The sequence below is a fragment of the Rhamphochromis sp. 'chilingali' genome (genome assembly GCF_963969265.1).
Source record: "Rhamphochromis sp. 'chilingali' genome assembly, chromosome: 3".
NCBI lineage: Eukaryota > Metazoa > Chordata > Actinopteri > Cichliformes > Cichlidae > Rhamphochromis > Rhamphochromis sp. 'chilingali'.
In genome coordinates, this window is record NC_137931.1 from 1,924,546 (window position 1) to 2,163,485 (window position 238,940).

Here is a 238,940-nt window from a genome sequence, read left to right on the forward strand (position 1 = left end):
CACAACCTGCCAAACACAGTTCTCACTGCGAGGTGAAGCACGAGCAGTGAAAATGACAAATAAAAGCATCAATAAAAAGCTGAGCAGTAAAGGCTCTTTATGAGCTTCACTCAGTGGAAGCACAGACTAAACTTTAAACTCCTGCCTCTCCAACAGACCTCTGATATATATGCTCTGTGCATTTTGCTCATTTCAAGCTGGTAGGTCCAAACTTGGAGGCAGACAGTCCTGTGTCTGTTTCTGCTGTGTCGTATCACTCAGTGTCACGCTGCCTCTCGAGCACAGGCTCGAGGCTGAAGGTTGCTGCAGTGTGATGGAGAAATCTGCACACAGTATGAAGACTGTTATGTATGTGTGGTGCATGTGTAGACTAACGCAAACATCTCCGTCGGTCGCACTCTGCAAGGTTTTGCAGAGACGGCTGACCCTCTGATGTGTGTCAGTATTCTGCCGACTGCTGCAGCACATTGTTGTGTTGGCGTGCTGTAACTAACGGGTCGTCCAGCCTCATGTTGCGTATTTGTTTACAGCCTAGCAGTGTGCTGTGGACTGCATGTGTTCCACATGCTGATGGATGCTCTAACTGAAGACAGCATCCAGTTGCATTATGGGAGATGATAAATTCGTGCTTTTTGACCTCACGCCAGGTAACAGACGTTATGACATCGCAGCCTCTGCGACGTCTTTTATTGGTTTCTATTTAAATCCCTAAATAGCATCTTGTCCTCATGCAGCACAGCCTATTAAAGTCCCGCAATCATTATCGGACCTGAACAGGACAGCATGTAAGTGGCTGCTGCTGCCTGCTCTAGTGCAAACGCAGCCAAGATGTCTGCACTGGAGCAAACTGCACCTGAACACTACAGAGCATTTAAGGCATTGATCAGTGCTCATGACAAACTGGATATTAACGATCAAGAAAGAGACCTCCCAGCCCAGTGTTCCTTCAGTGGGCTGGTGTCAGTCATGTTTATGAGGTTGGAAAGCTGCAGTCAGCTGAGGCTGAAGACGTCACCTGATGATGACGAAACGTTTCTCCCACTGAAAACGTCCTGATGAACAGAATCAGCCTTCTGGGATTTAAAGCCGACGTAGTAAATTATACTGATATCGATCCATCGTTTAGAGATGAACATTGAAGCAGGAGAGTGTTTGAACCCTTGTGCAGCAATGAGTGCAGCAGCGTTTCAGTCCTGCACCTTACAGGGAGGACGTCAGAGCATCCGCTGATGGGCGGAGCTCCGCTGGATCATTAACTTTACTGTTCTATCGAATTTTGCATTTTCCTCCTTTTGTTTGTGTAAAATAATTCTGAATTCATTTCTCTGAAGGCTGCAGTAAAAAGACCGAACCACTGTGCCCGTCTAAGGCTTCTGAGCGTCCCGCGGGTGAAGGGCAGGCCGCAGCCAGATTGTCCACCTCTAAAAACACTCTTTGTTGACACTATGTGCGACTGAGTTGTGATCCGTGACAGTGAGTTTGTTGTCGTCACAATAGAAACTGATGACGTCTGCGTCGCCTCTGATTCATGTTGCAGTCCTCTGTTGGTCAAACAGATCCAGCGCGTGCTACATTTCATCATCGCTGTTGGAGTTTATAAAGTGGATAAAAACCACGTCCCGTTCTTGGGACTTGACTTTGACAGGATCACACTGCTATGGAAGGAAATCCTCGCAACCTGTTCTTCCCTGAGCTAAATAGCAGTGAGTCGGTAAAATGAGTAAACTGGTGCCAGAGTGATTTACAGCATAATCTTCCTTATCAAGCCGCCGGGCAGTCTGTTAATGGTTGTGTGTTTTATATGACTGCAGCTCGGAGCAGGGTGTGCTGTGTTAGTTCACCTTTCTCTTCAAGGGCATTATGGCTTCACTCGCTGCTTCCTTTGTCTCTCATGTTTGGCCGGATATTCTGTGCCTTTCAGCAGGTGTTAATCTGAGGCCGCAGCGCTCACAGGTGGAGCCTTTACCTGTGTGCGAGGAAACGAGCAATGAGCTTAGGACACGTGAGCGCGCTCAGCCCTCTCGCTTCTTTATGCGTCGGCCCACACGTGCAGCTCTCGGTCCTCAGTCACACATTACCATTTATAGGCTGTTTGTCAGTTAGTTATGGCGGTGTGGCCACAGGAAGAAAGTTAGCAGAGTGGAGAGTTTAATAAGCTCTCTGATTCTGAACTTTAACGGAGATCTGAAAAGTCTGCACATTTTTTACTCTAATGCACTTTAAGAAGTTCTGTTTAGTTGAGAACAACTTATTTTTCAGCACGTCTCAGCCTGTCGAGGGAACAAACATTAGAAGGTGGAGATAAAACCTGACAAACACTATCAGGATGCTTCCTGCAGGAGCTCCTGTCTGTGCTAATCCACAGTTAGGGGACATTAGACCAGATCGCATGCATGCAGATTTTCCAAAATGCTGCAGCGTTCCTTGAAAACCAGCACTGAGCTGAGGTTAAGCATAACTTCTGTATGTGCCTGCTTAACGCTGAATTGTTCCCAGCTCAAAGAGCTACAGTCTAATTCTGGACATCAGGTTATCTATTCGGCTCAAATATTAACCAGCTCATGAATTATTGGAAGGAATGAGAGCTAAACTTTGTACTGGGGTAAGCAGCAACTAAATATTGTGAGACGTAGATTAATTTGTAACCAGTTCAAAGTTTCGCAAGAGTGTATGTTTCACCACGGCGTCTAAAGAGTGGTTGGGAAGGGACAGAGGGGAACGCAATCAAAGTTTAATGGAGAGGGTGTTTGTTACACAGCAGCTCCTTTATGGGCAGCACTAACTGACTTCTTGATGGCAGTGTTTGCATACGCAGTCGTTGCTCCACATCTCATTTGTTTCCAAGTATCCTTAAAATAGTGAACCGAAGGAACCAGTGAAACGTAAGCAGCCATATCCAATTCCCACCTCCGCTATGTCGTGACATCATTTCCTGGTTTGAAGGGATTGGGTATCAAAGTCGCACAAAGTAAAACATTGACTCGACTCCACTCAGAGAGCACAGTGCTGTTACTGAGAGGCTCACACGTTTGGAGCAGTCCAGTACTGCTTCATCAGTCCAGTCAAAATACTTTTTTACGCTGTTTTGATGGATAAGGCACAAACAGACCTGTTTTAATCACAACATGTGAGATAAACAGAACAATATCTGATGCAGTGTCCTTAACAAAGAGCCCAGTGCCTAAATAAAACGTGTGTTTGTAGGGAGGCATCGTCTGTGCTACAGTGTACATTGATGACATATTTCAGCCAAGGCTGCTTACAGCCTAACTGAAAGTCACATAAGTGTGTTTCTGAACAAACTGAGCATGTCGAAGCTCCAAACATGATCGACTTGCAGGGGTGGGATGAAAGTGAAGGTTATTTTCTCAGCACTTGTGAAAAGCAGCCTCTTAAAAGTGACAGAGCAGCCTAAAACCCTGGTTTCCCCCGTGCTAACAGAGTCACAGGTGTCTCTATTCTAAGACCGCACAGCAGGTTGGCCCTGCTCCTGCTCCTGCTCCTGCTCCTGCCCCTGCTCCTGCCCCTGCCCCTGCCCCTGCTCCTGCTCCTGCCCCTGCCCCTGCTCCTGCTCCTGCTCCTGCTCCTGTTCCTGCCCCTGCCCCTGCCCCTGCTCCTGCCCCTGCCCCTGCCCCTGCTCCTGCCCCTGCTCCTGCCCCTGCCCCTGCTCCTGCTCCTGCTCCTGCTCCTGCTCCTGCCCCTGCTCCTGCTCCTGCTCCTGCTCCTGCTCCTGCCCCTGCCCCTGCTCCTGCCCCTGCCCCTGCTCCTGCTCCTGCTCCTGCTCCTGTTCCTGCCCCTGCCCCTGCCCCTGCTCCTGCCCCTGCCCCTGCTCCTGCCCCTGCCCCTGCCCCTGCTCCTGCCCCTGCTCCTGCTCCTGCTCCTGCTCCTGCTCCTGCCCCTGCCCCTGCCCCTGCTCCTGCCCCTGCTCCTGCCCCTGCCCCTGCTCCTGCTCCTGCTCCTGTTCCTGCCCCTGCCCCTGCCCCTGCCCCTGCTCCTGCCCCTGCTCCTGCTCCTGCTCCTGCTCCTGCCCCTGCCCCTGCCCCTGCTCCTGCCCCTGCCCCTGCCCCTGCCCCTGCTCCTGCCCCTGCTCCTGCCCCTGCCCCTGCTCCTGCTCCTGCCCCTGCCCCTGCTCCTGCTCCTGCCCCTGCTCCTGCTCCTGCCCCTGCCCCTGCTCCTGCTCCTGCCCCTGCCCCTGCCCCTGCTCCTGCTCCTGCCCCTGCCCCTGCCCCTGCCCCTGCCCCTGCCCCTGCCCCTGCTCCTGCCCCTGCTCCTGCCCCTGCTCCTGCTCCTGCCGGGCTCAGACTGGGTCCTATGACAAGCAGAAGCAGCAGCAGCTTCACCCCCAGCCTGAGGTGTCCTTCATGCGTCCTGTGAGCGTGTGCATGAATGTTAGACAAAGTCCTTAAGTAGAGAATCGTAGCAATCCAACATCGAGCCAAGAGAGATTTCTGATGTGCGTTCCAAACCAGACCTTGCAGATGGTTTAACAGAGACAGGACACTTCCAAACACAAACAGGTGTAAAACACACGAGCGTGGGCATCTGGTTTCACCGTGGTTACTGATGTGTTTACCAACAGAAAAAATCAAATACTGCACACATTATGTTTTTATTTATTGTGTACTCTGTGTGCGACGAGCCAACGTGCAGTATGACCACACGGGTGCTTGTTAACCTGCCACCAGGGATCGTTTCACCAGCAGCATCTCAGCTTCAGCCTCTCTCAGTGAAAAGCATCAGAGTTGCAGGTTTTACTGAACCTCACACACAAACGTGCCACATCCACAGCAGTGCTTTGTAGTCCTACACTTTCATTATTCCCACCATCTCGTATCCCTTTCCTGTTATTCCAGTGTTATATAGCTTCGGCTAAACCAGCAGTTTCACATTCCCAGGAAGCAGCACTCGGTGCACTGACATTTGCATGGGAATGTTCTCAGAAGTGCAGAACTGGGTTTATGGATGGTGAGAGCATAGCTGCTGAGGATGAACAAGTGAGACCTAACTGCAGGTTCTTTTTACAACGCTCCACCACACATTAACCCAGAGGACGTTTAAACTTTCCACTATGATCCTCTGTCAATTATTGACCTCTGAACCATAACTGTGTGGCCTTGGGTGGTGACTAACAAAAGGACTTCAGACATGGCAAAGTTAAGGAGAAGCACAGCGAGGTTTACCATCACATCTCACCCCGCTGCACACGCAGCCAGTGACACTCACACATACACATCCAGATTACTTCCACTTCCTGTTACAGGGAAAAGCATCTAATGTGTAGATTTAGCATCAAATCACAGCAACAATCAGTGCTTTGTGTTGTAGGATACAGACCCTACAATGACACAGAGAAACCCATCAATCAGACGAGTCCCTCTGAGCATGCACTTGGCGACAGTGGAAAGGAAAAACCTCCAGCAGAGCCGGGCTGAGGGAGGGGCGGCCATCTGCGTAAAAGGATGCGAGAAACACCGTCCCTTTAAGTGGTTGGAAACTAAAAAGTAATCACACTGATATTGCAGCTGTAGGTCAGGAGGTAGAGCAGGTAGAACATCTGTTAATCAGAAGGTTGGTGGTTTGATCGCTCGCCGCTCCGATCTGTGTGCAAACGTGTCCGTAAGCAACAAACTAAACCCCAAGTTGTTCCACAAAAAGCACGTAGGCACAGAGAAAGTGCTTGTGTGAAAGAGGCATGTTGCACCAACCCTCCAATGCAGCGTGGTCACTGGAACGGACGGCTGCTACAACGTACATATCTCTTTAAGAACCGTGAGGGAACTGTTGTTGTGATTTGGTGCTATGCTAATAAAAGCGCACTGAATAAAATGCTCAGTAGGACAGTAAGAACTAGCTTCCATCATATTTCATCAAGAATCTTTGCTACTGTGCTACACTTGCCTTTAACGTGAAATGCATTCAGTGATCGTGCTGCAGTATCTACCATATAAACTGACCGTCTTACTCAACTAAGCCAAAGAAGTTTAAATAAGTCACTGTGAGCTTTATAAAAACAAATTCTACGTTTGTGTGACATTCTGTTCAAAGGAGGACAAAAGCTATGAAAAGGAGTTTATACTGTTAGACTGAGAATGAGTCAACTCCAGGATATTAGACAGCGAAGAGAAAAACACAGGAGGGCTATTATCTGACTCCCTGCAGTCCATCAAGTCCTGTACTTAAACCGTTGTCATTTCAAACCCACATCAGCTTCATATGAAAATGCAAAACAATGATGTCCTTTTTCAGATATAATTTAGCCAAACCAGAACAGCTGCTCATCGACAGAACAATAGCCTTTGTTCTGTTCTGCTGTCTGAACACAATACCCTTTCAGCGGCAGGCTCTGGTGTAGTTATCGAAGGTGTGTGAGGTTGTGACACGACTTCTTTAAGCAAGTATAGATATTAGATTAAATCAGATTAACTGAGATACAAGGATTCTCAGATGAGTGTTGTACTGCAACTTACAAGGTAGAACACAATAGTGCAGCACTGTCAGGGACTTCCATGCTCCAGTTAACTGAAAACACTGTGAGTAAATCCAGTTCCATACGGTGAATGAAAGTAAAGAGAGAAAGGAACATTCCTGTCAGTGTTTGGCCTGTAAACAGCAGCATAGTGCGATCAAGGTCAGGAGCTCTGCCTATGGACAGTGATGGCCTGAAACACCGTTAGTGCGCTCGTTAGTATCTGCTCTGCATCAGCGTACGGCAGAAACGAAAGACCGAGGCGCCGGGAGACAGCTCAGCAGTTCAGTTTTACTTACACAGCGCCAAACAAGTCGCCTCAAGGCGAGGCGAGGCTGCCATATCGCGCCATCGGCCCCTCTGACCACCACCAGTAATGTGCTTGTATTTCCTGTCTTACTGATGAGGTGCATAGTAACTATACTTGCCTTATACACTCACAGATAATGTAGTCCTCCCACAAGCCCCCGAGGAGAGCCACACAAGAGAGGACAGAAAGGGCCCAGGCAAGGTTCAACTTTATATGTTGTTGCTGCGAGGCACCAGCGCTAACCCCTGCAGCACCACCCTGTCCTGAAACACGGTTACTTCCTGCCGTGTTCCTCAGAACAGGACACATTATGCCGATGAAGGTGCCACTGCAAACAGGGAACGCTGCCGCTGTGATTGACAGGGTCTGTGAGGAACATCGTCCTGAGCGCAGAGCGACGCTCTGTGTAGCAGCAAAGTGTTCACGTTGTGCTGCAGCTAATCTCCGTTGGCTGCAAGGAGGCCTTTGCTCCCTCGGGGAGCCTTGACCCTTGACCCTCACACCAGTTTGCCAGCTGTCCTGCATATTTTCAACCTCTGCTCTCATCCAAATATATTCATACCTTTAACAGGCGCCATGGTAACATGTGGTATTGATCTCATGTTGTGGGTATTTCTGTGTTGCCACAGCATAGATTTGGTTTTATTTTGGAGGTGGTTGGTGTGCTGTTGTCTGTGGTCTGGTCAGTCACACATCAGCACCCTTTGGTTCCGTGCTTGCAGTTTGGTTTGTTTGTGAAGTTACTGTGACCTCTGACCTTTTGGGACCAGAGCCTCACAGATGTTTTGTAAAATATTCTTTCTTATTTGGGGGTAAATAAAGCCCACACTGCCTGCAGCTCGGCCCCTCACAGAGACTAGAACAAACATATTCCCACTGCTTCTGAAGCTGACTAATTATTATTTTGTATCCTGGTGGTAAGATCCACTTTCAGACACAAATGAAGCTAAAACAAGAAGCTGTTGCTTTTAGAAGTATCTGTCTGCCCAGGACGTCTGCAGCTCCGGCAGCATTTAACTGCTAATTATTGAGAAGGAGACCGACTTCTGCCTCGTCACACTCTACCTCAGTCAGTCCCACTCCTTTCATTTGCTTATGAAACACGAAGAAGGCAGGAGTAGAAAACACAGACAGCAGTAATCCACAGCGCTGACTCAACGAGTCAGTAATGAACCTCTCTGAGCATGTCAGGCAAAGCAACAGGTCATATTTGGCCTCATATCCGACATTCACTGCCTTAATCTTCTCGTGTATGTAGGAAGCCTTCATGCGTCATTACTGTTTGGATGTGCTGAGCAGTCGCAGGTAACTACAACTACGTTATAAGCATGACAGACAGCAGACAGGATCATGTGTGAGGCTTTCAGGTGAATCCTACAAAATCACGCCTGACAACGACGGTGTCTGTTTGTCCTCCGTTAGGCTTCACGATGAACAACAATCACCAACACATTTTCTTGGTTTTTACTTTGTCATTTAAAACTTTAGCCTCAGCAAATAAGCTGAGGACATGCTCATAATTTGCTCGACAGTGATGCTCATTTCCTGTGTTTATGCGGTGGAGCTGGTGTGTGAGTGAGGCTGAAATCAGAGAAGCCGGGCTTGGCGGTTTTCTAATGATGGAGCCTGCTGTCTGACAGCGACCACGCCTAGATTTCTGTCAGCTTGTGTACACAGTAAACATGTGGTGTAGTAGTCGGAAGGGTGGAATCAAGGTGAAGCGAGTCTTTCTGACTCGAGCCCACACTGGTCCCGTTTCTGTGATATGCATGAAAGCACCATAAGACGTGAGGCACCTGCTACATGTCAAACCTACACATGTGAACTCGTTTCCATGATCAGACTAAGAGGTTCGGGTCAGGGTTCAGATGAAGCACGTAAAGCAGGATTCAGGAGGACCTGATGTCATGATAGCACGCTGCACAAATACCAGCTTCAAGCCCAACGACATTTCCACCTCCTCCTTTGTTTGGACTCTTGTGTTCGTTGCTGCTTTCTGTTAATCTGAGGGGATGTGGACGTGTCGGCTTTCTTTTAGATTGTTCTGACTTCTTCCTGCTTAGCTCTCAGCTGTCATAAAGACGTTCGCTGTGCTCACTCTTAAACAGCCAGCAACACGTCGCACCAAAGTCTCGACCGCAGTCATACTGAGACGAACCAGGTAACGTTTGTTTGGCTTCCGCCACCACTCAAGTCCACACATGAATGAATAGGCCTGCACGGGACGTGACTGGGTGTGTCTCTCGTGCACCTTGTGGTGCCCGGCTTACTGTGCCCAGTGTGAACATCACATGTGCCTTCAGCTCATGGTCACCCAAAATCACCAAAGGCTTTTACAGTGGTGCAAAAAGGTGTAACCGGAGTAAACACAAAAAGCAGTTTAAATGATGATTTATTGATAAAGGGAGAAAAGCTCAGCAAATCATGAATGAACTGTTGGAAGGCTGATATCAGCAGATATTGACACTTGAGAGCCATAATTCACAAATGGGGAAAACTTGGAACAGTGGTGAACCTTCCCAGGATTGGCCGACCTACCAAAATGACTCCAAGAGCACATCAATCACTCACCCAGGAGGTCAAGAAAAAGCCCAGAACAGCATCTAAAGAAGTGCAGGTTCACATGTAAAGGTCAGAGGTCATGATTGAACAATAAGAAAGAGACTGGGCAAAAATAACCTCAAGAAGAAACCACTGCTGACCAAAGGGCTTTTCTCACATTCTAGATGATCCCCAAAACAAGAATATTCTGTGAGGTGACGACACAGAGGCTCATCAGCCTGACTCAGCCCCCACCTCCCTCCCCCACTGGCACCAGAGCCCCACAGGCTGCGTTCTCAGCCCCTACTTTACACCCTGAACACACATGACTGTACACCAACCCATGCAACCAACATCATCGCCAAGCCCATAGCTCCACCGTGTTCGGGCTCATCTGTGATGGAGATGAAACAGAGCAGAGGTGGAGAACTTGTCCCACTGGACCTGAAGTTGAACGTTCTTAAAACAAGAGACCTCATGACGGACTTCAGGAGGCACAGACAGCTCCACTCCCCTCTTTTTATAAGTGGAAAAGGCTGGAATCTGTCTCCACCTTCAGGTTTCTGGGCACCCAGATCTCCATCAATCTCACCTGGACCCACAACACCGTCCTGGGAAAGAGGGCACAGCAGTTACTGCACTTCCTCTGTGTCCTGAGGAAGAACAACCTTTACCGGCAGCAGCTGCTGGCTTTCTACCGCTCCTCAGTGGAGAGCGGCTCTCCTTCTGCCCGGGTGTTTGGTATGCAGGCGCCACTGCTGAGAACAGGAAGGCTGCACAGAGGGTAATTTGCCATCCCTGGAGGCCATCGCCAGATCCTCCATTCTCAGAAAAACCAGGACCATCCGAGCTGACCCCTTGATCCGCTGCCCTCTGGTTGCCCTCTCAGATCAGTTAGGTCCCACACCTCCAGACTCACTGACAGCTTCTTCCCCTGGACCATTCGGACTGCCAACAAACACTCCACAACCCCACCCACCTCACCAGTGTGAGCCACGGTCTGAGTAACCCTCATCACACAGACTCTGTACCCAGGCCAAGTCCTTTTGCACATGCAAGCTTTTAGTAGCTTTTCCCTTACAAATAGAACCTGGCTGGTGCAGCACATTGGTAACATCTCCTCCTGATGGCTCCCTGCACATCTGCTAAATGTTTCATACAATTATGACATACAAATCTGGGACCGAGATGTCCTCATAGCAGCATCAAAGATCTGTTGTTCTATAACGTTACAGTGTCCGTGCAGTCTGTGACTCCACATCAATCTGATAATCACTGCACAGAAAAAACGTCGAGCTTTAGACACACGAGACTGATTAAAAGCAAATATTTTTCTTCTTGTCTTGTGACAGGATGCACTGAAGCAACTCTTTCACTAGCTAGCATCATGCACTGTCACCAAGTGCACACTAATTGTTGGTGTTTCTCTGTATTATTGTAGAGTCTTTTATAAATACACAAGGTAATGACTGATAATTAAAATTGAAGTCCTACTTTTTAGGACTGGCTCATATTGTTTATACATATTTGTCAGCGAGCATCACCAGTTCCTGCCAGGTTACAGCTGATTGAGCAGATTTTAAAAACAAATCTAATATAAGGAGGAGTCCAGCAAGACTGTGGCTTTATCATCTCTTAAGGAAAATAGGCTAAATGATGAAAGAGTTAGATAGCAACGACTTCTTTCTCCACTCCTCTTAAGATAAATATCACACTCAGCATTGGCAGGCATTCAGATTTCTTTGCTCCAGTGGACTCAGACCAAAGCTCTCCTCTTCCCATATTTCCTTGATCCATTGATCGTGGCTTTTTATTAGTTTGTATTATTGTTTCAGAGGTGGTTGAACTCTGAACTCTGATTACTTTGGGTTTTCTACGTCAAAGTTTAGGCTTAAAGCCAGAGTTTGTTAAAGCCCTGATCATCTCTGTACGCGGTGGTTAGCATTGATTAACCATGAGGAGGTTTTGTTGTCCAAAGCAGGCTTACCTCCCCATCAGCCCTCCATAAACATCAGTGTGTGGGCAGGGTGATAGTGTCGGGACAAGGAGAAAGAGTAAGGGACCTGACTTTGAGCAAGAGGTCAGGCAGGTCTTTCCATCATGATAGTGTCACAGAGCCGGACAGTGTTGGTGGCTCAATATGACTCATCTTGTCCTTGAGGTGATATTTAAAGGTCAAAACCAGCATGTGCACAATCCTGACCAATCATACCTACACACAAATGTTTATATTCAAACAAATGCACATAGCTGAAGAAAGCCAGAGGGCAGCACACTGCTGAGTGATTTCACACACACACAACATAAATGTGCAGAAGGCTGGTGAGCTGATGGTTTCAGGTTCCAACGGACTCGTGTTTTTATTGTTTCCTAACTGAATTCACATCCATGCTGTATTATTCTAAAAGGTCTGAAATGAATGCTTCATACTTTGATCTTAGGTAGAACATCAGCTTACTATGACCCTGGCTCTGAAACGCCCTTGAAGGCAGCCTCAGAGGAGGGACACGGGCTCTAGAAGGCAGGATATGGTATGTACTAAGTTACTAGAGCCTATTATCCCCGAGGTGTGTGTGAGAAGGGGTTCACTGCACACAGCAGCACAGGACACCCACCAAGTTAAAGTGGGAACAGGTCTGAGAGCGAGGCCCACAAGCTTCCCCTGAATGCGCTCTGTTTCACTGGTGAAGGGGATGAAATGACTGTATTGTTTGCACCATAATGACTGTTTAGAGGAGCCGGCGTGTTTGAGAATTGCAGGTTGCTGCACTGTAATCTCGCATTAAGGATGTAACTTGTTCCCATGCAGTGACTTCATGTGAACACGGTGAAATCCTCAGAACATCGCTGAAGTGTTGAGTGTGTGTGTGTGTGTGTGTGTGTGTGTGTGTGTGTGTGTGTGTGTGTGTGTGTGTGTGTGTGTGTGTGTGAGTGAGTGAGGGAGGGGCTAAGCAGGCTATGGTTTTTGTAGAGTATGTACAGAACTATATGTCCACTTTTTTTTAACTTTGAGCCCACTTGCGCCGCTTTCTGTCGGTCTGTCTCACGTCAGAGTTACGCACGCTCGGTGTGCGGCCTTTAATTGGTCAGCGCTGCTCCTCCCTCCTAGGTGAACTGCTGGAGTTTCGGGCGGAGTCAGGGGCGAACGCTTATATTGGGGAGCCTGAGGGAGGACTGCGCTGGGTGCCTCTCGGACAGGCTGGGAATTGGTTACAGCACGCGGAGTGTTCTTCCCCGGGACGACTAAAGGAACTATAGCAACATGCCCTCCGATAAGAAGGACGATGGCGGATGGAAGAAGTTCCTGTGGAATTCGGAGACAGGGGAGCTGCTCGGCCGTACCGGGGGCAGCTGGTGTGAGTATTGGGCAGACTGGGCAAACGCGCGTTCACGGCCGTCTGTGTTTCCAAGCACCTGTTTGAGCCGACTTTCTCTGGGTGTCTGTAACTAACACACGACACACAACTCCCGAGCTGCCGCTGAGCTCGTTCAGTGAAGCAGGCTCGTGATGTTTGTGCTCGTGCTGTCCGTGCAGGGAGCGCGTGCGCGCTGCAGTGCGAAGAGCCGGTGCTGCGCGCGCTGATTGGAGCTTAGAGTCGTCCGCGCTGGCTGATTGTTGTCGGGTAAAACGGTCAAGGTGTCTTTCGGCAGGTGCGAAGCGGGCAGGCAAAGGGTTAAAACTGCATCAGAGTCCAAGGTGAGCCAAGGTGAAGGAGCCAGGCTCAGGTGTCGCTGTAGTCCGAGGAACAATGCGGTCATTAAGTTGCTCGACCTTTCTTCTCCCGTTTCTCGGCAGTGCGCATGTCCTTGCCCCTCGTGTGAATGTCACCGCTTCATCTCTGTGGACTCCCGGTTCAGTCCGGCGTGTGCTCGGTTTGGACCCGAGCTGAGCGGGGACTACGGTTCGCCCTTCTCAGGTCATCGCAAAGTGCAGATGCGTTTCAGTGTGTCATGCGCAGTGCTGCGATAGCGGTACACGTGAGCGTGCACGCTCACGTGCACGCTTTAATTAAGGAGTTTAAATCGCTAGAATCAGTTTTCCTGTGTGTGTGTGTGTGTGTGTGTGTGTGTGTGTGTGTGTCCTACAGATGTCCTGGCACTGTGAGGGCCGTAGTGCCCGGGGGATGCTGGAGTTTAAGATGCCCTTGCCGGTAACGACTTCCGGTAAAATGTCACATAACTGGTTCAGGTGACCTTGTGACACCGTGAGGACAGGCGCGTGCACCTACACCCTGCAAGCAGCGAGGTGAATCGTGGCTGTGGGGTTTGGATGACTTTGAGCTGCTGGGAATAAACTTCACAGTAGCATAACCGGATTCATTCGGGGTTTGAGTTGCAGTGTGCTGATGAGAAGGCTGAAGTCCTGTGAGGACCGACTTTACAGGATCGTGTTTCTGTGTTACTGATACAGGGATGTAGTTGGGAGTCTTTTGTGAGCCTTATTCCGAGTTCACTCAAACTCCTTAAAAGTGTGTTTTCCACTGTTTCTATAGAAGTGTTGGCATGTCAGGTTTAAAGCACTCATGGCTGGGAAGTGTTTCCCCCTCAGAGTGACGCATGGCTCTGCAGTCATTTTGTCTGCTCTGTGCACACACAGCAGCTCCAGCCACTCATTAATCTAAATGAATCTGGAGACTCTATTATCAGCCGGCTTACTGCAGCTCTGTCAGGTCAAAGGTGCGCTTGAAGCTGAGGTTCTGCTGTCACTCGGCTTAACTGAGTTTTTTATAACGGCTAATTTTCGTGAAGTCTTGTGAAAGTCTCCTTAGGAGACGGAGACAAAGTGTCTAACGCAGTAGCTCTGCTGTTACCACGTGACAGTGAGGCATTCGCGCGCTGTCTTACTGTGACCTTCCTCACAGCACTCGTCTGTCCTGCAGGTTTGAGGCTGTTCTTGTTGTGTTGCTTATTCATTATGTGCAGCGTCTCATTCGTTCTACCAACCGTGGAAACCAGTCGCCTGTGCTGACTCAGCTTCTGACCTTTTCCTTTTTGGCGACCTTGTTTCTGTTTCCTCATTAGCGCTGTAGTTTCATTCTGAGTCACAGCTGTACGGTCCATATGATTAGTCTGAAGATCATGTAACATATCATCTGCACCACCTCTAAAATATTGATTCCAGTCAGCAGTAACTAACACCATTTCCTCCATGTTCTCAGCAGTTTTAACTTTCTCTGTGCTGACACACTCTTTCCTTTTCCCCCCACAGTCAAAATTACGCTGTTCTATGTTATATTCTACGGCTGCCTGGCTGGGATCTTCATTGGCACCATCCAAGCAATGCTGCTCACTCTGAGTGAATACAAGCCCACCTGGCAGGACAGAGTTGCACCCCCTGGTAAGAGATGGAAGTCTGCTGATCTTCTTCACAGGATGGCCAGTTAATCTTTATTAGGGGTCACATGATAAACTGGGACTGTTGTGGAGGCAGCAGCAATGAGCTGAACTCGCTGTCTTTATAAAGTGCTGCTGGTAAGAGGAGATGTTACAGTTTGCACAGTAAGAACGCCAACATTTTATCACGATTTAGTCAACATTCCCAAAAACCCTTTGACAAAATTCCCACTTATTATTCCAACATTTCAGGGTTTAACTTTGAATAGAGAGATTGTTATGTTGCTTGTAGTTTAATGACGTCATCTGAAGTTTTTCAGTTGTTTTCTTGATCAGCGAGCGATATCTAGGGCGTCTGAGGTGCAGACGTGAAGCACATTCACATACAGTAACCACAAAGCTGGGCATCACTTGTTTGACTGCTTGTGGCACACATAAAAAGACTTTTCCAAACCTGAAAGTAGCCTTTAAAGCACCTGTGCTCAGTCTGGCCTGCCTGACGTTGTTGTGGAGAAGAACTCGCCGTATAATGGCCCCGCTGCCTCTGCTGTGTACACACCACGGCTCTGTTTCCATGACAGAGGGCCGGCTGTGTGTGAGACTGACAGACTGAAGGCTGGGGGCAGTTGGCGTCTTTGCATCCTCATCTGTCTTCAGCTAAAGTCGTGTAGCGATCGTTAATGTTACACACGAAGCACACACTGCAGTGCGGCCCTGTTTATCTTTAAAGTCACTTATCAGCTTTCATATCCAGTCATCATCGCTTTCATCCGAGTCCCAGTTCAGACTGTATTCGGCCCATCTTAGCACAATGACTGAAAGCCGAGGGAAAAGTGTATCTGTCCCTCGGATGCTGCCGTGAGATCGATGTTGCACTGATTCTGCACGTTGGCAGCAGTGTGTGTTTTCACTGTAACTCTGAATGTCTGGTAGCTTTAAAGGTGGTGCTACTGCCAGGATGCCTGTGAGCTTCTGTGACAGGACTGTCTGTATAACAAGAGTTTATTGTGTTGGTAGATCTGGTGTTGATGAGCAGCACTGAAAGTGCCAAACTGCAGTTCCTTCAATGGCCACCTGAGGCTGTAAAAGCAAGTCAGTGCTATAAACATGTACAGTCTGTGCACACAGTCTCATACAGCAGTGGAGGCACCAGGCAGGGCAGCTTTGGCTTCAGTGCCATTAGTCCGGTTAGACAGCTCCACCTGTTGAGCCACTCGTCTCCGCACTCACCTGATCTATCTAAGTATTATGCAAATATGGCGTCTGCCTCCAAAATGATTGGATTTGAAAACCGCACTGGGTGACATCACAATAGTTGTTAATGTTGGCGATAACAAAGGGCTGTGATTGTGCACCTGCAGGCCTCACACACACCCCACGGTCAGATAAAGCTGAGATAGCCTTCAACCCCCGAGCCGTGGAGACCTTCCTGCCTCACACGAAGGCTCTGAGGGAGTTCCTGGACAAGTACGATGAGAGTAAACAGAAAGACCAGATGAAGTTTGAAGACTGTGGAGGTAAGCATCACTTGAACTAGTTTCTACTGGAAAATAACAGAAATGTGATTGCAAACAGGAAGTGCTGTTGTCCGACACATCTGTGCATTACCGCTCCGCTCGGCTGAGCTTGTACGTGATGGTTTGGGATAGAGCTGGGCGATATATCGAGTTTTTAAAAAATATCGATATATTTTTATACGAGATATAAGATGTGACAATATCCTTTATATCGATATAGTCTATGTTACGTTATAATTATACTTGTGGAGCCGCAAGTTTGCCTCTCTTTCGTCCACTTTCGTCTTTACGTTACTCGGCCTCGCCTCTCCTTCACTGAACACAACTCCCCCTCCTCCCCCATCGCTTCACCTGCAGGAAGCGACAAGATGGACACGGCAAAGCTCCGTTAACGAGTTACTGCGCATCGCCCCGTGCGTGGGGCTGGACTGCGTCAACGTGTTAGCTAGCTAACCACGCTAACGAGCTAACCGCGCTAACGCCATGCAGCCCAGAGGTGCTGCACGGACTAAAATCCTTTCATTTTCTCAAAAGTTGACAGCGCGCCTTATGTATGAATTCTGGTTGTGCTTGATGGCCGCGAACCGATTTTATGTGGAACACGGCGCTCAGCAATCTGTCAAAAAATGTTTTAGTACGACTTTGGTAAACTACGGAGCTGCAGCGCTTGATAGATTGTCGGAGCATTACGGCTGAGCCTCGCGGAGTGATACGTACTGTGCTTCAACGTAATATTACCCTACTGTGTATAAGGACCATAAATGGCACCTGTAAGAGACGTGGTTGCGAAGCGGATTACAAACTCCAGGCTGTCAGTCACGCAGTACAAGTTGGGAACAGAGCAGCTGTGAAATCTGTCTTTGTTATTACGCTCAGCGTCTTTTAGTTTACATTTTGACTGCACAATTGTGAGCTCTTTGTTATGCACAAAAACAACATTGTTTTCTTTTATTTATGGAGCATCATTATTTAATGAATGCTCATAATTTATTTTTGAGTAATTTTTCATGTACATCTGTGCTGTATGTTAATAAAAGTGCCTGTGTGACATCTGGGACACAGCTTTGACTAAGAACTCTCTTTTTGTTCTTACTTTATGGCTTAAAAAAATATATATATCGAGATATATATCTTATATCGCCATCCAGCTAAAAAATATCGAGATATGAATTTTGGGTCATATCGCCCAGCCCTAGTTTGGGATCCTTTCCATCACTATGATAGATGCCATGTTGGACCTGGAAGAACCCAACTTTAGGAAACATAACCCTTTACTTGTTCCTCTAGATCAACCTGCAGACTACAAGAACAGGGGTGACTTGGACAGTGATGTGGGTGTCCGAAAGGCCTGTCGCTTCTCCAGGGCCTTGCTGGGACCCTGCTCTGGCTTGGAAGACACGGAGTTTGGTTTCAAGGAGGGCAAACCCTGTCTGATTGTGAAGCTGAACAGAATTGTCAACTACCGCCCGCGGGTAACTTTAGCCTTCTTTTGTTTACTTGGAGACCAAAGCAGTGCAATGCTTGGTAGAAAATGAAAATGTCACCTTAGTTGTTAAAGCCCAGCAGCGGTCGGCGCTCATACGGTTTGGCTAACTCGTCTTCTTTCTTTAGCCTCCTACCTCTAATGAGAGTATTCCTGAGGAGGCTCAACCCAAGGTGCAGCCCAACGTGATCCCCATTTACTGCACCAGCAAGGTACGCACAGCCCGCACGCAGCATGTAGCATGGCCTCGCTCCCGCTGTCCTCTGACAACGAATTCATGTATGCACGTTCTCTCTTCCAGAAAGAGGAGGACGCTGATAAGATCGGAGAGATTAAGTACTACGGCATCGGTGAAGGGTTCCCCCTGCAGTATTACCCCTATTACGGCAAGAAGCTGCACCCGCAGTACCTGCAGCCGCTGGTGGCGCTGCAGTTCACCAACCTGACCCGGAACACTGACCTCCGCATCGAGTGCAAAGTGTTCGGAGATAACATCGACTACAGCGAGAAGGACCGCTACCAGGGACGCTTTGAGATCAAGATCCAGGTTGAAGAATCATGACCGCCATCAGGCCCATAGCACTCCCCCGCCCCACCCCCCTGTAGTATCAGTCAGTTGTATGAGATGAGAGGGGCAAGGCTGTAGCTATTAGCTCGTGTTGGCTGAGTGAAGGGGAAACGCTGTTAGGGACTGTTGTGTAATCTGCTTTCATCACTTGCTTCTGTATTTCTGTCTTAGCCTTAGAATCAAATTTAGGGGAACGTAGCAATAGGGCCAATGATAATATTTAGTGTGCTGTAAATGATACCTCTAAACAAGCCATGGGACACTTCCACGGAGTCTGTGTGCGCGGCATAGCGAGCTGTCTGTCCCCTCTGTATCGCTGCCTGTGTGGTTTTAGCAGCTAGTTCTTTGGAGTGTACAGATCGGGTCCTTCAACCTCATCTTACTGTATGAGCAAGCTTCAGCAGTGCCAGCCATGAGCCTCAGACATGTCCTTAATAATAACATTAATAATAAAATGGTTCCTCGCTGTGATCTATGTAAGGAAAACGCTGCACTCCAGGAAACCTCTCCTCTTTATTTCTTTTACAGCTGATCGTGGGAGACCTCCTTAAATCGTTCAATTGTGTGATTGGGTTTTATTTGTTTCATGCCTTTAACTTTTGATTCTGCCTTGAATGTAGACTCGTGTCCAGTGTGTTAGACCCTGGCCTGTTATAAGGGCGACGGTGCTAACTAAAGGGTTTGTTTTTGTTTTGTTGGCAACTCTCTGAATGTTTGCAACCATGAAACATGTTGGAAGACTTTTATATTTATGCAGTTGTACATTTTATTTCTTTGCAAAATATTGTAATGTATAATGCAATACCAAAGTGATGAGTGTAAGAGAGTCTTTATCAGAAGCAATGCAGTACGCCTTTGTAGGCTGTCAGCGTCTTGCCTTGCGACCTTTAACGGTTAACTCTGAGTTTATGTTCTGGCCGTGAATGTAGGCGAGTGTGTAACGAAGAGCTGACAGGCGGCTAACTTCCACAGGCCTGATGTCCATGCATTTGTCCAAAAACACGGAGTTCACGCAGAGCTCTGTGGCTTAGATGAATGACGATGTTGGCTTTAATATTCTGTAGGATCTCATGTTGATGTAAAACATTCGACCATAAATTTACCTCCAGTCAACTTTTCATCTGTTCATTTAATCAGATAGAAACCAATAAAGTCCGACTGGACCTTCCTCTGGTGTCGTGCTCTTTTTGTCTGTTCTCGTGTCGGCGTCACATTTGCATCATGTGTTTGCCCGCCATCCCCAACGAGGGGCTCCGTCCTTCCTGCCTGGAGTCCACATCCTGCAGCTCAGTATAAAACCCTTTATACTTCGTGTCATGCTCGTAATGCAGTAGAGCGTTTACATACTACAGGGGACAGACTGATAGTTAATGATTAAACCGAGTGAAGGAGAAACACCCAGTGCATCATGGGATGCAGAGCTATTGCAGCTAGCTAAGAGAGGATCCAGGGTCGCCTGGTCCAGCTCGAGCTATAGGCTCTATAAAACAGGAAACTCTGTTATTCACTTCAACTCTGCGTCTAAGTAGACATTCGGCACTGGTGAACTGGGAGCCATCCTGTTTTCAGAGTGCATGTGTGCAGGACCTTTCATGTGCAGTCACATAACAAAAAGACTACAAAGGAAGCTTTAAGCGTGCTTGTGTACATCCAGGCTGAACTTCATGTTTAACTCCTTTTCGAGCTCTTTCAGAGCTTCCAGATGCTCACACAGCTTCATCTCACGCTTCATGGAAACAGGTCTGAAGCTGCTTTCAGTGGAACAAAGTCTTTCTCAACACTGAAAGTAGAGTGTCTGCTAACTCTGTCGGCTCTCCTGCCTGTGTGACAGAGGACAGGGCCCTCCCCCTCGTCCCGTTTGGCCTCAGTGATGAATGAACTGTTGTTGGCTGAGGGCAGGGCACCGTGACTGGACGATTTCTGTTCCTGTTCAGTTATTGAGTGTCCAGTGTTGAGTTTCTGTAATTACAGGAGGAAGCTGCTGTGTGCAGCTAACACAGGGATGTTGTTTCAGGCGCCGGGGGGCAAAGCGCCCTTTACTTGAGGCTTTTTTTGTTTTAATGTGTGTGTGTAAAATTATTCATCACCACTTCTCCTTAATGAAACGATCTGGCTTTCATGCGTCACATGATGACCGTTAACCAGCGATCGCCCGTGACGCCACAGCGCGCTGGCTATGAGCAGGAACGAGCTCGCCAGGGGGACAAGCAGCTTTTGCACTAAAAGCATCACTAAAAGTGATCTGTTATGCATATCTGCATGAATATGGATTATTACAATATTAAAAAACCTCACTGTATTTTAAAGAAAATCTATTAAGAAACAGACTCTATTAGAGATTATTCCAAATATGATGAGATGATGTATATAAGAAAGGCTGATTATACAGCAGCAAAATGATTGTATCTACAGTGTGTGACTGGGTGTGTAAAGCGCTGTGCACTGGCCCAAAGAAAATAAAGAAATGATTTTCTCTTTATGTAGAGGATGAGATGATTTTTAACAGGACATGTTTATAACAGCTGCTTCAAACTGAGGTCCTCTTGGCCCCTGGACACGTGTGTCCTGGTTTCACTGTTCATCTTTACATGTTCTCTGCCGCTTGGTTTTCCTTGTTAATCAGCTCACTTTCCTTCTGCATAAATCAACCTGCTCGCCTGTCACCGCATGCAGGTAGATACGATCTGTTTGCATCAGCACACCTGTGTGCCAAACAAAAAGAATCAATCCACAGCAACAAGCAAGGCCCACCAGCCAACACCAGTGAGCAGGTGCCTTACTACAGGAGGGGCATTGATGCATGTGTGGAAAACACCGAAGCACGTTTGGTAAATGCACCGTGCTTTTCTTCTCTATCCGAGCAGCCAAGGGTTCATACACGAGTCACACTCCAATAAAGACATCAGGAGAAACCCAGGGGTTCGTATCGTGCTCACAGTCTAAATAATAAGTAATAATGGTGGGCCTAATGCAGACCTTCCCAAAGTGTGGGGCCCGCCCCTACGGGGCCGCAGAGCCATGGCAGGGGGGGCACGGTATGAAAAGGAAAAAAACAAAGCTTGGACACGGCTAGCAGGGCGCCCACACAAACGCACAGCAGGAGATGAAGCATCGCTGAATATGTTTCCAAACCAACTTCATTCTAAGCCAAAGACTAGAAAGTATTGTGAAGCAAATCTGCCCTTTGGCTTCACCTGCACGGGTGCCGAGGTAGGTCTCCCTGCAGGGTTGGTTTTCCTTCGTCAGGAGCAGCGCTGGGCTCTTCAAATCACGGACTAACAGGATCCCACAGCTGTTTATGTTTTTGAACCCATTTTGCACAGAGAGGCATTTTTGAAAAATGTATTGACAGCATGCTTAGGCTGCTGCCCCCGCGACCGGGCCTCGGATAAAGCGGATGAAGATGGATGGATGGTATTGACAGCAATGTTGAGGAAAAAACAACTACATGTAAAATGACGCCTCTGCCTTTGTAAATGGAGGGACAGTAACTGCGTGTAAAGCTGCAGACAGTCATTTTTCTTGTAAAACAAAGGGGGGGGGGGGGGGGGGCAGCAAACAGTTTGGGAACCACTGATGTATTGCTGATTATTTCTGAACACAAGAGGGCAGCAGCGCTCCGTGAGTCCGTGCCTGTGATGCGCTGGTACATAATCAGGAAGATTCACACATAAAAGCATCAACACAGATTCAGTCTGCGCCGACAAATAACTGATGTGTGCAAAGACTTCAGCAGCTACAGGAAACAGAAGACTCAGGACTCGATCAGTGGGATTTTTGTCTGTTAACGCTACAGGAGAACTTGGCTGATTATTTAAAGGAGTGCTCTGGGAACCAGGTTGAACCTGTGTTCTTGGCAGCACAGACTGTGTGTGTTCAGCTGTGCTGATTATTTAGACTATGTTTTCTTGTTTCTGTAAAGCTGGAAGGTCTCGTATGAAGGCACATGATGATGCTGCAGGATGCTCCTCTGGGGACGCAGGTAGAGCTGCCACTGAGGCTGTAATGAATTTAATTGGTGAGTGAGATGAGTGGCTGTCAGCAGCTTGTTAACACATCAGCAGGTCTGGGAATTAGCAGAGAGATGACAGTGAGCCCTGTCTGCTTGTACAAACCAGCTGTTGATAGTTGCACCAGGCCTCACACTTAGTTTCATTTGAGCTGCAGCGCTTTGTTTATTGGTACCCAGCACATCAGTGTGCATATGGCACAGACACGGCCTCTATAGCAGTGTGTCGTGGTGAGCTGTTGGTCGGCCATGAAGCGTTTTCTGCCTGAGCTTTTACAGATTTTGTTCCGCACTAGACACATGAACTCTGATCATCACTTCTTCTTCTTCGTCTGCCAGAAGGCATCAACAGCTTAACTCCAATCTCATTTACAGCTCCTAATCTGAGTGGCTGCAGCTAAGCACACACACACACGAGCACGTCTTTCAGTGACAGCTGCATCTCCTCATGTGAAGCCACAGACACAGCCACTACCTCACTGATGGAGACCTCAGTCAGATGATGACTGACTGTCCTGTGCAGCCGTCACATCCACTCTGCAGCTGCTCTCACTCGAGCAGCACAGACGGTGAGCGAGCTCGCGGTCCAGCTCAGATTAGAGCAGGCTGCAGGAGGTCCTGCTCCTCCGTCGGCTGCAGGTGGAGTCTGATGTTTTACTTTAGCCGTCCACGCAGTAAGAGGATTTACTCAGACTGGAAGGGATAAAAATAAAGAGTAAGTCTTTATTTTGATATGCCTCTACTCTCTACCTGCAGGAAATGCTGTCAAAACATTTGAATGTATGAAGATTACACCAGCACAAGCTACAGTCACAGTGGGATTGGCTTCATAAGCAAACTGTAAGTACACACTGAAGCCTCCGCTGCACTAACACACACTGTTCATGTCACACTGCTGGAGTGACGCCTGTTCAAGGCTTTCAGTAAAACGATCAGTGCGAGTTCTGTGAAGTCAGGACTCACAAAGTCCACAAAAACGATGGTTTGTCACAGACGGTGTCGCCAGCTCTTTGTCTGGTGATTCTTGTATGCAGGGAAAACGACTCCTTCATGTCTCCCCTCCCTCCGCCTCCTCCCCCTCCCTCCGTCTTCTGCAGGGAGGTGGTGCGGAGTGCACAAGAAGCAGAAAGTCTCCCACACCACAGGAAAAGCTCATCCACCATAAAGCATGACTCTGGTTTTCTGCAGTGACTTGCATTAGAAGTATGTGAGCAGGTGTCCTCGGCTCGGTTCTTGAAGGAGAAAACAAACCTGAGCGACGTGGGATTTATTCCACGCTCATCTTCAATTCCCTTCACAGGTGGAAGCTGCTCAGCATCATCATCTCTCACATTCAGGTAAGTTTACACAATAAGAAGTGGCTGTGATCGCACAAAGACAACTGCAGAACTGCCCAGAGTTAGAGCTTAAATGTCAGGTTGAAACTCTAATTTTAGCTGCTGTGATCTGGGAGTGAAGGGATTTGAGTCAACGGTGCTAAAGAAGAACCATGCAGAGCCAACGAGGCTAAATAAAGAGAGGAGCTCTTTATCTGCTGCTCCGTAAACTAAACGCAGACTCTGGTCACAACATTGTTGCTGAATCCTCTTCTGATTTCATGTGAATGCAACAGATTTTCTACAGAAAAAAGGATGAAATGAAATATGTAGAAGCCCAGGCTGCAAATGTTTCTGTTTATCAGACCTTTTTGTGTGTCATCAGCCACAGACTTCATCACCATGCTCTCTAATAACTGCAGGCACAGAGTAGCTTCTAGAGCTGAGGTCAGATGTGTTCGGACGTTTCTGCTTCTTAGGTTTGAAATGAAACAATGAAACTACGCCACAGTTTATAATTTCACATTTCAACATTTGGTTCAGTTTTATTTATATACCACTACTTACATAATCGTTATTATTAGTCTGTGAGTCTTTTCCACAGGCTGTCTTTATCTGTCCTGTAAATCACAGCACAGAGAAAACCCCAACAATCGGACAGCTTCCTTTTGAGCAAGCACTTGGTTACAGTGAGAAGAAAAAACATTTTTAACAGGAAATAACATCCAACCATTTGCTTTGACACGTTTGGGGCGGTGGATACAGAATAGATAGAAAACATTATTTATAGTTTCCAGACAGAAACAAGTCACATAAAACAGAATATGCTGCTGAACATCCTTGGCAACAGGTACTGGCTATGGATGATTTGTATCACAGCATGCCTCATTTACCCATTCACACACATATCTTCCACTTATTCATCCTCAAACCTCTGTGGTGACTTTGGTGGTGTGATTGGGATCACTGCCCTGCTGTGGGAGTTGTGGTGCATTTATCTCTTTATGCAGTTTGTACTCATTTCTCCCAGAAGTTGATTCTGTTCATCTGGATGTTTTCAGTGGGAGAAACGTTTCGTCATCATCAGGTGACGTCTTCAGTCTCAGCTGACTGCTGAGACTTATAAACAGGACATTTGCATAATGACTGAAACCAGCCCACTGAAGCAACAATGGGCTGGGAGGTCAGCTCCTTCATCATAATTGCGCAAATTCTCATGACCATTGAGCAACAATCACTGATCAATAACCATGAGTCCCATTCACAGAGAGTTGGGGAATGGCTGCAATCACAGCATTGTAAGATGGTGACAGATGTACCCTTAGGCCCCTCCTCCATTCAGAGATGGTCTTTTCCTTTTCACGTAAATGGCCTCCTTGACTCCGCCCTCAAACCAGCGTTCCTCCCTGTCCAGGATGTTACATCCTCATCATTGAAAGAGTGTCCACTGGCCTGTAGGTGTAGATAGACTGCAGAGTCCAGGCCTGACGAGGTGGCTCTGCTGTGTTGGTCCATCCTCTCAGCCAGAGCTTGTTTGGTTTCCTCGATGTATAAATCCTGGCACTCCTCCTGCACTTAACAGCGTACACTATGTTACTCGGTTTGTGTCGGGGACCCGATCCTTGGGCTGGACCAGTTTTTGGCGCAGCGTGTTTTGGGGTTTAAAAGCCACAGAGACCCGGTGTTTAGAGAAAATGTGTCTCAGCTGCTCCGATATAATTTCTGTCTGTTTGACATGTTTAGTACACAAGTCCACATTTGTTTTTACAACGCATGATTTAATGTTGAAAGAAGCACATTCAACTGAAGAGTATGAAATACACTTACTGCTAACTGTAACCGCTAACTACTAACTATGTGACTCTTAGAAAGACCCCAAAACCAAGCAATCTCTATGCAATCACCACCACGTCTGTGCTGCAGTCATATCAAACTGCATTTGAAAATCACATAAAATCACATCACACACCTAACTAAGGCCCCATCTTATCTTAATGACCTTGTAGTACCATATCACCCTATTAGAGCCCTTCGCTCTCGCTCTGCAGGCCTACTTGTTGTTCCTAGAGTATTTAAAAGTAGAATGGGAGGCAGAGCCTTCAGTTTTCAGGCCCCTCTTCTGTGGAACCAGCTTCCAGTTTGGATTCAGGAGACAGACACCATCTCTACTTTCAAGATTAGGCTTCAAACTTTCCTTTTTGCTAAAGCATATAGTTAGGGCTGGACCAGGTGACCCTGAATCCTCCCTTAGTTATGCTGCAATAGATGTAGGCTGCTGGGGATTCCCATGATGCACTGGGAGTTTCTTCTTCAGTCACTATGTGTTAATAGACCTCTCTGCACTGAATCATTAGTTTTTATTGGTTCTGCCGGAGGTTTCTTCCTGTTAAAAGAGAGTTTTTCCTTCCCACTGTTGCCAAAGTGCTGCTCATAGGGGGTCACATGATTGTTGGGGTTTTCTGTGTGTGTGTTATTGTAGGGTCTACCTTACAATATAAAGCGCCTTGAGGTGACTGTTGTTGGGATTTGGCGCTGTGTGAATAAAATGAACTGAATTGAATTCAATCACACTACCAAGCCCAACGAGTGCTGTGAATGTGGGACTTTGGCTTCAAAAAGTACAAAGTTATTTACTTCTATTTAAAGTGCTCATTGTGCTCACACTTTAATTACAACAGCACATGAGCAAAGTGTCCTTTGACCTCAGAGCCTGTATGCAGCTTTGGACCCGGTGAAACAGGCTCAGTGCAGGTCGTGTTTTCCTGTAATCCAGTATGTCACTTGGATTTTTCATTCGAGGTAGTCTTCAAGGATGCACTTTGGAAGAAGCAGCGTCGGCCCTGCGGAGCCCGTCCTCAGCAGACGAGACGGCGCCGTGGGGAACAGGTGAGCTTTCAACCCGAAGCTGCAACAGAACATTATTATACTGAATGGACTCAACATCAATATGCTGTTTTCAAAAGTGATAAAAACACAACTAGCTTCAGTTGTTTGACAATTAGATTTCCACGTACTCAGTCAGACACAGCCAACACAGCAGAGGACGAAGGAATCTGATTCCAGGCTCTGACACAACAAAGCTGAATAAAACGAAGCAGCGTGGAGCAGAGTGTGAAGGAATTAGTGGAGCTGTCCCAGTGAAGAGCACATGCAATACAAAAGAGAAGAGAGCAGGGTGGCACTGCTACCGTCTTTATGTCAGGAAACACAAGTGAAGTGGTTTCCTGTGTTGTGCCACTCATGTACCCACTGTGGACACGCTGACACGTGTTGCATGTATTTACAGATGATCTTGTATTATTCACATGTGTTCAAACCCCAGTTACAGTCTCATAATTAACCTGTGTGTGTGTGCCTTTGTGTGTGATGTGTTTATCTTCTCATGGTTGGTTTCCTGCTGCCCGTTATGACCGCGCTTATTCTTAAATTGTTCCTTGGTCGCAAATCCATGCAATGATTTATCGATCTTGCAGCGATGTTCAACGGGTCCTCGCCGCAAAGAACACAAACAACTGCAACAACAATGACGGGTAAGATGACGTCCTCTCACACGTCTTTATTCTCATCTCACTGATGAGTCAGACATTCTCCACGTCCGTGTACAGATTCTACAGCTGTCCACAAACCTTTCAGTTCAGGCAGCTGAATCAGTGCTGTGTCAAACCTGTGGTTCAGATGAGGGTCTGATTTGGGGCTGAGCAATCAGTGAGCAGAGGTCTCATCGCTAAACGTATCGTCGCCATCGAAGGCAGCGTAGGATGTTTGTGACAGAGATGTGTGTTATTCTTGAGTTAGACTAGAGGCTGCCCTCAGGTGGAGTGTAAGGGCTGAGTTTAGGACTTTATTTAGAGAGATCAAACAAACTAAATGTGGGACAAAAACTAGAAGTGTGTCAAGAAGCATTTAGCATGTCAATGTGACCTTCTCAGCTCCCTCGTTAATGACATTTACTCTCAATATACTGAGACTGTATTAAAGGAGCTCAGGTGAATTTAATGCTCTTTTATTCTCATGCATTGACTTTTTATACTAGTAGACTTTCAAACCGTTAACTGTCATTCAGGCGTCATGGTGTCTGGTGATCACTGGGGTTAAAGACAGGACGCATCCCTCAACAAGCACATCATTTCTGAGCTAGAGCTTGTAAAAATGAAAGTCTTGCGATCCACCTTCTAGCAGCTTCCGCCAGTTATTAGAAGCTTTTTGGGCTACTGTGTCAACAGTCACCCAAGTGCCACAACTGTTGTTGTGATTTGATGCTATATAAATAAGGTTGAAGAGGATGATTCTGACACAGGAGGAGATAGAAGATGATGAAAATGTCAGGAATACAGAGGATATTAAGAGTACATCCCCTACCTGTTTATGAACATTACAGAAAGAAGGATGACAAAAAGGATGAAAAGAAAGACGACAAAAAGGACGAAAAGAAGGATGAAAAGAAGGATGATAAAAAGGACGCCAAAAAGGATGATAAAAAGGAAGAACTGTAAGTACACCATACTTTTTGGGGATGTAACAAACAGGAATATTGTGAATTTCATAATATTACGCCTGAAATAATTAAATCTCTATTAGAGAAAAGGTTGCGTGGATATGAGCAAAGGTTATCCACGTAAGAGTTTGCAGAGTCCACCAATGGTTCAATATACAGTTTACAAAAAAAGAGACTACCGCTCATGATACCATTTTAATCATACTGCTCAAAACTTAATGTTATGTTAAAGGAACATCCAGACAATTTTATCTTTGCTTTTGGGTGTAATTTCAAATCTAGCATTCAAAAAGTTTATCTATTTATTTTATTTTATGTACAGATTTTGAAGAATGGTGCACAAAATGGAAACAGAGGCTGTTTGCCTTCAAAGTAAAGTTTTGTCTTTTAGACCCCATTCCTACAAAACTGCTCAAAGAAGTCCTGCCATTAATTAATTCTTCGATCTTAAATATGATCAACCTATCTCTAATGATCGGCTATGTACCACAGGCCTTCAAGCTGGCTGTAGTTAAACCTTTACTCAAAAAGCATCTCTAGACCCAGCAGTCTTAGCTAATTATAGGCCAATCTCCAACCTTCCTTTATATCAAACATCCTTGAAAGAGTAGTTGTCAAACAGCTAACACATCATCTGCAGAGGTTCATTTGAAGAGTTTCAGTCAGGTTTCAGAGCTCATCACAGCACAGAAACAGCTTTAGTGAAGGTTACAAATGATCTTCTTATGGCCTCTGACAGTGGACTCATCTCTGTGCTTGTCCTGCTAGACCTCAGTGCAGCGTTCGATACTGTCGACCATAATATCCTATTAGAGCGATTAGAACATGCTGTAGGTATTACAGGTACTGCACTGCAGTGGTTTGTATCATATCTATCTAATAGACTCCAGTTTGTGCATGTAAATGGAGAGTCCTCTTCACACACTGAGGTTAGTTATGGAGTTCCACAGGGTTCAGTGCTAGGACCAATTCTGTTTACATTATACATGCTTCCCTTAGGCAGCATCATTAGAAGACATAGCATACATTTACACTGCTATGCAGATGACACCCAGCTCTATCTGTCCATGAAGCCAGATAACACACACCAATGAGTTAAACTGCAGGAATGTCTTAAAGACATAAAGACCTGGATGGCCGCTAACTTTCTGCTTCTTAATTCAGATCAAACTGAGGTTATTGTACTCGGCCCTGAAAAGCTTAGAAATATGGTATCTAAGCAGATTCTTACTCTGGATGGCATTACCTTGGCCTCCAGTAACACTGTGAGGAACCTTGGAGTCATTTTTGACCAGGACATGTCCTTCAACGCACATATTAAACAAATATGTAGGACTGCTTTTTTTGCATGTGCACATTACCTCCTTGAAACCTCCAGAAACTACTCTGCAATCAGTTAGGTAATATACACTTTATCCATGACCAGGCTGCAGATCGGCTGTGACTACTGCCAAAATTAAGCTCACATTGCATTTCTAACTTTTTTTTAATTAAAAAAAAAATACATACTTTTATTAAAAGGGAACTTCTTCTCATTTAGGAAGGAGGTGTGGATCATGGACCCAGCCACGGATATGTATTACTACTGGTTGCTCACAATAGCTGTCCCAGTGTTCTACAATCTGATGTTCCTGGTGGCAAGGTTTGAATTCATGTATTTAGTATTTTCTCTTATCGTTGTTAGTGTTCATGGGTCTCAGTCATGGTTTGTTTCCATACAGAGCTTGTTTTAATGAGCTACAGTATCAAAATTCAACACTCTGGCTGGTTTTGGACTATGTGTCAGATGCCCTCTACTGCATGGACATCTTTGTGAGAGCCAGGACAGGTACTGATGGAAACCTAAGATTTTCAGTTTGTCATTATATAAAATCTTCAATACAGTATATGATAATGATTATCGTTTTCTTCTTTGTCAATAGGTTTTCTGGAGCAAGGACTTGTTGTAAAGGATGCAAAGATCCTGAAGGAAAAGTACATGAAGACACCCCAGTTCAAGTTAGACATGTTATCAGTGATTCCTACTGACATTGTTTTCTTCTATATTGGAATCAACAACCCAGAGTGGAGGTTCAACCGGCTGTTTAGGTTAGGCCGTCTCTTTGAGTTCTTCGACCGGACTGAAACGCGAACCAATTTTCCAAACATCTTCCGAATCGCTAATCTTGTACTCTACATCATCATCATCATCCACTGGAATGGGTGCCTGTACTTTGCCATCTCAAAAATACTTGGTTTTGGGTCAGACACATGGGTCTACCCCGGGCCAAAAAAACCAGAGTTTTCTCAGCTGTCCAGACAGTACATTTATTCCTTTTACTGGTCCACTCTTACCTTGACCACTATTGGTGAGACACCACCGCCGGTCCGAGACGTTGAATACTTTTTTGTCGTGGTTGACTTTCTTACTGGGGTTTTGATCTTTGCAACAATTGTTGGAAATGTTGGAGCCATGATCTCCAACATGAATGCTGCACGTGTAGAGTTCCAGGCGAAGATTGACTCTATCAAGCAGTACATGCAATTTCGAAAGGTCACTAAAGACTTGGAGGCGAGGGTGGTGAAGTGGTTTGACTACCTGTGGACTGAGGGGAAAACCTGCGATGAAAAGCAAGTGTTAAAAAATCTGCCAGACAAGCTGAAGGCAGAGATAGCCATTAACGTACATCTGGAAACCCTAAGAAAAGTGCGCATCTTTCAAGACTGTGAAGCTGGTTTGCTTATTGAGTTGGTCCTGAAGCTTCAGCCTCAAGTTTTCAGTCCTGGGGATTACATCTGTAAGAAAGGGGATATTGGTAGGGAAATGTATATCATCAAAGAAGGAAAGCTCGCTGTAGTAGCAGATGATGGTGTTACCCAGTTTGTGGTCCTTAGTGACGGAGCTTATTTTGGAGAAATCAGCATCCTTGGGATCAAAGGTAGTAAGGCAGGTAACCGAAGAACAGCTAACATTCGAAGCGTGGGCTATTCTGATCTCTTTGCCCTGTCCAAAGATGATCTCATGGAGGCACTAACAGAGTATCCTGATGCTAAGAATGCTCTGGAGGAGAAAGGAAGGGCCATTCTGATGAAAGACAATCTCATAGATGAGTCGCTTGTCGCTGCTACCGATGCTAAAGACTTGGAGAACAAAGTCGATCAGATTGAAGCCAGTTTCGAAATCATGTCAGCAAAATTTCGAAAGCTGACAAATCAATACGATTCCTCTCAGCGTAAACTCAAGCAGCGCCTCAGTAATTTATCAAACCAGTTCAGAAGCCTCAGAGTAGATGAGTAGAGGTTGGCCATCAGTACTACATAGGGAGTGTCTTCTTTACAGGGACTAGTACACTGCATCCGCTCAGTACTTCCAAAGATGCAAAAATAATAAGACTGCCCTCAAACAATGTTTCCACACATAGACAACAACAACGGGTCGTACCACCATGTGGATCATTATGTCTTTTCTTGTGTTAGTGATAACAATAACAGGCTGCACGCGATGATCAGAAACATGTGGAGGGACAAACCTGGAATAAAAGCAAAGACAAAGCTGCCACCAATCAACAGCAGCAGTCAAGCAGGTTCTAAAGGAGCACTACTTTAGCATCGGTGTGAGCATCCAACCAATACTGGTGGGAAACGTTTTCTTTACTACTCTGCCCAGAATCCCAGAGCGGCTCGTTCAGCAACGACACCATGACCTGGGCTTTGCACATACAGGACCTTCTCCTTTTATTGTGATCAGAATAACTCTTCTGAAGGACGCAATTAGTCAAAAGAATTCTAAAAAGGACCTTTTATGAATATTTTCTACATTCATTTAGAAGAACAGGACCACACCGACAAGTTTCAGTTCTGGTCATTAAAGTGAGAGAGAGAGATTTGAAACTGCAACCAGATCTGGAGATTTAACAGCTGCTCTTTGTTGCTGCTTCGCCTCTGCGTGTTCTGAGATGACTGACAGTTTTATGCCAGACGCAACCTTGAACGGATTCGTGTCTGCAGCTGGAATCAAACTAGTAACGGTTTTCTTGCTCTTAACTGACCGCCTCATCCTTCAGCACAGCTGCAAACTGCTGTTCTGATATTTTTGACAACAGTTTTTTTCTAAAGCTCAGGCAGTCTTTACCATGATGAACATAGATCAGGAGGTTCCACTGGAACATATCTGCTGAATGGGCCTCTGTACACCTACACAAATATTATAAAAGCATTTCAAAATATGTATCATCAAATTTTTATTTTAAATATAAAGAAATGTGCTTTCTGTAAATAAATTTAAAAATAATAAAGTGACAATAAACTCTTGAAAAGTGGTGTATCCTTTCCCCTGAAACATGCTCTAAAGCCTCAATCCGAGCAGAGACTTCAATTTCACCATGTTAGCAGAAGTAGGGCCATGCAGACTGCAGATGTTGGTACATCTGCCCTAACTTTAAGCCTCAACAACAAACAATAGACACCAAAACTGTTTTTTACAAGTCATTTTCACATCTGAAATTTGAGTCTGTGGGGAATGACTACAGGAACTGCAGTTGTTGGCACTTTCACGCAGGCTTCGGTTTGAAGTCCAGGGTTTATGATTTCCATTTCTGCTTTTACATTCAACATTTGATCAGTTAGGCTCCTGTGAACGATCTTAGTCAGCATGAAGGAACACGAATGTGCACGAGGCAGTGAAAGCTTAGATTCCAGAGCTCTGCAGGTGTCACTGAGGAAGCATCTACTGCAAGCATGAGCAATTTTAGTTTAGTAAGCAAAAAGAGTTTGCACGCTTTATTTCAAAGAAAATAAGTTGTGTTGTTCCAAAATATTAAAGTGCAAAACAAAGAATTATTTCTTTTAATGTCGTATGTATGATTAACAGTGTTGACATTAGTTGACATGGATGCCTCCTGGGTGAGGTGTTCGGGGCAGGAGGCGGCCCCGGGGCAGACCCAGGACACGCTGGAGAGATTATATCTCAGCTGGCCTGGGAACGCCTCGGTGTTCCCCCGGATAAGCTGGAGGAGGTGGCTGTGGAGAGGGAGGTCTGGGCTTCTCTGCTTAGGCTGCTGCCCCCACGACCCAGCCCCGGATAAGCAGAAGAAGATGGATGGATGGACATTAGTCATGTGAGATCTTTAGCTGTCTGCTGATGGATTTCCTCATTCTCTTGAGAATTGTATTCTTTTGTTTTTCCTACTATAAAAAAAATTAACTCATAATAAAGGAACTGAATATGATGAGCTTGCCACAGTTCTTCTGCTGGCTGTGTCATCATCTTCTGGCTCTTCATGTCATCCTGATTCTTCTCTGAACTTTTTGGAGTGAGGAATAAAGTCATACTTACACGTGCAGTCTTTTAAATCGATGCCAGTCTATACAAACAACTACAGCTGGCATTTATTTGTAATAATTACAAGAATGTTACTGCTGTCTGCCTGCTTCTTGTTTCCAAACACAGTCCAGCACACAGCGCGAATAAGCTTTCAAAAGAATGCAACAAGCACATTTCTGTGTATAACCCATCATTAGAACCAACCAAAATGACCATTTCATTGACCCACCCAAATTTAAGAATGTCCACCCTTCAACGTCACCCAGAGAGCAGCTCAGGAGGTACAAATATCCTTGGACAAGATCCTTACCCCGAGTCTCCGATCCACGTGAGCAGGCGAACGAGGCATGTCGCATCGAGTGCCACAGGAAACATTACCTAACAGGATCCAGGTCCTGCTCATCGAAAGTAAAAAAGATTTTATCCCACACACTTTGCCTTATTGCATCTGTGGCGTGATGTTTGGGCCTGCTCTGAAATCGGGACACCAAGAAACCTGTGGAGTCAAATCAGGCTTGTTGGAAAAAAGCAGTCGTCTTTATTTAGCATGTTTCACAACAATGAATACTTTGAGCCTTTCACCTGTTTCTATGTGGGAGAATTTAACTGTTGATTGAACCAATTGAGGAAATCTGCCTCCCGTTCCCAGACAGGTCCACCCCTTAACCTTGAGTCGGCTCACGTGTGCAGCAAGCAGCATCTTCAGCATTCAAACATGGAGGTACGGGTAAGGTTACACAGCTGAAACTACACCTGGCTGTACTGCTTAGCCTTCCACATGAGTGAGCACTACTGCAGTACGTAGAACAATGCACGCACACTGTGCACTGTAGTGACTTCCCAGCACAGTCCAGTGCTGTCCACATTTTTAGGCACTACTAGTACTGTGACTCAGACGAAGGCTAAACTAGTGTTAGGAGTAGCTGATGAGGGAGGAGAAAAAGAAGAGGAGATAAAGACTGGCTCAGGTTGGTGGATGGCAGTGCTGAGCACTGTGCTCTCAGTGGTATGTTGTGGGCATCGTGGCGCTCCACGCGCTCCTCTATAAGGTACGTCAGCCATGCAGCAACGACTTCAGCGTCTCAGGGACAAACCACTGACCCCCCACCTCCAGCCAACCGCCACAAACGTACACGTTTGCTCTGAACAGCTTTACCAGACTGCAGGGTTATATGACGTTAAGAGCTCTCTGTTCAAAGATGGTTTCTGGCAATAGCCGTGATGCAGTCCACACACTCGGGTCCATGTTCTGTGACCTCTTCCATGCCATCATCTGTTCTCAGACCTTTAACCACAGCGACTGGAGGAGTGAGGTCACGTTACACGCCACAAACGGTCTCTGTACACAGAACGATACCACCCAGTACCTCATAAGGAAGTACGCACGTGGACACCTGAGCCTGCTGCGTGTAGGAGCTGTGAGGTCACACAAAGGAAAGCTTTCAATGACAGCAAGCTTCACGTGCATGTTTATGTCCAGTTTGTCCAAATGATCACAACCACTCATTTGTAAGTAAGACATCCAGGTAGTTTGCAGGTTTAGCAACTCCTTCGCCCTCTCTCCATGTTCCTACAGACATGGATATAGATGCGGGGGAGCGTATCTCAGTGTCTTCCAACAGCCACAGGCTCGTGTTCCATTTTACAAATGCAACTCGATGACCATCAAGCATTTAAAACAACTGTCTGCTGATGGAGCAGCTATTTTACATGGTACCCTTATTACCATGGTTACATGAGCTGTTGCCAAAGTGGCGTTTTCACTTCCAAGTGAGTGATGTCAGCGATTTGGGCAAAGCGTTGCTGTAAGCCTGCCTCTGTGTGACGGCCGTGCTGCCTGACCCGAGGACGTCTGCCGACTGTGTCAGAGGATGGATATTGCAGACTACACAACAGCAGCGGGATGTTTAAAAAGACAACCGAACTTTGAAGCAGCGAGACGATTCTGTGTCCGAGAACATTACGCAGCCTATTGACCGATGAGGAGGAAAAGCATTCAAAACGGGACGCGTTGCCTGTTGTGAGGGGAAATGATTTCACAGTCCTTATTAGAGACAAAGCACTTTTTCAACAGTGGTTACACCTGTTTCACTGATCAGGTCACAGCGACGTGTCCACACAGTCACAGCAGACACACCTGTGTTATCTGTGCTGTAAACATAGAGGTATGAAGGTCCACAGCAAGTCAGGCCAAGCTTACAAAACAAAGCGGCAGCAGGCGCACGGCGAGCACGGCCTCTTTCACCCTCAGAGACACAAACTGAGGAGAGCTCGCCTCACGGCTCCTGGATGCAAACGAGAAGACATATTAGGGAGATGTTTCATCAGCGGGAGATGACCAGATCAAAGTCCAGCTTTACACTCCAACGGCAAAGGAAACTACTCACGTCACCATGAACTAGGATGGTCTCGTTAGGTTCCAGGTGTAACCACAGCAACAGACAAAGCTTTATCAGGTCTGCAGACGGGGGGGGGGGGGGGGGGGGGGGGCTATGCAGCGTGAGCGGTTTCTACGAGACTGAACCCAAAGCAGACGACACAGAGTACGTGCTGGGCTTCTACCTGTCCGCTGTACAGGTTGGCACAAGGAGAGCATCTGAGACTCAGTCTACATGTGTACATCCTCCACAGCGTGGGTACGGTATGCACTGATATATAAACACTGATTTTATTTAGAATCCTCAACACAGGCAGACAAGGAAATAAAACGAACAATAATGGCAACCTGTGACCAAAGAACAAACATTCTGAAAATGTCTAAGTGCACTTACACATCTCTGCATGTCCCCCAAAGGAAGAAGGCCCGAAACTGAGAAGGAGAACAAGCTATGTGATGTGCCGTCCTGGACCCAATCTCTTTCCACGCGCTCACCTCAAAACAGACTGGGTGGAAACAACAAGCAATGACTACGCTAGAGTGGAATGGTCAGTGGGGAATACGATGCAGTAGCGAACACTAAACTAAATCTCTGTGGGAGCTGTGGGCAAGAGTTCAGGGGTACTTTGTCGCCGAGTTTATCGAGTTGGAAACGCATCGTCCCGTATTTGCATTATTTCTTTTACATTTATCACAACAGGCAGGCATGAAAAACGTGAACCTTCAAATAAATAACGAGGAAAATGATCCTTTCTGTACACAGAAAGCACATTCACATGTGTGGATGTGGGAGCGGGTACTCGAGGAGGTCTCTACGTTTACACTGACTGATGTGTGATGATGCAGGCACAGCAGCGGATCTATTAGAGAGATTTATTAGAACCACGTATCCACTTTCATTATTCACTTGCTTTTCCTCGAACATACTCTGGCCTGTCTGGTCACCTTTGAGATTGTGTCTGATACAGGAAGGGCAGGGCAGGGTTTATGGGCTTTCTGAGAAGGAGTCTGTTGGGAGCAGGGGTTCAGAGCATGCCAAACCCTTTGGCATAGGTGATGGCTTTCAGCAGTCTCTCCCTCAGCTTCTCCTTGCTGTTGTACTCGGGCAGCAGCAGCACGTTAAAGCAAGTGTGAGAAGTCGGTAACCTGTCGAGAAACCACACATCACACAGACAACACGTCAGGAACAAAGCAAATCGTCACACAGCAACACCGAGTGTATGCAGAGACAAAATACATGAAGTATACAGGCCGACAGCTCCACAAAGGGCTGTGATGCCTGCTGCTGTCACAATCTGTCTCCTTTATGTCCAACAAAAACAGACTGGCTTTAACTGGTTCATCCTTCCAGTGTTCACACTTCATAACAGTCATGCCAGTTTCTCGAGATACCTGCACTGGTGTGATGACTGATCAGTTTCCTCATCGTTTTTACAACATGTGATGAAGAAAAAGGATATTGTTGGATAAATAAGCTGAATTTAAAGACAACGCTACCACTCGTAATAAGCCACGTTCTCTCATGTCTACTTACTGATAAGCACGTACATTTTAAACACTGTGTACTGGACTCCTTAATGTTTGCTAAGAGCGTGCTGCTGAAACAAGGACACAGTCAGCTGTGCATAAAGACTTTCGAGCTTCAGTCACTAGCAGGAAGCAGAGCGCACGCAGCCCGTGCACCACAACAGAAGAGGGACAGGAAACAGAACGGCTGTGGCTCACCTGTCTGTGTCGGGGCCGTTCTTGGCGATAATCATCTTCAGCTTGCCCAGCCCACCCACAGGCGCTCTGTCGGTGCCGGTGGTGAACTGTAGGAAGAGGCATTTCTGCTCCTCGCCAAATGAGTGCAACGTCTCCCAAAACTCCCTACGACACAAACACGAGGAAACGCCTTCATCAAATATATATGAATTCAGTTTCAAAACATAGCCAGTGGATGCACAGACGTATGTGCTCCGTTTAAACATACAAGTTAACGGTGAGCGAGGTTTCAGTCTTTGCATATTTTTGGTCTTCCAAAGTAAACTCTCATGGTTTCTCAGGTGGAGTCTGTGCCTGGTGACGAGGCTGCAGCTGCACAGTGAGGAGGAGGCAGTGCTGATGTCAGGCGCTGAGGCCCAGTGAGTGTCAGGAACGTCACACACGGACCGCGCCCGCACCGCGCCCGCTGCACTCCTCCTCGTTTGGATATATTTCTCATGTTTGTCATTTCTTCCTGCATCTACTATTCATACTTTTTATAACTGCACAGTTGGTGTGGAGCACTCACATCATCGTTGCACATGTACAGTGACAATAAAGGCCTATTCTGGTCTGTTCGCAGTCTCGGGTGCAGGAGTGCATGCAGAGGAAATGCACCTGCAGACTGGGCCGAGCTGTGTAGCACTGACTGGAGCTGATAATGGGCCAACATGGCATACTGTTTCCTCCTCCTTCATCAACTTCACAATAATAACTGTCAATTAACACGTTCCCAGTTGCATGCTGGGAATTGCTAGTTATGGTCTGTTAAAAGCTGAGAGGCTGTGTAGCTGCACTCTGTGCAGGAACAGAGACGAGCAGCGTGATGGAGACGAACTTTGAGCAAAGCAGGAAACATGTTGTGATCACATCAGCTCACGCTTCTGCCGTCTCACCTGCTCCAGGTGTTTGTTGGGGCTCTCCTGGGAGCGCCTCCACAGTCAGCCACAGATACACAGCCTCAGTGAACCCAGCTAACACTTTACTGAAGCTAACGTGTTACTGAAATATTGATTCTTATGTTCTACAATTGGTTCTCAGATTAAAGTATCGACATCTGTAGTCCATCATTAACAGGAACACAGTGGACTTTATCGTTAGGATCATATAAATGACTGGTAGGAACTACTTCTTCTTCCGCCTGTCACAGTGACATGCAAATTATGGCTGTAAAAATGCATCACGCCTCACGTGTGCTCGCTCGCTCAGTGGATGTTCGTAAGCAGAGTCATGTGTGGCGAGGCCACAAACCTTGTCAAACACAAAAGTCAATTATAACACAGAATAAGATGATGAGTTTATGATGAGGCGAACTGAAGGAGCAGCGGGACGGGTGTTGCTAGGGCGAGACAAACGCTGCCCCTGGCGTCCTTCGGTGCTGCAGGTGTGGCGCTGGTGGCAACCTGCAGCACTGCTGCTGAATTTAGGACAGTGACTTACATTTAGGCTCAGCTGTTTGTGTTGATGTTTGAGAGGAATTCACAGCAGCCTTAAAACTACACAATCCCATTTATCGGATCGGCGAGGAAACAAGCGGCCTCACACGTCACTACTGGAAGAACCATTCCAAGCAGAGCTGGTTTTGAAGGTTTAAATCCACACATGCAGTGTGGGGAGCTTTTCCCCACACTGCAGTCCTGTGAAGTGGGGCTGGGTTTTGATTATCGATGAAAATAGATTCTGGCTTGGATAACGTGATATCGATTCATCAAAATCCTGAATCGATATTTAAATATAAATTTATTTTGGCTGAAACGCCAGAATCTCAGGTTAAACCTCACAAAATTTCTACAACCACCAAACAGCTGAAACAGTGAATGAGAGCAGGAACACGGACTCTGCACGGAGACGTAAACACAAAGCGCTGTTACGCACCAGTCTACCGTTGTTTGCAGCCTGTCGGACGCTGTTTTTCCTTTTACTTACTTCTGAAAAGAAAGCCTCATTTCTGCTGTTCAATACTGAACAAATTAAAACTTTTTAAAATTATGCAAAATTGAAAAACTCTGTGTTTCTAATCAAACCTCTGCAACTTTGCTCTGCTTCACTTCAGCAGCATCAGGTCATGTTCATATGTTGATTAATGGTTTTCTTTCGTTTTTGATCTACTGCAGAATATTTGTATAAAATCCAGACCAGGAAAATCACCTTCATGTTTTTCTGTGTTTTATCTTCAGCTACTTTGACACAAAGGCCTCTGCTGTGATGCTCACACCTTTGATAAAGTCTCACAAGTGTCAGTTTTCTTTTTATAGATATAAAAATATGGATACATACTGATAAATGATAAGAATTATAATATTTCTGACTGCGGCAAAAGTTCCCCGATTCAAATGGAATCAGTGAGGATACCCAGCCCTACTGTGAAGCACTGAGTAACCGTCTGCTGGGGGGCCACATGGTGAGAACTGGTCTCCACTGCTTTTGATTGTGGGCCGTGACGTTATGATGATATAAAAATGCCTTTGATTAGTGTGGACTTTGAGCTGGGTTATAAAAATTAGACACAGCGCGCGCTGAGCTTGGTTTTCAGGTCAGATTCTTACTTGATTATCCGAGAATCTCTGTTATAACCTCCGTCGTATTCTGTTGTTTCTTCAAGTGCTAGGAAGTCCAGGTTCTACAGTGGGAGACAAAACATGAATGAATGACTGAATGACATCACTAGCATATACAAACATCCATTAAAAAAAAACTCTCACCCTGCTTCCACAAATCAGGAGCTCGATCTCCTCTGGTCTGAACAGGTACTTGAGCGGAGACTCGTTGGTGACCATGTGGAAGCCTCTCCTGAACGCCTTGAACTGCTTCTCCACGCTTTTGTTCAGAATGTACTCTGAATACTGTGCAACAAACTCCTATATGAACACACATCAATGAGAACATTTAACAAGCGCGAGCCCTGAGGGGCGGCCGGCCTTGAACACCATGTCATCCCTTATATTTGTGTTACTTTTAACATTTCCATTTTTATCAATAACAAACCACCAGCAGCTGGAAACAACAAGAAGTACAGTGTTGTAATCAATGAGAGCTGGATAGTGCACAGTCAATATTTTATAAGGACATGGCAACACCGTGCACCCCGAGTCCCCATCGCCTCGGCAACCTCCATTGTTGTGTTGCGTTTGTGCCACATACAATGGGACTTTTAGCCGTGTTGCTGTAACTAGCCCATGCACGCTGAGGAGCTACTCAATTTGAATGGAAGACATCCAGATGGAGTCTAGCTGAGTGGGAACCAGTGAAAAGAGGCATCAAGCTTTACCAGAAAGCACCGATGACAGCTGTAAATAGTAAACATTAAACAGCATCAGTGCCATCAAATCTCTTCCAATCAGATTTTGAGAAGCTATGACGGTTTGTGACAGTGAGCTGAAAGTCAGCTTACCTTCGAGTGGTGGCAGCGAAGCAGCTTTCCTCAGGTTCTCTTCTAATATTGAAAATGTGGCCAAACTTCAGGTTTAGAAGGCTGAAAAAATGTCACTGCCATCTTTTTACAGGCTGACATAGACAGAAACTTCATTGATCCCAGGAGGAGTCCAGACGTAAACATGGTGCAGCCATGTCTGGGAGACTGCTCCTAACTGGGACTGTGCACTAACCAGCTCAATAACTTCCCATGGTAACAGTTTCAGGACCTGCACACAATGACCTGCCCAGGTGCTACCACAGGATCATGCAACCCTAAAGCTCCGCCCTCTTAATAAATCACAATCAGCAGAAAGGTTTGGGTCAGATAAGCTGAATGAAGTGGAAAAGCACACTTTGCCTGTGTGTATCGTAGGAGGACAAACGGCTCCACGGTTCTCTTCAGCTCACCTTTCTGTTTTCATTGGTGACGGGAATCTTGTCCCCATTTTCCCTTAAATCGTACATAAGTGCATTCCCAAACAGGTCCGTATGAGAAATCTGGAACGTGATCATCATGTCCTCCTCCACGCTGCCCTCATACTCCAGGAGCTCCTTCAGACTCTGGTATAAAACCTGTCCAGCGGTTCAGGACAATCAACACGTTATAATTAGCATAACATCAGCATTAGCATACATCATATGACAGACATGGCTGCTTTTCCTCCCAAACTAAATCAATTAGACAGAAAAAAACAACAAAAACACAGCACAAACAGCTGCTTAGGTGATGCTTACCGGGTTGGCATCAGCCAAGTCCCTGAAAGTTCCTTTCTTGCCCATTAACTTCCTGTAGACCACCATGGGAAAGTGGACATCCAGGATACAGTTGTTATAGATGGCCAAACCGAGAACGATGCCAATCAGTGTGTACTGGCCCTCATTTTCAAACGACGACGGGTTGAACCAGAACAGTTTGGTGTGCTCATCATACGTGAACATGCCTGCAGCAAGAAAAACAGAGCACACGCCCGTGAATCCTGGGATACGAAGCAGCCACGCGAGAGACGCTCCATGTGCACACGGAAAAAGCAACACATCGGTTTTCCCTGCTCTCTATCACTGTGTTTGTCTGTTGTCAAGTTAGCTAAAAACTACTCAGCTCGTTTCCATTAGACCTCACTGGGAACATGAGAACCCTCTCAGGTCTGGAAGGACGTCTTTCAGACAACTTTGACCAGAGACAGTTCGATAACATGACAGCTGACACACTTTAGGTGGAAGAAAGCAGGACGCAAAACCCCCACAAACTTTACTTTCCAGTTTCCTAAAACTAGGCTTTGAAAAGCCAGTCAGAGATCCGGATTCAGTTAGCAGTGCAGCAGCGATATCTATGAAATCCTGAAAGGGGGGCTGACCGGAAACAATTCTAAGAAAGACCAGATCACTCCGACCAAGGATCTGAATGGATTCTGATGGGCCGACAGTGAACGCTCTCAAATCCAGCCCTGCATGCTGTGTTAGTGCCACGCTGCTGTGTATCGCCCACAGAGCTGGACCGTGACAGCAGCTGGACTGAACTGTGGTAAAGTCCAAACAGCAGACACGTACTGCCGCAGCTTCACACTCAGGTCCAAGTTCAAGGTGAATTATTAAGCCAGCATCAGCAGTTCAACGTGTATGTGCGACGCTTGTTTAAAGCCACCTGAAACTAAACTGCTCGCGATGCTTTCTTACCAATATCTGGGTTGAAGATCTCCTCCACCACCAGCTGAAAGAATTCTTTGGAAACACCTCCTTCATCGACACCTTGCTCTCCTTCAAACTCCACATACAGCTGCTTCTTCAAGTCTGCAGGATTTTCCATTGCTATCATTTCCAGCTGCAGACACACACAGAAGAAACGTTCACAAACATTAGCGCCTTGAGGCGACTGTAGTTGTGATTTGGTGCTATATAAATAAAATTGAATTGAACCCATCCAAAACCCAACTAATCAAAGGGACACTGAAGTCGGTTTGAATGCACATACCCTGACCAGAGCATCGTCAATGATGTGGTCTCTGCGCACTTTGAGCCTCAGGTAAGGGTTGAGCTGCTGACCCTGCACCAAGCTGTAGAGCACCGTGATCCGCCGCTCGCTGTACATGCGGATGCGGTTGTCGTAGTACAGACCCAGGTTCTTGGTGACGGCGTTCAGGATGAACGGACAGGTCATGAAGGAGAATTTGTTTTCAGTTTCAACTTTAAAGAAAGTATAGTCCTTGTCCATCTCTAACACCTCGTTCAGAGGCTCGTTGACAAACTCCTCAAAGGGAATGAGCGGCCGCCGGCAATCGCTTGTACGGATTCCCAACTCTGTCTCCAGCGGGTCTACTCGAGGGCCCTTTTTGTTCCTGCGCTCTTCACCCAGGAGCTCCTGCAGGGTGAGGTCACTGGACTCTGGAATGGGCTCCTCGTCTTCTTCCTCGTTGTGCTCCATGTCAAGGTCGCCACCCAGCACATTTGCATAATAGACGATCTTCAAGCACTTAGTGGCCGCCACCACAGCGTCGTCGTCGTTGACCAGGTTGCGGCTGTTGAACTCGTTACTGATCACCTTGTAGGTAATGAGCTGCTGGAAGGTCTCCACCATGCGCCGGATCTGCTCAGCGCTGTAATGCGACCACAAACGCGCCAGCTTGGCCTGAGCTGCCAGCGGGAGTTTGCTCATGGCCTTACAGAACTGTGGGAGAGCGATCTCAAGGTACTCGGGGCTGTGGAGGTTGCTGTTTTCCATCACTATTACAAAAAGGTTCAGGTAGTTTGGGTCTCGTGAATACACGTTATGGTACGTCAGGTCACACTCCACATTAGGCGAGAGGTAGACCAGCGCATTCAAGAAGGCGGCTTCGATTTTATCATTGGACAGGAGGCGCTCGTAGACCCTTCGCACAGCTTCGATATCGACCGAAACCTCATCGGGAGCCAGCTTTTGGACGTCGTTTTCTCCCGACGAGCACTCGCCGAGCCTCGATGATGAGGAGGTGGGGGAATCCTCCTCCATAGCTGTAGTTGAACTCGCAGCTGCCTCCTTTTCATCTTCATCCTTGTCCTCGTCCTTACCTTGGAGAGACTTGAGCTCCTCCTTGGTGTGCGGTTTGGACCTCCGAAAGCTCTGCACCAGTCCCTCAGCACTGGAGAAAACTCGGCCTATCACTCGGATGAGAGGGGAGTAATCCTCCTTTTCACCACAGGTGTCCAGGATCTCATACACCTTCTCCTCTGTCAGGTAATTTACATCTACACACAGACACAAATGTTGTTACCAGAGAAAAACAAAAACACAAACTGCACGAGTGAAACAGCGCAATCTGCTCACCTTTAAAATTGTCTCGCACAGAGTGGATGTCCTTATGGTTCATCTTCTTGTTGCTGCACGCAGAGTTGCTGTGAGCGCTGCTCTCCTGGTAGGTGGAAGCGGTGCCTTTCTTTGAAGGGTGTGGGTCGCATAGCTTGGCATTGACTTTGTAGAGCTCCAGGGCTTTGACCGCTGCCTCGTTGTTATCCATGCGGCTGAAGCCAACTGATGAGGCACACCACGAGTTGGAGCAAGACTCATTCCCACAGCCCTCCGTTAACTGGTGGTAATAGCGCTCTATTAGATGCTTGGCAGCTGCTCGCTTCCTGTGATCAGAGGTAAAACACAAGGCGGTAAAAGCACTGCGCGAATCCACTGTGATCCTCATAAAGCACTGAGTGCAATGTGAAATAATGGGAGACGCGAGATTGACTGCAATGCTTTTCCCACTTGAGAATCACTAAGAGTTTCTGTCAACAGACAACACAAGAGCTGAGCTTGGTCTCAGGCTGGATGCTGAGCTCGGGCTTATGGAGCTTTGGACGTGTTGCATTTCCAGCCACTTTCAGGTCAAGTGTCACGACAGATTTATTATCAGTGTTTAGAATAAATTCAAACTTGACAAAAACCTTCTGATTCTGCTAATTACACCACTGTCCAGAAGACAGCAGCATTCCAGCTGCAGTCGTATTGGTAAACACTGAAGCAATACTAATAGAACAACAGTATTATTCATTCACAGGTACAGATACAACTGATAATGTAAACTCAAAGCTCCATAAATTCCATGCATAATTAAAGCACTTTAACCTGAAGTACTTTAATTATGTTTTATTTAAGCCAACGGTCCTTCAAATGTTCACATCATGAGCAAACAGTGTGACAGCTGCTGAGATGAACTGGGTGTGTATCACACTAACAATACAGCTGACAACATTTAGTCAAGGCACAAGATGAAGACAAGAAAGAAAGAAGCGAGGACAGACCCTAACACCAAGCTCCTGAACTGCACACATGGAAGGTAATGAGTTTGACTTACATTCGGCTTGCTTCTGGGTTTTCTATTTCAGGCTCCTCGTGTTCTCTAAATGAACAACAAACAAGGATAAGAACCACGGCACAGGTCATGATGACTACACTGACATTTCAGAGTACTGCTGGCTCTGCTGTGGGGTAACAAAGTCAGAGTCCTGCTCAGGAAATTGGTCGAGCTGTGTAGAAGAAGACAACAGTCTAACCAGCAAACCCACATTCGCTCTTTTTAAAGCGAAGCACTGGCTTCCACTTAGTGACCGGGGTCGCAGCAAATGTAATCATCTATGTAGATAATTCATTTTATCTCTTTTGTAAAATGTAGCATTAACCTAAACCCTGTAGTCCAGTCTGGACGGGCTGGTAAAGCCCAAAAATGTTGCCACTGGGACAATCTGTCGCTCACTTTAGCAAGCTAACACAGCAAATGCTAGTTAGCCTACTTTGTTACTCATACAAAAGTAATGTCTTCAAAGTGACCCGCGGGCAGATTTCTTTCGTTTTCATTTAACCAGTGCTTGCTATAAACTTTGCCCCAATATGTTGCCTGAAACAAAGGAGCACTGACGTCCACACAGCCTCCAACAACAGCTAACTAGCCCCCGCTCTGATTGATCGTCCTAGCATCCCGAGCCTTTCCTCTGAGCATCCCCACCTATCGGCTCCTCCGGCGGAGCTCGTCTCGGCCTGTGGTGGCGCACACTCACAGTCCTCCTTCTCGTCGGAATTCATACGAGACTTTATGCCAGCAGTTTGTTATCCTGTTGCTGTTTGTGGGTGTTGTAGGTCCTGCGCGGCTTCTCTCCAACGTAAACAGCACACTGCTTTAAGTCCGATCGGACACCGACGAAGGATTTTCTATAGAAAACTTCATTCACGGCCTTCCTACTACAGGCTCTCTCCTCTGCCTGAGCTTCGCAGCCATCTTGACTTCACCATCATACTACGTCCCACAATGCACTGCGTTCTAGCTCCAAGAGCTACTGGAATGGATCACAAGGAACTGGACTGCATCATTATTATATTATATACAAGTGTTGTTGTTTTTATAAAGTAATAATAAGTAAAAAGAGTAAACACCTAGAAGCACTTGTAGAAAGGTAAAGGGAGGGCAGAGAGGAAAAACAGGAGTTCCCTCATCAACTCTCAGCCTCCATCCACAGTTACAGCTTCAGCTTTCATGAAAATGGACAGTTTGAAGCTTCATTTTAAAAGGTCAAGGCAGTACGCCTAAAACAAAACCCACCGGAGAGCTGATTTTCCAGGAGAGCACTCTGACAGCTAAAGGCTTTACCGCCCATTCTACTTTTGAAAAACCGCCTGCAGCCTGACAGCAAAGCCCTCTATTTAATTCATTTTGTAATTAAGGTATTTATGAAGGTTGGTTTTGAGGTTTCTGCATGTAAGGCAAAGCTTTTGAAATCTTGGTTTGGCTTTAACAAGAAACCAGAGAAGAAATGCTAATAAGAGAAACATGACTCTTCCCAGTCCCCATCAGTGTACTCTCTGCAGTATTTTGAATCAGCTGGAGGCTTTTCAGACACCTATGGGGACATTCTAATAAGTAATTACAGTTGTCTGTGCTGGAAGTGAGGCCACCTATGGCCACGAGCTGTGGGTAGTGACCGAAAGAACGAGATCGCGGATACAAGCGGCAGAAATGAGCTTCCTCCGAAGGGTGGCTGGCCTCTCCCTTAGAGATAGGGTGAGAAGTTCGGCCATCCGGGAGGGGCTCAGAGTAGAGCAGCTGCTGCTCCACATCGAAAGGAGCCAGCTGAGGTGGTTCGGGCATCTGACAAGGATGCCCCCTGGGCGCCTCCTGGGTGAGGTGTTCCAGGCATGTCCCACCGGGAGGAGGCCCCGGGGCAGACCCAGGACACGCTGGAGAGATTATATCTCTCGGCTGGCCTGGGAACGCCTTGGTATTCCCCCGGATAAGCTGGAGGAGGTGGCGGGGGAGAGGGAGGTCTGGGCCTCTTTGCTTAGGCTGCTGCCCCCGCGACCCGGCCCCGGACAAAGCGGATGAAGATGGATGGATGGATGTGCTGGAAGTAACAAAGACAAGGATTTTCAGGTCAACCTGACTTCAAAGTACAGGGTGGGCCATTTATATGGATACACCGTAACAACATGGGAATGGTTGGTGATATTAAAGTCCTGTTTGTGGCACATTAGTATATGTGAGGGGGCAAACTCCTCAAGATGGGTGGTGACCATGGTGGCCATTTAGGAGTCGGCCATCTTGGATACCGCTTTTGTTTTTCCAACAGGAAGAGGGCCATGTGACACATCAAACTTATTGGTAATGTCACAAGAAAAACAATGGTGTGCTTGGTTTCAACGTAACTTTATTCTTTCATGAGTTATTTACAAGTTTCTGACCACTTATAAAATGTGTTTGTGCTGCCCATTGTGTTGGATTGTCAATGCAACCCTCTTCTCCCACTCTTCACACACTGATAGCAACACCACAGGAGAAATGCCAGCACAGGCATCCAGTATCCGTAGTTTCAGGTGCTGCACATCTCGTATCTTCACACCAGAGACAATTGCCTTCAGATGACCCCAAAGATAAAAGTCTAAGGGGGTCAGATCGGGAGACCTTGGGGGACCATTCAACTGGCCCACGACGACCAATCCACTTTCCAGGAAACTGTTCATCTAGGAATGCTTGGACCTGCACCCATAATGTGGTGGTGCACCATCTTGCTGGAAAAACTCAGGGAACGTGCCAGCTTCAGTGCACAAAGAGGGAAACACATCATCATGTAGCCATTTCAAATATCCAGTGGCCTTGAGGTTTCCATTGATGAAGAATGGACCCACTATCGTTGTTCCCCATATACCACACCAAACCATCACTGTTTCATCTGGGTTGGATAATAAAGAGCGTCAGCTGCAGTGGAAATTTACGCTTCTAACAGTTCTGGATACGATCACTGGTCATTTTCTAAATCTTGACCAAAAACACAAACATTCAAAATATAGTCGTGCACATACAGTCACATAAAGGTTTCACAAGAGTCTTGATGCTCTGGTCATTCAAAATTTGGAGTCTGTTTAGTGTTTATTAACTGAACGTCAGCCACTTGGTATATTGTCTAGATTCTTTCTGTATTTAGTTATTGTGATTGCAATTTTTACCTTTTATTGTATTTGATTTAGATTGAGCTTTTATTTTATTATTGTATGTTTTTTCTGTTTAATGGTCCTCCTTTCCTTTCTTATTTATAGAACAATGCATTTATTTGGCTTTATTGAACATAACCCTAACCCTCGTTCCTGGTAGGTGTTGGACTCCATCAGGGCTGCCCTTTATCACCGATTGTGTTCAGAATTTGTATGCACGAGGGCTTCTACTTGGGTGGTCCAGAATCTCATCTTTGCTTTTCACAGATCATCATCATCATCATCATCGTTTATTTGTATAGCACTTTAAGAACACACCAGGCAGACCAAAGTGCTGAACAACACAGATCAAAACAACAACCAAATTAAAAATACCATAAAATCATTACACACAATAAAATAAATAAGAAGGTGTCAGTTTCCTACAGAGTTAAAAGCCAGGGAATAAAAATAAGTTTTCAATCTGGACTTAAAGACCTGCACTGATGACGCTTGTCTAATTTGGAGGGGAAGGTTATTCCAGAGCATCGGAGCCGCAATTGAAAAGGCACGGTCTCCTCTGCATTTCAGCCGCGACTTAGGGACCGACAGCAGCAGCTGCTCAGCTGAACGGAGCGAGCGAGGAGGAACATGTGGCTTCAGCAAGTCAGATAAGATGATGTGGATTTGTTGGCTTCATCCTATGGTGGACTCCAGCTCATACTGGAGTGGTTTGCAGCCGAGTGTGAAGTGGTGGGAATGACAGTCAGCACCTCCAAGTCTGAGGCCATGGTCCTCAGCTGGAAAAGGGGTGGAGTGCCCACTCTGGGTTTAAGTATGTCAGGGTCTTTTTCATGAGTGATGGGAGAGGCGAGCAGAAGATTGACAGATGGTACTGTGGCTGCAGTGATGAGGATGCTGTACCAGTCTAAAAGCGAAGCTCTCCATTTACTGGTCAGGACATCCCCGCCCTCACTTATGTTTACAAGCTCAAGGTGTCCAAAAGAATGACATCATAGCAGTGGACAGAAGCTCTCTTGGAAGGGTGGCTGGCCTCTTTCAGGAAGCCCTCCTGGGCATTTCCTGGGAGAGGCATCCTTGTCAGATACCCAAACCACCCCAGCTGGCTCCTTTCAATGTGGTGGAGTAGCTGCTCTACTCTGAGCCCCTCATCCTATCTCTAAGGGCATGTCCCACTGGGACGAGGCGCTGGGGGAGACCCGCGACACACTGGAGAGATTATATCTCTCGGCTGGCCTGGGAACAAGCTAGACGTGATGCCTATGGAGAGGGAAGTCTGGGCTTAGGCTGTTGCTCCTGCAACTCGGCCCTGGATGAGCGGACAAAATGGATTAATGGATGGATAACCCATTTTGTTATTGCTTGTGTCAAACAATTTGGAAAAAAGATATATTATATTATAAATATAGATTATATCATTTTATCTTATTGCTTAAGTACATGGATCAAGGAGTTTAAGTTGAAAGATCTTAGCATATATAAAGAATATATAAGTGTTAAGGACAAGGCATAGCATATAAAAGATGGCTTACATAAACTGCTTCAGCTAGCTCACACAGATGACAAGTATAAGTGTACATTAGTCTATAGATCTGTTTATAGTCACGCAGTTCTGATGTATTTGATGTGACATCTGGAGCTAACTAATTGAGTCTCCCTCCTCAGTGAAGCATTTTCCTTTTTGCCAGTCTTTGTACTCCCATCTCTCCTTGACTGTTTCAACCTCTTCCTTTAAATACTTTCCTTTACGCTGTCATTTCACCAACAAGTGTCCTTGTCCTCTTTCCTTAGTCCAGAGGATACACCAAACACCTTCCTGACAGGTTCCTCACTAATTCAGCTGTAGTTTCCCAGCTGGTAACTCTTCCCTAGCATCTCAACTCCCTCTTGAACTCTGTGCGACGTTCCTCCTTCTTCAGCTCCCATCATTTAATCCTTGGCTCTGCCTTCACTTGATTACTCTTCTTGATGTCCAAAGCCATCCTACAGACTACCATCTGATGCTCCCTACCTACATCCTCCCCTGCCACCACCTTACAGTCTCCTACCACTTTCATGTTGCATTTTCAGCACAAGTCCACCTGTGTTCGCTTTCTTCAATTCTGACGTCCTCCTATCTGCCTCCCCCTTCTTAAAGTTCATGTTCACCACAGCCATTTCCATTCATTTCAGAAAATCTACACCATCTGACGCTCTGCATTTCTCTCCTTAACACCATGCCTCCTAAACACCTCCCCATCGCCTCTGCAGCCTTCACCTACATCCCCCTCACAATGCTCTCCACCCTGGGGAGACCCTCCTCCACTTCATCTAGCTCTCTTCTAGCTAACATCCGCCCATTGGACATACACGCTGACAACATTGCACATCACTCCTTTGATTTGCAGCTTCAAACTCAACCCTGTCTGACCCTCTCTTCACCTGCACAACACTATTCCCATACTCTTCCTGTCCACTACTCTATTTTTCCTTCTCCATGGTAGAATAGTTTGAATCCACCTCCAGTGCTCCTGGCTTTGCTTCCCTTCCACCTGGTCTCCTGTACACACACAAACACACTATATCTGCCTTCCTTCTCTACATACCATCTGCCATCTCCCTTTATCAGTCATAGTCCCACCTCTCACCTCCACACTCCTGCTTTTTTGTCACCCTCACTGCCTCCTAACACACCTTCCCCCCTTCCCCTTGTCTTGTCAGCAGGCTGTAGCTCAGGTAGACCAGCTCATCTGCTAGTTGGAGGGTTGGCAGTTCAGCCGCTGGCTGCTTCAGCACACATAAAATAGTGAACAATGAGCTGCTCTCCAATACAATCATCAGAGAGTCAGTGTTTGATAAGTGTTGTTAACTTGGGTCCCAACTGATATGGAAATCTCATTCCTAATAATCTGCATTTTTGATCTGGCACTGATTTTACACTGTTCTGTCCTCAGCATTTGTCTTGGGGAGCTTGGGAACAATAATAGGAATACACAGCAATTATTATTTGCTCTATTTTTTATTTTTGCCTCGTCAAAGTTATATCAATACAAGTATGAGCGTGTGCAATGTTACAATCACATTTAGCAGTGAACGTGCAATTGTATAGTTTTCCAGCAGATGGCAGTGCAGACTCTATGCGCAACGAGATTGAGCAGGTGAATGGTTTCTAATTTATTGTGAATGGTATTATTTGGAGATAGAAAATCGGTAAACACTATCAGATTTATTTTATTGCACTGAAAATAATAGCCAATAGGTTGAATTTAGAGTAAAGGATTTAGTGGTAGTTTAATAAAGCTTTTATATATCACATCCACAGTAAAGGGTTACTTTTTACACAGCTTTTTAAACTTTTCGAACCAACAACTTTTTAAAAAGTTTTTAATATTCTTTTATTATTATAAAAGAATATTAAAAACTGAAAGAAAGCAGAATGACATTTTCCAGTAGTTGTGCAACAGCCTTCAAGTTCTACAATTTTGCCAACAGAACTATATTTAAAAATGTTCTATTAGAAGCTATTTACAGGGGGAAAGTTTATAATTCTTCGTATTTATTTCTTGTATTTTCAAAAATCCAGTTGGGCGGGAAAATGGCGGAAGTTGCAAGTTTGCGGGTTGTGCGCTGTGCATGCGCGCGCCCCATTCTGTGAGCGCACGAGCAGGCTGCACCTCGAGGAAGAATCTCATCTGTGAAGACACTCAAAGTACGGTTATTCTACCTGGGCTAGTTTTACTACATTACTGTCACTTGTGAAACCAATTTTCGAAGAACAAGATGTAGTTATTATCAGTTTTATTAATCCCGTCGTGCTGTTTTTAGTTAGCGCTTCCAATGCTAACAGGTATCGCCTTTGACGTCCACTTGTAGTTTTTTTTGGTTTTGAGTGTATTCTCGAAACAGCGCTTTAAAAATGACTAATTTTAACTGTGCAAACACATGACTTAAAGCGTTATTTCGTGTTTGCGTCTAAATTGAGGGCGGAAGTTAGCCGCCGCCCTGCTCCCGCGTGCTCGATGTGTCTTGATTAGCTAGAAGAAGCGCGAAGTCATTTTCTGTACTTCAGAGTGAGCATTTAGAGCCACATTTGCTTTGCAACAGTCGACGTTTTGATTAAAGACACTTGCGCATTGTAAGTGTTTGTTAAAACAATTGTATTGTTTTAAGTGCATTTCACTTCTCGCGTGGTAGTCGTCACGTGCCAGATTCTCAGGAAAAGTTTAGCTTTTAATGTCGGAATGAAAGCGACAAAAAAAAAAAAAAGGGGGGGGGGGTGTCTTTGTTATCGTACGTGATTTACAAAATTTCTTGTGGTACTTTTTTCCTCAGGTGAGCAAGAATGGACGAGTGGGAAGAACAGGTAAGCTAGTGTAATATCCGAAGGCCACGCGTACGCACTTCGCTGAGCCAGTCAGGCAGCGTCCGACTGAAATTGCCCATGTTTACAGGAAACCGCTACCTCTGGTACTTGTGCACTCACCAGCCACACCTCAAATGCAGGTATGTTCCACTTCAGATTGTCTGCTTTAATTCTTTCTTCCAAGGGTTAAAATAAAGATTGGAGGCAGGTTAAGATTTATTTTGGTTTTATTCTGTATTTTAAAACATGTTTTTAGGTACACAAGGAGATTTCTGGAGCTCTGATTGTGGTGAATTTCAAAGAGGTGAGTGTAGAAAGACGATGGAGCCCTTACAGGAAGCGTCTTGCGTGACACTGAGGAGTGATTTAAAAGTGTTCTTCCAGGTCGTGGTGGACGGGGCAGAGGAAGAGGATTTAAAAACTCATCCTTCTCAGGTGCGCATTTAACACTCTGTTTAAGAAGTAGTATAATTGTCCTTTGAGCAAGTAAACGTATGAAAATTAGCATTATGTATGAGCTGTGAGGTGAAAAGCCAGTAGGCGTGTGTGTGTGTGTGTGTGTGTATGCCCGTCATTTGGCAAGCAATCATAGCTTTAAATAAAAAATATCCACCAACCTCTGGAGTTTCACCTGCAGCAATTAAGTTTCTTTTTTTGGTGACTGGTGAAGACCCATGTGAGCAAGGGAAACTGGATATGACATGCAAGGGCTGCATCTAAACACTGAAACTGACACTGTTTGGCATTTTAGTGGTGAAATTGTCCTGGATAATCCTCATTTCTGGATGACAAATTAGAGTAGATTTGATGTGGAAGAATGCTTTTTGGGATTGCATACAGCAGGGGTGTCCAATTTCAGGCCTCTAGTGCCTGTGCCCTGCAGGTTTTAGATCTCACCTTGGGTCAACACACCTGAATCAAATGATTAGTTCCTTAGCAGGCTTCTGGAGGACATGTTCAGGATGTAATTTATCCATTCAAATCAGCTGTGCTGGATCATGGACACATCTAAGACCTGCAGGACACCGGCCCATACAGTGTAAAAGATGAAAAGTGGAGGCAGTGTAATAGTGCATTAAACCTGTTTATCAGCCTCCATGGGGTTAAAGCTGTTGTTGCACAGACAGTCCTGAGCTCAGAAAATACTTTTCCTGATGAACTTTTGGAGGTTTTCCTGATGACTTCATGGCCCTAATGTCTCAATTTGGCTCACTACTGAATAAAACGTGTCCGTTCTTGTTCATTTTGATCATTCTGTGTCAGATTTATGCACTGTGCTCAAGACATTACTCCATCAGTGTGTGCTTTCAGTCAGACCCAGCTCTTATTTCAAAATGACAATGTTTGCAGCTAGAACAGTTGCCCCCCGCTGCTCGTTTAAAGAATGTTGCGTTATGGCACTTGGCTCTAGTTTTCACACCACAAGGTTTGCTTGATACTGTCACACACAGTACTTATCACGGAGGTGCCAATGGAGGAGCATGCAGGTGGTGGGAGAAATGGTTATCACGTTGTAGTAGGTGCATTTAGACGATTGTCGAAGGTATCTAATTTTAGTTATCTGATTTTTTTTTTTGATTTTTTTTTTTAAGGTGCTGAGGACAGTGCAAACGGTAAGCATGAAGAGTATTACATGAGCTGTTGTAGTTTTCCTCATTGTGTTTCCTGAGCGTTGCGTTTCTTCCTTTCAGATGGTGACAGCCAGAATAATACAGCAGAAAGGAGTAGCTTCAGCCGAAGAGGAGGCCGTGGTGGGGGTGTGTGTGTGTGTGGGGGGGATATATACTGTTGGTCATCTCAGTGGAATGTTAGGCATTTGTAATACAGTTTCACAGATTATGAAAACTCTTCAAATTACAAATGCTGAAAGAAAAACCCTCAACTAGCAGTGTGAAAGAGGATTAACAAGCTCGTTCAGTCAGTAAAGCAGTGGTAATGCTGTACCAGTATGCATATTTATGCTGTAGTGAATAGAGCTGTTGATGGATGTAATATAAGTTGTGTTATCAGGGCGTGGCAGAGGATTCGGCAGAACGGATCACGGTGATTTTGACGGTAATAACTGGAATATTGACGTGTACGTCTGTTTGGCTTTGAGCTGGAACGCGTCTGACTTGATGTTCTTATTTTTACAGCCAATGAAGAGAATGGTGACCATACAAATGGTAGTGTTAATATTCCCATTAAGACACAAAAGTAGACTGAAAGAAATGCTTGTTTACAGTGTGAGCATTTTCTGCTTTTCAGTGTCGAGAGGAAGAAGAGGGGGCAGAGGAGGAAGCTATAGGCAAGGTACGAGTCTGATTCCACTCGTGGTGGGTTTTTTCCACTGCATGCAAATGCCACATTGACTCGTACTTGTTAGTGCTTTTTTACTACAAGCCTTAATCACACATTCACATGCATTCATACATGTATTGTTTTTCCTATGGCCTAAGCACTGTGTAAACTAAATGTTCACACACTCGCACTCCAGTGGGTGCACGTCGGGCTTCACCTGGGTTGGAAAAGCTGAGGGTCGATTAGTAGACTGCTGTGGCTCTGCAGACCTCCTGATAAATTTGATTGCAGTCAGTGTGGATTTTGAGTAAGAATAGCAGTTAATTGACTTGTGTTTTAAAGGTGGTGAGCAGGGTGGCAGAGGCGGCTTTGGAGGAGGTGAGTGAACGAGCAGTTCTGATCATGTGCAAATCTGTCAGAGGTGTCAGAAGTGTAATTTGTGTTGTGCTGCAGGCTACCGTGGGAAAGATGAAGAGGTCTTTGCTCAAGGTTGTTTTTCATTATTGACCTCAATGATTCAGTGCACATAGGTTTGAAAGATTTACTGATGTGGCTGGAATCTGTGTAACACAGGGAACCAGGATACACCTGCAGAGAAGACAGATGAGAGTGATAGTAAGTTAAACTTCCTGTTCACAGATCTGCAGCATGCCAGCTTTATCTTCCATTATGTGCAGCATTTCTGTTTCTCACTGCAGGACCCAGGGTTACCTACGTTCCCCCACCACCCTCTGAAGATGAGGAGTCCATTTTTTCCCATTATGAGTCCGGTGTCAACTTTGACAAGTACGATGAGATCTTGGTGGATGTCAGTGGAACCAACCCACCACCAGCTATAATGGTAAGAAATGTTAGGGGGCAATCCAGTAGGTACACAAATCTGTTATCAGCAGTTCTTTGCTGGCTTGGTACAAAACTGGTTACATCAGTGTGTGACACTGATGTATGCATGCAGTACAGGTGCATGCATACATCAGTGTGTGACACTGATGTATGCATGCAGTACAGGTGCATGCATACATCAGTGTGTGACACTGATGTATGCAAAATGAACATTTTCATGCCTGTCTGAGGAAAGTGTGTAGTGAGGGGTTTTACAGCATTAAAACATCTATAATAATTGTAAAAGAAATAAAGTTGGGTACTTCGGATTTCACCTATCGCAGGTTATTTTTAGAACGTAACTACCGCGATAAACGAGGGATCGCTGTATACCATAAGGAAATGGAGCTGGCGTGTAATTTCTTTTCAAGTGGTCAGATCAGCTGTTCATGAAAGATTTTGTGTAACTAGTTCAGTCTACTGGAAAAAACCTGTTAAGATCTTATTTTTAAAGCCAAAGGAGCACACGTTGTGATTGCGATTCCATCACTTATTTCTCCTTGGCTCCGCTTTGAAAGTAAGCAGCTTATCAAAGACGTTATGTTTGTGTGAATGTAATTGCCTGCTGTGGCATGTTAGAGCCTGCATTTACTCAAGAAAAATAACGTATTATTTTTAATGTTAAACCAAGATGGCTGCCAAGTGGTGAGACTGTCTTGTAGAATTGAGTTTTATTATTTGAAGTTGATGTTTGTATGCATTTCAGGGACAGCTGTGAGCCATTTAACGATGCAAACGTTGAGTTGACAGAAAGGCGAGACTTTCTGCAGCCTGTAAGATGGCTGTTAACTTGTAGGACGGCACACAGGAGCAAGTTAATACACAAGACTTGCAACACTTGCGTTAGTTTCTAGTAGGGCTGTGCGATATGACAAAAATCTCATATCAGATAGAAGACATTTATCGTCCTGACAACGATATAAATCACAAAAATGTAACATTTTCTGTAAATTCTGTGAATCTCGGGCAGCTCGACTTGCGTTTAGTGTTTCCAGCTGCGCGTCCTTTACCTGAATTCAAGTATTTTAACCGATGCATGAAACGATACATTTTTAGACATAAGCTGTAACGGCCGCCGTTTTCTCTCAAACTTTGAGTCTAAGCTTTATTTTTTAGCACCTGACGGCTCTTTTTTTGCTTCTCATCCGTAAACTCTGCATACTCTTTGATGTGATTCAGTTTATTTTGAAAAGTCTCAACAGGATCTTGAGCTTTATTGTGAAAGGTTTACGTGGAAAACAAACAAGCGGACAGCAGAGCCACGCGATGATTTTACCGTTGCTAACAAAAACATATAAAAACAGGCGCTATTCGTCTGTAGTGTGGTTACATTAAATATAAGAGAAAGAGAGAACTGTAAGAAATTAATACAACCACTACAGTGACCATCAAAACCATGAAAAAATATTGCTGTAAACAGTTTATTTTACGACACCACGAAACAAACGACAGCATAATAGGAAACGACAGACGGTTTTATATCGTCATCTGATATATGTGGTTATAGTGAACAGCCCTAGTTTCTAGTATAACCGTGCAGATGGACACCATTCTGGTCAGATTTCTGGTGACTTCCCGCACTGGTTGAAGGAGCCGGCTCTGTTATAGTTGGAGCTGTTTGGAAGCAGCTCTAAGGCTGAGTTCAAACAGCTGCGTGAAACCTGAAGTAATTTAAAGCATGGTGTCACAGCAATATTGACTTGCCCTCCATGCTGGTGTACATTTCTTCTGCTTTCTCTCAGACATTTGATGAAGCAGCGCTGTGCGAGTCCCTAAAGAGAAACGTCAGCAAGTCTGGTTATGTGAAGCCCACCCCTGTGCAGAAGCACGGCATCCCCATCGTTTCTGCTGGCAGGGATCTCATGGCCTGCGCCCAGACTGGCTCTGGTAAAACGGTACGGTTTGGGAGAGTTGAACCTGGGTGTAGACCTGCTTGTGGACAGAGGTTAAATGTGGTCTCCCTCCACCAGGCTGCCTTCCTGCTACCAATCCTTCAACAGCTGATGGCAGATGGCGCGGCGGCCAGTTGCTTCAGTGAGACGCAGGAGCCTGAAGCCATCATTGTGGCGCCAACTAGGGAGCTCATCAACCAGATTTACCTGGAGGCCAGGAAGTTTGCCTATGGGTGTGTTTCTTTGTCAAAGCCAAAGAATAAGTGAACTCCACCAACATGTAGATAGAAGGTAAATTCAAGATGTTTGTCTCCACTCTGCAGCACATGTGTGCGACCTGTTGTAGTGTATGGTGGGGTCAGCACTGGACACCAAATAAGAGACCTCTCCAGGGGCTGCAATGTGTTGTGTGGAACACCAGGACGACTGCTGGACATGATTGGAAGAGGAAAGGTAAGGCCGTTTAAAGGTACCATCGATTGGATGACAAAATTGTGCAGCGCTTTCAGATGCTAATAAATGTGTGTTCCAGGTTGGCTTGACCAAAGTGCGTTACTTGGTGCTGGATGAGGCTGACCGCATGTTGGATATGGGCTTTGAGCCTGACATGCGCCGCCTGGTGGGCTCTCCTGGGATGCCATCGAAAGAGAACCGTCAGACTCTGATGTTCAGTGCTACTTTCCCCGAGGACATCCAGAGGTCTGCTGCCAGTTTGTACTCCTGACATACAACCAGGTCTGAATGCCTGCCAGCTCATCTCAGTGTGTGTGTGTGTGTGTGTGTGTGTGTGTGTGTGTGTGTGTGATATAGGCTGGCAGCTGACTTTCTAAAGACTGACTATTTGTTCTTGGCCGTGGGAATTGTGGGTGGAGCCTGCAGTGATGTGGAGCAGACATTTGTGCAGGTCACCAAGTTCGCTAAGAGGGATCAGCTTTTAGACCTCCTGAAATCAACAGGTATTTCAAGCTTCTGGGTTTCCAGTGTTGAGAAGAACTAAAGGTCAAAACAAACGATAGCTCAGTGTAACCGAACTGTGTGTTGTGGGTTTGTGCTGCAGGATCGGCGCGCACCATGGTGTTTGTAGAGACCAAGAGACAGGCTGATTTTATTGCCGTAATCTTGTGTCAGGAGAAGTTTCCAACTACCAGCATTCACGGGTAAGTGGTGTTTGTGTGTTTACTGTGGCTTTCATGGAGATGGTTGTCCTTTGTGTGACGTACTCACACATGCACTGATAACACAGTTCCACCCCCACACTTGCCTCTGTAAACTACCACTGTGCTATACTTAATTTTGTGCAATAACCCAAACTGTAAATAAATTGTGTGTATATATGTATATACATAGTTTTCTTTGTTCTAAATACTGTTCATATGTATATAGTGCTGCAGAAACTGTGCACCTCACCTTTCTTCCCCCACATGTCTGGAGATGCTCTAGATCTCACTGTACATCTATTCTATTCTATGTGCTGTGCTGGCTGCCAGTGACCGTGAGCAGTGGCAGCGAGAGCAGGCCCTTGGAGACTTCCGCTCTGGCAAATGTCCTGTCCTGGTGGCAACCTCTGTAGGTGCCCGTGGACTCGATATTCCAGATGTGCAGCTCGTGGTGAACTTTGACCTACCAAACAATATCGACGAGTATGTCCATCGTATCGGTAGAACCGGCCGCTGTGGCAACACCGGGAGGGCAGTGTCCTTCTATGATCCAGAAGCTAACAGTGAGTTGGCTCAATCACTGGTCACAATCCTGTCCAAGGTGAGAACGCTGCACTACAACTACACAATGTGCATCACCACAAGTGCGTAAGGTGACACCTGAGTGCTTTAAGCGAGATGTTTGGGATTGGCAGGCCCAGCAGGAGGTTCCCTCGTGGTTAGAGGCGGCTGCGTTCAGCGGCCATGGCCCCTCTGGCTTTAACCCACCCAGGAAACATTTTGCCTCCACAGACTTGAGGAAGGTAACTGGTTCAAGTTGTTTTGCACTGAATTCTCTGAGATGTTGTAGTGTTTCACATTGTGGTCCTTCTTCAGGGTCCACAGGGAGGCCTTTTCCAGGACAGCAGTGTAACGAGCCAGCTGGCAGCACAGACGGCTGCTGACGATGAAGAATGGGAGTGAGAGCGGCGCAGTCGCACAGCAATGATCCCAATTTTCTAAATTGTTGAGCTTGTTGGTGTTTTTAGTTTTGTTGGAAGAATAGTTTGTCACAGGCCAGAGAGTTAAAATGTTAGTACAGATAAAGTACTGTCATCAATATGTTGTAAAGTCTGTTTGTTTTGGGGTTTTCTTAGTTTTTTTTTTTTTAGTTTTTTTTTTTTAGTATTACTTTTTTGGAGTTAAACAGTTTTTGTGTAAACAGCGTGTCTTACTCAAAGCCAATCTCATTGTAGTTCTGTTTCTTATCTGAATAAATGTTTAAAGCAACACTTTCATTTATTACAGCCAGCTCAGTAGGTCCTTCAGGAATGATTCAAACACACCTGGAAAACCCAGCTGCTGCCTGGAAATCGATTAAATTCATTCATTCACATTCAATCCATTTCCAGACAGGTGCCGAGTCCCAGTGCGCAGTGGTCTGCTTCCAGTCCCAGAGATGGTTGATGTGGATCAGGAGGACCCAGCACCTCTCACGATGTATTCAATCACTGAGCACTGGGACCCAGAAGGGGCGTTTCCATGGAGGTTGCTGGGCTGAAGGCCTTTAATATCCACAGTATTCCTGAGTTCGTGCAATTACACCTGATTGAAAGCGGAAGATTAATTTTTTTTTTTTTTCCTGCTTGCACTGTTGATGCTTGCAGGGTTACACCTTCAGTGTTCATAAGTTTCTCTCACTGCAGTTTCTTTCACTTGGCTGAAATAGCAACACGTTGTGGATACACTAGGTATGTTTTAATAAGTGGCGAGGACAATACATTAGCAGTGCCTCACCCATCACCTCCCACGGACTGATGATGTAAAACTATGGCCCAGTGTTCTCTAGGTCAACATCAAGAGCACCAAGGTGTACAACTACCTGCAACAAAATTGATCAAGTACTGCTCTTTATTTTTCTTAACGCAGCCATAGAGGGCGCTGTTTGTAAACTGAAACATGCTGAAATTAATGGCAACATTTTTCTACATTTAGCTCCAAACCTGATAGAAGTAACTTTTAAGTTTAAACTGCAGATGTCTATTATTAAAAGATACCTCCGTTATAAAGCTTTCAAATGTATTAAAATGTTCATATATTTTTGTATCACATGCCATTACATCCTGTCACACACACACACACACACACACACACACACACACACACACTAATAAGTAAGCTTGAAAAACAGGAAATGCTATGCAACTGTCTCTTGGTATAAATAAATCTGACTGCAATGCCTCGGGTGTGAGTATCACTCGATCACTCACCCGTGCACGTAGCTCTATGAAACTCCTTATGACTGTCTTGTATTCCTTCATCGTATTTAAAAATGTCACACACCACTGACATTTAATTGGTCCTCCGAGCCGGATAGTTGACTGATATTATTATATCATCTAACTGTCCACAGACGGAGTCCTCGGATCCTGACGTTGTGATCGCCTGCACTGCAAACGCTCGCTTCCAGGAAGACGAGGAAAGCCCAGAGTCGTAAATTCGTCTACTGGCCAGTGTTTTACACAGGCTTCACGGCGGCAGGACTCGATTACACCGGGAAAGAACACAGCGCTACTTTGAAGGTGAATATAACACAGTCATGAACATCATGCGTATAGAATAAATCGACTTTAGAACGACACTCATGACCGTAGAATCCTGTGTGGATAATAAGAGAATCCTGTGTGGATACTAAGAGAGGTCCTGTGTGGACCGAAGGTTAGAAAGTAACCTATAAGACGGGATTGCATGTCCTGTGTGGACCCGCCCCCGCTAAAAACTTGACTACAAAAAAGAGTGTCGATTAAAAGCAGGTTTTCGTTTAAACGCGCAATGTATGTGTGTGTAAAGAGTAAGTACATATTTGAATAGAGACTCCAGGTCTCTGTACTACTCTTCTGTTTTCCTGTGAGGTATTGAGTGGTGGGAAAGAGGAAAGGTTGCGCTTCATCGCATAAAATTGAGGCCGCCCTGAGTTTAGCTCAGGGTAGAAGGCTGCCTCAATAACCTCCTCCAACCCTAGTACCACCAAGCCCCACAGTGTGTGTGGCAGTATTAATAAAATAAAATATAGAAATAAAAAAAAAAGAAAGAAAGAAAAGAAAAGCAGAACAAACAGGCTAAGAAGCCACCCGCTGAAACCAAATGGTTTGCAGTCCCTCTGCAGTAACTGTTTTAAGAGGAACCTTACAAACAGAACTAAACAATGAAATATAGTTGGCATGACGATCATGCCCAGATTGTATAAAATAAATAAAAGGAAATCATTCACATGAAAACCTTTTCTATAAAAAGAGAGATGCATAAGGTAGATTAAGGCTGTCTCATTGTTCAGCCAAGGAAAGTGTGTGAAAAGGTAAATGTCTCCAGCCTGGATGACGGGTGGGACTGCAGCCCACCCAGAGCCCTTGATGGATACAAAATAAAATATAGAAATAAAAATAATAATAAATTACTTGGTTCGACAGGCAACAGAAAGAATGAATGTGACTGAAGGTTGGATCTGAGATGAGGCAAACAGAAGACCAGTCTAAAAAGTAGGCACAAACCTGCTCAGAGAAAAAGCAAATTTGTACAGATTGGATGAATTCTAAATTATCTGTTTGCTGAGTAAGATGATCCTAAACTATTAAATTGGCTCAGTAGTAGTGTAGTGATTTACACTGATAAAATGTTGTAATATACTGTTGTCATTATATAGAAAGAAAAAGATGATAATATTAATAAAAATATAATATTAATGACAAGAAGTATCCTAGTCACTATGATGTGAGATGGACAATTGTTATGATGTAGTCTGCATCAAGTTTAAGATTTGCTCGAACTCAGTATAATGGCATATGAGATGAAGAAAATAAAGGCAATATCTAAACCAATTAGGTGCATAGAGGCACTTAACCTGCTTGAAAACTTGTCATTTATCCTAGATAAATATTACTGAGATGTAGAGCACATTTATAATGACAACTAATAAGCCAAACCCTGTAGATAACAGCTAAAGCTACAAGATTGAGAAGCTGATTTAAATATGTGGACACTACTAAGCTAATGAGCGAGTTAAACATTTTTATTTATTTGTTTCCGAGCGGAAGCTGCACAGGGAGCAGTCTATCAATGAATAGAAAACACACATACACAAAGTGTTACATGTGAGATTATTTTTGGAAAGAATCAGAAGTGGGATGGTTTTGAATTAAGAAATCAGTGAAAAGATGCATGAATTACACCTGATTATAACATGCAGAGGCAATGAAGAACAGCTTGCTATTTGTATGAGTGATAGAATGTGAGCTCAGTTTTCCCTCACACTTCTGCTCTGTTTCAGTAGCAGCATTTTTCTTTTTGTGTCCTGACTCATGTATGTTTTTTTTGTTTGTTTTTTGTTTTATTTGATTATTTTATTTTGTTGGTTTGGAAACAAATTTGTGGCAATACTTGTGGATCACAGTGACACATAGTGATTAGGCATATGATTTGCCCAGTTTTAGAGCTGTAAACTGTGAGCAATTCAAAGTTTAAATATATATATATACCTGCTGCGGAGACTCAGGTCATTTGGGGTGGAGGGCCCACTCCTGAAGACCTTCTATGACTCTGTTGTGGCTTCTGCTATCTTTTATGGTGTGGTCTGCTGGGGCGGCAGCATCTCTGCTGGGGACAGGAAGAGACTGAACAGGGTGATCCGAAGGGCCAGCTCTGTTCTAGGATGCCCTCTGGACCCAGTGGAGGTGGTGAGTGACAGGAGAACGGCGGCTAAGCTGTCATCCCTGATGGACAACATCTCCCACCCCATGCAGCAGACTGTGACAGCACTGAGCAGCTCCTTCAGTGGGAGACTGCGGCACCCACGGTGTGGGACGGAGAGATTTCGCAGGTCTTTCCTCCCCACTGCTGTCAGACTCCATAATAAAGACTTTAACTGATCAAGCACACACATCCATACATATGCAATAATACTAAGTGCAATAATCCTTTCTGTCATCGTTGTATTTTTACTCAGTTGTATATAGTATTTGTATTTGTATTCTATTTTTATCTTATTGTATATTTATTTTATTTTATTCTACTGTATATAGTATATTATTTTATTCTATTCTGTACAGCTGTGTACTGTATTTATTCTTATTGTATTCTAATTTTTGCCTCATAACTTTTGCACTGTCCACTTCCTGCTGTGACAAAACAAATTTCCCACGTGTGGGACTAATAAAGGTTATCTTATCTTATCTTATCTTATCTTATCTTATATATATATAGAGAGAGAGAGATGAAATAAGAAAACTTTAACTTCAAAGTTGAAATATGTAAGATGAGTGAAATGTGTGAATTCTTTGAGAAACAAGAAATTATTTAAACATGCCTTAAGTGAAAATGTAATGTTGCATCTATAGAGAAGAAAAAGCGTGCAGTATTTTAACAATAGGCCTTTTAATAAAAACAACTGAAGCAACATGTAATACTCCGATTTTCCCAGTAAAAAAAAAAAAAAAAAGAAAAGAAAAAAAAAAGCAAACACGGGGAAATATCGGCTAGTACATGACCTTAGAGCAAAGAGGTCACGTACCTTGGCCACAGACTGACAGGACAAGGCAGACAGCTGTTAGACAGCAGAAAAGTAGCTGTACAATACGCTTCTAAGCCTGTCGCCAAACAACAAATGATGAGTTATTTAGGTCTTTGCAACTTTTGCAGATGTTGGATACCTGAATATGCACTGCCCAACCTTTGCAAAACTTGATCTATGGCAAACACTTAGCTCTGAAAGATGAAATAGAATGGACACCAGAGGCAGACAAAGCATTTATTGACTTAAAACTTGCCCTGCAAACAAGCACAGTTTTAGCCTTGCCTGACTGTGACAAGCACTCTCCTTCCTGCGGAAGTAGATGGTGCCGAACACAGCTGTATGCTGAAGCTAACTGAAAAAAAATGAAACCCCAACCAGACATTTTTAGTACACTGCAGCCTACTGTTTTAGAAGCGAAACCTTTAGCTTCCTCTTTTTCAGCACAGAGTGCAGAACTAGCGGCTATCATACGTGCATGCTGCGCAAAGGTCAAGATATATATATATATTCACACTGACAGTCAATATGCGTTGCACACCAAAAACGATAATTCAGAAATTACTGAAGGCAATAACTTCGCAGGCCAAGCCGCAAAGAAGGCCGCACAGCAACCAATATGAACTTTAATGTCTGAAACTTTACAGCTAATACCACTTGATGTACTTCAAAATGAATAGGAAGCCGCTCCTATACCGGAGCAAAAGAAATGGTTAAAGTGTGGAGCACGGCTACAAAATTGCTACACAAGACAGCAGCATTAGTGACACATAGCTTAAAGCATTTGTCAAGGGGTGGAATGATGAGTATCCTCCCCAAACACTTCTATACTCAAACTTTTGAAGCTTCAGCACAAGAGTTTATCAGAACATGCATGATTTGCCAGAAACATAATGCACAGGGAAACCGCAGGCCTAAAAGAGGTCATTTCCCCACTCCACCTCACCCATTTCATACCATACATATGGATTTCATCCAACTAAACAAACACCAGCAACTAGAGTACGCACTAGTAATAATAGATGTATTTTCAAAATGGCCTGAGATCTATTCAGTGAAAAAGGCTGATGCAATAACAGTAGCAAAATGTCTGTGCAATCACTATATTCCAACATACGGAATACCAAGTCTAATAAGATCTGATAATGGCACACACTTTGTGAATGAAGTCATATCAAAGGTATCTGAAGCGTTAGGTTTCAGCATAAAACACCACTGTTCCTACCACCCACAGAGCGCAGGATTGGTGGAAAGGACAAATGGCACTATAAAACAAAGATTGAGAAAATGTATGGAGGAAACCGGCCGCCCATGGCCCGAATGCATAGGGTTGGTTAAAATGTGGATGAGACTAACACAGGGCTCAAACAAACTAACACCCTTTGAAATAGTGCATGGGCGACCCTTTCCCCTTCCTATTACTAGTGAACCAATAGACAAATCTATAAGAGAAACAACATTAGCAGAGTGGATGACAAAGCTGTTAGAGAATAAAGAAATAATACTGAACAATCAACTGCCGAGTGATTCTTCTCCAGTCTCTTCCAGTTTGAAGCCAGGTGATTGGATCCTGATCAAAGTACTCCAAAGGAAAAACTGGAGTTCTCCCAGGTGGGAAGGCCCCTACCAGGTCCTACTCACCACGCCCACGGCATGCAAGATTGCTGAACGACCTTCGTGGATCCATCAAAGCCACACAAAGAGGGTGGAGCCCATCTAAAGGCACCTACCCAAGACCAGTGAGCATAAGCATAGACTCCAGCCTCCACTAGATCTCTGGTGTTCGCTTGGTGGGGGGTAGGGCGATCAGGTAGCAATACTTGAGAACCCACCTCTCTGGCCAAGGTCTACTCATTGGAGATTTTAGGGGTGGCCAGGGGTCGAGAAGAGGAATGCTCACGTCAACCATTGTAACTCTAGAAACCTAGGACGACCGACATGATGCTGCCCATACTTTTGGGCCTGTTGGCTATCCACCACACACAAGGATTCAACCCCTGCAATGAAACCGCAGCAACCAAAGCGAAGACAATAACGGACCTCTACCTATGTTACAACAAAACAAGCTTCACCTCCACAGTATGGATACCCCTGAACTCATTTTACATTGGAGGATACAAAGCCAGTGACTGGAAAGGCTACAACTGGTACCTATCCAGTTCGGATGGCAATAACCCAGGCTGGGACACCGTTTTCACTTATACTGGAAACGATTGGATACCATGCAAAGAAGATAAACTACAAGGGTCTGCAAAAAATCTTTCAAAACAACTGGACTTGACTCAAGCAAATGATCATTTGATACTGAACTTCAACACAGAAAGCAACCCACTGCTGGAGAAACCACCAAGTTCACAGAAAAGAACCCACCTGGTTCCAACAACTAAAAAATCCAGCACGCTCAGTGGAACGCTGGCAGGAGACTCAAGTTGCTATCATCTAACCCTGTTCATATACAAGAGTGGAAAAGACCCACATCATTTCCTGTCAATATGTAACAACATAACGAAGGAAGTAAACACCTCAACGAGCCCCTCTTCTACAGACATAACTCCTGTTTTGACCAAAGGCCCACTATCAACAACCATGACAGCAGTGATGATAGTAGGACCAAAACTGAAATCAGACGACTGGTTCCGAATAACCACAGGTATCACAGGACACACAAACAACTGGCTGTTGCTGGCAGAACAAGCAGCTCAAGATGCTAGTGATGACTGCATGGTCTGCCTAGGACCAAGACCAATACTGAGAGTGGTACCTGCACCTATAGGAGAAGATTGCCTGACAGCTGTCATGAACTGTACCAACATTGGAAACTCAAACTGCACAAAATGGGACAGAATTTTCCCCATCACCAAACAAGAAAAGAGAAAACCCATCTTCTCACGAGACGTGACAGCAACAAACCACACCTGCATAAATATGACAGGTCCAGGAGAGAGGCTGGGAAGCCTTAATGCATCAAGCTGTCTAACCATTACAGAAGTGGACCCCTCATTCAAACCAGAGAGCAGAGCCGATGTCTGGTGGTGGTGCGGGGACCCACAACTGTACGACCGCCTGCCCAGAAACTGGACTGGTGTCACTGTTGCTGCCCGTCCAAGTCATCAAACTCTCAGCCACTGACATCACCATAACAGCAGGACAACTGAAACTGGAGGGCCGAAAGAAGAGATCGGCACCAGTACAACCTGGACCAGATCCAACTTACGTCGACGCCATAGGAATTCCCGTAGGAGTACCAGATGAATACAAACTGGTGGACCAAGTGGCTGCCGGTTTTGAATCTTCAATATGTTGGTGGTGCACAATCAACAAGAACGTGGACCGCATAAACTACGTCCATTACAATGTGCAACGCCTAGGAAACCTGACACAATCGGGCCTCCATGCAGTAGCTGAGCAACTGAGAGCTACATCACTGATGTCTTTCCAGAACAGAATTGCATTGGACATGCTACTGAGCGAGAAGAATGGGGTGTGTTCGATGTTCGGAGAGCAATGTTGTACCTTCATCCCTAACAACACCGCAGCTGATGGAAGTCTGACCAGAGCCCTAGAAGGCCTGAAGACTCTGAACGAGAAAATGAAGGAGCATTCTGGAGTTGACACTTCTACGTGGGACAACTGGATGGACATGTTTGGGAAATATCGGAGTTTGGTGTCATCAATCCTGGTATCCGTAGCAGTATTCGCAGCCATACTCACCTTGTGCGGATGCTGTTGCATACCTTGTATCAGAGCACTGATAAACAGACTTATCGCAACAGCCATAACTCCCCATGTCACATCCCCACCAGAGACTATGATGCTCCTTGAAAACAATGAAAGTGACACAGACTCTGAGGAAGAAGAGGACGACATATAAATAAGGAAAAATAATTTATAATGTTGAACATTTAACTTTGCTAAATGACACTCTAGTTGAAAATGTACCCGCAAGTGACTAGAAGTTGATAAGATGCAAAATATTTGAACAACAGCAGGGAATGATAGAAGTAACTTTTAAGTTTAAACTGCAGATGTCTATTATTAAAAGATACCTCCGTTATAAAGCTTTCAAATGTATTAAAATGTTCATATATTTTTGTATCACATGCCATTACATCCTGTCTCTCACACACACACACACACACACACACGCTAATAAGTAAGCTTGAAAAACAGGAAATGCTATGCAACTGTCTCTTGGTATAAATAAATCTGACTGCAATGCCTCGGGTGTGAGTATCACTCGATCACTCACCCGTGCACGTAGCTCTATGAAACTCCTTATGACTGTCTTGTATTCCTTCATCGTATTTAAAAATGTCACACACCACTGACAAAACCTTATAAAAAAACATGTTTGGGTTTTGTTTGTTTTTTTTTTTTAGTCACTTTTTCCAACATTTACATTTGTTACAGGAAGCTAAATATTTAGCACATTTATTCTACTGGTCAATGGAAATACTGAAATAAAAGCCCTGCTCTAAAGTAGCTGTAGTGGTCAGGTTGTGACTGCTCTGCCTTGATGTCACTTCTCACCAGGATGTCCAGCAATTTAGCTGAAAACATGGGCAGAGCCGTTTTGGTTCAGCAGCAGTGCCCTTCAGCAGCTGTTCTGTACATTACTAGAACAAATTAAAAATGAAAAGACTCGAATGAAGGTGAAGGGCAGACTTTCATCTTTAATTCAGTGGGTTGGACAAAAAGACTGCATAAAGATGTGAGGAACTAAAGCTCCTTTTCAACAGAATCCCTTCATTTCAGAGACTCATTAGTATTTGGACAAATGAACTTTAAGTGGAACGTTCATTTCTATTACTTTATTCAAACGCTGCCCAATCACTGTGACTACATTTAGCTGGATGTGGGCTGACTGTCTCTAAACACCTCAGTTCATCCAGCTGCTTCTGTCCTGTGTCACGTCATCAATAAACACTAGTGTCCCAGTGGCAGCTGAGCCCGCCCAAACCATCACACTGCCTCCGCAGTGTTTTACAGATGATGTGAGTTGTTCCACACCTCCAAATTTTTTTTCTTTTCCATCATTCTGGTAGAGGTTTCATGTGTCCAAAGCACGTTTGTCCAAAACTGTGCCGGCTTTTTTACATGTTTTTTTTTTTAACGAAGTCCAATCTAGCCTTCCTATTCGTGAGGCTGCAGCGAACCCTCTGTATTTACCTTCATATAGTCTTCTCTTTATGGTAGACTGAAATTGATACGCCTGCCTGCTGGAGAGTGTTGTTCACTTGGTTCACTGTTGTCATGGGGTTTCTCTTCACCATGGAAATGATTCATGTAGCAATTTCTCTGATTGGTTGTTCTGTTCAGTTCTGTTGGACCACATGTTGCCTGTTCACAGTAAAATTTCCAAATGCGAACACTACACCTTAAATCATCTCCAGGCCATTTATCCGCTTAATTGATAACAACATAACGAAGGAATTGTCCATACCTGCCTATGAGCCTTCGAGTCCCTTGTCCAATTACCTTTGTTGCCTTCAAAAAGAGGGTAAGAGGGAAGAAACTCCTAAATGCTTCATCCAATTCCAACATGGATAATCAAAGCTGAGTCTGCACATCATGTCCATGATATAACTATAAGCGGAATATGTTTCAGTAAACGAAACTCGTCAGTGTCCAAATATACACGGACCTAGCTGCAGGCCTTTTCTACTCTGAGTGCTCAGAGCACTTTGTACGACACATCTCAGTTACACATTCACAGCAAACACATTAGTGCTTTTTCTGTCCAACATTCACACACAGTCACAGTCAGATAAACCCACTGGGAGCTGTAGAGCACCCGCAGATCAAAGTGCTAATCTGCACGATAAAAATGGTTCAGTGCTCTGTGTAATGGGTAGACCATAGTATCATAGTCTGAGTCTACACGTTCCATGAAAGGGTAACAGAAGCCTTAGGGATGTATCTGTGTTTGCATTTCAGGTTCCTCTTCCATCAGTTCCTCAAGCTCGTGCTCCACACTCATGTTTTGTGTAGGAAAAACAAGACCTGCAAACACAATACAAAAGATGTTGTGTGCTCGCCCTTGTCTTCAGCATCAACGTTACGCATACCGAGAGGAGATTTAAGAGCAAAACCAGCACAAGATGCCTTATTGGGAAGATCTCACTGGTCTGAAGCACAACAATCTTCAGAAAGCTGCACAGGAAAACATTTGATATTGCAGTGCAGAGATATTTACTTTCTGATTCATACAAGGTACATCTGAAAAATGGAAGCGGTGAACATGCTGAATGGAAACGTATTGAAACTGTAAGCTCGATGACCAGTTTGATTTTGTGACTGCAGTGAGTATGAACAGAATTCCTGTGGTGTTTGTTTGATTCACAAGGACATCATTAATGTGTCTGATTTTAATGTTTACAGATCATCACAGCCAAGCGGGGACATGTGCCCAACTTTCACTACTTTATTTGAGTGGAATTTAAAGATCATTATGGTGATTTTGATTTCAGTCCATTTTCTTACCAAGACATCGCCATGAAACGAGTGCTGGGAACAGAAAAAGGGAAGAACACGAATAACTGAACATTTCTAGGCTGAAGCTTTTGCCCTACAGCACATTCTGGATGACAACACGTTTTAATAATATTTCACCAAAACAATGTTTCATGAACAAAGATGATTATACTTTTATTTCATGAATGAAGAGTTATGGAGGAAATGATGGTTGTAAATTTCTCCAGTGTGTGGAAAGTAAGCAGAAACTCACATGTCCGTGAGTCAATCCAGGACTACGTGACACACAGATGTATGAAAGCTTACAACTGACGAGCAAAGCACAGACAGAACCTCTGTGTTTTTATAAATACATTAGTCGTCATATAGCTCTATTTTCGAGCCACCAGGTTAACGGTGGTTTTCCTTTGATTTGAGATAAGGAGCTGACAGACACTTGGAGAAAGGATGAAGAGGCATTTGTGAAGGCTTTTGCTACTAGGAGCAGCAAAGTTGCAGCCATAGGTTTTCAAGCAGCTCCTAAAATAACATTCATTCATGATGAAAGCAAACATCTGCCCATTGCGCACACATGTGCAAATGAGCTTCTGTGTTTTGTAAGTGAAACAACAATGGTTGATGATGATGCAGCACTCACCACTCACACTTGGAAAACAGTAAATGTCTCGTAAGCTGCAATAACATTTGGTTATTCTGGTAATCTGATGCCTTATGAACCCTTCAGCTCCAAATTTAATTTAGATATCAAGGAACAATATCAAAGTTATTAAAGCAAATCCAGAACCTGTTGTGTCCACCTCTTAAAATCTGCATCATAACTATAGGAGTCCAAGGTTTCCTGAACTTCTGCTTAATGGACTTTCTGTTAATGATAGAAAGTTGTCCAATAAGAACATTATTTATCCGAGAGCTGCGTTCATTCTTAGCTAACAGATCAGCTCCTCACCTCCAATCTAGACAAGTTGTGAATGAACTGATTGATAGTGTTTAACCATCAAGACCCTGCTGGCTGCTCTTTCTGTAACGAAGATGCAGCTACACTGTTGTTTGGCTTCATCTAAAGACACTGTATTGATTGGTTGTTTCACAGCAAAACCAGAATATCGACCTTTAAATTAAATGTTAGAATAATCTGTGGTCAATTTTTTATACACAAATGCCGTTATTTAAAAACTCGCCCTTGAAATTCATAAAATGTCCAAAAATGTTAAGCCAACCGCACATTTCATCTAATTTTGTTTTGTAATTTACTTTTTTGAATTATTATTTCAATATATGTAATTTGATTCTTGTCACCATGTACTGCTGGTCCTTTTCTTTCTGCTCGTGTCTGTTTGTAGCGCTGCTGAGTCTGAAGGATTTGCTGCGCCAAGTTTTTGTTAAAACAAAAAACGGCAGCCCCGCAGCCGCCTTCATCCGGGACCTACGGGGCGGGGCAGTTGAGCCTGTCGTTTGTGAAGGGGGCAATTTGATTGGACGGTTTTAATGTTTTCCCTTTCAAACGCGCTCTGAACCGGAAGCTCTAAACGAGCCGAGAACTTGCAGCGCGCAGTGCTTGAATCCGAGTAACGGCGGCAGCGCTCAGGCTGGCGGAGACCATGAGAGGAAGAGCTCAGCGCAAGGTAGGACTGAATGAACACGCAGTCAGAGCTTCCACTGTCAGAGACAGGCGTGAGGCTTCACGCGTGGTTTCTGTGACCGGCAGGTGGTGACGTCAGGAAGGCTGACGGGAGCAGCCAGAGGGGGTCTGTGAGTACACCCGCCTTCATGTAGCGTTTTCTGTGTCTGCATGTGTACCTGTGCCTGTTAGCGCTCTCCTCACTGTTGTTTTCAGAGTCAGCTTAAATCCAGGAACAGCTGCCTGCCCTGAGCCCGCCTACTCCCTGTACTCCACCGACTCCGAGGGCCAGGTGATGAGACCGTTCACGCCCCGCCCACATTATGTATACGCAGACCACGGGTGGCGACATGTGAAGCTAACACTTTTATTATGAGTTCTCAGGATTTATTCACCTGGTTGTGTAGCAGTACTAAATATTAACAGTGTCATCTAGGACGGGTATCACATCCAGGCATGACCGAGTCTTTGCCACAACACACACCTCAGGGTAGTAAACATGGGGAGGTGAACAGAGGAAATCTAGCACTTCCACAAAGTCAGAAGGCTTGACAGACAAACCACTAACCCACACTACCGCATCATCGGCTCGGTGTCTGAACACATGTCAATAAACCGGACGTGTCTGCCCCCAGGTCATCAGTCTGCACAAGGGCCTGGACCGCTGTGCTGCCCTGCTCAGTGGGATCCTTCAGGCTGATAAGGCAGGTCAGAGGAGCTTCCTAATGCTGTAGATCAGCTCAGTTTGTTACAAGTCACAGTACAAAAGCTTAAAGTATCAACCTGTTCCTGTGTGGTTACACTGAGGATTTTCTGTATAAGTTAGATCTGTCCAACACTTACTGGTTGAATGCAACATAATAGTACTCTGTGTGTGTGTAAGTGTCTCCGAGGCTTCACAGAACAGTAAGCAGTGCAGCAGCCAAACCAAGGCTTTCCACATCAACGGGGAAAAAGAGCTTGAAGAAAGGGCCTCCAAAGGCAGGTGGGCGTGTTCGAGGTTTGCTTTACTGCACACTCTTACAAGACAGTCGCTGAGAACTAAATGACATAAAGGTCTCGTGTTAATTCCACTGTGGGACTATAAACTGCAGAGGACAGGATTACATTGATGGTGTCCAAAAGCTTTTAGGATTTTCGTTCATTTGTTCTGGAAAATGGATTCAAGGCTTATAACTTAGCAACAGTTGCTTAGAGCCGCCTCTAGGAGCCCCTCAAAAGTAGAGCTGAACCATCCATGTCCTGTTGGTCACATGGGGCAGAGACTAAGAACGGACCCCCGACGTCCCTCCCCAGCCACCTCCTGCAGCTCATCTGGGGGAACACTAAGACATTTCCAGGCCAGCTTAGAGATATCGTCTTTCCAGTGTGTGATGTGCCAGGGCCGCCTTCTCGTGGGACATGCCCAAACACCCAGGAGGCATCATAATGAGCCACCTCAGGTTCCTCCCTTTGATGTGGAACTGCAGCAGTTCCACTGCGAGTCCCTCCTGAACGACTGAAATTCTACTCTCACACTAGAGGAGAGCCCGGCCACCCTTTGGAGGAAGCTCATTCTTTTAATCAATCACTAACAATCAATCAGGACATGAGCACCAACAAACTGATTGGCTGATGCACACATCAGGCAGGATTGCAGATGCAGCTTTATAAATATGTGAGAAAACACGTGTAGAAAGTCTAATGTTAATCATTCCTCCACCTTCCAGGCCAGAAGAGCGCGTCAGGCCGGCATGGATCGGACAGCAGAACTCCACGAGGACACCCGTCTGCCCGTCCTGCACCACATTCAGGAGTGAAGCTACATCCACCTCAGAAACCATGTCCCACCCAGCTGCAGTCTCACTTACTTTCACCTCGGCTTCTTCCTCGCACCGTCAGTCCGCCCCGGCACGAGGCGTCCGTCCTTCTGTCTGTGCGTCAGTCCTCCTCTCTCTCGAGCCATCGGACTGCCTGCCGGCCTGACTCTGAGACGCCTCGCACTGCGTGTGATGAAGCACCAGAGTTTGTTCCTGTGAGAGACACGCACACCCAGAGCCCCAGCACACACACTCTCACACATGCACACGGAGACAGCTGCAGTATGAAGATGGCACACTTCCAGCTGGAGCCTGGACAGGCTGAGGGGAGCAACACTGAGGCACAAACAAAAGCTCACAAGCTTCAGCATCTGTTCGCACAACTCAAGCCTCTGATTGCTGGACAAGGTAAAGTGACTGTGTGCATCTCACCCCTGGACCCTGCCAGACATCACTCACACAAACACAACCTCTGTGATACCTGAATGCATCGAACACTAAGCTACATGTCACTGATGTGGGAGCTCAGCAAAGTTCTGCTGACGTGGACTTCTGCTGTAGTCACACACAGGACGTGAGCCTCTGTGTCACACGTGCTGACGATGTTAGAGATGTCACACTGTGTGTGTGTGTGTGTGTGTGTGTGTGTGTGTGTCAGGCAGTGTAGCAGAGAGCCTACTCAGTCATCTGGAGCAGATGGTGTCCACAGCACAGATGAATAATAGTGCTTCAAACATCCAGAGTGTGTCAGACCTGCACAGGTGAGACACACGACGCCCTTCACTTCACTGGACTCTGACGTTTTTGGTATAACGTACGTGTGTGTGTGTGTGTGTGTGTGTGTGTGTGTGTGTGTGTGTGTGTGTGTGTGTGTGTGTGTGTCCTAGGTGTGTGAGGAACCTGGACCAGCAGCCAGAGATGGAGAGACATCAGAACCAGGCGATGCTCTGTAACTGTAAATTGTGTGACAGTCATAAATAGTTGTGTATTTATTTCATTTGTATTAAAATAACACAGTCAGCTCGAGCTGCGTCACACTAAGGTAAACCCAACAACAGACACACTGTGATTTTACTGTTGGGTTCAGTTTGGTCAGTCAGGGTAAAAAGCTTTAACTGACTGGGGAGTAATTGAAAAGGTCTCCACAGGGCAGAGACTTCAGGAAGAGCTCACTGCTGCTCAGTCCAGGCTGCAGGAACTCCAAGATGACCTGACGGACCTACGGCAAACCCTGCAGGACACACAGAGCCAGCTGAGAGACCGAGAGGCTGAAACTGCACTCGTTAAGATGGGTACGCACTCGCAGTGAGTCCTGCTGATGATCTGAGCTGTGGGCTCTTTGTGATGAAATCACCTCCATTATCAAAGTGAAAGACACTGCCATGAACAACATCGTGTGTGTGTGTGCGTGTGTATATATAGAGCTGGAGGCCAGTAAGAGTAGGTTACTGGACAGTGAGCGGGAGAGGAGTAAGCTGGCCTCGCTGGCACAACAAAGGCTGAAGGAGATGGAGCACCTCCACAGGTGGGCCTGTGTGGGTGGGCGTCACCCCCCACAATGAGCCCTACAGCTGAAAGTGTGACACGATTCAGAACTGTTCCTCACTCATGTCGTCTTCTGCTTCAGTCTCCTCTCAGCAGATCATGCTGTTGACAGCTCTGTGTCAGAGACGAGCCAACACCAGCACAGACGGATGCCAGCGCCCCCTACTGACCACATCGCCCAATACCTGAAGTCTCTTAGCCAGATAGCGCCTGTGCAGTGTGTGGATGCAGAGAGAGATTCAGACTCGGCACATCTAGACGTCACAGCTCAGAGGAGAGAAGATCGTGCAGGGACTCGGCCCGAGTCTGATCGTGAGCGGTCCGCTGGTCCAGGTGAAGCCCTGCGGCCAGAGGACGCTCGCAGGCAGCTGTTTAACTCCACGCTGTCCCAGAGTGAAACGGAGTCTGTGTGGTCTGATTTGACCTTTGACACCAGAGACGAAGCAGCGTTCAGAGACGGCCTGGCAGCTTTGGACGCTAGCATAGCCAGTCTGCAGAAGACTATTAAGCTGGACCTGAGGCAGTGACCGTGCTGGTCTTTGTATTCATCCATGTTTGGGCCGTGCTGATGAACTGTTCTGTAAAGTGTTGTTTAAGATTGGGAATAAAGCTGTTTTTATGAATGTCTTCATGGACAGACACTGCTTTGTTCTGCTGCTCGTGGAGGTTTACAACTTTCTAACAAGTCATAACATACAGACAGAACATACACCAAAAATGATCCTTCATTCTGGCGGCCGGGACACTCAAACTCCTCAGGTTAGTGAATTTGCACAAGAAAGCAGAAAATGATCAGCATGAACCCAAAGTGCCGTCTGAGAGAAGAAACCTGGACTGCAGGGAAAGTATTGAGATGATCCCAGAGGCAGTGCAGGTGCATTATCTCTGGGGTCAATATAAATGTAGACGGGCAAAATAAATCCAGCAGCCACAAGTTTGAGTGCACGGTGTCGTCCACGAATGTGGAGCACAGCTCTTTATACACAGCTAGAGCGCAGGCTGGTGTCACAGCGGCGCTCTGTCCCACGTAGTGACGTCATCTCTGAGTCCAGGCAGTCTTTGGGTTTCTCTTCAGGCGGCCTGATGGCACCTTGTAGAAAACAGTCTGACATTTAACTCAAACATGTTTAAACTACGTTAATGTATTTGTGTGATAAAAATCAAAACATGCACAAATACTGTCTTATATGTAAAACAGGTTTTATTGAGTACAAATGCAGGTCAGTGTAAGGTCGTGTGTCACACACAGTGGAAAATCGGCGCCTCTACAACCGTCGTACAAAACAAATGGTTTAAGCCTCATGAAATTACAGTGAGATCTAAAACAGTTTTCAGCCTCCGTGCAGTTCAGCGACACTCCTGAGGTAACACGGTGAGCAGGAGGTCACTCCTGAGCCCAGAGCAGTAAACACCTGGGTTAATGAAGGCCCCAGCAGACGGGACGAGTTCCACACCCACACAGCACCGTGCTACTGCTACTGCTCTGAACCAGCTTAGCACAAAGACGAGTGAAGTATTCCCACCAGCTGTCCGTGGTTGAAAGGCCACTGTGAGGACAGGGCTGCAGAGACGCTGCTGATTAAACCAAGAGAACCAAGTTAACTCGAGTTATGAGAATAGTGTTGCCCTACAGTGTGATGTCACAGAAATCCATCCCTGAAGATTATTTTTGGAAGCAGCTTTTTCACCACCCAGCTGAGTCAGTGTGAGCCTGACTCGTCCTGGCTGTGGGCTGTAGGCACAGGAGGATTACTTCTGATTGCCAGGGTAATCCTTTAAAGTTTAGTGGAAGCACATCTGCCTGCAGACGAAGCCTCCGGTTTATGAGCCGTGGTATAGGTGGATGCTGCCATCCACAGCCTGCTTGGATGGATGCTCTGCCCGGATGCAGCTGCTGTCACTCAGCTCCTCGGCCGTGTCGCCAAAGCCATGGTAGTGTCCATAATGCAAGAAATCCCCACAGTCCACCCCGGTTGGCCCCAGGCACGCGGGCCAGTTGGAGACGCAGCCGCCCGGGCTGCTGCTCAGGTGCAGCGAGCCGCACATCTCGGCTGAAGCCCGCCGACAACGTGGCGGAGAGTGAGAGTTTGGAGAGAGCGGAGGAGGAGGCGCAGCGTGGAGATGCCCGTTGTTGAAATCTGCTTTTAAACACAGCAGCAGAGAAAATGGGATCAGAGGTAGATCATGTGATATTGTTGTAGCCATTTGCTGCTTTGCCACGCAGAGCAAACCCACCTGCGCTGAGCTCCAGGCTCATGGCTTCCAGCTCCTCGAGCGCGCTGCTCTGCACCAGCATACCTGCAGCACAGCACGATGAGAAGAGCAAACAAGCAAGCACCGCGCACACGCCTGACACGTAAACATTTCTTACCATCAGCCCTTTTGGCTTTTTTCAGGTGGCCCGCGTCCAGGGCGGCTAGCTGCCTCTTTCTGCTGAGCGCGCCCAGACCACAGGGGGCGCCGCCTCCATTCTGCACTATGTTCCCCTCGTTACGCTGCTGCAGGTGCTTCTGGGCGTTGGAGATGAAGCAGAAACAGTCGTGGAAGCCTTGAGCGTGGGCCAGGTCTGCTGCCGTCTGCCCGCTTGCATTCTCTAAACTAAACAATAAGAATGAAGTCAGACAAAGTGCATCCTGGGTAACAGCACCTCAAACCATCAGAGCTCTAATGTTGCAAGAAGAAACCATCACGATCGAAGAAAACCAGTCCGAGTCTTGATGGTCTCACCCTGCAACACGTGCTGTGACTAACCTGCCCACTCACACACAGCAGGACCGCGATCACCGCCACGTTTCAGCTAAAGACGACAGGCCGTGTTTCAAACTGTTTATTTTCCTGTCTATCACACAGATGTGAAAGCCGTGTGCATGCCTCCCAAAACTGGATATAATACAATCTGGATATTATCAATAATGTTCTTTTTGTATTGTTAATATTCTACATTCATTTCATGCAAAATGAAACATTTCAACCTGTTTGTTTTCATTCTGATGCTGGATCATAAAATTTGCACTCCAGCATCTCAGATTATTAGAATATTTCATGTCGAGTTTGAGGAAGTTACGGTTCAGACAGTCTCGAGGACGTACACCGTCTGACTGCTGACGTCACGTTTGAGAAGGATCCATGAGCAGCCACAGAAGGCTGCTCACAGCCGTACTGGAGCATCTCCATGGAAGTGGACCGGAAGGGAAAAGCACGGCAGGAAAAGGTGCAGCAGACATGACCTCAGCCTCGAAATCAGTGTCAAGAAAAGTCATCTCAAGAACCTGGGAGAGCCTGACAGGAGTGGGCTGAGGTCAGATCAAGCCTGAACCAGAGATAACAGAGCAGCGCATCTCAGGAGGAGGAGGAGAAGGTCCAGAGTCTTCTTTTCAAACTGAAATGAGCTGTGGGCCACTGCCATCTCACGCTAGTGTTCAAGTAGCACAGAACAACAACAACAAACATTTCCAATGCCAAGTTGCATTATATTTCTTCACGTCAATAGTTTGAGAGCCCTGCTCACATGTCACCTCCTGGTGCTGCTCCAAAGTCAACACAGACATCTACCAGCAGACGTTGGAGCTCTTCATGCTTCTCTCATTAGCTTTGTGAAGACACTCATTTATCGACATCATGTTTCGGTATTTCAGGAGTGGGACCACGCCTCCAAACACGCTCGTTCTAGTTGTCATCTACAGAGGTTCCCCCAGTTCTGCAAACTGCTCATTCTCCTTTACGTGCCCTCCCTCCCTCCTTCCTTGTTCTCAATTCCTTAACTTCTTCACTTCTATTTAGTACACGGGGATCTGCCAGGCCCGGGAGCCGTCACCAGTCCCCTTCGAGGCCTTCCCCAAACCGCAGCTCAGTTCATGTCCAAGCATCACCTTTACCTGCTAAAATGCTGTCAAACCTAAAATGAGGACGTGGGCCCAGCGAGTGATGTGCAGCCGACTCACCTGACCTGAGCTATAGAGATTATGTGAAGAGGAAAACAAGAACCAGCCGACCCAAAAACCCAGAAAGGCCATCAGAGCAACCTGGAGAGCAGTAACACCTCCCCTCCACACTCGTGAAGTCTCAGCCACGTATAAATGAAGCTGGACTTTTCTGACTGATCTTCCGCTGCACTTTTTCACTTTGATGGGTGATGCTGAGCAGCGTCTGCACCGCTGTGAACATTCGGCTCGGCTGAGAATGGATACAAGGAGTGTAGAAGATATGAAAGTTTAGGTTTTTGAATGAAATGATGAAGAACAGAGGCGGTTTCCCCTAATATTCTAACCGTCTGAGATGTGGTCTATGCATGGTCCTAAATGAAAAAGAACAACATCAGGTTGAAACTGGAGGACCAATCAGGACACAGGAATCGCCAACATTTTGCTCCGATATCCTACACAGTACATCTGTGCTGTCATGAAAACGATCATGCTTTTGTGATTTCTAAGCTTCGATTATGTTCTAAAGTAAGCTCACAGCGCTGAAGCTTTTGTTCTGTAATGCTGGGGTGGTTTGGGTTTGAAAGCCCTGAACAGAAGGAGAAGTGAGTCATCGTTAGGAAATGAGCTGTGCTTTGTAGAAAACCACAGATCAAGTTCTGATTATCCACAGATGTTTCCACATAACCTCTCAAACATGCTGAGATCAAGTCTAAGCTTTTCTTTCCTCTGGAGTACCTAATAAAGTGGCCAGTGAGTGCAGATGTAATTTGGTTAAAAACCTACAAAAATAGACATTTCATTTTACAGGTATGTTTACCTGCTGCAAATTCTGACACAAATCTATTTTTTTCTGTCCAATTTGCTCCGTTGTCTTTGTAACATACAGCACAGCGCTGCACAGCACAGCGCTGCACAGCACAGCGCTGCGCTGTGCTGTGCAGCGCTGCACAGCACAGCGCTGCACAGCACAGCGCTGCACAGCACACCGCTGCACAGCACAGCGCTGCACAGCACAGCGCTGCACAGCACAGCGCTGCACAGCACAGCGCTGCACAGCACTGCACTCTGACGTACTCCTGAGACTAAGCTTCCAATCATTAGTGAGGCTGAGGCGTGTCCCATTAGCACACAGTATGTAAACAGTGAGGTGAGAGCTAAGCATGCATGCCTAAACATGACAGTCATCGTGAGTGCTTTGTTAGCATTGAAACCAATCACTGCAGGAAATACCTCGCCAGTTTGCCAGCTGCAGAAACTGTGGGAAGCGATAGTGAGCACTCAGTGGCACAACTGCAAGCTGCTCGCAGATGCACGTGTGGCAGATTCTGCAGTGCCTATTTGGATTGCTCCATCTTTCTGGGACAACTTCAGAAAATCAAGTTCAAACTCAAAGGCTGAAAAACATCACAACGTGCAGGGTGTTTGTTTCTGCCAGCACAATTTGACAATCAAGATCACAGCTGTTTGTTTTTTTAACATAATATATAACATTTTGCAAAAACACATCTTTATATTGATTTCAAAACAGTTAAAATGTCCTTCAACGAGTGTACAAATGCCTTGAGCAGAAAAGCTCATGTGAGTACTCACGTTTGAGTCTCAAAGCTCTGATTTCTCTTGGGAAAAGTTACAAAGACATTCAAGTGAGTATTAAATACATTAATAATACTGTGTTCAGTGGTTATTTGGTAGGTTAGTGGACGCATGAATCAGTTTACAGTTGCTAATAACAGCAGAAACATTTCAATCTGTATCAGTTTTGTCAAGGATTCTGTAAAGTAGTCGTATTATTTCTACAGGACATTCAAGTCATTAGACAGTTAATGGTTTCCCTGGAAACTGGCCTAATAAAATTCATTTAAACCATCAAAAAAACTCTTTGCATGAGAATGAAATCAGTCACTACTCGTCAGTCGTCCTCAGCCGCGCTCCATCTCTCTCACCGGCTGGTAAGGCAGATATAGAGAAGAGGTTGAGGAAGTGGGGTCAAGCACGCTACGGCGTTAGACCAAATCCAGAAAGTGAGAGTAACACACAGAGAGCAGCTGCGTCAGGTTGTAACCACCATAACGTGAGTGCAGAGGTTGCTGTTGCTCTCATTTTCAGTTTTATTTAGAGGAGCAGGATTTTGAATTCTGGGTTTAACAGGAAGCCAATACAGGAGAAATCTGCTCTCTCCTTCTATTCCCTGTCAGGACTCTTGCTGCAGCATTTTGGATCAGCTGAAGGCTTTTCAGGGAGTTTGTAGGACTTCCTGGAATACAGTCGTCCAGCCTGGAAGCTCAGTGTCATCTAGTGGGAGCTGAGAAGGAAAAGCAGCCGAGCTGACAGGATCACGCACTGCAGAGCTCAGTGAGTGAGATCAGAAACTCTGCTGGTACTGACAGGTACAGCTCCTCTCTCCATTTAAAACATTCACAGCAGCCAGACTTCAACACAGAACGCTACAGCGCCCCCTGTAGGCGCTCTGTGTTGGTCAAGAATCACGTCCCATCAGTGGGTCATCAGAAAAGAGATCAAAAGGAAAAACTCAATAAAAGCAGAACATTTCTGAGACTAAATATTTAATAAAAATAATTTAAAAAATGGTCTACAGGTATTGACACCGATGGACTAAACAGTCTCTCAATATTTTTGCTCAGTAAATGGAGAGCCATGTTTCCTTGCTTTACTGCCCCAGCTACTTTATCATTTTTATTAAATATTTTATAATTTTATTAACGGTCTCTTGAGAACTTTCTGCTTTCATTACAACAGTAGGTTAAGGTAAAAGCCTAAATGATAAATGAGTGTAGTTTTCAGGAGAAAGCAAAGACAAAGGCCACAGTCTGATCACTGTTCTTGTGTTTTCCTCTTATTATGGAGTCTCAGGTGGTGTAACTGTCTCCATTTATATTACAGCACAGCATATTTACATGTTCAACTGCTGTTGCTGTGCCACATGCAGGCATAAAAACATGAGCTTTTCTGCTTTTACACTCACTACTTTTCTCCGCTGTGCATCATGACAAACATGCCAGAGGATTTTTACCTGAGCCGCTGCTGAACAAAACACAACACACACAACATTACTATCACTCTTTAAAGCAAATGGCACTCAAATGAGCTGACTGGAGGGAACGGCCACTGAAACACGTTTTAATAGTGGGACACTTTGTACGACGCAGAACGTCGTAAACTCTGATTCACAGAAAACATTTTTTAAACTAAAATGAACCGTCTGAGAAACAGTAAGGTCATTATGAATGTGCTGGCAGCAACAAAGGTGGACAGGGCCACGTTCATCACTGTGCAGCCTCCTGCCTTCTTTTAACTACAGTCTGTAAACACGTGTGAGCTGAGGAGAGCGGCTGCTGCACGTTTGGGAGAGGACCGGTGTCCCGCTCTGGTCAGTCCTGGCTCTGCTTTCATGACACACTAGATGTTCTCAGTTGGTGAACAGTTTGGGCTGCAGGCAGGCCAGCTCTGCAGACGGACTCCTCTACAATGAGCCATGATGCTGGAGTAGATGCCGTCTGCTTCCCTGAAACACGTGGATGGAACACCTCTACAGCTCTAAAACCTGTATGTACTTTCACACACTGATGGAGCCTTTCCAGATGTGCCAGCTGCATATCTGGAAAGGCTGTCCACAGGCACTGATGCAACCCCACTCCACATCTGGCTTCTTCTCTGCATAATGGAGCTTTATCCTGCATGTGTGGATGACACGCAGAGCTGTGAATCAGCTCCATCATTACTGTCCGTGATGACATGTTCACAGTGAGGAACATTATTCTGAACCTGCAGTTTTCTGCAGACTGATGGACTCTGTCCACCTTTACTTCTGAGGAACTCGCCTCTTTGAACGTGTCCCTCTCTGTTACCAGCTGATTAACTGTAAATTCTTCCTCCAGCTGTTTCTGCTTTGAACCTCTGATCGCTCCAATCCAACATCCCAACTCTTTGTGAAGTGTTGCTGCCGTCACACCCAAAATCAGCTCGTATTTTTCTTAAAGTGATAGATTATCTCAGTTCAAAGATTTGTAAAACATATGGCATTATGAGTTGGATTTGTCCAATAAAGCAAGCTTTGGCACAGATTTTAACTGGTCTTTATCATTATGTTCTCACTAAGTTAAGTATTAATAGAACCTGAGGCCATTATTTACTACACCGCCACAGAATGGATTTTCTGCTGTAACTTCCTTATGGACAGTTAGAGCTGGGCGATATATCGAGTTTTTAAAACATATCGATATATTTTTATACGAGATATAAGATGTGACAATATCCTTTATATCGATATAGTCTATGTTACGTTATAATTATAGTTGTGGAGCCGCAAGTTTGCCTCTCTTTCGTCCACTTTTGTCTCTACGCAACGTTACTCCGCCTCGCCTTCACTGAAGACAACTCCCCCTCCTACCCCATCGCTTCACGTGCAGGCAGCGACAAGACGGACACGGCAAATCTCCGTTAACGAGTTACTGCGCATCGCCCCATGCGTGGGGCTAGACGGCGTCAACGTGCTAACGAGCTAAACATGCTAACGAGCTAACCGCGCTAACGAGCTAACAGCGCTAACCCTAAAATCCTTTCATTCTCTCAAAAGTTGATAGCGCGCCTTATGTATGAATTCTGGTTGTGCTTGGTGGCCGCGAACCGATTTTATGTGGAACACGGCGCTCAGCAATCTGTCACAAATGTTTGAGTACGACTTTGGTAAGCTACGGAGCTGCACCGCTTGATAGATTGTCGGCGCATTACGGCTACCGAAGAGCTTCGCGGAGTGATACGTACTGTGCATCAACGTAATATTACCGTACTGTGTGTGTATAAGGACCATAAATGGCACCTGTAAGAGACGTGGTTATGAAGCGGATTTCAAACTCCAGGCTGTCAGTCACGCAGTACAAGTTGGGAACAGAGCAGCTGTGAAATCTGTCTTTGTTATTACGCTCAGCGTCTTTTAGTTTACATTTTGACTGCACAATTGTGAGCTCTTTGTTATGCACAAAAACAACATTGTTTTCTTTTATTTATGGAGCATGATTATTTAATGAATGCTCATAATTTAATTTTGAGTAATTTTTCATGTACATCTGTGCTGTATGTTAATAAAAGTGCCTGTGTGACATCTGGGACACAGCTTTGACTAAGAACTCTCTTTTTGTTCTTACTTTATGGCTTAAAAAAAATATATATCGAGATATATATCTTATATCGCCATCCAGCTAAAAAATATCGAGATATGAATTTTGGGTCATATCGCCCAGCCCTATGGACAGTTAAGGACAATTACTTTATTTTTTTTTTGAATCAAGGATCTTGAGACTATTTCATGTCACCTGTTTGTACCAGAACTTCACTACATCTTCATCTTGGTGATGACAGATGGAAAATGATTGCGAGGATGTTAACAGTAGACCACTGTGGCTTGTTCCCTCCCAACAGCTGATGAGACACTAAGAATAAGATTTCAGGACAACAGAAAACATGGCAGAACCACAGCAGCTGATCTTTGTTAGCATGAGGAAACACGCAGCACTAAAGAACGCCAAACGCAGCCTGTTAATCAGGAAAACAAAAACAAGTCAGCAGAAATTATGCTGGCTGATGCCACATCCTCCTCCTCCTCTGGGTTTACCTCAGGCGGGATATCTGAAGCACAGCACTGAGCTGCAGGATTTCCCACTAAAGTAAATTTCACAGTAAAAATAAAAGCTGTAGTTATTCTGACCAGACCTGCTGAGCATGTGTGGCCTACATGACTCAAATCTAAGACGTGTAGCAGCTGCTGTGGTTCACACTCTGTGTGCCAGAGCTTCTGTGGTGCTTTACACTGGATATTACTACTAAACCGAAGACTGCAGGATACTTACTGCGGTTTAGCGCCTGCTATCAAAAGGACCTGGATACACTCCAAGCTACCTGACCGAGCTGCCTTATGAATGGGAGCCTCACCAACAAAGTCCTGAAAACACAACGTAAACTGTAAGGTTTGAGATATGAATGAAGCTGTTAGAATAGCACAAGCCAACTGTGTTATAGACATGCAAAAATGACACTAATATTACTGACCAATCGAAGTCTAGGAGACAATATCATAATATGAAAATGTTCACAGTCACAGGACTGCAGCTGTGGTGACACTGCTCAGATTATTGTGCACTGCTCTTTTGAAATAAAAGGTGACCAGCAGCAGTGAAAGCTCCTGCCCTGCCGGCCCACGCCTGGGCCACTAATGGAAGAGCTCGGGTTCATGAGTACTGCTGGCACTGTGAACTCTGCATCCATTTCTAATTATCTTTTCAGCTTTGCTGCAAGTACAAGTTCAGTCCCAAAACCTTACCATGACTACAAGTACATATTTAGTGTGAACAACGCTGGAGACACTGTCAATAAAATGAACTTCATCTAACTTATGTACAGCAGATGCATAAACCAGAGGTCCCTAGATTCAAATATTCAGTGATAACACTCATAGATGCAAACAGCACCACATTAAGCATTAAATACTACACAATAGGTGAGTTTCCACACACTGACCTGCTTGTTGACGTCAGCCCCAGCCTGAGTGAGCCACACCACGCAGTGAGGATGTCCTCCGAATGCTGCAGTGTGTGTTGGAGTCTGATTGAATCGGCTGGTCACCCTGTTCACCTCGCAGCCCATCTCCACCAGGTGCATCACGCACTCCAGCTGTGCCACATGCCAGTAACAAATACAAGAATCACAGTGACACACTGCTCATGTATGTCACTGCTGCAGATCTCAGAGGAGACCTCTGCACTGACGCACTTTCATTGTAAGAAATCTCCAACAGTTCTCCTTGTATATCACCTGAGTATTGTACAGCGTGCTGTTCTCAAAGCAGGCTTCAGCTGACTTTGGTTGTTAGACATATTTAAAAATCCCACTTAAGGTCCGCTTACAGGGACGTATAAGCAAAAAGTTTAAGTACATCCAGACACTGCTTAAAACATGTGCCCAGTAAGTGTTTGGAGATATTTCAAGGTGGCTGAAGAGACGCTTCTAGCAGAGCTTTGGTAAAGACAGTGATATAAAATGAAGAAGATCAGAATCGTACGAGAAGTAATTAATCATCTAATAAAATAAAATAAAAAAAACAGAGAGCAAGTTTTTATATTTCTAGAGAACAGAGGCTGTTGCGGCGTCGCAGGCTTCGTGTTTGTTTTGAGCCGATTTTGGCGCCTAAAAAGCGATTGGCTCCTACTGAACCAATGAAAACCTCCAAACACGTCAAGTTTTTTTTTTTTTGTCTTTAAAAAACCTTTGTTGTACGCCGGTACTCAGACATAACTGTTTGGGCCAATCAAACACAGTAAAGGAGCGCGGCGAAATATTAAAGAGGAAAAAATCTTTTAGCTTGATTATGAGCGCTGTCCGCCGCCATGTTGGAGTTTAAACATATAATACACACAGTGTGGTTACAGTTCACAGCAGCAGGCAAAAGTGCACACCTATTTTAACCCTCTTTCGTGTTTCATGGACACCACTATTGAATACCCAGTGATTGCATGCTAACCTGTCCATAGTGAGCAGCCCAGTGAATGGGAGTCCATCCATAGAAGGAGTCCTCGGCAGTTAGATGGATGTGGTTTGACAGCTGCTGTAACAGAAGGACCAGAGCCCCAACATCTCCATCCCGGCAGGCACGGTGCACTGGGAAGCGGCTCACAAACACGTCATCCCCGGAGAAGCGGGCTTCTAGTCCCCCAGACATGAGTGAGCTGAGAGAGGGCAAACGGAAGCGCTTGTCTCCACCGCACCGGTCCCACGGAGCACACTGAAGAAGTTCAAACACAAAGGAAGAGCCCAGCTCTCTCGCAGGCCGTAAAACCCGGACTGGAGCCCGCCTCACAGCTACGTCCCGTGTGTTTGGGGCGGTCTGCGCTAAAAAGCGGCCAGGAGCAGGTCCTCAGTCCTTTGACTCACACCACTGGTGAGCATCTTTATGTGTCCAATATATTCAAAAACATTGGTGATGTGGCACTAAACAACTCAAACCTCTGTCTGTGGATTCAGAAACATTTCTTAGCTAACGTGCTAGCTCTGCTAGCTGTGTAATAAACTGAGTGCTGGTCTCTGTGACCCCAGAAGCAGACTCACCAACCAGCAGTAACATGGCAGCCTTATCAGGCGGGAAAAAGACGAGCCAAAAGGCAAAGGTAAGACACCCAGCCAGCCCCGGACGAACCTGCCTGCTGTTCCTGCTAATCAGGAGAACAAAGACGGCATCTTTAGCTTTGTCCTCGTCAGACCGGCTGGAGTCCAAAGACTGGGCCTCTCAGTGTTCGATGAATCTGTGATAGTGGTTACTACAAGTACAGAGTTATAACGCGTACCTGGCTAATAAAAGTGGGACTTTTTCAAGCCAGCAGCTAAACCTTTAACCTTGTTATAATTCAAATACAACTATCTGAGTGACAGAGCCATCTTTAGGCAGTGTGCTCAAACCCTGAGATGACACTGTAGACTTACATTACATTATAAAACTAAAAATGTGGGCTGTGCATAATTTCAATGAAGAAACTACAGGAAGTGTCTCTGTTCTGGAGACACTGTAAAGTCTGTCTGAACTTAATTAAGTTAAACCAGTAACTCAGCAGAGACCTCTTAAATGATGGTGATGATTTAAAACTCAGAGAATCAGTGCACTGAAGCTGATATTGCAGAACATGGTCGGCCAACACATACCTAAGACTTTCCTTCTGTGTTTTCTATTCATTTGTCCCCATTGCTTATTTCTAGGCCATCCTACAGACATGCTTCATTGTGATAGCAGTTTACACTGAGCCCTTATCACACTCTGCCTGGTCTCGAGTGCATATTTAATAGTTTCCTTGTCTGTCTATGGATTACTTAGAATCTAAAAAAGCACAATTAAATGAGCGCATCTGTGGCAAAGAAGGATGCAGTCTTTTTCTATCTTTTTTTCTTCCAGGGTGGCTTTATCCGAGTGAGGAAGAGAGATTTAGAGAAGTTGACCACAGAAGTCATGCAGCTTAGAGAGTTCCTGCCCAGAGTTGTGAATGGGGATCTGATGGAGATGCTGCATAAAGCCCAAGCAGCTCAGACAAGTATGCTGAACTCCACTCTGATCCTGCTGTAAACACGAGGGTGTTGTGTGTATCACAGAGCAGAACATATACAGTTAATGTATAAACCTGAAGGCTTGTTGAAGACATCCAGCTACAGAGAGACAGAGTTGTCTAATGGTCAGTGGAGCCAGGTCTGTTTAACAGCCCTCACAGGTGATAAGGAAAGCCAGGTGCACCTGCTTTCTCATTAGCCTCATTTTATCTTCTACTCTGACCCGGGCCTGACCCAGTAAATATACAGCACTGTTGATCTAAGAAGCTTGGAAAGAAAAGCATCTGGACTTTAAGTTTCTTGAAGACATTTCACCTCTCATCCGAGAAGCTTCTTCGGTTCTAAGAGAGTCCCCGGTGGGACCCTAGTGGGAGTTGACCCACTGCTGATCATGTGTCTCACCACATGAGTCAAGGTGTGAAAAAGGGTGTGGGTCATTATCAGCAGAGGTTTCGGGTGAGACCATCGTGAGACCTTGCTTCACCAATTCACCTGACCTGTTGAGGTCAACTGGCAAGATGTGAGTGGTTGTTAAGGTGCCTGGGAAGGGATCTCCAAACTGGATTGTAGGTGGCAGACAACTGGTATTGTGAGCCACCTGGGACTCTCCACCAGTTTCTTCAAACATCTTCAAGAACCTTAAAGAAGTCCAGTTGCTTTTCTTTCCAAGCTCCTTAGGTTACCATGACCTGCACAGGCATTTAGCACTGCTATTCACGAAGGATGTTGTCTCACCACAGTATGTTGTGGTAATATAAGAAGAATTGGGTCGTGTCTTTTTTTTGGAAGACATTGCACACCACGCCGAGCTATGCCAGGTTCCCAGCTTTCAGCAGTTTGGGGTGGGGGTACAAAAATAGTATTTCCTGCCTGTCAAACTAGTGAATATGTGGTATTTCCACAAATTCTCCTAAAGACATGGAGACAGTATCTTGGGTGCTGTTAGGTGCCTGGTGTCCTCACCTGCTGCTGTGTCCGGCTGTTTGTCACCCCCGCTGCTTTCCACTGGACCATTCTTCTGAGAGCAGCCCGATCTGCCAGCATCCTGGCCTCCGCCTGCCACGGCCTGGCTTTAGGGTGGTGCTCCCCGTCTCTCTGGCTCTGGCACAGAGGCTAACTAGCTGCTTGTGCTCCGACATGGCGACCATGAAATATGTCCCGTCGGCTCTGCTGGATCTATGCCGTCACCTCGCTCCTGGATGATGATGTCATCAAATCTCTCGTGACACTGAGCATGCTCCTTGATGTCCTCTGACAGGCGCAGACGTCATCGCGACAAAGCTGAGAAGCGCTCTTTACGAACCCCGCCGTACTCTAACCAGCCACCTGCTGTTTCCATGCAACCTTTGAAAAACACGAACAAAAAGCCAGCTCAGCAAAACATCACGTGTGATTTAAAAGTCTAAAACGAATCAGTCATCACATGTAAGGTTTTTCCGTTTCCTCTCTTTGTGACATCTTCCTCCATCTGTCACACGCGTTTTTTTCCCGTCGCTCCTCCTCGATAGCGCTGCAGAGATGCTGAAATATCAGCACCACCGTGAATGCATCACGGGGATGATAAAGGTTGTGCTGAGGCTGAAAACCCCCGAGATGTCATTTATTTTTCTCACTGACCTGCCTGCATGATAGACGCTGCACTTAAGGTTTTTCACCCATTTATTGACATTAAAAATGTCCTTTTCAGGAGGGCTCTAGCACTGCGCCAAATATAACGTGACAGCTCTATAAAGGTATTTGAAGTGACCCAAAGGACTGGTCTGATTATCTGTGTAGGTGCTCAGTCATCCAGCTCATGGTGGTCTAAGGAGCCTGGAAGAAGGCGCCTGAACTTCTTTAAATTTCCTTTAATATCTTTGTCTAAGCAAAGAGACATAAAAAAACGCAGGGAAAAATCAGAAATCACTTTTTGGCACGACAGCATTTCGGATTCTTCTGCCCACTCGACCCTGTTTACCACCCCCAGAAGCCCCAGCTTGTCCTCCTCCACACGCCTCCTTACCCATACTGACTCTCACAGCTGCCCCTTTACTGCAGAATGTATGCCACTGTTAGACTGCTCCAGCAGCACGCAGCATATCATCTAAGAGGTCCCACACTGGACCTGAGATGTGCCCTGTATTGACCTGTCCATCTCTGAGCACTATGCTATCCTTTTTCCTCTTCCTTTACAGGAACATCAAGTCTGTTACTACATGAAACCTAGTTCACATCTGTGGGAGATGCACACACAGACCACACAGTGTGCTGTGTGTAAGACGCGGACTTTTAAGTTGCATACTGCCATTCACTGCTTAGACTCCATGGCCCCTAATATCATGTCCTCCCCCTGGTTCACCTGTGTGCTACACTCCATGAAGGGCTCAGGCCTCAGTGTCCCCCACTAAAGAAAGTTTGTTAACTATTAACTGGTTGTTTTGTCCCTGTGAAAATGAAAAGAATTACAAACCCATAGAAGGTCCAGAAACCCAGGACCACCGCAGTGAAACCCTGTCTCTGCTTTCTCATGGTAAACACTCACCGCCACCATGGAGACCGTGTCATAAATCACGATTCTCAGCCACTTATTCAGTTTAGGGTCTCAGGGGTTGGAATTAGAGGCGGTTATACTCCGGAGAGGTTGCCGGCCTCTTACAGGACTGGGAGATTATGACATAATCAAAATGGGACCAAAACTCTACCTTAAAGCTGACAAAGTTTCATGTTGTGGAAAACTAGTGTTAGAAACATTACATAAGAATATCTGCTCTCAAACTGTGTGTGTGTTTAGTGAAGGAGCAGATTGTGAAGGAGCAGATGAGGCAGGAGTGTCTGCACCTGCAGTCTCGACTGGATGCTGTGCAAACTGAGAGTCAAAAAGAGAAAGAGGTGAGAGCGACAGTCAGACCTGAAAATGGACTCATAACAATAACATGAAAATATTTCTGGTATCCCACTGAGGAAACTGGACTTGCTTGATGAATTTGGGCTTGTCTTGCTTTAAGCCATGCTGTCATTTATTACTTGTTGTATGTGACACTGCACTGAATCCACGTGAATGGATGTTCAGGAAAAGCTGCTGTTACGTGAGCAACTGTGGCAGAGCAGAGTGGAGCTGCAGCAGCAGGCAGACTTCTGCTCTGGTCTGGGATCTGCTGCCTGCAGTCTGCTGTGGAGCTGCTCTGCCAAGGAGGACACCGTCTCACTTTGGCTGGCTGATGTGAGTCATGTTCAGTCTTTTCTGTCTCTGTGTGTGGACTTGGACTTGTTTCCCTGTAACAAAAACCCCAAATATGGCTACAGGGATACATGTTAGTGGTCAGTAGCGTTTGTATAAAGTGCAGCCACAGCTGAAAGTGAAACAGTATTCAATACATGAACATCAGATCCCAGTTTAATCCCAGTAGGAGGAGACACAAGTGTTTTGGGAATGGGCTGCAGCCGGAACAAATATCTGCCTTTAAAAAATCAAAAATCATTTCCACAGTAACAAACTTGTCCCAGCATGCACAATAATTAGTTTGACTTGCTTGATCAAACCAACACAGTATAATTACAAAATGACCTTCTGACCACTGTGTTGTACATCTTTAGCTGAAACAATCAAATATGTTGTTTAAAGTGTTTGATGCAAAAGAAACATGGCTCCATATATTTTGGTCGTTCCACATAATAATTTTATGCAGTGCAAACAAAAGAGCATCCTCTCTGCTCCTTCTCTTCTCTCTCCAAATTAAATTGGCTCCATGTTTTGTTGGTCACTGAGACATGATCTAACAGTATTTGTAACAGCAGATGTTAATGCTGCTGGATTGTGTGTGTGTGTTGCGTGTGCGTGCGCACACTTCAGGGGAAGCTGCAGGCCTTCCTTGCTGTAGCTGCTCAGACTCTCGAGAGCTTTGTCACGTCTTTGGATGAAGAGGAGAAAAGTCAAACTGAGGACTACAACTCCCACGAGCACCAGTTTGTGCTGGCAGTGGCTGGGACCATTACTAGTGAGTCTGAAGCTTCTAGCAGTCAGAAAGGATGTGTCGAAGCACATTTTCTTAGAACCTCCATCAACACGAATAACTGCTCGATTGTCAGCTGACTTTTCTTTGTTTCTTATCAATCAGATGTAGCAGCAGTAACGCAGGGGCGGGACTTCCTGTCAAGCTCAGCGCATGTCTTGCTGGACACTTTGATGAAACTTCTCAAGTTGATGAAGCCTGGTGTCTTCCCCAGACTGAAAGTGTATGTGGATCAACCTCTTTGTCATTAATATGTATCAGGATTGAATAGAGTTAACAAGAACGTGACACAATGTTTGATCCATGAATCATAACAGGATCAAACCTACTTTTACTTTCCTCTAAAGCAGTCATTTGCAAAGTAAAATTCCTACATTTTTCATTCAGTAATATAGATTTTAATTTGAAACCATCATTGAGCCTCAGTGTTGGTCAGCTGTACTGACTTTATTCACAACATAGTTTTCAAAAAGTCTGCACACTGTGTGAAATGTAAGTGAAAACGGATCAGAGTCAGGTCCACACCATTGAAACACTTTATTAGAATGAAACAGTAACAGGAGAACATCCGGGTCTTTTTAAGAATAGGCTTGTGCAGACTTTGATGGCAGCCACACAGTTTTAGTTAGCCTGTGACAGGGTGTGTTTCCACTATGCTGCACTCCTTTGTAAGCATCACTGGGAGCACTTCAGCGGTTCAGGTTAAATTGAATTAAATTTTCAATTCAGTTTTGTTTATACAGTGCTAAATAACAACAACGGCTGCCTCAAGGTGCTTTATATATTTATATTATATAATCTAATATTATTATATATTATACCCTACTATAATACATGCAGAGAAAACCCCAATGAGCAGCACGTTGGCGACAGTGGGAAGGAAAAACTCCCTTTTAACAGGAAGAAACCTCCGGCAGAACCAGGCTCAGGGAGGGGCGGGGCCATCTGCTGTGATTGGTTGGGGTGAGAGAAGGAAAACAAGATAAAGACATGCTGTGGAAGAGAGACAGAGGTTAATAACAAGCATGATTCAATTCAGAGAGGTCTGTTAACACATAGTGAGTGAAGAAGAAACACCCAGTGCATCATGGGAATCCCCACCAGCCTCAGGGATTCAGTGTCACCTGATTGAGCCTGAATCCAAACTGGAAGCTGGTTCCACAGAAGAGGGGCCTGAAAACTGAAGGCTCTGCCTCCCATTCTACTTTTAAATACTCTAGGAACAACAAGTAGGCCTGCAGAGCGAGAGCGAAGTGCTCTAATAGGATGATATGGTACTACAAGGTCATTAAGATAAGATGGGGCCTGATTATTTAAGACCTTGTATGTGAGGAGCAGGATTTTGAATTCAATTCTGGATTTAACAGGAAGCCAATGAAGGGAAGCCAAAACAGGAGAAATATGCTCTCTCTTTCTCTCGGGGTGGCTGTAGCTCAGGAGGTAGAGCAGGTCACCTACTGATTGGAACGTTGGTGGTTCGATCCCTGGCTCCTCCAGTCTGCATGCCAAGTATCCTTGGGCAAGATACTAACCCCAAGTTGCTCTCCGATGCATCCATCGGAGTGTGAGTTTTGTTATAAAAGCGCTCAGTTTAGAGTCAGTGTGGGCAGTTGGGAGATTGAGTGAATGAGGCATGTTGTATACAGCACTTTGAGCACTCCGGGAGAGTAGAAAAGCACTATATAAGAATCAGTCCATTTACCATCTTTCTAGTCCCTGTCAGGACTCTTGCTGCAGCATTTTGGATTAGCTGAAGGCTTTCAGTGAGTTTTTAGGACTTCCTGATAATAATGAATTACAGTCGTCCAGCCTGGAAGTAATAAATGCATGAACTAGTTTTTCAGCGTCACTCTGAGACAGGATATTTCTAACTTTAGAGATGTTGCACAAATGGAAGAAAGCAGTCCTACATATTTGTTTAATATGTGCATTGAAGGACATGTCCTGGTCAAAAATAACTCCAAGGTTCCTCACAGCGTTACTGGAGGCCAAGGTAATGCCATCCAGAGTAAGAATCTGCTTAGATACCATATTTCTAAGATTTTCAGGGCCGAGTACAATAACCTCAGTTTGATCTGAATTAAGAAGCAGAAAGTTAGCGGCCATCCAGGTCTTTATGTCTTTAAGACATTCCTGCAGTTTAACTCATTGGTGTGTGTTATCTGGCTTCATGGATGACGCAGACTGGGACATGTTTCGGCGCAGCTCTGATGACATCAACATGTTTACGGAAGCGGTTGTGGGATTTATCGGGAAACTAGCGGACGACACAGCAGAAAGAACTATCATCCGAAAGTTTCCCAACCAGAAGCCGTGGGTGGATAAAAACATCCGCGACACTCTGAGATCACGCACCGCTGCCTACAATGAAGGGCTCGTCTCCGGTAATATGGACCTATACAAGGCTGCGTCCTACAACGTGCGCAGCGCGGTCCGAAAGGCAAAGCGGAGCTACGGGGAAAAACTAGAGTCACAGCTACGACAGTGCGACTCTAGGAGCCTGTGGAAAGGACTGCGGACTATAACGGACTATAAACGACCAGCTTCTTCAATGATGAATGCAGATGCTTCACTGGCTGATGAGCTGAACACGTTTTATGCTCGCTTCGACGCCGCAGCAATTAAAACGACAAACGGCTGCGCGCGCTCGGAGTGCACCAGTGAAGAAAATGCATTCGTCATCACAGAGCATGCCGTGAGGAACACCTTCAGGAGGGTGAACACCAGGAAGGCAGCAGGACCAGATGCAATCCCTGGCCGGGTCCTTAGAGCCTGCGCTGATCAACTAGCACCGGTGTTCACAGATATCTTCAACCTCTCCCTGGCCCAAGCTGTGGTTCCCACGTGCTTCAAACGGTCCATTATTGTCCCTGTTCCAAAGAAACAACAGCCCGCTTGCCACAATGACTACCGTCCAGTAGCACTGACTTCAATTGTGATGAAGTGTTTTGAAAGACTGATGAGAGATCACATCACTTCTTCACTTCCTCCCACCATCGACTCACTTCAGTTTGCTTACCGGACTAATCGTTCCACAGACGATGCCATATCTCACCTGCTCCACACATCCCTGAGTCACCTGGACACTGGCAGAGGGAATTATGTTAGGATGCTGTTCGTGGACTACAGTTCAGCATTCAACACAATAATTCCCTCTAAGCTTTTCACCAAGTTGACGGATCTAGGACTCAGCTCATCACTGTGTCAGTGGATCCTCAACTTCCTCACAGACAGACCCCAATCAGTGAGGGTGAGGAAGTCTCCCCCTCCATCTCACTCAGCACTGGAGTGCCTCAGGGCTGTGTTTTAAGCCCCCTGCTGTACTCACTGTACACTTATGACTGTGTAGCCACATCCGACACCACCTCCATTGTCAAGTTTGCTGACGACACTGCTGTTGTGGGCCTGATCTCCGACAACATCGAGACGGCCTACCTGGAGGAGATTAGGAACCTGGAGACCTGGTGCCAGGAGAATAACCTCCTCCTAAACGTCAGCAAGACTAAGGAGCTGATCGTGGACTTCACTACAAAGCAGGCGAGGAATTACAAACCCCTCATCATCAGTGGCACGCCAGTGGAGAGAGTGGACAGTTTCCGATACCTGGGTGTCCACATCACTCAGGACCTGTCATGGTCCTGTCACATCAACACCCTGGTTAAGAAAGCCCGTCAGCGTCTCTTCTTCCTCAGAAGACTTAGAGACTTCCATCTGCCACTGAAGGTGCTCAAGAACTTCTACTCCTGCACCATCGAGAGCGTCCTGACGTCAAACATCTGCACCTGGTTTGGGAACAGCACCAAGCAGGACAGACAAGATCTGCAAAGGGTGGTGCGCTCGGCAGAACGCATCATTCAATCAGAGCTCCCTGACCTGCTGTCCATCTACACCAGGGGTGCTCACACTTTTTCCGCATGTGAACTACTTATAAAATGACCAAGTCAAAATGATCTACCCACTACAAAAATCCAAAACATATACTTATTTATAAATATATTGAGGATTCTTTATATCTACAATGTATATACATGCATAACCGCAATATCCAATATTTCACAACACAATTAACTATGTAAATTTTTTGTCATTACCTGAGTTTACTCTGATGACTTGCACTGAATTGAATCAGCCAGGGATGCATAGTCCGGACAGTAGCTGCTGACGGCCAGGTTTAAGAGAAAAAACCGAGAGCTAAAAATTGGAGTTAACTCGCTGACTAGCTTGTCAGTTTTACTACACTTCGCGCCGCTGTTTGCGCATGCGCAGCGACCTAAGCGTCAGAAAAAATCTGATGTCATCTGACTGGCTTCCCTGTATCAATCAAGTGACGGGATGGATGATAGGCTGGCATCTATTTTTTTAATGCCATGCGATCTACCAATACTACCTTTGCGATCGATTATAAATTATAATTCCTATAATTTATAATCCTTATCTTTATAATCTCTTCTGCTATTTGCACATTCTTTACTGTAAATTCCTAAGTTAATTTGTAAATTTTTGTAGTAAATTGTAAATATTGTAAAACTTTTCTTCTGTCATTTAATGGTCGGGCATTGTACAGCTACAAGCATTTCACCCCCATGTCATACTGTGTATGGTTGTGTGTGTGTGACAAATAAAATTTGAATTTGAATTTGAATTTGAGATAGAGCTGGGTGTCATCTGCATAGCAGTGTAAATGTATGCTATGTCTTCTAATGATGCTGCCTAAGGGAAGCATGTATAATGTAAACAGAATTGGTCCTAGCACTGAACCCTGTGGAACTCCATGATTAACCTCAGTGTGTGAAGAGGACTCTCCATTTAAAGAGTGTTCACAGAGGTTTGGACTTTATTTGAGTTAGATTTTGTAGTGTGACAGTTAACGGTAATGCTATGAGCTAAACGTACTCGCTCCATTTTAAGATCTTCTCTGGTATAAACATCAGTATAGTATAATTATATACTCATCAGTTCATCAGTCTAAGTCTGCCAAGATGAATGATCCCATTTATAACCAGTAAGGTCAACAATGTTTATTAAAAAGCTGATAACAGCTGGAATCTGGTTTCCAGAGGGTTGTAGGTCCAGGTTTCCATGCAGTTCCAGCTGCTGTAATTGTGAGTGACTATTGGCTTCTCATTCTGTACAATATAAAATCCATGTAACAGTTTGTAGAAGAGTTTGGGCTGCAGGTTTTGTGCCTCCTTTGTCATCATTCTTATCCCTCAGCTATAAAAGGCTGAGTATTGTTGTCGCCCTGCTGGGCAACATGGACACTTTGACGTAACATAAGCTTTTCAAACCGATACAAAGGCGTGTCTAAAAACTTGATCTGTGTTCTGATGTCTCTCCTTGTTTCCTGAGCTTCCTTCTAGCATTGAAGTTCTAACATTTTATTAAGACAAACAACATAAGTAGTTCCAACACGGATTAAAGCTGCTGCTTCTCCACGAGGATTGGAGCCATTTGATACGGTGCAGCCACCTCACTGGTACCCTTCATATGTGAGATATTTCAGAGATGTCCAGCTGGGATGTCTCTCAATTGGGAATGCCTCGGTGTCCTATGATAAGAGCTGAAGGATGTTCAGTGGGAGATGGAGGTTTGGGCATGTCTGCTCACACTGTTGCCCATGCTGGCTGCACCCTGATCATCAGCAGCACATGGATAGAAAGATGCAGATTCTGTTTTCATTGACATATTAGTAGAAAGTTAAAGTGATCATAGCCAGAATCAGACAGGTTATGTCAAGCGACACTGCAGAGGTTCTTGTCCATGTATTTGTGTCTTCACGTATTGATTATTGTAACGCTCTTCTTTCTGGGCTTCCAAAGAAAAGTTTCAGAGGTCTACAGATGGTGCAAAATGCAGCTGCTCGCATTTTAACAAGAACTGGGAAATTTGAGCACATTACCCCTGTTCTGAGATCTCTGGCTACCTCGTCAGGTTCGAGCAGATTTTAAGGTCCTGCTGCTCACCTACAAGGCTTTAAACGGACTGGCACCTTCATACCTCTCCGACCTTTTACACCTTCATGTTCCACCCCGTGCTCCATGTGTTGAACACACATTTGTGTACAGGTCTTAATTCTGTGGCTTTTAGTTTTTAAATTCTTACTGTTTTTAACTTGTATTGTGTTTTACTTGTACTGCTATTCATCGCTTTTATTTATTCATCTTTTTGGTTTCAAATTGCTGCACAGCACTTTGTTTGAAAGCACTTTATAAATAGAGTTATTATTATTATTATTATTATTATAGCGACCAAGAGTTTGTAATGTTTGTGTGTGGTATGTGTTAGTAAAAAGGGACCTACTAAAGTAAATACCTGTAATTGCAACAGTGTGCAGAGCTCATACGACCACAATGAAACCCACAAACTTGACGAACATCATAGTTTCACAGTGCTGACCAACCACCACTCACTCACTGGAATTTTATTAAACTTCTTTTTTAAAAGCTCTTAAAAGGGATCTGAATGTGTTGATATGTTGTGGCCACTAGATGTCAGTGTTTCTCTGCAGTGTGGACTGCTGTTCACTACGGTGATGCTTTGCTGCAGGTTGATGCTGATGGCGCTCTATAACGTGAGCATCAGTCTCAAAGGACTGAAGTACCTGAGTGAGAACCAAGGAATCCTCCCTCTCATCTGGAGCCTGCTTGATGGTAAGCTGCTGCATGCTCCAACAACAACAGTGTCTGCCCATCACTCACAGACACTGTGCAGACACTGTGCTCTAGCTCTGGCCTACAACCCGTCTCAAGTCTAACCTTCAATGACACTGATATAGTTAATTGAATAAACTGTCAGTGTCACAGACTGTGTATTCCAGGATCTAATTTGTGTGTCTGTAGACGGACACTGGGAGGTGTGTCTCCACTCCCTGCGTCTCCTGCAGTCCATGTTGTTAGAGGACGATGTGTTGCTCCTGTTGGGCTCCTCGCTCCTGGATCCAGACCTGTGTGCTCGCGTCAGCAGGCTCGCTGCCAGCACGCAGCCAAGCCTGAGACTGACTGCTCTGCAGACCTTGGAGGACCTCCAGGCCCTCCAACAGGTACCACAGTATGATGAACCCTGCTTCCCTGCTCTTGCAGTCATTGTGTTTACCACACTAACTCTGTCAGGACAGAAATGAGGACTTGGTATGTGTTCAGGTTAACTTCACCTGTTTTGCTTCTTTTGTTAGCATCTGAGTCTTTCACTGCTACTTTTCTTCACACCTGGTAATTTATCACATAACAGTTAGTGAAAGCACTAGTTAGTGTGTTTTAGGTTCAGCTGTTAGTCTCTGTTTTGCTGAATAGAGAAGCAACTGCACTGATGTCTCACACGGGCAGATCTAAAGTCTAAAGCTGGTGTGATTGTGCACTGCATGCAAATGTAGACACTTGTCCCTTCCTCACATCACCGTGAGATCCATCCCTGACCTTTCTGAGCACAGACTGTGACATGGTGTGTTTCCAGGGCCGGGCCTGCAAACAGAGCCGTGTGTGACGAGGGAGGACTTGAAGTGAAAGAAGAGCCTTTCTCACTGCATTGTTCACCGTTCAGCTTCTATGTATGTTCACACTGCTGTGCATTGTTAGTGCTTAAAGTGCATGTAGATCTGCATTGTTAAACCTGTCCTAGTAAAGATGTTTGCAGTGTGTCTGTGTCGTGTCAGTACAGCAGAAGCACAGGACTGAACTGCTCTGAAGGTCTTCTGCACTGATCTGTTCTCTGTGCAGTCACCCCCACGCTGCACACACTGAGCTGTATCCATGGACTAAAGGCACGAGCAGACGTCACTCACCCTCTGTATACTCTGCTAAAATCGCTTCACTGAAATCATTGTTATCTTATAGAAACTCTCTCTGTTCTTCCTGATTCATCAAAACAAAGTCTGAGCTGATAAGAAGAAGGGCAAAAGGAGTAAGACCACACAGGGGTTGCATTTTGTTAATTGTACAGCTTTATTGCTTCTTTAGTATGGACTTGAATAGTGAGCAGATATCCACTGAACAAAGCTTAGACTTCAGTACAGGATATATGTGAGACAAAGGCTTCAGAGGAAGAACATGAATGGGAGAAACCAGGGCTGGTACAGAACATGTTTGTTTCAAGCTCAAAGCCTGTCAGAGGACTGCTCTGAAACATGCTGGGCCATGTGAGTGTCTCCAGATGACTTCTCTCTTTAAAAACTCCAGCGCCTCTTACTCGACTGCCTTGGCGGGCCGATTTTTGTTATACTTTAAACAGTGATACTAATGAGTTAAGAAGTAACTATAGAAAGAGAAGCAGGGAAGACACAGATATCCTCTAAGGAAAGGGGGAAAGAAGAATTCTGGAGTCGTCCATCCCAGTTGATGCTGGTTATTCACGGGGCTGAGCTCCTTCAGTGCCCCGGGTCACCCACCAGCACTTGGCCTCTAGGAGGAGGCGGCAGCGTTGGGCTTATCGTCACGAGTCACGGGGATGCTGCGCTCGCTGCGGCCAGACTCGCTCCCCCCGCTGACCTTTGGTCCGGTCAGAGTCAGCAGACCGTCAGCTGACAAGGTGCAGTTGATGGATGATTGCTCAACGCTAGAGGGGAGGCGGTAACGGCGATGAAACTCACGGGAGATGTAACCGTGGTCGTCCTGAAAAACAGCAGTATTGATGCCATGAAGCCGTTGTCAGTCCAGGGAAAGCTTCACTCAGCTCACTCTCACGAGAGAGCGAGCACACACTGCTTCCTGCTAACTGCTGAGGGTTTCAGCCTTCAAAGTAAGAGACCAACCCAGGTCTATTAAGACGGGTGACAAACTGAGTGGAGTTGTTGTGAGCCAGGATAAGTTAGTATTGTGTGTTAAATGTATATTTAGTCTTTTCAGTCCAACATGACCTGTTTTTCCTCTTTTCATTTCCACTAATAACACAAAATAAAATGATAATGTCCAGGCTAGAGGACACCTAGCTACACACCTATTACACCCCATAACAACACAGAAGGCATCTTCATGTGATCAAATACATCCTTTTACCTTTCCTACATATTACAGGGAACTTTCTCACAGTCTAACATAAACAGGTTTGTATGTCTAAGCACCGTGGTTACGTACGTACGTGTGGTTTGTTGCTACATCTCTGATCAGTGATCTGACTCGTGTTGGAAAATCCCTCAGGAAGCCTTTACGTCCTATGAGTCTAACTCACTCACTCGTGGTGTGTGCATCAGAGAGGAGGACTACCTGTCTTTCTCCATGCTTGCCCTGGATCTCCACATAGTCATCAGCGACCTTCACACTGAGCTCATCGGGAGAGAAGTGCTTGACGTCCAAGTAGACTGTGAACTTATCCCTGTCAGATCTCACCTGAGGGAGACAGACACAGAGAACATCTCGACCTTAACTTCTGAAACTTTAGGTCAACAACTTCATTTCTTGACTCTACGTTGTATGGAGCACAGTAGATGTTAGCTTTCAGTCTAACTAAACTCAAGACAAAATACAAGTATGTATTAAACAAAAGATGTACGCCGTCTATCCTCTAATAACCACAGAATATGAGACTAAATCCATATTTTTTACCTCTGAGATCCCAGAGTTGGAAAAATCCAAAACGTTGCGGAAGAGTGACTGTCTGTAATAGGGGCTGATGGTGGAGGCGGCGTAAGGGAAGAGGTCGTAATCAAACATGCCCTCTCCAAAAAACTGGTCAAAGAGTCTGGCAGGGTAGACAGAGCCCAGGGCACGTCTGAACCAGGGGTGCTGGATGGCAATATCCATGGCAACTGAAGACAGTCTGGTCTACTTTGGCTTGGTGGGGAATCCAGCAGAGGAAAAATGGAGATGAGGTAAGAATGGGAGAACGGTGGCAGTAAAGCAGTGGCTGAAGAAGGCTTTCAGAGTGCTTTGCTCCCCTCTCTACAGCTGCCTCCTCTTTATATACCTGAGAGCCAGAAAGAGAGGCTTTAGCCACGATCCCTCTGGAATGGCATTATCTCAGCATGGTGGGTTGGGCCCTGTCAGCAGAATCAGGGTTGAGGATGGGGGGGCACCACTAGGTCCAGTCCCTGCTGGGACGCAGCGGTAGTCACATCAGACACCCGGGGCTGCCAAAACAAACTGTGCTAGACGGAGAGGAGGAGGGGAGAGACAATGAGCTCAGGAAGCCAACTAAAGACACACAGGGATTTCACCTGTGTGACAAAGCATCACACACATACACGTAGATCTGTTCTGTCAGTCAGTCGGTGACATAATGCTGTGGTATTGTTCTGCCTGTGTGTTTGGATGACGGGCAGATTTAGTAACAATGCAGTCCAGAGTCAATGGAACAACAGCTGACAGAGAAATGTGAGAAAGGAAGTGTGCCCTTCAATTCCAGCATTTTACAATGAGGGGGAAATAAAACCGGTCTGGACCTCAGCAGGCCTCGCAAATTCTTCCCAAGGTCGGACCATCAGTACTGAGAGAAGCTGCATGTCATACTCTACAGTCCTCAATTAGCAGGTTAAAGTTCACAAGAGTAGGACTGAACAAGTATGGCTTGAAGGGCTTCTAGGAGAAAGCCTCTTCTTTCTATAAAGAGCATGGCAGCACAGCAAAATCCTGAGGAACAATCAATCCATTTATTGATAAGCACATTTAAAAACAACAGGTTGACCAAAGTGCTGTAGATAGTAAAAAAGTAGCTCGAACACACACAAAGAACAAAACAAAACTCAGTCACAATCAAAAGCTAGAGAGTAAAAATGTGTTTTCAAACTGGTTTTAAAAAGTGTTGGAGAGAAGTTTGGGTGCAGCAGAGGCCCGATCTGTGTTTCCTGTTTCCTGTCAGCTGGCCTGAGAGTTCTCTTTGGAGTATTATTAGTTATCAGATCAGAGAGGTATGATGGAGATAATCCAGTTAGAGATTTAAAAACAAGCATTAAAATCAATTCAACAACGTACTGGAAGCCAGTTTAAATGAGCCAAGACTGGGGAAATATGGTGTGTTTGGTCTGTGCAAGTGTAGATGTTTGGCTGCGATGCACCAACACAAGCACCTGTCAGCGTGGTGAATGTTTGCAGCCACACAACCTGTCCAACAACTAAAGCGTGGACAGCAATGACCAAAGGACAGCGGGTCTGTCTGATGTCTCAGTGTTGGTGTTGAAGACGGAGAAACTGTTTAAATTATGCAGTAGAACAACTATATGACCAAGTTCGGTTTTTTGTCAGCCATATTTGGGTTACTCATGTTGATTAGCATTAGCCGACTTCTTGGCTAATGCTAACTGAATGACCAGACCAGGGATTGGTCAGTCCTAGACCAACGTCATTATGATGCAGCACCATGAGTGATGGTTAACTTTCAAAGGGCTGGTCAGTAAGTTTTCTTTTTTGCTATTTGATTTAATTTCTTTCTGTTTTGTACGGCGCATAACTCGGAGCCCCTCTGATGACATGGTCCCAAAAATCAAAACATTGTGCCCACAAAATACTACTTCGTGGGCATGAAATATGTATAACGTGCGCACAAAATGCTTATCTGTGGGCACGAAGCAGTATTTTGTGGGCACGATTTATTGATTTTTTGGACCATGTCTCCGTACATAACAAATAAAGTAGTTTCATACAAATAAACCATTTGTGGTGTTGTTGCGATGTTGCAGAGCCTTATATATAAATGGCAGATGAAGTTCCTCATACTGGGTCTATTCTGCACGAGGTGATATTCAAGGATCAAGCACAGCGCTCATAAACAAGAGGCCTGGTCTTGTGCAGCATAAGATCAGTTTTGGCAGAGCGACGGTGAAAGAAAGTGAGACTCACACAAACAGAGACACAAATGACTTAAAAACATAAAGGGGTCTGGTCCCAATGTCCTCACACACTTTCAGTTGTTCTACTGTAATAGATAAAGTTGTGATGTGACAGAAGCCTTTACACAGAAATATACATTTTATCACAGTAAGGCATAGCTTCAGAATTCTAATTTATAGCTTCCCATGTCTGTTGTTTCTCCACCAGTGGCTTCCCGCTGCCTGAATGGGTCTAATCCCACAGGGCTTTGGCCAGCGAACACGGGGGCTTAGCCGCTCCATGCACCCACAGGCCAAGAGCAACTGGGCTGGGTAGCTGGGTTGGGATGTTTTGGGGGCAGTTTAGGCAGCTTGTTAGGGTTCAGGGTTGCTACCGGATGCAGATGTACTTGCACTGGCTGCATTTCAGCAAAGTCAGCATTCTGAGGGTTTTTTCAATGGTTCAGATAATGCCCGTGTTCTCCATGTTTTCACAGCTCTGAAAAGCTGTTTTGGTCCACAAACTGGCGACTCATGCCCATATTCAAGAGTTTTTCATAAGAAAATAAAGTAGGTTGATCAGGGCAAACACTAATGGTAACATAAATGTTTACATTTAGTTAAAAGCATCCCAAAGTCAACCTGCCATATACACTACAATATATACTGGTCAAGAGTTTCAGAATGCCCCAATCTTTCCAGCTCTTCAAGTCATTCAAGTCCAATGAACAGTTTAAGGTACAAAGGTAAGTGCTGAACTGCCAAAGGTTATGAAAGGTAAGGTTGGCCAAAACTGAAGAATAATGTGTATTTCAGAATTATACAAAAAGGCCTTTTTCAGGGACAACATGGGTTAACAGTTTAAAGCAGTTCTGCAGCAATGGAGGTTGATCAAGCCTTGAAAGCTGCTGCTACTAATTCTTACAGCTGTTCCAACCTTTCTGGATTACTTCCCCCTCTGTCTGCATAAAAGCAGTGCTGGGACACACTGATGTACCCTCGTGAGCATCAGCTGAACAATATTGTCCTGCAGAAAGTAATGTGTTGCTACAAACATGGTGAGAAAGAGGCAATTAACAGTGGAAGAGACACAGACCATCATAACACTTATAAATGTCGGTCTGTCCTACAGAGAGACTGCAAAGAAAGTCAAGGTGTCAGTGAGTCCAGTTTCCTTCAGCATCAAAGGCTCAGAAACTGTGACAGCAGGAGGTCTGCAGATCCAAAGACACGACTGACTCAGAGGACGAGTTTCTGAGAGTTAACAGCTGTGTGATCAGCAGCTCACAGGACAGCAGCTTCAAGCAGCTTCATACTGGTCGTAGTGAGAAAGTCTCAGTTTCAGCTGTGAAGAGAAAACTTCAAGCTGCAGGTTTGACAGGACGAGTGGCAGCAAGAAAGCCAGAATAAGACAAAGAGGCTCGTCTGGGCCATGAAACACCGACACTGGACTACTGAAGACTGCAAGAAGGTTTTATGGACTGAAGGATCAAAATCTGAAACCTTCGGTTCATCACGCAGGATCTTTGTACGCCGTCGAGTGGGTGAAAGGATTATTAGAAATATTAAAAATTAGATTAATAGATATTTAAGTTACATACTCTCTTCCCAGACATAAAAACATTTACAGCAAATAAAATGATTTGATGACAGGTCTTTAAAAATGAAATTAAACCTTTAAACACACACAGTGCACATTAACTTCTTGTCTTTAACATTTTCCATGTTTCAACCTGAGAACATTTTTTCTCACTCTCACTGTGTCACAAGTATTTCATCTAATCTGTATAGTAAGTACCACATTACAACAGTTATATTGTAAGGGTAAGGTTCTTCAACAACACCGTGTGCTCTGCTGCCCCCTACTGGACTTTCAGAATATTTTCTTACTTATATACTGTCAGAAAGTATTACTTTAATATACGAATAGGTATCTATTATTATTATTATTATTATTATTATTATTATTATTATTATTATTAGCTACACATTTTAATACTTTTTTTCCCTTTCACAGAATTTTCCTGTTATTTAAATAGATATCAACACAATTACCAAAGCAGAATTAACACGTCTAACATAAAATGACATGAAACACCAATAACTGTGAATGAGGATTTTTTTGGACGAAAACTGTTTAGTTTCTGGTTTGTTTGTTTGTTTGTTTGTTTGTTTGTTTTTCAAATTAAAGACTGTAAAAAATATTGTTGCAAACCATTTCCTGGTGACTGCCATCATCCTCCAACAGCCACTCACTATTAGTCAGGGAATACTGGTTCGTTCCTTGTGTTAGGAGCCTTTTTAGGCTTGAATCAGAATAATTTGTTGTTCCCAGAGGAAATTATGTGGTCACAGTTGCTCCTGAACAGTAAGTCATGGTCAAATTTATTTATATAGCACTTTTCAAACAGCCGAGGCTGCACAAAGTGCTTAACAGTATGAAAATGGCATTAAAAAGCAACAATGTAAAACAATAATAACAATAAAAACAATAATAGGACAATAAAAGAATTAAAACAATAACTAAAACTAATTCAAATAAGACCAGAATGCCTGGGTCATAGTGTGTTAAAAGCCAGGGCATAGAAATGTGTCTTTAGTAAAGATTTAAATTGCTCAAGTGTTTGTGCAGATCTAATATTTAAGGGGAGACTATTCCAAAGTCTGGGACCTGCCACAGAGAAGGATCTATCACCACGGGATTTGAGGTTAGTCCGTGGGATGGACAGCATTAGTTTTGAGCTAGACCTCGTGGTTTTTCCTGGAGCATAGGCAGAGAGGAGCTCAGACAGGTAAGGAGGAGCTCAGGCATTAAGTGACTTAAAAACAAAAAGTAAAAGTTAAAATTGGATCCTGTAGGAGACAGGAAGCCAGTGTAAAGAAGCTAAAACTGGGGTTATATGCTCTCTCCATTTGGTACCAGTTAGCAGGCGAGCAGCTGCATTTTGAACCAGCTGAAGACGGTGGATGGTGGCCTGATCTAGACCATAATACAACGAATTGCAGTAGTCCAACCTGCAAGTAAGGAAAAGGTGAATAACACGCTCAAAGATGTTAGCCGGGAGGGATGGCTTTACCTTGGCTAGCTGCGTTAACTGAAAGAAGCAGGACTGAACTACTGCACTCACCTGCTTATTCAATTTAAAAGAACCATCAATGTAGACACCGAGGTTTTTTACATGTGTTTACAATACGAGGAAAAGGCGCCCAGAGTGCTGTCGATATGATTAACGTTGCCAAAAATGACAACCTCAGTTTTATTTTCATTTAGCTTTAAAAAATTAAATGACAACCACTGTTTGACATCATCAAGGCAGCGTAATGAGAGCTGCGGATGGTCTGACCCTGCTTTTAAAGGTAGATAAATCTGCAAATCATCAGCAAAACAGTGAAATGAAATGCTGTACCGCGAGAAGATGGAGCCCAATGGCAACAAATAGAGTGCGAACAGGGCAGGACCCAAAATAGAGCCTTGAGGTACACCGTATTTAAGAGGGGCTATTTTGGAGTTGTGGGGGCCCATATTGACAAAAAAACCTTTCTGACAAATAGGACCGAAACCACTGTAGGGCAGATCCTTTTAGGCCAGCATGAAATTCTAGCCGTGATAACAGGATGTCACGGTTGACCGTGTCAAAAGCTGCTGACAAGTCCAACAATAAAAGGGCAGCAGTGCTGCCAGAGTTAAAAGAATATCGTTAAAAATCCTTAAAAGTGCCGTCTCAGTGCTATGTAGTGATTTAAAACCAGATTGAAGTTTTTCAGAGATCATATTAAAATCAAGGTGGGCCTGCAACTGTAGGTAGACCACTTTCTCCAAGACTTCAGATAGAAAAGGAAGCTTTGAGATAGGCCTGTAGTTGGACAGAACAGGTGGGTCCAGGTTTTGTTTTTTTAAGAAGAGGCTGAACTACAGCTTGTTTAAAGCATGATGGGACGCAGGGACGTATTCATTAATCTCAGGATGAAGGCCCAACAGTATTAAAAGTGCTTTTAAGCAAGCTCGGGGGGAGACAGTCAGAGGGGCAGTGTGATGATCTTGGGTTACTAAGTTTCTCTTCTTAACGGTATAAATGAAGGGTGCTGGATTTGCGCCCTGGGACGTACGGCTTATCTACCGAGCAGCATTAGAGTGAACAACACAGGAAGATGATCGGAGATGCGCAACTCTGATATTTCCGTGATGCACACATCCAGCCCGTGGGAGAGCACCAAGTCCAGTGTGTGACCTTTTTCATGCGTGGGACCAGTAACCCACTGGGTCAAGTTAAAAGAGTCAACAATATTTAAAAAGTCCTTGACCAGAAGTTTAGAGTCACAGCAGAGATGGATGTTAAAATCAGTTTTTCTCAAATGCTAAAACACATTTCACAAACATGTTCCCCAGTGTCTAAACACAACCACACCGTCCCACTGCTAAAATCAAACTTTCACACCAAAAGAGCAGCTTTCAAAAATGTAAACACATCATTACACACTACAGCAAAACAACTGAAAACACAATGCTCAGTTTGTGAGACGGTTCTTTGTTTCATAACTGCCAGTGCATATTTTAGAAACCACACAGTAACGGATCGCCATAGATCTCTGCAGAGGCGTTTAGATTTGTGAGTTTCATATGAAGAGTATAAATCTATAGAAAATCCTGCATGTACGTACACTGCTGTAACACAACTCAATGCAAAAAAGGAATCTATTGCACACAACAGTACTCCTGAAAACATCAGGGTGTGAAGTTTTTTTATTTACATCATTCACACCACTGTGCGGCATCATGTCGCTGAGCTGCATCGGGCCACATCACCTCATCCACATCGCAGGATATATTGTCTCTTGCCAGGCACCGTGGAAAAACGCCCTGGAATGGCGAATCCATCCTTGGAAGGCCTCCGCTGGGATGTCAGCACAGGCCAGCTCCATTGCCCTGAGGAGGTTCTCTCTTGTGTCTGTCATAAACCTTCCATCTCCACGATGAGAAGAACTCCTCTATAGGGTTCAGGAAAGGGGAGTAGGGTGTCAGACAGACGTTTAAAAAGTGGTCACTGTTGGCGGTGAACCACTCTCTGATTTGGTTTGTTCTGTGGAAGCCGACATTGTCCCAGATGATCACATAAATGTGATGTGCGGGCCCAGGATGGTGTTGTTGGCGGTCCAGGAGGATGTCTTAGCTCCTCTAGGAAGGTGAGGAGACTGAGTGTTGTAAGACCCAAGGACAGCATGCCGGTGGACAAGCCCCTCTGAACCCATGGCCACACAAAGGGTAATATTACCCCCCTCCCCGTTTGCCAGGGACCTCAGTGATGGCTCTTTGGCCAATGACGTTACGGCCTCTTTGCCTTCGTTTCTGCAGGTTGAAGCCAGCCTCATCCAGGAAGAGGAACTCATGAGGTCTGGCCATCGCGTCCAACTGTAATATCCTCTGTGACAATGTGAAAGTGCACAGGTGTTCAGAAGAACAGTCAATCAGATAGCACAGGATTGTCCAGAAGTAATGTAGGCCACTGACTGTACTGTGGACATGTATACTTACTTGCACACACTCGTAACGTAGGTCTTTGTGTCGCGCAGAGTGGCGCTCAAAGGGAACCCTATAGACCTGTTTCATCCGCGTCTTTTGGCGCCGGAGAACTCGGTCTATTGTGGCCAAGCTGACATCGTCAGTGTTCTCAAAGTTGACATTATCAGCAATGACTTTGTCTCTGATCTGCTGGAGTCTGATGAGGTTGTTCCCACGAACCATATCCACAATGAGGGTTTCTTGTGCCGCTGTGAATATGGCAACCCTCCCACCTCTATGGCTTTCTTTCAGCTCTAAAGAAAGAAACATGTGTTGTCACATGTGTTACAATACAGTCTGATTTGAAACCAATAGCCTACTTTCACAGGTTTGTAAAACTGTATTGTGACAAAGAAAGCGATCGAGTACCTGTTGTGTTGTCTGAATGCTCTGATAGTGGCCACAGTGACCCTACTCAGGTTTGGACGGACTCAGTCCTGCTTCAGCCTTTGTCATGACACGGTCAATGACTGCTGCTCGCATCTCGTCCGTAATGATGGTGCGAGGTTGTCTTGCTCTCCCTCCTGGACCTTCTCCTCTCTCATGTTGGCCTGCTCCTCTTCTTCCAGGGCCAGCTCTTCTCCCTCCTCTGCATCGACTTCCTCCTCCCCTGACTCTGCCTTCATCCATGGTGTTCAGGCATCTTCAGCATACTGTGCACTCTGAACTTGCTTTTATACATGTGGTCACAGCATTAGCAACAGGTGTCTTCAATTTTGAGTCGTTGTGTGTAATGAATGACGCCAGGTGTGTTCATTGTGTTCAAATCTTGCTGACTGTGGCAAGCATGTTGCATCACATGAGCTTTCATTTGAGAATATGAGCAGAGTTCTTTTGCAACTTGTGTTTTAGGAAAGATGTGTTTAGATTTATGACAACGGAGGATTGTGTTCTGTGACTCGTGTCTTCATGTGACATGTGTTTATGATATTGGTAAATGATGGCTAGATTTAGATGTGTTTAGACAACTGGTCATTTGGTTTAGAGGATTGTCTTTTGTGTTTTAGCATTTGAGAAAAACTGTAAGAACAATTCCAGCCATAAAACCGAAACACTCTTTGATAAAATCCTTATTAAACTCTGGAGGACGGTATATGAGGACACACAGCAAAGGCACAGCAGAGTTCAGGTGTAACTCAAACAGCTGGAGTTCAAAACTAGAAAATGAGTCGTGCTGTAATGTTTGATGGCAATGAAATCGAGCGTTGAACGCAGTGGCTAAGCCTCCCCCCCGCCAGAGGACCGAGGGAGGCTGAAGAACCAGTTCAGACTCACCAGGTTGAAGCCATGTTTCTGTCAGAAACAGAAAGTCCAGCTGTTGTGACTTTAGGAAGTCGTTTAATACAAACGTCTTGTTTGCTAATGATCTTACATTTAGCAGAGCCATTTGGAGTGTGTAGATCCTAACATCAGATGGTCCAGCTCGGTTAAGTGTGTGAAGATTTCCGTGGTCCACGCCGCATCCACGGGTCCGAGGCCGCTTAGGGAAATAGAATGCTGAGAGCGCGGATCAAGTGTCGTGGGAGCTCCAGGGACAACAGGCAGGATTAGGGTTGCCAACCGTCCCTTAAAATACGGAATCGTCCTGTATTTAGAAACAAAAGTACACGTCCCGTATTGAGCTAATAAGGGACGCACTTTGTCCCGTAATACAGTGAGACTCAAAAGTAGTCTATAAATGTTAATGGAATTAGCGCTTTGTTTGAAAACATAATTCCCAGCCCCTCTCCTGCTTTGTGACCAATGAGCTGACAGCACACTTATGACAATTCGAGTATGACAATTCAGATTACCGCTCATCTCATTGGTCGAGGAAAGGTCGCTTACGGAGAAAATACCGGAAGACAACAAATGACCACACCAAGAAGCATGGCCAACAGGGAAACAAACGCTGACACTGCGGTGCAAGTCTCGGACGACAGTACACCTAAAGCTGGGCAGACACTGTGCAATTTTTTCAGTCACGTTATTCAGCTCCTGCTCAAACTGCACGATTGACTCGCAGGGGTTAGAAGTTTGCAGGTCACGATGCAGGTCTCACACTATACGGCCCGATGCTCTGATGCGACCTGAGTGCTCACACTGTGCCTCCATAACATGAAGGTTATAACAGAAAATCTGTCGCTCTCTGTCTTTCACTCACACAGACACACCACCACCACCATCAACTTTGCTAAATTGCTAATAAAAAGCATTGATCAGCTGTGATTGAGCAGCGATGTAGATCCAACTATTTTCACGGTTGTTGTGGTCGTGATAATTTTGTGAGGCCACATCGAAAAGGCTCGGATGAGCTTTCCAAAGTTCTACAAGTTGTGCCTCCATCGCTTGTGTCCAGATCACACGCTGCACTGCACCGCTGCTCCGTCTTTTTCACCGACGTTTACGTGTTTGCGCGTGCGCAGTGTGAGCCCCTGTGGTGACACCCTCACGAGCGATTGATGATCGGGAGCTGCTCGAGGTGTTAATCGCTTCTCGTTACCCCACGTATACTACACGACGCACGATGAAGGCCAAAATCGGCCCGATCACTCAAAAATCGGCTCAAAATGGGCCAAAAATCGCACAGTGTAAGCCCAGCGTTAGAGCAGCAATGTTTGTTCCCCTCAGAGAAAGGGAAGAATGGGAAAAGGAAAACACCTGGCTGGAAAACGTTAATATGGGCATGTGCAGTGAATATCAGCGCTATGTGGCCAGAAGTGTGATAATATAATTTATTTTGTGTAATAAACAACTGCAAGGATAGATGATTACAACAAATAGATGACTAATACATAAAAGTAATACATAGATGAATAATGATGATGAGTTATGATGCGTAATCATGGGAACAAGTGGGTTTACAAACAGGAGCAGCTGATTAGCATTAGAAAAGCTGAAATAATACCTCAACTGAAGCCAATTGTACTAAATGCACTAAATGTGCACTGTTACAAGAATATTTTTCTTTCTATTGTTTTCTATTAATTTAAGTTAAGCAGGACAGAGTGCTTTTAAAGAAAGATTTACTTATATTCTCAAAAGTTAAGCATGACAGGCTTCTGTTTAAGAAAGAGACCTGTTTTACTGTGTTAATGTTGTCATTTTGAGCTAAAAATAAATGGCTAAATGATCATTTGTTTCCCATATGGTCATATCACAAAGAATATGCATCTGCTTAAATCAACTTCAAGTCAAATGGTTAAAAAAATAATTTCACACACCAAAAAAGAGCTAGAAAATTCACCACACTGGGAAGGGTGAAGACAACTGGGTCGCCCGGCCCTGGCCACGAGGTGTCCCTTATTTATTTTTCAGGGAGTTGGCAACCCTAGGCAGGATCCATCTAAAGATGCACTCTGCTGGTCCAGTAGCTCCACGAGAAGCACGGAGAAGAGCTCGGACTTTGATGAGTGTACCAGCCCGCTTTCCTCGGCGCTTCTTCCAGGAAGTGGTGTAGGAGTGTTGGCACAGATAAATCTGAATACAGGGTTATACATAAAAAAGTGGTGGAGGAGGCCCATAATCATCTCCTGTCTCTGTTTGTTTAAGAGCCAGGTCATACGATGCTTTGATTTCTAAGAGTAACTGGTGATTGTACACTCGCAGAGCGAGGGCATTTTGGGATAAAATAGAAAAGGATAAGACCAGCCAAGCCAAAGCAAAGCTAGCAGACGGACGTGTCGCCATCTTCCTGTCACTAAACTAAATGAAATAACACAATGTATCTCAAAGTTACAAAATATAACAATATAGTTCTAATAAGTATAAATAACTATGTAACTATATATATATAAACATTCCTGTATTTTAGACAAAATTATGTCTAACCTGGGGACATTTAACCCTAACTTTACATCTGTGCTATTTCACATGCTTGCTCAAGTCTTCCAACAGATAGGACCGAGAATGTTAAGCTACCTTTAGTTTCTGCGGTTGATACCAAACTGTCTCATATTATTGCTCAGTCTCACTTTTAAAATGAGCATGTTTCACGGTAATAAGCATCGCAGTTGATGCGTGAGAAAAATGCTTCAGTGTGAGAAACACTGTAACACCAAGAATAGTCATTTGTAGAGCTAACACATAGTTAAGACACAGACTCAAGAGCAACACAATTTTATCTTATTATTTCAAAAATGATCAAAAATCAGTGACAGTGTTGACTCAATGAAATGTATTTAAAATACTTTCTATTGTTTTCTGCAACAAGTCAAATTCCACGAGGTTGGATGACGATTAGAACCTACTTGGCGCCATATGTGTGACGTAATATTGGCGCATACATGTCTCCCAGGTCAGACTCCTGTCAAGGACGTGAAGTTTGGGACACACTGGTCGTTACACGCGTGTAATTCATGTAGGTCAAATTATGCACTTGCAGTACTGCCTGTATAGGTGGCGCTCTAGAGCCATTTAAACTTCCACGTCCCGAACCAATAAAATACCGACATTTTCCAGACCAGACCTGACGTGTGCGCAGAAACCCCTGAGTTTGTGAACATGTGTGTGCTCTCTGAAAGGCCAGTCGTTTACTAACATTAGAAGCTGCGCAGAAACAGGCAGCGCTCCGATCAAACACTCGCAGCCTCCCTCTAAGCTCCAAGCAAACTCTTCACACACACTCGCTGTTCTAAATGCCAGAACTGCGTAAAACCAAGGACCACCGTCAATGATATAATAAAACACGAGACGTGTTTTATTTCTTACCCTCAACACAAGTCATTCAATAGAGAGCGAGAGAGAGAGTGGGAGGGGTGGGGGGAGGACGCGAGCGCTCACAGCTGATTTCCGGCAACACGTTGCGTGAGTGGACGGTGCGGGAGGGGACAGGAGGACAGCTCTCACCTGCCGCACGCAACTTTTATCGTGTGCGTCTCAAGGACAGTTACGGTCCGCGCCGGGTTAGCGTGTCACGCAGCGTGGAGGATGGGACTGTAGTTTCGTGGAAACGCGCACCAAAATAAACACAGCAGCAGCACCGGGATCAGCGACACCGTGCCGAGGACAGGAGCATTAATCCGGGTAAAAGCACGCAGGCCGCGCTGATCGCAGCGATGATGAGAGACTCGGAGCGGCCCGAGCTGGAAGACGTGGCCGAGGAGGAGGACGTGCTCGCTGGGCTGGAACACTCCAGGAGCGCACAGGAGTCCGGTGTCTCTCAGGTGTGTGCTGCTCTCCTTCCATGCTTACCGCGTACAGGAGCCGCTGCTGCAGGCTGCCGGCGCCCGTGTGAGGCAGCAAGCTTTCATCGGAAACAACAGATGTGTTTTGATTTCAGGTACCCAAACAGAAAGAGCTGAAGGGGGCTGAGCAGCAGCTGGCGGTATCCCAGATGGAGGCAGAGTTCGTGCAGCTGACCTTCAGGAAGCAGGTGTCTTACAGGTAGGAAGTCTCCAAACAGACCGGAGGAGTGAACGTGGCAACGAAACACTGATAGTCCCCACGTTGTCTGCGTGCTGGGACTTGCTGTGGAAAGGCACAGTTACACTTTAACAGGAGGTGAATTGTTACCCACAGTGAAGTGGTCACCTGACACTGACACGCACACTGTTCCAGCTTAAGATGAGGTTATATATGCTGTAAGGTGCGAGGTAATCAGTGGTAGTGCACACTGAGTAAGAGGCTGAGGTGAGCTTAGTGATTCTCTTCCTTGCACTTTCACCACAAATCCTGATGATTATGACCATGAATGTGACCTGGTGTGTTCTCAGTATAGACGTGATGGCAGCCATCATCAGGTACATGGACTGGTTCTCATTCATAGACGCACTCTTTTCTGTGCTTTCCAACATTCACACTCTGAATGGCTGAACGAGACGAAACCACCAACCTTCCAATTAACAGATGACCTGTTGTGCCTCGGAGCTACAACCACCTCCAACAGATTTCCCAACTGAAACTATTAAGACAATAAAAGCATGTGCACGACTTTGCTGCATACGAAACTGGCGCATGCACCGACTGGTGTGACAGAAGAGGACACTATGGAGGCTGAAAGAAGACGATGTACAGACATAACAGGCGTGTTTACAAACTGGCTTGAAAAATTGGAGGAATCAGAAAGAGAAGCAGTGAAACTGACGAGTTGATTGGTCTGGAGAGCGCTGCTGCAGGTGACTGCTGTGCATGTATGTGTGCCTCATTCAGTCACTCAGCCTGTTCACAGCCAGAGAAAGGTGACCGTAAGGGCTCCATTAGTTTAACTCGCTGTGTTTAGGATCAATGTTCGAATCCATTTCCTGGGTTACCAGGGTGACGCCCTCTAACACAGCTAATGTGATTGGTCTCCTGAAAAGGAGCAACAGGAGCAAAGTAATAAGTGAAGCTTGTAATCTAAAATCCATTTTACCATCTGATCCTTCTGTGTTTACAGAAACGGCACCACACTGGGCTGGCACTGTAAACTGGATTGTCCTTTTTGTTTTCTCATCAATGAAAGAAAGAAATGAGTCTGTTGCCTTAGAAACTGCAGTTACGATCTGTTTGTCTTTAATCTGATTATTGGTCCTCGTCTCCAGCTCTCCTGTCACTACTGCAGCTAAAAACGTGCACTTCTATTAAACGCTGCGCTGGTGTCCAGTGTTTCACTGGTGTCAGGTTGTGTTTTAGTTTTTCCACCTCCCGATCAGGCCTCGCCGACACATGCCGCTTGTACTCAGGGAGGATAAACAGCAAGCGCTCCACGTGCCCGAGATGCACTGAGCAGGTCTGGGTGAGGAGAACAAAGTCAGATCTTCAGATACAGGAAGTGAAAGTACTTTTACATCAGTGTCATGATAAAGCACAGTGAAGTCACGTGTGCTGCCTCCTTCATGCTCTCTGCATCACTACAGCCTGATAATAAATAGCGGGGCATGCTGTGAGCTACACGCGTGAAAAGGTGACTGCAGACATGTCTGACCTAATTTTCCTGATATGATTCTCGGCCTGTTGCCGGTGAACCAAAGCTAATACGGAGCGACGATCTGAGGCGGTGGGCAGGCGTCTGTTTTCCTCACGAGCTCTGCTGTCAGATATGAATGCTCTCCAACTTCCTTCAGCTACTGACGGACTTGCTGTTGATGTATTTTGAGCAGGACTGCAAATAGCAATGATTAAAGTACTTGCAGGGACTTTATTGGACAGTTTTTAGCCTGTTTCTCCTGATTCTTTTTTCTCCCCTCTCTTCTTACTTACACTGATTGTCTGTTTAGTACGAAGGTTTTTGTTTGTCTTGTGGGACTCGAGATGTACCCGATGAGTGATGTGCTTCTTACTCTTTTCAAAAGAAAGAAGTGGGACATGCATATGGAGTGGCTTTGAGCGCAGCTGCAGCTGCGTGTGCTGACTGAAGCTGTGGCTGTGGATGTAGCTTCTGTTCTGGCTTCACCTGCATGTGTGGTTGGATGTATGATGCTGTGCTGCACTTTACTCCTGCTATTAATAGATGGTAGAGCATTGTTAGCTCACATGGGATGTGAAACCTTTACCAGATGTGTTAGCTGTACTGCACAAACATCATCTGCAGGCAGTATTACGCCTGAAACATTTCCTCCAGCTGTGCTGGTCTCTCATGTTAGAGGCGATTGATAAACTGAACTAAATCATGACAAACACCCACCTGTCTTCCTTCAGATTTCCTTGTGTTCCCTGTTGAATCTGCCTGAGGTCCTCAGCACTTTCTCTGAAGTGTTCAGGTGGAACACTTCAGAGAAAAGCTTTGATGTTCTCCATCCCTGCACTGACGTTCTCAGTGGAACTGTTCATCAACTAGTTTCTTATGTCACTGCCACCATGAGGCATAATCTCAGCATAATTTAGTATGGTCTGTAATCCACATGGGATTGTGTGTGTGGGGCGGGCTGCCTGGCTTTCAGCTCTCCTGACTCAGACGAGTTATGTAAGGATCATCTGTAGCTGTTGCCTACAAAAGTGTGTGTTGCTGCGTGTATATTTCATGCTGTGAGATAATCTACATAAGATTCGAGGTCAGCCGGAATTCCATTAGCATCAACACAAGTGTGTGACATGAATGAAGTCCACATGAAGCAAGAACGATCGGATACAGTTTGCAGCTGCAGCTCCTGAAAGGCTTCAGCGATTCGAGCTCGAGGCAGCGCGTTTCATTTTTGGTGCTATTGATTAAAATGTGTTTGTCCAAAGCGTCTGTTGTTATGTTGTTGTTTTTAGTGTCTGTGTGGCAGCAGAGACACTGTTCATGCTCGGTGCCTCACAGCTATTACAGTAGTGCTGCTGCATCATACGAAGCCTCAGCCGAGCACGTAGCCTGTAGCTTCATGTTGAATAGCCTGATGCAATTATGTTACATGTAGACATTTTAATTATTTGCATTTCTTATAATCAAATGGTTTTGCAGGGTGTAAAAATTGCAGAGAAGAACAAAACCTTGGCGCTGTGTTTTGCATGATGACAAAAACTGTTACAACAGTCAGGAACATGTCAGATGTGTGTGTCTGTGTTTGCATAAAACAGGCTTGCTGTCGTGTTTGTATTTCTAACCACACGCTGACAATGGCAGTCAGTGACAACAGGCCCGTGCACTCCACGCAGCTGCAAACATACAGAAGCAGCTGGAAGGAAAGGCCTGCACATATGGAGCAGAGGCTGATAACAATCAGACATTAGACGCTGCTTCCCTTGTGATGATGATAGTAATAGTACCTGGAATAAACTGCGTCTGTTCTGTAATTAGATGAACTTATTCTGTTTAAAGGCTCGATGGTGAAACAGACAAAGACGGGCAGATTGGTGCCACCTCCACAGCTCTGCTGACGGCGTCCAGCTTGACAGCTCACTCGTGCTGTGCGTCTGACTAGCTAGTCACACGTGTTTTATGTCCTTATCTTGTGAAACCTTCAGGAGGAAATATTGCTTTTCTGTACACAAGAAAGTAAATATAATTATGGATTTTAATTAGGACACTCATGCTCCTGCCACCCCCCCTTTTTTGTCGGTGCTGTAGCTCTTTTGTAGCACCATTATGCGAAATGCTTTCTTCTTACACAAGCTAATAACCTGGGGCTGTGTTCATAAAGGACAAACAGCTGTGCGTGGACAAACGACAAAAGAAGACCAGCATCGTGATTCCTTCCAGTGAAATTCAGCCCAGTGTTTACTGAAGGGGGAACAGAAGGGCTCATGCTAAAGCTGGAGCAGCATTTCCACAGAACAGGTTTCCCTGTAAGTTATTTTTGAATGTGTGTATCAGTGGCCTAATATAGCACAGTTGTTATCTTTGATATGCTGTAGAGCTCTGTTTACAATCTGAACAGAAGCTGGTGGGTGTGCGAGCCTGGAGGAGAAGGGACGATCCAACAGAAGATTTCAGAGACAGAGAAGACAAACTGAGCTGTGGCTCACTCTGTTAGCTACAAACATGGAGCGGAGGCTATTCCAGGCAGGTGGAGAAGAATACTGAGCTGATGAAGGAAATCTGGTTGGTTCGTCCAAGTCAGAACAACAAAAAAAAGTTGTTAAAAACAGACGGAGAAAAGAGTTAAAGTTCAGGAAATGGGACTGACTGAATGAGCAGAGTGTACTCTGGGACAATGTTCCCTCTAATGTTTCATGTGTCTGAGCGAACACACAAACTCCCTGAGTTTGGACCACTGTGAGCAGCAGCAGGCGTGTGCACTGTGGTCACGCCAGCATCAAATCCATCCAAGTCACATGTTTATTAAAATAATCCAATTACAGCATTTACATTTATGTTAGACGACTTTTAATTAACTGCTTTAGCCCACTTACAATGAAAATTAAAAAGAATCTTGTTCCTGACCTGCAGCATGTTAACACTATTGGAAGGAAAAATAACTTCAACTCCAATTTTGAAAACACAACTTTCTTTATTTTTTAATAAAGCTCTGACTGTATGATGAGTCTGTGGTCTGGGAGAGAGTCTGTAACTCTGTCTGCAAATACAGTAAATAATGACCAATGTTGGGTAATTAATTATTTAGTTACTTCTTCAAAAAAGTAACTGAGTTATGCAAACAACAAAGTTTTTTGCAACTGTTTACCTAAAAATGCAGCCAAGGTGTTTTTTAAACAAACATTTCAAACTATTCACAGAACAATCAGCTGTTCTGCATCAAATCTGATGCCACACAAATTATTTGTGCCGCTCCAAAAATAATTTCTGTCCACTATGAGATGAAGGAGAACAACAGCCTGATACCTGCAGGCCTGACAGCAGCAGATGTGTCACTGCTGTAACACCTGTGACACTCAGCAGGCGCCTCATTGTTCTGACACACAACACAACTATTGACTACACACTAACTACGCACTAACTACACACTGACTACACACACTAACTACACGCTCACTACACGCTCACTACACGCTAACTACACGCTAACTACACGCTAACTACACGCTAACTACACGCTAACTACACACTAACTACACGCTAACTACACGCTAACTACGCGCTCACTACACGCTAACTACACGCTAACTACACACTAACTACACGCTCACTACACGCTCACTACACGCTAACTACACGCTAACTACACACTAACTACACGCTCACTACACGCTCACTACACGCTCACTACACACTAACTACACGCTCACTACACGCTCACTACACACTCACTACACACTAACTACACGCTAACTACACGCTCACTACACGCTCACTACACGCTAACTACACGCTAACTACACGCTCACTACACGCTCACTACACACTAACTACACGCTAACTACACGCTCACTACACGCTCACTACACACTAACTACACGCTCACTACACGCTCACTACACGCTCACTACACACTAACTACACGCTCACTACACGCTCACTACACGCTCACTACACGCTAACTACACGCTCACTACACGCTCACTACACGCTAACTACACGCTAACTACACGCTCACTACACGCTCACTACACACTAACTACACGCTAACTACACGCTCACTACACGCTCACTACACACTAACTACACGCTCACTACACGCTCACTACACGCTCACTACACACTAACTACACGCTCACTACACGCTCACTACACGCTCACTACACGCTAACTACACGCTAACTACACACTAACTACACGCTAACTACACGCTAACTACACGCTCACTACACGCTCACTACACACTAACTACACACTAACTACACGCTCACTACACGCTAACTACACGCTAACTACACGCTCACTACACACTAACTACACGCTCACTACACGCTAACTACACGCTCACTACACGCTAACTACACGCTAACTACACGCTCACTACACGCTCACTACACGCTAACTACACGCTAACTACACGCTCACTACACGCTAACTACACACTAACTACACGCTCACTACACGCTAACTACACACTAACTACACACTAACTACACACTCACTACACACTAACTACACGCTAACTACACACTAACTACACAAGATTTGCGCTAAACGTCTCAAATCTCTCACATCTCAAACACGCCGTCACTCCTAAAACTTCCCCCTCCCTAAACAACTAAAGGCCATGTTGCCATATCATTCTTTGATTGGTCCACATGGTACATTTTTCCACCAATAGGAAAGGCTGGGAGTTTTGTTTTTGCTCACAGGCTTTTGAGCGTTTTCCTTCTAAAACGCCGTTTTTACTGTTTCTTCCTGCAGTAAATATAAACAACGACAGTATTCAGGAAGAAAAACAAACATTACAGATATTTTATCATAACTCTGGTTTTACGTGGCCGATCAACACAATTTAAAAACTGGTATAAAGTCCACACTTTGTCCGTCAGTTGTTTGTCTGTCCTGCTCACGTCTCCAATGGTTGTACACGTTGTCATTAACGTGGCTTCACTCCACATCAGCCGCTTTGCTAAAACACCGGTGTCGCACATAATGACGCTGTCAGAGCCTGTCAGCGACGTTGATCAGCTGCGTATATACGAATGTGAATCGCATCATTGGCTGGACTGTGGGATAAGGTGGCATCGTTCTGATCCCATACGGGAGCAGCAAGTCACTGACTCACACTGCAGAACAGGATTGTTGAAGTTTTAATTTTAATTTCAATTCAGGTTAGATTTGTTTTGTGCGCAACGCAGATTTTCTGTGCGCAGAGACGTGCCAGCAGTGCGCAATTGTGCACAGCGCAGCTTAGAGGGAACGTTGCTCTGGGACTATTTTTTCGCCTTAGTCTGGTCAGTTTTTATTGTTCCAGCCAGTAGCTGCAGCTACGCCTTTAGTTCGTAAATCTTCTCGTCATCACTGGCATACAACGGTGTGGCAGCATACTGATGTTCACGCTGATGTTTGTGAGCGGCACGCATTGGTGCATCAGCTGAACCTGCTGAAGCAGTTGCAGAAAACAGCCACTCCTCTCTCGTCTCGCGTCATTGGCTGCATAAAACAAAAACTCTTCTTTGTAAGCGTGCAATAATAATCCATAAGGCACCAGCTCTAGCATGGTGACTAGAGATCTGTGGCCTCCTTATTTATTATAGCTCTGGCACTACCTATAAGCAGAGAAGAGTGGCAGAGTAAGTAATCTTAGTTCAGATTAAGTTAGATCAGGTGTTTTGAGAACTGGCAGCTACATAAAGGATATGCTGTTAAACGGAGACTGAAGGGCAAAGGCAGGTGGAAGCTTGGGGGAAAACTCAGCCAGTGGTTCATCTTACCTCACGTCAAAGCTGTGTTATATTTGTGTTGCAATCAATTTCAGTTCAATTTTCTGTATATAGCACCAACTCACAACAAGAGTCACCTCAAGGTGCTTAATTCTAACTGTAAGCAAATGACGTGCGATGTGCTAACATGGGGCCAAGTGGCTAAAAACGCTTCAAAACACCAAACCAGCAGCATATACAGGTGATGTGAGCCATAGATGGTCAGCGGGTAACTGTGGCGACAGAAGAGCTTCCTGGATGGTGACCTTTGACACAATTGATTAAATTGGCACGATCAATGTAAAACTCTCTCCTGTCAACGTGCGAGAGGAGCTCATGTTTGTGTTTGAAGAGTGAGCTTTCTGTCCCGTGCTAACGTCAGGATTTCCCTCGGCCTTGGCCCCGGGGTCTTTTGGCAATTCATGATTTGCTTTAGTTTTTAGAGAGGCTTTATGACTAGCTGTATAGTGAGCTCATAGTGCTTTGGTCATTTGTTCCTTTGTGCCTTTGAGTTTAATGCCCTTGCATAGCTTTGGTTCATTATAGGTTTGTTAGTTCCCTTTTGTAATCCCTGTCTGTTCCCTGTGTCTGCCTGTGGTTGGCTGGTTCTTCTGTTTAGTTGTGTCTCCCCAGTCAGTCCTGTCTCTTTAGTTTAGCTTTTTGTCTGTCTCAGTGTCGTGTTTCCTGTTTTATGTGCTTTGTGTTCACAAAGCAAAAGCAGATGTTGTTTTATGCAGTTTGTGTCCCTCCGTTTGGTAATGAAGCAACAGCTGCAAACCAAATAACTCGCTGCAGTAGTGATGGGATTTCTGGCTCTTTTTAGAGAACCGGCTCTTCAGGTTGTTTTGTTGCTTTAATTAATTTATTATTAACAACAATATAAAATTATACACAAAAGGAATTACTAATGTAAAAAAAGTGGTTTTATTTATATATGTTTATATATAAATATATGCGGTGGCCCCTAGAGACAAAGCACGTACAAACTCCAAAGTAGGGCTGGGTTTTAATAATCGATTCATCGATTAAAATTGATTCTGGCTTGGATAACGTGATATCGATTCATTAAAATCCTGAATCGATTTTTTAATATAAATGTATTTTGCCCGAAACTCCAGAATCTCAGGTGAAACGTCACAAAATTTTGACAACCACCAAACATTTAAAACAGTAAATGAGAGCAAGTACAGGCTTCTGTACAAAGACGTAAACACACAGCGCGACCTGCAGATCAGAATCACTGAGATGTGACTTTCTCACCGACGGCACGGACACGGTCGGGGCTGAAAGCCGACAGCTCGCTGATTCTGATGTTTCGGCAGGTCCGCGCTTTGTGTTCACGCCCTTTTTGCGCTGATTCTAAAGCTGTTAGTTTGATCTACCTTCAAACAGTATTGACCGAACCAGCAGCAAAAGAAGATCCAAACTACGCTTCACATAAACATCGTCATGGACTTTCTCTGACTTTTGCTGTTTTGCTTCCACCAGGATGAAATCACACTTCATGCACAGCTCTCTCTCTCTCTGTGTACTTCAAGAACAGTTTCCCGTCTATCCCTGAAATCTGTTTTCTGCATTATTCGCTTGTTTGTTACGCACAAGACTACCGTTATTTACAGGCTGTTGCCGATGTTTTTTTTTCCTTTTACTTCTGAAAAGAAAACCTAATTTCTGCAGTTCAACAGGCTTCTGAACAAATTGAAACTTTTTAAAATTATGCAAAATGCAAAACGCTGTGTCTCTAATAAAACCGCTGTAACTTCAGAGGTGATGTTAATAACTTGATTAAATGTTTTCTTTCGTTTTTGATGTACTGCAGAATATTTTTATAAAATCCAGGCCAGGAAAACCTTCATGTTTTTCTGTGTTTTATCTTCAGCTACTTTGACACAAAGGCCTCTGCTGTGATGCTCACACCTTTGATAAAGCCTTGCGTGTGTCAGCTTCCTTTTTATAGATACAAAAATATGTAAATGTACTGATGATTTCCCAGATTCAAATTCAATTGAATCGAATCGAATCGAATCGTGGATCGATTCTAGAGACGTGATTCTAGAAATCAGTGACGATACCCAGCCCTACTCCAAAACACATTTCTAGCATGAACTGAACTTCCAAACAGAGCTACAAGATCACTTAAATTACACAATTGAAAGCATGTGTGTATTGTTTGTGTATTTATACACAGGCACTCATATATATATTCAAATAATTTAAATAAAGTTCATTTACCTGTTACTACCACACACCAAATCCGGTCGTTGGTACTTGCTGGCTTGTGTAGCCACGAGTTAACAAAAACTCAACACTGCCCCCTAGCATCCTGGAGCACTTCTGTTGTGTGTTGTACGTGTTTTGAAGTTTGTATGTGCTTTGTCTCTAGGCGCCACTGTAAACATACTTTTATTTATTCACTCCACATAAAATGTAATAAATAAATCATATAATACAAAAACCAACTATACACATTTCAACTTTTAACTATTTAAATTTTCAGCTTTTTCCTTTTAAACAAATTTAAAGTGAAACAACACAAAACACTGCAAACCACAACACAATTAAATATAAATGAAAATATGAAAACTAAAAGAAGATGCATATTCTCTGTCATATGGACCTGCATGAATAAACTTTCTGAATCCTTTATCATCTGCAACTGAAAATAGTTGTGGGTGATTACTATACCTTTCTAATGTGACGTTGTTGTCCCTGCTCTCTCCCTCCCGCTCTGTTCCTGTGCTACTGAGTGTAACTACTGCCCCTCCCCCCTCTGCCCAGCGCAAAGCACAAGGCTGGCGTGCAGAGTGAAGCGGGAAAAAGTGCGAGAGAGAGAGAGAGAGAGAGAAAAAAACGCCCACGGATCCCAATAAGGAGTCGGCTCGCGTCGTTCACTTGAAAGAGTCGGCTCTAAGAGCCGTTTCGTTCGCGACCGACACATCACTGTAGTCAACACCAGCTACTCTGATAGCACCGTTTTTGTTCTTGGTGATTTTATCCACTGTAAGCTGCACCTGTCACTGCCTGATTCGGATGTTCAACACGGGATAGGCGAGTGCTGCGAGTGCTACCTGCAAATGAAAGACCAAAACAGTAACTGTGGACAAGCACAGCGCTGCCCCACAGAGAGCTGGTTTTGTGGTACTGACTGAATATTTTTCATCGTTCTGACATAAATGAGGCTGTAAAACCAATAACAGATCATTCATTTCTGCACAGACTGAAAATCAGTGCTGAAAATCATGCATCGACAGGAAGGAAATTTCCCTAAATCCTGATCGTGTAGCACTTCGATCTGTGCAAGGAGAAGCGAATCAGCTTTCGAGTGTAGCTAGGAAGCCACAGATGGATATTTTAGAGGAACACTTCTATAACTCCAAAAGTGTGGGTTAGGCTTTGGCTGGTGGTTTCACCAGCTGGAGTCCTTATCACTGAGTGGAGATTATGACGGCCTGTCACCTGATCCATCCGTCTCTGTCTCAACACGTCAGCTCTAAGAATTCTTCTGACAGAATTTCAGCTTTTCTTCTAAAGACGGAGCAGCCGGCAGCAGCTTGGTGTCTGTATTTCAGCAGTCCGTAGATACTCACACTGTTCCTGATGTTTGTTATCATTCCTGCTCCAAAGAAGGCTCATCCAGCTGATTTTAATGACCAGTATCACATACAACTGTTGTGATGCTTTGGTTTCATGGGTACTGAAACTGCAGATTAAATCCACTACGGTTTGCCTACAGGCAGGGAAGAGGTGCAGCTGATGCTATAAACAGCACGATGCACTTGGCTTTCAAACACCGAACACCTCACAGCTCATGCTTGGCTGTTTTCTATTGATTTGTAGCTCTGCGTGTCATCGGATCCAGCCTGTAGTTTGAATTCAGCAGCTGTAAGGACTGAGCGTCCATCCTGAGTTAAGTGGCATCATGTTTTTTAAACAAACAGAACAGAACTTGATGGATTAAAGCCAATAAAACTTAGAACTGCCAAAGTCTAAACAGCAGCTACAGGATGGCTGCAGCTCAGGAGGTAGAGCAGGTCAGCTACTAACTGGAAGGTTGGTGGTTTGATTCCTGGCATGCCAAATATCCTTGGGTAAGATACTAACCCCATGTTGCTCTCTGATGCATCCATCGAAGTGTGAATGTGTGTAAATGTTAGATACTGAGCACTTAACAACCTAGTGGTCAGCCACTAATCAGAAGGTCGGTGGTTCGATCCCAGGCTGCATCCTGGCTGCATGCCAAATATCCTTGGGCAAGATACTAACCCCGTGTTTGCCTACTGGTGGTGGTCAGAGGGCCCGGTGGCGCCAGTGTCCGGCAGCCTCGCCTCTGTCAGTGCGCCCCAGGGCAGCTGTGGCTACAATGTAGCTGCCATCACCAGTGTGTGAATGTGTGTGTGAATGGGTGGATGACTGAATGTAGTGTAAAGCGCTTTGGGGTCCTTAGGGACTAGAAAAGCGCTATACAAATGCAGGCCATTTACCATTTACCTAGAAAACGTGCTTGTGTGAATGAATTTGCTCAGAGTAGAAAAGCACTATATAAGAATCATTCCAGTCCATACATGAAGGATGTGCCTTTAACAAGAAAGAGGATATAACCATTTCCCATTTTGAAATATCCTTTCTGTTCAGTCTGTATGTCCCCTAACACACATGAGTAGCAGATATGATCTAATCCTGCTCAGTAGCCAGAGGCTCAAGTATCTGTAAGCTTGATAAACTGTGTGAGAACTTTGCAGATGAAGGAGGAAAAACACAAGCATGACTTTCACTCCTGGCTGAAGATTGCTGGGAGCGAATAATCCATAAGTGTTTTTTTTATGTACATAAACACATAAAATGTTGTGCTGTAGTTATCATATCTTTCTCTGATTTCACTAATGTTGCTCTTCATGTATCTGTCATAAATTACACACTGATGAACACACTGGGAAGTGAAAAGCGGCCTATCAGACTGAAGTTCTCTTTCTACGGTGAAGGAAATAGTTTTATGTGCCTCTTATCAACTGAAATTAAGCCTAGTTAACATCAGTTTGCTCATGTGTAAGGACACATGCATTTATTAAAACTTTGTGGACACGTGATACAAACAAGCTGACATCGGAGCCAAACACTTGGCAAGCATGCATTCAAATATTTTATCTGCATTAGCCAGGAAGCAGATGGTTTTCATTCCATGGATATACATGCCATGGGCTGATCTGACAGGTCTGTGCTGTTGGGACACGCTGTGATGACTGACAACAATAAATGCTGTCATGGGTCAGCTGCATTATACTGGAATGGGATGTTTTTGCAGAGAGCAATAACTCATCACAGTTTTGTTACCATTCCTCCTCATTTCTGTCATGATTACTTTGCTACATTCAACAAGGAGAGGACTAGTTAGCATTAGCTATCAGTCTGCACGCCCTCATTCAGAAAGTAGGTCAATCAATGTCTCTGATCAGTACTGTCCCCCACAATGGACAGAAGATCACTTAAAACTAAACTCTATCATCTGACTGAAAGTAAGAAAAGTATGACAAACAATGATGTGATTGTTTTGTGATGAATAATCAGCAGTGGATCAGGCCCCATGAAGTCTGTTCAGCACTGTCGCTCTGTGACAACACCAACAGTAAGACATGGAGCTGACAGTCAGCAGGACGATGGTGCAGATCTATACTCGTGACTCGTCAGCGTCTCACATCACGCTGAATACTTAGTGTAACTCTAATTCTGGGAACTCACGTGTTATTACAATACAGCTGTATGCAAGGTGTGCATAGGTGTAGTGAAGTGTGGCTACATGCAAAATGAAAATATCTCAGTCTTGTATAAAGAGCTTTACAGTTTTATTGCAGATCAAACCTCTAACTGTGTAATCAGTTACCTGCTCCAGTGCAATATGTCCCAGCATATAATTTGTTAAAACAAACAAGCTTCACAATGAAATGCTTTTCCTTAAATATGTAGTTATGGTGACCATGTTGGCTTAAAGAGAATCAAAGTTGTGGCATTTGACTGGTCCAGTGTCCTGGGTGTGACCTTTAAATGGGATGGGTCCACAGTCCACTCTGCATGCAGCAGCAGTTTTCAATTCAATGTTATTTATACAGCGACAAATCAGAAAAACAGTCTCCTCAGTGTGCTTTATACTGTAAGGTCGACCCTACAATAATACACAGAGAGAAAAACCCAACAATCCCCTATGAGCAAGCACTTTGGTGACAGTGGGAAGGAAAAACTCCCTTTTAACAGGAAGACAGAACCAGGCTCAGGGAGGGGCGGGGCCATATGCTGTGATTGGTCAGGGAGAGAGAAGGAAGACAGGATAAAGACATGCTGCTTCCAAACACTCACAGCTTCCTTCCACGGACCAAATACATGCTCCAGTTCACAACAGCTGCCACTCACGGAGCTTCACACTGTAAGATAAATAGCCTACAATATTAGACACTCATTTTAATGGCAATAATAACAACTAGTGACAACATTCACTGTTGTCGAAATGGTAAATGGCCTGCATTTGTATAGCGCTTTACTCAGTCCCTAAGGACCCCAAAGCGCTTTACTACATTCGGTCATCCACACATCCACACACACATCCACACACACATCCACACACTGGTGGTCGAAGTCTTCAGACCAGTGCAGAATTTTCAAATCTGTAAACAGAACCAGGATCAGCTGGCTCTGCCTTCACTGCTGCAGCAAAGCGGCATTTACAGAGTGCTTCTCTGATCTTACATAGACAGTCTTCATTTTCATATAGCACCGTATTCTATGCACCTAATGTATTTGGTCTGTGGAAAGAAGCTGGAGTACCCAGAGGAAACCTGTGCTTGAGGAGAGTTAAACCAGGAACCTTCTTCCTGTGAGGGCACAGTGCTAACCACTGCACCATGTTGTCCTAATTGAAAACCCATGTTGCTGCACACGTATTACTGTAACTGAAACATACGTTGACACATAAGTGAAACATTTGCTTATAATAGTATAAGCAGAAGAGTCAGGACTGAGCATGTCCCAGTGATCGATTACTCTGGACTGTGTGTGTTTATGAACAAACGGAACAAATGAACTGTGAACACAACACTTCCACTTTTCCACTGTGTTATCAGTTGTCAGTGTCCCTCTGACTCCGTAAATATCATCTGTAGAGAAGAAATGAGATGATCGGGCTGTATAGGGTTATGGTTACGATTCAGAACCTGAGCCCTTCTTTACATAGAAACACAGAAAATGGGTCAGCTGTGGGTGTTTGGAAGTTAAAAGGATTTCTCTGAATTGTGTGTCATGCTGCTGAGTGGCTTTTTATTTGTCATGGAAATATGGAGTGGGCGAAGGACGAGAGAACAGTGAAATAGAAAGGAGAAGAGCAGGTGTGTGTGTATCTATATATATAATATATCAATATGTGTGTGTGTATACACAAGCAGTGTGAATGCTGCCTGGATGCTAATTCACACGTCCTCCGCTTGTTGCATGCAGACCAGTTCTTGTAAAAAGTATCACAAAATGAAATTTAAGATTCATTGCAAAATGTTTGCACAGAACAATCCTGGTCTGGTGTGGACTCTAAATCAGCGGTCTCCAACCTTTTTTGCACCACGGACCGGTTTATGCCCGACAATATTTTCACGGACCGGCCTTTAAGGTGTCGCGGATAAATACAACAAAATAAAACTAGTACCGGTACCGAAAAAAAGAACATTTATTCATAACACACGTGAAAAGACCCAGGAAAACCGAGTAAACGATAAAAATGATAACAAAATAACCCTGAAAACTGATAAAACCCTGAAAACCAGACATTTCACACCTGAGCCTCAACTCTCGCGGCCCGGTACCAAACGACTCACGCACCGGTACCGGTCCGAGGCCCGGGGGTTGGGGACCGCTGCTCTAAATGATCAGCTGTTCTCAAAACTCCGAGTTTCCTCAGAGTTCAGGGTTGGGCAAAAGCTGCGAATATGTCTGCTTTTCACAGTAATTCTTCTCCACATTTAATTCTGCGCTCACTCACTAATTCTGACTCTGTCTCACTTTGTTTGAGGCAGACATCAAGGTGCACGTGCTGTGTAAGAGGCAGTGGACATGTGATAAGTGAGGTATTAATATTTGCTTATTAAAAAATGTGAACGGCATTTCTGATCGGATGCCTTAAAGCTGTGTTCGTTTCCACATCGATCGAGCGGTGAGTTTATGGTGTGCACGTGATCCTAACCAACCACCACGTGAGAGCTAAACGGCCCGTAGTGACGTGCGGTCTTCCGTCTCGATGTGGGAAGGTGCAAAGCTCTGTACAAGCTAGCAACACACCGTGAAATGAACGTTAACTGCCCGCGTCCAGAACCAGAACACAGCACCTTCTTCCTGTATTTACCTTTGTGGCTCCCGCCCCAGATACTTCTGGCCAATGAGCGGACTGAATATTCTCACGTGGTTTGTAGACACGCCTTTTTGTTTGCTTGAAATGTTGTCTGTGAAAAGAAACGAAAACCACGGAAAACGGTACAAGTTTACAAAATCAAGAACGGATTCAGACCACAGTAAACCCACTACCGGCGTGAAAACGCCCCGACGAGACAGTGAAATCTGAAAAATTGAGATTTTTCCCGCGTATTAAACCTGTCAATGAGCTGATGTTAGAAAGTGTAACCCTACAAAACGGAAGCAGGAGTCACGGCCTCTTCGGTGATGGTGTAGCTTGTATTAGTGTTGCAACATCCGAGCACTGCTGAAACCACACTAACGACTGTCTGGTAATCCCGGGTTAAAGAAACTAATCTAAAACAAATATAGCAGAAAGTAAAATCCTGTCACGGACCGAGTGGCTGTCCGTTACACAGCACCCTCATGTGGGCATTTACAGCAGGGCAGGGACAACGGCTGATCAGTGTCGCCAAAGTGTGCGTGAATGTGTTTCAGTGACGCTGAAGTATAGAGCCAACGCAAATGTTCAAGGTAGACTCACAGCAGGCTGCGTGCGCAACCTGGTTTATAGTAATGACCTGCAGAGAGAGCGAAGTGCAGCAGAGAACAGTCAATTTGAAAAATCTCTCACCAGCAAACTTTTTACTCTTTCTTTCTTTCTTTCTTTCTTTCTTTCTTTCTTTCTTTCTTTCTTTCTTTCTTTCTTGTGTGTATAAAACGTTTGTATAGTGAACAGCAGCATTAATTCATTTGCAGACATTCAGTCAGGCACGTGACAAGGCAACTCGCGCCGAGGCCCTGATTGTTTTCATTATCCACTTCCTGGGTTTAGCCGGCCGAGTAGTACTACACAGGATCAGTGTGTATTTACCAAACTGCGCGTGCAGCAGTTCGCTACAGTAGTTATAGTGTTTGCGCACGCGCGTCAGTATCCACGTTACATGAAGTGTCATTAAACTCAACACGAATCCAAAAGGAGGAGGCGAAGAAGACTGAGTGTAAACTTTGTCAGAGGAAGAAGTGTGGAGGGTGAGATGCAGAGTGAGTGGCTGTGAGCTGCTGCTGCTTACTGCAGGCGTACATGTGGACGGCTGGGAAGGATTAACTCTCCCTCAAGACGCACTAATCCGTCTGTAGACTCACACACACACACCTTGTCTCTCTTGTGAACGACCTTTGGCTTGTGGATTATTGACTTTGTAGCTTCTGCTGGGTAGCCATGTTTGAAGTCCTTGACCAGCTCGTAAGTGTTGATTATTATTCAGGCTAACAGTAGTTGAACTGCACTTTAAGGCTTTACTAGAGTTGTGTTTGTTACATCACAATTCTTTAGACACTCTAGTAACAGGTAACTTTTGTCATTACTGCTAGAACTCTTTTAGTGTATGGGTCACTGTAACTGAGGCACAATACGTTTAGTTGAGCTGTGCTTTAGTACTTAGAGTAGTGTTCTTAAGTAACTGCAGGAGAACCATGTAGTGTCTTGTGTAAGGACACACTTCAGTTACTGACATGTTGTGATTGCTGGTGTGGTCCTTTAATGATATCTCTGTGGACACAATGTACACTCACTCTCTGTCTCGTGATTTCAGGTCATATCTCACATCTGTATAAGTTGAGTGAAGCTGGTGTCATTGAGAGGTAGAGTGTAAAGGACTTGCAGGCAGGAGGAATAATTAAAGTGGTCCTGTGGGAGTTCCTTTGTAACACAGGAGCTGGACTGACGTCATAAGTGGACTCGTCTTTAACGTCATGCTTTTCAAAGACTACCCAGAAATCCAGGAGCGTTGCAGGTCGTTCTAACACAATGTGAGATCACAGGACCTGAACAGACTCTCTCATGGATTCGGAACCGGGAGCAGGTACAGATCTGGAGCACGACACTGACCCGGAGGCCTGCAGTGGTGAGCTTGAAGAAACCAGTGTGGACACAAACGCAGAAGGGGAAGGAACGTGCTTACAAAATGTTAACGTAGATGATGGAGACTGCAACTCTGCATCCTCATCCAGTTCCTCTTTGCCTTCTTCCTTTGCCCCCGGTCCAGCCTTGTTGCCTCTTTTCTGTGTGGAGGAAGAGGAGATCCACAGTGGCTGCTCCAAGTCCTTCACTGGATTCAAGCTGTTCACCAGGAGGTAAGGCTGAAAGAGCGACAAGACCTTAAGAGAGAGTTGCACTTTGTTGGTGTAACATCTGTTAATGACCAGTAGGTGGAGCTATTGCCTTCTGTGCTTCAGAGACCTTGGCAGGGCAGATATGCCTGAAACATGCTCAGAGGCAACACACACACAGGCTGTAAGTCTCTGCACTGTTATTTCCTGCTCACGCTGGCACTCACAGCAGGATTGTTTGTGTGCAAATGTGCATAATGTGTCTGTGTGTATAACCTTGCCAGTGGTTTACTAGTGATCCTGTGGACTGGGAACACAATTCCCACGGCAACGGGGGCTGTAGTTGTCAGGTCAACAGAAATAAAGATGACAGCTGTGCTTCCAGCTTGGTTAGAAAGTGTCAGTGAGTCACTGAGCGTGGTGTGCAACTAGTGGATAATCTGGGTTGCTGTGTGTGTGAATAGACTAAATAATCTACATGTTAAATGATGACACTGATTATGAAGATGAACCTGGCATCAACGTGTAGATGTTAGGTTGTAGCTTGTTTTGAGCAGCCACCTGTGCTACATGGTGACGAGTACCTGAAGTACCGCGTGGGCCCGAAATATTCCCACTTTCAAGGTAAAACCACAGCAAGCTTTATCCAATGTGCTGGAGTTATTGTGGAAAAACAAACCAAAAAAGCCAGGCTCAGGTTGGAACCTTTTCACGTTTAGCTGATGTTAAATAGTCTGACCCGTCGGGACCAGTCCCCTCTCAAACGTCCAGGCAGGATGCTGCACAGCGAGAAGCGTGGCCCCGTCCACCTTTGTTGCTGTCATCACATTCATAATGACCTCACTGTCACATGGTTGGTTTTAAGTTAAACATTGAACATGTTTTCTGTTGTGAATCAAATCAAAGTTTAGGACTTTCTGACTTTTATTAGTATTTAACGCGGCGTCCCGGCTGGAATTGGGGATGTATTTTTAGGTCTGATGGTCATCTGTTCGCTGTTCAGTGCTCTTCATTGTTCCCTCCTGCGCTGGTGTAAAGACGTCCTTTGCAGCTCTGAGTCATAGACTTTGTGTTTGAGTGGGTGCTTTGTGTTTCGTCTATCCTCACTGTACACCTACTCTGAATAGCTCGGTGTGCCTTTGAAAGACTGCGGTGTCATAATCACTCGCTGTGTGTTACTTCAGTTTCCTCTTTCTCACAGAGGCTGGTTGTATGTGTGTGTCTGTGTGTGTGTCAGTGTGTGAGCATTTATCAAACAGCTCTGCACTCGGCTTGTCAAGGAAATACAGTAGTTATTTTAGTCCTCTCTCAGGCTCTCCGTGTCTCAGGGCCACGCCCACTCTCTCTTCCTCTTAGCACACGCCCCTAACCCCCCTATGTGCACACACACACACACACACACTTCCCTCCCCTCTGTTCCTAATAGCCGTCACCGTACACCAGGGTTTAGTCTAAGCTCGACAAATAAGAGGCGTGGACTCACGGATGGATAGTTTTCTGCTTTCTTTGACAGGTTGGCTTTTAATTTCTCCTTTTGATTTTTGAATATTTGTTAGGTTAAAAAGTTTGCTACATGCTAACTTAAGATGAAGTCAGTGTTGAGTTGAGTGAACATTATTTCCACACAGTCTTAACAATAATAATAATGTCTCAGCTGGAGGGTTTGATAGTGAAAGAAAGTGTTGAACATGAGGCTGAATCCACTCACACTGAGTCTGTGTTCTTGCAGGCTGATGCAGTGCTGTGTTCTTCCTTGTTCTTGTGACTTCAAGCAGAGAGCAGAACAGTAATGATGAGTCTAGCAGGCATACAGGGGCACTTGCAAGATGAGCTGACATCTTTGCACAGCTGTAGGTTTTGTTCATATAAAGAGTTTAGACTCCAGTGTAGCAGGAGGCCACAGTCGCTGTCCTGTAACGTACGTGTGTGTGTGTGTGTGTGTGTGTGTGTGTGTGTGTGTGTGTGTGTGTGTGTGTGTGTGTGTGTGTGTGTGTGTGTGTGTGTGTGTGTGTGTGTGTGTGTGAAACCCAGTAGTTCATCTGGTAATCCTAAACATGTAATGGCTACATTCATTTGTTCATCCTGTGTTGCTCATGCGCTCATTTTGGAAAATCTGTGACATTTTCTCCGAGTTGAAGAATGTGCAGGAACATCCAGTGCTGCGGTGCATGTACGACAGTAGGAGGCTACACACAGTGGACGACAGGCAGCGTAGCTCTGACAGGAACTCCGTCGTTTACTTTAGAGCAGTCAGAAACTCTGAAAAGCTTTCTTCTTTTTGGATGTCTGTTTCAAGTAATTTTGGTCCGCATTCGATTAATATTAATACGTACAAATGCTGACAGACCCAGAACCGTCTTGCTGTGAGGTGACAGTTCTGATTACTATTATATACGACTGTCCACAGTGGAGTGACGAGTTTATTGCAGACTGTGCAGCACTCTGTGTTTTAGCTTCTTCAGCTTCAGTGCTTTGCCTCCATCTCAGTATCACACAGCTAGAACATCTGTCCAGAGGCAAGCAGCACATAGACTTTCTGTGCCCCACAGAGTCCAAGCGACGAAGGGGTGTAGCTGTCCGAGTGTTGTGGGGGAAGTGCACTCGGAACCAAAAGAAGATTTTATTCAGCAATTGAAAGTAAAACGACAAACTTGTCACTCGTCAAGTGGATCAAAGCCACCTTCCTTGACACATAAATATCCTGTCGGCTGTGTGCAGCTGCACCAGCTCCACACAGAGTGGGTGGTACCCAGGTCAGGGGCACACCCTGAAACTGAAATGTGTCAGAGTGCTGTTCTACATGTAATGTGCATTTCTGAGCCAAAGGCCAGCATGCTGTGGAAATTAGCTGCTCCCTTTGGATCGTGACTCTTGTATCGTCATGACAATGAAAGCATCGGTGATGTCAGATGGAACCAGAAGAGAGACTAGAACTGAAAGGTTGACGGAGTGTCTGTAGTCTGCTTTCAGATGACACTGTGACACGTCCTCTGACTGCCCTGCTGTTCAAATGCTTGTGATTAGAGGTATGTTAGCACCATTACTTACGCACGTCTACGTGTGTTTGTTAGTGTGATTTTAGTGACTTTGCCTCGCTGTGGTTTAGAATGGAAGCGTGTCACTGTTTAGCCTGACAATGGTGCAGAGTGGTAATAAGAGCAGGGCGCAGCTACCAGATAGGGGGACAATGTCAGAGAGTCCGTGTATCAGCTCTGTGGGCCGTTGTTCCTGTATTATTAGACGTCCCTGGACGCCAACATCATCAGTCCAACGTAAACATCTCAGCCTGACTGTTTTGCTGCTCTGGATCCTGAATGTCTCCCAGTGCGCTGTGAAGGTTTCCTGTGGTTGGCTTAGTCCCGCCCCCCCCACCAGGCTTTGGGTGCATGTGAGGGTGGGGGCAGAGAGGCAGAGGTTATTTGCATTCATTTAAGAAAAAACCTCTTTGCTAGCTGTCTCACTTTGTTGTTGTTGCCATTATTATTATTGCTATTATTAATTTTGACTCTGTTTCCAGGAAACGTTTTCCCAGTAACTCGGTGTGTAGGTGTTGTTTTGCACCACTGCAGATCAAAACTTTGGGATCAATAAAGACGAACCTGTCTGTGCTTCTGTGGGAAAAGTCTGATCTATGCATCAGAACATGAGGGGGGCTGGGGGCTAAAAATGAAATGTAAGGAGCCCTTTACATGCACTTTACATATAACCACTTAATCAACCACATCACATTCCAGTCAGTGTTTCCTCAGTGCCAGACTGCGCTGCTGTTCGGCTGTGTAACACACGGTGAGCGTTGCGGTGACGGCAGGATGTGGCACTGTTCTTGCTGGATGCAGCTGGATGCAGCTGGATGCAGCTGGATGCAGCTGGATGGCTGAAGAACTTTGTGAGCTGCCTTGCATTCAGTATCTGTGGTTGTATATGGATGTGAGGCAGATCCACATGTGTTCCACCTGTTTCACCTTCCTGCTGCACGTGTACATTGATGCAGTTTTATAAACGGATTGTTTTTGCAAGCATCTTATTAAGAACATGAGCTATAGTTAAATTACAGTTCTTGTAGTCTTGCGTTTGACCGTCTCTTGAAATCAGAAATAGCTCTTCAGTGATGGAAAAACGCAGATTGTGGTGCAAAGCAAACAAGCCTGAAGCGGCAGAAATGACTGAAAGTCCCACCTGTGGTTCATCTGATGGCTCAGGTGGCGTGCAGAGCATGACGGCGTTCTAAAGTTACCTTTACTTTGTCGCAGGCATAAGCGCACTCATTGCACTTTATGCTTTTTCTTCACATAAAGTCTGGAAGGCATTTATTAAGGTCAATATTACATATTGTAAAATTCAGCCATTGATCTGACAAACGTTAGTCTCAGTTATTGCTGCATTTCTGTTTGTTTGTAACAAATGTTACAAACAAACAACATTTTGAGAACGTTCTTGTTACTTTTGGTGAGAAAGCAAGTTATTGTTTCCCGTCACTGCACGCCTTCAAAGATGAAACCAGTTTAAACAGTAACACATGACAGAGTCCTATTGGTGGATTAATCACCAGGATGTTGATTCAGACGCTGCCTGCAGTGGAGGTAGAAGAAACAGGCTGAGGTAAATCTACCATCATAGCTCACTGGGGCAGCAGGCGACCACATGCTATACAGTATGGCTGAGAGCGGCCGGCCCGGGTTCGAATCCGACCTGCGGCCCTCCCCGTCAGTCTTCACTGTTTCTATCAAATAAAGCCAGAAAAGACCCCAAAAATCTGCCATCAGGATGTAAAATAATCTGATTGCTGTGTGTGATAGCTGCAAAGCCCCTCTAATAATGAAGTGTTGGTGTATAGAGGTGATTGCCACATAGCTCTGAGGCGTTGTTTCACTCCAATAGAGGAAAACCACATTTATCTAGAGCACTCTTTGTGTGCTTGCGTTGCAGACCACTGCTTTTCATGTAAATATTTAAGCCAACAGATCAGAGCTCTGCAACGCCTCACACCCTTTGGCACACTTACGGACTAAAAATCTTTAATTTTTGGTGAAGTGTAAAAATAGTTTCCTAAAGTAGCTGCTCATTGTAAAGATGCTTTCAAGGCAGACCTGTTCTTAGTGTCCTCTTCCCTTGTACCTCAGGCATTTATACCACCAGACCATGCCACAGACTGAACGCTGCACATATTATTTATTGCACTGCTTAGTGAGAGCGGTACACCTTGAAATGTCAAGGCTAGCTTACCAAGATGGGATGGTGGAGCCTTATTAATGTCTCATTGTGGGTTCCACCAGCCAATAAGAAGTATTTTTAGCTGCATGCACTTAGCCAGTCAAACGATGACGTGCTGTACCAAATTCTTGGACGGAGACCACGTTTGTTTCCTGTTTGCAATGACTGTTATCGTCCCATGATGATAATCATGTGAATACTTGGTCGGTTATTGAGAATAGTCTAAATCAACCCCAAGCACACTTTAAAGCAGACTTGTTGTTCTTGTGATTAATTTCACAACATTTTTCTGGCACACTTTGGTAATTTCATCCCACAGTGTCAGTGAGAGAATTTGAAATGACTGTTGTTAATGGAAATGAGTGCAGAGCTCGTCCACAGTGGATGCCTCGGAGCACCACGATGTCAGCATTGTATGTATGTTGAATGACACTCGAGGGAGAAGACTTAACATCCAGCTGAGCACTCTGTGACCTGCTGCAGGATAACTGTCACTGAGCTGTGTCATTTAACTTGAAGAAGTAAAGTGTTGGAAAACATTTAGAGCACATATTGTGTGATCTCTCTGCATCCCAGAGTCCCTCACTTGACCAGTGAAAGTTACTGGGAGTGTGCATTGGTCTGAACATTTGGAACATCTGTATGTAAGCAGTCAAAAACCCTGCTGGTGTTCACAAGTTTGTACTAAAGCTGCACATACTAGTAAATTATCCCAGCATGCAAAGTTGTGTTGCAGGGCATCACTTGAGCCCAGCTCCGAGCAGCAACGTGTTGATGCGTGAGTACGTGCGGCGGTGTGGCTGCGCGTACTCGCGCCCAACTTCAAAGTTCTTTGAGCGTTTTCCAAAGAGTCCAACTGTCTGTTTTAGTGTGTTTTACATTAAAGATGGTGGACTGTGGTTGGCCCCTGATGCATCCATCAGTCTGCTTTTCCACAGCCCTGCTGATTATTCATTCAGCACAGTTAAAGTTTGGCAAGCACGCCGCGAGAGTTTTACCAGAAACACAACAATTCGATTTTTCTTCTAAGTATGAAAAGAGCCTTAAGGTTTGAAATAAAGCAGAAAAATGGTAACGGTGCTAATAACTGAAGGAACATGCACTGCAGTGAGACCGCACCTGTGACACACAACTGTTCCAGCTGTGTGGTGTGGTTGCACGGTGTTCTGCTAAGCACCCAGTTAGTGCTGGGAAACTGCAACTGCTCTGTGGGAAGCTTGGCTTTGTAGAGCGACAGCAACTGGTTTGGCTGCTTGAAAAATGCACGTTTACATTTTTAAAGATTATATAACAAAAGTATTTGTTGACAGCTCGACTGCGGGGATGTCTGATGGGTTATTACTGAGTACTTTCATCCCATCGCTGCCTCACTTTGGCCCATTGTGGGATTAGAGCCGGAGAAAGAAGCCGTTATGTAACAGAAAACACATCGCGGAGGAAAATATTAGAACTCGATTAGAAGGAACTGTAGACATATCCAGCCTGTTACTGTCATATAACTTGTGTGTGACTCTTTTGAGCTTATCCCAGTTAAAAAACAACTGTTGTGTTGGAAACTAAGAAGTTGTAGATTAATCATCCGCGTCACATCAGCCTGCAGTAAGTCACTCTGGTTCTGATTGTGGTTACGTAACCGTAAGGATCAAATGTGCCCACATTCAAGATTCAGAATAGAAGAAATGTATGTCAGTGTGATGATCTCTGAACGTAGTGAGTGGCAGAGCCGTTTGCTGCTGAATGTCAAGCTGATTACTGTAAGCGAACAGAGGAGGTTTCGGTGGGCTAATGAGTCTGTGATGGGACTTCCTGTGATACCCGAGGTTTCAGCTTCACGGTTCTAAAACGCCTTTTTCTCGCTTTACTGTCCTCATCCGATGCGCTGCGTGATCTTCAGTTTGCTCTTATACGTTCAGTTAGTCACACCACATGTCAAATGTTCTGCCCCACTGTTATCATCTCATCTGTCGTATCGAGGTTCGTTTGTGGTGGTGTGTGCTTCGCTCTGTTTCTTGTAAATTCAGTGTTAGAAAAACGGAACTAGAACAGAAACGGTTCAAAACCGTCTTAAGTTCCATCCAGTCATCTTGGCTGACTTTCATTTATAGAAAATGTTTTCTGTTATTTATTAAGACGAGAAACACAAACAAATATCTTTGTACAGTCATGGTGAATTAAAGCACAGCTTTAAGGTTTCATAGATCCGTAGTTTGCTGGTCTGGAGCATTCAGGTGTTGAGGAGGAGGAGGAGGAGGAAAGACATCAGCAGTGATCTTAGAGAATATTTAAAAATGTGACGTGTTGGTGTTCATCTCAGGTTAACTGGTTTGCCAGCAGCCGAGCGAGCGGCTGAAGCTGGAGCTTATTGCTGAGTATAATAGTGTGAGCATTAACAAACTGTTGGGTTGCTGATGGGCGAACACAGAACAAAGCCACGGATGGTAAAATGAGCTGGTCGTTCACCGCTTAACCGTGTTGTTCAGACGTGTGACTCGTACAAACTGTCTATATGCTGAGTCTCATAATCTCCTGATTAAATATCTACACTCATTTCCTGTTTGCTACCCACCAAGCCAACGCTACGAAGCATGCTTCCTCACTTCACTTATTTAAGGATGAAGAGCCTTTTAAACAATCTGCCTGTTCACGCCGCGGGAAGCTCCACGTAGAATTGATTTTTCTAGTTAAAAAGCAAAGAAAACGCTGCGTTTGGTCACAGCTTCGTCTACTGAGGACTTTTCTGGTCTTGCTGACTCTCGAGGATCGTATTGTTTAGACAGCGTCGGCAGCCGCAGGGCCCAAATTCATATTTCAAAGACCACAGAAGATGAAGTTTATACAAATACTGAATAGCTGGCCTATGTGCCACACATCCACAGCAATCTAATTTTAACCACTCGCACACTTCAGTCAGTGGTTGGAGGTCAAATTGATGCAACATTTTTCAGTTGCTAAGTATGTGGCTATGGTCAGATTTCAGAGCTGAGCTTTGGTTTCATGCTTTGTCATCTCTGAGGGCATAAATTGATACTTCTCAGAATCAGGAACTGAAATTTATTTTAGCACTTTTATATTTACATTTGACTTCTTCTGAAGAACCACAAAGATTAGATTGACTGATCGAATGTTACCTTTATTTAGTAACTCTAACTCTAATTTGAGTGATTCTTCTGACTGGAAAGTGAAGCTGCGTGTTTTATTAAGATACGTGACACTACAGTCCACCCTGCTGTGCTGCGACACACTACGGTCCCTGTGCTCACACATGAGCCTTTTCATTGGAAGCAGCTTCACAGCTGCAGTGAACAGTGTAGCTGCTAGTAAAGCAACTTATCAGTTAAACTTTTCACTTTATATTGTAACGATCCTACAATAATGATGTGACCCTGTATGAGCTTTAGTTTATATTTATGATACAGTAGGTCTTAGTAGGTCTGTGTGTGTGTGTGTGTGTGTGTGTGTGTGTGTGTGTACCTGTTTAGATGTCTTTGTGGGGACCAAAATCCCCATCCTCACAAGTTTGAGACTCAAAATGTGGTTTTAGTATCAGGGTTATGGTTAGACATTCATTTTTTAAGGTTAGGGTGAGCGGCCAGGGAAAGCATTATGTCAATGAGATGTTCCCACAAGGACATGAATACATACCCGTGTGTGTGTGTGTGGGGTGTCAGATGTTTTGGTATCAATAAAGTTTTGGTCATAATTTGATTGACTTTGAAGAAAGCAGCACTGCATCATGAAACAGCAAGTTAGATCATCCAACCTGAGAACAGCTGATTGAGTCTGATTTGTTTGGAGATTCTTTTAGTCGTTAACCTCAGTAAACTCCTTGGTGGGAACATTTTTCTCTGTTAATGAGAAATGACAGATTTCTGTAACGGCCTGTTTGCCTCTGCAGCATTTCCAAAGGAGGGCTGGAGAGTCAGAGATGTCCAGCAGTAGCTGTACCAGCTTCGAGTGGAGGAAACCAATCTTCGGTCGCATGGATATCTGATATCTGACTGCTAACCCGCAGTCAATGAAGACAAGGAAAGGGCACTGTGTGTTCTTTACCCAACCGTATCTCATCAGATGCATTTTGAGTAGCAGTGTACTATATCGCTCTCCAACACGAGATGGATTTGTTTTTCCAGCGACACTTTGGTCGACGCCAAAAAAGACAAAAGCATTTTGCTGCAGTGCGTCACAAATGTCCCTCTGTTCAGGCCAGTAAAGCCAGGAGGCGCTCCAGCGTCGGTCTGCCCTCTGTAGCATTAGTACAGTCCAGACGCTCCTCTGTCGGTTTGCCTCTGGTTTGCACTGACCAGCGCAGGCGCCCGAGTGTTGGCCTACTAGTGGCTAGTGGACAGAAGCGACAGTCTATCATCGAGCTTGGGCTAACAAATGCAAGTGAAGGAACAGGAAGAGGAAGACATCGTCCCTGCTGCTCAGTCTCCTGTGCACGTCGTTCGAAAGTGAAATCTATCGAACCTCATTTACTGGGATCCTCTATGTTACTGGCAAGTGTAGTGCATATGGGCACAGGACTGCAAAAGGAAGAAGAGGATGAAGAGGGCATGGATGTCTCCCCGTGCTCCTGTTCTGAGTCGGGTGAAGAAGAAGAAAGCGATGATGAAGCTGATGAAGAAAGCTTCACCCTGGCAGCTCACAGGCACCTAACGCAGGCTGTGGTTACGGAGAACATCAAAGCCCGGCCCTTGCTCTGGCCTCCTCGCTGTCTGAGACGAAATTCCTCACACTTGCTTCCGGCAGACTCCGTGTTTCAGGACAACGAAGCAGGGTTTGGCGTCTTCGGCCGATATAATCCATTAGAGTCGAGTCTCAGTACAGCGAAGTTGACGAACGCAATGTCGACTTCCGTGACCAGTCCCAGCCTTGGCCAGCCGGCTCCAGCAGGCCTGAGCTTTGATGTTGGGGCGGCTGCAGCAGATGCTACCTCATGTGGCTCCATGCTCCATAAAGGCTGTTCCTCTCCACTAGATGGACCCCAGCAAAGCATTTATTACAATCCTTACCAGGATACATGGGACAACTTCCTCTCGTATGTCTCTCTCTCTCTGTCACACACACACACACACACACACACACACACACACACCTAACATAGACCTGACAGAACTGGTGTTTTATGTTTTGCAGACATACATTTTTTTTCTTCAGATGTTAAAAATATACAGTGACATGTAACTAAATAATAACTAAGCAGCAGTGTATTATTGTGCTGGTTCAGTTTGATTCTATAGTCAGACTAATTTACTGGCAGCATACAGTGGTTTGCAAAAGTATTCGGCCCCTTGAACTTTTCCACATGTTGTCACATTACAGCCACAAACATGAATCAGTTTTATTGGAATTCCACATGAAAGACCAACACAAAGTGGTGCACACGTGAGAAGTGGAACGAACATCAGACATGATTCCAAATAGAGCAGGGCGATATGGCCAAAAATATTTATCACGATATATATTTGAAAATTTGCGATAACGATATAACTGACGATATAATTGATGCGAGACAAAATACAACTCCACAACATTACTAGCGCAAAAAGACAACCTTCCATTTATTTTCACTTAAACAAGAAGCTGGTTTTTATGTACATTAAAGCTTTATAAAAATTTAACAGTGCAAATGCAAATTCCTTGCTGAAAGTTTAACCAAAAGGCATTTCCAGTAGAAATGGGCTGACATATCCTGAGCATAACCATGTATAATATCCACTGAAGTTAAAAAGAGGTGCTTTGCAACATTAAACTGCAGTGTGCAGTACGTATTTTTCGGACCATAAGGTGCACGGGATTATAAGGCACATTAAGTGAAACAAAGCAGTCAGATAAATCAAACTTTATTAAACTCATTCTTCTTGCTTCCTCCACTTCTGTACCATTGATTCATTAATGTTGAATTCTCTGCAGCTGCTCTATTCCCATGTTGTTGCAGTATATTAATGACTAACCTCGTATTGTGGATGGATTATCTCAGTTGTTCTCCTGACTGAAGTTTGGTCCGTTTACAGCATCCTGCCATGCGATTGCATTTGTCTCTAACCATGAAGAACCTTCACGTTAACTTTTATAAGTGGAAAAGTGTTAGTGTTCGTCCTCCAGCTTCACTGTTTATGCTAACATAGCTGTGTCGCTAGCGATCACGTAGCACATCATTATATACCAGCTAGCCCAACTTCAGTAACCCTACAAACGTCACTGCTGTTTAGTTTCCTATCTTCATTTATGTTGGAAGTGATAACAGAGCTGTACGTTTGATTTTTTTCAGAAATCTCTCAGTCAGAACATGCTATATCATGCTTAGGCAACTAGCGAAACTAGCGAGCTAACTTCCGCTAGCTTCCTGCTAACTTCTAACTCCGTTAAATGTAATAACTTTTGTTTTCATGGATGCCTGGAAGTTAAACTTTATAGTTACACCTGGTAAAGCAGCAATGCTGATCATTTTATTAAAGATGAAAGAATTTAGACAGTTTTTAACTCTCAGTGATGCTGCAGTGTTTGTTTGACCTGAAGCATACGGAGTTTAGGACCCAGATTACTCCCAGATTTAAGAGCATCTTAGTCCGACAAATACGACAATAACGACGGCCGCTTGCATGTTCTGCAAAAAAATGTGCTTTGTTGTGTATCTGCCGGACAAACACCAAACCAGTTCCACATCACTGAAGTTGCACCATTTTTACAAACCAATTCTGGTTCATCTGTTTCACTCAACAATCGGCCATGTGCGTATGAAAGCAAAGGCACTGCGCATGCGCGTTTTACTCATATTCTATCGCGATATTTCATTTTCCTATCGTTGCCTAACATTATACCGGTATTACCGTGAACGGTATAATATGGCCCAGCCCTAATTCCAAACATTTGTTACAAATAAATAACTGCAAAGTGGGGTGTGTGTAATTATTCAGCCCCCTGAGTCAATACTTTGTAGAACCAGCTTTTGCTGCAGTTCCAGCTGCCAGTCTTTTAGGGTCTGTCTCTACCAGCTTTGCACATCTACAGACTGAATCTTTGCTCATTCTTCTTTGCAGAACAGCTCCAGCTCAGTCAGATTAGATGGACAGCGTTTGTGAACAGCAGTTTTCAGATCTTGCCACAGACTCTTGATTGGATTTAGATCTGGACTTTGACTGGGCCAGTCTAACACATGGATATGTTTTGTTTTAAACCATCCCATTGTTGCCCTGGCTTTATGTTCAGGGTCGTTGTCCTGCTGGAAGGTGAAGCTCCGCCCCGCTCTCAAGTCTTTTGCAGACTCCAAGAGGTTTTCTTCCAAGACTGCCCTGTATTTGGCTCCATCCATCTTCCCATCAACTCTGACCAGCTTCCCTGTCCCTGCTGAAGAGAAGCCCCCCCAGAGCACGATGCTGCCACCACCATATCTGACAGTGGGGATGGTGTGTTCAGAGTGATGTGCAGTGTTAGTTTTCCACACATAGCGTTTTGCATTTTGGTCTCATCTGACCAGAGCAGCTTCTTCCACATGTTTGCTGTGTCCCCACATGGCTTGTGGCAAACTGCAAACGGGACTTCTTCTGGTTTTCTGTTAACAATGGCTTTCTTCTTGCCACTCTTCCATAAAGGCCAACTTTGTGCAGTGCACGACTAATAGTTGTCCTATGGACAGATTCCCCCACCTGAGCTGTAGATCTCTGCAGCTCGTCCAGAGTCACCATGGGCCTCTTGGCTGCATTTCTGATCAGCGCTCTCCTTGTTCGGCCTGTGAGTTTAGGAGGACGACCTTGTCTTGGTAGGTTTACAGTTGTGCCATACTCCTTCCATTTCTGAATGATGGCTTGAACAGTGCTCCGTGGGATGTTCAAGGCTTGGGAAATCTTTTTGTAGCCTAAGCCTGCTTTAAATTTCTCAATAACTTTATCCCTGACCTGTCTGGTGTGTTCTTTGGACTTCATGGTGTTGTTGCTCCCAATATTCTCTTAGACAACCTCTGAGGCCGTCACAGAGCAGCTGTATCTGTACTGACATTAGATTACACACAGGTGCTCTCTGTTTAGTCATTAGCACTCATCAGGCAACGTCTATGTGCAACTGACTGCACTCAGACCAAAGGGGGCTGAATAATTACGCACACCCCACTTTGCAGTTATTGATTTGTAAAAAATGTTTGGAATCATGTATGATTTTCGTTCCACTTCCCACTTGTGCACCACTTTGTGTTGGTCTTTCACGTGGAATTCCAATAACATTGATTCATGTTTGTGGCTGTAATGTGACAAAATGTGGGAAAGTTCAAGGGGGCCGAATACTTTTCAAAGCCACTGTAGATCATTTTTCTGCTTAATGCGAGACAGTGTTTCTTTGAAGATAGCTGAGCAGACCCATCAGCTTAAAGACACCTCATAATGCAACAGAGAGAGCTATGACCTTTAGCTCTACACCAGGGGTGTCAAACTCAAATACACAGTGGGCCAAAATTCAAAACTGGAACAAAGTCGCGGGCTAACATTAATATTTATTGAAAAAAATCTTCCTCCAGATATAACAAGGAACCTTTTCTTACAGACTCAAATAAGTTTTGCTGAAAAACTGAATATGGAATAAGCAACGCTTAAAACTGAACGATATATAACTTATATAACTTATATAAACATATATAACTTAATATTGCACACATGCAAAATTGAAATTCCAATTAAATAACATATCACTGGAATGCATTTCTTAAATAAAAATTGTATTTGCAGCCTTCTGATTTAAATTTTAGCAGTAAACTTTTTCCCCAGGCTAATAATAAATGTAAAAATAAAATAACAATAATAAACCACTTAACTAATAAAAATATCATTAAACGTGAAACCATTCAAGCCCATGTCTGGGAGTAGCAAGACAAATTGCACAAGGAAAATGGTAATTATAGCTCAGTTTGCTACACACTGATCTACTCTGATGCGTCCAAGCCAGATACCTGGCATCTCTTCTTGGATGCTAGTTCCTCAATGTCTGGGCTCAGGCTCTGAGCTGAGGAAATCCTCAGGATCGAGTGAAGGTGTTCATCGGTCAGACGTCTCCTGTGAGATGTTTTGGCCATCTTCATTGAGGAGAATAGTTGCTCACATAGGTAAGTGCTGCCGAACATGGAGAGCATCTGAGCAGCGTGGGTGCGGAGCCCAGGCATTGTGTCAGGGATGAAATGTGGAAATTGTGAAGCGCCCACAGCATCATACTTTGATTTCAGCGTGTCACTACACTGGAGTTCAATCAGCTCCATTTGGAGGTTTGTTGGAGCTTTTGCCACGTCAACTGCAAAAGGATTACTGAGCAGTTCAAATCGACATTTCTGGGCGTCAAAGTCGGCAAACCGCCGGGTAAACTCAGTACTGAGTACACAGAGTTTTTCAGCAAACTGTACGCATGGGAACACAGCAGTAGAGATTTGCATGTTCATCGTTTGGCAGCAGGGAAAATGGCCCAGGTTTCCTTGTAGCATCTGATTCTGCCACAGGCACAATTTCGTTTTAAAAGCTCTCACTGCAGCGTACATATCTGTGATGATACGCCCCCGTCCCTGAAGCTGCAGGTTCAGCGCATCGAGATGGCTCGTGATATCACACATAAAGGCCAGTTCACACAGAAACTCTTGCTCCCTGAGCTCAGCTGTGTCTTGCCCTTTGCTTTCCAGAAACTGAAATATTTCCTCGCGTAGCTCGAAACATCTGTTCAGTACTTTCCCTCGGCTTAACCACCTCACCTCCGTGTGATACGGCACGTCTCCGTATTCCGAACCACACTCCTCAAGTAGAGCTGGGCGATATAACGATATGTATCGCGATATAACTTTTTCTCGATAGAAAAATTAAACTATCGCGATAGACCTCGCCGCTCTTGTCCTCTTAAAAAAACAAAAAACAGCCAATCCAAATTAAGTAGCGCAGAGCCGAACCAATCACAGCCGCAGCGTCACGTCACGTGACTTGTTACATACAGCACAAGTGCCAAGCCGCACATGTGTATTTGTTTGGGAAGCAGCCAGCGGGTAATGGAGGAAATGAGTGTGCCGACTAGAAAAATCAACCGAGCGTGACCGAAGAGAAAACAGATGATGGTTCCAACGCCGGAGAGATTGTCGAACGGAAGAGCCATAGAAGTTCCGTAGTGTGAAGGTATTTCGGCTATTTCAAGTCTGACAAAAAACAGAGTAGCGTGCACTGTAAATTGTGTCGAAAGCAAGTCTGGAAATACAATAAACTGGTGCATGCGCTACGTCCACACGTACCCGGGTATTTTTGAAAACGCAGATTTTTCTATGCTTTTGCACCTTTCATCCACACGTAAACGGCGTTTTTGGTCACTGAAAACGAAGATTTTTGAAAACTCCGTTTTTGCATTTACGTGTGGACCAGAAAAACGGAGAAAACGCAGCGTCAAAGGTGTGCGCCACGTTATTGTTTCAGTGAAATGAATTTCTACAATACTGTTACTGTTAATTCTACTCTCTGCAGTGTTTAAATGCTTACATATACACACAGTTACTGTCCGTCCACACATACGACTCGGTTCTGCTTCTATGCCGCAGCTTTGTTTACTTTTTCCCACCGAGGCTTCTAGACTTCTGATTGGCCAATATTTCTGCACGGTTAGGAATCTAGCGCCACCTGCTGCTTTGGCATGTTCATAGCAGCGTTTTCCTTCATTTCTGCCTTTATGTGTGGACGGGATTATTTTTTAAAACGAAAACGGAAAATCTCCGTTTTCAAAAATACCCGTGTACGTGTGGACGTAGCCTCAGTCTCTGACTGGAAGCGCTAATTCGTCATTCGGCTTTTGTCAGACTAAAGTAACTGTTAAAACTGTTTGAAAAGCTCAGCTATACAACAAGGAGAGATTGAGAATTTCCTTTTAGTTCTCAGTTTATTTGATATTGACAAAAGTTAGTCAGTTTTGTCTGTTCTTCTGTAAAACAAACTAAGATTTATTTTTAGAATTAATATTTTGTTTCTAAGTGGAATTGACAATTTAGTCTGTTTCGTTTGTTCTATTTTGAAACTTAAACGCTTTAGCGGCTGCCTTTTGTGTAGTTTGCAATATTTGCCTTTATTTATCTGAAAAAGTCTCATGTTCCTTAAGTACATCTACCCTGTTGAACTTATTATGGGAAATAAATATTTAAATAAAAACAAGCTGCTGATTATTTCACATTTTACTTGTGAGCAACGGCACATTTAAATCTTACAAATATAGTTATTTGGCTTATATCGTGATAGATATCGTTATCGCCTGAAATGAAAAAAACATATCGTGATATGAAAAAATCTTACATCGCCCAGCTCTATCCTCAAGAAAAGATTTGAATTGGCGGTGATTCAGGCCTTTGGCTCTTATAAAGTTAACTACTCGTGTTACTGCGGTCATAACATGTTCCATCTTTAGGGCTTTGCCACAAAGTGATTCTTGATGTATGATGCAGTGATAAACAGTCAGCTCACCTGCACAGTTCTCCGCTCGCATCTTCTCCCGTACCCTGCCCACCAGTCCGCTCCTTTGACCACACATCGCTGGTGCACCATCTGTCGTTAACCCCACAAGTTTTTCCCATGGCAACTTCATTTAAGTTAGACATTTGGAAACCTCATCAAATATTTCCTTCCCTGTGGTTGTTCCATGCATTGATTTTAATCCTAAAAGTTCTTCCGTAACACAGAGAGTTGAGTCCACACCACAGATGAAGACTGAAAGCTGGGCAGTATCAGAGGCGTCGCTGCTCTCATCCACAGCGAGGGAGAATGCAACGAAACTGTTTCCCTTCTCCATCAGCTGGTTATTTAGATTGTTGGCAAGTTCACGTGTGATCAGCTACTGTTTCTGCTCAGGCTAACATTTAAAAATGCTTGCTTTTTCTCTGGGCACACAACGTCGCAAACTTTCATCATACAACTTTTCACAAACTCTCCCTCACTGAAGGGCCGGGCTGATTTTGCAATCTCTGCTGCCACAACAAAACTAGCCTTTACAGCAGCCTCACTTTGTGATATGGCTTTTTTGAACATAGTCTGTTGTGAAACAAAACTTCTTTTCATCTCTTCTGCTTTCCGGCGCCTTTGAGTCATGTCCAGGTCCTTGTACTTCTCTTGGTGTTTCGTTTCATAGTGTCGTCTAATGTTGTACTCCTTGGTTAAAGCCACATGAGCTCCACATACAAGACAAACAGGTCTGTCTTTTACATAGGTAAACAGATATTCTGTCTCCCACCTGTCCAGAGAGCTCCTGTTTTCGTTCTTTCTTTTCGCCATTTTGGGAGAGGTAGCGCGGCAGTATTCGCGCGGTTGCTATGACTACAGTCAACAGAGGAGAGGGCGTTAATGGGTCCTGTCCTGACTGACGCGCCAAAACGCCAACAGAGCATTCTGGGAGTTGTAGTATTAGCAGTACATGCGCTGTATAAGACCGGCGGGCCAGCTCTAATAGTAATTTGGTATGGCCTTGCGGGCCAAATATAATTAGGCTGCGGGCCAAATTTGGCCCGCGGGCCAGAGTTTGACACCTATGCTCTACACTAATGAATATTTGAATGTCAGTGATCACATGACACTGGCGTTACCGTTGCAGGATCTGAGGGCTGATCTATGCGGCTGTGTTTTTCACTGGCAACTCAAATCAAACTTTGAGCTCCTTGGTGAGATGAAGACTGGAGGTTAGAGCAGCTGACTAGCAAAGCGCGAGTAGCTGGTTCGAGACCCTGAACAATGCTGGCGTTTCCTTTCTGAGATACCCGACAGAAATAAGAACGAGAAACCACTTGACTTCACTATAGTTACAAATACCTGCTTCAGTCTTCTTGTGGCAGCTCTGGGAACAACATCTGCACAGTTATCACACACACAGGCTAATTCTCTCAAACCCTCACAGTAAAGTTTGTGTTCCCTGAAACAAACTGCAGCTTCTTCACTAACCGTCGCGCCTTCTGCTTCACGTACAAATATAATCTAAGAAAAAGAGCTTTCTTTCAGGCTGCCGTGCTTCATAAAGCACTAAATAAAACTGAGCTGCATATTGAATATTAAAGAAGTCTGTGGAAATGTTGAAATGACACCATAACATAGAGCTGTGGGAATGTTTGTATCACACACAGCAGCGTGTTCAGAGCCCTGCAGTCAAAAAAGATGCAAATTAGGGAAAATGTCTGATGGTTTTAGCAGAAGTAACGTCCATTTCTACCAACCGACCCTTCATGATGATCCGTCACTACATGTCAGACGTGGTCAAACAGTTGGGACGTCACAGCAGTATGTTTGTGTGTCTGTGGCATGTTCAGGATGTGTGCAGTGAGCTGCAGGCACCAATCAGATCTTAGAAATGCTAAGTATTGGCGTGGAGGGCACCCTGTTTGGATGGGTGTTGGTGATCAATGATGCTTTAATACAACCTCTTTTTATTAGCCTGTGATAAATGTCTAAAACGGTGCATCGTATTTTAATACTCAGTCTACTCCAGTTATGCTCTGATGTGTGGTGCTGTACATCTGCCCAAACTGGGACGCTTACGTGACTTCTTGTTACCAGTAATACATAACATGCAGTCACCAGCACAGCCGTAACTGCCCACACACTTGCTGTACGTGCGCTGTGTTACACCCACGCACCACCGTGTCAGCCAGAATCACAGCAGTATGAAATATGCAGAGCAGCTTCTGACTCACACGTAGCTCGTGCTTTATGTAAATAAATAATAAACATTTCTTTTCCAAATGTGAATGACTTTGAATAGTCAGTGTCTTCATATTTATTGAAAATGAAAAGGGAAAAATGAGAAAGGCCCAAACTCCCCACGCTGCTGTGCAACCTTCATCGACCTTCTTTGTGTTAGTGTGTCTGGTGTTTTCCACAAACAGATTGGTACCCTGAAACAAACACAGTTAATGGTAAAAGGTATCAAAAACATGACTGAATCGTGAGCAGGGCTGTCTGGAGATATGTTGGGCTCCGTCTGTACATGACATCATTTATGACCATTTGAAAACGCGTCCCGTCAGAGACTTTGAGACTGTGAATGCGGAGTCTGAAGACTGTGTTGCTTTGAGGCCATTTGGCAGAAATCTGTAATTCCCACAATAATAAGTCACATTTTCTGAATCCTAACAAAAATACCTACGTTTCGATGTATGATTTGTGTAGGGTAGGGTGAAAATTGAGCGAGGAAGAAGAATTTGGTCAGACGTGAAGAACAGATTCAGAAAACTAGAGTGGTGCGCTGTAGCTGAGCTGCATAGCAACCATAGCGACGCATGTATTTTCTGAAAAATCTTCACGGTGTCACTGAAAACTTCAACAGGGATTTTACGAAAACGGTAAGAGACACGAAACAGCTGAATTATTTGGTAGTAGCCCAATAATTTGAGTGCATTTTAACGTTGGAGTGGTGTTTGTACGTGAAAGTGTGAGGAAGGAGTTGAGCTTGAAAAGAAGCAAGTTTGAGTGCAATTTGGGATGTTTGCCATTCATTTCAATAGGAGAAAAAACTCATAAAAAGCTTAATAATTTAAAATGTGTAAAAGTAATAAATACCAACAGATATAGCCTTCATAAGCAGAAATAGCAGAATATTTTAAAATTGAACCATGAAAGTAGCACAGAAACTGTGGAAGTGGTTTAACAGCAGAAAACAGGAGTGACTTGAAGATTAGGAACTCAAGAGATGTCCAGAGATGTATTCTAAGACACTTCTTCAGCTGAGAGTCAGAGAGGAGAAACACAGTTTTACTTGCAGCAAGAGCAGCCACAGAGCGCTCGCACGGAGTGAGGGCTCCGGGACTCTGCCCTGGTCTTTATACATCAGCAGGTGTTTGTTCCTTACATTGGTGTGTGTGTGTGTGTGTGTGTGTGTGTGGTCAATGTGACCCCATAAAGACTCCCCTAAACCTGCTGGTCTGGACGTCCAGCAGTTCATCTAAACAAAAGGCACTTAGACTAAAACAGACATAGTTACGTTTATCCTGCCACAAAACAATAAGAGAAGCTCCGACCTCTCCCACGCCCCCAGGGTGTGCATGCCAGAGCGCTCTGGAATGCACACAACAGCCTAAGTCATCAAAAGGTCAACATGCAGTATTCTACCACATGCAAACTTATATCACTAAAAGCTTATACTGACTGCTAAGTACAATTTTCCATTGACAATAGTGTAAATGCCTCAGCATTCACACGACTGCTTGCACATGTGTGTGTGCGTGTGTGCATAGACCTCCACATATGTTCCTGTCACCTTTTGTTACCTTGACGACTTTGCGTTTTCTCTGTTTTCTCGGACGCTGACAGTTTTCCTGGTCTTTGTGTTTCCAGAAAAGCCATAGCCAAGTCCGGTCTGCACCATCTCCCCTGTCAGCCCAGCACATCCTCTGTGACCAGGACCGACCCAGAAGCAAACATCTCCAGCACTGTGGACTGGACTGTGAGTGTGACGGAGACGTACAGGGTCGGCTCTTTATGCCATGTCAGACTGCTCAGCAGAACTGCTGGATTATCAGGAGAGGGAAAGCTACGGCTTTCATAGGCTTAGGAATCAATCATGCATTTCAGTGGGTCTTCAGTCCATCTTGTGTCTGCCAATGAGAAGCACATTAGACTGAATCATACTGTATGAAATATTAACACTTGGGTATGGGGTTTTTTTCTTGCTAGCTGATCGTGGTTCACGCACAGGAATTTTCACAGTGATTTGAAATGTCTTCTGTCAAACACTGTGCACATTTCATCAGTGAGCTGATACTTCAGATCTTTCATTGACGGTCCGTAGGAACCGCAGCTCTTCTTTCAGCTTCTGTCCTTTTCTTAGCTCTTCTGTGTCTCTCTCCATGTTTGTCTCTGTAGGAGGTAGCTGTGTATGGAGATCATATCTGGTTTGAAACAAACGTGTCTGGAGACTACTGCTATGTGGGAGAACAGCACTGTATTGCCAGATTACTGGTTAGTATCTGCCTGTGTGTTTCCAGCCCGGCCGAGTTCTGTGCAGCCGCCTGCACTCACACTGCGCTTTGTTCTGTTTGGGGTAGAGTGTGATTTATACATGGCTCCAGGTTTTCTTTACTGTGTTACACTGAATGTTTATACAGTCGCATGCTTCCACGTGCACCTGCTCAATGTCTGCTGCTTTCTACAAGTCCTTGCATTAACATCAACAAATAAGCAACCGACTTACGGAGAACACGCATAACAATCTGGAGGAGATCAGTGTGAAAGCATCTCCTTGCACAGTGTGTACTGGCTGCTCAGCAAACATACTGTTAAGTTTTCTTGGCAACAGCTTTAAACAAATGACAAGTTACTGGAAGCAACAAGAAGCAGAATTTAGACTGGTCAACCCCTCCAGCTTCTGTGGACGCAGTGAAACAGCTATGAGCACCACCAGCTAGCACCACCAGTTAGCAGGTGTGCATCACACTCCCAGTCCCAATTAGGGATGGGTATCGTTTAGGTTTTATCCGATACCGGTGCCAAATCGGTACTTTTGAAACGGTGCCGGTGCTTAAACGGTGCTCGAACCGGTGCTTAAAGAATGGAGAACACAAACCTCTCATGTTTTTATTTTTAGCAGTCTCTTTTTTTCTGCAAAATGATAACCACCGTCCAGCCCCACGCACCGGGCGATCCGCGCTAACTCACTAATGGAGATTTACCACACCCGCAGTAGATGCGCTCGGTGTGAGGTCTCGCAGCAAGCTATCAAATACGGCGCATTTCTCGGCTTTTAAAACAACGCTATGCGTCGCCAGGTGTTTCGTCAGATTCGAGGTCTTACCTCTTTTGCAGAGTATCAGCTTAAAGCACTTGTTGCTGCTGAGTTTGCACCTTTTGTTGTGAAGTACAGCCAGACTTTGACCGCTTCGCCTTGGGCATTTTTAATCTGTAGCTCTGCTCTAAAAGAACCTGGGCCCGCCTACTATCCTTGGAAAGGTAAAATGATTGGCTGGAATCCAAAGTGTATCACAGCTCAGGTTACTACCGTTCATGCCATAATGGCACCGGATATCGGTACCCATCCCTAGTCCTAATGGGACACCCTGAATGAGCAATGAGCTGCACTCGGTGTCTTTATAAAGTGCTGCTGGTAAGAAGAGACGTTACAATCTTCACATGTGAGACTTGCACAGTAAGAGCTCCAACATTTTATCACGGTTTAGTCAACATTCCCAAAAAGCCTTTGACAGAATTCCCATTTATTTCAGGGTTTAACTTTCTATAGAGTGAGATTGTTATGTTGCCTGTAGTTTAATGACTTCATCTGAAGTTTTTCAGTTGTTTTTCTTGATTGGCGAGCGATATCTAGGGTGTTTGGGCTCGAACACGTGCATCCAAGTTCTGAGATGCAGATGTGAAGGACATTTGCATTAGTGACAACAAGATCCTCCTTCAGACTAGAACAAGCTAGCACACCTAGCCTATCCAAGCATGCCAGCTTTTGTCTCCAGGAGAAACCGTCCACATTGTCTGCTTGGCTCGTTCTGCTCTGGATCAGTGGAGTTCTTGTGTTTCTCTGCATGTTCAGTCTTGTAATGGTAGTTTAAACACAGCAGCGTGCTCTCCACAAACTAAGCACACAGCTCCACCTCTGACACTACCACATAAACACTTAAGTGCAGCTCTTATTAAAAACTTTACATTCTGCATCAGTCTCTCTTTTTAATGTGAGCCGTTAGCGTTCAGGGATAGCAAACCGATATCTCCCACAGGCTGTTCCACCACATTTACAATACATCTGTAAACTCATGCACTCATTCATGTTTGGTGGCTGGAGAAACCTGCATGACGTATATTTGTTTCTGTCTGTATCCTAATTCCCGTCGACCTCACTCATAAAAATGTTGACTAATCAGATGCAAATGACCTTTGACCTTTTCAGTTTGTGATGGGAGAGCATTTTCACTACTGTGTTTTAAAAAAATCAGTGCAGTGCTGCTTTTGTAAACATCTGTAAATATGTGAAAAGTCCAAAGGTTTGTAAAAAGATGCAGCCGAGTCAGTGCCACAGGCTGTGGGGGAGAGCTGTGCTGGTTACAGGCTGCCTTCAGTGTCCGATCACAAGGAAATAACAGGGTTCTGTTGAAAATAGCCGTTCTGTGTTTGAACCATGAACTCGTCCCAGGTTCTCCTGTATTCTGTCTTATCATTCAGTGACATAGCGACAAGTAAATCAATAGATAATATAGTTCTTGTAATGTGTGCATATGAGTGAGACCTGCCCACCTCCTGAGCCACTGGACTGAAAAGTTATTATTTCCATTTGCCAGCTGTATGAGGCCTGAACCCCTGAGTGCTTTGATTCATCTGGGATAGTAAACGCTGTGTTTCTATAATAATAACATGCACACTGAAGCTGCTCTCCTGCAGCACCGTGTCAGCTCATATCACTGTCAGACACATGCTGGCTGTATCACACGCACAAAGCCGTCATATTTTTAGATACTGTCAAGTCATATCATTGCTATGTTGTGTATCTGTGGTGGTTTCACTCACGTGGTGCAGGACTGTCTCCCAGTGGTCATAGATGGAATTAAGGCTTCATAGTGACTGCTGTTCTTTGAGGCTCATAAAGCAAATGAACGACTACAACACAAGAACCCTGTTTTTTTTTCTCCTGTTCATGTGATTTAATTGTTAATCAATGTTTCTATTCAGAGCTGATCACCTTTTCCCTTTTTTCTTTGTAGCAAAAGTCTGTCAGTCGAAGGAAGTGTGCTGCCTGTAAGATCGTCGCTCACACCGTCTGCATAGAACAACTGGAGAAGGTATAACGCTGCCTGTGAGGATACATGAAGACACAGAGGTGTATATTAGTCCTTATGACTACCAGTAAGGTGAGTCTCTGTCCCAGAGACTCTGTGCCTTTATTATCGCAGAGAAGTGTGAAGCAAACTGAACGCTCCCTAGAGCAGGGGTGTGCAGCTCCAGTCCTGCAGTTTTTAGATGCATCCCTACTCCAACACAGCTGAATCCGATGGTTGGATTCCCTCTTCAGCAGCCATCACGTTTGGCCTGATAACAAACCATTCATTAGATTCAGGTGTGTCGGAACAAGGATGCATCTAAAAGCTGCAGGAGCGCAGCTCTCCAGGACTGGAGTTGGACACACCTGGAAGTCTAACATGGATCCAGTGTTGATTGCAGCTGGTGATGATTCTGTATGTCAGTGCAGTCGAATTCATCATTTGTAAGCAGAGGACAACAGGTTGTGTTTGACTGAGCGTCCTGTCTGATTTGCAGTTTCCCGGCTCTAAAGCTATTCTTATGGATGCCACGCTACCCGTCAGTGACCCCAGCTTTAGAGTGAGATACACAGAACTCGTCCTTGTCTTCTTTCTCTGTCCTCTGTCCTCCTCTCTGATCCTCGGCCTGATGCACAGGTTGATCGTGGGTGCTCTGAACCTTACATCAGTCTATTATAATGAATCACTGCACAGCAGCATGGGATGAGGGGTGGCATATGCCACTCAAAAATAATTATTGTTGATGGAGATGTCATTTCCACTGGGAACAGGTGTAGGTATTTAGACACTGAGTGAATCAACGTGGAAGCTAATCCAGGGCAGACTCGTCCTCTGAAAATTCTTCTTCTGTCAGGGTCCTTTTTTCTGAAATCCTTCAAATTTGGTCCTCTCGTTTTTCTTGTGGTGTGACAATCTGATAATCTTGACGGTTTGGGTGCTTTGATCTGAAAACACAAGGAGGTCATTGATCTGAAGCTGCTTTCTGAAAGTGTTCTGGTGTAGGAAACTATCAAAAAGGGCCACGATTGGTTGCAGACACAATGCCAGGATGGAGGTAGCGCTACACAGTGCTAACTAAAGATGTGTGTCGTCACACCTGTGTGACGTAATTCTTGCTTGGGGGGTCCCGTCTGCTTGTTCCTTTCTGTCAGCGAGTCCTGTTGAGGAAGTCATGACCCTTAACTGTAAGACACATGACACCTAATTGGCCTGGTCCCACAGGCGTGTCAGTGCTGCTTACCCAGGAAGTGTGCCAGTCAGAGGCCCAGTGTTCAGCTGTGCCGTTAGACCCCGGTAACCCTCTTCTTCTTCTCTGCTCCAGATTAATTTCAGGTGTAAACCATCATTCAGAGAATCAGGATCCAGAAATATTCGAGAGGTGAGTTCTGGTTTCTTTCTTTCTCTGGGGTTCAAACCTGCTGCTGCAGCTGGATCATCGTACAGTCACAGCTATAATCACTCATGTTCGTTGAATTCTGAGTGTTGTAAATTTCTGCTGTGTTTTTTGTGTGTGCTCAGCCCATTGTGGTTCGCCATCACTGGGTGCATCGGAGACGACAAGAAGGCAAATGCAGACAGTGTGGGAAGGTGTGGAAATGATTGTCTTACTGACGAGCAGTAGCGCTGTTGTCCTAAACATCTGCTTTGCATCTTTAACTGAACAGGAGTGGAAACAAGTTTAATTGTTATAGCAGTTTCTCCTTCTGTGCTTTCAGGGCTTCCAGCAGAAGTTTGCGTTCCACAGTAAAGAGATTGTTGCCATCAGCTGCTCGTGGTGCAAACAGGCTGTGGGTATCAAACTGATGCCGTTCATGTCTCCAGAGCTCAATAAATGCACATATTATAACCATGCATCTCTTCCATTAGTACCACAACAAGGTTTCTTGCTTCATGCTGCAGCAAATTGAGGAAGCTTGTCCAATGGGTGCTCATGCTGCCCTCATAGTTCCACCAACATGGATAATTCGGGTCAAACGCCATCAGGTAACGCTGTTCTTAGTGCTTCCATCCTGCTTCAATTATGAGGTCATTTTGTTGTCTGCTGTCATTCAGGCAGCCATCAGTCAGATCAGTGGTTTCATGTTACTGCAGGTCCTTTAAGTGGTGTGTGGATAGAATAAAAGGAACTGTGGGGAGTAGTGATGGCAGTACAAATGATGAAATGATGTGAAATCAGCTGCTTTTTCTCCATCTCACAGTCATCGATGAAGTCCAGCAAAAAGAAAAAGAGAACATCGTTCAAGAGGAAAAGCAGCAAAAAAGAGGTTAGTCTTGTGCTACAGGGTGGGCTAAGGCACACTGCAGAGGAAGCTTGAACTCTGGCGTCTTAAGCAAACAGCGAAGCCTGTCTAGTGTTTGTGAGTCTTTGTCATCTTAAATCAACACACGAACACTTTATATATTTTATTTTTGGAAAAAGAACCTTTGAACAGCACGTTTCCGATGATATCATCCAAACACGGAGGGCAAGCTCAGCCCCGGTTCACATGCTGACATCTTTGTACAGTCCATGCATCAACGTTAGTGCCTTACCTACATTTATACACGTTGTAAAGATGCTATATGACTCCATTAAAGGCAGTACAGTGGTGCGGTGGTGAGCACTGTTGCCTCACAGCAAGAAGGTCCTGAGTTCAGTTCCACCACCTGGCCAGGTTTGCGTGGGTTCCTCCGTCCACTCTCCATGACGTTAGTGGGGTCAGGTTAATTGGTCATTCTAAATTGCCCACTGGTGTGAATGTGAGTGTGAGTTGTTGTTTGTCTCTACGTGTTAGCTCTGCGACAGACTGGCGACCTGTCCAGGGTGTACCCTGCCCCTCCCCCTAAGACAGCTGATATAGGGAGGAGCCTATCCCAGCTGGGACAGACACAGCCAGCGTCTGTGAAGCTTCTCGGTCATCCAGGCCATCGTAGTCTGAGGAGCTTGGAAAGAAAAGCGTCTGGACGTTCGAGTTTCTTGAAGACGTTTCTTAGAGCCGAAGAAACTTCTCAGTTCTAAGAGACAATTGGTGGAGAGTCCCAGATTTAAGCCCTATGAGTGTCCCCAAGGCCCATTGTGAAACCTGGCCCCACCCTATCATGTGATCTCCTGAGGTCAAGTGGCCCAGGATGTGAGTGGGCGTTAAGGCGTCTGGGAAGGATCTCAAAGCTGTATCATAGATGGCAGACAGTTGGTGTGATAAGCCCCGCCCTCTGTTCAAAGATGGTCGTTCCGTCACAGCGGACATAGATGCTTCTTTCACTCCTCTTTCAAACTTCGATGACCTGGAGGCTGAGGACCTTCACAGCCACAGCTGGGAGAGGCTCCAGCCCCCCCGTGACCCTGAAAATGATAAGAGGATGAATGGATGGATGTTTTTACGAATAGCTATAGATGATTGGAATTGATTGTAATACCACAATCAGTCTGTTTTCTAACTCTAGTTCTATTTTCTTCTATTTTTATTTTAGTTTTTTGTTTTAGTAAAAGGTTGATGTGAGTGTGCGTAAGATGCACTCAGTTTATTGAATTCTCATAAAGTCAAAGCAGAGCTTCTTCCATGTTCACTTCATGTGTAACAGGACGTTTATGAGGAGGCAGCAAATCGGGAACAGTCTGCACTGTTCTACAGTCACACATTAAATATTGTTTCTGTGATGATGACTGGTTAATAAAGCCTGTTTTTTAGTACATGACTTGCTTTTAGTTTGGCACAGGAAACCTTCAGATGTCTTCTAATGAGAAGCTAAAATAGCTTTTAGTTTTCGGTCCTTAATTCTATTTTTTAAATACTGCAGTGAACAACAGCTGCTGTGCTTTTGACCATCTGAGCAGATCCTGTTTTTTCTCTGACAGGACGGGCGGCAGTGGAAGCCATTCATAATCCGACCCATCCCATCACCACTTATGAAACCCCTGCTTGTGTTTGTCAATCCCAAGAGTGGAGGAAACCAGGTACTCAGATTTGAAACAGATCCACACCAGTGCAGGCATGCAGTCAGTGGCCTCGTAGTAGTCCTCTTTTTGTCCAAAATGATTTAGATCTAGTGTTTTTGGCAACAGAAAGTTTTACATTTTAAATAAAAACAGTAAACCACAGGACAAAAGCTGGAAAAATAACTAAAATATAAACTAAAACAAAGTCAATTCTAAACAAAAGTAAAATAATAACTTGGTGTAGTTAACTAACTCATTACCAAAGAGAGAACATTAGTGATCAATCGTGTCACTGTTGATGTTTGAGGCCACAATGAAACAAACATGAACATATCTGTGGACTCACAGGAACAAAAACTGTGACGAAGTGTGTCTGACTGACTGCTTCTCTGTTGGTCAGGGCACTAAGATTTTGCAGTCCTTCATGTGGTATCTGAACCCCAGACAGGTGTTTGACCTGAGCCAAGGAGGACCAAAGGAGGGGTTAGTGTCTCACACACATACACATATACATGCACATGTACTGTACATGCACATGCACATATACATGCACATATACATACACATATACATGCACATATACATGCACATGTACATGCACATACACATATACATGCACATGTACATGCACATACACATATACATATACATGCACATATACATGCACATGTACATACACATATACATGCACATATACATGCACATATACATGCACATACACATATACATGCACATATACATACACATATACATGCACATATACATGCACATATACATGCACATATACATATACATGCACATATACATGCACATATACATATACATACACATATACATGCACATATACATGCACATATACATGCACATATACATACACATATACATGCACATATACATACACATATACATGCACATATACATGCACATACACATATACATGCACATATACATGCACATATACATGCACATATACATATACATGCACATATACATGCACATATACATATACATACACATATACATGCACATATACATGCACATATACATGCACATATACATACACATATACATACACATGCACATATACATACACATATACATACACATATACATGCACATATACATGCACATATACATACACATATACATGTACAGTTGTGTGAAATAATGTTTTCCACCTTCCTGATTTCCTATTTGTTGTTCAAGGTTAGTCACCCTTAATGTTTCAGATCATCAAACAAAGTTAAATATTAGATAAACAGAAGATAATATGAGTAAACACTAAATACAGTTACTAAATGAAGCTGTTTATCATTGTTTATTATTAAAGGGAAAAAATTCCACCCCACCCTCGTTTAACGTAAATTAACTGTGGTATATGTGGTTTACTGTGGTGAAGCTTAAACCCAGGCCTGATTACTGCCACCACCTGTTCTTAGTCAAGAAGTCACTTAACTATGACCAGCCTGACAAAGGGAAGTAGACCGAGACCAGAATGAGAGCCATTATCCACAGAAGGCAAAGACAAGGAACGGCGGCGAACCTTCCCAGAAGTGGCCAGCTGGCCAAAATTACCCCAAGAGCACAGTAACGATTTATCTAAGAGAGAAGCATCCAAAGAACTGCAGGCCTCACTTTGACTCCACCATAAGACAGACGCAGGGCACAACTGGCCTGCAAGAGTTCTGAGATGAAACCCACTGCTGAGCAAAAAGGAACATAAAGGTTCGTCTCAGTGTTGCCAAAAAAACATCTTGATGACCCCCAGTTTGAAAAGTGTTCTGTGGACTGAAGAGACAGAAGTTTAATTTTTTCAGTGTGCCTCATCACATCTGGCGTAAAACTAGCACAGCATTTCAGAAAAAGGAACATCATACCAACAGTAAAATTGGCTGGTGGTGGTTGTGTGATGGTCTGGGGCAGGACCTGGGAGCCTGGCTGCAGCAAATGGAAGCATCAGTTCTGCTGAAGCTTTCTGAAGCAGAATGTCCGGCCATCTGTTTGTGACCTCGAAGACGCTTCTGTTCTGCAGCAGGATAATGATCGAAAACACACCAGCGAGTCCACCTCTGAGTGGCTTAAGAAAAACAAAATGAAGACTTTGGAGTCCTGACCTGCATCCGATCTAAAAGGCTGTTCATCCTCAAAAACCCTCAAATGAGGTTGAATTACAACAATTCTACAAAGATGATACTTGTGTTGTCCTTGTCTAATATTTGAATTTGTTTGATGATCTGAAACATTTAAGTGTGACAAACATACCAAAAAACTCAGGAAATCGGACACTTTTTCACACCACTGTATATCTGCTGTGTTAGAATGAACTGAATTAACCATCGACCTTTGTCTTGTAGTTTGGAACTGTATCGTAAAGTCCATAACCTAAGGATACTGGCCTGTGGAGGAGACGGCACTGTAAGAATGACCACATGCACACAGACATGTACCATTAATATGTTCACTTTGCAAAAGTCATGTGCATTTGCATTCAGCTGCCGCCTGGGAATAAATTATTTACTAGGTGGAATGATTTCTCTTACCTCTATTTGAAAATAGTCTCAGATATAAGAAAATATGGTAAATTGCTGATCATTAGCTACGAGTGTTTTTGCACTCCCAGGACCTGCTGGACCAAGCTTTTTAAATGTGCACATTTGCTTCTTGTCTGAGCTCATGCTTGGACAAAACAGTACTGTAATAGTAGTACAGAGCCCTGCTTATACCGTTCTTGCTTTTAATCAGGGTGTAAAACTACAAATCAAATGAATTATAATGTGTATTTAATTTGCATATTATTTAGAAGTTGATAGATGGATGGATAGATTTCCAGTTTCAAGCTTTTGGCTCGGCTTCCCCTCATGAGATCTGGTTTAGTGATGCTGTTCTTCCTCTGACATCACAAAGTCTCAGACCTTTGCTGACTGGAGACTTGGGCTCTTTATGCTCAAAATCTCTAGTGATCAACTTTCTGCAGAGCGCTTTAGAGGGCTGTCCCTGCAGGCTACACTAGCTGCAGGTTGATTTAGTTGAATGAACCTCTGACTGGCAGAATAAATGCATGAGTGTCATCTGAGCACTGCTTCAAGAAAACCTTACTTTTTGTACTAAGGAGTTAAAATGTTCAAAGCCACTAATTAGCTTCCATTTGATTGGTTTAGACAGGTAGTACAGAACAGTCCGTTTCTGAGCAGTGTCTTTATTTATAATCCAACAGGACTAAACAATCAAACAATAAATATGGTAATTCATATCCTATAACACACTCTGCTGCGAACTGTTCCATTCGCCTGATGAGGGCAACAGAACCACATCATCCGCGAAAAGCGGAGATGAGATTCTGAGACCTCCAAAGTGAAAGCCTTGTGCCACTTGGCTACACCTAGAGATGCAGAGCAGAGGGTGGCTCTGGCAGAGTACATCACCAACCGGAAACAAGTCCAGCTTATTGCGGAGCTGCAACGGTTGTATAAGGATTGCATGGCCCGAGGGACATGGTCACATGCCTTCTCCAAGTCCTCAAAGCACATGTAGACTGGTTGGGCAAACTCCCATTCACCCTCAAGTATCCTTGAGCCGATAAAGAGCTGGTCCAGTGTTCCATGACCAGGAACATTACCTTGTTCCTCCTGTATCCGAGATTCAACTAACGGAATGACTCTACTTTCCAGCACCCTGGCATAGACATTCCCAGGCTGAGGAGTGTGATCCCCCTATAGTTGGAACAACCACCCCAGTCTGCCAATCTAGAGGTACTGCCCCTGACCTCCATGCAACATTGTAGAGGCGTGTCAACCAGGACAGCCCTACAAGATCCAGAGCCTTCAGGAACTCAGGGCGAACCTCTTCCACCACATCGCCCTGCCACCAAGGAGCAGTTTCACTGCCTCAGTGACATCACCCCCAGAGATAAACGACTCGTCCCCCTCGTCGGGCGGTAGAAGTATTCCTTCTACCGCCCAACAATGTTCTCAGTTGCAGTCATCAGTACTCCACCCGTACTATGCACCAACTGCCTTGTGTCTGCAGCTCAGTGCAGCAGCTTGGGCAATGGAGGTGCTGAACATGGCCCATTCAGACTTATTGAAGCTCTGCCGGAGGTGTGAGTTGAAGATCTTGTGGTCCAGGGCCTCTGCTACACCAGGTCTGTCCAGTATCCTCCCCCGCCACCTGATCCAACTCACCACCAGGTGGTGATCAGTTGACAACTCTGCCCCTCTCTTCACCCGACTGACCAGAAGATATCCCGCAGGTCTGGTGATACGATTCTAAAATCAATCATTGACCTGCGGCCTAGGGTGTCTTGGTGCCACGTGCACTTTTGGACGTCCTCCGCGTAGGACAACAGAGTCTCCAGGTGGAGCACCCTCAAGCACTTCACCCAGGGATTCCAAGAAGGCTGCGTTTCTGAACCGTTGTTTGGCCCATAAGTGCAGACCACAGTCAGGACCCATTCCCCGACCCGTAGGCGCAGGGAGCAAACTCTCTCGTCCACCGGGAGAAACCCCAACGTAGAGGCAGCAAGCCAAGGGGATACAAGCTGCCTTTCACCAGGGGCAACTCCAGACTAAGACAGAGTCCAACCCCTCTCCAGGAGACTGGTTCCAGAGCCCAAGATGTGCATTGAGGTGAGCCCGACTATATCTTCCCCACCAGGGAGGTGACATTTCATGTCCCAGTCACTAGTTTTGGTAGTCAGGGATCGGTCTGCCAGGGCCTGCTCCTGGCTGCCACCCGACACACATTGCACCCGACTCCAACAGTGCCTCGTGCGGGTAGTGGGCCTACAGGAGGATGGGCCCATGTCCTTTGTCGAGCTGCACCTGCCCCATGGACTAAGGCCCGACCACCAGACGCTTGTCTCGAGGATCCTCCCGAGGACTGGCTCCAGGGTGGGGCCCCGGTAACCCTATCCCGTGCAGTGTGAACTGTTTCCTCAATGTTCTACTCATAGTGGTCTTTTGAATCACTCTTTGTCTCCCCCCTCATGTTGACAAGCTAAACAAGCGGCTAAACAACCGTTAGCGTGGTTAGCTCGTTAACGTGTTAGCGCTGTACAGCCCACGCACAGGACAGACTGCGTTAACTCGCTAACGGAGATTTGCCATATTAATGCGGTTGTGGTGTTAAAGTCATTTTTTGTGTGTGTGTGTGTGTGTGTGTGTGTGTGTGTGTGTGTGTGTGTGTGTGTGTGTGTGTGTGTGTGCATTGAACCAGGTGGGTTGGATCCTATCCTGTCTTGATGAACTGGCATTAACCCCCCAGCCTCCGGTTGCTGTGTTACCACTTGGGACAGGAAATGACCTCGCTAGGACCCTTAACTGGGGAGGGGTGGGTACAAACTAAGAAACACACACACACATCTAACATGAATAAATCCAGACTCCAGTCGCTGGCTGCTGGAAGTCAAACTCCTTTGTATCAACATTTATCATGTCTTCTAACTCTTGTGTGTGTGCCATGTTTTTACGTTTAGATTTACCTCCAGTCTGTTTATAGGTTTGGATTAACCCTGAGTTTCACCTCCTGTAGCGTTTGATTTTGGAAGTGACAGTTTTTTTAAAAGTAAAGAATGAAGTAAAAATGCAAAGTGTTTTAGTGAGCCTTTGACTTGGCATGAATTCTACAAGTGTCTGCAAAGTGCTGGATGGATGGAACAACATTCTCCCCAAATTTATTTTGGTTTGTGGTGGTGCCTTAAACATAGGCACATAATCAGCCACAGGAGGGGCCATAGCTTTTTATTTATTTTGATGTATTTTAATTTTGTGCTCTGCGGATGTTTGCACGCTGGAAAGCATGCTATGATGAAGGTGAACCCTCAGAACTTTCCTTAAATGTGTCACATATCTGTATATTTGTGCGTGCATTTCTGTATGTGAATGCATTCAGGGCTACACAGATGAACCTCTGTCTAAGATCCTGTCTCATGTGGAGGAGGGAACAGTTGTCCAGCTAGACAGGTGGAACCTCCTGGTTGAACCAAACCACAGTGCAGGGGCTGAGCCAGATGAACAGCAAACTGATAAGGTCAGTGCATACGCACGCACATGGACACACACACAAACCTGGGACTCTCTACCATTTGGTTTTGGAACTGAAGTAGCTTCTCAGATGACAAGTGAAACATCTTCAAGAAATGTAAAGAACTCCAGATGCTTTCTTTCCAAGCTCCTTACAACACACACACACACACACACACACACACACACACACACACACACACACACACACACACTCTCAAGCAATGGCTTTACCAATGTGACCTCAGCTAACCTGTGTGTGTGTGTCTGCATGGTCTCAGCTTCCTTTGGATGTTTTCAACAATTACTTCAGCCTTGGATTTGATGCCCATGTGACTCTTGAATTTCACGAGTCGAGAGGTACAAACACCACTGTGACACAAAGATTCACATTCTGACTTGTTGTTTGGTGGCTCTGCATGTGCTTCATTTACTGTCTGTGACTGTTTCAGAGGCCAACCCAGAGAAGTTTAACAGTCGTTTCAGGAATAAGATGTTCTACGCTGGGGTGAGTTTACCCTCAAGTTTAAAATCATGTTGGAAGCATGTGTCTTTAATAATGATCCAACTTAAAGGACCACTGCTCGTTTTTCAAACTCTGTTCCAATCAGTCAATCATGTCTGTGTGACTGGTGCAACCAATAAGCAAAGAATAAGGGCCTGCTTTGATTTCATGATGCACTCCTGCTTGTCTCACACAGACGGCATTCTCAGATTTCCTGATGGGAAGCTCCAAAGACCTGTCAAAGCACATCAAGGTGGTGGTGAGTAGCTGTCAGCCAAACCTCTGTCTGTCCGATTCAGATCTTATACACCGTATTCAGATACAGTAGAGTATGGCCCAAGCAAGAGAGTACTTATCATTGGTAACTGCAGTGTGTGCACACACCCAGTCAGAGGTTTATGGAGCACTCAGATAAGAGGAAGTGTGTGATTGGGTGAGTGTGTGAATATGGCATGTTGTATAGAGCACTTTGAGTAATTGGGAGAGTAAAAAAGCTCTATATAAGAATCAGTCCATTCACTGTCTGAACAGAGTTTCGTCATGTTACGTTTGCACTGTTATGCATGTTCTGGCGCATGTTGTTATTACAGGGCTTGATTAAGGCACAGATTAGGCTGCCATCTGGGCCAGCAGTGAGTCTGCAACTGGCCCGTGGCTGCACACCACCTACAGATGGCCCACATACTGCCTTTGGTGGCCCAGATCAGGTTTGCCAGAGGTAATCCACACATGGGCCAGCTCAGGACCACCAGTGTGTCTGCAACTGGCCTTGTGCTGGCCTATGTGTGGGCCACCTCTGGCAAACCTGATCTGGGCCACCAAAGGGCCGTCATTCTTTGCAGTATGTGGGCCATGTGTAAGCACATTGTGTGGGCTGGATCCGGGCCATACCAGTTTTGCTATGTGGAGAAGTGTGAGTAAGGATCAGCTGAGTGAGGCGGTTAGTCTTTGTGCTTCTCTTTGGCATTTTAGGACTTTTTCCACGATGATGCCAAAGTGATGAGTTTAAGTCCATCTGTATCTCTCTTCCTCTCTTTGTCTCCCTCTGCAGTGTGATGGGACAGATTTAACATCAAAGGTTCAGGACTTGAAGCTACAGTGCCTGGTCTTCCTCAACATCCCCAGGTCAGTCAGTGTACTGACAGAAAACTGCTAGTTGTACACATTACCATCTATGTAAGCTGTGACTAGTAACACAAAGACATACATGCCAGTCAGGCTGCCGGGTGTGCAGCATTAACAAATGTAAAGGGTGCTAGATCCTAAGTCAGCCCTATCAGGAGAGCTTTGGTTACAAAAGCATGTTGTGTTTGTCATGTGTTGTTACATTAATGGCGAGAGTCCAAAGGCACATTTCCTATTCAGAATAAAGAGAAGCAGAGCAGCTGTAAATATCATAAGAGAACTGCAGCTGTGGTGTTTGAGCAACGTTCATTCAAACAAATACAGAGCGTTGGACACTCACGTTGAAGCAGGTGTTTCTGTGTTCGTGATGGTACTTGTTGTGTTCCCAGGTATTGTGCAGGCACCACACCGTGGGGTAACCCCAGTGAGCATCATGACTTTGAACCTCAACGCCATGACGACGGATACATCGAAGTTATCGGATTCACGATGACTTCACTGGTATGGCGTTCTCTCTGTGTCCTGGTAACCATGGTTACAAAGGAGGATGACCAGCTCCCACCTGAGAGCCTTTGTCTTGTGTTCAGTTTTGTTTTTGATTTAGAACGCATCTAAAAATCTGTCATAATTACAGAATTATGACAGATTATTAGGTACACCTTGCTACTACCACATAGATACAGCAAAGAGATGGAAACATCATCATATTCACATGATAGCATCACATGGCTGCTGCAGATCTGTCAGCTGCCTGTTCTTGATCCCAAACCCCATTCAGTACATCACAAAGGTGCTGTGGGGCTGATGAGTACAGTGAACCCACCTTCATGTTTGAGGACCCCGTGGTCAGCAACAATACTCTGGCAGGCTGTGGAGTTTAAACAATGCTCGTTTGGAACTTGGGACCCAAAGGGTGGCGAGGGGATATGTACCAGCAGCAGCTCGAACGGTTTAAACCAGGCAGGATGGAACTGTGCTCTTTGTTCTTTACACCACACTGTGTCATCAATCATCACGCCGGGCATCGTCTTCCAGTCTGGCTGTCCAGTGTGAGCCTTTGCAAACTGTACACTCAACTTCCTGTTCTTGGTTGATAGAGGGGCAAAAGCTGTGTTCTGCTACTATAGCCCGGCTGCTTCGAGGTTCAGTGTGTTGTGCATTCAGAGATGCTCTTCTGTATCCTTGGTTGTAACATGTGGTCATTTACCAATCAGCTCGAAGCACATTCTCCTGACCTGATACGTCAACGTCAGGTTATTTTATTATCAGAGGCTGCTATTCACGCTTGAATTCAGCTCTATGGCCAATTTAAACTCACTAGTTAACCAGCTGGTAATGTTTGTTGTGGGCTGCAGATGTTTCAGGTGGAACCTCCTGGTTGAACTTAGAGTTTCACTTCGATGGGACAGGTCTACATTTAGCTTTTTCTGTTTACGTTTTCTGATAGAAGCAAGGATCTGTCCTAATTATTACATAATTATTATTATTATTATGTTGTACAGCTGAAGTCCTTTGATGCAGAGCTCTTTAATAGGCGCTTTAATTGGACTTAGTGATTTGAAACTTCCCCCATAAGTGGGAGTGTTGTGTAAAAGCACTGTATTCCAAGCAGTCTGAACTCAAGTTGTTCTGTGTGTGTGTGTGTGTGTGTGTGTGTGTGTGTGTGTGTGTGTGTGTGTGTGTGTGTGTGTGTAGGCTACTCTTCAGGTTGGAGGTCATGGTGAGAGGTTGAACCAGTGCAGAGAAGTGATCCTCACCACTACTAAACCTCTCCCGGTGCAGGTAAATGGTGCACATGAGCCTCGTTCTGTAGCCATGTGCTTTTTAATATTGAATGTACACCTTTGGGCTGAGGTAACATCCAGCACTGTCACTGAACCTGCTTCCTGTTTACACTTGTACCCATCGTTCCCACTGACTGGCTCTCAAGTAACACCTCGGTCTTCTGCTGATGTCTAAGTACATTTGGGTATCAATCTGTGGGCTGCTTAGCTGATTGCATTTTTGATTGAGGCTATTGCTTTTGTATTGCTTTTAGGTGGACGGTGAACCTTGCAGACTTGCTCCATCAGTCATCCATATCAGCCTCAGAAACCAGGCCAATATGGTTCAGAAAACCAAACGGCGAACCTCTATACCACACCTCAACGAGTACGTTCTTTTTAGTCACTCACTGCAGCAGCAGCCAAATCCAACCCTGTGAGCAGCGTGCGTTATATGACACGTGCGGGTTTCACTGAGCATTTGCTAAAAGTCTTTGGGCCGTGTTTGTGTCTCAGTCAGCAGCCGGTCCCGGAGAGGCTGAGGATCAGAGTCAGCCGGATCAGCATGAGTGACTACGAGGCTCTGCACTACGACAAGGACAAACTACGGCAAGCATGTAAGGAGAGACACCCTCACTAACATCTGTGTGTCCACTCGGTCACATTGCTGACGCTGTGAACGCATTCTGCTTCTGTCTTCATATGCACGCTTCACTCATAATGTCACAAATATTCCTATGTTTTTAATCATATGACCTGTACTTAGCAAGAATATGCCGTGGCTTCCTTACTGGAAGTTTATAACATGATGAAGTTACTCAGTTTGGGTTGATCCGCACAGACATGTATGTCTAAGTTATTAGGACAATAATATTTATATCACTATTATGAGGCTGCCAGATAACTGAGGATCCCTTCAGTTTAACATGCGGGACAGCCCAGCCTGCCACATGCTTTCTGTAGCTGTTTGCCAAACAAATATTTTCATCCGTCTCAGTCAACATCCAGGGACTCAGCTGAGGACACTGTACCAAGAGTACTGTTGGATCTCATGTATGGGTTCTGGTCTCGTGGCTGTATTGTCACTTATCAAGTAAAGTGTTGCTGATTGGCCAACACAACACTCAAACACCTGGAATTTGGCTGAATTTCCTGCTGGCTGGGATGCAAGTAACTGAATTTGATAACATCAGCTCAAAGAAGTAGAGACAGGAGTACATAGTGATGAACCTGCCACACACCAAGTTTTTAAAAATATGTAATTAAATGAAAAGTTGGCTTGGAGATTCAATAAACCGTCGGCTTATGTAGCGTAGCTGAATGACAGCAGCATCTTCAGGCTGACAAGGAAATAAAAACTGCTCGATGATTGAAAGGTGGAGAAGAGGCGTGAAGGTCAACATGCTCATTTTCAGCCATCTCAGTCGTTCCTCATCGCTGTGCTCGCGTCAGACCTCCTCGTTTCAGTTCATGCTGCACAGACAGCAGAGAACAGCGCACGTCTCCGATGTTTCAGGAATATAGAAAGGGACGGCTCTATGATCTTCCTCATTAGAGACAATTACAGTCAGTGGGCTTTGCAGCCGTGCACATGCAGTGCTATGTCAGACCACATGGTGGCGCTGTTACCTTTGTTGTTACAAACAGCACGTTTCATAACACTGTAAACTGGTAATAATGGTAAATTTTATGTGTTTCATTTGCAAAGACAACATATGATTGCAGGTCTTTGCCCAAAGTGGAAACATCGATATTAATGTTTTTCATTGCTTATTAAGAATTCATAGTGGCATTACCTCATTGCTTTGTTTTCAATATATTTCCAGCATGTTTTGGTTTCAGATAATTAGCGTCATATTTTATGCCTCGTTCTCTGTTCTCGCTTGCAGAAGTTTTCATTATGTAAGTCCATCACTGCTCTCAGCTTGTAGATGTGTCACACTCAGGGAGACGATTCAAAAAAGAAAAACATTTCATAGCCAGAGGCTCAGTGTATCATCTCAATGCCACTCCTGTGGCTCTGTGTGCATGCTAAGCACAGAATAGAGACTCTTAATAAAGGTTGAAGGATGTTTAATAACTATACGGTTTCATTACATTTATTGTTACTACCATCTGTGAAATGTGAAAACAGCAGCTCACTTTTAGTTGTAGCTTATTATCTGTAAGCTGTGACTGTGTTTCCAGTCAGGCGCCGAGTCAATAGGAAATAAAAGAGAAGAGAAATTGCGAATGTGCAAGCTGCTGAATCGAAACCACTGAAAACAGCACAATAGAAAGAGAATAGAAACGTAAAGTTAGCAGTGCAGTAGTACTGTTTGCACTAACACTTCCAAACACTAGCAGGGATCTTTAGAAGTGTTGGAATTATGGCTAACTGGAGGTAAACACTGCAGTCTGAGAACGAAGGCGTTCTTCTCTTTGTCTGAAGGTTCACAGTTTCCCTGGAAAACAATCTGCCTGTTTTACTGGTTCTACATGTTTTTGCCTTGACTGTTACTTGAAAAGGTCAGTGTGTGCGGCTACAAATGCAGCAGCTGCCTTTGAAAGCAGCGCTGTGGTGACTGTTTGAAGGTGTGTCTGGCTAATAGACCGCTGTCCGCGCCTGCTTTCAAGAAATATTGTGAGAGAAGTCAATTAGCAAAAAAGTAAACAAGCCACACTTTTCTTGAACCTGTCAAGCTTTCACTGGGCTGCTGTTAGTGAAGCAACCGTCGACTTTGTCTCCCTCGCTGAGGTGTGTGTGTGTGTGTGTGTGTGTGTGTGTGCGTGTGTGTGTGTGTGCGTGTGTGTGCGTGTGCGTGTGCGTGTGCGTGTGCGTGTGCGTGTGCGTGTGTGCGTGTGCGTGTGTGTGCGTGTGCGTGTGCGTGTGCGTGTGTGTGTGTGTGCGTGTGTGTGTGTGTGTTCAAGTCTTCACGCAGTCTGACAGCTTTTCCAGCACAATGAGCTGTGTGATGTTCAGCCAGCAGTGCTGTGCTGGTGCAGGCTGCTGGCCTGGGCTGCCTCGTGGGGCACTTTTTTTTTCTTTCAGCATCCACATCGGCTTACTGATGGGAAGCCAGCTTGGTCAGGCTTATTTATTAAAATAAAAGTTACTGGTGCCATTATCAATTTGGCACTAAATACTAAATTCTGGCCCTGGATGAAAACCATCTGATGTGCAGTTGTCCAATATGTTGTCATTTTACGGACTCAATGACTCATTTTAAAGAAAACGTCTTCTGCTCCTGCTTGTGCTGCTCGTTTTGTCACAGGGAAATTAAATTCTTACGTTAACTGAATGAAGGTGTTTACTTACAGTGGGGGAAACAGTTTGCAGTTCCCAGTTTGGCCCATAGGAACCACAGTACTGCCGACCGCTCACATGTATACTTTGTACCATTTAAGTGTGATCCCAGCTCTGAGTCACGCTGCTACATGACCAGAATTAGACTCTCAGGGTCCTGAGGACTGCAGAGTGTATAAGTAGATATCAAAGTGCTGGTGGATAATTGTCCTGTTCCTCTGTATCTCCAGCCATTCCTCTGGGACTGATCGTGGTTCCTGGTGACAGTGACTTAGAGACCTGCAGAGAACACATCCAGCGATTACAAGAGGTAAGAAGAAGAAGAGAGAACAAGAGTGGCAGAGGAGATACGTTGAGATGAAAGGGTCATTGTTCTGTGTTATTAAATAGAAAAGTGCAGTGACACAAAATCGTGAAGAAGCACGAAAACTCTTTTTAAAAGTTGGAGTAAAGCTAATTAAGCTCCGTGTCTGTGCGTGAGTGCGTTTCCTTCTACATTCCTGCTCTTATCTTTACCTTTAGGACTTCTGCTCTCTTCATCCTATACCTGTGGGACTGCAGGTTGGTAGTAAAATGTCGGGCTTTATGTTCTACACTTGTTTGGCTCAGAGACACATGGGAAATAAAAGCTTGCTCAACACTTTTGTATTCTAGTTTTAATCGGAAAACGGACTCCTGTAGCAACGAAAGCCGAATGTTCACAGTAATCAAGAACATTTAAAAATTTAGTTTTTCCTTTTGTTGTTAATGAAACTGATTATTTTTTTATTAGCTTGAACGTTTTGGTTGGTTAAGAATCCCCCTGAGAGGTTCATCTTGGTAATATTGATTTCTATGGTGTGCATAGCCTGAATATGAGAGCATCCAGAGTGAGTGTGTCTACAAAGACATCTGCAGTAAAAAGTGTGACTATTGGCCAAAATATTACTGACTTGTTCTGTTGTTCTATTATCTTTGAGTGCAGTTTTATTTAACTTTATAGAAAAACTAGAATACCATAGTTGGGTTATTGACTACTACTGATAGAAGCATCCAGAATAATCCTCAACGTCTTTTAGACCCCATTCCTACAAAACTGCTCAAAGAAGTCCTGCCATTAATTAATGCTTCGATCTTAAATATGATCAACCTATCTCTAATGATCGGCTATGTACCACAGGCCTTCAAGCTGGCTGTAGTTAAACCTTTACTCAAAAAGCATCTCTAGACCCAGCAGTCTTAGCTAATTATAGGCCAATCTCCAACCTTCCTTTCATATCAAACATCCTTGAAAGAGTAGTTGTCAAACAGCTAACAGATCATCTGCAGAGGTTTATTTGAAGAGTTTCAGTCAGGTTTCAGAGCTCATCACAGCACAGAAACAGCTTTAGTGAAGGTTACAAATGATCTTCTTATGGCCTCTGACAGTGGACTCATCTCTGTGCTTGTCCTGCTAGACCTCAGTGCAGCGTTCGATACTGTCAACCATAATATCCTATTAGAGCGATTAGAACATGCTGTAGGTATTACAGGTACTGTGCTGCAGTGGTTTGTATCATATCTATCTAATAGACTCCAGTTTGTGCATGTAAATGGAGAGTCCTCTTCACACACTGAGGTTAATTATGGAGTTCCACAGGGTTCAGTGCTAGGACCAATTCTGTTTACATTATACATGCTTCCCTTAGGCAGCATCATTAGAAGACATAGCATACATTTACACTGCTATGCAGATGACACCCAGCTCTATCTGTCCATGAAGCCAGATAACACACACCAATGAGTTAAACTGCAGGAATGTCTTACAGACATAAAGACCTGGATGGCCACTAACTTTCTGCTTCTTAATTCAGATCAAACTGAGGTTATTGTACTCGGCCCTGAAAATCTTAGAAATATGGTATCTAACCAGATTCTTACTCTGGATGGCATTACCTTGGCCTCCAGTAACGCTGTGAGGAACCTTGGAGTCATTTTTGACCAGGACATGTCCTTCAATGCACATATTAAACAAATATGTAAGACTGCTTCTTCCATTTGTGCAACATCTCTAAAGTTAGAAATATCCTGTCTCAGAGTGACGCTGAAAAACTAGTTCATGCATTTATTACTTCCAGGCTGGACGACTGTAATTCATTATTATCAGGAAGTCCTAAAAACTCACTGAAAGCCTTCAGCTAATCCAAAATGCTGCAGCAAGAGTCCTGACAGGGACTAGAAAGAGAGAGCAGATTTCTCCTGTTTTGGCTTCCTGTTAAATCCAGAATTCAAAATCCTGCTCCTCACATACAAGGTCTTAAATAATCAGGCCCCATCTTATCTTAATGACCTTGTAGTACCATATCACCCTATTAGAGCGCTTCGCTCTCACATTGCAGGCCTACTTGGTAAAAGGTAAACGTGTTAGAAAAAGATGGAAGGTTAGACAAATAACATAATCGAGCAAATCGCATCATTCTAGCTGATGAAGATTTGTTATCTCAAAATAAAAAATCTGTTTGTACCATATGTAGGTTTTGCTCTACACTAGACAACTGTGGTAAAAATGTGAACGAGTGTGGGTTCAGCCTTCAGTAGAAACATTTCTATGCAAAGTCTGACCTTAGGAAATATCAGTTAATACAACAACATTCATTTTTAGGTTTCCGCAGAGCAGAGCCAGAGCAGCGGTAACGTCTGACAGCAGGGTTGCTGAAGGCATCAGTCGTCCTCCGTCCCTGATGGAATATTTACTCCATCACACAAGCACCAGACACAGCACACAGATATAAGAATAAGAAGACAGTATGGGCTCCGTGACACAGTCACTTCCACGTGGTGTGTCTTAACAATGAGCTTCAGACATTTCACGTGGACTTAGTTTCTCTTCCACATAAAGTCTGATCGATATTTGCTGCTCATTCTTGCTGTTTATTCGAAGGCACGTGGACACAGTTATTAAAGCGAGTGTTGTATTATATCCTCCCATCTATAACAGAAGATGAGCTAAATACGTTCTGTTAAAGTCAGTTACACTCAGCTGCTCTACTTTTTTGCTTTCAAGATTTCATTTCGTAAATGAGAAGCACAACTTTAGATTGAAACTAATTAACTGGAGAATATTTGTGAGTCATATATTAGTATAATCAATCAATCAGTACAAGGAGACGAGCACATGAGTTTACACGATAAAGGAAGCCAACATTGAAACATACACACATACATGTTTAAGTACAGACTCTCCTGGAAACTGCAGAGAAGTTTCATTATGTGCTGCAGCATCTTCTTTCATGATATTCTTCTCACCACGTTTCCAGCTCAGTTTTCAGTTCGGCCAGGATGGAAAAAATGTCTGTAGACCTTCCTCTTTGTGTCAGATGCTAAATATCACATGAGCACGAGCAGTGTCCATTATGGTTGCGTAATGTGCACATAGTTTCTATGGAAACCTGCTGTACTGTATGTGTGAAAGAGAAAAGGAGTTATGCTACCAAAGAAATGAAGCCAGTGACCTTACAGATTTCCTGTCTGACCAGCTTTTAGTCTGCCAAACTCTGGGATCTGTTTACTACATCCTGAATCCATCTTGTTAATGAAAGGCTTAATGATTCAAACAAACAACATATACTGCCACACAGTATATGAAAGCCAGGCTGAGATGTTAGATGTTGTTTTCTTGCTTTAAAAAGTCAGACGTGACACTTTTACAGATGTTGGATGAGCACAATAGATGAAATGGATTTTTAATGAGTCAGCATCAAGTCAGGTGTTACTGTGGGAAAAAACGAGGTCTTGCACCGAGTCTGCAAAACTATGACTGCAGATTCTTATCAGCATTTTAGGTGTGAGAGTCTTACACAGGTGTTCCAGTTTTAGCAGATCAACCACCAGCCTTGAAACCAACCTAGTTCCATCTGTGGTTGACAGGCTGTCTGTATATAGCTCTCTTACTTCCAGAGGCCGTTCTCTCACGCAAAACATAAAACTAGAATAATCTGGCCTCCCCGTCTACCACCATCAACCAACCAAATGTCTCTTTTAGCCACGATCGGTAATCTTCTTTACACCAGGTGTTGAAAGCTGTGACTTTCTTCACTCATTCAGACCTAATGCAGCATTTTGTTAACAACTCTGGTAGAGCTATCTGTGTTAATGTTGTTGTCATAGTCAGTGTTGGCCTTATCACTCCAGTTCTACTTAAATAAGATTGACTCAATTGGGACATCCAGCGAAAATCCCCCTTTTCAAGAAACTGCAGCATTCATCTTGTTTCAGAAATGAGTGCAGCCGTTAGCTCCCAGATTATATCCCGTACTATATATTCCCCAACTCATGTGTGATGTCAACACAACCAGGTCTCTTCCGGTGCCTCACAGACGCTTCTAAGCTCGGTGACAACCGCTAATAACACTCTGCAGAGCTAATTCTTGTTAGCTTTTCTGTCATCCACCGCTGCTTTCTGAGCAGTATTGTTGCCAGCAACCGATTCAGGAAAGTGGCTTTTATAAAAATGGCTGTTTAGCAAAACAAAACAAGGCAACATTATACATAGAAAACAAAACCAACTTTCCAGTCTCTCCTCAAATGACAGTTTACGTCAGCATGGCTGCAAATTGCTGAGCGCTATTTCCATTCATACCATCCGGACACGTCTTCACTACACTTTATTCTCCATGTAACCCCTAACACTGTCAGAGAATGAATTACCACACGTCTCTGTGTTTATACACTGGCTGCACCTACATGAATAAAAGTACTCTCAAAACAAACAGAATCTGAGAGATGGGGAACTAAAACGCACCGTGAGGTGACATAATGTAATCTTTGATTCCTGATAGCGTTTTGTTTTCAAGGAGACTTTCCCCATGTGTCTCAGTGTGACTGCATGATGCATGCTGTGCTGTATCTGACTCGGTTTGAGTTTCTTCATGTGTTGGTAACCTTGAAGTATTCTGATTACTTGTGTATTTCCGTGTGGTATCTGTGGTGTCGTTTGTGTGCAGCAAAGTTAATAGTTGAGTTTGACCTGGTGTGCAAAGTATGTTGGGTTTGTCATATAATCCCCAAATTATTAAAAAAGTTAGCATGAATACTCAGTTACCTGGAATGGTAGATGTTTTTCGTTCATTCGTGTACTAAACTGCACTGCCTGCTCACGGTCTCTTCAAGTCGATGATTTTGTTCTTCTGACTCAATCAATTACACAGTACAGTTCTGATTTGAGAGGTCTATTTATAGCTGTATTCAGATATCAAGGGTTGTTGAGCAAAGATTAAAACCATTAAATCTGCACAGCTAATTCTAGTTACTTGTGCTTTAGAAAACCTTTAAACTACCTGAAGCTCCAGAAGGACTAGTCACAAAGCAAAGCCAACAGGTAATTGCTCAGGTTCTAGGAGTGAATCACTCTGAACTAGGTTTCCAATGGGCATCTTAGGTAATCAATGAAACTGAAGTTAGAGTAGTTTGAACAACTAGTGAGGTTGCTGGGCTACTGCAATTCCAGCTTTACCCATTACTTAAGAAATCTACACAAAAACTCTAGTTGTAGTCAGAAGTTTGACTACACCTCATGGACAATTCTCCTTGTCAAGTGTAGATTTACACAAGTTGGGAATGTTTCTTGGAGACATTTCTAAATTCATCATTTCAAACAAATGTACACTACACATGTGTTACACTCAGATATGTCACAGTTTTGCCTGGAAGTCTGGAAGAAGATCCGTATCGTCACCTTGAAATCAGAGGGAAATGGTTACAGTGTGCATCAGCAACACCTGAACCCGTAATGAACTGTTTTAACTCCAGTGTGACTCTGCACAGTGAAGCTAGTTTCACATTGTGAAACTGCCATTTTGGACTAAAGTAGGCTAACATTAAGTTCCTGGGACGATGGTCCCAAAGCGCTGATCTCAAAACTGTTGCAAATTTGTGCCAGGAAACTTGGTTAAATTAACCTGTCAACTCTTCGGAAGAATTGCTGAATATCCAACGTTAATTATGCCCGAAGCTTGTTGATGGCCACCGAAAGTGTAGTTAAAGGGACATTTCAATTCAATTCAATGTTATTTATACAGCGCCAAACAAGTCGCCTCAAGGTGCTTTATACTGTAAGGTCGACCCTACAATAATACATACAGAGGAAAACCCAACAATCATATGACCCCCTATGAGCAGCACTTTGGCGACAGTGGGAAGGAAAAACTCCCTTTTTACAGGAAGAAACCTCCAACAGAACCAGGCTCAGGGAGGGGCGGGGCCATCTGCTGTGATTGGTTGGGGTGAATATTTAACCAAATATTAGCAGCGGTGTGTGTGTGTGTGTGTGTATATATATATATATATATATATATATATATATATATATATATATATATATATATATATATATATATATATATATATATATATATATATATATATATATATATATATATATATATATATATATATATATATATATATGAGCCTGTACTGTATAAGTGCTGTTCACCTTGTGCATATTAGAGAAAATCCAAAATAAATTCAAACTGCACCCAATTATTGTTTTTTAAAGTCGTTAAAGATGCTGTACAATCATACCAGGCTGGAAACAGTTCAAAGAAAGCCAGACATTACCGCGACGTTCATGCCCACCATGAGTCAACCTCTGACCACATCTCTCATCCAGAGCGATGGAGCCAGCCTTCATTAAAAACGAGTAATTGATTGTTTTCATTAGTATTACAGGATTTTGATATTCAGGGGGTATAAACCACAGCCATCAAATGAAAATGACTATGCTTGTAATAAATATATAGAATATATGAAACTTTTAAAATTGAATTAAGAACAATGTGAACTTTTTTATATTCAGCATTTTTGAAGATGCACGAGCATTTCAACACATTTTTTTACGACTGTAACAGGTTAGTCTGAATCACAAAGCTTAATGACAAGTCTCAGGACTCGGCGAGCTCACCTGCTCAGCACTCCAGCGAGTCTGTATCAAGGATCCTCTGTTCTTCCTCCCTCTCTGCTCTTCCTGTGCTTGTGCTAGCCGAGGGGGATTTGCTGATGAGATGCCACACTGTCATGTTCTGTCACCCTGATATGTGTGTTGTATGGGATGTAGCTGCTGCGCTTTTATTGAACGCTGGCCAGTGCAATCTGAGTTGTGTTCATAAGCGTGCGGCTTCTCTTTTCCTGTGGTTTATATTAACAGACTTTAGAGACAGACGGCATCACAATAATTAGTGCTTTGGTAAATGAGTCTGTCCGTCTGACTCTGAGTTTAAAGTCCAAAATTTATGAAGCAAAGAAGAAGAAGTCATTTCCTACTCAATATAAACGGCATCATTCGCCATTTAGAAGCTGTGCAGTTGTTGATCAAAGGTGAAACCCAGTTTTCAGGCAGGTTTCACAGAGCGTGCAGAGAGCTCATTCACTTGATAAAGAAAAACAGTTTTCTGTGCTCTGCTGAAAAGCAGATAAAGTCCATTACTTGAGTGTGAATCTAGTGAATGCTGTATTTAGACAAACACTGGATGAACTCAGCCTGTCGGACACCATGTATCCACATCACAAGCTCTTCATCTTCCTCATTAGGTGAAATCAGAGCAGCACTAACTGTAAATGTTATTTTTAACAACATCCTAATTTTATATAGGCGAGATCATTAATAGGAGAGAATTTGGGAGTTGCTGTCAGACTTTGTGTTGCGTAGCAACCAGAATAATGAACGCCTGTTTCGCAGTTTGATCTCCTGCTCTCTGGTGACTGTTGATGCTCACTGGTGCAGTTTGTGATGGAGCGGGAGAAAAAATAGCTTCTACAACCACCTACCGAGTAAACTTTTTGTGTGTTGCAGGATATTCAGTATTTTGAATGTTTTTCTTTGCAAAGCAGAGCTCTATAATATGCATACGCCCACATAACAGCTGTAAAACAGAGCTTGGCTTCTGCCAGTCCATCCAATCTGTTCTTTAAGTGGAGCTTTTGCAGGCTCTCACCTGCTGAGTACACCTAGTACACGTTGAAGGGGTTATATATCCAGTCTGAACTGTGGGAGTACCTCAGGATCCACCGAGGAAGAGCTGGAACATATTATTGGAGAAGGATCACCTTGGTTAGGCTGTTGCTGCTACAGCTGATACCACAGCTAAAAACCTCACAAAATATATTAGTAATGCCCTCTGCATTCATTCAGTGTCCACAAAATGAAAACATATTGAGGAGCTGTTCTGGTTGGCAGTCGCATCTCTCTGTGTATCTCGGCGAACCTTTCTTGGCAACCTGTCATCTAATTTGACTAGAAAAGGACTGTGTTACAGTAAGGCAGTTTATTGTTGCTGTGTGCCGGTAAAGCTGCTGCCATGTGTTACATCGTTTGCAGCGATTGGCTGATCCTGTCTCATCTCAGGAGAAAATGAGAGACGAGGCATCTTGAAGCAGTGACAATTAAAACCAGCATTTCACTTGAGCGAAGTCTGCTTATTATTCACTCCGGTATCTGTTCCTACAGTACTGTCGGCATTTTACTTCACTCATTCTTTGTCTGCTTTCTTTGAACTTGCTGCAGAATAAGGGTTAAGTAGGACAGTGAAGACGGAGAAAGCAAAGAAGACGCAGTCACTCAGATAAGTCAAACTTTTTAGAAGCGTTTGTAGGTTTTCTTTCAAAGCCTGCAGGCATTTTACTCAGCCTGAGACTGGTACCGAACATGACAGCAGGATTAGGCAAGTAAAGACAAACAGCGGAGAGCAGGAGTGTTTACTCCAGCGAACCTTTCTGTTACCGTTTGAGAGGAGAAAACCACAACTTTCTTTAGCTGTCCTCTTCCTGCCACTTCTACTGGAAGGTGACTTTTTCTTTCTGCAGTGCTGAACTCAAATGGGTTACCTGGCAAATCATTAAATGGTTTCATTTACTAGGAGCCACACAAGTCACAGTCTACATTCAGCTGGGCCACTCCATACCAGGTCCTCTCTGATCTCCCTGAAAAACATGTAGGATGATGATACATTTCTTTATAAATTTGAGCTCTTTGTAATGTGCACATACAAATATTTTCAAAGTACAATTTTCAGTGGAGCCAGAGGACTATTTAATCCATGTCAGGCAGATAGTTTTAGGTCAAATATGACCTCAGAAAGATGGGATTTCAAAAGTCAAGCTTAACTTCAGCTACACTTAAAAAATCAATAGTTTGGCACCACCATCTTTGGCATTTAAAAATACATTTTTCAAAGCTAGGGGCTGAAATCTGGCGCACACTCCCATAGTTGTACAGAGAAATGCTCTCAAACACATTAAAGCTTGAAACATAAACAACAAACAAACAAACTGAGTTTATTGAGTGATATTCAAAAAAACCCCATAAAGTAACAGCAGTTTTATTTGCTTTCTTCTGATTGTAGGATTCCTTATACTTCAAACGACTCTGGAAATGTTACAGGGGGACAACATAATGGCCCTGAAGCTCGCGTCCACCCCATCTCTCATATCTTCTTGTTACACGTAGAAACCTGGAATCAGAAACTTAGAAGTACTTTAAATACATCTATAAACAAACGGAGCATGCAACAAGTGACTTTAAATCCTGCGGGTAAGGAAATCCCAGGAAGTTCATCTGGACGCAGCGTTGTGAGAGAAATGTTTCGTCCCTCATCCAGCTGACTGCAGATTTCCAACCTTATAAGCAGCACATCTGTAAACCTACAGGTGGTCACTCAGTATATATCTATATTTTGACAAGTTTCCAATGAAATACTGATGGGAGGTCACGAGCTCTATAATAAACTTCTGCACAGATTGTAATTAGATTATGTTCATTTGCCATAAATGAAGATAAACCTATAATATACAAATATTCCTGACCCTCAAATACTTTCAAAGGTGGTGTGGATTGAAAACACAGCAAAGGATTTCCTGTGGGGTTGAGTCGTTTGTTTGAGAAGTCAGACAAAGTCAGCCAGAACTGATGGTGTGTTTTTAGTCAGTGAAAAATAATGATTGATTCTGCTGTTTCACTCATAATCCGGTGTATCTGTGGGACAGACGCAGGCTTTGGTCTGGAGATCTTAGGTGTCTGACTGTGTTGTACGGGGGCAGGAGTTCACAGATACCAGGCTCAGACCATTTACTTCTCTGTAAACAGAGAACAAGCGTTCAAACTTCAGTCTACAGCTAACAGGGAAACTGAGCAGGGAGGCAGGAATCTCAGTAATGTGCTGTCTGTGTTTTGATCTAGTTAAAAAGTCCTGCTGCTGCATTCTAAACTAATTGGAGACTGGATGTAAAAAAGGCTGCGCCATATCAACATACAAAAAGTTGCAGTAATGAGGCTGTATAAAGAAGTGCAACTTTCTTCTTGTCACAAGTTTTTGACATTATGACTCGAGAAGATAATGTGAGTGGATGTGTACAGGACGCATCCAGGGCCTGCTGTATCGCACCTGCTCACAGGGAACAGCGATTACGTCTGCTTTATCCTGATGCGACGTTTGTTGTTTGCAAACTGAAATCTATTTTTATGACTAAAACTAAACTGGTTTGCTTTGTAGACGATTTTGTATTTTTATTGTACGTTGTTTGCTGTAGGATGTGAGGATTAAACCTGTCACAGCTCTTTATTTTTTAAATTGCCAAAGACAATTTAAAGGTCTTCAGTAGGCAGGATGTGCCCACTCAGTAAAGGCTCATTAAAAAGACAACCTGCTGTTGCAGAGACCCCTTACAACTAAAGCTGGATGTGAAGTGAAAAGTAAGCTACAACTTCTTGAATGCATGTCCATCCATGGGACTCGGCCCTAATGTGCGATGACATCATTCATCTGATCTTAATGACCTTGTAGTACCATATCACCCTATTAGAGCACTTCGCTCTCGCTCTGCAGGCCTACTTGTTGTTCCTAGAGTATTTAAAAGTAGAATGGGAGGCAGAGCCTTCAGTTTTCAGGCCCCTCTTCTGTGGAACCAGCTTCCAGTTTGGATTGGGGAGACAGACACTATCTCTACTTTCAAGATTAGGCTTCAAACTTTCCTTTTTGCTAAAGCATATAGTTAGGGCTGGACCAGGTGACCCTGAATCCTCCCTTAGTTATGCTGCAATAGGTGTAGGCTGCTGGGGATTCCCATGATGCTCTGGGAGTTTCTACTTCACTCACTATGTCTTAACAGACCTCTCTGCATTGAATAATACTTGTTATTAACCTCTGTCTCTCTTCCACAGCATGTCTTTATCCTGTCCTCCTTCTCTCACGCCAACCAATCACAGTAGATGGCCCCGCCCCTCCCTGAGCCTGGTTCTGCCGGAGGTTTCTTCCTGTTAAAAGGGAGTTTTTCCTTCCCACTGTTGCCATAGTGCTTGCTCATAGGGGTCATATGATTGTTGGGTTTTTCTCTCTGTGTGTTATTGTAGGGTCGACCTTACAGTATAAAGCACCTCGAGGCGACTGTTGTTGTGATTTGGCGCTGTATAAATAAAACTGAATTGAATGATGTATTGATGGTCAGGTGTGATAGTCCCTGAGTGTTTTGTTGGTGCATGTTTCTGTTCATGTATATTGTGTTAGTCTTTATTAAATCTAAATAGCTAACAGTCAGACCTGATGAGGGTCAGTAATCTACTTTAATCTACTTTAAATGTGAATGCAGCTTGTTAGGTCTCGCAGGTGTTTCTCCAGATTCAACAGTAGGAGAATGTGTAAAAATGACTCTATTTATTCATTTTAAAACCAAATCCCAACAATGTTGTGATGTCTGGTAATCGTGTTATATTTTCATGGCTTTATATGTGGCCCGAAACAGATATTCATCATGCAGTAAATTTGGAGGAGATTATTTGCAACGACTACTTTTGAGCTGAACAAGAAGCCATGACTGCTTGAAAAACAAGACTCAGTATTACCAGAGGATCTCGTCCTCGCGTCGGCTCAGCTTCTGTTTACTCTCTCGTCCACTGACCTGTAATCAGGTGTCTGTTTGTCATTCAGGAGGAGGCAGCCAAGCCGAAGAATCTTTGCTCACAGAGATTGTCTCCAAAGTGGTGTTTCCTCGACTGTAAGTATTACTTAATAATAGTAGTTTTTACCTTTATGCTAATCATTACCCAGTATGATGATATTATGGTGACATCCTGTTTCATGAGTATGACTTATACATAAATACTCTTATCAACACTCATCTTGCCTGTTTGAAATGGCAGTTACCAGTTCAGTTTTGATCAGCTGCCTGTTGGTCTTTAATTAACTTAATGAAGCTCAGATCAGTCATGCATGTTTTTGCTGCTATGGATGTGTCATATAATGAATGCATGCATTCATAAGCATAATGGCAGAGGAATCATGTTTATAGTCATTTACAAATGTTGCAGATTAAGTTTACTGTCTTCTGTTCTAAGGCAGTGATGAAGTCACATTACTGGTGGTTTTTTGTGTTCCACTGGGAGAAATGGACAAACACACAACTTGTTACATTTTGAGTGTCCCTTTTCAATCTTGTGCAAGCAATACCAGATCTCTCGCACCACATGTTGCTGTGAAATGTGTATCTGATTGTAAGAACGCAGTCAGTGACCTACAATCAAGATCTGTACTCTGCTTTTGTTTTGTGTAGATTTCAAATGTTCAAATTGTTAGAAAATCGTATCGTAGGTCCATGCAGCATTATCACAGGCAGTGTGAGCAGGACAAATGCTGACACAGTTCTCTAATGTAAACAGGTTTCTGTGTTAGCACTTCCTCAAAATAACATAAAACATAGTCCCATCAGATCCTGGGTTTTGGAGAATGTCATGAATATTTATCTCTCAGAGCAACTTGCCAAAAATATCATAGAGAAAGACCAGGCTTCCTACACAATGCTAAATGTGCATGCACATTAACACAACCCCCCCCCCCCCACACACACACACCTCTGCCTGGGTTGTGTCCTGTTGGCATTGAGCAGAAAACTGGATTTAAAAAGATGCAGCATCTACCTGACAGAGAGATAAGGAGGATGTGTTTGAGGAGGGCGCATGTGATCAGTGCTACTTCTGCTCTAACCCAACAGAGGATTTACACACATGGCTGATATGTTTAAGTGCTTTTGAAAAACTACATTGTTTGTTTGTACTTTTCACATTTGTTTGTTATTAAGTTATTTCACTGTATGACTGTATTCATGACATCAAAGAATTTCATCAGTTCTTCCTATATTAGACTATATTTCCTCCACCAGCTGCTCAGATGGACAAACTGCACAGAATCTGGCTTTAGAATAACATTCCTAGAATGGTGTGAAAGGAGTTGTGTTACCAGCTGCTGGGCTGTGCTGGACCATGAATTAAACTGGTCCATGTTCATTATAATGATGCAGAACAAAGGTGAACTCGGTGCAATGGGACAAAAATGCAGTCTGGTTAGAAAGTCATTGTTGCATCACAGTAGTCATTGATTTGGTCTTCACAAAATGAATGCGAGTTCCCTATTACACTGAAATAAAATACAATTATTTTATGGTGTAAGAAACAACAGTTTCTCACCCTGTGGGGGCAGCATCTCATCTTGTTACTCTGCAGGCTATTGGTTTCCCACAGTAATTGGCACAGGAGGTGGGAGCTAGCATATGTACAGATTAACAATGTTCAAAGTTATTTGCTGACCTGAACCTTAATGACCGCCTGCAGCAATCTGCTTTAAATGAGCTGAGTTTGAGACATGCTTACAGGAATAGTAATTTTCCCACGTTGTCTTTATTTGGCTAAAACCGTCTTTTGTGTCTCCTCAGCCACGACAGCCGATCGTTTCTACAGGATAGACCGAGCACAGGTAAGGTTTCACCACCTGTGTTCTAGTTTTTAGTCATTTTCACTCCGTGACCTTAATGATGCCTTCTCGTTTGATTCTTTGCTAAAACCTTCAGGAACATCTCAACTACGTATCAGAAATCTCCCAGGAAGAGATCTTCATCCTGGACCCTGAACTTGTTGTCATGACAACTGTAGGCACCTCCCCCTCAGCCATGGCCGACCTGGTTAACCCCGCCCCTAGCCCAGTAAACAGCAGGTAAATCAGTTGTGACTAAGCTGAATTTTCATTAAACATTTTTTCTTTGTTCCATACATTGCAGTGCATAACGCTGGAGGAGGAGAAGGAAAAGCGTGGCCTTACTTTGACTCCTTGAAGTAATCAATAAATCAATAGAAATAGTCTGCCAATTACAGTTACTTACAACCAAAATTTACATGAGAAAAGTATTAATTATTCTTCCTTTGATAATTTTCTTATTACAGCCTTTTAAATAATTCTGTGGCGAATTCTGTAGTTGGACAACAACCACGACAGTCCATAAATATAGATGTTTACAATGATACCATGCGGCTGAAATGCAGCCACCTGGGCTCGAGTCCGACCTACGTGCTCTGGCTGTGAGTCTCCCCCACTCACTCTCTGTAAAAGTTAAATAACCAACAAGAAACCCTCTATTATTATACACAAAATAAGCTGATTCCAAGAGTCATCTCGTATTGCTGTCAAACGAAATACTCTGTAGGGCCTATTTCATGACCTAAAAGCTTCTCCAGGGACAACACTTCTAGTCAGAGCTCCACTGATGCTTTAGTCTACACTGCTGCTTCCTCCTCCGACTCACCTTCATGCTCTGTTCCCAGGTAAAGACGCACATTAAACACAAATGCGTCCTTAATGTGTTTTAATGTGTGTCTGTTGCTCTCACCCTGCTTCTATGTTTCTGGTTCTAAAAAATGAAACAAAACAAGGAAGCCAATGTTGTGGTCCAGTAATGAAAGTCAGTCTGTTGTTTCAAAGACTAAAGCAGTGGGCCAGGCCAGATCTGGGGAAAAAGTATAGATTGATGTCAAAAACCTGGGTCCTTTTTAAAGTTTTAATTATTATTTTATTTCATAATTTTAGTTAAATATATAAAAATGTAGATTTGGGGGATTGGAAGTTCCTAGTTCAGTGTGGCACTTTGTGTTTTAGTGCCTATAAAATCTAATCGTGCATAAATGGATGAGTTCAGTTTCTTTTCCTACTGAGAAAATCTGTCATCATTATGTTAGCTTGTGTTTGCATATGTTTGTGTCTGTGGGTCTTGAGATCTGTAGACAACACGTTTGTATTCTACTCGTATTTTCATATTATTAACCATGTACCATAGACTCGTGAAGGTTAATTCCTTACCTACAGCTGTCTGTTGATGCTCCATAAACAATTCTCGTGAGGCAAAATGAGAAGAGGGTAAGCAGATTATGAGTGAGAGGATCAAGAATTTCTGGGGAGAAAACTGGTTTTATTCAATATTTTCTTACAGTAAAGAAATCCCATGAAAAGAACCAAGCCAAAGATGTGTTTTCATCTTCCTGACATCTCTGTGTTTGCCTGTGGCACTCGGCTTCATTGGTTTGATCTAAGGATGAAAATCTTGAAAAACATTCCTCAAATACAGCACCAGTGAAAGGTTTCAGCACATCTGTTTATTATAAGACTTTCCACTGTTTTTTCCTCATGTTTTGCATTATAGAGTAAAAAGATCAAAATAATTGAATAACACATTTGAATTTTCTAAAACATGAAAATCCTCAAACTTTGTAGTTCACTCATCCATCTGTCACTCACCTGAGTTCAGATCACCCTGCCAGCCCGGGGGGGCAACAAAGTGTTCCCAAGCAAGGTAACAAAGGTAATCTCCCCAGTGTGTCTGGGACCTGCAAGAGGCCTCTTCCTTGTAGGACATGGTCAGCATACACAAGGCATCCTAATCAGATCCTCAAACCATCACAACCTTCTCCTTTCAGTGTAGAGGAGTAGCAGCTCTACTCTCCATCCTACCACTAAGAGCCCAGACACTTTTTGGAGGAAGCTCATTTCTACCCAGACACACACTACCCAGAGCTTGTAAGGGTAGGAAAGCTGAAAGTAGTTGCTTGGTTGATGGTACTTCTTGGTCACGCAGGTCTTACAGAGGCAGAGGTGGGATTATTGCTCGTTTTCCTGTTGAGGTACAAAGCAGAAACCACATGGCATGTTATGTCTCTTTAAGATGTTGGTTAAGTGCTGTCTTGAATTCTGAATATGTCAGTGAGAAAGACTCCCAAATCCATCCTACCTCCAGCTCCATGTTTTACACCATTTCAAATTAGTGTTCATCAGAACAAAGTCGAAGTTTCTAATGGTCTAATTTCCATCCCTTTTAATGGAATTTAAGCAGTTCTGGTCTTCCTATTGGTCTTCCTTAAATGTGTTTTTTTGCACTTAGAATAGAACAGAATAGAATAGCTCTTTGTACATGTACAGTAAAATTATGGGTGCTCCACACCAACTGTGCAGTAATAAAATATGAATAGTAGGACATCAAGAAAATTATATACAAATAGAAAGAGTAGAAAAAATATACAAAATAAGAGAGAAGCACAAATAGAGAGCAGGTTGCAAAGTGCTGGGGAGTAGTGTAAAGGACTCTGTCTGAGTAGAGTCGGTGTGAGTGGCCTGAGTGATGAAGGTTACCCAGTCTCCGATTGGTGGCTGCGCAGCCTTCTTGTTCTCAATTGTGACCCCTGCATACCAAACACTGAGGAGTGGTAGAAACCCAGTAGCAGCCTCTGGTCCCAGTTACTCTTCCTCATGACACAGAGGAAGTGCTGCAACTGCTGGGTCTTCTTTACCAGAGTTTATGGTGTTGTGGCTCCAAATGAGATGAGCGGAGATTTAGGTGTCCAGAACCTGAAGGTGGAGCCCGATTCCACTCGTTCTCCCTCTAATGGGAGGGTAGTGGACCTGTCTGTGCCTCCTGAACTTCATGTTGAGTTCTTTTGCTTTAAGCTCGTTCAGTTTCAGGTTATTTTCTGAGCAGCAGTGGGACAAGTTCTCTACCTCCGCCCTGTAGGCTGTCTAATCTCCGTCAGACATGAGTGTAACCACGGAGGTGTTGTCGACATACGTTTGATGACGTTGGGTGGGTGGTGTACAGTCATGTGTGGACAGGCTGTACAGTAGGAGGCTTAGAAGGCAGCCCTGTAGAGATCCGGTGCTGAGTCACAGTAGAGTGGCGAGGTGGTGGCCGAGTCTGACTGATCGGGGCAGTTTAGTGGTGATGGCATCTTCCATGGACCGTTTTTGCTCAGTAAGCAAACCGGTTGACACCATCCACTCAAAACACTTGATGACTTGATGTGAGGGCTGTAGGTCTGTAGTCATTGACGGTGTATATTTCAGTCTTTTGAATGGGAATGATGGTGGAGGCCTTCAGACAGGTGGGAACAGTGGCATGAGTCAGAGGCTGAACAGCCTGGTAAGGATACCTGCCAGTTGATCCGCACAGGCTTTGTCCACAGTCGCTGGGATGCCGTCAAGGTCAGCAGCTCTCCTGGGGTTGAACTCTCTCCAGCCATTTTTGTTCTTGCCGCGTCGCTTGTGTTGCGGGTATCTGGTGATAATTTTCACATCACATCCTGTTTCACAAGACACAATCTTTGTGGCACATCGGGTGGTCGTGCAGCTCTGTACTTTTTTTAAGATGGCGAGCTGTGCCGCGACTGTCGCAGCTGGGTTGAAAACATGAGTCTACGATCGTGCCGTTTTTTACCGCCATTTATATGATAATCAACTTCTTTGGTCTCAAACTGAGCAAAGAAGTTGTTGAGCTCCTCTGCTAGTGTGAGGCTACTGTTGGAGCCATGGCCTTTGAAGTTCTTGAGGATGCCTCTCCAAACCTGGCTGTGGTTGTTGTGTATGAGGAAGCCCTCTAACCATGAAATTCATCAGATTGTGCTGAAATACAGTGCTTATAAATGGTCATCATCATGAAGTAACTTGACACCCAGTGCAAGACTGTGGCTTTATGAAGTGTTTCTAATGTTTTTAGACAACAGAAGAGTGTTGGAACCGTGTTGGGTTGACTCTGAAGGATTGGTTGCTCTTTAAAGGAAAAGATTATTTCAAATGAAACTTAATTTATATCTCAAATTAAAATGTATAAATATAATTACTGGAGTCACTTAACAAAGAAACAAACTGCTAATGAATAATAAATAATTAACCAGTTTACTGAATACTGGAATGCTTTAACCCTTTCGTGCTGCCTGTTTCACTGGTCTGAACTAAGCTTCACTGGCTAAACAACAGAGATGTCTGAGATGTCCTTGCATGCAGATTCATTTGAGGCATCTGTGACAGCCACATCTGTGGTTAGTATCTCAGATATTTATTATTTCAGTTACAGCAACTATAACCAGTTAAAGCCAGCTGACAGTAGATGAATCCATATCTAGGGCTTTAAAACACTTAGACTCCTAACAATTGCCACAAACAACACAATGTTTTGTAGAGCACTGTGGGCGTAATTGCATTTGCTATCACTCCAAAATCCAAATAACTAATTTTATAAATGTCTAGCCATCAAATATAATATGATGCTCACTCTCAGACTATTATCCATTCTCTACAGAGCAGTGCACTTGTCATGTTTTTCTGCTCATCAAGTGTTGCACAAATACACATCAGTATGTTTAGAACACTAATTATTATTATTATTATACAAGCATGTATTGCAATGTTTCTTTCATCATCTTTTCACTAGTTTCACACCCACTGTATGTTTTTACAGTCTTTGCACAGATTACATCAGTTTTGTGTAGCACAGTGTGCAAACTGGTACAGTGGGTCGTCACTTCACACAAGGTGGTCCTGGGTTTGACGCCAGGCTGCTTCTCCTCTGTGTGGAGTTTGCATGTTCTTCCCGGGTAGTTCAGCTTCCTCCCTGGGACCCTGTGACAGCTGTGACTGGCTTCAGCTCTGCTGCGACTCTGTACTGGATGAAAGGAAGGAAAATGCCTGTAAAATGACTTTTGCCATTTGTCTAAGTAGGCCTGGGATTTGTGGCCTATTACTTCCTGTTACCAGTTCCTCTGATGGCCATGATGTATCAAAAAAGCTTTTTTGGCATTTTACCCCAGCGGTATAGAAACAGCCAAGAAATGTGGGGAGGGTTAGCAGGGGCGGCCTGGCAAGGGATTCGCCCGGGGATTCATTTAGTTCTTGTGGTATGCACTCTAAGCACTTTAGGTTTTCACTCATTTTTATCCTGGATTGACATTCTCGTCCGTACAGTATCATAAATGCCACAAAAATGCAGCTAAAGCAGCATGAGCTCCCATGAAGATTCTCATAATTAGTTAGTTAATAAAGAACTGATTTCATTACTAATGTTAGTTTTAACAAACTGTTAGAAGGCAGCTTAGAGCCTGAATTCTATTTCTTGTCTTTTGTGTGATCTGATGTGTCCCAGTCACAAACTATGACCATCAAGTAACAAATGTTACAAAAAATGTTACAAAAAACCTGTTTACTGTTTCTCCTGGCAGCTGAGCGGCTGTGGCCATGTGAGCTACAAACTGTGAACACACATTTGCATGTGGAACAGAAAGAGGCAGTAAATAAAGTAACAGGTACAACATGAGTATAAGCATAGCAACACAACCTGCTGATCCTGACAGTAAATCCCTTTGGCTGTGTGTGCGTGTGTGAGTGTTGGCGGGTTGATTTGCAATGCTGAGTGCACCGAGTGGGAGGATGAGGAGGAGAGATGAGATCGAGGGGCAGAGTGAGGGAGAGAGAGGTTCAGGAGGAAGATAGTCAGGAAAACAGTGGATGGAGAGAGAAACGTAATGCATGTCAGAGCACTCCAGAGTCGCACCAATCTACTGTATTTAGACACACACACACACACACACACACACACACACGCAGCACACACACGCAGCACACACACGCAGCACACACACGCAGCACACACACGCAGCGCACACACACACACACACGCAGCACACACACACACACACACACGCAGCACAGCGGTTTGCCCACGCAGGGCCAGAGGTGAGCGTTATTCCTCCCACTACAATTACTTTTCTCTGTTCTATTTCTCTCCGTTCCCGTCTCTCTGGCAAACACACTGAAGGACACCTACACACAAAACATTTAGTTTTTTAAATGAATTTTGACCTGAAAGCTTCACTTACTGTCAGTTTGGCATCAAGACTGACATAATCAGGAGCTCAAGAATTGGAAATCTTTGGAAAATTGGAGTCTGTTTTGTGGGAAAAACTTAAAACCGTTGTAAGAAAGTTTCTATTTTGTGTAGACTGACACAGACACAAAGATGATGCTGAGCTTAACAACATAAACAAAGACAGCTGAGCAGTACAAATCCTTGACTTTAGTCTCTGTTTTGTGCTGGGAGCAGCAGCTTTGGAGCTGTGGCTGCTACACAAGACATTTCACCTAAATGACCAAAACTTATATATGCAGCTGTTGATCACACATACAGAAGATTCTGCTGACATAGATTTTTACTTTGCAGTATCATCCATGATCAGATGTTATTGTGTTTGGTAGGTTCAAGCAGGGTACACAGTGTAGTAACCAGCTGGTTAACCTCAGACAAACCTAAAGCTTCTTTATCCTGGTGAGATGAGTCAGCCTTTTATTCTGTTAGAAAAACAGAAACACAATGGCGAAAACGAAGACGTGGAAAACTCTGCATACAAACGTAAAACAGACAGAGGACTTAAATACACTGAAGGGTAATGAGGGAAGTGGAAACACAGCTGACACACATGAACATGACGCCACAGGGGGAGCAAAACTAAACACACTGAACATGGACCACAGGCAACATAATGGGACATGACATGACAACACACGCTTGACAACATGGAACACACAGACATGAAACATGTGACAGACTGGGGAGACATGAAACACAAGAGACACATGAGAACAGTCCATAGAGGACAAGACAGACTGCACAGACAAAGACTCAAAACTAAAGGGAGCTTGATGATAACTAAAAATAACACAACAACTCAACATATCCAAATGTAACCTGATGAAGAAGCAAACCATCAGGAATCTGCTGCATCAATGAACAGTCAGTTAAGTCCTCTTACTCACACTTCTGTGCTTAAACTGATTCCTGCTTGGATGCCACTGATGGATACCGTGCCATCATACTGGTGTTAACAGTGAGGTAGAGTAAAAACAATGTTAACACATCACAACAATGTGTTTTTAAGGCAGGCTGAGAGTTTGTGCAGATACAGCAACATGATGCTGCTCCCACCTCAGAGAACTGGTATTACACAGATGACCACAAAGGTTTGCTTTTCAGGAAAATGGGAACAATGGTAGAGCAACCACATCAGTGCTGGGATAAAGCACTATGTGTGCTCTCTATTTTCTCTTGGTGCCATAGATTTGGGACTTTGTGAGACTCCCTCGGCTGCTACCAGTTTCATATGTTTTGAAAATTCAGAGAATTTCACATAGCGGCTGTTTCTTCTTGCTTTGCCCTAAGCTTGTCCTACTTTCACAGCCCTTAAAATGCTTTATACTTCCTTCCTCTGTTCTCTACCCATGCCTTTACCTCAATCATGCTCATTATCACACCGTTTACTTCTTTAACCACACCGACCAAGACGCTGCAGACAGGCTGAAGATGTTTTGTTCCTCATAACGTCCCTGTGAATCTCAGATCTGTCTGAAACACGTCTCTCTGTAAAGTCATGACTGGTTCATCATTTCTCTCTCTGTGTCAAATATTCACAGGGATGTTGTTGAGATCTCACATGCAGGTGTTTTCATGCATACGTGAAGCTTCAGAGCTCAGTGGATCTGTGAACTGTGCCTCTTTCTTCTGTCCAGGCAACACGAAGTCCTGGCTGCATGCTCACTCTACCTTTGTTTCCTTTGTGTTCTGCTGTAGTTCTTCCCCAAGGCAGCACATGAACAGTGACAGCACAGAAGCAGAAGTTTTGATGCACAACAAAGAACCTGTGACCAGCAAACTCAGCCGGTTAGTGACTCTTAAATATGCACCGTGTTTTTTACGTGTTTGGTGTCGCAGCTCTCATCTGTTTGGCTTCCAGCCTGCAGCTTGCTGGGTTATATTTTTAACAGTGTCTCTCTCCAGAACTAGAGATGAGGGATAGTCAGGTTAATGACCACAGAGGAATCAGTGAGAAAGAGGAGGAGGGTCTAAGCAGTCTAAGACCCTTCAGCTCTGTGGCTCTTTTTATCCTCTTAAAGTTGTTTTTCTATCAATCTGGCCATGTGTTGTGTTACTGCACAGCAGAACAGCGTGGATGGTAATGTAACTGTTGAAGCTAACCGTTGGAGGTCTAAGTCATCATCAGTGATAACCCCAAACAAATCCTAACCCTAAGTTTTGACTTGGAAAATAAATAAATCTTTCTGGTTCGTGTCGGTGAATATTTTCCTCGTCCACCGACTGCCAAGACATGAAAGAACAACTGACCTATTCTGCTAGCAGCAGGTTGGGTTTATCACTGATGCTGACGTCAACCCTCAGACGTTGTGAAGCCCTGTTGGTGCATCCAGCCAACGATGCCGAGATAAACACAGACTGATCTTGAAGATAACAGCGATGATGATCAGAGTATATGGATGTATAAATGTCTGTATCGTCTCCTCAGCTTAACCAAACTTTGTCTGTGTGATGATGTTTGTGCAAAGAATACGAACATCTATATTTTTTTAAATGATTTATTATAACTTCCACGTTTGGATTTCTGCATGTATTATGTTCAGTTCATCATCTCGAAGTCTTGAAAATGTAATTTTCTTCTAAGCTTTTGTCAATAATAAAAGAATAAACACATATACCCATGTAAAAAATAAATATGTAATAAAAATTCAAACTACTAACAAGATGCTTGAAATGAAGGAACGCGATCAGCAAACACCATTACTCCAAATATAAAACATAAAATGCACACACATCGAAGCCGGCCGTATAGCTTTAACAGTGTTCATCTATTTACAGCAAAGAGTATTGATTTTACTATTTAGCATCAGTGAAACCTTTTAAATGTATTCTGCAGAGCGGGCTGTATCCATCGTTCCAACACAACAGCTGCGGATACCAACCAAAGGCAAAAGTAAGTATGCTTAAAAACACTTTTAAACCACTTCATCAGTACACAATACCTCTACGCAAACAGTTTTTTCTACCTTTCATCAGGCTGTGAACGCCTCATAGCACACTGACTCCTTGGTTAGGACCAGATTAGCTTGGTATTAAATGATTTTATATAATTGATGTTGAAACCAAGCCTCCCGAGTGTGTGTGTGTGTGTGTGATGCTGTCCACAAATACACTTTATTCAGTTCAGGTCACTTTTATTTGTATAGCGCCAAATCAGAACAACTCTGAGATCAATAATACAGACAAACCCTGTCGATCATATACAGGATATCTCTGTGTCTCTGAAGCCTGCCTCCTTTATCTTTATATACGTTAGAAACTGTGAGCGATGCATTTACAGTTTCTCATGTATATGTATGAGGCAGGTTTCTGATTTGGTAGCTCGGTCACAAATGGCTGTCCTCCTCTAACCCTCATGTAACTCTACTTAAGCTGCACTAGGAGACATGATGGGCACTCAGGAGTGTGATGTGATTTGAGGAAGACTGTTCTTGACGGTGTGATGTGAGTTAATGTTTTGCTAATAGTTTTCATCCATTAATGATGAAACCAGTCAGTTTGAGTCAAGTCACATATCTCTGCTCATTAAAACATAATAGTACTCATTAAAGCGACAAAGTAACGTGCTCATTAAAACGTTTTTGCACTGAGTAATGAGTACAAGTGGTTTTGCACCCTAAACAGCTGTGTGAGAGATCACTTGCTGTACTTGTGATCTTAGGCTATAGTCTCTGTTTACACAGCACACTGGCTCTCAGTCTGGGAAAAAAAACATTTTTGTACACGCACAAATTTGCAGTAGAGCAGTTTATTTCTGGATGAGGAAGTATAAAAAGTCTTTCCTAACAGACTGGTGTAACATGTGTGGCATCAGTTGAAAAACATAAATTCAACTAGAAAAAGTTGCATTTCCTGCGAAAATGCAGTGTGAATGCCTCGTAGTGGAATCTGCTGGAAACAGCAGAAGTAAAACTATGTGCTGAGAGGAGGTGAAGAAACTGAAAATTCTGCAGGTGAAGAAGCAGAAATTTGTACTGAAAAGAGGTGAAAAAGTTAAACTGTCTGCTGGAAGGAAATGTTGCCATGAGCGGGATTCGAACCCGGGCCTCCTGGTGTCACAGCTACTCATCTCACTGAGCCAAACTGGTTCTCAGGTAACTGATAACAGGTGAAGAAACTGAAAATTCTGCTGAAAACAGTTTAAAAAAAAGTTGAAGAAATTGTTGCCATAAGCGGGATTCGAACCCGGGCCTCCCGCTCTGAGAACGGCTGCTCATCTCACTGAGCTAAAACACGGCTCAGCCCGGCAAGCCAAACTAGTGATCACACTGATAATATGGTCCTATTCAGCAAAATGGGCCAGAAAATGGCACAAAAAGTATAACAGTTATGAGCACCAAAAGATATAGCAGGAATTAGCGGAAGGAGAAGAACAGTTTAAAGTTTGAATGGTGAAAATCGGCTGAAAACTGAGGGAGGAGTTAACCAGCAAAGGTCCGAGCAGCTAGAATAAGGTAGAAGAAAGAGAAACAGGATCTCAATAGTGTGAATGAGTTTGTTATTGGACTCCATTTTTAGACATTTCTTGTTAAGTCAGGTTTGGGAATCAGGCGTCATCACTGACACGACGCTGGCTGGTTCTACCCTGAGCGCAGTCTCCAGCGCCATCCAGCTGTGTCACCTGCCAAAGGCCCTGTAACATACTGAAGGATGCTTCACCCTGCGAAGACAATGGGCGCGGTTATATCACATTCCTGCTTTGATGCTGCCTCTGGAGCTGATCCCACACAAAGCACTGCTTGCATCATACGACAGTTCCAGCAGAAGTGGAAGTAGAGGGTTTCAAAAGTGTCCCAGAAATAACATGGGGTTATTTTTGAATTAAAGATACATGAAGCTGCACAGAGCAGGTGAGGAGACGGAGGGATGGCATGTAGAGTCTGCTCAAACTTCACAGAGACTGACCTTCTGCAGACTGAACGTTTACTCTGGAAACACTGCCGGCTTGAACTGACCCACCCAATCTGTTCTTTGTTATAATTTATCCTTATTTTTTCATATTCATATGTACTGAAAGTGTTAAACACCAAACGCCAGCAACAAGATTCCTTCACTTTCTGCCAAAACCTCGATTTTGATTTCACTGAAAACAATGAAATTACGATGGAATATCCAGGCCAGCTGATCGCTCTCCACAAAGAGCTAACAAAGCAACTGAACTGTTTTCAGACAAAGGTTTCAAGGTTGCATTAAAGCAGATATAACCCATCCCCTGCTCTCTGACAGATGATTATTGGCATGCAGCCTATTCATACCTGACTGAGCAGTAACATTCAGACTGGAGGCAGAAACCAGAACGCTGCTGCTAGTCTGGCTGCAGTCTGTGTATTTGTAGGCAGTCCGAGTCAGGCCGTGATTGTTTGGAGACACTTTTGCCTCTGACCAGGCGACTTGTGCAGTCATCTTGTGATGGTTGCATGCTCAGACTCTTGGTAATGAAATTGTTGCCATAACTACTTGAATCACCGAATCCAAAAAGATTCAGTGCAGCCACTGATGTTTCCTGGCTGAAAGCAGGTTGCTGTGCTGTTTTTACTACAGTGTGACTGAACCATGAAAGCACACAGTAGTTATTTTGAACAGGTGATCATCGTGTTTGCTGTCATTGTTTCTCCAGATGGGAAAAGAGCCAAAAGATGAGCGAAACAGAAAAGGAGAGAGAAAAAGGTAATGCACACACACAGTATCGAGGGCTTAACTTGTAGGACCTGACTGAATGATGTCTGATTCCTTCACTCAAACATTTCGCTCCACACAGAGCTGAACGTGTACCTGACAAGTCTGTGTGAAAGACAGATAAGAGACTCAAAAAGACTCTTTTCTTCTCTGACACATTTCCTCCGACTCGCTCTGCCTGCACTCGTTCTAGCATGCTGGGAGTCGTGGCCGTGGCTTCCTCTTCTGTCAGCACCTCTGTGCTTGTGTTTCTTTGGGATGTTGCATGTTTTCACTTGGCAGCAGGTTTGTGTGTTAGATGAATACGACCCAGTTGTTGCTGTCAGTTATTAAAGATAAGATAACCTTTATTAGTCCCATCATTAATAACAATAATAACTGCTAATACAGGAGTGTTATTCATGAAAAATGCCAGTTGAGAGTGAGCTGCTGCATAGGGACACATTCATATTTCCACTGGTCACGTGTTTTAAAATGGACTGATTCTTATTCTGCACTCAGAGCTTTATACAACACGCCACATTCAGCCACACAAGCACCGTCTTCTACGCTTTAAGTGCTTCTAGCTAACATTCACACACTGTGGATGGACGCATCACAGAGGGGGGTCGTGCTCATGCAGACTGAGGGAGCCAGGGATCGAACCACCAACCTTCTAATCGACCTCCTGACCTACAGCTACGCCGCTACACCTACTGAATTGCCAGAAATTTGGATATCATGTATCCCATTGTTTGTGGTATTTTTACATCAACCATATGCTCAGCATCTGCTTCAGAAAAAACAGAGGCAACAAAAGTCTGTACAAATTGTGTAGTTCCAAAAACACCTGAAGAAGAATGTCACACTGACAAAAGGTCAGGAAGAGGATTTCCTGTAAAAAGACTGGACAACAAATAAAAATAGGGAGGGATTACTCACGTTCAGTAATGAAAAAATAATGCATCCCAACAGTTATTCTACAAATAAGTTCTCTTTCATGAGCCACAGCGAACCATGTGATTAAAAGGAATGATGTTGTGGGGTTAGCAACGCTTCCACATCCAACCCTCTGTCGCTGTTCATAGTTCAGCCAGGAAGACAAAAATCCATTTACTGTAAACAAAGGCAGGAAATCCCAGCATCTTCACCAGGAAGAGTGTGACTCTGCTCTGCAGTCTGACGATTCCAAATTTGTCACAACTCCTCTGTGATTAAGAGGAATCCAGCACTCTGCAAACATGTCCCAGCGTTTTACTCTGAAATGAACACATTTAGTTTAATGTGATGCAAAACAGTAACCATCAGTGAATGTGACTCTATGGCTGCTGCAGACTGTAAAACACTAGCCTCAGTTTCAGGTGCAGCACTGTGTGCGTGATTGCGAGTGGATGTTCAACATGTGAGGCTCGGCTTTGTCCTGTTGTCGTTCCGTTTGTTTTAATGAAATGTGACTCCAGGCTTTCTTTCTTGCGTACATGCATACATCTGCTTTCATCCACACGCACACACGCAGCTCCCATAAGGGTCAGACAGGCTGACTGCATCAAACTGAAGAGTTCAATGGACCAAGTGACGTGTGCGGGTGTTTGTGTGTTTGTGTGTCCTCTTTCTACCTTTTCTCCTCTCTTGTGTCGTAAGACTGAATCTTATTTTCTCTGGTTTACTTAATTCTTTCCCTCGGCTAAATTCATTTAATTCACAGTGTGTGTTTGGTTTTGTTGTGTGTGTGCGACTGTGTGTGTGTTGTTTTTGATTTGTCTTACAGCTACAAACGCTCTTAGAGGTTTTTGAAGTCTGCTCGCTTTCTCTCCCCCTCCTTTCACTCACTCTTTGCACCCCTCTCTCTCTTTCTGTCTCACTCTCACACTCACACACACACACACACACACACACACACACACACACACACACACACACACACACACACTAAGCCTAACATAACTGGATTAGGACTCAGCTACTAAAGAGAGAGGGAGTGAAAGCAAGTATTGAGGTCAACCTAATAAACATTCATCTCATATCTCGGCTTAGACAGACACACACCAACCAACTGTTTCACCCAGTAACAACTCTGAACAGTTTTCATGGGGATGTTCAATATAATGATGATCCTTTGTGGCGTTATCTAATCACTCAGCTACTGCACTGTAGCCACAGAGTGGCTGATCCCTGTTTGCTTCATAATTTCCATTAGAACAGAAAATGCCAGCTATCACTACAAACACGACTCAGTAAATATACCAATTATCCATGTAATAAAATAATTATTGTGTCACAGCACTGAAGCTGTTGTTTGTGATGCTGCTCAGGTGTTTCTAATATTCTGACCCTCGTGGATGTAATTTACTGCCCGTACATGTTTTTTGTACGGACACGATGATACGATGTTTGGTTGTTTATGCAGATGCTTTCTGTAGCGTGACAATGAAGCTGTGATTTTGTGTTTGCGTTCTCTCTCTGTCTCGTAGAAATGTTAATGGATTGTGTGAAGAACAAGGACTTGAAGAAGGTAAGTACTGATAAGTGCTTGCAGATTTATTTATTAGTCCGTAGCTAACTTAAGGAAGTTGCATGGAAACACGTTCCTCTGAGACACCTCTCTCACACCTTTCGCATCCTTTCCATGTGTTAACAGCTAACAGTAGGATTAACATCTCACTGTGATGCATTTAGACTTTAATTACAAATTTAGTTTGTCATCGTGTTAAAAAAGCCTTTCTGTTAACGTTTATCTCGCCTGTATATCACCTGCAGCTGCAGGAGCTGCACCTGAGGGGAGCAGACCTCACGGTCCTGGACCAGTCAGGGTGGAGCTTGCTACACCATGCTGTTAGTACAGGAAGCAAGGACATGGTGCGCTACATCCTTGACAATGGTAACAGAAAAGCATCGAGTGGAGATGAAGATCTAGTATTTACAGTAATGAAAAACATGCTGGTGCAGTTCTGTCAGGCTGTGGCAGAGCTCCATCCATCCGTCCGTCCGTCCGTCTTTTTCTATTTGTCAAGTCGGTGGGATCAGCTCACAGCGCTATGACTGTGAAAATACTGCCACCACTGTTGCTAATAATGAGATGATACTGCAAACTGAAGGTTAAAAAACCAGTTTGCATAGTTGGATGAACCCCGTGTCTCTACAGTCACTCCTCCTTCTCTGTTTTCCAGCACCAAGTGAGCTGATTGATGTCACTGAAAAGCTACAGTGAGTATGTGAAACATTTAGATGTTACAGTAGGAACAAATAACTTGAGGCGATTTGTTTTGGGCTGCATGTTAACACTAGTCTTAGAATAATAACGAGGTTTGTGTGTTCTCTATCTGCAATAAACTGACTGTATTCAAGCTTTGATGATGATGCCAATTAGCTCTGGTCTCTTTCTGTTGCCTGGCATTCCAACAAGTGTAGAAAATAAACATAAAAGCCAAACAGAATCAGCTGGGTGCCTCTTCATCAGCTGTGTTTCACTCCCAGCATACATGAAATACAGCTCGCTCTCTTCTTTTCTCTCTGGTGCTGCATCGTGGACCACCAGTGGGGAAACGGTTCTTCATCAGGCTGCGTCGCTGTGTCACAGGACTATCTGTCATTATCTGGTGGAAGCAGGAGCCTCACTCATGAAAACAGACCTGCTGGTAGGTTCAGTAGTATTTACAGTTCTCCACGACTCTGTTAAACAAAAAGGAAACGCCCTCCTTCTTTGTCAGTGTCAAATTGCTTTTTATACTTGCAGACGGACTCCTGATTCATGTGGCTCACAATGACAGAACTACATACAAACAGTATTTCTGCCCTCGTTACTGGATATACTGAGTATCACCGATGCTGGCTGCAAAATGGAGATGTCCAAAAGTTACTTGACGATGTTTCAGTCACAGAGATAAAATTAGTGGGTTGTAGATTTTCCCATAAAGACGTATACTGGCACAGTCTGCTCTTCTGGGTAAATAAGTGACTCACCCCTCTCTTAAGCTTTAGGCATGACTAAAGCTTAAGAGAGGTCGGGTGATGCAAGAAGACGGTGCTGAAGCACACAGGTGAATGTACAACGAAGTGGTTTAAAAGGAAGAAAACTGCATGTTGTGACCAATCTGTGCAGAAATCCTTTCAAAGCTTCACACACATTTTGTTCCATTTTGTCTTTCTCAGCCCCGGAGTACGTCGAGTCTTCTTTACTTTAATCGTTTCAGCGAAGGAGCACAATCCACACAGCTAGAATTTGCCTTTTCAGAGAATAAAGCACCAACACAAATGTGTAGTGAACAACACGTATGTGGAGAACATGTGTCAGAAACACTCGCTCAGGAAGCATTTCAGAGGGGAGCTGATGAACGACTGCACGTTTTGGTGAATGCAGTGCAAAAATGGCACTATTGCAGTGGCTTTAGCACATGTTTGTGTTCTGGTCTCAAATGTTTCTCTTAGTTTTTCTATGGAGGTTTTAACTGCATAGGAAAAGCTCTTAACTCACTGGACTCAGCAATGACCTAGATACTGAGGGGAGGAGAGGGGGAGGAAACAAGAGAAGTTTTAACATTCACCATAAAGTACTTTGTTTCATCTTAAAACGTCTCTGCACTTGGACTCTCTCCCGCTTGGCTCTGGCTCTTCCTGGAGCGTAAACCCTACCCATGGCTCGACCACTGTTATGGTTGTGGTTAGGACTGGGCGGTGCATCGAGTTTTTAAATATATCGATATCTTTTTATATGAGATGTGACAATATTGTTTATGTCGATGTAGTCTGTTACGTTATAATTATACTTGTGGAGCTGCAAGTTTGCCTCTTTCGTCCACTTTTGTCTCCACGCTGCGTTACTCTGCCTCTCCCCCCCCATCGCTTCACCTGCAGGCAGCGACAGGACGGACACGGCAGCTATCACAGAGGAGCTGCTCGGCAAACAGAAAACATTTGAAGATTATTATTTTAGTGCTGCAGTGCTACTCTAAAATGACGTTAACGCCGTAACTGCATTAACCTGACAAATCTCCGTTAACGAGTTACCGCAGGTCGCCCGTGCGTGGGGCTGCACGGCCGTGCAGGTAGCACTACCAGTATTTTCACCATTTACAACAGCAACAAAAGTGCAAAATGAAGAGTGTGTGAAACAAGCTGCATCCCAGACCGTCTCCCAGCATCCTGCCCCGAAACAAACCACCTTACAAAACTCGTATACCGTATTTTTCGGACTATAACCTCACACTAAAATCCTTTCATTTTCTCAAAAATCATCAGCGCGCCTTATGCATGAGTTCTGGTTGTGCTTACTGACCGCAAACCGATTTTATGTACACGGCGCTCAGCAATCTGTCAAAAATGTTTTGGTACGACTTTGCTACGAAGCTGCAGCGCTTGATGGATTGTTGGAGCATTACAGATACCGTAGTCAGGAGCGGAGTGATACGTACTGTGCTTCAGCGTAATGTTACCGTACTGTGTGCGTATAAGGGCCACAAATGGCAGCTGTAAGAGACACGGTTACAAAGAGGGTTTCAAACTCCAGGCTGTCAGTCACGCAGTAGAACAGCAGCTCATTACACTCAGCGTCTGTTAGTTTACATTTTGACTGCACGATTGTGATGTTTTTGTTGTGCACAAAAACAACATAGTTTTATTTTATTTATGGAGCATTATTATTTAACAAATGCTGATCATTTATATAAGTTTTGCACGTACATCTGCGCTGCATGTTAATAAAACTGCCTATGTGAGATCTGGGACACAGCTTTGACTAAACTCTCGTTTTGTTCGTACTTTATGGTTTTAAATAAATATTGAGATATATATCGTATATCCAGCTAAAGATCGAGATATGAATTTGGGCCATATCGCCCAGCCCTAGTTGCGGTCATATTTTTTTACCATATATTGTAATTAAGTAAATAGATTTATGTCCCAACAACATGAATACGACACAAATGAAGCACCCACACTGTAAAGCAGCTTCTATCCTCAGTTCTTTGGTTTTCAGTGCACTGCCGAGTCTTGATTGGTGAGCTGGTTGCTCTGTGTTGGGCCGCCTCCGACACAGGGAAGCAAATGAGAAACGTTCCTAAAAAGCTTCGTTTTCTGCGTTTACATTTCTTTGTATGCAATGCAACATTTCAGAAACTGGGAGGAACCTGTACAGTGAAGGCAGCATTACTGAGCAGCATTAAACACACAGTTTTGTTTGTTTGTTTTGATCATGTAAACAGTTTAATGCAAACCAAGTTTAGTGGGCTAACACAAAGCTCTTTGTCATGCAAAAATATTCATTTTTGAGTGTAATGTCTCTTTTTCAGGGTGATACTCCTAAGAACAGGGCGGAGAAGGCTGAAGATGCTGAACTGGCAGCGTACCTGGAGAACAGACAGCATTACCAGATGATACAGAGAGAGGATCAGGAGACGGCTGTCTAAGATATTGGAACTCTCCTTGAACTGGACATGGATGAAGGTTTTTTCTCCTTCCTCATATTGACCAGACACAACGTGTTTAATGCCTTTGTGCGAGCTGAACTGGACACAGGTCCCAGTTTACTGCTGACAGCCCTCAAAAACAGGTGGAGAGTGAAGCTGTGCCAAACGTGGTTTAAATAGCAGGGCTGGCGTTAACTGCGGTGAAGCGACGCACATTTTCAGAAGTTTATTAAGTCGTTTTGATATTTTGATGTTAAATAGCTTAGTAAGAATAATAATATTGATTTAGAAATTTTGTGAAATTCTCTGACTTGGAACATCAGTTTGGGGGATTGCGGGGTGGGTGGGGCTTTGAAGAGTCATGTTCATATGGTAATGATTTACTTTATTTCTTATGATTATTAAATACACAGCAAACACAAAACCTAAAACTGTCAGAAGCTACAGACACTGTATGTGTATAGATCACACAGGATGCAGACTGATGATTAAAAAGTTAAATGTCCTGCTGATGTGTTCAAGGCCAAAGTTCTTTGTAGTAAAATACACATGTGACTAATAAACATCCGAATCACTAGCTGGATAAAAACCACACACACTTTGTAGACGCATATTGTGACCTGATGTTAACAGGATACAAAGCATGAAGAAATTAAACATTTTCCAGTGTCGAATTCTTTCATTTTTTTTAAAATTCATTTGGATTTGAATATTGAAAGACACAGAAAACTTTTACATCTACCAAATTCACAGATGTGTGTTAGGACGGCACGTTCAACATGTCCAACATCCTCCGCTTTAACATTTATTGAATGTCCAACAAGGACACTGAGAGCAGAGCAGCCTCGGCCTCGCAGGGCTGGATACTGGTGAAAAGAAGAGTTGGTCAAAACCACAAGTGTTCATCCTCTTGGGACCATGAATACCTCCAGTTCATTTTATCAAGGTTATTGGCATCATCAGTATAAATGCTGTTAGATTAATACTTGAACTAAGCCTTAAAATATTTTCCAGTTCTGTGCTTTTGTTTCATAAATGATGGTGATATGTTCATTTATAGCCACAAAACTCAAACTGGTGGCACTACCCTCGTGATTCCTCTTGAATAATTTCAGCACAAATAACCACACGTATTGAATGGACGTAACAGTGGATTGGCAGACGCATGCTGCTGCTGTAGTAGGTGGCACAGGAAGTGCTGTGCGTGTCGCAGACGTCAGTACCCCAACAGAACCTGCAGGAAACCACCAATGAGTCGAGGCTTTACTGGAGACGCAGTCCTTTCCAGGTTTAACGCGCAGAACTGATGTGTGTTGTTTGCACATTGTCACCACTGCTGTGATCGTGGTTTGGTAGAACACACAACACTGACTGTTATTATAAGACATGGATCATAAGGCCCTAAATATTCAACACATCTAGAATTAAAGCCTTCACGTCTTTGATCATTCCTGTTAATAAAGTTGATTCACCACCTGCATGTCTGCCAAAACCATTGACTGAAAAAACTGTGATTAGAGTGGTTTTTCATTCAGTGACTGTGGGGGAGGTGTTATATTAAAGTATAATAATGTCAAATTAGATCAAATCGATTTAAGTTAAACAAATCTAATTAGATATAACAGATGGAGCAATTAAGAAATATATTTTGGAATATTTACATCTGTAACATTGATTTCATCAGCAGTTTGCGACTGCAAATGAAGACGTAGCTCATCGAGAGCTTCCTTAGTTTCATCTTTATTATTGTTTCTGTGTATTTTAAAGTGCAGTAACTATTAGGCCGTCCCCTAACAAAGAAAAGAAGGTGTTGTTTTTAAATGTTTTAAATGAATGAGTAATTACACGTTGGCACAGTGATGCAGTAGTCAGCACGGGAGCAGCATAGAGATCAAGAAAATTCGTGTTTTTTGTTATGTATGAAGACAAAAGATCAAAATTTAAAATGACTCTAAACGTGGTGAGGACATCTACAAGCAACAAATAAACATGTCACCACTCATTACATGGCTCTTTGATTGATTTTAGTTTTATGTCCAGACTTTCCAGCAATACTAAAATATTTGAACAGGAAACAGGAAGAATTACAAAATAAAGTTTTTCACACTGCTTTGACATGAAGTAAATATGTGCAGAAACCTGTCTATTTTAATGTTAGTTTACTTTTGGGGGATTTCAGTGACTTTGTCAAAGTGTATGATAGAATTTACTGTACAAAGTTTAGACCCGAGCGCAGCACCTACTGAATCCTTTCAAACCAAAAGTCTGTGCCCAAGTTTACGGACTTTTTTGTTTTGCCTGTAACTTCCAGCATTTGAGCTTTTTTGATGTCTTAAGGTTTCTTTGCATTGGAATTCTTGTGATGTAAAGTTAGGATTTGTTTTTCAATCATCTGTTGCCAATGTTGTCTTTTTTTCAAGGCAATTCTTTGTTCAAACATTTGTATGAAATAGTTTAAATCGCAATTATCAACAATTATGTGTTTTTATCTTTCATTATCTCCGCATGTACTAATTGGTTTTAACTCCAGTTTGTTTTTGAGAGGAATGTAAAGATAATAAAACAAAGAGGTAGTTTGTTTTTTCATGGTGTCTTTTGCTTTTTATGCATGTAAAAGTACGCCCAAAAAGCCATTAAAGTTTTTCAATTTCTTCCTGCTCACGAGTGATGATATTTACACAAAAACATTTCATATTCAAACAGCACTTTTATTGTAAATGTATGTAAATATCAGATTGCGAATGCCTTGAAGCTGTGGACTGACAAAAATGTATTGTTTGTTGCCAAGTTTAATGGCCTCTCCACATGCTTTCTAACTCTACCATTGCTCCTACAATCTGATTTTCAGACGCTAGGATAGAAGGATGCGCTCTGCCAGGTGAATACAAATGCAGTCCCTGCATGCCAGCCTGCTCGTGTGATACTTGACTCTCTGATGCAGAGATGTTATTTATTTTGTGAAGGAGTCAAACTCATTCAGTTTGTAAGCACACAATAATTCAAATATCTGAAAGATTCACTTGAAATTTGATTTGCATCGTTTCTGGTTTCAGCTGTTGGACTGGAGATGTCAGAGTCCAGTAAGCAACAAGTCAACTTTCTCTTTTTTACCAGTTTCCCTGGTTGCTGTTACTGAAGTCACCGTTACATACACAACATTAAATAAACAGAAAAGGGTGCAAACAAAACTAGATTGCATGTCCATTTCACACTGGACACTGTGGACCAGCGTGTCGATTACATGCTTTGCTGTGATATCGTTTAACAGGAGTTGTCAAATGTTAATCCTGGCATGCCCAGCATGGGGGTCACTGTTGTTGACCCTCCGTGTCTTTCAGAGCTCCTCTCTCAGAATGTTCTAGAGCTCCCTCTTCCTCACGCAGTATAGCTACAGCTATCACTGCAGCCGTTGTCTTCTGCTTGTGCAGCGCTTCTATGTCTGGTTGGTTTGTAAATGACCTGTATTTGTACAGCGCTTTTCTAGTCCCTAAGGACCCCAAAGCGCTTTGCACAACCAGTCATCCACCCATTCACACATCTACCCATGCCATCACCATTCACACCGGTGATGGCAGCTACATTGTAGCCACCCTGGGGCGCACTGACAGAGGCGAGACTGCCGGACACAGGCGCCACCGGGCCCTCTGACCACCACCAGTAGGCAACGGGTGAAGTGTCTTGCACAAGGACACAATGACCGAGACTGTCCAAGCCGGGGCTCGAACCAATTACAAGGCTCCCAACTCTTGAGCCACGATTGCCCCCTAGATGCGGGGTGATCGTGGCTCAAGATCGCCCCGCACCGGGGGTCTTGTCCCTAGATGCGGGGCGATCTTGAGCCACGATCGCCCCGCATCTAGGGACAAGACCCCCGGTTTGGAGCATCTTTGCACAGCCTACACCTGGGGTCTTGCCTGGTATGGTAGACCTTGTTCCAGTATTGCCATGATTAGTGCCTCTGTACTATCTTTCAGTCCAACTTTATCCAGCCACTGGTAGGTTCTCTGGATGTCACTTCTTCTATTTGCCGGTGGCACATGCTGTGCAGGGGCCTGTTCTTCTATGATGATTCCTCTCATTGCTGGTCTTCTTTTTCAGGGTTGCGCTGCCTGAAGTATTCACTAAGCATGTGGTCAGTTGTGGCCATCTTCCTTATGGAAGATGGATGTTCATGGTCTCATCCTGGATAGTGGTTCTGGCCTCCTCCCTTCCATTTACAGTCTCAGAGTGCTGGACTTGGGGCGCTGGAGCCTATCCCAGCTGTCATAGGGCGAGAGGCGGGGTACACCCTGGACAGGTCGCCAGTCTGTCGCAGGGCCAACACACAGGGACAGACGACCATTCACACTCACATTCACTCGCACATTCAAACCTAGTGACAATTTGGATTATCCAATTAACCTATCCCCACAAGCTGCATGTCTTTGGACGGTGGGAGGAAGCCGGAGTACCCGGAGGGAACCCACGCAAACACGGGGAGAACATGCAAACTCCACACAGAAAGACCCCGGCGTGATGGTGGAATTGAACTCAGGACCTTCTTGCTGTGCGGCAACAGTGCTAACCACCGAGCTGCCCAATCCACCACCATCTTTCACCCATCTGATCTTAATGACCTTGTAGTACCATATCACCCTATTAGAGCACTTCGCTCTCGCTCTGCAGGCCTACTTGTTGTTCCTAGAGTATTTAAAAGTAGAATGGGAGGCAGAGCCTTCAGTTTTCAGGCCCCTCTTCTGTGGAACCAGCTTCCAGTTTGGATTCAGGAGACAGACACTATCTCTACTTTCAAGATTAGGCTTCAAACTTTCCTTTTTGCTAAAGCATATAGTTAGGGCTGGACCAGGTGACCCTGAATCCTCCCTTAGTTATGCTGCAATAGACGTAGGCTGCCGGGGATTCCCATGATGCTCTGGGAGTTTCTACTTCACTCACTATGTATTAACAGACCTCTCTGCTGAATAATACTTGTTATTAACCTCTGTCTCTCTTCCACAGCATGTCTTTATCCTGTCTTGCTTCTCTCACCCCAACCAATCACAGCAGATGGCCCCGCCCCTCCCTGAGCCTGGTTCTGCCGGAGGTTTCTTCCTGTTAAAAGGGAGTTTTTCCTTCCCACTGTCGCCAAAGTGCTGCTCATAGGGGGTCATATGATTGTTGGGTTTTTCTCTGTATGTATTATTGTAGGGTCGACCTTAAAATATAAAGCGCCTTGAGGTGACTGTTGTTGTGAGAAATCTGGGACTCTCCACCATTTGACCTTAGAACTGAAGAAGCTTCTCGGATGAGAGGTGAAACGTCTTCAAGCAACTTAAAGAAGTCCAGACGCTTTTCTTTGCAAGCTCCTTTGACTGTAACGGAATACAGTTACTCATATTTTGTATTTTAAATACGTAACGGCGGTACATGTATTAACGGAATACATGTGGCGGTACAACACTCCCCAACACTGGGTGGTCATGACAATTTTCATATTAATGATCATGAGACAGACCTGGCAGCCCATTGTTCGTCAGTCGTGCTAGTTTCAGTCATGCAAGTGTCCTGTTTATAAGGCTGACCTGCAGTCAGCTGACACTGAAGTCACTTGAATGAGTGACGAAACGTTTCTCCCCAGTCGACATTTTGGGATCCGTCTTGGATGTTTGTCACTGTGATTGTTACTGGATCCTGTTCAGGGAAGTTGCAGTGGTATGCTCTTAGATCCACTGAGCATTGAGTTTGTGTGTTGCGTCCTTCTCTTATGTGTTCTTCCATTGCTCCGTCTTCAGCCTTGGTGGGGCTGCACTCATATTGAATTCAAAATCCTCCTCCTCACATACAAGCTCTTAAATAATCAGGCCCCATCTTATCTACAGTTGTGCAGCAACAGCTGCCAGTTGGTCTGCACATGTTTTAAGAGCTCTTCCTGCTACACCGTCAGGACCAGCTGGCGAAGAACTGGTTTAGGGTATCAGGTAAGGTGATGTCCAGGGAGTTTGTTTGTGTGCGACTGTCTTTGTAGCCAGTGAGTGTCTTGATCCCCTGCCATGTATCACATGTAGCACATGTGATACAACTTTTCACGGCCACTACAACCTGGTACCAATTCCAGTTTGGGCAGAGTGTAAACACCCGGGGGACACAGCTGAACAATGTCTAACTGACAAGACGGGAAGCAAAACTGAACATCGCAGATACAAGACAAACACTCAGACTCAGGTGTGAACTTGACACTGGGACTGGGGACAAACAGACAGGGAGACATGAGAACAGAAAGGGAAAAACACAGGAACCAGGAATACAGACATCCTAACTAGATAATACAGGGAGAGCAGGCAGACACGAGGACGTGCCTGGGGAGACGCAGGAGATGGGACAGAGACAGACTGGAGACCAAAGGGAACAAACAAACAAACAAGAGCCAGGGACTAAAAATAAACTCATTATTTCACTAGTGTTTCTAAGTTACACAAGCTTGAATCCAAGAAAGTGAATCAGAAGTCCAGAACAAACTCAAAAACTCTCAATGACCCAGGACCATGACATTTAAGACCTTTCTGTTCACACAGGCTGACGCTTGATAGGTGTTCCTGTTTGGTGTCTTCCCATTTTCAGTCTTTTGGCACTTTTCAAATTACACAGGTTGGTATGTCTTTATTTTCTGTCTTAAGCACAATCAGTTTACATGTAATAAAATGTGTTGTATAAATAAACAAAATTGTCATTAGGAGCCCCAACGCAGTGTTGTGTTGAAAAGACAAGAAGGCCTCAAATAAACGAGTCACTGAAGACATTTGTACAGATAAAAATGGAAACATGAGGTATGTGCAAAGATACCAGTGAACTAGGGATCGAACCACAAAGCTGCTCGACCGCCTGAGCTACAACTACACTGAGGCAAACATTTTAAAATGCATGTATGTACTAAACAGGTGCAGCTGTGTCTATTAGGGTGAAAGTTAATCATTTTCCATTTCCTTACTTTTCACTCAATGGAGTATGTTCTGATGACTTTTAGAAAATCTGAAAGGTACAGTTGACTGACTCTCAAATGACACAGTAAAGGAATTTTAAATCGCTCCTGGCTACATCTTAGTTTAATCTCTGTCATGGAGGAGGACCGCACATCCATGAATAAAACACTACAGCCACCGAAAAAGAAAAGCAAAGCCTTTTTGCATTTCCTTTCTCTGACACACTCACGGCATTTGAAAACACTTTTCATCACGACCCCAAAGAAATCTGCCAAGAAAAAAGCAGGAATCTGCTTTTGTTTCAAGCAAAAAGTCAGAATGTGGTTTCAAGACTCTTTTTCTTACTATGTTTTTATGTCTTATGGCAGATGTAGCTCTGGGCGCTGACACAGATAATGAGAGCAGAGAGAACAAAGTCACCCAAGTGCTCATTGAGCAGGATTTTTTCATTCTGCTTCCTTTTCTTTCTGTCAGCTGATATTATCACTCCTTCAAACCTGCTCCTGATGATGTCTGTGTTAATGGATGGTGCAAATGAACTGATATCGAATTATTCGGTGGGTGTGATTTTCACTAACAATTCTTGCCACATAAGCAACAATTCAAATGTTGCTAGATGATATACAACTATGCTGACATATGTTTAGATACTGAAACGTAACTCAAATGCACGGGTTTTCTGCAAACCTAAAAATAAATCTAAAAACTGGATTGGGTAAATATGTAAGCCAACCAGAAGAAGCTACAGCCTAGTACACGGGCGAGGATTGTACCAAATTCATGCTTTAAACATGGTTAAATAATTCTGTTGATTTATTTATGATCTGAAAAGTAAATATATGCAAGAAAACATGAAACATTATATTTATGGGTTGATATAAATGCAACTGGTCACTACATTCTGCTTTTTGTGCACTTAGACTCACCCACTTGCATGCCCTGCGGTGTATGTGATTGCAGTGTGTTTCTCGCTCAGTGGGCTAAAGACAAGATTGTGCGTTATGGTCAAACCGGTTTGAGACAGACTACTTCCCCTTTTGTCGTTCTGACTTCCATTTTCTGTTGGTGTTTTTCTGTTCTCGCTGTTTTTGATAACACATCATAATAACTACACACCATTAAGCATTAGTCAGGTATTATATGTAATTTTGTCTTGATACAACACAATATTTTATACTTTTTAAATGATGGATTGATCAAGAAAATGAACTAGTTCTTCAATAAGCCAAATACTGTATGTCCACATGATGCCTGTCATTTGCAGGTGAGAGCAAGCCTCAAACAATACTGTAATAGGATGAAAACATTCATCGTAATGCACATCGTATTGGACAGCTTCACTGCAGCAGCAGCAATAAGTAGCCAAATGTCATGTTGGTGCTGGAAGCACTTTTATACATGCCTGTTATTTTTGGCTCCAGAAAGCACACTTTAGGCTCTCTTACAAGTGACGGCAAAACGAGGCCTTTAACGTGGCTGACAGTAAATAGACATGTAGCTGTGTTTGTTTAATTGGACCTCTTACTTTGACAAATTGTGGGGGTTACCCCAGTAAATGAATAGTTAAGTAACTCATAGGATAACAATTACACAAAATATAATAAAATAATATAAATAATGATATATCGCATGAATTCTTCTGTTTTCTTCCTCAAAACAGAAAAGATGCATGACACTTAGTTACTAGCTTGTTTCAATGGGGAAAAAGGTTGAATTATATTGTTCATAAAAGTAACAATATTACAGTTTGCCATCATTCCTCATTTGTTTGATCCCATCATAATCAGCCTTGTCATTTAAAAATCATTATCTTCAGGATAACACACAGAGGAGAGTTTAACTGCCCAATGTCTTGATGAAGATTTACTTCAGTTAATCCTGCAAACGACTGGAGGGAATCCTCATGGGATGCTGCAGCAACTCCAGTCCCTGGACAGGTTATTAGAGCAGCAACGCATAATTGCAACTGGTGTCTGAATCTTTCACTCCACCATGCATCACCAGCTTCGCCTCCACTGTGAGTTTCTGACACAAAAAGAGAAAAAGAAAAAAATGTATGTGCTTTCCACAGGGAGACCGATGTGTGTATTTTTTATTGCATTTGAATTTGGAAGATGTTGCAAGTTAAAGTTAAAACAGACTAGAATAAGGGCAACCTTACAAACACCATATCGTCTTAAATAGTCATTTGTCCATCCATCCATTCTTACTTGAAATAATAAACTTTATTGGAATATCATATTTGTTTAACTCTACTCACTTTTAACTGCAAGCTAGTGAGTGAAAATTGATCCTTGTAATTGATGTCTGCTACGAATATGGGTTTCTCAAGAGCAGACATACATATGGTGTGACCTAGAGAAGAATGAACAGTAGGAGGAAGTCAAAGTACCCAGAGGAAAATCCAAAAGAAGTGTCCTGTTAACAGCTGTCTAAAATTCTACAGGCTAGTTACCACAGTCAGGAGATTTATTGTTAGGGATATAGAAGATAGCTTTGGTACGGATACCTTTTATTTTTAGATAATTTGTACAAACTAGAGAACCTCAAGTTGCAGCAATCAGTCTATCTGCTGCTGGGGAAACTTCAAGGTATTCTGGGCAGGATGGATTTCTCCCCTGAAGACTGTTTCCACTGTTCTGGAACACCAGTTTCAGGCCATCCAACTCTCCTTTTCCCCAGCAACAGCGTTTCCCAGCCTAGTCTGGTTGATTGGACTAGGGAAAAGAGCATGGTGGAATAGTTGGTTGCAGGTCTGTGAATCTGTCAGTGACTGTCATTCTGGTTTAGGAACATCTAACTGTTTAGCCAGTTAACCCAGAGTCAGCAGCTCTGAACACCAGCAGCAATACTTTCTTGTCTCCTCTCCTGTCCAGGCCTCAACATATTCCAAGCTTCAAGCTCCAACTACTTTCAAAATTAGGAGGCTCATCACACATTAGAGTACGAGTGCTGGAGATGCAAACACTTTTGCAATGCTTGTCTGCTCATGAAGGTTGCCCAAGTAAATCTGGGCTCTGATCCACAGAACATGCGTTCCCTTGGGTTTTGATCTGACTACAGGTGATTGAGTTACAAATCAGTGGGGTGTCTTTTTTTTTCTGTCCTCCAGCTGTAGGAACAACAGTGCCAGGTGGCATTATTGGCACATCTGGTGCAAGTTTGCAAACTGGCTTTTGCTTTGCAGTAGTATGCTTGGACTGGAAGGGACACACACAGGGATGTTACAGGTGATGCTGAGATGTTCACCAAAATGTTGTCTAGAATGAAGTGTGAGTCACCACAGCAGAGGACACTTTTTAATTCGTTTTTTTTGCTTGCAGTGTGTGTGAACAGTGACACATGAAAGTCTGTTTAATGCTCAGCCTGGTTTCTGTCTGTGTCTCTACTGAAGAAACCACAGGTAGTGAGTGGGAGCATGAGTCGCAGAAACTTTTTGAATAAATGAAAAATAAAGAGCTGTAAAAATGTGAAAATAAATATAAAAAACTACCAGATTTAACGTGTATATATATGAACAACAAAGATTTATCAACAAGCCTATCATGAAGCCTATATACAGTTATTACTGCGGTTTGTTCAAAATATTTAGTTATGTTTAATTTCATTTATTTATACAATCTAAAAACTGTTGTTGCCAAATCAAACAACAACTGCCTTAAGGTACTTCACTTTAAGCATCTTAAGGCTCAGCTACACAAGAGCTGCACGTGCAGATTGTGTTTTGAGAGAGACGACCTAAATGCAGACAATGGTGGCAGGACTGGACTTAAGTAAGAGTGGGGCTTATTAAGCTAGGAGGAAACATGAATGCAAAACAAAGGCAAAAGGAAGCTATCGCTGACAATAAACTAAACTGGGTACAACTAAACACCAAGAACATGAAACCTGAAACCTAAGGTCATGAACATGGATGAGAAACTAGGAGGGAGAACAGATGTTCCGGCAAGGAACAATGGAGAACTCACATAACACATACACACGAGGGTGATTATCACAAGGGGAGATCTGGCCTGGGTCAGAGCTGATCTACGATGACCCTTTCCACAGTCTTCACTTAGGGCGATCGTGGCTCAAGAGTTGGCAGTTCGCCTTGTAATCGGAAGGTTGCCGGTTCGAGCCCAGCTCCGACAGTCTCGGTCGTTGTGTCCTTGGGCAAGACACTTCACCCGTTGCCTACTGGTGGTGGTCAGAGGGCCCGGTGGTGTCCGGCAGCCTCGCCTCTGTCAGTGCGCCCCAGGGCAGCTGTGGATACAATCACCAGTGTGTGAATGGGTGGATGACTGAATGTAGTGTAGAGCGCTTTGGGGTCCTTAGGGACTAAGTAAAAGTGCTATACAGTTACAGGCCATCTACGATGTAGGAAGTCAGTGCAATAGGTCTGTAATCGTGGAAGCCACTGGAACAAAGCACCTTTGGTACAGGAATGAGGCATGACGTCTTCCACGGCATTGGGACAGTTTATGATCAGACCTACCAGGTGTGGGGTTAACAGAGCGAGGAACATAGACAGTCACCAAGACCACATGGGTAAATTCATTGGGCAAATAATACAGTTCAATATCTTTGATAGAGATGTGAGCAGGTTTACACCACTGGCTGTTAACAAGAACGGCAAGCTGCACTCCTTTCACTCGTTGAGCTCTCTTTCATCAAGTTTTCTGAGCAGGTTTGTTTATACCTCGTCATTTCAACTGCTGTAGCAAAATAATTTTTTTACAGCAGTTGAACAATGGTGGGGTCGCTGTAGCTCATGTGGTATAGCAGGTCACCTACTAATCAGAAGGTTGATGGTTCTGCTCAGAGTCTGCGTGCAAAATATCCTTGGACAAGATATTAATCCCAAGCTGCTCTCCGATGCATCCATCAAAGTATGAATGTGTGTGAATATCAGATAGAAAGAACATAGAAAAGAGTGCTTGTGCCAGTTGGTGAATGTAAAGTACTTTTAGTGCTCAGAGTAAAAAAGCACCATAAAGGCACCAGTCCATTTATCATTGACCAAATATGAGATAAACCATTTCTAATATCAGCATGGAACAGTGAACGGGATATACCTCTGTGTTATGGTGCAGTAGCATACACTCCACCTCCTAATTCAATTCAGTTTTATTTACAAAGCACCAAATCACAACACGTGCCTAAAGGGCCTCAGTGGATCTTACCGCCTGGATCACCTCAGATGTCTGGGGCTCAGACTAGGATAGCAAAGAAACCTATTTGAAAATTGTTGACTTACTTCCTTGTGTTCTTACACACACACACACACACACACACACACACACACACACACACACACACACACACACACACACTGCACCTGCTAAGTGAACTTGTACACAACCTATTGAACTTTTATTCTGCCTGGCATTCTTGAGTCTGTTCTGCAAAACCTTAACAAAGAGTTTAATAGTGTAATTAGAGGCTTGTGAAGAGCAGAACACTGTGCAGTCAGCATAAAAATAAACATTTGCTCTGAAATCTCGACCAAGATTGTTAGTATGGAAAATAAACAGAAGTGGTCCTAGAAGTGGTTTCAAAGCCTAAAGTTCATTCTGCACAACAGATCATTTTGAAAGCACCCAACAGCTTTTGTTTTTTGACAACACTACTCAGACAAGTCTTTGTTTAAATATTGTGTGATCCAGCCTTTGGCCACTTACGTAGTGTTGCAGAGCATACATAAAACCGCTGATCGCTTACAAGCCTGCTGTGTCTATTTTTGTTGTTTTTATTTTTGGAGCCTCACTGAAGGTCACTACATGTTGTGAGTTGATAGGATATCTTAAAGTCCAAGGTTAGGGTGGCCGTCAGGAGCTAATCTATCCTAATAATAGGCTACATAACTAACTTTGAAAAGTATAAAACAAATTGGATGGATGTCACCTCCTCATACTTTGTCAAGAAAATAAAATGCTTGCACAACAACTGGTTAAGGTCCAACAATAAGCTATTGTTATTATTATTATTCCTATTATTATTATGGGGCTACTTTCCTTTATAAATAAGTCTGTTGCCACTAATACCAAATAATGAAGTTCTCTTCTGAGAGTGATAATAGCAAAGATAAGGCGGGGCCAAGTGGAGCACAAGACTGTAGAGATGACAATCAGGGTGCCATGTTTTATTTGTACAGCACATTTTACACAGCCCTACATTACTACAGAAGGTAAATGATCAAATAATAGTTTAGAATTTCTGTGACAATATTAGGTAATGGCATCTATGACCATCTTATCTCATATCTCTGCTGTGACTTTATGACTTTTTTGTGCTATTCAGTACAGATGAATCTGATGGTGATAGGAGGGGGAAATAGTAAGGGACACAGACTGTGAGCAGTGAAACAAAAGCAGCCCAGCAGAAGATCCCTGAGCAACAGACAGATGTTAGTTATACTGAGGAGACTATGGAACTTGTCAACAATAGAAGTTACAGGGAAGTGAGAAGTGTTATTTCATTTATCTCACAAATAAAGTGGGCTTTATAAAACTCCCACACTGAAAGTTGGCTCACTGTAGCTCTGTTTTCACTTGCCACTTTCCAGGACATTAACCAGAACTAATAATCTGGTCATGGGGCTGTAAATTTTTGAAATAAGAGTCAATCCAAAATAATAATAATAATAATAAATTAAAAGGTTCAAATTAGGCAAGAAGAATCATGAAATAAAATAATTAGCTTTCAAAATAAAGATATTTAAAGATCAGGATATGCCAGATTAAAGTTAGCAGCTTTATGCACCTCTGACACTTTCACTGGATTAGAAATAAACTAATGATTTATCACAGAATGATCAGTAGGCAGCATGGATAATTCTTATGAATAGTATTAAAAGCTTTAAAGGAAACTGGTGCAATGTAACGCTTGTTAAAAAAACAACACTATCTGGTTCATGAGAAATTTCTTGATGCATTGGGTAAATTTTATGCCCGTTTTATGTTAAGCAAAGGATTTAATAGCCTACCAAAATAATTAAAAAAAGAGAATGATAATTTTCTTAACATTGTTTGACGTTTTGGTAAAGAAAATATCAGCTGACATGAGCCTTGCTCTCCTTTGGCCCATGCTGTATTATCTTCATTGCATCACTTGCATGCAGTCAGGAGTGAACTATGTCAAAGGTCAATCAAGGGTCTCTGTTAGTACATGACTTAATAATTGATCAACAAATTGATTTACTCTGCCTTACAGAAACCTGGTTGCAGCAGGATGATTATGTTAGTTTAAATGAATCAACACCCCCGAGTCATTCTAACTACCAGAAACCTCGAAGCACAGGCCGAGGGGGAGGTGTGGCAGCAATTTTTCACACCAGCCTATTAATCAACCAAAGACCCAGACAGACTTTTAATTCATTTGAAAGCCTGATGCTTAGCCTTGTCCACCCCAGCTGTAAAACTCAGAAACCAGTCTGAGTCACGTGGTGAGGTATTGGGAATGGCTGCGTCGTAGAAAAGCTCTGAACCCCAGCCGATATTATAATGAAAATTAAATTCTGAAACAACTCCTACTATGATACCACTCGACGTTGGGGAGCACTCTAACTAAACTGGAAAAGATTTAAAGTAAATTTGGGATGAAATATGGCATCCAGTCAAAAAAAGTGTATTGTGCAGTTGTGCCTACTGTAAAATTATGATATTATTTTATGCCATGTTATACCCCTAATTAAAGATTGTGAATTATTATGTAGTTTTAGTTTGCATTATTCTCCTGAATTAGAAGAAGCTGATAACTATTGCATTAGTTAAACTGATTTGCATTACATTAAAGTGCTGACTTGTTGTGAATGAATGATATTGTTTTATGATGCATTATACTGCTGAGTTATAAGAAATACTGTTCGCAGAAGGTTATTGTCTAATTTGTCTGAGTAGAAGAGAACAGAGTGTGATGGAGTTTTCTGCCCCATTTCAGCAGGAGCAGATAAACAGGGAGCCAAGGTCGTAGCTCAGGCGCTGTGTGAGAGAGAGCATGTGAATGTTTAGGCTTTTTATGATAAGGTGGAGGCACCAGAGGCTATAAAAGTTTGAGCAATGCTCCACCATTTTGAGATTTTGAGGCTGTCTGCATCAGTGTCCATCTCCCACGTGTGTGATCATTAAATCATCGTTTGACTCAACCCGGCCGGACCAGTGTTGTTATTGTGGTTTTTTCTCTTGTCTCCATCCCCAATATTTTGAACCTTAACACTACCAACTGTCGCCATTGGAGAAGCTAGCTCTGCCAGACCTGTTAACCAAGAAGAAGGTTGGAAGAAGCGATATAGAGGCCCTGTTTGCTGAGATTGCTAAGATCGGAGTGACGCTGAACGGGGTTGCAGCTGATGTGACGTTGATTAAAACTGACACTACAGAACTTAAAAATTCTGTAGCTGCTATCCAAACGAGGCGAACAGAAGCTGAAAGTCGTATCTCAGAGGAACAGGTGGCTGTCTTGGCTAAAGATAATGCCAAGCCAATTAACAAAGTTGATCAACTATGTGCCCAGATTGATGATCAAGAAAACAGGGCTCGTCGAAAGAACCTTAGACTGGTCGGATTAAAAGAAGGAAGAGAGGCCGGGCGCGATCTATCTGATTATGTACAGAAGATACTCTCAGATGGTTTGGGACTGACTGGAGGTGAATATGAGATCGAATGATGGGTGGAGGTGAAACTGAAACGCCTGACTGAGCTTGGGGTGATCACACCAGTGGAGCATAGTGACTGGGCTATGCCTGTGGTCCCTGTCAACAAGAAGGATGGCTCCGTGAGACTCTGTGGCGATTTCAAGGTCACTCTCAATTCACAGCTCTGTGCGGATAAGTACCCACTTCCACGCATCGAGGACCTGTTTGCTTCTCTAGCAGGGGGTCAGCATTCAGTAAACTGGACTTAGCAAATGCCTAGAAGAGCAGTCTAAGAAGCTGCTGACTGTTTCGACTCACCCTTACCCTTTTTACCCTTTTAAATTTTTCATATTTATTTCCTATCTTATTCATAGCCTTTTCCTTTTTTTTTCTTTAGGTCACGAGCAGTTGTCTAAGCATTTCACTGCATATCGTACTGTGTATGACTGTGTACGTGACAAATAAAATTTGAATTTGACTCAAAAAGGGCTGTTCTGTTTCAATCATTTACCTTTTGGAGTGGCGTCGTCACCTGCGTTGTTTCAGAAGGCTATGGATCAAGCGCTTCTCAGCCTGCCATACACCCATTGTTATCTGGATGACATCCTCGTCAGTGGTCCTGACAAACAGACAACCCTTGAGGCAGTTTTGAGCAGGCTGGAGGAGTATGGCCTGCGTCTCAAACAGAAGTGCCTGTTTTTCCAAGAATCAGTGGAATACCTGGGCCACATAATTGATGCGGCAGGGTTACACAAATCACCAGAAAAGGTGCGTGCCGTTATGGAAGCTCCAGCACCAGCTGATGTCAGCCAGTTACGTTCTTTTCTGGGAATGCTCAACTATTTTGGACCTTTCATACCTGATTTAGCTACAGTCCTGAAGCCGCTGAATGAGCTGCTCAGTAAAGAGAAGAAATGGACATCAGCCTGTGAGTCAGCTTTCCAGAAAGCTAAAGAACATCTGGCCTCACCAGAAATACTCACCCACTACAATCCTGAACTGCCTCTCTGCTTGGCGTGTGATGCTTCACCATATGTAGTTGGAGCCGTGCTCTCACATGTCATGTCTGATGGCCAAGAACGGCTAATTGCTTATGCTTCACGGACTCTCAGCAAAGCAGAATGAAACTATGCTCAGATCGAGTGGGAGGGGTTTGCGATAATTTTTGGAGTGTGCAAGTTTCACCAGTATCTCCACTGTCACGGTCCTCAGTCTGTGGACTCAGTGTTTTTCTGTTTGTATTAGTTATCCTTGATTTCATGATGTGTTTTGATTCTCTTGGTTTTGATTTCTGTCTCTAGTAGTCCTAGCTCCTTAGTTCTGTTAGGACAAGGACAAGTGGATGCACTGTGTCGTACTGGAAAAGACTGGGCCAGTGTCATACAAGGTGAATGTGGGAGCACAAGGAGTGTGGAAACATCATGTGGATCAGATGCTGACACGACCTGAGCCAGTATCTCAGCAGGTTGCAGTGGATCCTCCGACAAGCTCTCAAATGTCACCAGCCCAGAGTGGTAGTGACACCATGCTTCACCCTTGTACATCCCCGCAGGAAGAGACTGTTGAACAAGTTCTGGGGACCAGAATACCTCCAGAAACACCCCAGTCTGTTAAACCACCACCGTCTGACTGTACACAGGTTACAGAGGAGACCTTACCCAGTGAGAGTCACTAAGCCGCCCACTCGTTATCGTGATGGGTGAGTATATTGAAGTAGTTCTGTGAGAATGTTGGGTTCAGAGACATTATTCTCAATTTAATACAGGAAGCAACATTAGTTCCAGTTTTCATGAATGTTGTAAAAAAAGAAGAAGAAAGAATAAGAAAAATAAAGAAAAAAAAGTAACCCTTTAGTTAAGGGAAATGTTTCTGTGCGCGGTGCCACAGTCGCATAGCTTAGTGGAGAGGAGATGTTACCAAAATATATGGTGTGCTATATAAGCTATCACCAGTAGTGGGCACCACCCCCCGTTATATGTGTGTGTGTAATTTCTGTGTTATGTTAATAAAGAGATGAAGTCGAAATATAAACAAGCTACCGTGTGTATCAGTCTGACTATAAGCCCTAATTAGTGTGCCGACACCATAGGAGGGAATACAACAGAAATAGATTTAAATTACTCTTTGTAAGGATTTTTTGTTCTCTGAAGATTTTCTCGGGGTCTGCGATTACGTCAAATCGAAATGATAGATGACACTATTGTGCAACAACACTCAGTAAAATGTCCAAAAAATTAGATTGAGATGTCAGGTCAGCAGATTGGTGGCCGAAGGGAGCTTGTTGTGATCGATGAGTCACTTTGGTCCCAAACGAAAGGTAAATTTTTGTGACTGTAATTTTATATTACATCCATACATTTATCAACCTTTCATAGTATCTTTTAGTCATTTGTGTTCTTTTTCTTTGTTTCTGCATCAGTAGGGGAGAGGAAGAAAATAACATCGAGGGAAAACAAGACCTATCTTGCAACTTTTGGAGAAAAGATCTTGAAGACATCTTGTTCCTGTGATTACCCTTCATGTCCGGATTGGTTCCTCAGTGATAAGTGATGAATGGCGGGCCTATCGTGTACTCCCAAATTTAGGGTATGAACACCATACTGTTAACCACAGCAGGTGGCATGTTGACCATCGTACAGGTGCCCACACCCAACATCTGGAGAGAGCCTAGAGGCCTTACAAAGAGCAAATCTGGAGACTCAGGGGTAACAGATAGACTACTGTCAGATCACCTCACAGTTATTGAGTGGAACGAGTGGCTCGCAAAAAAGCACAATAATGGTACATTGGTGAGACTGACATTTCCAAAAAATACAGATAATTATAAAAGTTAATGTTGCTACTGCTATTTTTTTCACCTTTTTGAAAATGTTATTTGAACACTTCATGTAAAGAGCTACAGGTCATATAGTTTGCATTCAGCCATGTTCTGTATTACTTCAAATATTGGCTGATAGTTTATTACACTGTTTTCATTTTTGTATTTGTGTGTCCAATCTGTAAGCATTGTTCTGATGTTTTTGTGACTGGCATCTTTAAAATACAGTGTTTTCTGGATCCACCCTGTGTGTTGTCATTTATTTTTTGTTACAATATATTTTAGAAACTTTCACATCTATAAATAGGCTGTAAGGTATATATGGTCCCCACTTTAGATGAGCTCACTCAAAATACTTTACTAACAAGTAGCCAATGGTTTGTAACTTCCTAAAGTTTATTAAGGTATTTATGAGTATTTATAGATAATCTATCGAAAAAGAAGTTGGTCGATAGTGAGTTACAGCTTTGGCAGCCTTTAAGTGACAGTTATAAATAAATTGTAAGACATCTGTTAAGATATAGCAGCTGACTGATGTAACCCTGATATCCAGTATTTATAAAAAGTCTAGTATGAAACTAGTATGTGTGGTACATGTAGAGTTTTTAGTGTTATATAGGGTGTGTTAACCATCTACTTACCTTTTACCAATGATTTTGTATACCACTGAACATCCTGAAATGACTGGTTTGTAACTGATGCAAAGTAGTATTTATAAATGATTAATCAATGATTTTTAGAACATGAAAACATGATTAATAAAAAGTGTTGTACATTAGCTTAATCATCATGAATAAAGTGTTAATAGCAGTGCTTGTAAACTATTAACTGATTATGAGAAATACTTTGTAGATACTGTAGGGATAATTAAGTAACCATTAACTACTGCTTAACAGATGATTAACTAATGCTTAACAGATGATTAACTAATGCTTAATAGTGTGCACTTATTATAAAGTGTTACCTGTTGGGGCTTTATAAGAAAGCCAGAACATCTTACTACTCATCACTGATTGACGGCTGACAAAAAGTCAGAGCTCTGTTGAGCCAACCATTCCTTCAACGTTAACTAGTAATGACTTCATGAAGTTCTTCACAAATAAAATTCTTATCATTAGAGAAAAAATTACTCAAAATCATCTCTTTTTCTCTAATTAATCTTTCTGAGTTAACTTCAATAATTACTTCCTCCAAACCATCAACGTGTCTTTTAGACCCCATTCCTACAAAACTGCTCAAAGAAGTCCTGCCATTAATTAATGCTTCAATCTTAAATATGATCAACCTATCTCTAATAATCAGCTATGTACCACAGGCCTTCAAGCTGGCTGTAGTTAAACCTTTACTCAAAAAGCATCTCTAGACCCAGCAGTCTTAGCTAATTACAGGCCAATCTCCAACCTTCCTTTCATATCAAACATCCTTGAAAGAGGCAAACAGCTAACAGATCATCTGTCACAGATTATTAGGTAGAAGACTCACTCGCAGGACTCTGAAGTTTTAGAGAGAAGGTAAGGGTTTATTTACAATGTGGCACCAAGTGAGGATATATACATATATACAGTGAGACAGATAACACGGGGCTCCAGGGAGTGGAGGGGTGTCAGAAGTGGAGGGAAGGTCCAAGGCAGGTGCACACACGCTCCTCTTCAAATCAGAATCAGAATCGCGTTTGTTGGCCATGTATATGCACAGACACATACAAGGAATTTGGTTCCTTGGCACAGCAATGTAAATCTCAACAATATAATCAACACAATTCACCCACACACACACACACACACACACACACACACACACACACACACGTGTGGATATATACAGTTACAAATGCATACACGTACATACACAAACATACACAAGCTGTGTAAACCAACCACAAATAACCACTCTAAATCTTATATACAGAAAATACAGGATGACAGAAATGAAATGAAGTGAAATGAATACCACAGAATGTACATAAGGTCAGTTTCAGTCTGGCAGTGGGAACAGTGTGACAGTTCAGCAGTATAGGAGGGAGATGGCGAGGGTCCTGTGTCGGGTGGTCCTGGTCTGCAGGCTTCTATACCTCAACTTCCTGCCGGTATGCAGACTCATCACCATCCTGAATGAGTCCAATGACGGTGGTGTCGTCTGCAAACTTTAGGAGTTTAACAGCCGAGTTCTTGGAGGTGCAGTCGTTAGTGTAGAGTTAGTGTACCATGGTTTGTTGTTGTTGTATGTGCAAAAGGTCTTTGTTGGCACACACACGTCTTCACAAAAACTGATGTATGATGTCACAGTGTCCGTGAGCTCATCCAGGATCTCAGATGCAGCTTCAAAAACAGTCCAATCAGTGCAGTCAAAACAGTCCTGCAGTTCCTGCTTTGCTGCGTTGGTCCACTTCTTCACAGTTTTGACTTCAGTTCGCGTTGGCCTGAGGAGGGATGTAAACACCGACCAACTCAATCCACAACTCACTCAGATAGTCCACTCCAAAATGCTCATGCTCACTCACACATCCACAGGAATCCAGACAGCAGGGAAGACGGGCAGGGAATCTAGAAGGCCTGTACACAGGAAAACAACGTTAGGAGGAAACTCTAGGAAATCACAAGGAATGCTCAAAAGGCTAGGCTACACTGGACTAGGTAGTGTGACGATCCAGCGAGGAAGCAGCCTCTCTTACCATCATAAGTAGTCTGCCAGCATCAGTGTGAATGAGCCATAGGTGTGTTTTCAGGGCGGGTTCAGAGGCGAGGAATCAAGGTCCAGTTCTGCCCAGGTGGGAGAGGCGAAGACCAAAACACACACCACGACCTCTCCAGGTCTTGAGAACCATGACAGTATCTTATTTGAAGAGTTTCTATGTGCAGAAATCTGTGCCATCAGAAACTGAATTTGAATAAGTTAAATTTGAATTTGAATTGCTCAGATTGAATCTGAATTGTAACTTGAATAAATGCTTTTACAAACTGAATATGAATTAGCCTAATTTGAAATTCAATTTATTGGTTTGAAAATGATCATCACTGAATTGAAATTGAATTTTATATTTTGAAAATGAATTCATTTACTTTGAAACCGTATTTTATCCTTTAAAAATTTAGCTCTCGAATAATTTCAGATTCACTTCTCACCGTTCAGTTTCAGTTCCAAAATTCAGTTTTTTGGGACTTACATCCGGTTCCGGTTCAAGAGTAATCGAGGGCAGATTAATAGAACTACATTTTACTGGCGGACTGGCGGGAATCTACAGCGTCTTGAGCTGAATTAAGACTTCAGAAGTCATTCGTCATGTCGAATGACCAGCGGATGAACTCTCAGGTTGGTAATAAATGTATTACATGTATAAGAACAAGCGTCATGTTAACAAATGATAGCCGTACGGTAACTTTTATGCTTATTGTAGCTGTTAGCTAAAAACGCTAATTCAGCTTTGACAAACAAACATGATCGACTGTTTCTAGAATTCCAAAAAAAGAAAAAAGTTACATTGAAACCAAGCACACCATTGTTTTTCTTGTGACATTACCAATAAGTTTGATGTGTCACATGGCCCTCTTCCTATTGAAAAAACAAAAGTTGTATCCAAGATGGCCGACTTCTAAATGGCCACCATGGTCACCACCCATCTTGAGGAGTTTGCCCCCTCACATATACTAATGTGCCACAAACAGGACTTTAATATCACCAACCATTCCCATGTTATTACGGTGTATCCATATAAATGGCCCACCCTGTAGAGCATTCAGATAATAAGGAGATTCATTTATGTTTTATAATTTAGAGATTTCTTTTAGTCATTATTATACCTCAGATTCATCGACCAACAAGTCTGAGGTAGAAATTCTTTTAAATGAAAAGTCCCTCTGTGGATGTTGACTTGGGTACTAAGTTGGAGTGGGACCGCTCAAACACAGAAATAACATCAGCGATCAGAGACATGCATAATGGAAAATTGCTGCTTTCAGGCAGAATTTTTCAAAATATTTCCAGGTCTACTCTCCTTTGTTGCTGTCTGTGTTTGTAAAATCCCTCACTGCAAAAATGATTCCCCCGTCTGTTATTTCTCCGTTGCCTAAAAAGGATACGGACCCTCTTGAATGCCCCGTTTCTCTTCTGACACAGATGTCAAAATCCTTGCAAAGGTGTTGGCACGTCATCTAGAAACGGTGGCTCCGGAAATGATCTTAAGTACGTATTTAAGTTTGAGCAATTGAGCCACTTGCAATAGACAGAGCAGAAGGAAGCATGCAGATCACATGTTGTTTTATATCAGACCCTTGTTTGAGCGCCCCTAAATTGTTGATTATTGTTTTGAAATTTGGAGAAATATTGGGTCATAAAGTTAATATTCAGAAAAGTGAGTGAATGCCCATCTCTGCATACGAGGCACATATTGTATCTAACCTTTTCAAGATTAGCCATGGAAAATGAAAATATGTAGGTACAAGGGTAGCTTTATAAGGCCAATTATCAGCATCTGCTGTCAAGGCTAAAGCAAGATTTGGACCACTGGAATAGAATTTAAGTCTGAGCTCATTTTATTGAGCTTTACTTATTACTGTTTAATGCCCAGCATCAAATTGTATAAGTCACATGTTTGTAGTGAATGTCCCCTGAACACTAATTGTTCATGAGCTGAGAAACACAGGCCTACATCTCGATTTTTCAAAAAGCATATTCAAATATTAATAACAATCATCTGAAATAAAAGGGTTGAGGTGTGTGTTATGCAGACTCTTTATTGTAATTGCACAGTCATACCTAGTGAAATGAATGGAATCGTCCCCTGTCCATAGTCGTCACTGCTTTCCTTACTAATGCATTAAACGAGTTATTAACAGCTTTTTCAAACGTCGGTACATCACACATTTTGACCAAGGGTGGTTAGCAAGAGGAAACTCATGTGTTTCAATTGGTTTACTTGCTAATGCTATGACTGCTGTCTGGTATGACAGAGAGAGAGAGATCGCTTTTGTTTTGGTACGTTTTAATTAATGTCGGTTTTTGATGATGGAACACCACTTCCCTGATGTATATACACAACCAGAAAATACCATGGCACAGTTTTAACCTATAGCTACCCTTGAAATTGAGCTGAAGTGGAGCTGACCATGTGGTACCTAATGCAATCAATGGCAGTGCAAGTGTAGCAGTTCAGGGTTTTTGGCTAAAAAGGCTTTTTTCCTAGAGCTTTGTTTGTGGTTTTTCCCTGAATGGTGTACCCCTCCCTTCCCCCCTACTCAGGTGACACTCCTGTCTCCTTTGGTGTCAGCTGGCTCCACTCAGCAAAAAGGAAAAGCTGGGGAGAAGCACTGCCCAGCCCCAGTGAGTCTTCTCTGGCAGTTTTAAGTGTCTCTTTATGATGAAAAGTATTTATTTATATAGTTTTACATTTTGTAATTATGATGTTTTTCTACAGTTTTGCTTCTTTCCGCCTGAGGATTTACTGTCAACTTTCCTTTGGTGATGGCTTTGATGAACCTAATAGCTTAGCTGTCTCTGCTTCATAACGTTTTAATAAAATCTTCTTTCCCCTTTATTTTGTTTGCTTTTTCAATCCACAGCCCGGATTCATTTTTGATAAATCGTGGTTTAGATTGAAAAAACAAACAAACAAACAAAGCTTTTTCAGTATTGTTAAGATCTTTTGTTGGGGACGTTCTCCGCCAATATAAATGTTGTCATCAGTGGTTGAGTGACCGGCGTTTTTTGTTTTCTTTTGTTTTTTGTGACACTGCAATTATTCTGTGAGACACAACACTAATATACTAGATCACACCTGTCATCTTTCAAGGCATTGACATAAAAGAAAGAAAATACGAGTCGACTTTTCGTGACTGTCGTGACTTGTAGGGTCTACCTTACAATATAAAGTAACTTCAGGCGATTGTTGTTGTTATTTAGTGCTGCGGTGAAATAAAGTGAATGGTTTGGGCTGACTGCATTTACATACAACTAAAGCCTCAGGGAGCACGTTTTAAAATCAGCCATTAAGCAGTAGCAATAAGTCCAACAGTAAGATGATGTTCCACTGAATATATTGCTCTCATTTCTAGTGCAGACCAATGAGCACATCAGAAGCCCATGTGCATCAGTTTTCTCCTCAGTATTAGTGTCTGTGACCACTAAATAAAATCATCTTTGTTTTATACTTTTGTTGTCCATAAACACAAGAAGTAGCAGAAAAATAAAAGCCATACAGTTTCAGTGTGTCCCTGAATGTTTACATGCTTTATGATGATTTGTGAATGTTAAATGACTTTATGGGTAACAATCAACTTTATGTCCATTGGATTCACTGTTTTCCTTCTGTTAACAACCTGCTCCTCCCGATCTAGGTCAGCTCTCATGTTCTGATCTCTGTGCTCCATTTCATTGAAAACAGCACTGGAATAAATTATGTGTGCAGTTTTATATGTGTGTTGCCATGGCTACAGTTTGACGTTGGCATTTTAGTGCCAGTGGGAGGGGCTAGTGCTTGTCTCCATCCTAGATGCTTGCTTAAAATGGAGGAAAGAAAATTGCATTAAAATATCACAATGCCATTTACGCGTGTAAGAAAAATGACACGTTTGTAACATCTTTGTTTTCCTTTGTCTCTGATTTCTTTTTCGTCATTGCAGCTTATAAGTACCCCTGTTTTTCTCAGCTGAGTAATGCAGGATTTTGCAGGATTTTGCAGGATTTTGCAGGATTTTGCACAACTAGTTTGGATCAGTGGTTTTCCATTGTTCAATAAGAAATGACATTATGATTGCATCAGTGAAACAGGTTTTTAGTCAGACAACGTTTGCAAATGTTCTTTGACTAATGTTCTTCTCCCTGTGTGTGTGTGTGTGTGTGTGTGTGTGTGCCTGTTTAGACATCTTTGTGGGGACCACAAAAAATTGGAAGTTTACTATACCTATGGGGATCAAAATCCAGGTCCCCACAAGTCTGAAGGCATTTTTGAGACTCAAAATTTGGTTTTAGTGTCAGGCTGACAGTTGGGTTATGGTAAGGGTTACGCATACAGTTCTGATGGTTAGGGTAAAGGTAAGCGACTAGGAAAAGCATTATGTCAATGAGATGTCCCCACAAGGATATGAATACACACCTGTGTGTGTGTGTGTGTTTTGTAGTCTGGAGGAACACTTGAAAAAAACAAACACACCTCACACACAAACTGACGGATTCCACTTTTCTCTCTTTTTCCTTCTCATGACAAGCTTCACCTCAGACAGTACACATAATACAAGCTTTTCCACACCAAATGTTTATTTGCATTACAGTTCTGTATCAGCACAAATTCTTTTCCACATATATTACAGTACATTAAAAAAAAATAATGCCAACTGTGTTTTTTGCCAGATGTTACTCGACTGCTTTGAAAATGATATGGCTGTTTAAATAGAGTTGTACATGAAAAAGTAGTAAGAGAAATTACACACAGCCATAAAGCATTGTGCAGACAAAGGTTTTCCCATCACCACTAGAAACCAAGGTAACCAAAGTACTGTACATACATGTTCAGTGTGCCATTACATTATGAAGTGCTTTCATTTTCAGGACCACATACTTACCTGGTACCAATTACAAAAGGAAATACATTTCTATAGGTTCAAAGGATTTCAAAAACCAAAAAGGCAAAAGTAGGTCACTGTAGCAGTGCAAGAACGCAAAACGTTTACACGTAAAAACATCCAGATTAACAGATGGAAGTAGCACGTAATAGAGAACATGATGAGACTAGCCAACCCTGGTGACAGTCTGTCCTTCAGTCTCTCTCCTTCTCCTTACTGTAAAAAGCTGGGTGCTTGATTGTCTCTTGAATCTCAGGCAAAGAGGTGAAGTGAAAAATCAGAGAGAATCAACTACCTGACGCAGCACGATCTTTAAAAAAGAAGATGTTTCTGTATCTGGTTTAAGCTTACTGGGAGAAAAACGTCATTACTGGAAACACAGCGTGACTCGTGGTCAGTTCCATCGTCCCTTTAAGAGTCATTATGTTAACAGTGTTTTTGGGAACACGGTTCTAGTTTAGCTGCAGACATAGAGAATATAAACGATGGACATGACGTCAACATCTCAGCTTCCTGGCTGTAAATACTTTTATGATGACATCATCATGGGTTCCAGGTGACAGTGAAAAACACAAGAAATTCAGCTGGTAAATTATGTTCAGAGACTCACAGGACTGTGAGCATCACAGTCAGATACACCCCTCACCCATCATGTCCAGTTTCATCACTCAGTTCAAGCTCTTCACAAACTGGTGACTAACATCAGTGTTTCCACATCCATCTTTTATACTGTTTGCAGACTGAAAGCATGTACAGTACATATACAGATGGTTACCAGCACAAAGGAAACATCATACTAAGAATTTGCACCTGCGTGTTTCCTTTGCTTTGGCGTCTATATTACATGCTCAGCTAAAAACGTAACACTGGCTGTCTTAATGCAGGTATGTATTTATTCATTTATCTATTTTTATTACATTAAAAAACAAATGTATTTGTTGATCTTCAAAATGATAGAATGTCTGCTGTCACTTAACTGATGCCACAGAGTAGAAGTTTTATAGCATTAATTTAACAAAGATAGGACAACAATTCACAATGCCTATATAGATTACATAGGTACATGCTCTGTACATTAGGAGCTAAATACAGTTAATATATTTTAACATTAAGATCATGTCTCTTTGGAATGATTCAGTATGTGAGTACGTTGTGTATTTACAGCAATGCACTGTTTTATTGTAGTCACCTTTTACTACGTTTATATTATATAGTACATTTATATGTTATTTGTATGTATATATGTAGATCTCTGAAATGTGTGAAATTAAACAAAGTATTACATTAAGTTGTTTAGCCTTCAGGTAGTTGTAGTTACATTGTACAGGATTCTTCGTGAAGTGTAAAACAGAGAATATGATCTTTAACTGTCATGGCACAATTTTTCTGTCTTGTTTGGAAAAAAAATGCTTTTGGTGAATTTTTCTAATTCAGAGGAAAGAAACAGTCACCACACAAAAACTCATTAGTCATGAAGTTAAACTTAAACATGAGACAGGCCACACGGGGCTACTACCTGAGTCTTTCTTTGGCTATTTATTGGCTAATGGCTGATAAACTAAAATCATTACAAAGCATTTGACTGCAGATCAGATAAGATGGAGAGCGAAGGTGAAAGTACAGACAGCACAAGCTGTAAACACACACAAAGTTCCTTTTATCCTCACTGTGGTTGCTTGAAAAAGACTGTAATGTTGTTAAATTACAGACTTTGATATTACACATGTTGTTGTGCTTTTAGCCCATGAAGTATGAGAGAGAGGACCTCATTTCTTTATATGGGGTAAACTGCTTTCACAAATGCAACTCTGAACTGTCCTCAACACTAAATCAGAGAAGCTGATTGGTTCATATATATATATATATATATATATATATATATATATATATATATATATATATATATATATATATATATATATATATATATATATGTATATATATGTATATATATATATATATATATATATATATATATATATATATATATATATATATATATATATATATATATATATATATATATTGCAGTCACCTGGATGGAGAAATGGAGAAATACCTGACAGGAGAGAATAGGAGATGGCATAAACAGGGTAAATATGATTAAAGACAAATGTCTGAGTTGTATTTATGGCCACAACAAAAGCATTTAACTAAATAAGGTCAATGTTTGGCACTATTATAGCCTAATTGTGTCATTTAGGTTGTCATAAAGGATGCTCAGTGAAGCAGTCAGGCTTTCAGTATAACTCCACTGTAGATATGTCAGATAACCACCCGCAGTCCTTTATGCCAGTACTTTCTGCAGGTGAGCTGTCCTTGCCAACTATTTGAATATTAATCTTTTCCCCTGTTCTCTCTCCCTACTCCGTTTCTGTGTCAGAACTCTTATGTTTTCATAACATATAAAATACAGACTCTATGCAGTCCAGTGAAAATCAAAGTACAAAGAGGGTAAGTAGCAGCCAGGTGCTGCTATTCAAATGGACGTGATAATCCGATCAACAGCAAGTGTGAGTACATCTGTAAAAGCAAACATTTAGGCAGTTTGGAGGTCCGGATCATTCAGCTGTGTGTTAGCACAATGCCACACTGTTACCAGGAGAGCACGTACCAGCAAATTCACCCCCATCAGACCGTGCGATACTCTAAGAAACTGCAAAAAAACCCTATCTCTAAGGGAGAGGCCAGCCACCCTTCGGAGGAAGCTCATTTCCGCCACATGTATCCGCGACCTCGTTCTTTCGGTCACTACCCACAGCTCGTGGCCATAGGTGAGGGTAGGGACGTAGATGGACCGGTAAATTGAGAGCTTCGCTTTAAAACTCAGCTCCCTCTTCACCACGACGGACCGGTGCAGCATCCGCATCACTGCGGCCGCAGCACCAATCCGTCTGTCGATCTCCGGCTCCCTTCTCCCATCACTCGTGAACAAGGCCCCGAGATACTTGAACTCCTCCACTTGGGGCAGGAACTCGTCCCCCACCCGGGGATGAGTAATGACAGAACAATTAGAAAAATACTGAACAAGTATGGTTTGTTTGCCAGTTTTTCCCAGGAGAAAGCCTCCCGTCTCACAGAAAGAACAGCACAGGTTTGCAAACCAGCAAACTTGGAACAATGCATAAATGTTTGGTCATAATGCACATGTCTACCACACTGGTGCTAAACGTAGCTCTACAAGCTATTGAATCATCGTGGGTGTACTTGGGTTTTCATACAGCTGCATAGATTTATGACTGCTCGTTGTATTGCCAATTTGCTGAAGAGTGGATTGAAAAGAAACACCCCCCACACCCCTCATGAAGCTCCAAACATGGCGATAGAGTTCTGCACGTGATCTACTAACAATATGATCATTCATAAACACAAAAGCAGCTGAGTCATTCACCATAAAGTGAAGCACAAACAACGAATAACAAACAAATAAAAAACGACACAGCTGATGAAGAAATGGGTAATACAACTGCCAATGAAATAATACTCTTCAAGAGCAGGTTTTCTGCTAGTGTTTCGCTACGGGAACAGCATGCCCGTTCAGAGAGGCACCTGAAGGAAATCATTAGGATATTTGATATAAGGGGGAGTCCTTTTGTTAGAAATTGCTGGGGATTGTGTGGCCTGTGTGTTATACCTAACCTGTACAATGCATAGAAAAACACAACGTATTTATTTACTGTCACATCCTGCCCCCCCCCGTGCCTGGAGAAGGTGATGATAGACACAAAGCAAGTCTGAAGACAGTTTGTTAAAGATTTGATATGTTATATCTATAAAATCATGTTCATGAACACAGAAAGTTGTGCTTTGATTTATGAAAGCAAAAACGTACACTCTGAAAAGCAGAAGACTGTGTAAAATAAACCCAATTCAATTTCTTATTCTTTCTTCATGCTTTTGTATAGTGCCAGTTAACAACAACAGTTGTCTCAAAGCGCTGTACAACAATAGTCCACCAATTAAAAAATCTGTCATGAGCATGCACGTGGCAAAAGTAGGAAGGAAAACCTCCATTTTAACAGGAAGAGGCCACTGGCAGAAACAAGGCCAGGGAGAAGGAACCATGTACTGGAGGATTGGAGAGGAGAGGAGAGGAGAGAGACAAATGCATCAGAAGTGAGTGGAGAAGAAATGCCTAGTGTGTCATGGGAGGCCTGAAACTAAAGCCATTCTTGAGGGATGGTGGATGATCTCCGGAGCCAATCTTAGCTGGTTCCACAGGAAAGCGGCCTGAAAACTGAAGGCTCTGCCTCCCATTCTACTTTTAGAAACTTTAGAAGCTACAAGTTAATCATCAGTCTGAGAGCAAAGTGCTCTCTGGGGATAATATATCTGCTTCTTCTTGGTTCTGTACTGAGAAAGCACGGCATTGCTTTCCACTTTTAGGCTGATGACTGTCAGATCTATGTCCCTCTAAAGAAAAAACGCAGATACTTCAGACACATCTAAGCCCTGCAGAACACCGGCCCTTGAGGCCTGGAGTTTCCCACCCCTGCTGTACATGGACTCTACACCATAACACTTACCAGCACGTTTTACTGGCAGAACCTGATATCAACCATACACAGCAGAGATTTACTGGATACAAAAGATAATAAAAGTATCAACCACTTGTACAAGAAGGAGCAAAGCAAGGGCAACCGTTAACTTATAAAAGGCAAATGTACACTTTAGCTTCCTGTATGGTGGCAAAGCAAAATTGTTGTGACCTAACGTTTACATTCCAAAAGCTCCGCTGCACCTTGATTCAAAGTGATAGCACTTTTTACTGCATATCAAATTATCTCCAGTTTGCAAACACTAGCTTTCTGGTCTTTTATTTTCAGATAGTTGATAGAGGTCTTTGGGATATCATTATGTGTACTGTGGGTGCTCCTGTTGACTGATGTTCACTGAGTTTTCTCAACCAGAACTTACTGGTTGATGACTATATAGCAATTTTTGGTGCTATTGAATGCCTTCCGTGGTGACCATGCTGAGGCTACGATGGGCATTTGGCATGCAGACTGGAGCAGACTGGGATCAAACCTCTTTACTACGTGTGGAGTTTGATATAAGAAAGCAGAGTCCCTCTTTGTCCCTGGGTCGATTAATGCTTTGTCATGATTTTCTTTTTATATCCCCATATGGGCCATTTTTCTAGTTTCCCTTTATCACCACTAGGGGGTTGTATTTCATTTTATGTACTGGTTATGGTTATTTAAGGTGAAGGGCAGTGTTGGGAGGGTTACTTTTAAAATGTATCCCACTACAGATTACAGAATACATGGCCCAAAATGTATTTTGTAACATATTCCGATAAGTTACTCAATGAGAGTAACGTATTCTGAATACTTTGGATTACTTACAGTAATCTAATGTCAGTTGGTCTAATGTCTGACAGGTTCCTGAGCTATGCTAAGCTGGGACAGCCACATTATAAAAAGACACAAGTCCTTCTGAGCCAACAAGGATTTCATGCAGCTGCCTGAGCAGTCACTTGATTTCTCAGATGGGATAATGACATTTGAATTAGGCCGAGTCTTACAAAACCTAAACCTTGTGTGAAATTCTGACCCAAATTCCCTCTTCATTTTTGAAAACTCACTATCAAACACCTTTATGACTCACAAGTAAAACTCACTGTGAAATATCACAAACACATAAGTGTTACTACATTAAATAGAGTTAAAATGTATCCTAATAATATGGTGATAAATGACAGAGGTAACATCCTTACTTTTGATGAATTGTTGTGCTTCAGCCTGTGTTTCTTATTTTGTCTCCAGCATGAGAATTAGGGTTGGGAGACCAGGACTAAATCAGGGAATGAGTCCCTCTGTTCTCCTCCTATCATGCCCTACTTTTCTCCCACAAGCTCAGGATTGCTTTCTCTAATACTCTTTTCCCCATTTCTACCAGTCTCTCATTTTCATTTCCTCATATCCATGTCATATGTCTTTTCTCTCTCCTCTCTCAACCTGTACTCCTTTTTATCTCTCCTGTTATTTCAGCCATCTGCACATTGCACTGCCTTCTAAACATGGCTCTTGTTTTACCTCTGTGTGTGTGAATGTGTGAATGACTGAATGTAGTGTAAAATGCCACACTACACTGAGTAAAGCGCTATACAAATGCAGGCCGTTTACCATTCACCTCTCAGTCGACCTGCTAACTGGCAAGATTTTTAGAAATTCACAAATAGTTCTGTGAAGTGTTAATTCTAAAGAAGCTGTATGTGATGACTCGTAGACACAAGACAAATCTGCAAAACTGCAGGTCAATGTGAAGCAAACAGGCGCAGTAACTGCTCGCTCTTGCTCCATAATATGGAAAATCATTAGGGGCTCTCACAGAACAAATCCTCAATCTGAGCAAACTAACTGAAATAAAGTGAATAAAATGGGGGGTAAACAGACTTAGGGATACAAAGTTGTGCAAAGTTGTTAGTGCAGTTTATTGCAAGGAGCACTTGATCATCTGTGCACTTTCTGTGTGGATTTTTTTCCACCAAGTTTCTTGTCTAAGGACATGACCAGGTAAAGTGGTGATTCTAACCTGGCCATGGGTGTGGATACAAGTACATGTACACCGGAGAGGACTAATGTCAATTAGTCTTCTGACTCTGTCTTCTGACTGGCAGCCAAGGTGCAGCAGCGAGAGTACTGACAGGGACTAGAAAGAAAGAGTGAAGTTCTCTTTATTGGCTCCATGATAAATCCAGAGCACTTCGCTCTCAGACTGTTGACTAACTTGTTGTTCCTTGGATAAAGGAAGTATGGGAGGCAGAGCCTTCAGTTTTCAGGCCCCTCTTCTGTGGAACCAGCTTCCAGTTTGGATTCAGGAGACAGACACTATCTCTACTTTCAAGATTAGGCTTCAAACTTTCCTTTTTGCTAAAGCATATAGTTAGGGCTGGACCAGGTGACCCTGAATCCTCCCTTAGTTATGCTGCAATAGGTGTAGGCAGCTGGGGATTCCCATGATGCTCTGGGAGTTTCTACTTCACTCACCCGTATCATTCACTATGTGTTTACTCTGTCACTCTGTATTTAATCATCCGTTATTATTACTCTGTCTCTCTTTCACAGCACGCCACTTTCACATAGCCCCAGC

The 238,940-nt window shown here is 43.9% G+C and overlaps 9 protein-coding genes across 17 annotated transcripts; 6 read left to right on the forward strand and 3 right to left on the reverse strand.

Moving 5' to 3' along the window:
- The first annotated feature begins 12,472 nt into the window (after positions 1 to 12,472).
- On the forward strand, positions 12,473 to 19,387 carry atp1b1b (ATPase Na+/K+ transporting subunit beta 1b). The gene is made up of 6 exons (XM_080877907.1): positions 12,473 to 12,673; positions 14,527 to 14,655; positions 16,013 to 16,168; positions 17,456 to 17,640; positions 17,780 to 17,863; positions 17,953 to 19,387. The coding sequence occupies exons 1-6, from the start codon at positions 12,580 to 12,582 to the stop codon at positions 18,211 to 18,213; spliced, it is 909 nt and encodes a 302-aa protein (XP_080734033.1). The 5' UTR covers positions 12,473 to 12,579; the 3' UTR covers positions 18,214 to 19,387.
- A 5,802-nt stretch (positions 19,388 to 25,189) lies between these two features.
- LOC308393888 (cyclic nucleotide-gated channel alpha-3-like) lies at positions 25,190 to 31,624 on the forward strand. The gene is made up of 6 exons (XM_080877915.1): positions 25,190 to 26,430; positions 27,018 to 27,074; positions 27,923 to 28,033; positions 29,580 to 29,681; positions 29,761 to 29,867; positions 29,962 to 31,624. Exons 1-6 carry the CDS (start codon positions 26,357 to 26,359, stop codon positions 31,314 to 31,316), a joined length of 1,806 nt encoding a protein of 601 aa, XP_080734041.1. The 5' UTR covers positions 25,190 to 26,356; the 3' UTR covers positions 31,317 to 31,624.
- A 2,846-nt stretch (positions 31,625 to 34,470) lies between these two features.
- Positions 34,471 to 46,130, reverse strand: LOC308393429 (ubiquitin-protein ligase E3A-like). Its single transcript, XM_080877191.1, has 11 exons — positions 45,840 to 46,130; positions 45,192 to 45,236; positions 44,174 to 44,478; positions 42,845 to 44,094; positions 42,550 to 42,694; positions 41,611 to 41,816; positions 41,284 to 41,448; positions 40,164 to 40,319; positions 40,008 to 40,081; positions 37,444 to 37,587; positions 34,471 to 36,864 (listed from the first exon to the last, which is right to left on the reverse strand). Exons 1-11 carry the CDS (start codon positions 45,914 to 45,916, stop codon positions 36,744 to 36,746), a joined length of 2,688 nt encoding a protein of 895 aa, XP_080733317.1. The 5' UTR covers positions 45,917 to 46,130; the 3' UTR covers positions 34,471 to 36,743.
- Positions 46,131 to 51,892: 5,762 nt separating this feature from the next.
- Positions 51,893 to 60,993, forward strand: ddx4 (DEAD (Asp-Glu-Ala-Asp) box polypeptide 4). Of its 4 annotated transcripts, none has more exons than XM_080879138.1 (23): positions 51,893 to 52,001; positions 52,625 to 52,655; positions 52,744 to 52,795; positions 52,912 to 52,959; positions 53,040 to 53,090; positions 54,248 to 54,268; positions 54,347 to 54,412; positions 54,666 to 54,710; positions 54,791 to 54,820; positions 54,903 to 54,947; positions 55,278 to 55,313; positions 55,389 to 55,424; positions 55,509 to 55,550; positions 55,634 to 55,776; positions 57,560 to 57,712; positions 57,788 to 57,942; positions 58,033 to 58,162; positions 58,242 to 58,408; positions 58,520 to 58,665; positions 58,767 to 58,866; positions 59,197 to 59,467; positions 59,562 to 59,669; positions 59,743 to 60,993. In XM_080879138.1, exons 2-23 carry the CDS (start codon positions 52,635 to 52,637, stop codon positions 59,827 to 59,829), a joined length of 1,953 nt encoding a protein of 650 aa, XP_080735264.1. In that variant the 5' UTR covers positions 51,893 to 52,001; positions 52,625 to 52,634; the 3' UTR covers positions 59,830 to 60,993. The 4 variants fall into 4 exon arrangements, with proteins under 4 accessions (XP_080735264.1, XP_080735266.1, XP_080735267.1 ...); XM_080879140.1 differs by having other exon boundaries at positions 54,347 to 54,406; XM_080879139.1 differs by lacking the exon at positions 51,893 to 52,001 and adding an exon at positions 52,323 to 52,427.
- An 11,365-nt stretch (positions 60,994 to 72,358) lies between these two features.
- Positions 72,359 to 76,471, forward strand: ccdc14 (coiled-coil domain containing 14). Of its 2 annotated transcripts, none has more exons than XM_080877608.1 (11): positions 72,359 to 72,504; positions 72,588 to 72,631; positions 72,717 to 72,792; positions 73,136 to 73,208; positions 73,384 to 73,485; positions 74,210 to 74,707; positions 74,958 to 75,060; positions 75,187 to 75,254; positions 75,448 to 75,591; positions 75,722 to 75,824; positions 75,927 to 76,471. In XM_080877608.1, the coding sequence occupies exons 1-11, from the start codon at positions 72,481 to 72,483 to the stop codon at positions 76,369 to 76,371; spliced, it is 1,680 nt and encodes a 559-aa protein (XP_080733734.1). In that variant the 5' UTR covers positions 72,359 to 72,480; the 3' UTR covers positions 76,372 to 76,471. The 2 variants fall into 2 exon arrangements, with proteins under 2 accessions (XP_080733734.1, XP_080733735.1); XM_080877609.1 differs by having other exon boundaries at positions 75,187 to 75,248.
- A 554-nt stretch (positions 76,472 to 77,025) lies between these two features.
- LOC308394427 (ankyrin repeat domain-containing protein 10-like) lies at positions 77,026 to 87,635 on the reverse strand. Its single transcript, XM_080878757.1, has 6 exons — positions 87,299 to 87,635; positions 86,299 to 86,451; positions 85,632 to 85,723; positions 78,216 to 78,442; positions 78,080 to 78,142; positions 77,026 to 77,982 (listed from the first exon to the last, which is right to left on the reverse strand). Exons 1-6 carry the CDS (start codon positions 87,494 to 87,496, stop codon positions 77,666 to 77,668), a joined length of 1,050 nt encoding a protein of 349 aa, XP_080734883.1. The 5' UTR covers positions 87,497 to 87,635; the 3' UTR covers positions 77,026 to 77,665.
- hsf2bp (heat shock transcription factor 2 binding protein) lies at positions 87,585 to 100,476 on the forward strand. Of its 2 annotated transcripts, XM_080878759.1 has the most exons (10): positions 87,585 to 87,715; positions 87,871 to 87,941; positions 88,718 to 88,853; positions 91,637 to 91,734; positions 91,916 to 92,065; positions 92,696 to 92,840; positions 92,961 to 93,078; positions 99,402 to 99,505; positions 99,695 to 99,894; positions 100,305 to 100,476. In XM_080878759.1, exons 2-10 carry the CDS (start codon positions 87,897 to 87,899, stop codon positions 100,332 to 100,334), a joined length of 1,026 nt encoding a protein of 341 aa, XP_080734885.1. In that variant the 5' UTR covers positions 87,585 to 87,715; positions 87,871 to 87,896; the 3' UTR covers positions 100,335 to 100,476. The 2 variants fall into 2 exon arrangements, with proteins under 2 accessions (XP_080734885.1, XP_080734884.1); XM_080878758.1 differs by lacking the exon at positions 87,585 to 87,715 and having other exon boundaries at positions 87,833 to 88,853.
- A 300-nt stretch (positions 100,477 to 100,776) lies between these two features.
- Positions 100,777 to 102,930, reverse strand: cryaa (crystallin, alpha A). The gene is made up of 3 exons (XM_080877504.1): positions 102,389 to 102,930; positions 102,050 to 102,172; positions 100,777 to 101,458 (listed from the first exon to the last, which is right to left on the reverse strand). Exons 1-3 carry the CDS (start codon positions 102,584 to 102,586, stop codon positions 101,249 to 101,251), a joined length of 531 nt encoding a protein of 176 aa, XP_080733630.1. The 5' UTR covers positions 102,587 to 102,930; the 3' UTR covers positions 100,777 to 101,248.
- Positions 102,931 to 114,656: 11,726 nt separating this feature from the next.
- On the forward strand, positions 114,657 to 208,403 carry LOC308393603 (diacylglycerol kinase zeta-like). Of its 4 annotated transcripts, none has more exons than XM_080877502.1 (36): positions 114,657 to 115,287; positions 115,404 to 115,507; positions 153,805 to 153,913; positions 154,333 to 154,428; positions 157,170 to 157,247; positions 157,723 to 157,785; positions 158,548 to 158,604; positions 158,745 to 158,813; positions 158,942 to 159,013; positions 159,093 to 159,209; positions 159,425 to 159,490; positions 161,062 to 161,160; positions 161,543 to 161,625; positions 163,497 to 163,557; positions 166,357 to 166,470; positions 167,032 to 167,169; positions 167,444 to 167,522; positions 167,615 to 167,670; positions 167,864 to 167,926; positions 168,719 to 168,792; positions 169,182 to 169,293; positions 170,488 to 170,574; positions 170,831 to 170,943; positions 171,072 to 171,172; positions 174,072 to 174,151; positions 185,775 to 185,841; positions 187,552 to 187,592; positions 187,687 to 187,829; positions 195,547 to 195,636; positions 196,685 to 196,741; positions 199,466 to 199,515; positions 201,975 to 202,015; positions 202,261 to 202,381; positions 202,671 to 202,707; positions 203,039 to 203,138; positions 205,788 to 208,403. In XM_080877502.1, the coding sequence occupies exons 1-36, from the start codon at positions 115,180 to 115,182 to the stop codon at positions 205,902 to 205,904; spliced, it is 3,063 nt and encodes a 1,020-aa protein (XP_080733628.1). In that variant the 5' UTR covers positions 114,657 to 115,179; the 3' UTR covers positions 205,905 to 208,403. The 4 variants fall into 4 exon arrangements, with proteins under 4 accessions (XP_080733628.1, XP_080733629.1, XP_080733626.1 ...); XM_080877500.1 differs by lacking the exons at positions 114,657 to 115,287; positions 115,404 to 115,507 and adding exons at positions 133,179 to 133,315; positions 142,398 to 143,540; XM_080877503.1 differs by lacking the exon at positions 157,723 to 157,785 and having other exon boundaries at positions 114,660 to 115,287.
- The last annotated feature ends 30,537 nt before the right edge of the window (positions 208,404 to 238,940 follow it).

What these genes read in the sequence shown, in the direction of transcription:
- atp1b1b (XM_080877907.1), top strand. Translation starts at nt 12,580, where the DNA reads ATGCCCTCCGATAAGAAGGACGATGGCGGATGGAAGAAGTTCCTGTGG. An exon ending in CCGTACCGGGGGCAGCTGGT is followed by an intron (nt 12,674 to 14,526) that starts GTGAGTATTGGG and finishes TTCCCCCCACAG; the next exon opens with TCAAAATTACGCTGTTCTAT. An exon ending in CCATTTACTGCACCAGCAAG is followed by an intron (nt 17,864 to 17,952) that starts GTACGCACAGCC and finishes TCTCTCTTCCAG; the next exon opens with AAAGAGGAGGACGCTGATAA.
- LOC308393888 (XM_080877915.1), top strand. Translation starts at nt 26,357, where the DNA reads ATGCACTTTGGAAGAAGCAGCGTCGGCCCTGCGGAGCCCGTCCTCAGC. An exon ending in GACGGCGCCGTGGGGAACAG is followed by an intron (nt 26,431 to 27,017) that starts GTGAGCTTTCAA and finishes TCGATCTTGCAG; the next exon opens with CGATGTTCAACGGGTCCTCG. An exon ending in CTGATGTTCCTGGTGGCAAG is followed by an intron (nt 29,682 to 29,760) that starts GTTTGAATTCAT and finishes GTTTCCATACAG; the next exon opens with AGCTTGTTTTAATGAGCTAC.
- LOC308393429 (XM_080877191.1), bottom strand. Translation starts at nt 45,916, where the DNA reads ATGAATTCCGACGAGAAGGAGGACTGTGAGTGTGCGCCACCACAGGCC. An exon ending in AACCCAGAAGCAAGCCGAAT is followed by an intron (nt 44,479 to 45,191) that starts GTAAGTCAAACT and finishes CTCTGATCACAG; the next exon opens with GAAGCGAGCAGCTGCCAAGC. An exon ending in TGTGCGAGACAATTTTAAAG is followed by an intron (nt 44,095 to 44,173) that starts GTGAGCAGATTG and finishes GTCTGTGTGTAG; the next exon opens with ATGTAAATTACCTGACAGAG.
- ddx4 (XM_080879138.1), top strand. Translation starts at nt 52,635, where the DNA reads ATGGACGAGTGGGAAGAACAG. An exon ending in TTGTGGTGAATTTCAAAGAG is followed by an intron (nt 52,960 to 53,039) that starts GTGAGTGTAGAA and finishes GTGTTCTTCCAG; the next exon opens with GTCGTGGTGGACGGGGCAGA. An exon ending in CAGAGGCGGCTTTGGAGGAG is followed by an intron (nt 55,314 to 55,388) that starts GTGAGTGAACGA and finishes GTTGTGCTGCAG; the next exon opens with GCTACCGTGGGAAAGATGAA.
- ccdc14 (XM_080877608.1), top strand. Translation starts at nt 72,481, where the DNA reads ATGAGAGGAAGAGCTCAGCGCAAG. An exon ending in GGAGCAGCCAGAGGGGGTCT is followed by an intron (nt 72,632 to 72,716) that starts GTGAGTACACCC and finishes TGTTGTTTTCAG; the next exon opens with AGTCAGCTTAAATCCAGGAA. An exon ending in CCACCGACTCCGAGGGCCAG is followed by an intron (nt 72,793 to 73,135) that starts GTGATGAGACCG and finishes GTCTGCCCCCAG; the next exon opens with GTCATCAGTCTGCACAAGGG.
- LOC308394427 (XM_080878757.1), bottom strand. Translation starts at nt 87,496, where the DNA reads ATGTCTGGGGGACTAGAAGCCCGCTTCTCCGGGGATGACGTGTTTGTG. An exon ending in GGGCTGACGTCAACAAGCAG is followed by an intron (nt 85,724 to 86,298) that starts GTCAGTGTGTGG and finishes TTGTGTTTTCAG; the next exon opens with GACTTTGTTGGTGAGGCTCC. An exon ending in GAGCCTGGAGCTCAGCGCAG is followed by an intron (nt 77,983 to 78,079) that starts GTGGGTTTGCTC and finishes GTTTAAAAGCAG; the next exon opens with ATTTCAACAACGGGCATCTC.
- hsf2bp (XM_080878758.1), top strand. Translation starts at nt 88,661, where the DNA reads ATGAGCGCATCTGTGGCAAAGAAGGATGCAGTCTTTTTCTATCTTTTT. An exon ending in GTCTTCCCCAGACTGAAAGT is followed by an intron (nt 93,079 to 99,401) that starts GTATGTGGATCA and finishes GCTTTGCTGCAG; the next exon opens with GTTGATGCTGATGGCGCTCT. An exon ending in CATCTGGAGCCTGCTTGATG is followed by an intron (nt 99,506 to 99,694) that starts GTAAGCTGCTGC and finishes GTGTGTCTGTAG; the next exon opens with ACGGACACTGGGAGGTGTGT.
- cryaa (XM_080877504.1), bottom strand. Translation starts at nt 102,586, where the DNA reads ATGGATATTGCCATCCAGCACCCCTGGTTCAGACGTGCCCTGGGCTCT. An exon ending in CCAACTCTGGGATCTCAGAG is followed by an intron (nt 102,173 to 102,388) that starts GTAAAAAATATG and finishes TGTCTCCCTCAG; the next exon opens with GTGAGATCTGACAGGGATAA. An exon ending in GCAAGCATGGAGAAAGACAG is followed by an intron (nt 101,459 to 102,049) that starts GTAGTCCTCCTC and finishes GCTGTTTTTCAG; the next exon opens with GACGACCACGGTTACATCTC.
- LOC308393603 (XM_080877500.1), top strand. Translation starts at nt 142,615, where the DNA reads ATGGATTTGTTTTTCCAGCGACACTTTGGTCGACGCCAAAAAAGACAA. An exon ending in GCATAGAACAACTGGAGAAG is followed by an intron (nt 157,248 to 157,722) that starts GTATAACGCTGC and finishes TCTGATTTGCAG; the next exon opens with TTTCCCGGCTCTAAAGCTAT. An exon ending in GTCTTCCTCAACATCCCCAG is followed by an intron (nt 168,793 to 169,181) that starts GTCAGTCAGTGT and finishes TTGTGTTCCCAG; the next exon opens with GTATTGTGCAGGCACCACAC.